Source organism: Ursus arctos, unplaced genomic scaffold (assembly GCF_023065955.2).
Source record: "Ursus arctos isolate Adak ecotype North America unplaced genomic scaffold, UrsArc2.0 scaffold_1, whole genome shotgun sequence".
NCBI classification, from domain to species: Eukaryota; Metazoa; Chordata; class Mammalia; order Carnivora; family Ursidae; genus Ursus; species Ursus arctos.
The window spans coordinates 12,155,124-12,442,013 of NW_026622763.1; the positions used below are offsets into that span (position 1 = coordinate 12,155,124).

The 286,890-nt window shown below is 47.1% G+C and overlaps 4 protein-coding genes across 16 annotated transcripts; 2 read left to right on the plus strand and 2 right to left on the minus strand.

Moving 5' to 3' along the window:
• Window positions 1-2,009: 2,009 nt before the first annotated feature.
• On the minus strand, window positions 2,010-7,190 carry DBI (diazepam binding inhibitor, acyl-CoA binding protein). Its single transcript, XM_026510138.3, has 4 exons — window positions 7,066-7,190; window positions 5,917-6,034; window positions 3,783-3,845; window positions 2,010-2,305 (listed from the first exon to the last, which is right to left on the minus strand). The coding sequence occupies exons 1-4, from the start codon at window positions 7,072-7,074 to the stop codon at window positions 2,232-2,234; spliced, it is 264 nt and encodes an 87-aa protein (XP_026365923.1). The 5' UTR covers window positions 7,075-7,190; the 3' UTR covers window positions 2,010-2,231.
• A 42-nt stretch (window positions 7,191-7,232) lies between these two features.
• On the plus strand, window positions 7,233-63,077 carry CUNH2orf76 (chromosome unknown C2orf76 homolog). 11 transcript variants are annotated; one of them, XM_057317230.1, is made up of 9 exons: window positions 7,324-7,338; window positions 24,573-24,624; window positions 25,855-25,916; window positions 30,587-30,698; window positions 31,352-31,496; window positions 45,906-45,956; window positions 49,767-49,804; window positions 54,028-54,109; window positions 62,882-63,077. In XM_057317230.1, exons 5-9 carry the CDS (start codon window positions 31,364-31,366, stop codon window positions 62,956-62,958), a joined length of 381 nt encoding a protein of 126 aa, XP_057173213.1. In that variant the 5' UTR covers window positions 7,324-7,338; window positions 24,573-24,624; window positions 25,855-25,916; window positions 30,587-30,698; window positions 31,352-31,363; the 3' UTR covers window positions 62,959-63,077. The 11 variants fall into 11 exon arrangements, 10 of the variants coding, with proteins under 10 accessions (XP_044244203.1, XP_057173222.1, XP_057173225.1 ...); XM_057317242.1 differs by lacking the exons at window positions 24,573-24,624; window positions 25,855-25,916 and adding an exon at window positions 16,275-16,320 and having other exon boundaries at window positions 7,316-7,338; XM_057317231.1 differs by lacking the exon at window positions 24,573-24,624 and having other exon boundaries at window positions 7,323-7,338.
• Window positions 63,078-108,996: 45,919 nt separating this feature from the next.
• STEAP3 (STEAP3 metalloreductase) lies at window positions 108,997-158,575 on the minus strand. 2 transcript variants are annotated; one of them, XM_044388261.3, is made up of 5 exons: window positions 158,349-158,575; window positions 127,698-128,197; window positions 125,550-126,077; window positions 119,124-119,288; window positions 108,997-111,812 (listed from the first exon to the last, which is right to left on the minus strand). In XM_044388261.3, exons 1-5 carry the CDS (start codon window positions 158,437-158,439, stop codon window positions 111,531-111,533), a joined length of 1,566 nt encoding a protein of 521 aa, XP_044244196.3. In that variant the 5' UTR covers window positions 158,440-158,575; the 3' UTR covers window positions 108,997-111,530. The 2 variants fall into 2 exon arrangements, with proteins under 2 accessions (XP_044244196.3, XP_026365916.3); XM_026510131.4 differs by lacking the exon at window positions 158,349-158,575 and adding an exon at window positions 153,454-153,704.
• A 68,636-nt stretch (window positions 158,576-227,211) lies between these two features.
• C1QL2 (complement C1q like 2) lies at window positions 227,212-228,712 on the plus strand. 2 transcript variants are annotated; one of them, XM_044388211.1, is made up of 3 exons: window positions 227,212-227,563; window positions 227,609-227,895; window positions 228,533-228,712. In XM_044388211.1, exons 1-3 carry the CDS (start codon window positions 227,212-227,214, stop codon window positions 228,710-228,712), a joined length of 819 nt encoding a protein of 272 aa, XP_044244146.1. The 2 variants fall into 2 exon arrangements, with proteins under 2 accessions (XP_044244146.1, XP_026365822.1); XM_026510037.2 differs by having other exon boundaries at window positions 227,212-227,895.
• Window positions 228,713-286,890: the final 58,178 nt, after the last annotated feature.

A 286,890-nucleotide genomic window follows, 5' to 3' on the forward strand; every position in this document is an offset into this window, starting at 1 on the left:
CGTCACGGCCGATGGCCAGGCTGTGCCCTCTCCATCAGCGCTTCCCTAGGCTGAGGCCCGTTTTCTGATGCTGGCCGGCCACTGGGCAGCAGCATGCGCCCAACACCTGCCTGGTTCCGGTTTCCTTTCGTGAGCTCGAGTGCGGGGCAGGCTCTTCTCCTGCCCGCACCCCTCCAGTGCTGCCACGGGGACTGATCCTTCTGGGCTAGGTCCTTGACGCCGACAGCCATTGCAAGGGATGTTGCCAGGGACAAGGGGTGGTTGAAAACTGGTGGGAGAAGAATTCCCGATGAAGGGTCACACACTGGGCACTCCCTCTACGGCAGGAGTTTCTCACACAATTTCATTTCACACTGATTGCCACCCTCCAGGTAAGTGGGCTAGGCCTGACCCCGGAGCAGGTCTGTGTGGACAAGAACCATGCCCTGGACTCATTTAAGGTGGTTTTTCCTTTGGTTTATCCCTGAAGCAGCCAAAAACTGGTCAAAGGAGAGACTGCGATATGGGTAGAGTTGAGTGGCTCTGGCTCCCTACGGCCTCTGGGCTCAGAGATGCCTAGGAGTTCTGTGGCCTTGGCAGGCTGGGTGCCCTGGAGCCGGGTGGGGGGAGGGCCGAACAGAGAGAAGGGGGGCCCTCAGTCACGTTAGCGCCCAGGGAAGGCTAACTCCCATATAAATGACATTGCCACTCAAGAAGTCACTTCACTTAGGTCGCAGGTCTAGGTTATGAACCTTGACCCCATTGGGAGCACTTCCCCCCTATCTACACCTGAGCTTTTTAGGGCTCGTTTTCCATGTGCAGGCTGGGCTGGCATGGGACAATCACCATTCTCAGAATCCAAGGACGCCGTCGGGTCCACAGTCTGAATGCCTCTGACCACCTCTCCTTCCCAGCAGCTGCCTAGCACCTTTGCTGGCAAATTCTGTACTACTGAACTTCGTTATCAAGACTTCTATCTGGTGTCACTTCACGCTGTAGGTATGCTGTACGCCAGGCATTCGAGAGCTGCCCTCCCTGCTGTTGCGGTTTCTCCTGTTCCAGCACAGGGCACACCTGTGAGGCTACCTTGTGTGGTGCACGTATCTGAGCCAGGGACAGGTGTGAGTGAATGCTGGCTCTTAGATTATTCAACAGCTGAGCAAGTTGAAGCAAGTTGAGCAAGCTTGGGCAAGTCGCAACTCTGATGCCTCCCTGTTCTGCTGGCTCAACTAGGTCTAAGACTGGGGGACGGGCTCCAGAGGGAACGGACAGCTGTCTGGCCTCAAGGAGCTTCTCCCTTGACCCCTATCAGCCTCAGCATCCTCACCTGCACAATGGGAAAATCACGACCTTCCTCGAAAGGCAAGACTGTGGGAGTGAATGGAGTAGAGCATCTGGCAAGGAGGGCCTGCCGGCTGTCGTTTTTTTTTTTTTTTTACTTTTCAACAACCTGCAACCCCCCAGAGAAGCTCTAGCCTTTTTTCTCTGTAACCTTAACCCCTTGCCTCCTGGGTCCTGATCTCCCTTCTCCCTGCTGAGCACCCACTTCTCCAATTGGTTTTGCCTGCCCAGCTGCCCACGGCCCAGCTGCCCGTGGGCCTGCGACTCTGGGAATGCCCTGTGGCACGTGCACAGTTCATTCATTCCTGACCGGGGCTTCTAGCCTTGCTCCTTTGCTCTGGAACCACAGACGGGAGGGACTTCAGACAAACCTCAAATACTTGTCAACCCTGCTTTCCTCAGAGCTTGAGGCCAGCAATGTCCCCAGCAGGTGGCTGGCAGTCCTGTGGCCTGAAGTCTCACTCAGCCCACCCCGTCAGTGTGGCTGGAAGGGGGAGGAAGAAGGAGGTAGGAAAGGCTATGTCTGTAACCCTTTCCCTCCCCACCAGGGGCGTGTCGCCTCCCTCGCACCCCACCAGAGTGGAGGAGGGTGAGCGCGAACACTTCCAGACAAAATCTTTAGAAGAAGGAAATGAGGAAGAGCGATCGGAACAGAGTAAACTATTTCAAGAACCCAGATTACCTCAGACTTAAAGTAACAAATGCATTTTTAATTGATCTACGGATAAAAACTACTTAGCACAGGTCAGCAACCAGGGCAGCCCCTGCTCTGTTGGAGCCATGTCCCGTATGGTCTTCAGGACCTAGGTTAACAGGCTATATGCATTATTACGTGTCATCCACAGTATTAGAAAAACAAGGCATTAGACCAGTTTAGATGAAATGCACTGCTGGCGGCCAAATCCAGTCCATTATATTCCGTATTTTTTCTTTAGTTCTTCTACTTTGTTGACGTAAGCTTTCATGGCATCTTCCTTGGAAGTCCCTGTAAGGAATCAACAGGATTATCTGTCAGAGAGGCAGCACGGTGGAAAAAGCAGCAGACTTAAAGCCCTAGAGGCCCCAGTTTCATGCTCGGAGACTCAGTTTCTCACCTGTAAAGTGGGGTTTCTACTACCTGCACCTCACAGACGAGGCCAGGACTCAACTTGAAATCCTTGAGGAGGTCAGCCCTTTAAGGGCCAGGATGCTCCATAAAGCACTGAACCCCTAACATGCGTGCAGCTGTCCTGAGGCCCATCGTGGGCCTGCTGGCCACGTGAGTCCCCTACTGTTGTGGGCGCGTGATCAACCTGAGCCTTGGGAGGAAGGCTGGACGCTCCACACAGGTCAGAAAGCCTGACACAAGGAGCCGCAGTGACTTTCCTGGCCCTGCTGACTCTCTCTGACTCTCATGGTTGCCTTTGACCCATCAAGTATCTCTCTCCGTTGGGCTCTTCTCTGCTGGAGCTGCGAAGCTGCCAGCAAGAAAGCAAAGCCAGGCACCATCTTCTCCCCAGAGAGAAGCGGTGAGAAAAGTTTCGAGAACTCTGAGTAAACGCAGCTGACTCGTGGAGGGGAATGAGGCAGAGCTCTGCCTACGTGCTGCAGTCCAAAGAGCACGGACCAACCATATCCCTCAGAGATGGCGAAGCCCGGCTTCCTGGAGTCTGCGGTGAGGGAGAGACACTGGGAGTCGGAGCGCTCTCTGAAACACTGCAGAGTGCCGGGACACTGGTCTACGAACGGCCAGTGACGATGGGCAGTCAGACGGGCATTCCTGTTCCAGTTACTTGCAAATCCTAGGAGGATACTTATTGTATTCTAGCCCTTTTTGAATCCGAGGGTTTTTCATTCGCGGGAAGACAGAGGGCTTATTCAGAAACTAGCTAGCGAGAACACAAAAGCTGGCAGGCACTTCAGTGCCAACTTGTGGGTCCTGCTGCAGCAGGTGGCACGTGATGAAGGCGGAGCTGGGATACTTCTTGGCTGCTGTTGCTTAGCACAGAATAGCTCCATTCATGGGGCTTACGATGTGCCAGCAGCTTGCCATGCATTAGCTCATCCCTTTCCTTTATGTGCCTTTCTGGCTGGAAGGGAGCTGGGGAGGGCTGCTTGGGTTAGGGGACTGCCGCTCGGCCTTGCGAGGAAGAGGAAAGTGCGGGCAGGAAATCACTCCTTGTGAATACATATAAAGCCCAGCCCAACTCTTCACCACCCCCCAGCCTGTTTTTCAGTAACTTGGTCCCCAGCCCCTCCTCTCCAGAGGATACCACTGCTCAGAGACGGTGCTCTTGGAGAAGGCATACATGGTATTAGGAGAAAAAGTAGGTGGCCCAGTTTTTTTCCATTCTGGCCAGGCCAGGCTGGTTTCTAGCATGTGTCTCATCCACTGTTTGCTCTCTTCACCCCTTACGCTCCATACCGAAGAGGATTTCGTTACCGGGCTTCACAGACCAGGGAAACTGATTACGAACAATTACCTTTCAGCTGATTCCAGGCATCCCACTTGGCCTTGCCTTTGAGATCCAACAGCCCAGGCCGTTCTGAAACAAGGGAAGGAAAGACGCTAGATCTGCCTCAAGTTCTAAGGGAGAATGTCATCGACTCTCTTGTCCTGAAAGCCATCTTGCCTTTCATTGGTTCCTTCCAGGCTCTGTTATGGAGTTAAATGGGTCTAGCATAGTGGGTTCTGTCTTCAGGAACCCAGATGTACAGAAATCCAAATTTAAGATGTAGAGAAAATAGGACGAAAACTGTTCTCATTACTAGGCAGTCTTTGTCTTAAAAGTTAAATAACTTCAAAACTTCTCCTTTTAAAAGCCACACTTAAAAAAATTTTTTTTTTAAACAAGTACTACATTCATTCATACGGCTTAAAATTCAAATGCTATTGAGGAGAATACTATAAAGTCTCTCTCCCACCCCTGCTCTCATTCACCCAATGTCTCTCCTTCATGTTATTATTACTATCAGTTTTCTGGGCACCTCTTTCTGTGAACAGTCTGTTCATATCCTTGCCCCATTTTTCTACCAAGTTGTTAGTCTAATTCTTGTTAATTTGTGGGCATTTTCTCCCCCAAAGGCAAAGCATTCTTTAACTCATACCATGATTTTGTGCTTTCAGACCCATCATCAGCTGCACTTGGGAAACACACTGGCTACTTCCCTGCTGACCTATTTTACGGCCACGCTGAGAACAAAGGCAAGAGAAGCAATCCCAGTGCCCATGGCCCGGACCACTGTGCCTAAGAAACACCAGATCTCCTCAGATGTTTCCAGAGAAGCATTCCCAGTGATGCCAGAAAGGGCACCTGCAGAGTTGTCATCTAGGAAGAGTAAGCACGCTCCAAAAGCCCTTTTTGTGATGATGGACGTTTTACATTTGCACTAACTCAGGGCCACTGGCCACTTGTGGCATTTGATACGTGGCTTGTGTGACTGAGGACTGGGCTCTGCATTTTATTTAACTATTTTCAATTTAAAATTGAACGTGGCTAGTAGTGACAATCTACTGGACAGTGCAGCCCTACAATGAGCTGACTCCTCCCCAGTCAGGAAGCGACAGACTCCCAAGCCAGTCTACATACTCATGTAAAGCAGCACAGAGGCCAGGGTCCAGGAAAATCCTGTTTGGCGGAAAAGCATCTCAGCCCCTCTGATCACCCCCACTTCATCTCTCCTTCCCCTCCTTGGAAGAATATAAAGTTTATAAACCCAGTGCAGAACTCAACTTTGCCCTAAGACCTTTTTCAGCTAAGCCCTTCCTGGGAACTTTGATTTGGCACTGCTCTGGGCACCATTTCTGGCTTCCAGATGGCTGGCAGCCACCCACTTGCTCCACTGCCCACCCCAAGCGCAGTGGAACTGGCCGTGCTTAGCCTCCTGAACAGGGGAGGCGGAGACCTCCTTCTATGCTGCCATGGCCACTGCCTCGGAGTCCCTGCATACATTGCACTGTGCTGTTGCCGCAGTACACACCTGAGCTGCAGGGACTTAGGGGCAGAATAAAAACTGTCCAAAGCAGGAAAGAATGTATTCAGAATATGGTAGTCTAAACTACCACCTCAAAATCTCTACCAAGATTTTTTTCAATAGGGAAGAAACAGCAGGAACCGCTCTCAGCAAAAATGCTTCTGAACGGCCACAGGAAGCCAGCTGTTTCTCTGCTCCTGATATCGGGTGTGGCCCAGCTGCCAAGTGCTCTGACTTTGGTTCTGCCTGTCTGGGGTGGAAGTAGTATGGTTCAACAAAGCTACTACTGAGCCGAGAGCTTGGACTAACTCTCTTCCAGGCTGGGGTTTCTGCTTCCTCCCAAGTAGATGGAAAATGCTGGTGATAACCAGTAAAGTCCTTCTAAAAATGAGGATTTGAATTCTGCTACCTGGGCCACCAAGAACAGTGCAGGGTCTGTGAGCCCCATTCAGGAGCTTGATCTTGGAGGGGGGCGGGGGGGGGGGAGTGACACGACGACTCCATGAGCCATTACTGTGTTCCACCTGCAGGGCTTTGGGTGGTTTTGAGTGTGCAGTTCCCACTGATTGAGTTCTAGCACCCATCAAGGCTGCTGAGCCTGCCTTGGGGAGTAGGGGCCTTCCCAAGCTCATCTCAGCATACCTGTGTTTATGTCACCCACAGTTGCTTGTTTGAAGTGGCTGTAGATGAACAACATCTCATCATCTGCTGGCTTGGTCTTGAGGTGCTTAACATCCTCAGCAGCTTTGTCGAACTCAGCCTAAACATGAGGGAGAGAAGAGGCCTAAATAGAGCTCAGTAATGGGGAGAGACAGGTTGGAAAGGCAGCACTCCTCTGATGCCCGCGAGGAAAAGCAGTGTGTCTTCTTAGCTCTCCAAGAGGGCAGCCAGAAAGATTCAGCAAAACCAGGGGGAGCACATCGGTTCACTTGTTTGATGGACAACTGTATGCTCTCACCATAGTAGGTACCAGGTGCTGGAAACACAGTGATGAAGGAAGCAGGCTAGGAGTACCTGCAGTTCACTGAAAAAGCGTGGTCAACTGTCTCACCACCCCTGGGTCAGGCCGGGTCCCAGTAAAGCCCCGACCTGTCGATAGGGATAGCACAGCGTGTTTAAAACAGGTGAGAAGGGGACAGGGTTTGAGGGCGGCGGTGTCAGCGGCTAGAGCCTGTTGGACCCCTGCCCCCTGGGACTGGGTGCCCAGAGCTGACCTCTATTTCAGTGCTCTGATTGGAGAGAGGTGAGATGAGTCAGAGGTCATCTCACACAGCTCAGTCTCCAGAAAGCGGCTACACTGTAAAGAGGGAAAAGGCCTCTGGGTCACCTCTCCCCAAGCCCTCCCCTTCCCGCACGTTGGACACTCAGCCCCTATGTCCCCTGACCTCCAAGCAGTCAGCCACGGCTTCCTTGCTTCCCCACTCTGCATGGCGTCCCTACTCCTGCCCTGACCTTCGGGATGGGGAACTCAGTCTCCTTGCTCCTTCAATCCACGGATCTTCAATCCCTCTACCTTTCATCCTAGCTAGGACCCTCGCCTCCGACCCCTGTTCCTGCTTCATCGCAAAGTCAACCCCATGGGCAACTTTCTAGAAGTTGCGGGTGGGTAACAGTGTCCAAACCCTGTAAGTTCCGCTCACAAGGCTCTGTGCAAAGAAAGCTGGGCACTGGTCCATGAGGCGCAACGGGGGCCGGAGAAGGAAAGACCCTGAGGGAGTTCTGCCTGGGAGATACCCCCCCCCCCCCCCAGCCTAGCCGCACCTCCGCAGCCAGACTAGGCACGCTTTATACCTGAGACATGCTGGCGGGGTTGCGAGGATTCCAGAGAGCCCGCGGAGGCGGCGAAGAGCAGGAAACAGTAGCACACCACTCGACTGGCAGCGCCTTTAGAGGCGCAGCCGCAGGCGGCTCCAGCCCCGCCAGGCAGGCGACAGGCAGCCAATCAGAAGCCAGCTCTACGCTGGGGGGCGTGTCCAGCCTCCGCGGCGCGGCCAAACCTGCCGGAACCCACGTGGGTTTGCTCGCACACGCGCGTTGAGAAGCCGAAGGGGACGCCGGGAACAGGTGGGGCCCGCGGAGGTCGGGAGTGCTTTTTGGAGAGGGTTCGCAGGTTCCAGTCGGGGTCAGAGCTCGGCCGCTGTGGGGAGTGGACCGCGGGGCAGAGGGGTGGGGGAGGTAGCTAAAGAGCAGAGACTTTAAATTTGTTTCATTCAGTCTTGTGTCTGGAGTGCAGAGCCTGGAAGTTGCGCCCCTATACAAGTAACCTCTCAGGCCTGGGGAGGACGAGTGGTCTCCGCCCCTCACGGGGAACTAGAGGAGACCCTGCCGGACAGGTCCGTGGAGAACTGCGCGATGGTGGGAAGCTGGACTGGTTCCCAGAAAAGCGAAGCCAAGGCCTCTTCCTCTGAGCTTTTGGCACGTTCTGTGATCTAGTATGTTAGTTTGCAGTCCTACGCTGCACATTTTTCTGTGCATTCCTCCACCTGGTGCTTTAAAGGCAGTGCTGGTGTCTTATTTGTCTTTAACAAACTTGGCCCGGACCCGGTAGCCAGCAAATGTTTGTTAAGTAAATAACTCTTCATTCATAAATGTTTACTGAATTCTTTGCTACCTAACTTGGCGCTCCTTTAGACCTTGATACAACAGTGGAGGAAACAGATAAATTCCTGCTACTTATATTGGGGATAATAGTTGATAAAATAAGTAGAAAATTTGTTGGGGGTTAGGGAGTTGGAAGTTTACGGTTTTACACGGGAGGTGGAGGGTAAGGGAAGGTAACATTTGAGAAAGCCCCTCAAGGAGAGGAAGGAGCATTCCAGGCAGAAAATAAAGTGTATAGGTGTGAGCAAAGAGTGGAGAGAAAGGGGGGAAAGAGGTGTCAGAGTGGCTCGCTAATGCAGAGCTTGGCCTTTATAGGAACTAGAGGGATTTGAACTTTTCCCATTTTGAGATGGGAAGCCAGAGGCTTTTAAGCAGAGGATGATGAGACTGACGGGAGGCACATTTTTGCAAAGTTGTTGTAGAGACTGATGCTCTCCATGGGAACAGAAGGGAGCAGCACAGGTGGCTGGCAGAATTTGAAGATGATGAGAATTTTCTGGTGGTTACAAAGCTGGGTGAAGGGAGGGAATTGATGGAAAATTCCTTGGAGATCATTTACAAAGAACATTCCTCTCCAATTCCTAATTTGTGTCAACAGGACTAGACTACAAATCCTCACACACGTCGCTAGCCCCCCCCCCCCCTCCGTTTACAGCCGCAAGTGTTTAGAAAGCAACGCCAGGTGGAAGCTTTCAGATGTAACTTATAACTAGTGTTAGGCCACCCTTTATAAAGATGCAGTAGCAGGGAACAAATCTAGAGGCTTAAGTCTATGAATAATTTTGGTAGAGAAAGCAAAGCCAAACAAATTAACAAAAAGTTTGGAGTTAAACTTGGGGAGATAACATTTGAATCTTAAGAAATATAGGTTTTCCCCCCAAAGTGGCAGTTCAGAGCTGTTCTTCCCCCCCCCCCCCCGCCCTCTCCTAGGCACAGATGAAGCCTGGATTCATTTTTGTTCCATCCTTTAGTGCTTATGGATTCCTTGATGGGAATTTAGATGATTGGCTATGTGGGTCAGATTTATAGTTACATGTATCTTAAAGTCATTAGGTTTTAACATTAGGTTATTGTGTTTAGCACAATAGCACAATTAGGTAAGTCTGACAATGTAACTTTATATTCCTCAAAGATTGGTTGATGTCATTGAGTTTTGTTTGGACACTGTGGAAAGCAAAGCTAGTGTTTTAACTTGGCAATCACCAGTTTAAGTGAAGTTGAGTTGTTGCTTGCTTGTTTGGAATATACTCCACTTTCCTAAAAAAACAAAAACCCCCAATTTTCCACATGGTAGTTTTGTGCCCAAGTGAGTGCACAAAAATTGCTTAATGCAACTGAAGTATAGAACTAGTAAGGATTGTGGGACCCAGGGAGCAGGGTGCTAAGTGGTTTTCCTTGTTTCAGGACCCACCCTAGGCCAGGTTTTGAGATAGCTGAAGGCAATGCTCTTCAGCCTGCGTCCTACTTCCTTCCCTCATTCCTTAGGGACACATTTTGTGTGATTTCCACCTGTGGAAATGCTGCCTAAGGCCTCCATTTACTGTTTCTCTTCTAGGCAATTGGAATGGCATTTAACTTTTAAAATAAAGAGATGATAACAAGCCAGCATCTGAGATTTAATTTTTTAAGGTAAATTTTTTAGAGTATATTTGGGGGTCGATAACTTGTATGAATTTTAAATTCTATATTTTGATAGCATTGGAAAGGAAATTGCTCTTCATATTCCCAGAAAATGCAGGTTCCTCAGCTATGTTTATATCCTTGCTAACAACTAGCACACTTCGTAATAATTTTATTTACGATCATTTTTATTTATTCTGTCTGATTTCTCTCCCCTACGTAAGCCAGGGAAAATAGGGATCACCTTGTATTGGTCAGTGCTCTATCTCCAAGTGCCAGGAACTTCTTAGGCACTGAGCAAATGACAGGTGATGAACAGAGTCCTTTGCTCTCTATGAAATGTATTCATTCTGATTAGCCGTGAACTTGGTAACTAAGTTTATGGCACCGAATGTGCGACTGTAGGTTATGGTAGAGTAGATGAATTCTGGTGCAAGGACCATGTAATCTCTTTTTATCACTCCTAGCTGGAAACAGAAGACAAAACAAATATTAAGGGAAGTTGGGGACCCTGATGAGCCACCTAATCAGCCTAATTGACCCTCCCCATTAGTAGAGAGGCTCATGTCATTGCTGCAGGCTGCCCTCACTTCATTAGAGTGCCAATTTCGATTACTCACAGGCTACACTTGCTGGGTCTCAGTGTAAAGTCAGACAGGCAAGATACATGAACAGGTGAAAGCAGTTCTTGCTCAGTGGGTGTGAATAGTAGTTTTGTAATATTAGGTTTCTTGATGTAAACTGAACCTCTAATTTCTAAAAGCAACCTAATCATTAAAAAAAAAAAAAAGGACTACAGTTACAGTAAAGCTTTACTAGAAGGCTGGGGGTAGAGTACTCACAAATGATGAATTATATCCCTTCGGTATTTATTTTCCCTTCTTGGAATGTGATTCTTGAGGCATGGCTCAAGCAAAGGTGGGAGGAGATTAGTGTGTTTTAAAGGGAAGGAAGGAAGCACTTGGGAAATGCGTCTGGGATAGGAGGTGGGCAGAGTTGGGGGCGTTTGTCTTGTGAAGGCAGAGGGAGGTAAGAGCTGAGATGGGATAAGAATGCAGCATGGCTTTTCTCCCCCGCCTCCCCCCCCCCATTCTTTTCGATTCCTCTGTCTCTTTAACTTTTCTGATGGCATAACTCCTCTTCTGGAGGCCAAGCACCTGCAAGTCTTAACCAGCCCTTCCCATCTTCCATTCTCTTGTTCCTTTGGGTATTTATATTCAGAGGAATTGTAGCAAGCTGGGTGTGAGAGAAAGTGTGTGTGTGACTCACATATGTGTGATTCGCTCCTTTCCCAAGTCCTGTTTCTGTCCAAGCTGACATGGTGGGGTCTTGGTTTGGGCTGAGGTGAGGCTTGGATACCAGGGCTTGAGAGCAGGGGGTTGTGGGGAAGTGTCCTACCCTGGCTGGGAGTAAGGAAGGAGAGAAGAATTTTTTTTTTCTTTTTTCTTTTTTTAAAGATTTTATGTATTTGACAGAGAGCACAAGCAGGGAGAGTGGCAGGCAGAGAGGGAGAGGGAGAAGCAGATTCCCTGCTGAGCAAGGAGCCGGATGTGGTGTGGGGGCTCATTCCAGGACCCTGGGATCATGACCTGAGCCCAAGGCAGACGTGTAACCGGCTGGGCTACCCAGGTGCCCTGGAGACGATGCCGTTTTAAAAAACTTTATTTTTGAGATGATGCACTAAAAACAAGAACAACAAAAACACAAAAAAACCACTAATTTTTATTTTGAGGCAATTGTAGTTTCACATGCAATTGTTAGGTAACACACAGATCCCTTACACCCTTTACACATTTTCTCCCAATGGTAACATCTTGCAAAACTGTAATGCATACTACAATCAGTGCATTAACATTGAAATACAGAACATTTCTATTATCAAGGAGCCCTTGTATTATCCTATGATAAATCTGTGTGATTTAAAAAGTTAGAGCTTTTGCAACTATATTACTGGTTACATAAATTTGGCCATTATAATGTGCAAGCAATTGTTAAAAAAAAAAAGTCAAGTAAATGCTTGTTTTTATAACAGTTCTCATTAAAAATATTCATATGATAATGTCTATAAACAGCACCACTTTGATTACAGTAGATGTAGTGTTGTGATAAATTGTTTAATGGGGGAAAAAGCTTTTCATTATGATGTTAGCTGTGGGTTTGTTATATATGGTCTTATGTCTACCCTCTTCGTTGAGAGTTTTTGTTATAAACAGATGCTGAATTTTGTTAAATGCTTTTTTTACATCTATCAAGATGATCATGGTTTTTATCCTTCAGTTTGTTAATTTGGTGTATCACATTGATTAATTTGTGGATGTTAAACTGTACTTGCATGCCTGGAGTAAATCCCACTTGATTGTGGTGTATGGTCTTTTAACGTATTGTTCAGTTGGGTTTGTTAATATTTTGTTTGGGATTTTTGCATGTGTGTTCATCAGGGCTATTGGCCTATAATTTTCTGGTTTTGTTTTTGTTCTGTTTTTTTTTGTTTTTTTTTTTTAAAGATTTTATTTATTTATTTGACAGAGATAGAGACAGCCAGCGAGAGAGGGAACACAAGCAGGGGTAGTGGGAGAGGAAGAAGCAGGCTCCCAGCAGAGGAGCCTGATGTGGGGCTCGATCCCAGAACGCCGGGATCACGCCCTGAGCTGAAGGCAGACACTTAACCGCTGTGCCACCCAGGCGCCCCTGTTTTGTTTTGTTTTTTAAGATTTTATTTATTTATTTGACAGAGAGAGAGACAGCCAGCGAGAGAGAAAACACAAGCAGGGTGAGTGGGAGAGGAAGAAGAAGGCTTTCAGTGGAGCAGGGAGCCCCATGTGGGGCTCGATCCCAGGACCCTGGGATCACGCCCTGGGCTAAAGGCAGACGCTTAACAACTGAGCCACCCAGGCGCCCCCAGTTTTCTGGTTTTGGTATCAGGGTGATGCTGGCTTTCTAAAATGATTTTGGAAATATTCCATCCTTTTCATTTTTTCAGAATAATTTGAGAAGGATGGGTACTAACTCTTTAAATGTTTGGTGGAATTCATCTGTGAAGCCATCTGTCCCCAGACTTTTGTTTTTTGGGAGTTTTAAAATTACTGGGTCAATTTCATTACTTGTAATCAGTCTATTCATATTTTCTATTTCTTTGTGATTCAGTCTTGGAGGGTTGTGTGTTTCTAGGAATTTATCCATTTCTTCTGGGTTTTCCAATTTGTTGGCATATTATTGTTCAAAGTACTCTCTTTGATTCTTTGTATTTCTTTGGTGTCAGTTCTAAGTTCTCTTTCATTTCTGAATTTATTTGGATCGTCTCTGTTTTTATTTTGTTTTGTTTTTGATGAGTTAGTCTAGCTAAAAGTTTGATTTTTGTTCATTTTTTCGAAGAGCCAGCTTTTAGTTTTGTTGGTCTTTTCTATTTTTTTTTTTTTGGTTGCTATTTATTTATTTCTGCTCTGATTTTTGTTATGTTCTACTGAATTTGGGCTTTGTTTATTCTTTTTCTGGTTCCCTTAGGTTTAAAGGTAGACTGTTTATTTGGGATTTTTCTTGTGTCCTGAGATAGGCGTGCATTGCTATGAAGTTCCCTTTTAGAACTGCCTTTGCTGCATCCCATAGATTTTGGAAGGTTATGTTTCCATTTTCATGTGTTTCAGGTATTTTTTGATTTCCTTTTGATTTCTTTGTTTGAACCATTGGTTAGTCTCCATGTGTCTGTGTTTTTCCCAGTTTTCTTCTTGTAATTGATTTCTAGTTTCATACTGTTGTGGTCAGAAAAGATGCTTGATTTGATTTTGGTCTTCTTGAATTTATGGAGACTTGTTTTGTGGGCCAACATGTGATCTGTCCTAGAGAATGTTTCATATGCACTTGAAGAGAATGTATATTCTGCCTTTGGTTGAAATGTTCTCTGTATATCTGTTCAGTCCATCTGGCCTAATGTGTTGTTTAAAGCCAATGTTTTCTTATTGATTTTTCTCTCTGGATGATATGTTCATTAATGTAAGTGGGGTATTAAAGTCTCCTACTTTTATGGTGTTATTGTCAGTTTCTCCCTTTATGTCTATTAATACTTGCTTTATGTATTTAGGGGCTCCTATGTTGGGTGCATAAATACTTATGAATGTTATATCCTCCTGTTGGATTGACCCCTTCATCATTATGTAATATTCCTCTTTGTCTTTTGTTACAGTCTTTGTTTTAAATTCTTTTGTCTCATATGTGTATTGCTACTCCAGCTTTCTTTTCACTTCTGTTTGCATGGAATATCCCTTGCTATTCCTTCACTTTCATTCTGTGTGTCTTTAGAACTGAAGTGAGTCAGTTGTAGTTCACATATAGATGGGTCTAGTCGTTGTTGTTGTTGTTTTTTTTAAATTCCCTTATTTTTTTTTAAGATTTTATTTATTTCTGTGACAGAGAGACAGCCAGTGAGAGAGGGAACACAGCAGGGGGAGTGGGAGAGGAAGAAGCAGGCTTCTAGCGGAGGAGCCCGATGTGGGACTCGATCCCGATCCCGGAACGCCGGGATCACACCCTGAGCCAAAGGCAGCCGCTTAACGACTGCGCCACCCAGGCGCCCCCGGTTGTTGTTTTTTTTTAATCTGGTCACCCTGTCTTGATTTTTGCATTTAGTCCATTTACATTTAAAGTAATTATTGATAGGTGTGTATTTATTGCTATTTTTGTTGTTTTTTGGTTGTTTTCGAAGTTCTCTATGCCTTTTTTTCTTCTCTTGATCTCTTCCCTTGTGGTTTGATGATTTTCTTTAGTGTTATATTTGGTTTCTTTTCTTTTTTTTTGTATGTGTGTATCTGTTGTGGATTGTTGGTTTGTTGTTACTGTTAGGTTCATATTTGAGATATGTTTGTTTTAACCTGATAGTGCTTACGTTTGAGTGCATTTTATAAATTTGTTCCTTTTTATTGTCAAGTAATATTCTATCATATGGATGAGCTAGTTTAATGATGCATTTGCTGAAGGACATCTGTATTGCTCCACGTTTTGGCCATTGCCAATAAAGCTGCCACTGGTCACTTACGTACAGATTTTTGTGTGAACGTGTTTTTATTTTTCTGAGATAAATGTCCAGGAGTGCAATTCTGGGCCATATTGCCATTTCATGTTTGGTTTTGTAAGAAACTGCCATTGTGGCCCTACCATTTTACATTCTTATTAGCAAAGAATGAGAGATCCAGTTTTTCCACATCCTTGCCAGCCTTTGGTGTTATCACTCTTTTCTGTTTTAGGTATTTTGATGGATTTGTAGCAGTATCTTATTGTGATTTTAATTTACTTTTCCTAATGGCTAATGCAGTTGAACATCTTTTCATGTGCTTATTTACCATCTATGTATCTCTTCTGTGAAATATCTTTGTGTCTTTGTACATGTTTTAATTGTATTTTTTCAGTGTTGGCTTTTGAGGGTGTTTTATGTATTCCGGGTACTAGTCCTTTGCTGGATATGTGGTTGGCAAATATTTTCTCACTGCTTTTAGCTCGTCTTTTCATCCTTTTACAGAGTCTTTCATAGAGCATAAGTTTTTAATTTTTTCTGAAATCCAGCTTACCAATTTTCCCTTTTATGGATTGGACTTCTGGCATCTAATAACTCTTTGCCTAGTTCTATATCCTGAAGATTTTCTCCGATTTTTTAAAAGTTTTATAGTTTTGCATTTAATAAATGCAAATAATACAAATAACATAATTTTTGTATATGGTGTAGGATTTGGGTTGAGGTTCTTTTTTTTTTTCTTCAGGTTTTTATTTAAATCCCAGTTAACACACAGTGTGATATTAGTTTCAGATGTAGAATTTAGTGATTCATCACTTACATATAATACCCAGTGCTCATCACAGCAAGTCCACCCCTTAACCCATTCCCCTACCCACTTGAGGTTCTTTTTTTCCTCTTGATGTCTAATTGCTTCAGCACCACGTTGAAAAAATATCTTTTCTCTATTGAACTGTTTTTCGTCTTTATCAGTAATCTGTTGGGCATATTTATGTGGTCTTTTATTGGGTTTTCTGTCTGTTCTATTGACATATGCATCTGTGCCTCCATCAATACCATGCAGAACTGATTACTGTAGGTATGTAATAAGTCTTGAAATTGGGTAAACAGATTCCTCCAACTTTATTTCTCTTTTTCAAAAGTGTTCTAGCTATTCTAGTTCCTTTATTTTTCCATATAGATTTTGCAACAAGGTCTTATGTCTACAAAAAAAAATCTTTTTGTGATTTTGGTAGGAATTGCATTAAATTTGTATATCGGTATGGGGAGAATTGATGTGTTTACTCTCAGGTCTTCTAATACATGAACTCCGTATGTTTTAACTTTTATTTTGATCTTCTTTAATGTATTCGATCAGCACTTTGTACTTTTTAGCATATAAGTCCTGTGCATGTTCTGTTAGACTTATGCTTATTTGTTTTTGAGTGATTTGCAAATGGAATAGTATATATATATTTTAAAGATTTTATTTATTTATTGGACAGAGAGAGACACAGTGAGAGAGGGAACACCAGCAGTGGCAGTGGGAGAGGGAGAAGCAGGCTTCCTGCTGAGCAGGGAGCCTGATGCGGGGCTCCATCCCAGGACCCTGGGATCATGACCTGAGCTGAAGGCAGATGCTTAACGACTGAGCCACCCACGTGCGCCAGAATAGTATTTTTAATTGTGTGCATGTGTTCATTGCTGGTATGTAGAAATACAATTGGTTTTTATGTTTATTTTGTATCTGTGACTTTGCTGAATTCACTTATTCTAGAAGGTTTTTTTTTTTTTCTTGTAGATTCCTTTGGGTTTTCTCTGTAGATAATCATGTCATCTGCAAATAGGTACAGTTTTATTTCTGATTTATGTATCTTTTATTTCCTCTTTTTGTCTTACTGCACTGGCTAGAACTTCCAGTATTGTGTCGAGTAAGAGTGATGAGAGAGAACAAAGAGTATTGAGACTAGATGTTCTTGCCTGTTCCTCATCTTAAGAGGAAGGTATTTAGTCTTTCACCATTAAGTAGAATGTTAGCTGTGGATTTTTTTGTAGATATGCTTTATCAAGTTGAGATAGTTCCCCTCTATTCCTGTTTTCTGAGAGTTCTTATCATGACTGGATGTAGAAATTTGTAATATGCTTTTTTTGTTTTTGCACTGATTGATATGATTATGTGATTTTTTTCTTCTTTAGCCTTTTAATGTGACAGATTACATTGATTACTTTTTGAATATTGAGCTAGCATTGTTTCCTTGGAATAAACACCACTTGGTCATGACGTATAATTGTCTATATTGCTGAACTCTGTTTGCCAATATTTTAAGGATGTTTATATCTGTATTCATAAGGTGTATAGGTCTGTAGTCTAGAAGGATTCTGTCACCCATAACAAGCCTGGCCGGGTGAGTGATCCTGACCTGAATGCCGTGCACTGCGAGGTGGTGTACTGATCACTGTAGCTAAAACTGGGGACAGATTTCATACCACCTTTTCTAATTGGAGGACTCGTTGTAGGGAGAACTACCCATAGGGTACACTTGAAGTAATGAGCCAGTTAATCTTCCTGGACGCTCCCCCTGCATAATTAAGTTTAGTTTTGGGGTGATTGCACGGTTGGTCTGCTTGTTCGTTACCTGAGAGCTTGCGCATGGTGTTTTTAGAAACACCTGCAGGTCTAAGATGCAAATAACAGTGTTTTTGGGAGGGAGGCAAGTTAATACTGCCTTCCAGAACAAAATGCCAGGCCTAAGGGTGCACATGGTATCCTTGGAAAGAAATTGCTTTACAGTTTATGACTGGGATCCACTTGGCCCAGAGGGCACAAGGCGTCAAGGCCTCCAGTGTGACTTTTGGCCAGCTGGTAGGCATTAGGGTTTTCACTTGAGTACACATTATTGCATTTGGAAATTATTTTTGGAGGGACTGCCTGAGGACAGTCAGTCCGGTCTGTCTTGTTTGTCTGTGCCACTAGCTGAGTGGCATTTGTCTGTCTCATGGGGTGGCTGTGAGAAGGCGGGGGCACGGTGGTAAAGAAACCACCTGGAGATGTTGACGTGGGAGCCACAGGAGCTGGGATATGTGTTTCTGATAGACTGTTCTGGTAATGGTGAGCCTACTGTGGTCAGAGCCATCTTTCAGGAGTTGGCAGATGCAGGTATCTGTAAATTGGAGGCATTTAGGATAGTTTGGGAGAAATTCAGCAGGGTGTTTTGCTTCATGAGGATTTTTGCAGGGAGTTTTCAAGACAGAAGATCGCTAATGAGTGACCCCCCCCCCCCCCCCGCATCTCCTGGGGGTATACGTTGTTCTCTGGGTGGACGCCGTAGATGCTGACGTTATTTCTCTTCCTCTACCGCTACCAAAAATCTGTGTGTCTCATTCCAGTAGCTGTAACTTTACCTTCTAATCAGCTCCCAGTCCCTGAAGGGATTATTTTTTTTTTCTTAAAGATTTTATTTTTAGGTAATCTCTGCACCCAACATGGGGCTCGAACTCACGACCCCAAGATCAAGAGTCGCACAGTCCACCGACTGAGCTGGCCAGGCGCCCTCCTGAAGGGAATTTTTATAAAACTCACAGAGACCCTTTATGTCCCCCACTTGGGCCTGCAGTGTATTTGAGTGGTCATTATGCCTGTGATCTGCGGCCTGGTCAGTTCAACAAGGGAATCCAGAATTCAAATCCCCTAAGCCCCTTTTGGCTCCTTGTCACATGGAACGTGTCGCAATTAGGCTGGCAGGGGGATTTCTGTAGAGAAAAGAAAGAAGCATTATACAAAGGAATGGCCAGGGTGGAATTCCAGGATTTCACATTGGTCGGTATAAGCCCCCCCTGCCCTGCCCCAATCCTGTTTGTTCGGATCATTACCCGGGAAATGGCTGCAAGAGGACGGTCCTTTTCTGGGGGCAGCCACATTCAGTGCACAGACTGCTGCCCCACGTTATGTGCTCCCAGAGGTCGGGCAGGTAGGCTGAGAAATCTTCTCGAGTTAATTTTTCAGCAGGCTTTTTCAATGCGTCATGATGCCAGATGGCTGTGGATGGTAGAGAGGAGTGGAAAGTCTACGGACTACCTCGACTTTTAGCTCATTGTTCCTTAGATAAAAGATGAACCATGGTCAGACTGCAAATAGGATGGAAAAGCAAACACATGGTGCGGATTCATTTCTAGGGTCACAGTGGCGCGACCGGAGTCAGGTGATTTGGAACATGAACACTGAAACCTGGAAAAGACTGCCATTGGGAGTGTGGAGTTCTGAGAGGAGGTCAAAGGTCGAATGTCGTATATCAGCTGGAGCAGGCAGGGGCAGCAGTCTGTGCCATGTGGCCTCCCTCACTAGGGGACCAACTCGTCAGCTTCTGGCTGGAGTCACAAGGCTGGCGGTGGCGCTGCCTCAGAGGTGAAGTTCTTTCTGTTGTGCCCATGCATGAGGACAGACCGAGGCGGCAGTGGTGGCGGTCTGGGCAGTGTGGGCTCCAGCAGGAGCTGGAGGCCAGGGGTTCTCACTGGAGAGCAGGCCCTTGTGTGGGCATCTAGGTGAGTTACCCAGGTGGTTCAGTCAGCAGCTGAGAATTGTCACAGTTCACAGCCTAGGGGATAGTTTTCCAAGAGGCAGATCAAACCACTAGGCCTTTGGTGACATCTCAAACGTCAGTAAAAAATATAAGCTCCATCTGTGGGAACATTAGCCAGGGTTGTGGGAACGGCCTTGAGTTCTGCCCACTGAGCAGAGTGACCCTGTCCATTTTTGGTTCTTCACAGGGAGGGGAGGCAGGGGAGCTTGTCGTGGTGGCATTTCTCTACCTGTAGCTCTTCCCGATGGGGGGAGAATCCCCTCTGGCACCACATACAGGGAAGTGTAAGTAAATGGAACATACTATTCATACATTGATGTGTAAAAACAACAGTACTTTGGATTGGCCTGAAGGGTCCCATCCACTGGGTCGTGTCAGTCTCTTTCCCACTATGAATCCTGTCCAAACCCCATTGGCTGAATCTGAGTACTTCCTCCTAGCACAGGACCAGGTAGGATGGTACGTGGGTGCCTGTATCCACAGAGCCATGAAAGTTTGAGCCCTTCCCCTCCCTGAAGTTCCCCAGCATACTTGGGTGCATAAGGCCTTCAGTCTCTCTTAGGGACAGGGAGACAGACCCCAGCCTACCCATAATCCTCCTCCTCAAAGCAGATGTCAGGATAGAGGGTGAGGGGAGGGATTGGGGGTGCACAGCAGGAGAGCAGCTCTGTGCCAGTAAGCAAGGCACGCTTTTAGTTCCAAGTGGCTTGGTGGCTATTCATGGCTCAACTTAATGCACTTTTCAGTCACCCGAAGCTCTAGATCCTCGTTGCTGACATCATTTGTTTTGGCTCCGGGCATTCCTTCACTGTTCAGCCGCCACAGTCACATTGCCTCTCATCAGAGAGGTGGGTGATATGCAGCATCGTCAGGGAGAGTGACCCATGGACAGCCAGAGCACCCCTGGGCAGCTCCTTGCAGTCCTACCCTTTGCTGCTCATGCTCTAGAAGTGAATTAACACTTTCTCCTCCGCCCCCACCGCTTGCACAGGAGCATTTGCTGCCAGATCCCAGGGGATCTTCTTATATCCCCTAAGTCCACGAGACCTTTGCCTGGTCCAAAAAGCCATGTCTGTGGCAGCATCCATTCTTGTCAGCAGCAGCTGCCAAGAACTGCGAAGAACGGGATTTTACCCGACTTGAAAGCCGACAGTCAGCCTGTCACCGTTTGCCAGACACTGTCTCTGGGGTCAGAGACAAAGGACTGCCTCTATACAGCACAGCCAGAAGCATGAGTTGCATGTTTGTGTCTGTGCTTCTTGCCCCACAGATCCCATGGGGGCAATGGGAAGGGCCCAGAAGGATGCCATACCTTCAGTGGGTTTGAGTCAGGCTGGAGAACCCTGAGTTTGGGTCATCCCGATCTCATGCTGGCTGAGGATGGTCGTACCGCACAGCCCACAGCCCACAGCATGAGCATCGTGTGTCTGTGTCTTTTCTTGCACCACGAGTGTGCAGCCATTGAACGCTGAGTTTAGGTAATCCTAACCTTTTTGTAAAGTGCTGCGAGCCAACCTGCCCAACCTTAGCCCAGAGAGAGACACTCCTTTTATTGTACTGGACAGCACCAAACCTGCCTTCTCCTCTGTAGGGAGAGGATATCTCAGTGTTTGCTAGACACACACCTGTGCATAGATCGTTCAGAACTCAAGCAGCCAGTTCCTCATAAGAGATACAAAAGTGTGAGATCTGTGGAGAATCGCCTCCCAACACACAGCGCAAGGACCAACATCCTCGCTGATCATTGTGAATCAAGAAAAATAGAATTTGTATGCAGCGTACCTTGTTTAAGAAGGGAAGTGTGCGAAATATTCTTTCCGAAGAGTTAAGTGTCTAGCCCCTTTGGAAAACTCAGCTGTCCAGGATAGGCCGTTCTTTGAGAGTCTTACTTGCCTTGAGTCCAGGACACAAACTGTGATTTTGTGTATTTGCCCCAACTTGAGGGTCACAAAGGCAGGTCTGTGGAATTATAGGTGTTGATTTTTCAGGGGGTAATATACACAGAGTGAACAGCATTCAACAGTGTGTTGATTAGAATTGCTTATGACCCTTCCTCAGGAAAGGGCAGCTGCTAATGGCATTATGCAATGAAGTACTTGTAACACTGAGAGGCATTTGGTAGCCATCAGATCTAGCTAATATTCTAATATTTATTTTGTGCATACTGTTATGTGAACACCTAAGAAGGAAGATTGTTTTTCTTAACCTACCTAAAAAAAGAAAAAAAAAAAAAAGGTTGAGGTTAAAGACTTTAAAATCACTCATAAGTTAATACATTGAAAATGATTTTCTCAAAAGTTTTATGTCCATGAAAGATGGGTAAACTGAATTTTCTTTTTTTTTTTTTTTAAGATTTTATTTATTTATTGGACAGAGAGACAGCCAGTGAGAGAGGGACCACAAGCAGGGGGAGCGGGAGAGGAAGAAGCAGGCTCATAGCGGAGGAGCCTGACGTGGGGCTCGATCCCAGAACTCCGGGATCACGCCCTGAGCCGAAGGCAGACGCTTAACGACTGCGCCACCCAGGTGCCCCCTGAATTTTCTTTTCTTTTTTTTAAGATTTTATTTATTTGATAGAGCGAGAGAGCACATGCAGGGGGAGCAGCAGAGGGAGAGGGAGAAGCAGGCTCCCTACTGAGCAGGGAGCCTTATTCGGGGCTCCATTCCAGGACTGGGATCATGACCTGTGCTGAAGGCAGACGCAGAGGCCCCCTGAATTTTCTAATAGTGCTTTGATTTGAATTTTACAACTAAATATTTAGAAAAAGGCCAAGCGGCTTTCAAATGCTTATTTAATCCTTGCATGGCCTTAGTCTATAAATGTATACTTAATTTCATATTTTAAAAATGATACTTTTGAAAAAATTTAAAACAAATTCCTGTTCATTTTTTCCCGTTTGTATTATAATGACCAGCTTTTACTATTTCATTGTCACCAAGATCTATTTTTATTTTTTAATTTAATATTTTAAAAGATTTTATTCATTCGAGAGAGAGAAAGAGAAAGCATGAGAGGGGGAGGGTCAGAGGGAGAAGCAGACTCCCCACTGACAGGTAGCCTGATGGGTGGGACTCAATCCTGGGACTCTGGGATCATGACCTGAGCTGAAGGCAGACACTTAACTGACTGAGCCACCCAGATGCCCCTGAGATCTATTTTTAGAATAAAATTTTGTTCTCCCTCTAAGAGTTAAAAAAATAAAAGAAACGCTTTTGAAGTAGGCCAGAAGCGATTAAATTAACATTTCACTTTTAGTCATAATCTTCAAAGTGATGTGATTTTAACTTATGAACTTCATAATTATTCTTATGAACTTTAGTTATATAGAAATATAAAGTTATTAATTGACCAAGGCTGAGTTCTCCTTAAAAGGTGAACATTTATCATTCACCAACTTAGGATGCTAGATGCTCATTTAAGAGTAATAAAAAGAGTGGTTTTTTTCCCCTCTCCTTCCCCAGTCTTAAACAACTTTTTTTGGGGGGGGGGGTGGGCTAAATGACCTATGGATGATATTTAGCAATACATATGATTATTTACTCCACAATCAGTAAGGTGCAACTGTACAATCATTTGCATTTCAGTGATTGTCATCTTAGCAGAATTCCTTTTTCACCCTACTTTTATACCTGACCACCTGTGCCACTTTAGTTCCCTCACATAAAGGAACAAGGAACTGTATTTCTTATCCTCTTTTTATTGACTTGTTTCAAAAAGAAAGGCGAATGGACTTTTTGCCCTGTGATGTAGTTCCTAACTCTAGAGGCAAACTAGGCATTTGGTGCAATATACATATATATTCTTCTTATTTGGTTAGAACAATACTTTTTTGAAAGTTGTACTTTTTTCATGTGGGCAACACAAGCCTTTTTTTTTTTTTGTAATTTTTAAAATTTTTTTATTTTACTTTTAAGTAATCTCTACAGCTAACATGGAGCTTGAACTTACAACCCTGATATCAAGAGTCGCACGCTCTACTGACTGAGCCAGCTAGGGTCCCATATAGTAAGATAGACTTTGAAGCAAACTTGCTATATGGCAGTTTTGGTTTTATAATATTTACATTTAGGAAGTAGATACAACTTTACCAAGATTGTTAGTTTTTCCAAAATGATTCACCCTAGGAGTCTGTTAAAATTCAAGTCCTATCCACCACTTCTCGGAAACCTGCGGGTTGCAGGAAGGAAGGTCACCCAGTGCCCTCTTCTGTCTGGTGGTTATAAAATCTCCTCCATGTTAACTGCTTGAATGTTGAGTGCTTTTGTACTGTCAAAGCTTCTAATACTTAACTCATTTTGGATTCCATTCTCTCATAAAAAGGTCAAGAGCATGCTTCAAATGCTTTCAAAGGCACATCTCCTTTTTGGGGGGGAGGGTAGTAAAGTCAGTCTTCATTATTTGCATATTCGTTGTGAATTCACCTACTCACTAACTCACTAAAATTTATTTGTAACCCGGAAAGCAAGACTCAGAGTTTTTTGGTTGAAATGTGCAGAATAGTGAAAACTTTGAGTTACCAATATTTACATTCCCAGCTGAGGTCAAACCAGCGGACCTTCTTGTTTCAGCTCTCATATTGTAAACAAGGGTCTGGTTTGCGTTCTCTTTAGTGCCATGCTTTTCACATTTGTGTGCTTTTTTGGCGATCTCGCTATTTAAAACAACCCCCACCTGAAGTGCTGAAGTGTCCAGGAAGGTTATGATGTGCCTGAAGGAGAAGAATACGTGCCTTAGATAAACTTTTTTCCAGACCTGAGTTATGGTGCTGTTGGCTGTGAGTTGAATGCTAAGAAATCAAGAATATAAAATAAGGCATCTTTAAACATAAATACACACAAAACAAGATTACGTATTGATCCGTTGATGAAAACGTTGTGACCAGATGCACCAGAAACTCAGGGGAACCTAACGCTGTATTTCCCTAGGAGCAGTGGTTCAGTATTCACTAATTCATTGTTCGCGACCACTTGATAAACCTTATCCACTGCTAATAACCAGAATTGGCTGCAGTTAGTTGTTTCATTTATTTGGGCTGATAGAGATCAGCCTAATGTCAACAACTGAGTGTTCTGCGAGAATGCATATTTTGTACTTATCATCACGGGGGGTCCTGAGCCTTTTTACCTACGGTGCTCGATTTTTTTTCACCTCAGGAGCCTGTGCCAACTGGTTGACAGTCCTTCAACTCAGAATTTTGCAATGAGGAGAGGAGCCAGCTTGGAATGAGAACAGCTGGGTCTTTAGGGAGGCTGGCATGCAGCTTGGCTTGGCTTTCCCTTGACCATTCCATGCTGAATTTCCACCTTCACCGTTCACGCTGCTAGAGCCTAGGCCATAAAAAAACAGCGCCGACCTGTCCTGTAAGGACCAGGGAATTCTAGGCCAGAAGGGGAGGCTGCTGGGCTGCATCTGTTCTTGGCTCTGATGAAACACTGGTTACCTGTCGGGTACCTGGGAACTCCCTGTGAGAGGGTCCCGACACAGGTTGTGTGTTTCTTTTGTTTGTTTCTTTGTTTTCAAGAGTTGAGTGTGCTTTGGATATGGTGACTTCTTCATTATCCCAATCCAGTTGGGTAAGTATCAGCCAGAACGGGTTCTTGTTTTTTTGTTTTTGTTTTTTTAGGCAGGGAGGTTTAAAGACGTTCCTAACCCCAGGCACTGTCGCTGTCTCTCTCGCTCTCTCTTTTTTTTTTTTACAACCTCACCCATATTCTATGTTAACCTAACATGTAATTACGGATAGAGTTGAGCTGCTGCTGAAATGTCATATGGCGTTAATTCTGATTTTTAAAAGTTTTCATATTCTGGAGCAATAAGGCTTTTCTTTAAGGTCTCAAATATTTTCTTTTTTTTAAAAAAGATTTTATTCATTTTTGTGACAGCTCGCATGCATGCGCACAGGCCGGGGGCGGGGTGGGGGGTGGGTAGGGGCAGAGGGAGAAGCAGGCTCCCCACTGAGCAGGGAACCTGACGTGGGGTTCCATCCCAGGACCCCGGGATCATGACCTGAGCCGAAGGCAGACGCTTCACTGACTGAGCCCCCCAGGCGCCCTAAGGTCTCAGATATTTTCATGGGCAGTGGAAAAGCTCATAGGCCCGAGGTACTATGACTGCAGTGCAGGGAAGGATTCAGGTTTTCCTCAGCTCCTTAGCTGCACTTCGTTCTGCTGACATTGTTGGGGGCTCTGGTGTGCCTCAGGCCACACATGTTGCTGGGTATCCCAAAGAATCCGTATAACATTCTTTCCCCCAAGGGGCTATTGGGCCAGACCCTTTCAACAGCTGTCTTCCCTGCGGCACCACTAGGTGCTGTGGGCAGCCAGCAGGGCTGGCAGCTGAGGCCGGGGCAGAGGAGGAGCTGGAGCAAGGGTGAGCTGGAGCAGGTGGTCCTGCCTGAGTTTTGAAGGCTGCCTGCGTGGTGACGCAAAGAGGCTTGGGACAGAGGAAGTGTGGGGGAAGCCGGAGCGGAAGGGTATGGCCGAGGCTTGGAAGCAGCGTGGTATGTGCGGGAGCCTGTGGGCTGCCTTGGCTGCTGGAGTGCTATATGGAAGGTGGATTGTGGCGGTGACAGATAGCATCAGAGAGGAGGGAGGGGCTGGGTGCGGAGGGCCTTGGTGCCATCTTAGACAAGATGAGACTCGTCCTGGGTGTGTCACCTACTTCAGGGAGCTCTGCTGCATGCATTTGAGATTTATTGGTACCCCTTAACTGCATGTCAGTTATGAAGTTTCTCACCCTCTCTATCCTTGACAGTATCGATAAATTCTGTTGTTTACTTTTGTTCTGTTCTCTCTTCTTAAAAGGAAATGGCTTAGTTCTAAAAATACCTTTTTGTCGATGGAAAACCCAGCAAAGAAGCACAAATGTAAGTGTACAGTGAAACAGCATAACTTAGGGGCGCCTGGGTGGCGCAGTCGTTAAGTGTCTGCCTTCAGCTCAGGGCGTGATCCCGGCGTTCTGGGATCGAGCCCCACATCAGGCTCCTCTGCTGGGAGCCTGCTTCTTCCTCTCCCACTCCCCCTGCTTGTGTTCCCTCTCTCGCTGGCTGTCTTTCTCTGTCAAATAAATAAATAAAATCTTAAAAAAAAAAAAAAAAGAAACAGCATAACTTAAAAACACATAATCATTATTAAAACATCAAGCAATATTAAACATACATAAAACAGAAGTCTCTTATATTTCTCCCATTCGGAGATAGCCGCTGTCCACGTTTTGGTAAATGCCGCTCTGGACGTCTCTGTGTGCTTATGGAGACACCACATACCCGTGGCTTTCTAGCTTCTGTTTTCACTCCCTAATCTGTCATAGCGTCTTTCAAAGTAGTGTCCATGGATCCGTATCGCCCTTTAGTGGCTGCAGGGGATTTTATCTTACGGAGTTTACTTAGGCAGTTCTCCATTGATGGGCATGTAGATGGATTCTAATTTTTGTTAACTGTTAGAAGCACTTCACTGAAAAACAAGTTCCTTGAATGTACATCTTTGTGTACTTTCCTTAAAATGTTCTTATTGTGAGAAATTTTACACGTATAAAACAGTAGAATAGCATGACAAGGTCTCATATATACCCAGCTCGAGCAGTTAACAATATTCTGCCATTCTTTCTTTTCATCTGTATTCTACTGGTTTTTGCTCTGCCAGCTATTTGAAAGCAAATCATTCATACCATTTCGCCTATATCTACCTTACTCTTTTAAGATAAGAACTGAAAAATACTATCAAATAAAGAGAATTAACATTAATTTCTTTTTTTTTTTTTTTTTAAAGATTTTATTTATTATTCATTCGACAGAGATAGAAACAGCCAGCGAGAGAGGGAACACAAGCAGGGGGAGTGGGAGAGGAAGAAGCAGGCTCATAGCGGAGGAGCCTGATGTGAGGCTCGATCCCATCACGCCGGATCACGCCCTGAGCCGAAGGCAGACGCTTAACCGCTGTGCCACCCAGGCGCCTCAACATTAATTTCTAATATCATCGTCATTGTCTCTTTTTTATATGTTTAAAATTTCTCGCAGTAAAAACATTTATGTAAATCAGAAGCGATCTAAAGTTTTGCATTGGTTGATCTCTTTAAGTCTCTTTTAATTTATAATCATCTTCGCCTTATTTCTTGTGTTATTTATTTACTGAAGAAACCAAGTCAGGGGCGCCTGGGTGGCTCAGTCAGTTAAATGTCTGCCTTCAGCTCAGGTCATGGCCCCAGAGTCCTGGGACTGAGCTCCGTATTGGGCTCGTTGCTCAGTCGGGAGTCTGCTTCTCCCTCTGCCTGCTGCTCCCCCTGCCTGTGCTCTCTCTCTCTCTCTCTGACAAATAAATTAAAAAAAGAAAAGAAAAAAAGAAACCAGATCATTTATTGAACAGAATTTCCTAGTCTGAACTTGGATGGTTTTTTTTTTTTTAAGATTTTATTTATTTGACGGAGAGAGCACAAATAGGCAGAGTGGGAGGCAGAGGGAGAGGGAGAAGCAGGCTCCCCGCTGAGCAGGGAGCCTGATGACGGCTTCGTCTGAGGACTCTGAGATCGTGACCTGAGCGGAGGGCCGGTGCTTAACTGACTGAGCCACCTGGGTGGCTTTACCCATGTTTCTACTAAGGTGTCGGTCTTTTCTTACATATTTCTGTTGTAATACGTATCAGTCTCTTTCTGGGTGGTTGCTGATTTTTATTCACTTAGGAAGGCCTTTCTTACCTTAAGTTTATAAAAATATGTGCCCATTTTTCTGGTGCCTCTCTGTGATTTTACAGTTAAATGTGAATATTTGTTCCATGTCGGATTTATTTTTGTATAAGGGATGAGGTAAGGATCTAGCATTACTTTTCTCTGAATATCTGACCAGTTTTTCCCAATGCCATTTATTAAATAAACTATCTTTTCCCCACTAATGTCAAACACCACTTTTATACTAAATTCTCTAATCTTGAATCTGTTTCTGAATTTTCGGTTGTGTTCCACTGATTTGCCAGTTTTCCCTGCTTCATCATTACAACTTAAATTACTACGGCTTAATTGTCCTTTAAAATTTTTATTACTGACTTCTGTGAATATATGAATCATACCAGCTTCTTCATGTACGATTATATGTCTGACTATTGCTTAATAATGTGTTTTGATAATTGGTGCTGCCTTTTTTTTTATGACTTTGCTGACTAAGCTCATAAATTTATTCTTCCGGATAGATTTTAGACATATTTGTGACAGGTCCCCCAAGGCATCCTTTTATATTTTGGTTGAGATTTTATTCAGTTTCTAGGTGAATTTAGGGGAGAATTGATTTCTTTACAACTTTGAGTCTTCATAATTAACAACTTGGTCATTTCATTTATTCAAATCTTTTATCTGTCCTTGAATATTTTTTATTAATTTGTTCCAAAGTTTTTATTTGTTTTGGTTTCTCTGTCGCTTCAGTGGGATGCCTTTTAAATTTGACCAGATTTTTTTTTTTTAAGTAAGTTGAACCTCTGGGAAAATATCACGTTTTATAATCTGTAATATTAGCTTTCTAAATTGTCTCTTCAGTATGCCTGCCTCCCTAAACTAACAAGCTGTAGTGTTTTTTTTTTTAAAGATTTTATTTATTTATTTGATAGAGCGAGCATGCAAGGAGTGAGCACGAGTGGGAGTGGGAGGGCAGGGGGTGGGGGGAAGGGTAAAGGGAGAAGGGGAGAGAGAGAAACCACCCCCCACCCCCCACCCCCCACCAAGAGGGGCTGGATCCCAGGACCCTGGGATCATGACCTGAGCCAAAAGCAGACCCTTAGGGGGCGCCTGGGTGGCGCAGTCGTTGGGTGTCTGCCTTCGGCTTAGGGCGTGATCCCGGCGTTGTGGGATCAAGCCCCACATCAGGCTCTTCCGCTATGAGCCTGCTTCTTCCTCTCCCACTCCCCGTTTGTGTTCCCTCTCTCACTGGCTGTCTCTATGTCTGTCAAATAAATAAATAAAATCTTAAAAAAAAAAAACAAAAGCAGACCCTTAACAGACTGAGCCACCCAGGTGCCCCCACAAGCTGTAATTCCTGCAGTCCTTAAGACAAATCAGGTAATGGTTGCCTCCTTATTATAGGTAGCTATTATTCTTTAGTGACTGAGTATAAAGTATAACAAATTTCTGATGAAGGTGACAGTGCGTTGCTGACCAAAATTAGATATTAATGCAAATTCAAAATTTCAACTATTTAAGTATGACATTTGGGCAGCTTTTTATTAAGTGGAAGGAACAAACCTCTAATTATGAAAGTTTCATTAAGGCACGCATGTGCCAGTCTGCCCAGCCTCCTTAGACCATTTATATGATTTATTTATTGCACCTGGGAGTCTAGGATCTTCTGCCTACGTTAGCTGTCCTTATGCCCAAACCTATTTTATCCCAAACTGACTGTTGCTAAAAGCGGCTACTATTCATTGAGTCTATCACGTGAGATCCAACTATGTGTTGCAACAAAAAGATGGAGTTGATTTTTAGTTAGATCTGTCCGCGTCTAAACTCTTTGGGGACTTTGGACTACACTATAGGGCTTTCTAGCATGTGTGCCTGGATGTGTGTGCGTGTGTCTTGGAGGGCTGCTTTGTTGTTGTGGGAGCTGCATGACAGGAGGAAGAAGTGGTCATGGTTTCAGCAAACCTGTAACACTGCTTCTAAAATCTTTTACAGAAATCTTTTACAGTATCCCTTTTTCAAGAAGTATACTTTATCAAGTACTTCAGTATATCTTACATTGTAATTTCGTAAATGTCTGCTGAACTGCTAATACTTGATAGATTCTAGGATCAGAATTTGGGGGCAACATCGTAATCCAGATTTAAGAAGAAATAGAGTCATCGCTAATATTGGAATTATCCATTCCAATTGTTAATTTGAAGTCATTAAGTACTAAGCAAGATTATAAGGTGAGCCCTTACCTTATTTTAGAGGGGAAAAAATAATTCAGTTCATTAAGAACCATTCATTTAAGTATAAACAATATAAATTCTAATTATAAATTTATGTATTAAAACAGCTTGAACCTTTGCTTTTCACACATAATGTGCTATATATCCTCTCAACCTTGGTAAAATACTTGTTTAAGCATTGTATGATACAGAGAGACTTTCTAGGCCAAATGAGTATGGCTTGTTTGTGTATATTATGAAATAGTCCAGACACACTAAAAGGCATAAAGAGTAATACACTATCCATGTACCTGAAATCCTGCTTAAGATATGAAATTTTACCCATATAATTGGCCCATGTACTTCTCTCTCATTGCATAATCCTTCCTCTGCCTCAGAAATAACAGTTATCTCCTTTTAAACATAATAAAAGCTATGTTTCTGAACTTTAGTACAAATGGTGGGGTACCGTGACTCTTCTGCAACCTGCTTTTTTTTTTCATTTGCCATAATATTTTTGAGATTCATTTATGCTGATGCATAGGTCCATTCATTTTTGCTGCTTGTACTCTTCCACTGTATGCCATAATTTCCTTATCTCTTCTGTTGGTGGACATGTTTCCAGTCTTCGCAATTAATAAAGTGTTCTTCTTGTGCACATATTTCTCAGATTCCCTAGGGTACCTTTGAATGAAATTGCTGCATCAAAAGATACCTGTTGGGGATGCCCACCTTCCCTGATTAAATTCTCACTGCTCTACACCCCTCCTTGCCAACACTAGGTATTATCAGATTTTGTTTGTTTGTTTGTTAGTCCTGTGAGTGATAGGTCTCATTATCTTGAATTTCTCTGATTCCTAGTGAGGTTAGACATCCTTTCTTATGTGTAGTATTATGGGTATTTTTTCCTAGTAAAATTGTATATTATGGCTGAAAATTATATGTAAAGTTGAAAGTACCATGAAGCAGTTACTACCAGAGAGAAATATACCATAACTGTATCTTTAGAATATTGGCAACTTTGCAAATTTTTGGAGAGGAAATAATTTGGCATGATTTTCCAATAGTATGTTAGAGCATGGACTTGGGAATTAAACTGACCCTTGAATCCTGGCTGCATTGTTTTTTGTTTGTTGTTGTTTTTAAGAGGGGAAGGGAGGGGCAGAGGAAGAGAGAGAGAGATTTATCGTTTTGTGCCAATCAGGACATTAGCAACGGTGACCAAGCTGTCCAGGGTCACAGTGGATAGGTGGGAGTAAGCTTGGGACCCGGGATCTGCTTGGGTTTGGAGACTGTGAGTAACCATACGATGCGGGAGAGATGGCTGGGCCCCGTGGGGCTCATGGTGGGAGTGCAGGCTTGTAGATCATTGTGAATTGATGTAGATTATTGTGATTTGACGTTATTTAGACTGTTCTCATGTCCCTTGTCACAGGAATTTCTCCGCATGGCTTCGAAAGAAGTGACCATTACAGTTCGCCTCATTCGTTCATTTGAGCATCGCAATTTCAGGCCTGTAGTATACCATGGAGTTAATTTGGACCAAACTACAAAGGAATTTATATTATTTCTAAAGCAAGGTATGAGATGTCTTAGTCATTTTGCTTTATTAGTATTTTGAAAAAATAGTTGACTCTTACATGGATGGTAATTTTTTAAAAATACTTTGAAAGATCTTAATCTCGGTTCTCAGCCAGGTACCAGGTCAGCTCCTGCTCTGCGCAGCTAGAAGTACCTTCCCGAGGCCCATTTAGCACTGTGTGCGCCCACCTCAGGAGTTCGTATCCCCGTGTGTGGCTTCTCCCTTTTTTCCCTCCTTTTTTATTATTTATTATTTATTTTTTTAACTTTTTAAAAGATTTTATTTATTAGAGATTTTATTTATGAGAGAGAGAGAGGGAGGGAGGGAGAGAGCATGAGCAGGGGGGATGGGTAGAGGGAGAAGCAGGCTCCCCACCGAGCAGGGAGCCCAATGAAGGACTGAGGACCCTGGGATCATGACCTGAGCTGAAGGCAGACGTTTAACCATCTGAGCCACCCAGGTGCCCACTTTTTTTTTTTTTAAATTAAATAAAAATTAAGATCTAGGTTTTCTTATAAAGGGTTTATGTATTTGGAGGTTGATTAACAAGGGAATGCAATGTAGCTAATTGTGTCACCTGGCTGAGCACAGAGACGGCCTCTGTACGGCCGGAAAACCATGAGAGCTGTTGTTCACTGAGATCACAGAAATGACAGCCAGACCAGCTGATGCTACTTTATCATTTTGAGCGTAAAATTCAATAGGCAGAAAGTGAGCAAAGCCTTTTTTTCCCTTTCCAAAGATTTTATTTATTTATTTATTTGTTTATTATTTATTTATCAGAGAGAGAGAGAGAGAGTGAGCGCACAAGCAGGGGGAGCAGCAGGCAGAAGGAGAAGCAGGCTCCCCACTGAGCAGGGAGCCTGATGTGGGACTTGATCCTGGAACCCTGGGATCATGACCTGAGCCAAAGGCAGACGCTTAAGCGACCAAGCCACCCGGGCGTCCCAAGTGAAGACTTTTGATAGGACCTCAATGGATTCCTAACCCGTTTTTAATTATCAAAGTGTTCTAGTCATCAACATTTGATAAAACATCTAGAATGAACTTTTATTATTTTAATTGAAATGTCATTTACATATGGTGTACAGATTATAATTCCATGAGTTTTGACAAATGTCTTACTTTATATTATCTTAATAATTTTTTTTTTACTTTGACAAAATTTCAGACACAGAAAAGTTGCAAAAATAGGGCAAAAAATTCCCACTTTGGGTAGTTTTACTTCTCAGTGTTACCTAGGTAAGGAGTAGGCAGGGTAGGTGACCTATACAGACGACAGACCAGTTAGTCTCCTTTGCAGTAACTGTAAAAGATTTCATAAAGAGAACATAATTACTCCTTAAAGTAACTGTAGGCTGACCTATGGAGCATTTGTTGATACTAAGGTATTGCCAATTACAGTGTCTTGCTTTTGAAAAGAGAACACCAGAAGTGTATTTGGATTTTGAAAGAAAAACAAATCCCTGTATTTCTTGTTTTGAAATCTTTATGCATATTATGGATTACAGTGTTTCTTAGGATTGTCATAGTAAGTACTGTGATGTTCTTGGTACAGTGCAGGGTAAGTTCTTCTCGAAGTCCTTGAGAATGAGGTGTAACCTTCAGGCTACTGCAGTGGCAGAAGATGCACCCCCCACCCCCATCACTGTGCTCTTCTCTTCCCAGGTACCATATAGGTGCCTTCCCCATCAGAGCAATGGTATGGGTCACAGCGTGATGCGCAACCCTACCTGCCCACGTCTCTCACCTGTGTTTGTAATAACATAACTGCTCCTTGTTTCAGTTGTACCTGTGGGAAATTTGTCCCACTGACTAAAAGGTGAACTTTTGGGTGTGGGCTCTTGAGCTGTGGGCTCTGTGCCCAAGTCTGTCTGATTGGAGGCACTGTGGAGCTGCTCTGAAAGGTTGGTGGTCCGCATATCTGCCTTTTCTAATTTTGTACATAACAAAGACCAAAGAGTTTATTTCTGGGGAATTTTTCAAGTAATAATAACAGCAAACATTACTATGTGCTTGGTACTGTGCTGAGAACTTAAACTAGATGATCTTATTTCATCCTTCTTTTTTTTTTTTTTTTTAGATTTTATTTATTTATTAGGGAGGGAGAATGTGGGAGCACAAGCAGGGGAAGTGTTAGAGGGAGAGGGAGAAGCAGGCTCCCCACTGAGCAGGGAACCCCACGTGGGACTCGATCCCAGGACCCTGGGATCATGACCCGAGCTGAATGCAGACGCTTAATCAGCTGAGCCCCCCAGGTGCCCCTTATTTCATCCTTCTAGAGTAGAAACTGTTCTATCCCATTTTATAGGTGAAGAAACTAAGGAACAGAGAGGTTAAGAAACTTGCCTGAGCTTACACGGCTGATAAAAGGCGAAGCCGCAAGTCATCCTAGGCAGTTGAACTGTACCACATGTACTCTTCAAAAAATTTTTTTAAATTTAAACTCAATTAATTAACATAGCGTATTATTAGTTTCAGGGGTAGAATTTAGTGATTCATCAGTTGCATATAACACCCAGTGCTCATTTCATCAAGTGCCCTCCTTAATGCCCATCACTGACCTCCCCTCCAGCAACTCTTAGTTTGTCTCTTATGGTTTGTCTCCCTCTCTGGTTTTATCTTATTTTAGGTTTCCTTCCTTTCCCCTAGGTTCATTTGTTTTGTTTCTTAAATTCCATGTATGTGTGAAATCATACAGTATTTGTCTTTCTGACTGACTTCGCTTAGCATATGTACTTCTTTTAAAATGTAGACTCAATTAGCCAACAGACAGTACATCATTAGTTTCAGATGTAGTGTTCAGTCATTCATCAGTTGCATGTAATGCCCAGTGCTCATCATATCACGTGCCCTTCTCAATGCCTGTCTCCCAGTTGCCCCCTCCTCCCACCCACCTCCCCTCCAGTAGCATATGTACTCTTACGCACCACACTAAGTTGCTTCTATTCTGTTCTACTGCTTTACTTGCTAAGTGGGATCTCCAACGTAAACGGATTCACTCAGTGTCAAGAGTCTTTGCCTTGAGTGCCCCTTGCTCTAGTGTTTTGAACCCTGAAAGCTAGAAGAGTGGTTTGACACCGTGGCATAGTGAATTTTGCTTACAGCCAGAAATGGTCATGGTGATGGATGATCTTTTGGGGTTATTTTTTTGAGGAGGAGGGGTTATTTTAGATGCCTTCTTGCCTTTCTAACTGTTCACCTTTTGCCATCCTTATTCTAGCTCGTTTCCTGTCATAACTGTCTGTTTCTCCCTCCGCAAAGGAACCTGAGTTAAACTGGATTCATACTTACTGAGAATCACTGTTTCCCAACATCATGCTATTAAAACCTAAAGTTGAATAAATATAATAAATATAAACACCTCTATTTATAAATAAATATAAATTAAACACATAAGTTTATATTTATGTATTAGTATGTAAATAAGAAAATAAATCTGACGTTAACATACAGGGAATGGACATGATGTTCTGATCAAAGATGTACTGTATGATACTACCTTATATAGACGACTAATTTTCTAGATTCAGAACAGTGTAGAAACCAACTGTCTAGATAATATAACACCTTTTAATTATTCTTTGATTTGGAAGCATTTGAATATTTTGTAATCCTTCAAGTCTTGATTCTGAAAAGTTTAAAATCAGTCCACCCATGAAACAGAAAAAAGCTGTAGAGGATTTGCCTAACCTTCTAGTTCAAAACTCCTTCCCTATCCCTCCTTACTCCTGGTGGTATGTTACTCTGTAAAGCAGCTGTTCTATTGGCTGAATACTAGAAGAGGTAGTTAGTTTGTATGTTTCTTTGTATCTGAGGTTCCTGACCACACTTTGCCCTGTCATTAATGTCTTACCTAGTCGGCTACATTTGTTGCAATGAATGAGCCAATATTGAGGCATCATTAATTAATGTCCATGGTTTCTCTTGGTTTCCATAGTTTTTACCTAATATCTTTATTCTGTTCCAGGATCTCTTCTAGAACTCCACACTACATTTAATTGTCACGTCTCCCAAGGTTCCTCTGGGCCATTTGGGTTCCTCAGATGTCTTCCCTGCTTGATAGCTTTCACCGTTTTGAGGAGCACTGGTCAAGCCTATTGTAGGACAGCTCTCTAGTGGAATTTGCTTGGGGAGTTCCATTCCCCCTCCTTTGAGGTGGGGATTAGCTACATCATTTATTTGGAATTCTTCTGCAGGGAAGTTTTTGTTTTGTTGTGCAAACTCTTCTGGCTCTGGCCACTGGGGACTTTTCAGTTGTCTTCTGTGCCCCTCTGATGTGTGCCTTGTGTGTGTGTTGAGTACTTTCTCACTTTCTGGTGCTATAAAATGCTTCAGGCTCATCGTGGGCGTACGCCGCCCCAATCCCAGGATTAGCCAGTTCTCAAAGGAGTCCCGGTTCCTGAGAGCCAGATCTGGGTGCTAGGTTCTCTCTCCTCCTGACTATTGTTCTTTAAAAATCTCTCAGCTGAAAGGGCAAAGAAATAGATCCACCTGTGTGCATACACATATCTATGAGTATTTTCATGTCACCATCTGTATCTGTATGTTAAACATGAGTCCTTCCTGATGTTTTACAGTCCATTCCAATGTGTATCCTTCTGGCTTCCTTCCCTTGCGTATATTCCCACTCGAAGAGTGAGAAGTCTGGCTCCCATCATTTGCCCTCCATTTATTTAATTCTTTAATTCCAGTGTACAGAGTCGTTAATCCATACCCTCTGGGAAGCAATTTGATGTTAACTTAGAGGTCAGCGCTTTTGTGCAGTTTCTTTTGCCTTAGACTTAAAAAAAACTCTTCATTGCCACAGTTACTGACGTCAGCAGCTTTTCCTCCACCATCCCCAGGAAAGTTGTTTCATACGTTTACAGTACGTCTTGATTCCCTTGTCACCGTCTGCATTCTTCCCTGGGATCCTCTGTCCTCCTAAATGGTGTAGGTTTTTTTTACTTTGCGTATATTAAAGTTCACTTTTGATGCTATAAAGTTCCGTGGGTTTCAACAAATGAGTAATGTTGTGTCACATTACACTGACGTACAGAACAGTTTCACTGCCATAAAAATCCTCCATGCTTCACCTAGTCATCCTCCCCTGCAAGCCCCAGGCAACCGCTAATCTCTTTACTGTCTCTAGTTTTGCTTCTTCCAGGATATCACGTGCTTGGATTTGCAAAATATGTAGCCTTTATAGACTGGTTTCCTTCACTTAGAAACATGTATTTAGGGTTCCACTGTATCTTTTCATGGCACATCCTGTCTTCTTAATTTCCTTTAATCTGGAACAGCCCCCCACCTTTTGTCTGTCATTGTATTTTTTTTTTTTTAGATTTTATTTATTTATTCGACAGAGATAGAGACAGACAGCGAGAGAGGGAACACAAGCGGGAGTGGGAGAGGAAGAAGCAGGCTCATAGCAGAAGAGCCTGATATGGGGCTCGATTCCATCACGCCAGGATCACGCCCTGAGCCAAAGGCAGACGCTTAACCGCTATGCCACCCAGGCGCCCCTGGTGTTTTTTTTTTTTAAATCTAGGTCCGTGTTCTTACAGAATGTCCTACAACCTGGATTTATTTGATTGTTTTCTCATGCTTAGAGTCAGGTTAAACATTTTTGGCTGGATTACTCTGTAGGTTGCAGACTATGACAAGGTAAGACTGACCTGCCACCTGTTTCTATAAATGAAGTTTCTTGGACCGTAGCCACAATTGTGGCCCAGACTGTATGTCACACAAAACCTGAAGTGTTGATTAGCAGGCCTTTACATAAATAGTTTGTTGAAATGGGTGGAGGTGATTCCTTCCTGTTGCATCATTTCAGAAAGCACTTGATGTTGCTTTGCCCTGTTACTGGTTGCACATATTTCAGTCATTTGGTTAAGGCACTGTCTACCAGATTTCTGTGTTGTGAAAGGACCTTTCTGATTAATAAGTAGCGTACGGAGTGATAAACATTGAGACCATTCACCTATCCTGTTTCCGGTAGTTTTAGTATCTCTCGATGATCCCTACCTGAATCATTGATGTTTACAAAAATCAGGATTTTTCTTACTCTGTGATTCTTTTTATGTTTATTATTTCGCATTCTGCTGTAAAGAAGCAGTCGTCCGGTGCCCCTCTTTTTTAGAAAGGAATAGGGTAATATGCAGTAGCAAAGTCATGGTACATTATCACCGTGTCACAAAGGGACTCTTCCTTCAACGTTATGTTGAGGAATGTTCTCTTGTTTGTACTATAAAATATACTGTAGATTCTTTAGTTTAAATATTTAATTCTATAAACTTAAAATAGCACAAAATATTTTCTGTGGTTGTGACTTATGGAATGAGAGTTTAACAATAAAGGGGACGTGTTAAGTGAGGGGCGGTCAGTGGTTATCTCTAGGAAGTAGGGAATAAGGACACTAGGGTAAAACAGAAGATTTCACCCGTATCATGTTGTTTTATTTAGTAAAAAATAGTAAAGGATCTGAAGCAGTCATGACAATATATTAAATATGGTTGGTGGGTTAAATGAGTTTTCACACTTTTTTTTTTAAGATTTATTTATTTATTAGAGAGAGAGCAAGCAGGGGCACTAGGGGCAGAAGGAGAGGGAGAGAGAATTTTAAGCAGGCTCTGCATGTGCCCAGTGTGGAACCTGACATGGGGCTCGATCCCACGACCCTGAGATTACAACCTGAGCTGAAACCAAGAGTCCGACACTTGAAACGACTGAGCCCCCCAGGTGCCCCTATTCTCCACACTTTTTATGTTTAGATTATTTCATAATTAAAGTGAAAAGCATCTTGATAGATCTTACTATAAAATCAGACAGGACCTGATTAGGTTATAATGTTGGTTCATCGTTCTGATTAATGGTTGATATTTCGTATTCTTGCTCATACAGATTAGTCATTAAATTAGTCAATTTCTTTTTTTTCTGGAGGTGGTCATGCTTTCTTAAAAGTCTTCAAATGTATATCTAGCATCTAAAACTAAGTTACAAATTATATCCCTTTTATTTTTAAAGGCTTTACTGTGAGGTGTAAAGAATTATTTTATTGTCCATCGATATTTTAATAATGTTCAAAACTTTATTGATTTTTACATTGAAATGTGTGTTTTAACATTTCAGACTTTTTTTTTTTTTTGGCATCCTAACTGCCAGCAGTATATTTATTAAGTTGCCTTATTTTACTAAATAATTTTTCTATAGATGCCTGTTATGGTGACCTAAATGAATGAGTAAAGTTAATGGTTACCTTCTTGTGAACTTTGCAATAATGAAATATTAAATTGGTTTTTTGCAGAATTCATCCTGTAATCCCAAAATCTTCTGGAAAAGTTCATTTGGTCTCAAAGTTAAGTTCAAAGGTGGGGAAAGATAAAATGAAAAGAAAACTCTGTGCAAAGTGGAAAATACTTTTCAGAATGTAATAGATATGCCACAGACTTTTCCTTTCAGCCAAGGTGAACAACAGGGACTGAACTTACTCTTCCATCTGAGACAACTGAAAAAACTATGCAAAATTCATGAAACAGTGGTTTTCAGAAATTGGACATCAGGCCCACAAGACAGTGGTCCCTGGGGTAGGAGAAACAAACAAGGTGGCCCCTATGACTGTGCCACCTTACTGCCTGGAGAGAGTCTTTAGGCTACAGAGCAGGGCAGGGGAATGCAGGTAAAACTGAGTTCAGGAGTCAGAGCTGGCAGTCTGGAGCGGAGCCTGGAGAGTTCTCTGGCGTGGAGAGGGCTGAACAAAGAGAACACTCTGAACATTTGCAGTGTCTTAGAAGATTTGCAGAGCATGTATCTTCAGTTGAATACAGTTGGCACAAGTGTGTGAGGAAACTAACAGACACCAGGTAAGGAACAACCTGAAGGTAGCAGAAGGCAAAACGCTCAGAGCCCATATAGGCCTGGGAATAGTCGTTTGTTTGAACACCGGCCAGAGTGGAAGACCTTGTAATTTACAGGTTATCAGGCAGAGTATCTAGAGGGGTATTGCTGAAATTGTAAGGCAGAATTAACCCTTGAGTAAATTCCACCCTACTCTCACCTAACAAATCTCAAAAGCAATACTCAAAAGGATCTAACAGTTTCTAAGTAATTTAGCAAAGCTCGGGATGTTTACAGAAATACACAAATATCCAGCACTCAAACAAGGTGAGATTCACAATGACCTGCATCAAATCAGAACTTACCAGGCATGCAAAGAAGCAGGAAAATATGAACCATAATTCAGAGAGAAATCAGTCAGCCCAGAAAAGTTACAGATGACAGAATTAGTACACAAGGACAATTGAAAGTTTTTATAACTATATTGCAAATGCTCAAGAAGGTAGAGGGACAATTGAACCTGTTAGAGATGGAGGATATGAAAAAAAGACCCAAATGGAGCTAGAGATGAAAAAAATGAATTTGAGATGGAGATTAACGTGTAGATCAGATGGGGCAGAGGAAAAGATCGGTAAAATGGAAAACAAAGCAACAAAAGCCATCTAAAAGCATAGACAAAAGACTGAAGGAGAGATAAATAGAGCAGTAGAGAGGGGTAGGGCAACTTCCACTAGCCAGATATATATGTAATTGGAGGCCATGAGGATGGGAGCTGGAACAGGGGAACGGAAGACATATTTGAAGAAATGATGGTTGAAAATTTTACAAATGTGATAGAAACTATAAACCCACATAGTGGAGCAGTCCAACAAATCCCCAAGCAAAAGAAACACCGAGGCATATATAATCAAATTGCCTATAGCTGGTGATAAAGAGAAAATCTTAAAAGCAGCTGGAAAAAAACCCCAAAAAACCACATTACATAAGGAGGAACAAGGATGAAAGACATCAGACTTCTCATCAGAATCAATCCATGTCAGAAGATAGTGGAGTGACATCTTTAAAGTATTGAAAGAAAGTCAGTCTAGGATTCTATTCCCATCTTTCAGAAATGGAGGCATAATAAAGACTTTAGACATATAAAAACTGAGAGAGTCCATCACCAGGAGACCTAATCTATAGGAAATGCTAAAGGGCCTTCTTCCAACAGAAGGGAAATGATACCAGATGGAAATCTGGAGGCACACAAAGAAACGAAGACTACAGGAAATGGTAAACATGGGTAAATATGAAAGCCTTTTTTTTCCTTATAATTTTTCTTCAAATATATTTCATCACGTAAAGAAAAACAGTAATAATGTGTTGTGGGGTTTGTGGAAAATACATGCCCTAGCACAAAGGCTGGGAGGGGAGAAATGGAAGCATAAGATTCTTTCACTATAAAGTGTTATAGTATTGCTTGGAGGTAGATTGATAAATTAAAGATGTTTACTACAGACTTTAAAGCTGTTTACTACAGACTTTAAAGCAACTGTGTGTGCACGCACACACACATCACCTAAAAGTTATAGATAATATGTGGGGCGCCTGGGTGGCACAGCGGTTAAGCGTCTGCCTTCAGCTCAGGGCGTGATCCTGGCGTTGTGGGATGGAGCCCCACATCAGGCTCCTCCGCTGTGAGCCTGCTTCTTCCTCTCCCACTCCCCCTGCTTGTGTTCCCTCTCTCGCTGGCTGTCTCTATCTCTGTCAAATAAAATAAAATCTTTAAAAAAAATAAAATAAAAATAAAAGTTATAGATAATATGCCACCAAAAGGGTTAAAATGGAATCATAAAAAATTGTGAAATAGGAAAATCCAAAAGAAGGTAGAAGAAGAAATAACATGTGGACAGAACAAAACAAAATCCAAATAGCAAAGTGGTAGATTTAAATCCAGTCATATTAATAATCACATTAAACATAAGTGGTCTGAACACCCTAATTAAAAGGCAGACATATAGCAGAAAGTCCTAAATTATATGTTGCCTATAGGAAATGCACTTTAAAGATAAAAATCAGTTAAAGGTAAAAGGATGAAAAAATTATACCATGCTAATACCAGTACCAATGAAAAGAAAGCTGGAGTGGCTATAGTGAAATCAGGTAAAGTCGATTCCAAAGTAGAGTATATTACTAGGGATAAAGACTGTCATTTTACAATGGTAAGGCATCAATTAATCAAGATGACGTAATGATTCTAGATGCTTATGCACCCGACACAACAACTTCAAAAATACGAGGTCAAAACTAACAGAACTGAAAGAAAAATAAATGAATCTCCAGTCACTGGGATATTTCAGCACTGTTCCCTCAACAATTGATGGAACAAGTAGATAGAAAGTTAGTAAGTTTACAAAAAACTTGAACAACACTATTAGACTAACTTGACCAAAGTGACACTTATACAACACTCCACCGAACAGCAGAATACACATTCCTCTCAAGTGCACGCAGAACATTTACCAAGAGACTATATTTCAAGCCATAAAACAGGTCATGACAAATGGAAAAGGATTAAAGTCCTACAGTGTATATTGTCTGACTACAGTGGGGTTAGATTAGAAATCAGTGACAGAAGACTCTCTGGAAAATTCTGAAATATTTGGAAACTAAATAGCATACTGCTAAATAACCTGTGTGTAAAAGCAGAGATCAAAAGACAGAGTATTATGAACTGAATAAAAATGAATACACAGCTTTTCAAAATTTGTGGCAAACAGGTAAAACAGTACTTAGAAGAATATTTATAGGACTAGAAATGTCTAAATTAAAAAAGAGAAGAGGTCTCAAATTACTGATTTCAGCTTCTGTGTTAAGAAAGTTAAAGTAAATTAAATCCAGAGTGAGCAGAATAAAAGAAATCATAAAGATTATAGAAGAAAATGGAAAACCAGAGAGAAAACCAGTAATCAGCCAAAACTGATTCTTTGAAATACATGAAATTGATAAAGCTGTAGCTGGACTGATTGGGAAAAAAAAAGAGAGAGAAGACACAAGTTATCAGTATCAGCGGTGAGAGTCGGATAACAAAGGAATACATTAAACAATTTTATGCCGTAAATATGTTATCCCAGGACAGTGGACAAGTTCCTTGAAAAACCCGAACTACCGAAGCCCACTAACAAACAGACAACCTGAATAATTCTGTATTTTAAAATGAACGGTAGTTAAAACACATTTCTCACAGAAAACTCCAGTGCCAGTTCCAGTCACGGGTAAATTCTACCATACATTTAAGGAAGAAATAATCCCAATTCTACAGAAACTCTTCTATAAAACTCAAGACGAGGAAATACTTATCACCTGATTTTCTGAGGCCATCCTTACCCTGATATCAAAACCAAAGAGTATGGGGCGCCTGGGTAGCACAGTCATTAAGCGTCTGCCTTCGGCTCAGGGCGTGATCCCAGCGTTCTGGGATCGAGCCCCACATCAGGCTCCTCCGCTGGGAGCCTGCTTCTTCCTCTCCCACTCCCCTGCTGTGTTCCCTCTCTCGCTGGCTGTCTCTCTGTCACATAAATAAATAAAAAAATCTAAAAAAAAAACCAAAAACAGCTACCAACCAACATTTTGAACACAAAGAGATATAAAAATTCATAACCAAATTTTAGCAAATCAAATCCAACAGTATTTAAAGAAGAAGAATATATCATGACAGACACTTGAGGAAAGAAGATACGTGGTACCCACCATTGTTAGTGTAGTGAAGTGCTAGTTAAAGTCACCGTGAGAACACAACACTCCCGCTGAAATGGATAGAATGAAAAAGGTCTATTACTGAAAACCCCAGTTTTGGCTAGGATGTGGAAGGATCAGATGTGCTGCGAGTAGGAATGTGAGGAGGAACCATTTAGAAGATGACTTGGCAGTTTTTTAAAAATGGTAAACCAACCCCCAGCGTCAGATCCAGCCATTCCACTTCTGGGTGAAATGTAAGTGCGGGTCCTCATAGGACTGCCCACAGCCTTCTTCGTTGTAGTGCAAAATGAGAAGCCCCCCGTTTGGTAAGGAAGTTGTTTGTTCTTTTTCTGTTCCTCCTCAGGCCTTTTTATATGTATATGCCCCAAAGCTCTTATCTCACGTCACGGGTTGAATGGCTGGTCACTTTGTGCCCCTGCAGAAGAGACCCCTTCTCCTTGCTGCCGAATGGGAGGATTGGATTCTAGCCCTAGCTCTGACGCCCTGGGCCCACCAGGACCTCGGCGTTCTTAACTGCCAAATGGAGGGTTTAAGTTCTATTTATTCATTCACGAATATTTTTAAGCACCTGACATGGGCCCGGCACCCTTTTAGGTACCGGTAACACAATGAGGAAAATCAACTGTGGTTTCTGCCTACAGGGAACACGTGATCTATTAACCTGTGATGTGCCGGACACGGGCTTCGGTTTCAAGAGCTGGGGCCTAGCGTCTTAGTCTCAAGGGTTATTTATGAATCAGTAGGGAAGGGAGACCAATAATTGAACAGACAGAACTGTGGTTGTGAGGAATGTTATGGAGGAAACCATTAGAGGGGAGACCCCGCCCTTAGCAGGGCCGGCAAGGGAGGCCTTTTCGTGGAGTGGCACTTGAGCTGACACCTCGAGGAGGAAAGCGAAAGCGCTCTCATTTGCCTGTCACTGTCTCCTCTCTCAGAAGTCCAGACTGAACAGAAGACAGTGATTTGATTTCTCCGAATGTAGACACCTCTAAACATGAGCGGTTTCACAGAGCCCTCTGTTCCTTCTCTCCCGCCTTCACAGGGTTTCTTTGTCTTATTCAGGAACTGTAAGTGCTAATAAATTAAACAGATCTAATTCCTCTTTCTGATGTTTAATTAACACTTCTTCGGCCCAGAATTCATAAGTGAGACACAAAAAGGAGAAAGTGAAGCTTCTGTTCTCTGGCAAGCCTAAGCCAGAGGTTTCAAGTGTCGGGCAGGTGGTTCCGGGCTCCAGACAGGTTTGTTTGGGCCTACAGTGTTTTAAAAGTCGGAAAATTTCACCTAAAACCCCAGACTTTTTTTTTTTTTTTTTTTTAGTGTTTTCATTTAAATCTTTAGGGAACCAATTCCAATGGAATGGCAGCAGTCTACTTTAATGGGGTGCATGCTCCCAGATCTCACAGCCCCTCCTGTTTGACCCGTGCACTCACTCAGGCCATCTAGCTGGCCCGCACGCGAATGTGTTTGGCTAAGAATCGTTTTAGTTTTCTGTTTTGTGTTTGAACATCTATGCCTGGGACCAGACTGCTGAGTCGGTTCCGCTCGTGCTGGGCTTGGTGGTTCTAATGTGTAGCAGGGGAGCACCCCACGTGTGAGACCAAGCCCTGTTACAGGTGTGACATGGACTATGTGCTCTCAAAGGTGGGGACTTGTCTTGGTAACTTCTTATTTACTTTGTCTCCGGAATGCCTGGTAGTAAGCATTTTAAATGCATTTGACATAAATGAATAAATTATATTTTAATTTTTGTATGTATTCGACCTCTAAAAGGTAAATGTGCCTAGAAAAACACGTTTCCTAATTCAGATGTGTGGGTTTTTAAGAAAGTTTTCTTTATAGATAACACATGCATGTAGTTTTAAGGTCAGAATGTAAAAGGAAATCAGTAAGAACTCTCCTTCCCGCTTCTGTTCTCCGACCAGTGCACTCCCCCACCCCACGGACATATAAGCAAATACAAATATATTCTTTCTTTTCCCCCGTTTTACTCAAAAGTTGGCCGGCTTTAAAAATGATGGTCTGCCTTATGCTTTCCTTTAACGTATCTTGAAGATCTTATTAGTAGAGTACTTCCTCTGCCTTTTTTTTTTTTATAGTTGAAAAATGTGTTTCATTTTTGGGGCACATTAATTATTAAGTCCTACCCACTGGAGGGCATTTGGATTTTTCTGAGCATTTGCTCCTGTAAACAGCGCTACAGTTAGTACCCTTGTATGTATGTCCTAGTACACACATGTGTGAGAATGTATCTCTGTGATCAGTTCTTGAAGTGGAATTGCTAGGTCAAAGGGTATATGCATATGTAATTTTGGTACATTTCCAATTGCCCTCTGACATACATGCCCTCTCAGACATTTGAAATTCTGTTTTAAAAAGAATATTCAATTTGTTTTTGTTTTGTTTTCTTTGCTGAATTAGAGTTATATTGTAGGTTATCTGAGTTTTGGTAAGAGTAGTAACACTCGTCTAGAACATTGGTTTCCACTACTGGCCTGAACGAGTTCTCAGGTTCATATGCTAAATAAATGTCACCACTACAGAAAATAATATCTCACACACGAATGCTACGTATTTCAAATGTACATAGGTGCTATTGTATTTAGTAAAATGGCAGTTCATTTAATAACGTTACCGAATTCTTAGTTCAGCTGATAACAGCTCAACATTTCTTCAGTGGTTCCATTGTTTTAGATGACCTTTGGGTTTTGATGGCATGTTAGCTTCATTTTGGGTTCTATCAAATTTTTCAAAGTAGCTTACTCTGGAGATCTAGGAGAACATAGCAAAAAATTATGCATATACTGCAAGTGTCTGATTGAATATAATAAAAATAATATTTCTCTTATAGATATTCCTTTAAGGACCAGCCTGCCACCACCATTCAGAAATTATAAATATGGTAAGTAATTTTACTTATTCTTTAAAATTGTGTATTAATATAATTTCACGTTAGTTTTATGTTGATAGTAGTTCGAATTTGGTTTTCAAAAATGAGTTTACTATCTGTAAACAAAAACCAATATGGAAGTTTATTTAGAAATATAAGAATCCTGGTGTATCACTGAAGTAAACTGAAATAGCGTTTGAAAGTGACCTATTTGTGAGGAACAAATAACACGTCTGGCAAACGATGTCTAAAATGAATTTCTTGTCAGGTAACCAGGAAAGAAAAATGATTTCAGACTAGGAATTAAAAGAAGAGATTGAACATTTTATTTTTATTTTTATTTTTTTTGAAGATTTTATTTATTTATTCGACAGAGATAGAGACAGCCAGCGAGAGAGGGAACACAAGCAGGGGGAGTGGGAGAGGAAGAAGCAGGTTCATAGCGGAGGAGCCTGATGTGGGGCTCGATCCCATAACGCCGGGATCACGCCCTGAGCTGAAGGCAGTTGCTCAACCGCTGTGCCACCCAGGCGCCCCGAGATTGAACATTTTAAATGCCAGTAACTTGAGCATAGTATATAGTAAATTAGTATGTTGCAGTGGTCGATTAAGCAATGCAATAATGAGGGAAGAAATTGGGTTTCATTATTTGGTGTAAAGATGGTACAGTTATTAACCTTCAGCATAGTGACACTCTCCAAACTTTGAGACCTCACTTGAAAATTATGACGCATCTAATAAATATTTCTGTTAATTGGTACAGACATTTTTTGAAGCATAAATTTTTTATTACCTTAGATCATTTTTTGGAGTGGCTTTTAATTCTGTTCCCATTTGGTAGAGCAACTTATGACCTAAAATACTTTGAAATCACAATCTTCACCGTGTGTATACATTTTAATATCCAGAGACTAATTGTGAGGTCATAAGGGGTAGTCAAGCAGAAGTTGAAGGCACTGAGTGGAAAGTACTTTGATTTATTGGGCTTAAAGAATTTACATACTAAATATTGAATAAGAAAAAGGAATAAAAAGCACGATTAAGTAAATATGAAGCTGCTCAATTCTGGCTTTCGTAGCTTTCAGGGTATAATGACTTGCAATATAACCTTAAACTTGAATCAATCTACAGATGCCATTTCCTTTTTGGCATGGTGTGTGTGTGCATGCGTGTGCATACATATTCAACCCTGTGTTCCACGTAAGTCATTTTGAAAGGTAAGCTTTAGATACTGAAAGCATTAGAATATCTGTTAATCATCATGGTGGTAGATAACGTACCTCTTACATTTTCCCACCTTATTAACACGGTTTTGTCCTAGGATTTGTATACTATTCAGGTGAATTGGCAGACAAAGTGAATACATTTATCTGTGAAATGAGAAATTAGAGAACCACTAGGGTTTTGATAGACATTCAGTGACTCAGTCTGGGTTTGGCTCCGTAACAATATGCCGCTTTGTGTTCAAAGAAGTAAGGCCACACGTTACTTTCTCATCTGTCCTTGTCCTTCAGTATTGCTCCCTGCTCTGTGGGAATAGAACACACTGGGTCGGGGAGTGGAAAGGGTGCAGAGTCTGATACCAGCTTTGCTGGTGGCTGTCTCCAACGCCCTTGGGCAAAGGGCTGGCTCGCTGGCCAGGCCACAGAGAGTCTGAGATTTCTCAGGGCCCCTCCTCCTATTTAATTGGCATCTACATCTATGATTGATTTATCCCGACCAGACTGTGCTCTAAAGCACATTGGATGTGGTCTTATTTTTAAATCCTTATCACCTAGACGCTGTGCGTGTGTGCAGTAAATATTGGTGGCTGTGCGGTGTGGGGCTGCTGATACTTTTTGCTCCACAAGGCCGTGTGAGATTAAACCACACTTGTGTGAACACGTCAAATGCCCCACAAATATATTCTTTTTATTTTTTTAAAGATTTTATTTATTCATTTGAGAGAGAGAGAGAGAGAGAGAGAGAGCCAGAGAGCACAAGCAGGGGGAGTGGCAGGCAGAGGGAGAAGCAGGCTGCCTGCTGATCAACGAGTCTGACATGGGGTTCAATTGGGGATCATGACCTGAGCCGAAGGCAGACGCTTAACCGACTGAGCCACCCAGGCGCCCCTATTCTTTTTATTTTTATGAGGTTACTTTCCTCAAGTAATTTGCACTTAGGGTACAATACCCACAAATGTTGTTTCTGTTAATAATGAAAATATTTTTTAAAAAAGAAGTAAAAACAATTGAAAGAGATTATTCAACAAGAAAAAGGACATTATTAGTACAATATCTTTTGCTAGCTTGTTTCCGAGACTCTTACCAAGTCTTACTAGTTTCTGTTGGAGGAAAAAATCTGAAAATTTCTGTTCAAATCATTTCTTCTTCTGAAAAAAAAAAAATGTGGCCTTCCTGTTGTGGGCTTGCAGGATCCATTAGAGCAAGGGTATTTCTAATAAAGTCTCATTAGCAAAATATGTAGAACATGACTAATATTTGGTAAGGCCAAACCACAGTTTTGCTTGTTGGTTGTAACAGACTTTAAGCAGGATCCTTTTACTTAAAAAACTGTTACTGGCTTTTCTAACTTGTCTCTAATACTAAACCCATATCTATCTATAATGAGAAAAAGATAATAGGTAACTCGGAATAATAGATAACCCAAAAGCCAATTTGTTTATTTTCTTGTGTACCTTCTGAGCTTATTTTTAGCAGTTGTGGTATATTTACGTTCCTAATATGCATTTTTTCACCAGGATTAGGTTTATTTTTAGTTCTTTGAAGTACATGGTTGCAGTGCCAGGCTTAGGCTGACCTTGTGTTAAAAATTGCAATAGATAACTGAAAGTTGACTATTTAAAATCGTGGGTAATTCAGAGTGCTAGGTCTTAACTGGATGTCTACCCTATTCTTTTGTATTATTAGAACAGAGTTAAATCAGGCCTATTTTTAAAGTAGATCCTTTCATTTCATTTTACAGTTCAAATTCTTTGTTGAATCGAATGGCATGATGGATAGAAATGAATTTTAGTTTAAGGTTAAGAGTTTGTCCAGATACAATAATACGTGTAATCGTAATACGTTAATTAGGTGGTTAAACAAAACTGAGTGAAGAATTGGAAACTTTCTGACTTGAAACCCGTTGAATGGTGAGCCTCTGCTATAATTAAGAGCTCACTGTTGCAAAGTCGGACTTCACCCAATGTGGAGAAATGACTTATTGGAAAAGCACAGCGTAGCCTGACATCAAGATAAACAGATTAAGGAGCGAAGGAGGATTGAATAAAGCAGATTAGATGGCGTGAGCTTGTGCAGCGTTTGAAAACCAAGAGGCAAATACTGATGATATTCTTTGGGCATTAGCAGCCCTGCTCACATTACCAGTGAGCCTGAGCGTGGAGAGTGGTAACAACTTGTCAGGATGATCGTTTGACCTCCTGTCACTGGATATATTCTGAGAGATTACTAGGTTTTTTGAATTGCTTATGTTAACGTCTGACATTTTTTACATTATTTGCTACTTAGAGCCTTTTGCAACTCCTAAAAACAGGATTGAGTAATAGCCACCTGTCTTCTAAGGAAAAAGGGGCCAAGTTCATTGCAGATTATGGCACCCAGCCGTGTGTGTCAAAGGCCAAGGCTTTCAAATATCTTTATACAGCAGCGGCCTTTAAGGTGATGATATATAAAAGTATTTTATTTTTTTATTTTATTTTATTTTTTTTTTACCCATATACTAGATTTTTAAGTGAATGGATCATAAGGCAAGGCTTAAGTTTCTCAGTTTCAGATGAAGTTTTAAAATAATCTTTCACAGAGACTTTTTTTTTTCTTTCAGATAAACTGAAGATTGTTCATCAAGCACATAAAGCAAAGGTACGTTTCCTACGTACAGTGGTATCGGCTCATAGCAAGTAATCACTGTCAGCTGTCTCAGTGAATAAAGGAATGAACACCCAACTTCTAAATTATTTCCCATTATAATAACATTTTTTATTTCGTAAGTACCCTTTCTACAGCCATTAAGGGAAAAAACCCCACTAAGCCTCTGTTAGTAGTAGATCCTTTAAAGAAGTGTTAATTTTTTAAAAAGCATGCCTGTTCTAGATCAAGCACATATTTAACATAAAAAGTAAATTTGCAAAAAAATGTTTTTTGAAGTTACTAATTCACAGGCAGCAGCCATACCCTCCTCATGCCATTTTCTTTGTAATCTCTGGTATACGGTTATTTGAAAGCTGATTAAGTTTATGGTGGGTATCTAGGACTAGAGAAGACAATGAATTTAGGTGAATTCAAAAATAAATACTTGGGACTCCCGCGTGGCTCAGTCGGTTAAGCATCTGCCTTCAGCTCAGGTCATGATCTCAGGGTCCTAAGATTGACCCCCGCATCGGGCTCCCTGCTCACAGGGGAGTCTTCAGAATGCTAGTGAGGGTTATTCAGTTGTCCACACTCCTTGAACTGAACTCCCCTTAAGATCTGAGCATTTTATTTGTGTGAAATTCTACCTCAATTTCACAAAACAACGGACATGGCAAAAGGGATCCAACATAAGACTTAAATGGAAATGCTTAGGATATTTGGATGGGAAGATGCATGAGCATGAAGATGTCCGTTTTTTCTTCATGTACGAATTTAATGCCACCCCATATATAGATGAATGAAGAAGCTGATTATAAAACTAATATGCAAAAAATAAATAAGAATAGGTAGGAAAAGGAAGAGAAAGGAGAGTGACTAGCCCTGACATATATTAGCCATATTATTAAACTCTAATAATTAAAACAGTGTGGTGCCACCATATGGACTGTTAGGTCAATGGCACAGAATTAGAAGTCCAAAAATTGACCCAAATATATATCAGAATTTAGTGTATAGTAAATATGATGTTTTAAAGCTATGGAGAAAATATGAGGATTCAGTAAATGTTACTGGGACAATTGGGAGACATCTAGAAAATAGTGAGGTTGAATCCATATCCTTTACTTTATTCCAAAATAAATACTCACTGGATTAATGACTTAAGTGTGAAAATAAAGCCGACAGGTGAGGACAGAGATGAAACTGATTGAACATGAGTAGATCATTTGTTCAAGCTGGGTGATGGGTGTGTAGAGGGTCTGTATGTTTGAAATTTTCCATAATTAAAAGCTTTAACAAAAATGAAATTGACAAAAACATTTGAAGAGAATGTAGAATTTTAAAAGTAATCTTAAAAAAAAAAAAAAATAAAAAAAAAATAAAAGTAATCTTAGAGTGAAGGTCTTCCTAAGTATGGTAGAAAACCCAGAAACTGTCAAAAATTGATAATTTTACTTTATTCAAACATTCAGCACCTTTTTCTAGAAAAAAATAACACTAAGAAAAATTGAGGAACGAGGGGCGCCTGGGTGGCACAGCGGTTAAGCGTCTGCCTTCGGCTCAGGGCGTGATCCCGGCGTTCTGGGATCGAGCCCCACATCAGGCTCCTCCGCTATGAGCCTGCTTCTTCCTCTCCTACTCTCCCTGCTTGTGTTCCCTCTCTCGCTGGCTGTCTCTATCTCTGTCAAATAAATAAATAAAATCTTTAAAAAAAAAAAAAAAAAGAAAAAGAAAAATTGAGGAACGAGTGAAAACAAAATTTTCTAACTTATGTTACAGAAAAGGCCTGATTTTCTTAGTATGTGATGCTATTTTACAATTGCATTTAAAAACTTATCCTTTGAGTCCATTAACAAACAAAATATTTACAACTTGACTCAAAATAAATGCAAAGTCGGACTACAGTTAATCTCCATCTATTAGGTTGGCAAGTATCAGATGGTTTTGATAATACACGGTGTCAGCGACGCTGTGGGAAACAGGTTCTCTCAGCAATTAGTAGCGTTCCTATAAAGTGGGACGGCTACTCTGGAGAGTCATTTGGCAATACCTGCCAGAATAAAATTGCACGTGCTCTCTGACCTCATGATTCTCCTTCTAGGAACTTATCTTACACATAAAACTGGTACAAAGGCAAAATGACACATGTTATGAGGATATTTGTTGCAGTGTAGTTTATGGTAGCGAGAGATGGAAACAACCTGAATGTCCATCCATGGGAACAGAGTGTGTGTGTGTGTGTGTGTGTGTGTATAACCCTTCGGTGGAATAGCCCACGGCCTTGATAAATGGAGGCAGCTCGTGTACTGATTTGGAATGATTTTAAGCTATGTTTTAGGAGGAAAGAGTCAAGTGTTAGAATACAGCATACAATATGCTGTTACGTGTTTGAAAAAGTTTACCTGTACATTTCTGCCTCCATGAGCGTGTGCAGAGACAGCCTCTGGAAGGATATGCCAGAATTCGTGTTAGTTCTCTGGAAGAGAACTAGGCCACCTGGTAGATAGGGGTTGGGAGGAGACTTACTTTTCACTCCTTCCCTATGTGCTTGGGGAATTTTGTGTCATGAATATGTGCTACCTATTCTAAAATGATTTTTTAAAAAAGATTTTACTTATTAATTTGACAGAGCACAAGAGAGCACAAGCAGGGGGAGCAGCAGGCAGAGGGAGAGGGAGAAGCAGACTCCCTGAGGGAGCCCCCACGTAGGGCTTAATCCCAGGACCCTGGGATCATGACCTGAGCCGAAGGCAGACGCTCAACCGACTGTGCCCCCAAAATGATTTTTTTAAGTAACATTTCCCCCCCCTTTAATCTGTGTGCTCTGGAGGTCAAGCCCCTGCGCTCTCTAGTGGGTGAAGTTGTGGACTGTGGAGCATGGCTTCTGGGCCTTCTATTTTAGCTGCTGGAGTGGCCTTTCTGTTCCCTTTAGCCATATTCTAGAAATAGACTGTTGCTAAGCAGCTGCATTCTGGTTGACAGGTGGTGCTGTGTGTCCAACTAATGGTCACCTCTGTGTGCTTTTTAGGGGCGGATATTAACTCAAAATCTTCTCCTATAGTTATAATGTTTAACTGGATTTGTAAATTTCATTTGAGGGCCAACTCCTCCAACCCTACCCCAGACCTCATAGAGAAAGGTTATATGACATGGGATCAAGTGTTTACTAGGTAGGGCAAGGTTTTTGGATACATGGACTTTGGGCCATCCAGGTAAACTTGCTTCTCTCTGAAGTCAGGCTGGTCAGAGCTCAGGCCTCAGTTCCGTGTACTCTGGGGTCTGTTTGTTTGTTTGCTTTTTTTTTTTTTTTTTAAAGATTTTACTTATGTATTTGAGATAGAGCACAAGCGGGAGTGGGGGTGTGAGTAGAGGGGGAGGGGCAGAGGGAGAAGCAGACTCCTGGCCGAGCAGGGAGTTCGCCATGGGGCTGGATCCTAGGACCCTGGGATCATGACCTGAGCTGAAGGCAAACGCTTAACGACTGAGCCACCCAGGTGCCCCCTCTGGGTCTGTTCTTAACCTCTCTGACTGCTGGAATATTGTGAGGATGCCATGACGACGGCGACAATGATGACGACAACAGCTACAGAACAGCAGCAGCTAACATGGAGAGGCCTTGCGCTGTGACTGACACTGCCTTACGGTTTTCTCTACTTCATCTAATTTCATCCTCACCACGGGGCCAAAGAGAAAATTCATTCCTCCCTCCCCCCATTTTTTTAGAGCGAGAGATTGAGGGAGCAGGGTGTGGGGAGGGGGACAGGGAGAGGGAGAGAAAGAATCTTAAGCAGGCTCCACACACAGTGCAGGGCCTGACATGGGGCTCCATCTCATGACCCTGAGATCGTGACCTGAGCCGAAATCAGGAGTTGGACGCTTAACCGACTGAGCCACCCAGGTGCCCCTCCCTTTTTTTTTTATAGAGGAGGAAACTGAGTCTCGGAGAGGCTGTGTGGTTTGTGGAGAACACACAGCGGGGCATCAGTGGAACCCAAATTCTCATCCGGACCTGGCCCCAAAGCTCCGTGCTAAGGTGCTGTCTCCCCAGTGCTTACGGAGTGTGCACACATAGTAGGTGCTCATATCCATTCACTTCTGCCCTGATGGTGACGGAAGCAGCATGTGACTTTGGTTATTGCTGTGACCCAGAGTAACAATCCTGTATCTTCGAGAAGTCTTACCAAATAGGAAGCACATAGGAGGACTAGTAAGATGCAGGTTTTCTTTCTTCTTAGTCGAACGAGCTTGTGTTGAGTCTGGAAGACGATGATACGCTTATGCTGGAAGAAGACAGCACACTGCGCACCGCTGGAATCGGTGAGAAAGAGCGTCTCGTGGTGCTGGAGGGGCACTCACTTCCCCAGCCTCTCTGCTGATGCCTGGCTGATGATGTTTGGATAATTCACTGCAAAGTAAATGCTACCCTGGGTGCTCTTTACACTCCCTGATAATTATTCAGAGGAGGACGAGAATGATGTACATTCAGATCATTTGACTGAGGGCAAGAGATATCTGCTCTCCAAATGTGCAGAATGCAAATAGTTCTTTTCTGCAGGTATGCTCAGAATTCTGCTGAGGGTTGTTTTAAGTGATTGACAGGTTATTACTCACTTAATAACCTACTTACTCTTATCGGCATCATTTGAACTGATGGTTCGAGAGAAATGGACCTAGTAGAACTAATGTGGAATAATGAAGTGAGATGTTGTTTGTATAACCGTGTAGCGCGGTTTCTAATAGTCCTCCACATCACTCGGGACCCGCCGAGTCGTGGAATTTCAAACAGGAGCCTAGCTGTGCGCTCGAAAGGGGGCCCGAGTTAGCTTTTCGGCCTAGAATGTGCATGTAGTTCTATTTTAAAGAAACGCCATGTGACATGTTTTGTGACCATTAGATGTCACTCTAATTCTGTGTATGTACACCTGAAGATTATCTGGTGATGGGAGTGGAGATTTTCAGAGAGCTGTGAGCTGTGGAGGGTGCTGTGCCTCTGACGTACCTTTGTGGTCCGTGACTGCAGGGAAACAGCACAAATCACACTTACTTTATAATTATCTGGACACCCTGCTTAAGGGGCACTCTAAGTGAGGTCCATGTTAGGAAGTCTTACTTTTTCTTTTTTTTCTTTGACAGATGTTCTTTTGAGTTATTTTAGGGACGTATGTCAGAAATTCAGTTTTGAGTGACATGTGTGGGCTAAAGTGAGTTCCTGACAGGTCTTCTAATTTAAATAGGAATCTAAATAACATGTTACAAAATCTTAGACTTACTCTCCTTGTTTGTCTACACTTTTGGCTACATTTAGTGTCTTCATATTATAAATATGTAAGGTTGCTATTATTTGAAAACAGCTTTTATTTTGGCATTTATTTCTTCAAATGCTGTTGTCTTATTATAGCAAGTGGCACCTTTGTTATTGAGCCATGGGGCATGCTAGAAGCTAGCCCCCCTTTAAAACGTAAAGCTATAATTATTATAACAGACTGGTTTGGTATTGATGTAGAGATCGAAACCTCCTTGGAAAAGATCAGAAACAAACTTAAAAAAAGTAAGATCTCACAATATGATAAAGTTTTGATCTCTCAAATAAGTGGGGTGAGAATGAATTAGCCAGAAAATGATGTTGGGCCTGTTGCCAAAGCATTCAGGAAAATAAAATTTAAATCCTATTTCAACCTTTATTACAAAATAATTGTAGATTGATTATATGTCATAATGTAAAAAAATTTTTTTTAAATAAAATGTGGCTTAGTAGTTTCATAATCTTGGGGAGAAGAGCTCTCCAAGCGTGACCTTGAAGGCAGAGCCATAGAGCAGGGAGAAATGATAGATTTGACCACATAAAAACTAAAAAATATAAACAGAGTTAAAGGAGAAGCACTGAACTATGAAAAAATACTTCATGTATGACAAAACGTTATTAACCTGAATTTATAAAAAGCTCTTATAATTAGCTTGGAAAAAGATAAGAAATCCTACTAATAGAAGAAATAGCTAACATATGAAAAATAGTTCGGCCTTACGAGTCCAGAGAGAGAAATGTACATGAAGATAGATGCTATTTTATGTAGTATAGTGGTCCAATGGTTAAGAATTAGAGACTAGAGCCAAAGTGCATGGGTTTACAACCTGATTCTGCCACTTAATGACTGGGTGACCTTGGACAAGCAGTAATTTCAAGACTAACAGACGTGAAGAAAAGTGGTAGTATCCAAGAGAGTGTTGGGAAGTGGATACTCTCTGGTACTACTATTGGGAATGTGTGTTACCTCTAACTTCCGTAGGTCAATTTGACCAATAAGACTTTGTCACTCTTAACTTCCTGTCGCATCTGTTACCAGACCAGCAGGAGTACACTTCCTCAAGCTCCGTAACTCCCCCGAGGGTGAGATGTGTCTTCAAAGGGGTGGTGGGGTTCTCTCACCTTCCCCGTTCTTGAGTCACTGATATAAGAGCTTTCTTTATTGAATGGAAATAGAATATATTGTGTGATACCGTCATTGTTTATAAATGTATACATTTACATGTCTATATGTGTATATGAAGAAAAGATCATGTAACAAAATTATAGAAATGGTTCTCTGGCTGGTGGCACTGCAAGCAGTTGATTGCTTTTTTCCTTCTTGGTATTATCTAATTGTTCTTGTAATTGAAATTTTTTCTACAGTTCTCATGTACCGTATGTAAATTAAGGAACCTATTTTATTTATTTTATTTTATTTTATTATTTTTTTCAAAGATTTTATTTATTTATTCGACAGAGACAGAGACAGCCAGCGAGAGAGGGAACACAAGCAGGGGGAGTGGGAGAGGAAGAAGCAGGCTCACAGCGGAGGAGCCTGATGTGGGGCTCGATCCCATAACACCGGGATCACGCCCTGAGCCGAAGGCAGACGCTCAACCGCTGTGCCACCCAGGCGCCCCGAGGAACCAGTTTTAAAGAATAGACTCCTGGGGCGCCTGGGTGGCACAGCGGTTAAGCGTCTGCCTTCGGCTCAGGGCGTGATCCCGGCGTTCTGGGATCGAGCCCCACATCAGGCTCCTCCGCTGTGAGCCTGCTTCTTCCTCTCCCACTCCCCCTGCTTGTGTTCCCTCTCTCGCTGGCTGTCTCTATCTCTGTCGAATAAATAAATAAAATCTTTAAAAAAAATAAATAAATAAAATAAAATAAAGAATAGACTCCTAAAGTTGGAGAAAATGGGTTTGAGTGAGGGCTCTGCATTTTACTCATTTTTGTGACCTTTCATAAGCCATTTAGTATTTTTGAACTTCTGTTTTGATTTCTGTAAAACAAAACAGAAACCACTAAACCTGTTTCAGAGCGTTGTCCTAAGAGTTGAGTGAAAAAAAAAGTATGAAAACATCTGGAACGATGCATGTGGAGACCGTCAGAAATACGTCTTTGGAAACCGTTTTAGAGAAGCCGATTGGCAAATGTTTTGAATTTATTAAAATACTGAGTTGTTGGCTTAACTGTCATGAATTTTGGGCTCGTGTAATGAACCATCTATAAAGGTAAAAATCAAATCCATCTTTCGGTCATTCTTGTTGTAAGACCATGGGTCTTTGATGAGAATCAGATTCTTGTCACGAGTTCCGTGCTAGTTTCAGGGTGGTCCCAGAACCTCACACCGCACCCCCACCCCCCCCGGCCCTGATGAGCTCACAGCCCTGGACAGGGGTGACTCCTGGCCTGGCTGGAGTGGCTTCCTCTCCGTGTCACCTGGAGCCACCATGCCGTGCCCTGGAGAAGCTTCACTTACACATGGGGAAGGAGGCAGTGGTCTCTGGGGAGCCACAAAATTCTGAGTGGGAGTAGAGTTGTAAAAGTGATGCCTGAAGTGTGTGATTTTTCTGGGGAGTTTCCCCTCCCTCGCTGCTGTGTCTGGTTAGGTTTTTAAGTGGTTGAAGAGAAGAATTCTGAGTCCTCACTCTCCCTTTTTCCCACTTGATCTTGCTAGAGGGCCGTCACTCTGCCATCACAGCCGGTTGCCATGGGAATAATGCCAATGTAACAAATTTATCATTATGACTTTTCTGCAGAATTCATGAAAGGAAGAGAAGGACTGTGAGGGGGGGAAATTAGGGGAACAAACTTGTTTGAAGATCTCTTTTCTCACGGAGAAATTCTCCAGTTCCTGGCCCGGCCTTGTAACTGCATTGCGGATCCCAATCGTATATTCTGTGCCCGACGTCAGGGCACATTTTCGCTTGTGGACTCAGAGCTAAAAGACCTGAGTAAAAAGATGTGCTTTTTTGGAAGGAAGAAGAGAGCTTTACTTAGAATTGTTATTTGTAAATGTAAAAATTTTTACCTTGTCATTAATGATGGTAGTTTTATGGGTTCATTCCCCTAAGTGGTGAATTTGCATGTCAGTATTTTTGGGGTGGTGTTTTATCTCTTTCCTTTGGCTACATTCTACTATTATCTTTTGAATCCTCCTTCTTTAGGAAAGAAATGGTGGCAGGGTAACTCTTTTCAAGCCCGGTGTGTGTTTTGCTGGAAATATTTTAAAACAAGATACAGTGGGCCAAACCCTAAGTGCTGACCTGAGGGAAGAGTTTGCGTCAAACCAGATCCTGTAATCATTCCAAAGCTCCCTTGTGGTCGGTTTTCATTTTGCGTGTCAACTGTTGTTGTCTGCCCGCAACCAGAATCCTTACTTTGTGCCCAGCGTCTTTTGATTATCTCCGATGCACAGCTAATATTGCAGGATTCTTTGGCTCTCACTTCTTTATCAGGATCGTGTTTGATTTGTGTTTCCTGAACGTTCCAGGTGCCTTTCCCATTCTGAGTAGTAATATCTTAGGGCATACATGCTTTCCTCCCTTAACGGCGTGTTATGGGTGCTGTTCTTTACCTTAAACTTCAAAACAGTGGTAGTCTGGTATTCAGGAAGGTAGGTGGTGGGCTCAGGGAATTTGGGATTCCAGAGCAAGGGGTCTGGATTGTTCTTCCGTTCTTACCCTCCCCTCGCCACTGTGGGAATCACAGGCCAGTCTCTCAAAGGTCAGATTTATTTTGCTGTTTGTTCTCTTTAAACTGTAGCTTGAAATCCTCTCTGCCAGTTGATCTAAAAAACAGATGCTTGAAGCAAATATGAAATAGAGCACTGTGTTTGGGAACTCTTGGCTGAATCACTTCGGTGCAAACTTAGAAACAGAACTCAGCTGTAAAAAAAATAAGTATAAATGTAACTCACCTGTGAGCACAGTTTTGAATGATTCGTAGATTTGTATTTTTATGAAACTTGGAAGGATAGGATATACGCCTGGACCAGGAGAGAAGGTGAAACTTTGTCCTTTTGGTCTCAAATTGCTGCAGAAACCAGACCTCACTCTTCCTATATGTACTTTTTTTTTTTTCTTTTTGGCCAATAATCTGTACTTAATATCACACTACAGCTTGCCTGATCGTTAATTATGTGTACCACAGAGTCCGTGCACATGTCTCTGCCTCTCTTTTCAGACAACAGTTGCTGTGCCTTATACTTCTTTGGTGCCGACTAGTACAGGCTAGGGAGTTCTAAACTGTAATAAATCCTCGTCAATAGGTGACTTTTTTGGAGTAAATTAGTTAGGAGCTTACGTATACTACCTTGAATTTTTTTGAGCTTTTACATTTAAAATTGGTTTTTCTTACCTTTTTTAATTTAAAGTCATTATTATTTTCCTATTGAAGGTGTATATATATGGAGCTGACCTGTTTGGACACATTATAAAATTATTAATTTCAGGGGCACCTGGGTGGCTTAGTCGGTTAAGCATCTGCCTTGGGCTCAGGTCATGATCTCGGGGTTCTGGAATCCAGCCCTGCGTCAGGCTCCCTGCTCAGTGGGAATCTGCTTCTCCCTCTCCCTCTGCCCCTGACTCTTGCTCACTCGTGCGTCCTCTCTCTCTCAAATAAATAAAATCTTAAAAATATTTATTAATTTAATTTTCAAAGTTTGAATGTCCTGGCTTGTGTTCATTTCATTAAACTTGAAAGTCAGTATTAAAATGGTGCACAGAGGCGCCTGGGTGGCACAGCGGTTAAGCATCTGCCTTCGGCTCAGGGCGTGATCCCAGCGTTATGGGATTGAGCCCCACATCAGGCTCCTCCACTAGGAGCCTGCTTCTTCATCTCCCACTCCCCCTGCTGTGTTCCCTCTCTCGCTGGCTGTCTCTATCTCTGTTGAATAAATAAATAAAATCTTTAAAATAAAATAAAATAAAATGGTGCACAGTGTTTGGAGGGTTCTTACTTGATTTCATTTGATAGTAAGACAAAGGGATGAACTGGCAATGTATTTATTGGATTTTAGGTTTTACATTCATTTCAGATTCACACGCCAAGGCACTCTGCTCCTGAGTGCACTGCGCCTGCAGCACATTTAATTTAAAATCAGGTGCCCTAGGGGACTGGCACACCGTAGACTTCCTCGGGGTTCTTCTGGAGCCATTTTAAATAGAATCGGGGCAGCAAGAATTTAAGGGATCATGGTTGAAAGGGTGATGATACAGAGGTCTTGAAAATCTTCTGTAATTTGTTTTCACTCTAATTGATAAATAAATGTGTGGCATAAATACAGGAAATCATTCTCAAACATTTTCAAGAGAATTTTACAGATTTTAAAAAGCATTCTATTCGGTTTGAGGACCACATTACTAAAGTTTAAAATACATTTTATGTCTTACTCTCGAATATTCAGAGTAACCCACTTTGAATTTGTGTGCTGTTTTCCGATTTTTGAAGGCCGTAAATTTTATCAGCCATCATGAAGTGTTGGGAGTTTAACCCATTTGTGAGTCTTGTTTTGTTGTTCTTGTTTTTGAAAAAAAAGTATTCATCTGAAAATCTTTATCTTAGGGGCTCTCATCATGAGCGTGTATTGTGAGAGATGGCATATAAATACTTTAGATAAGTAATGAATTTATCTATAAGTTAATTAGACCCAAGGAAACCTACGTGGCAAAACAAAAACGCTTTGTCAGTCCTTTCTTTACTTTAGCTTATTCTGAACCTGTTATTACCATACTGAGGAACTATACGACGTATCCGTTTCTCAAAAGGGGTACAGATAAATGTCAACAACAGTAAGTGAAAATTGTAATTACAGTTAGTGTGTATTGAGCAAAGTGCTGCGTGGGCAAAGCGCTGTGTAAAGTTCTGTATGTAAATAGCACATCGTGGAGAAAACCTTGCATTGTGATTCCGAGGAACAGGGTGCTTTTAGCTCCTTCTTCATTTGGAGGATGATTAGAATCCCTTGCAAATGATAGAGGTCTACCTCTGGGCTTCCTTCCCTTCAAAATAGGAAACCCCAGGAGCTTTTTATTTTATTTATTTATTTATTTTTTTAAAGATTTTATTTATTTATTCAACAGAGATAGAGACAGCCAGCGAGAGAGGGAACACAAGCAGGGGGAGTGGGAGAGGAAGAAGCAGGCTCATAGCGGAGGAACCTGATGTGGGGCTCGATCCCATAACGCTGGGATCATGCCCTGAGCCGAAGGCAGATGCTTAACCGCTGTGCCACCCAGGCACCCCTCCAGGAGCTTTTTATATAAAGAAATAGATCTCAAAATATCTTGTCTCTGAATATTGAGTTTTCTGAAGCCCCCCTTTCAATATTTTACTGATTCCATGTGTGGGGCCTCTTAGCCATTCTTTTAAATGCTATTTTCATGTAAAATTCAGCTGTATGTAAACTTCCTGTTTGCCCAGGGTTCATTTGTTTCCAGACCCTCCTCATTGATTCTCAGTTTGTCGCAGCCCTGTCTCCCCCTTACCCCCAGGCTCATTGTGCTGAGAGTTTGCAATCTGATTTTCATCAAGATTAATCTTCATTTAATCTTGAAGATGCACTGGGACTGGAATGAGGATCTGAGACTATGGGTAACTTTATTTTCTTCTTTCAACATTTCTGTATTTTCTGTAATGAGCACGGGTAACTCATGATTGAGAAACAATAAATTTGATATTCTTAAAACCAGCAAAAACATTTTTTTAACTGAAATGTCATGCTAAGCTCCTTAATTTCATTCTTTTGTGATAAATTCTAGTGATGAGATGAGTTTGGTAAACTAAGAGACCAGTGGTAATCCTTGGCATCTTTCCCTATTATCCTATTTATTTGGCTTGAAGAGTTTTACTTGTCTGTTTTTAGAGGATATGTTAATTGAGTGATCGGTATTCATTACAAATAATCTCGTCTGTTTTCTTGTCAAGAGTCTGCAGGCCCTTTTGCTCTTTCTGTAAAAGCTAAGCAGACTGTATTAACTTCTGATTTAATTTTTAAAAAAACGAACGTGGAACTTGTTGGCGCACACCTTAAAGAATTGCATGTTTAATAATTGGAAGGCTCTCCATCAGATTTGTCTCCGGTCTGAATTAATAATGTTGCTGACTTATTGTTTTAGAAGACGGAGTCCTTGACCTGCTAGGTTGAAAGAATTGTGACTGCTCTGCTCCTTTGTGGGTCCTTTAGCTGTGCCATATCCCCTGTGAATAATTAGAGGTGTTTGAAGGTATTGCGGGAGAAGCCAATTTGTGTCTTTCACTTTGCATATTGTTGAAGCCTCATGAATTAGTCATAAGCAGGCAAAAAATTAACTTCTTCAGACACATATTTTGATGGGTCATGAGGGAGAATGTAAAGTGATCTGTAAGGTATTCTACTGATCCTCTAAGTATTAAATTATTATACCTACAGGCTAATTTCAGAGAGAAAAAAAAGCATTTTTCCCTCCTCCTTCAGTAACTGAGCAGCACATTTGGTAAAAAATAAACGTTTATTTTCTGGGATTGTTAAGAGGACTATAACATGAGTAATTTTATGGTTTCCTGGAAGCCAGTCTTATTCTTGTTTTTAATTTTTTTTGGTTATTTTTCTTTTTACTTTTAAATTATTTGAATTCTAAATTCTTATAACGACAGCTGGTACTTACTTCTTGTTGATTTGGTGAAATGTGAAACCCAACAAATAGCTCATCTTTCCCACTTTAGGCATCTGAAACACTGAATCAGAGTAATATGGATTTCAATGCTTGCTTAAAATCTAGTTTTACATTAAAATTTTTTTCCATTGTCTTTTTTTTTTTTTCCAGCTCACGAAACTGAAATTGCATTCTTCTGTGAAGAAGATTATAAGAACTACAAAGCTAATCCCATTTCATCCTGGTGAAAACCTCTTGGGGGCTCCCTTTTTGCATACCTGTATTAAGCTCTTTATTCCACTAGTGAGTTTTGGAAATTGACAAATAAACTTAAAAATTAATCTCAGGCTCTGCTATTTGAGCTGAAGTCTGTGGTGCTTTCTCTCTCTGCAGGTCTGCCCTTTTTCTTTCTTTCTTGTTGTAAAATAATTTATTTATTTATGAGAAAAACATTTTTTTTTCAAAGTGAAAGAAACAGTTAATTCAGAAATCACCATGGAAAGGTGCTTGGGTGGCTCAGTCGGTTAGGTGTCTGTCTTTGGCTCAGGTCATGATCCCAGGGTCCTGGGATCAAGCCCCATGTTGGGCTCCCTGCCCAGCGGGGAGTCAGCTCATCTCCCTCTCCCTCTGCCCCCCCCCATTTGCGCGCGCGCTCTCTCTCTCTCTCTCAAATAAAATCTTTAAAAAAAATCATCATGGAATATTGGTTCTTTAGTCATAACTTACTTTTCTGAAATTAGGGGCTATTTGGGTGGCTTGCATATTGGGTTCTTTAAAAAGATTATAAGACCGAGGTCATTCTGTTCATTTTGTGTGTTTTTCACAGTTTCTATTAGAGCCACTATGCACTCTCACTGTCTGTGGTTAGCAGAGATTATGAGTCTCTGATGACCACCAGTGCCATCTTTCTGCTCATGATGGTACACCGCCATGCATGAATTGAATTGTGTATCTTTTAGGGAGGTTTTCTGATGTAAGAGAGTTCCTTCTTCTTTTCATATTTCAGCCCACACAAATAACATGGCTGAATATTTTTTGTTGTTGTTCTGAGCTGTGTTTCCTTACTTCAGGAACAGACTATAATAGAACCAAACTCATTTCTTTGAAGACAGAAGGTAGCAGGATGTTTGCACTTGTGGAAGAAAATTGTTCATTGAGAACAAGTCTACGTCATGGAAGATACTTTCTTTCAAAGTAATATAATACTCTCGATTCCTGATAATGGCTACTACCAGTACCTGAAGACTAGTGACTTCAAAGGGGCCTCTCATCTAATCAGAACTCCCACAAGGTTAGTTGGCTCCAGAATTATTCTAAGAACCCTGAGAACTGCTGGTAGGGCAAATTGGTTTCATTGTGGTAGAGGCTAACTTAAGGGAAAAAAGTCAGCTTTGAAAGTCTGGTTAACATAATCAGAATATGCTTTTTTGCTTTGTTGAAGGATGTAGTGGAGCCTTATTTAAAACAGAAAATTTATTTTATTCATCATTTCATTCATTTAAAAAGGACCAATGACCCAGGCTTCTGGGGAGGTGATAAAGAATTAAATAAGACACAGTTTTTGCCCCAGTGAGTGGGCAAAGATATTTAAGCGAGTAATCTTAATAATGGCAGAGAGAACTGCTATGGGAGCATTGATGATGGGGTAGTTAATTCTGTGTGGGATTAATTTTTATTTTAAAAGAAGCATCAGTTGAACTTTTTCTTAAAAGGTTGAATAGGAATTTCTGCTTAGTAGAAAATAAGGGAAAGGCTTTTAGGAAAAGGGACCAGCATATGCAAAGGCAGAGTGCTGTGAGAGAGCTTGTAGAAAGTACAGATTTCAATGTACTGGTGTGGAAAGCCCTGAGACCAGAGTGGAGGAGGACAAGGCCAGGAGGGAGTTTGAGGTGGGCCTTATCCCTCAGGCTAAGAAGTTGGACCTTTATCGAGTAGGTAGTGGGGAGCCAGTGGATTTGTATTTTAGAAAGGGGGTTTTAGCAGCCGTGTCCTGATGGCAGAAAGAGAGTTGTCATGGACAGGGTGAAGACTGGAGGGCCTGACCTAGGCAGGGCACAGGGGAAGGAGAGGGGAGGAGACTTTCACGAGACAGTGTTAACATTTGCTTGTGCCTTACACGGCAAGCATCGTGTTAGGTACTTTACAAATACTATCTCATTTAATTTTGACCACGGCTCTTCAGTGTTGATAGTATCCAGTCTATTTATAGATAAAAAAAATTGGGGCCCAGAGAGGTAAAGTAGTTCACTCAAAGCAGGGCAGTCGTGTGCAGTGGGATTGGAGCTGGGTGTGTCTTGAAGGCCTGACCTTGCTCTTTCTGCCCTGTGGCCTCCCATTAGAGGCATGGGGTAGAGTGACTGATGGGACCCTGGGACTTGTGCAGAAGGAGGAGTGGGGGCTTCGGTGAGTCTTGCTTGCGTGAGTGGCCTGATGGTGACGACATTAACCCAAATAGGGAATTTAGTGAGTAGAGCAGGTTAAAGCACACACTGTTCGCTCATTTTGCACACATTCCGTTTACACACACGTTTTTCTTTTCTAAGAAAAATTAAGTCTATCTTTACCTGTGTATTTTCTTTAACAAAAATGCAAAAACATGTATATATAACCCTTTGTTCTGATGTCTTTCTTATTAGACAGTTACATAGTTATTAAACACAGGTGTGAAAATCAAACAGACCTACATTATGACTAAAAAGGGCTATTATCAGGAATGGAAGATGGGTTCAAAACTACAGAAAACTGACCAAAGTAATTCACAAAACCCACAGATTTAAGAAGAAAGAAATTATGCTTATCTCAATAGATGCCAAAAAAGCATTTGATGATCTGCAACCCCGAGCATGAATAAAAACTAAGACTAGAATAGGATGCCCTTCACTTGACGAAAGTTACCCACAAAACCTGCTTCATGGAGAAGTGTTTTAAGCAGACCTATTAGAGGAGATACAGGAACAAGATGACCACTGTTGCCGGGACTATGCAGAATTGTTCCGCAGGCCTTTTTGTAGCCAATACATTAAGAAAAGTCGTAAGAAGCACAGAAACTGGAAAGGAGGAGGCAAACCATTCATTTGCAGACAATAGGATTGAAAGAGGATCAACTGACACGTTATGAGGAGTAATGAGAGACTTCCAGAGGGCTTGATAACGAACGCACAGTAACATGTGCATAAGAGCTACAGAAACGTATACTAGAGGATATGAGACCTAAATAAAGAGACCTCACTTGTTTATAGATGGAAGCTGTGGTATAGTAAAGACATAGATTTATACCAAATCTGTAATTTAGTGTGACCTCCATCAAGATCCCAAATGATTTATACTGGAATTTGACAAACTGATTGAAAGATTAATTTGGAAAAGTAAACGTACAAAAGAAGCCAAGATCACTTGGAAAAGCAAGAAGGAAAGGGGATTGCCTACCAGATGTTAAAATATATCTTAAAAGTATAGTAATTGAAACAGCTGGGAAGTGATACAGAAATAGACCAAGAAAAAAAAAAAATCGAAGGAAAAGAATAGCAAAGTAAGCTGACTAATGTATATGGAAACTTATTATATAATAAAGGTATTTGTAAGAAAAGATATTTAGCACGTGACTAGGCATTAAAAAAATGATTCCTACCATTCACTAAAATTTCAGATGGATTAAATAACTTGACATGAAAAATGAGATGATGGGCTTATTTAAAAAAATGTAGATTATATTTATGACCATGGGATAAAGAAGTCCTCCCTAAAACACAAAATGCAAATACTCTAATTTGCTAAATTTGATGTATCTGTATGAAAAACTAGCTCTCCCCCCCCCCCTGCAAAAAAATCAAAGGTTGAAGGACAAACTTAGGGAGAAACTACTTGCACTTATAAAGGAGACAAATGATTAGTTTCCAGAATTTGTGAATGACTTTTATAATAAGTCTGAGAAAAGGAAGGACAAACATGCAGCAGAAAAATAGACACATTTTGTAGAGAAGGAGTTCATAAAAAAGGAAATCTATGTGGCTTATAAGCATGTGAAAAGATGCACACCCTGTTATTCAAGGAAATTCAAAACAACAGGATACATTTTCATTTGTGAAGTTGGCAAAGAGTAAAAAGGGTTTGGTAATAAGTATTGGCAGTGATGTGTGCCCACGCTACCAGTGGGAATATAAATTTGTGTACAGTCACTTAGGCAAGCAATTTGGTGTGCTATCTATTAAAATAACAAATGTGCAGATTCCATTGACCCAGAAGTTCCACATCTTAGAATCTGTCCCAAGGAAACCCTCTCACACCTGCAGAAGGAGGCATTTATAAGGGAATCCACCAGTGTTATGTGCAGTAGAAAAACACTGTAAACGTCCTAGTTGAAGTCAGTAGCAGAGTAGTCAAACAAGCTACTATGTATCTATGTTCTCAACTACTTAATCTGAAACAAGGAGGGACGTCCATTATTTGTGGACATGGGACCATCTTTGGGACATCCTGATGGATGGAATTGCAGAGACTCAAACTGTGATGTCATTTGTTTAAAAGCACAAAATATCCATAGGGGCGCCTGGGTGGCTCAGTAGGTTAAGCATCTGACACTTCATCTCAGCTCAGGTCTTGATCTCAGGGATTCTAAGTTCAAGCCACATGTTGGGCTTCATGCTGGGCATGGAGCCTACTTAAAAAAAAATCTTTTGCTGTGTATATATGTGCACATGTATATGAATAAACACATTGTATACACATCTATACATATGCACAGAAGCATGTACACCAAATCGATCACCTCTGGGGAGGGGACTAGTACTGGGAGCTGACGCTGGGAAAACCTTCATCTTTTTATAAGGAGAATGTATTTGTGTTAAGAATTAGTGAAAACTAATATCTGTTAGAAGTTAAAAGAAGTAAGAAAAAAAAACCCTGTTAGGCAATGGCCATAACCATTTTGGCATATTCTATCTAGTTTATTTCTTCTATATACGTTTTTCAGTGTTTCTGATCTTTTTGGTGTGTTTTAAGTTACATAGGTTAACCTCTGATTTTAAAAACAACCAATTCTAAGGTAACATGAACGTCCCTTTCTTCAGAGGTCACGGCTTTGCATAGCCTGATGCTCCATACTTTTTTCTGCACATATGTCATTATTTAAACGTGTGTTCTAAAGCGCTATCCTTTGATATTTAAAACATTATCATTCTCTTAAATACAGTTGAAGTGTCTCATTTTCCTTTTGAATCCTCACTCTTTGCCGGACACTGCATGTGTTTTACATATTATCTCATTTAAGTTCTCTCGTTGGAAAGAACTGTGAGCAGCCCCATCTGTAAAATGGAAAAGACAGTGCCCACTGCCCAGAGTTTTGGGGATCAAGCGAGACGTTACCTCTGGGGCACTTAGTAGACAGAGCCTAGCGTGAAGTCACGTGCTCAGTAAGTATCTTATGATGCTTATTATGAACGGTGTAGTAGCATCAGCTTTATTTTGGAGCCAAGAACCTTGATGCTGTCAGACATTAAGGCACTGATTAAGTCCGAGAGCAACTTTCTTCTGACTTCAAATCCCACATTCTGCCACTCTTTGAAAACAAGGGGTATTAGGCCCTTGGAGAAACATAAAGTAGGAAGGGTGTCAACCGCAGGCTGAGAGGCAGTGTCCCACCGTCGGTGGTTGGCACTCCTATGTGATTTTTTTGCCCTTTTCGTTTGAAGAGAACGTACTTTCTCTTCTTGTGCCACAAGAACATATAGGCCCTAGTCCCACTCACTAGCCAAGCCTAGCTGTATGTGAATTTGAGGAGCTTTTTCCATAGCAAAGGTGTTTTATTTGCCTTGTCTTTCTTCCTGTTCCAGATGCAAGCAGGAGAGGTGATGATGTTCCTGCCTCCTTGGGACAGCCCGAGAGGTGGCCTTGCCGGGGCCCCTTTGGAAAACTGTCGCTGCACATGGAGGCAAGGAGGGTGCATCGGAGGTGGTAGAACCACCTCCCCAGTGGGAAGTCCGAGTGTGACAGTGCCCGAGGACCCAAGTCTTGTCATCTTTTCCTCGTGTGTGCGTGCGTGCGTGTGTGTTGGGGGCAGGGCTCTGATTATTGGTTGCTGGCAGTTGCCCTTCGTTTTACTTAAAACTCTTCTGATTCATCAGATTAGCAAAGGTAATTGAAGTCAGAATAGTTCCTTAATTGGTTGGAGGTCAATATCTTGAACTCCACCATCAAGATAGTGGGACTTGGGTTCTGCAGGCCTGGGCAGCTCCCATCTCTCACGTTGGACCCACAGCCTAAAACTCATTGCCGCTCTCCACCTTTCACTTGGCGCAGCCAGCACTTATATATGGGAGGGGGGCTGGTGGTAGACGAGAGCACAGCTTTTGTCATTTCTTTCCATCTAAGGAGATCTATTTATTCAATGAATCAGACCTGAGACCATCCCCACCCCCCATTCCCAAAGGTGCATTTTGGGTTATAATACTAACGTTGACCTTAGATAATGGCCTTTGGAGACTCGTTTTTTGATCATTCATCAGTGAGAGGATTCTATCATGTGTAATGATCTAAAGGAAACACACAGGATGTGTGTCATGCTGCTCTCTTTGCCGTGTGGTTTTTCGAGAGCAGTGACCCTGCTCTCCTGGGTGTTTCTGGCCCTTCACAGGAGTATTCAGTAAGTAATGTCATTCATTGGGTAGTGAGATTTATGAGGGAGCAAATCCATTTCAGGTCCCAGATAATGTCATAGGACTCCTGAAATTAATGTAGGCAGACTGTTTTGGGAATGCTGCCTTAGAGACTCAAGCTTTTGGGTTTAGCCTCATTCCTTTTAAGTCCAATATATAGGGAAAGGTGCCGCCACCAGTGACGATGTTCTTGGGGTCAGAGCAGTGACCAGAGTATTCTGAAGCTGCCATTTCTTCAACAGGACTAAGGCAAGTGGTGAGGATGAGGATCATGAGGTGGGAAATGAGAGCCAGAAAGATCAAGAGCTGTCTCCTATTCTTTCAGTTTTCAATTCTCTTTAGCAAAAACCAACTCATTTAATTTCCTGATCACTGCCCTTCCTCCTCCTTATACCCCCCAGCTTTGCTCCCTATGCCATCAGACTATGCACTGCTACCTTCCGACCCCCTGTTGCAGACACCTGCAGGCCTCCAGGCCACTCCCCTGCATTCCTTCACCATGTTAGCTCCTGGCTCACCATCACCTCTCCAGTCCTGCTCCTGTTGTAGTTCAGTATAGACAAGCCTCTGCGTACCATGGGGCTCTCAGGCCACTGGCCAGCTTGACTGTGGTGCTGTGATCATGTACTTGGTCTCAGCCATCTGCTCCAGCAGTCACACCTTAGCCCTAGTCACTACCAGTAACCACACCCCAGCCTATAACAGGGTCTTCATACCATGCCTCCTGCCTTCCCTCTCTCTCGGCCTCCCCCCGCCAGCAGTTCTTCAGCCTTGCCAGACCTGGAGTTTACAGCCCCTACTACCTTTTCACAGCCCCTCCCCCAACCTGAGATTCGCTGTCCTCCTCCTCATCCCCTCACCTCCCCCGTGCCCCGGGGTTTCATCCCACTCTGTGCCTGGAGGAACTGCACATGGCCGGGTAAAAGCATGTGGACTGACGGAGCTCTGGTTCATGACTGCCGGGCTTGAGGAAGTTCCTGACCTTGCCCTGCGGCTCTGCACTTCCGGGTGCCTTCGTCCTCCAGCTTCTCTTTGGCCGTCGACCCTGACACCTCCCCTCTTCCTCATTCTGGGCTGCCGCCCTCACTTCCTACTTCACCGAGAAAACAGAGGCCATTGGCAGATGGCTTGCTCCTGCTCCACTCCCGTGTCCCCCTGTTTGTGACAGTGGTGAGCCAGCAGTGCTCCTTTCCAAGTCCGTCCTCCGTCTGGGCATGGCACCCAGAGCATCACTGCAGGGCTGTCCTCCCCATCTTTTCCGGGTCATTCCCAGCGGCATGTGAATGTGCTGTGGTGTCTCCCATCTTGACCCCTGCACCAGTTGCCCCATCTTCCCTTTACAGCAAACCCTTGAGTTATCCAAACCCTCCTTTTCCTGCTTTCTTCTCATTTTCTCTTGAACTGTCTCCAGTTGGGCTTCCGTTCCCATCAGTAGACTGAAACAGCTCTGGTCCCAGTCACCAATGGTTCCCCTGTTGCCAAAAGAGTATGATTCTCCATCTTCAAATTAACCTGTCAGAAACATTTGACATGAACCAGTGGACACCTTCCTTCTTGCAAACACATTTTCTTTTCTTTTTTTTTTTCTTTTCCTTTTTTCTTTTTTTAAAAGATTTATTAGAGAGAGAGAGCACGAGAATGAGTGGGAACAGCAGTGGGAGAGGGAGAGAGAATCCCAAGCAGACTCTGTGCTGAACGCAGAGTCCAACGTGGGGCTCAATCTCATGACCCTGAGGGCAAACACTTTCTTTGTGTGGCTTCGTCATGCTCCACTGGCCACTCATCCTCATTTCCTTTGCTGGTCCTTCCTTATCTGCTCCAACATTGGAATGCCCAGGGCTCAGTCCTCTGGCTTCTCTAATTGCATCAAACCCCCTTGATGAGCTCATGCATCTCTCAGCTTTAAATATCAACGACATGCTGTGAACTCCTGATTTTATCCCACAGCCCGGATCTGCCCCCCGAACCCAGCACTATTACATCTAACTGGCCACTCTCTATCTCCATTAAGGTGCCTAATCGACTAACAGATATCTCAGACTTTAACATGTCAGAAAACAAGCTTCAGAGCTGTCTTCCCTAACCTCGTCATTCCTCAGTCTTCTCCACCAAAGGAAAGAACTCTCATCCATTTGTGTAGGCCAAAAATTTTGGACTCTTCTCTTTCGCATCTTATACCGCTCATCCAGTCCATGAGCTAGTCCTGTTCATTACACCCTTGAGGTATATCCAGCATTCAGCCTCAACTCACTTTCTTCACTGCCACCACCTGGTCTGAGGCACCCCCACCCCCCACCGGGATTAATGCAATAGCCTAACTGGGCTCCCTGCGCCTACTCCTGCCCTGCCACCGTTTTCCACCCAGCAGTCAGAGTGATTATTCTAGAACGTAAATTCTGTCATGCTTTACTCAGGAGAAAAGCCAGTCTCTTGCTGAGGCTTGCAGGGTGCTATGTGATCAGCCTCTACCACCTCTGTGACTTCATCCAGCATCTCTCCTCCCTTATATAGCCACCTTGGTCTGACTTCCCTTCCTGGTGCATGCCAAACACATTCATACCCCAGGGCCTTTGCACTTGCTCTTCCCTCTGCCTGCAGTGCCTTTTCTCCTAGTTATTTTTGTGAGTTTCCCTCATTTCCGTCAGGTGTCTGCACAAATGCCATTAAGAAGACTTCCCTGGTCACACTATATAAAATGGCAAATGCCTGCCCTTTGCAGCACTCCTTGCCCCTCTAACTCTAAAAAAATTTTTTCTCTGGTCTCCTGCTATTAGAATGCCCCCAGTGTGTAGAGCAGTCTTTGGCCCTTAGTAGGCCAGCATAAATCCTTCTTGAATGAATGAATGACTTTGAGATTGTATTTGAATCTTAAAGCAAAATTTACAGATTCTCAAAGCTCATTGCATGGCACAGTAGACCCGTGTAGATTGGGTGAACTCTAGAAGCTTCTACACTTGAAGAACGGTCGTCCAGATTTATACAGGGTTGTAGACTGGGCTCTGGAGTCCTTGGTCAGCGTACGTGTTTCAGATGGAATTGAGGAAAGGAGGTTAAAGATCTCATCCACAGTTCGTTTCCATGGGTCTGAAGCTGGTTGCGCCGCACCTGTGTATTCCTGCAGCCGACAGCCCTTTCGTGCAGTGCAGTTGCTGTGCATGCCTGGAGGCGATCCTGCGCTTCATGTGAGGCCTTTTTACCAGGTGGGAAAAGCGCCGTGGTGGTTATTCACAATAGGCAAGCCAAGTGTCCTAGGTTGTCATTTGTTTCTGTTTGAACTGTCCCCGGAAAGCCAAGCAGAAAACCGAACAGCGGATTCTACAACTGTACAAATTACAGCAGGATTCTTTTCCCCCACGTGCCTTAAAGCAAAGTTGCTTGTTTTAAAAGTGACCTAGAAGCGAACTTGTGACATTTAAAATGACACAAATTGAAAAAGGCAAATGGTGCACTTTTACATGTATTGGCATTCTCTCTCCCTCGGTGTTTGGTTTCCGCGAGCGTGAGGAGGAGGAAAGGGGGTGGGTTTTGAAGTCAGACAGCCCTGGGTTGGAAGAATGCACACACTGTCATTAGTTTGGAAGTGTGACCTTGGGCCAGCCACCCGGTCTCTCTGCGTCTTCGCTTCTTTCCCCGTTAAATGGGGATAACAACACCGACTTCACAGACGTGCTCTGAGGTTTTGGTCAGACAACCAGGCTCGGTGCCTGGCACGCGCATATTCTATTTTGGGGAGAACTGCCACGTTGCTGTTGCACAAAGGAGATGCCTTCTGTCGCACAGAGGGGAGGTTTAGGCACAGAATGAGACATTGGGAAGGCACGTCAAACCCTGGGGAGCAAAGCCACGCCTTTTCCTACAAGTCAGGTATTTCCCACTGCTTGCCAGCGCTCTCCCATCCTCCTGCAGCTGTCAGCCCGCACAACACCACCCAGCAGTGCTCCTGGGACCCAGGGAAGGACTCACTTCTCATTTTTTTAAAAATATTTTTTTATTATATTACGTTAGTCACCATACAGTACATCCCTGGTTTTTGATGTAAAGTTTGATGATTCATTAGTTGCATATAACACCCAGTGCACCATGCAATACGTGCCCTCCTTACTACCCATCACCAGCCTATCCCATTCCCCCACCGCCCTCCCCTCTGAGGCCCTCAGTTTGTTTCTCAGATTGCTCTTTTATTTTAGAAAATATCGAAGACCGCGAGATGATATTTTTATGGTGACAGTTCTTAACAATCCATTCAGGTCTTCAGTGGAAGCCTTTATTAGAATAATGGTATTTGAAAGAATTAAGTGTAACAGACCAACTTTATGGAATTGACTCAGAGTGCATTAGAGAAGGAATTTATAAAGGACATTTATTTATTTATTTATTTATTTATTTTTAGGTAATATTTATTGCAGTATGGTTTACATGCAGTAGAACTTACCCTTTTTTTTTCATTATGTTAGTCACCATACAGTACATCCCTGGTTTCTGATGTAAAGTTCGATGATTCATTAGTTGCGTATAACACCCAGTGCACCATGCAATACATGCCCTCCTTACTACCCATCACCAGTCTATCCCATTCCCCCACTCCCCTCCCCTCTGAAGCCCTCAGTTTGTTTCTCATAGTCCATAGTCTCTCATGCTTCATTCCCCCTTCTCATTACCCCCCCTTTCTTCATCCCTTTCTTCCCCTACTGATCTTCCTAGTTCTTATGTTCCATAGATGAGAGAAATCATATGATAATTGTCTTTCTCTGCTTGACTTATTTCACTTAGCATTATCTCCTCCAGTGCCGTCCATGTTGCAGCAAATGTTGAGAACTCGTTCTTTCTGATGGCTGAGTAATATTCCATTGTATATATGGACCACAACTTCTTAATCCAGTCATCTGTTGAAGGACATCTCGGCTCCTTCCACGATTTAGCTATTGTGGACAATGCTGCTATGAACATTGGGGTGCATATGGCCCTTCTCTTCACTACGTCTGTATCTTTGGGGTAAATACCCAGTAGTGCAATGGCTGGGTCATAGGGTAGCTCAGTTTTTAACTTTTTAAGGGACTTCCACACTGTTTTCCAGAGTGGCTGTACCAACTTGCATTCCCACCAACAACCTGTAGGAGGGATCCCCTTTCTCCACATCCTCTCCAGCAATTGTTGTTTCTTGCCTTGTCAATTTTGCCATTCTAACTGGCGTAAGGTGGTGTGTTAGTGTGGTTTTGATTTGAATTTCCCTGATGGCTAATGATTTTGAACATTTTTTCATGTGTCTGTTAGCCATTTGTACGTCATCATTGGAAAACTGTTCATATCTTCTGCCCATTTTATGATTTGTTTATTTGTTTCTCGTGTATTGAGTTTGAGAAGTTCTTTGTAGATCTTGGATACCAGTCTTTTATCTGTGGTATCATTTGCAAATATATTCTCCCATTCCGTGGGCTGCCTCTTAGTTTTTTTGACTGGTTCATTGGCTGTGCAGAAGCTTTTTATCTTGATGAAGTCCCACAAGTTCATTTTATCTTTTGTTTCTCTTGCCTTTGGAGATGTGTCATGAAAAGGGTTGCTTTGGCCGATGTTGTAGAGATTGCTGCCTATGTTCTCCTCTAGGATTTTGATGGATTCCTGTCTCACATCGAGGTCTTTCATCCATTTGGAGTTTATCTTTGTGTATGGTGTGAGAGAGTGGTCAAGTTTCATTCTTTTGCATGTAGCTGTCCAATTTTCCCAGCACCATTTATTGAAGAGACTGTCTTTTTTCCACTGGATGTTTTTTCCTGCTTTGTCAAAGATTAGTTGCCCAAAGAGCCGAGGGTCCATTTCTGGGTTTTCTAGTCTGTTCCATTGGTCTATGTGTCTATTTTTGTGCCAGTACCATGCTGTCTTTGTGATCACAGCTTTGTAGTACAGCTCGAAATCCGGCATTGTGATGCCCCCAGCTTTGTTTTTCCTTTTCAACAGTTCCTTGGCGATTCGGGGCCTTTTCTGGTTCCATACAAATTTAAGGACTGTTTGTTCCAGTTCTTTGAAAAATGTCCTCGGTATTTTGATCGGGATAGCATTGAAAGTGTAGATTGCTCTGGGTAGCATGGACATTTTAACTATGTTAATTCTTCCGATGCATAAGCATGGAATATTTTTCCATCTTTTTGTGTCTTCTTCAAAGTCTTTCAAGAGTGATTTATAGTTTCTAGAATATAGATCCTTTACGGACTCACTTCTCATTTTCCAAGAAATCTTCCTTCCCCATTCCCTTGCTTTGGGTGCCTTGTCTTTGGATGCAGCTCACTCTCTGCACGTTACCTGTCAGATGTTTCCTGTACATGACCTCTTTCTCCTGGTCGGAATTTTTCCCAATTAGGCCGAGTTCATTAACAACAGCAGAATAATTCAAATTTCCTTTTCATAAGAGTAAGGCCATCCCTTTCTCTATTTTCTGGGCATAACTTGCTTAACAGGAGTGTGGTAGGGGTGGTAGAATGATTGGATATAGAGATGGATTCAGAGGTTATTCAAACAAATGCAATCTTGGGGAAGAACAATCTTGCAAAGTCAGGCTTTGCAGTGTGAATATCTTCAACATCTGCCCAGACTTCTTCAGTGTGCATTAATCTTTAGATCTTGTAGAACAGTGCTTCCTCCAATCTAACACCTTTCCTGCTGTTTTAGCCAGTATTCGTTACACAGACTAGAAATCCAGGCAGCAGTTCAGGTGGAGGGAAATCTGCTTTGGACTCAGCCCTGCCTGCCTGCTGTCTGCCACCAGGTGTCAGCAGAGTCTGCCTGGGCCTCAAAGTCTCAAGGGCGAGAGGGCTGGGCATGTCAGTGACTGCTTAGTGGGTATGTTTGTCCACCCATCAAATCAGCCTTTAGCCAGACTCCTTTAGCTGAAAGTCAAAGCCTTCAGCCTGTAAAGGGTATGGCGTTTTATACTTTTGTTCAAAAGTGATCATATGGTTGCTCCTGCCTAAAATTCAGGTTTATCTCAAAAGTCAGTGCCTAATTATTTCAAAGCCAATACCTACCTTTAATCAGACCTCAATAATCGTACTTATTCCTAAAAAGAATACCATAATGCGTTTACGCTTTGCAAAATGCCCCTGCTTATTTGTCAAGCATTATTTTTTAAAGCTAAAGATTGAAAAGTGACAAGTTTTAATAGGTCCTTTGTTAAAGCTTCCAAGGAGACTGCATTATGTGCAACTTCTTTTGTTTAGCTGAGCTTAGATGCTTAAACAAATCCCTTTCCAAACCAGTGATGTTAGACAAGACACTCTGCTCAGTGGAAGGGCCTGGAAACGATCCTTCTGCACGTGAAAAGGGGGTTTACGGCAGAGCCCAGAGCTTTGGAAGCAGGGTGACTCCCACTCGATGGACATGGATAGCAGTTGTTTGCACGAGGTGCTGTCTCCTCCCTTCTGAAGGCTGAAAGTGCTCACATGCGACACCCCATTAACTCTTCGAATAGTTTACAAAAAGCCTTGTGTGTTTATTTCTAGGTTATTTAATAAGTGAAGAAGTACAGCTTTAAGGTCATGAGCAGAATAAAAAAAAAACCAACCTACCAGAGTGCAGAACTGCCTCTGTGGGCTTTCTTCATGATTCAGCTCAAGTCTGGCCGATGGAAGCAAACCCCAGGGCGGAAGGCTGGATTGGCCCAGGAGCAGAACCCGAGATGGCAGGATCTCTGTACAGCTTTGGGGACTCTGTTGGGGTCGAATTTCGGTCCCCAGTCCTATCAGTGCCACTTAGCTCTTTAATGCACACATTGTAGCTCGTAGACGCTTGCTCGTAGGCTAAGATGCTGGGGAGAGACTTGGTCACACTTGGGATGAAACATGGGAGCTGCAAAGGAGAGAGGACAATGCTAGGAAGGCCTGCATCAGGTGGGAGCGCCCCAACTCCTCCCCAGCTCTCGCTTATCCAAACTGTTACAGCCCTGGGCGGAGTGGGGCTCCCCCAACCCGAGAGCAATCTATGATCTTAGGTCTCCTCTGTGATGGAAACATATTGAGACCTGTGTGCACAGGTTCTGCTAACTGGCCTTCCTCAGGTCTCCAGACCAAGGGGACAGAGTAATTTATTGAGATAGGAATTTGCATGTGATTCTCTGTATTCTTTTCTCCAAGGCAGTCAAGGCTCTTTGGTGTTTTAACCCAGGGATGCTTGAAGCCTGAAAGCAGAAGCAGCTTAAAGACAGATTTTTTCAGTCTTTCCTGGAGCCTTAGCTGGTCAGGCAGATTTTGCTACAAGGCTTGAGGTGGAGGGGAAGGAGGAGCGAACTAGAGGGCACTGGAATGATTCCACAAGGCAGGTTCTACTCCTGGCAGGTGTCTGTGTTCTGGGGAGGAAATAGCTACCCCTAAGGGGGCAAGCCCTCCCACTCTACCCAAGACTTTGTACCTCCACTCCACATAGGAACAGGTTGCTCAGCTTCCAGGGATCACATGGATAGAGACAGCAGGCATCTCTGGGAATGCCAGTGTGAACTGAAGACTGAAAGAGTTTCCTGGAATACTTTGCCCCAGGACCTTTGCATAGCCTAGAGGTAGAGGATAAGGAAGCTCAATAATGAGTGAGATTGAATTTCAAGCCAGATGGGGACCTGGAATTCGATTTAAGAAAAGAAAGAAAGAGGATGTATATGTGAATCTAATAATACACTGTACGTTAACTAACTGAAATTTAAATAAAGACAAAAATAAATAAATAGGAAATTTCTTTCACACATATTTGTAATCACAAATTCCTATACAATATACTAGAGTTGGCCCAACTTAATATTTAAGGAAGGACAATGTAGCCTCTTAGTTTCTATTACCAACCAAAAGGATAATTTGATAAAAGTGGAGAACAGAATGAAATTCTACTTCCAAATTATCAAAAGAACCCTCTCTTCTTTTTTAGAATTAAAAAATATGTGTAACTTTTTACCAAGGTAAAAAAAAATCAATCATACTAAAAGACTTCTACCAGTTTCCTGACCTAACTCCTCTGTCTTTGGTGAAGGATGTGTTTTAAATTTGATGTGGACACTTTTAACTTAGAAACTCCTGTCTTTCAGTTTGGGGAAGTTTTCTTGTATCGGTTCTCTGATGATTTCTTTCTTCTCTGTTTCCCCTGTTTTCTCTGGCATTTCTAGTAGCCAGATATTGCACTCCTGCGATTGTTCCTCTGGGCCTTTAACTTTTATCTTTTGGTTTCTCTTCCTGGGAAGTGTACTAAGTTTTATCTTCCTATTTTTTTTTCTATTTTTAAATTTCTATCATATTTTCAACTTCTTTTTCTAATTCTCTATTTCTTTTCTATAGTGTCCTTTCCTTCTTTTATGGGTGTGATATCTTCTCTTTTCTCTCTAAAGATATTATTAATTGCCATTTTATCTAAATGTTTTAGTCTGCTGCCCATATTGTCTCTGTTTCCTCTGGGTTCGTTTTCCTAGTGGTTTGCTTTGGGTTCTTTCTTACATGGTAGAGGCATTCCCTAAGTGTCTGTCCATTTATATTTAAGCTTGAGGTGCTAAAAAGCTCCGTAGTAGTGCTCTACGTCTGAGTGGGACCTGTTTCTCCATGGCGTTCCAGGTCTCAGAGCCCAGAGAGTAAACTCCCGAGTGGACCAGGGCTCCCAGGATTTGGAAGGGTGAGCCAGCTTCTTAGCTGCTTCTCTCTCTCTCTCTCACTTTCTCACTCTATCTCAAATAAATAAAATCTTTTTTAAAAATTGAAGTATAAAACAAACTGAGGGCTTCAGAGGGGAGGGGGGTGGGGGATTGGGATAGGCCGGTGATGGGTATTAAGGAGGGCATGTATTGTATGGAGCACTGGGTGTTATATGCAAATAATGAATCATGGAACCTACATCAAAAACTAAGGATGTACTATATGGTGACTAATATAACATAATAAAAATTTATTTAAAAAATAAAATAAAATAAATAAAAAAATAAAAATTGAAGTATAATTGACATGCATTAATATGCAAAGATCTTAAGTGTATAGTTCAAGAATTGTGACAAATGTGTAACCTGCAACCCAATCTGTATCTTTACAGAGGATGCCCATCACCTCAGACATTTCCTTCTCCCCTTGCAGTCCCCTCCCTGACTCTCTGCCACCAGCAGCTGCTGTTCTGATTTCTGTCACCACAGATTAGTTTTGGGGCCTCATTTTTGGATGTTTGAGGGAAATATGTACACAGTCTAAATTACTCCCCCAACTTAACTCACTGAAGAACAGCTCTATTACAAGAAATTGGAATTGAAGAGAGAACAATGCCATTTTATTTTTTAAAAAGTACAAGATTTGGCCAACTCTAACCTGGTTTTCCAAGAGCAAAGAGAGATTTATTCTCCCCCAAATGGGCTTTTGGGGAAATCTGGTTCTTCCATAACCAACAGAACTTCATATCTCATATTTAGTTAAAAACTCAGTCATCAAGAAAGATCCTTAATGTCTTTGAACAAACTTTACAGTTTGCCCTCTTTACAGATCTTCAAGGTCCTATTCTTCTTTGTTCTTCTGAACAAAAAAATGATATTTCCCTTGTTTTCAAATGTGTATCTGACCTCTATCAAAAAACATATGACTAGCCATCCTTCTGGTACCTTCTGAAGTATGTGCACTCATGGGCACAGGGCTCTCACGGCGGGGATGGCGGTGAGGGGTGGGTCTTGGGGGGTGCCATGTGCCTAGAGGGAGCCTGTGGTGTCGCTGTGTTGAGAACTGGAGTGCGCCAGCTGCTTGGCTTCTGGTTGGTGGTTGTTTGCTTCATGTCGACCTCCCGTGAATGACAGGAGCCATATTTAAAAATGCCATGTCTGAGTATCTTTCCTACAACCGGGTTCAGCAACCTCTGCAGGATAAGCCAAGCCATGGGAAGGGAGACCTCATGCAGTAGTGCAGTAACGGCTAGCGTTTAGTGAGTGTGTAGTCTGTGCGGGGCCTCCCCAGAGCACTTCACGTAGGTTTACTCCCTCAGTTGCCCTGCTAGTAAATGATGGATGGGGGCAAATTTTTAGATCCCGCGTATAACCAACTATCGCGCTATCTTTGTAAGGAAAGCAGGAGGGACTCTAGGGGTAAAAGGGAAGCTCCTTATACTCACTGGATGTGCTAGAAAAAATTCCTAGTTAGGTAGCTACCATGAGTGATGTCTTCTTTGCTTCTCAGTACTTTCTGATGCCTCCTCAGGATGAGTCAGCTCAGAATTCCCAGAATTAACACTGCAAAAGAATGCCCTTCCTTCTCTTTCCACCGCTCCTGCCCCGGTTTGGGCCCTCATCATTTCTCATCTTGACCATCGAGACACTGTCCTGTCTGGTGTCCTTACCTGCAGACTCTCATCCATCGGGTCCGTCTGTCACAATTGCTGCCAGAATGATCCTTTAAAAATACAAGTCCGACTATGGCCCTCCCTGTTTAAAACCCACCTAATTGTCCCCATTTCCTTCAGGATAAAGTGCAGACTCTAGCATGGCACTGGGGACTTCTTGGCTTAATCGCAAGGCACATCTCCAACTGTTGCTGGTGATTTGGCAACCTCCTCCTCTCTCCCATAGCCATCTTCTGTCCCTACCACTTATTCTCTCTGGACTCACCAGGCTTCCACGTACCTCAGATTTCTCACACTGTTCTCTGGAATGTTCTGCCCCCTCTACCAGACTACTTTCATCTTGGGAGATAGTCAAGGACTGCCTGTCTCTAAGATCTTTTCTGACCCACCTCTCCTACCACCTCACAGCCAGTAGACTCGGTTATGCTCTCCTTTGGGTCCTTACCATGTCCTGGCCAGGCTTTTATAGCCATTACAATACACTGTTGCCTTGTGTTTTTATATGTTGATCTTTCCCACAAGATGGGTCTCTCCAAGTTTGGGGATCAAGTCTTATTCATGGTTGTAGCTGCACTGCTTAGCACATATCAGGACTTAATAAATGTACAGGCCTATTTATTTACATATGAATGAATGGGTTCACTTTCCCTATTGCATCTATATTCTTCTAAAAGCTACTAGGCTTTCTGGAACTTATATTAAGGAATTCACATACCAGCAATAACAACCAGATAACTCAGCCTGTGCCCAAATTGCCTGACGAGATTATCTGTGTCTCACAGCGAGGACCACAATTTCTGCTTCTTTTATATTCTCTCCATGTCCTGACACAGTGTTGGATATGCACTGTCTGTTTAAAATGTATTTGTTGATTTGAGTTGGCTAGCTTAGGGGATACAAAAGACAGGTAAAATGTGGTCCCCGCCACTGAGGACCTGGCATATAAAAAGGGAGACAGGACAGGTCCTGTGGGGGGAAGAAGCCTCATTAAAACCAGTTACTGAGACTTTCTTCCAAAGTCCCCAAAGATGCCTGCACATATCCCCAGAGAAGCCCTTCTGAATTATGTGACCCTGATGAAGGTCTTCCTTCACCATATGATTTGTTGCAGGAAAAATAAGGAAGGAATTTCGAAGCGGTTAAGGTCACTTTGTACTAAGACAGTGGCACTCTATCATGTTAAATAAAATGTCAGTTGATAGTTACTGTGTCATTCTTTTCACATGATTTTATGCACAGTAGATAATTTTATTATATATAGGTGTCTATATGCATGAACTGGATTTGACTAAATTATCGATTTTTAAGAATTTAGTAAGGATATGCAAACAAATGTGTTCCTTATTTAAGGAACCTGAGGAGGAAAGGACAAGATACTGATGTGCTGTGAGGACTGCGGTGGGCTTCTTGTATATGGATGTCTTTATCTGATCTTGTGCACAACCCTGGGACATAGATATTGCGTCCCCTCCTTACGGATGAGAAGACGGAGGCTCAGACACACTAATTTGCCTCAGATCTCTACAACCAATATCACAGAGCGTAGGCTCAGAATTTTAGAGGTTTTCACATTATGCTACCTATAGATACTCAAATCTAAATTCATTCACATGAAATTCTGGGTTGTCAGCCATAAGATTCTATTGGCGAATACCTAAAATCTTTTTTTAAAAGATTTATTTATTGAGAGAAAGTGCACATGTGTGCACACACACACATGCACCCATGAGAGACAGGGGGGGGACGGGGGGGGGGAAGGGCAGAGGAGGAGGGACAGTGAATCCTCATGCAGACTCCCTGCTGAGCACAGAGCCCGACTCGGGGTTCGATCCCATGACCTGAGATCATGACTTGAACCGAAGTCAAGAGTCCAACGCTTAACTAACTGAGCCACCCAAGCATCCCTGTATATTTATTTCTTATATGTGTACATGTATTTTAAGTTTTAAACACGAGAAAAAGCTGTTAGATTGCCAAAAAAAAAAAAAAAGATGCGTAGTATACGAAATGAACACAGGCTGATATTACCTCAGTATTTCCGCGTAGCAACAGCATGAGGAAACCCAGGATAGTATTTTCAGGGTGGAGGTAATTTGACAATATACCTCAATCAGTATCACACAAACCCAGTGATTCATTGAAATCTCTTTGGGAATTCTCTGGGCACAGCGACACAGTAGTTGAGAGCACAGCTTCCGGGGTCTGTAGGACTCTGGGCAGTTTACTTTGAGCTCCGTTTTCCTCTCCCGTAAAATTAGGCCAACAGTCCCTACTGCAAGGGCTGTCATCAGGATTCACCATCAGGATGTCTGTCAGGTGCTTAGCGGTGCCTGTTCACAGTGTGGCCCAGTGACAGGTAAGTAGCTCTAGTCATTGGCTAGATACACTCCCTAGCTACCACCTGAAATCACCCCCTGGTGTATACAGTAGGAGCGGGCTGTACATACTCTGGAAAGTTCTGGAAAGGTCCACAAGATATTAGCGAGACGTGCTCTCCTGGTCATGAAGACTGAAGAGGGCAGGGGGAAGCTGACGTTGGGTCCTGGCTAATCATGGGAGGCTTCTAGGAAGCCCCGTGTTTGCAGGGAGAAAAGGATGTGGCACAGAGGAGTCAGAACAATGTCTGAAACCGTTTTCCTATCACGGTGAGCAGGGTGAACGAAGCCGGATACTACCACGTAGCTAAATTTGACTGTCTCAGCCATGCTCTTGAATGTCTGTGGGCATTTCATCGTGCAGGCGCAGAGAGCTCGTATTCTGGGCTTTCTGGGCAGTCTCACTTTCCAAGATTCAGTCCCACTGTCAAAGCCCAGTTTCTGATTTTTGGATTTGGCAGTAGGGAACCTAGAAATCGGAAAACCGTCCAGTCTCAGTCTTTAAACACTAAAATAGAAACGAGGCATGGGGGTGCCTGAGTGGCTTAGTCGGTTAAGCGTCTGCCTTCAGCTCAGGTATGATCCTGGAGTCCTGGGAACAAGCCCTGTGTTGGGCTCCCTGCTCAGCGGGGAGTCTGCTTCTCCCTCTGCCTCTCCTCCTGGGTTGTGCTCTCTCTTTCTCTCTCTAATAAATAAATAAAATCTTAAAAAGAAAAAGAAAAGAAATGGGGCATGGAGAAGAGACAGGGGAGCAAGAGGAAGAGGAGGGAGGCATGTAAGGAGAGAGGGAGGAGAGAACCAATGCAAACCTGGGGGGCTTGCAATGCAAACCAGGCAGCAGGCCTGGGCAAGCATATTACATAGAGCAGAACACGGGAGGGCTGGGAGGATGCTGGGCGTGAAACCCGTGTGCACGCCCGACCCCCACATGCCCATGCTGCCCCTTGGTGCCACCACTGGCACTCCACCTGAAGCCTGGAGGGAGATGGTTGCCTGGGCCTCCCGCCAAGGACTCTGTGGACAGATTTCCTGGGTTGGGAGAGGGGCCGTCACTCCTCGCTCCATTGTGAATGGCCCACTGAATTGTTTCTGACACTCACCTCAAGTGGCCAGGCTCCGCAGGTGTCTCCACAAAGAGAGAACCTCAGCAGTGGGCACTCTTTCAGAGGGACTTAAGGTAATTCTCCCAAGGGCAAGAATGTTGTTTCCTCCCTTAGCCTCGAGGTTTTAAAAGACTCAGATGAGAGTGTTTTGTGATTCTGGGCTTAATGCTTTCACCCTATTTCCCATTCCATCACACCCCTCAGGGCTATGAAATTTGGATTATTTTTTAATCTTCCCTTCCCATTTCCGTTGTTCTGGTGTTGAACTGATTATGCAGAACTGTGTGTTGATGGCTCTGTGGCACCTTTCCTCCGGAGATGGAGCTCTGCTTTCTAAACATGGGGGGCGTGGTGGCTGCACCGGGGTGCTCACCCCGTCCATCAGGGCCCACAGAGACTGAGCTTGACAGGTGCTGGGAACACACGCCACACCGAACAGGAGGTCCCGAGGTGCCAGGACCCCACGTCTCCCGCCCTCCCCTCCAGCCACCCTCTCAGGTGACACTGGTGGCTAAAAGAATACATACATGGCAATTGAGCCAGGTCTGCCCGTGGAAGAGAATAGAAGGCAGGCTGGCTGGGAGCTGTCACCTGGAATCACCTACTGGGAAGTGCTGAGTCACCCCCAGACGAAGGACAGCCCGGGGATAGGTGAGTGACAGGCCCACCCGCAGCGCCCTGTACAGCCACACTTCAAAGTGAAAACAGAGTCTCTGCTTCGGAGCCGGCCTGGCAGTGTAAGATATTTTGCTCTCAACTCAGGGATGTGTGTGATCAACAGATCGACTCGTGGGTTCCTGCTTTCATTGTTCATTTATATGCGCTACTTGGGACACCTCCCGCTTTCCCAACTTGTTACCTCTGATTGGCCTTTCCAGAACTTTCCAGAGTTGGTATAGCCTACTCCTAGCGCACCAGGGGATGATTTCAGGGCGTAGTACAGTGAGAAAGTTAGTCTTGCTTCGCTCCTCCTCCAGGTCCTCTGGTTGGGTGGAGGCGCGACGTGGCCATGGGCAAGTCTTGAAGATTTCCTTAGCCTCTTGCCTTCCTCTGTTTTACATTTTAAAGAAGAGACCAGGGCTACTCTGCTAAGCATTTTAGCAGGCAACCATCTCACTAGAATTTAAGAGCACCATTTTGTTTTTATCTTTAACGTTCTATTTAAGATGCAAGTGATCCTGGTTTCACACTGATGTTAGAGGTCTCATTTAGCAAACACTCTGTGGAAGTTTTGGTTTAAATGCTTAGAAAGAGAGATCCCTGATTCTCATAACCTAATTACAAACCTCCGAGATAAGAACTATAATTGCCCTCCTTTTGTAGTTGGGGAAACTGAGGCACCAGGGGGTTAAATCAGGTTCAGCGTGGAACCCCTGCCAGCTTGGCTCTGGACTCTGTGTTCTTAACCTCTGCACTATGCTGCTTCTCCACAGGAGTGCTTTAAAAATTAATGTAGCCAAGGAGAAAAAGTAAGTCGATTTGAAGGAAACGTTGATAAAAAGACAAGAAGGCTCCTGCGCTCTCTGGAATGGCAGAAATGGTGAAGGCGAGCTAAGGTGAGTGCAGTTGCTGGCTACCCTGGCTGACAGAATCATGAGGTGCCTGGCCGATGAGGCATATGACCTGGGGCACAGCACAGCCCACCCAAAGGATCCTGGGAGCTTCGGATACAGCTTCTGGCAGGCTGATTCTGTAATGGAGACATCTGGCAGGACTGGCTGTGTGTGTGATAACATGCACATGCGTACATGTGTGTGTGTGTGTGTGTGTGTACACTCACGTGTGAGTACACACACTGGTGCTCTTAGGCGCCAGGAGTCGAGCCAACTCGTGCTCTCAGTTCATGCATTCTCTTCTTTATCATCCATGTAAGTATCCCCTGAAATTGTCACAACAACCTGACTGGTGGCTTTCATCCCCACTGCTGGGTGCGGGAGCTAAGCCGCTTGAACTTGTCCACGCTGATGGGCTGTGCTGGAAGGTCAGCCCAGGCCGCTCCTGAACGCAGGCCGGGTCTCTCCCACCACAAGACACTGCCGGTTACTGGTGATGAAAGAGTGAGCCCACTTTCCCCACATTCTCTTTCAAAAAAGAAAGTGTGGGGTTCAAATACGACTCCGGACAACGATTCTCAGGCTCTGAGATTTAAATAATACATACTTTAAATCTTAGAGATTGGTTTGGATTCACCAGCTCTCTATTCTACCAGGTAAGGACATTTAAGATGAAACAGTACTTCCCTAAAGTACTGCCACCATCCATTGTCACTGTGAATCCGTAACTGAAAGGAGATCCTAACCCAGCAATAGTGAGGGGATATAAACTCGGAATAACCTGGGTGTGTGTGTGTGTGTGTGTATGCAGGCATGTGTGTGTATGTGTATTCTGTTTTTAAGAAAATTAAAATTTCTTCACAGAACCGAACCGGCAGTGTTGGGGGAACTGTGGTTTTGGAGTGCCGGTCTGCCTTTCTGCTGTTTCCTGTTGACTGTTTAATTGCCTTAATTTTAAAATCGCCTCCCTCGGGGGATACCGAGAGGGGATCCCCCACTCATCCTGACACTGATCGTGCTGACTGTGGATTCTCCTAGCTCTTACCTTCTGTGGACGTTGAAAAGTCGCTTCCCATCCGGCACCATCTCCGGTCCTCGGAGCTTGTGCACTCGCAGAGGGTAGCAGTGGGGTCTGTTCTGTTCACTGCTCTGCCCTAGAGCCTCGCCCAGTGCCTGGCATAACAGTGGGCACCCAGCAACTGTCTGTGGAGCCCCTGAGTATAGGAGCGGATGGCTGATAAAAGGGAGAATTCCATTGTCATTTCTTCCCCTCTTTGTGTGCAGATCTGATAAGCTCTTCATGAAGAACGTGTTTGTAAATTATGAGACAGTAATGGGAAGTACAGGGCCAGCCCAGCACACCACCTAAGAAGAAAGTTCATGAGGGGCGCCTGGGTGGCACAGCGGTTAAGCGTCTGCCTTCGGCTCAGGGCGTGATCCCAGCGTTCTGGGATCGAGCCCCACATCAGGCTCCTCCGCTGGGAGCCTGCTTCTTCCTCTCCCACTCCCCTGCTGTGTTCCCTCTCTCGCTGGCTGTCTCTATCTCTGTCAAATAAATAAATAAAATCTTAAAAAAAAAAAAAAGAAAGTTCATGAGCACCTTCCTTATCTCATTCTCGATGCTTCCCTGGAAAGGAAAACCATCCTGAATTTTGGGGTTCTCATTCCCTTCCCTTTAGCATGTAGTTTTAAAAATCCCATATGTATGTATTCCATCCTAAAGTTTGTAGTTTCCACCCTTGCTTCCCTAAAATAGTTTTAAAAATCACATGTCTGTGTCGACTACTCCCAACAATGTATTATATAGCCTATGCTTGGTTTCTGAGGTTTATAAAAATGGTATCCTACAGCTTTTTCTTGATTCCTTTCTTCTTCTTCTTTTTTTTTTTTTGCTATTGGCTTTTTTCAGTCTCTGTTTTGTTTCTAAGATTCACTGGAGCAATGAGCAATGGGTGGTTTGTTTTCATTGCCGGGTAATTGGCCATCATCTGAATAGTTCAGTTTATTCATGCGTTTCCCTGTCAGTGGGATTGGGGCTGTTTCCATTTTGGAGCAATTACGAATAATACTTCTGTGAACATTCTTGTTTAAAACTTTCGTTGTTAACATAGCATTATATGCTCACACATGTACATGTATATAGAGCATAAAACTAAATCAAGTTAATGAATTAACAAGGGAATGCATTTAAACACCCCTGTGGCAAGGAGACTGATTCTGACCCCATCAGCCCAAAATGCTCCCTCTTCCAAACACAGTGCTCTCCCTCCTGCAGCCTGATTTTTGTGCTGACACCTGTTTTTGCTCATTTGTCACCAGTCCAAAACGCTACATTTCAGCTTTGCCTGTGTTTTCTTTTTTAAAATGTCTTTTAAACTCCTGTAACCTGTAGGTTCCCCTTCCATCTCCTCTCTTTCTTCTTGACATTTTGAAGTCTTAGGCTACAGGGGCTCCCAGGTGGCTCAGTTGGTGAAGCGTCTGCCTTCGGCTCAGGTCATGATCTCCGGGATCCTGGGATCGAGTCCCGCGTGGCATTGGGCTCCCTACTCAGCAGGGAGTCTGCTTCTCCCCCTGCTCCTCCCCTTCTCGTGCTCTCTCTCAAATAAATAAATAAAACCTTTGACGTATTAGGCTACGGTTTGCTTCTATGCGTTTCTCTGGCATGCTTCCATTATCCACAGGGATGTTACTCTGCTGCTTACTTTTTCCTTGAGTGACGGTATGGGATTGGACTTTATTTTGTTTACTGTGACTTACATTTACATAATATTAGATTTCCTGAACTTTAGGAGTTGTTCTTATTTCACAACTAGAGAGCTCTTCTTCTGTCATTTTTGTTAAGTACCAAAGAACTGTGGCACCTCCCTTCCAAAGTTTGCTTCCCCTGCTTTTATCTGGGTCCTTTTATTTTTTCTTTCTTTTCTCTATTTCTTTCTTTTCTCTGACTTGCTCCCTTTGGATTTTGTTCTGGGCAGTTCCTCCTCGGCTGGCATTTGTCCTGCTTGGGAGCCTGGCCTGGTCAGTTCTGAGTGTTTCTTGGGCCCAGTCTTCCCCGGTCCCTTCAGACTTTGCCCCTTGAACTCACCAGCGGATCCCTGCCCGGGTCAGGTGCCCCTCTTCAGTTGGCCCACTGGCTTTCCCGTGGTTACCTGTTGGTTATTTTGAAGTTCTTAGGTCTTGTCACCCACTCCGTCGCTTCCTCTGACTCAGCTGCTGTGCTGCCAAGGTCTTGTAGGTACGTCTCCTCCCATTCAGTTTTAGGGTTCGCAGGATCTGTGGGATAGTCTGTCGTAGTTACTGCCCATGGGATTTTAGTTTTGCAATCCTGGCTGCTCTGTATCTTGGTGGGGGATCTGGAGAGATCACACTCCTGCAACACCAAGCATGTTGTCTTCCCAGAATGTCCAGAAATGCTTGTATAGACGTTTACTGTTGTACACCTACAGGAATGTTTCTCAGTATCCCTGGGGGGGAAATGACACATTCGTAGGAAAAATACTTGGCATTACAGGATCGTGCTAAATCATTTTCTAAAGTTGTTGCATCTTGGGGCCCCTGGGTGGCTGAGTTGGGTAAGCGTCTGCCTTCGGCTTGGGTCATGATCCCACGGTCCTGGCATCGAGCCCCACGCTGGGCTCCCAGCTCCGCGGGGAGACTGCTTCTCCCCTGCCTCTGCCCCGGCCCCCTCTTGTGTGCTCTCTCTCACAATCTCTGTCACTATCTGTTTCTCTCTTTCAAGTGAGTAAATAAAATCTTTAGACATAAATAAAGTTGTTGCATCAGTTTATGCTGTCACCGGTAGAATATGAAAGCCCTCACGGATCCACAGGTGTGCCGATACTTGTCGGACTTCTTAATTTTCCACATCTGCTTGGTGGAAATAGTTTGCTCTTGGTGGTCTTCATTTGCATTTTCCTTCATTTTCATTTTCTCTTCGTTGGCTTACCTTTCCCCCCGTATATCCTTTTCCATGAATTGCCTGTTTCTTTTCTCTAGTTTTCTTTCAGGGTATCATTTTTTAAAAAATTGATTCTAGTTCTTGCAGATTATTTTTCTCTGTTTTTTTGTAAGAAGACTTTAATTAATTAATTATTTTATTTATGTTACATTTTTATTTTAATTCCAGTATACTTACTATTTCATATTATTTAGGGTGTCTTTCAATAAAGAGTTTTTAATATTTTTACTGAGGTGAAATTCATATAATATCAGGTTTACCATTTTAACATGTACCATTCAGTGTCTTTAGAAATCTTAATATAGTTGAATGTATTTTTTTTTTGCTTAGTGCCTTTTGTGTCTTGTTAAAGAATCTTTCTCTTACCCTTTGTCATAATGATGTTCTCTACTTTCTCCTATAAGTGTTAACGTTTTACCTTTGACATTTGAGTCTTTATCTGGATTTATTTTTAATAAATGATGTGAGGTGGGATTTGATTTTTTCCCACATATGTAATTGATTATCCAAGAACCATTTATTGATTATTACCTCCTTTTCCCCATAACCTGCAATGCCACATCTGTCATGCCATATTTCATTGACTCTAAGAAACCCATCTATGTCAGATGTAACATTATTTTGATGCAACAATAAAAGAAAAATTACTGTCAATGAAAAAATGACATAGTGCTTTCTTATGACTTAACATTTTATATTTCTTTGAAATGTCTTTTCATCATAAGTCACTCTTCTGGGAGAATATATGTGAATTAAATTGGTTAAGGTATTTTTAAAGTTTCTTCACATTTACTTCTGAATCACTTTCTTTCTTTTAATTAGGATATAGTTCACGTACCATAAAACTTGCCTATGAAAAATATGATCTGCTGGTCTTTATCATATAATCAGGTGTCTTTTTATTGTTGGATTGTAAGAGCTCTTTATATATTCTAGATATAAGTTCCTCATTACATAAAAGATTTCAAATATTTTCTCCCATTCTGTGGGTTGTCTTTTCACTTCTTGGTGGTGTCCTTTAAAGCACAAAAGATTTTGGTTTTGATGAAGTCCTGTCATCTATTTCATCTTTTGTTTCCTGTGCTTTACATGCCATGTCTAAGAAACCACTGCCTAATCTATAGTCATGACGATTCACATCTATGTTTTGTTGTACAAGTTTTATAGTTTTAGCTCCTACATTTAAGTTGTATATCCATCTGGGTTAATTTTTATATGTGGTGGAGGTTGAGGTCCAGCTGCTTTCTTTTGTGTGAGACTACCAGTTGCGTCAGCACCGTTTGTTGAAAAGACCATTCTTTCACTGTTTAGTCAGTACCCTTGTTGAAAATCAATGGACCATAGTTGTATGGGTTTACTTCTAGACTCTGAAGTCTATTTCATTGATATATATGGCTATCCTTATGCCAGTCTTATTTATTTATAGCTTTAAGTTTTGAAATTGGGAAGTGTGAGTCCTCCAACTTTGTTCTTTTTCAAAATCATTTTGGCTATTCTCCGTCCTTTGCATTTCCATATGAATTTTAGGATCTCCTTATCAATTTCTGAAAAAAAAAAAAAAAAGGCCGATGGAATTTTGATAGAGCTTGCACTGACCTGTAGATCAATTTGGGGAATGCTGTCATCTTAACAATATTAAATCTTCCAATCTAAGAAGATGGAGTGTCTTTCTGGTTGTTTAAGTCTTCTTTGATTTTTTCAATGATGTTATATAGTTTTCAGTGTATTTACATCTTCTTGTTAAATTTATTCTTTTTGTTTTACTTATTTTTACAATTTTTTTCATTTGAGTAGAATTGACACGTACTGTTACATTAGTTTCAGGCACGCAACATAGTGATTCAGCCTCTCTATACATTATCCTGTGCTCACCACAAGTGTAGCTACCATCTGTCACCATACAATGCTATTATATCATTGACTATATTCCCTGTGCTGTACCTTTTATTCCCATGCCTTCTTCATTCCATAACTGGTAGCCTGAATCTCCCACTCTCCTTCATCCATTTTGCCCATCCCCCTACCACCTTTTGGCATCAGCTTGTTTGCTATATTTATAGGTCTGATTCTGCTTTTTGTTTGTTTTTTAGATTGTACATATCAATGAAATCATATGGTATTTGTCTTTCTCAACTTGACATATTTCATTTAGCATAATATTCTTTAGGTCCATCCCTATTGTTGCAAATGGTAAGATCTCATCATTTTTTAGGACTGCATAATATTCCTGTGTGTGTGTGTGTGTGTGTGTGTGTGTGTGTGTGTGTGTTTGTACACCACATCTTCCTTATCCATTTTTCTGTTGATGGACACTTAAGTTGCTTCCATATCTTGGCTATTATAAATAATGCTGCAGTAAGCATAGGGGTGCAGTTATCTTTTCAAGTTAGTGTTTTCGTTTTCTTTGGGTAATAACCCAGTAGTGTATTTACTAAATCAAACGGTATTTCTATTTTTAGTTTTTTTAAGGAACTTCCATACTGTTTTCCACAGTGGCTGCACCAATTTACATTCCCCCTAAAGTGTATGAGGTTTCCTTTTTCTCCATGTCGTCTCAAATAGTTATTTCTTGTCTTTAATGTTAGCCATTCTGATAGGTGTAAGACGGTATCCCATTGTGCTTTTGGTTTGCATTTCCATGATGATGAGTGATGTTGAGCATCTTTCCATGTGTCTGTTGGCCATCTGGATGTCTTCTTTGGGAAAATGTCTATTCAGAACCCTTGTCTTTAATTGGATTTTTTTTCTTTTTCTTTTTTTTTTGGTGTTGACTTATATAAGTTCTTTATATATTTTGTATATTAACCCCCTATCAGGTATATCATTTGCAAATATCTTTTCCCATTCACTAGATTGCCTTTTTGTTTTGTTCATTTCCTCGGGTCTTTAATCCATTTTGGGTTTATGTTTGCGTATGGTGTTAGAAAGTGGTCCAGTTTCATTCTTTTACATGTAACTACCCAGTTTTCCTAGCACCATTTATTGAAGAGACTGTCTTTCCGCATCTTAAATCCTTGCCTTCTTTCTCATACATTAATTAACTGCATAAGTGTGGGTTTATTTCTGGGCTTTCTGTTCCGTTCCATTGATTTATATGTCTGTTTTGTTGTTGTTTTGTTTTGTTTGTTTTTGTGCCAGGATTATCCTGTTTTGATTACTGCAGCTTTGTAATATATCTTGAAATCTGGAATTGTGATAACTCTTTGTTTTTCTGTCTCAAGATTGCTTTGTTATTCAGAGTCTTTTGTGTTTCCATACCAATTTTAGTATTATTTGTTCTAGTTCTGTTAAAAATTCTGTTGATATTTTGTTAGGGATTATGTACAATCTGTAGATTGCTTTGGGTAGAATGGTCACTTTAACAGTATTAATTCTTTTAATTCATGAGCGTAGAATATCTTTCCATTCAGTTGTCTTCAATTTTTTTCATCAATGTTTTATAATTTTTAGAGTACAGGTCTTCCACTGCTTGGTTAAATTTATTCCTAGGTATTTTATTATTTTTGTTACAATTGTAAATGGGTTTGTTTTCTTAATTTCCCTTTCTGCTACTTCATTGTTAGTATGTAAAAACACTATTGATTTCAGGGTATTTTGTATCCTGCAATTTTACTGAATTCATTTATTACTTGTAGTAGTATTTTGGTGGAGTCTTCAGGATTTTCTACTTTAAAGTATCATGCCATCTCCAAACAGGGTCAGTTTAATTTCTTCCTTACCAATTTGGATGCCTTTAATTCCTTTTTTCTTGCCTGATTGCCATGGCTAGGACTTCCAGTACTAGTTGAACAAAAACGGGAAGAGTGAGCATCCTTGTCTTGTTCCTGACCTTAGAGAAAAAGCTCTCAATTTATTAACATTTTTACCATCATATTTTTTGAATATGATGTTAGCTGTGTTTCATAGATGGCCTTTATTATGTTGAGGTACGTTCCCTCTAAACCTGCTTGTTGAGAGCTTTTATCATGAATGGTGTTGAATTTTGTCAAGTGCTTTTTCTGCATCTATTGAGATGATCGTATGATTTTTTTTAATCCTTCATTTTGTAGATGTGATGTATCACATTGATTGATTCCAAATATCGAAGTGTCTTTGCAATCCTAGAATAAATCCCACTTAATTGTGGTGAATGATCCTTTTAATGTATTGTTGAATGGAGTTTACTAACATTTTGTTGAGAATTTTTGTGACACTATGTTCATCAGGGATATTGGCCTGTAGTTCTCTTTTTTTGTGGTGTCTTTGGTTTAGGTATGAGGGTCTCATAGAATATATTTCAGAGCTTTCCTTCCTCTTTATTGGAATAGTTTGAGGAGAATAGGTATTAACTCTTCTTTAACTGTTTGGTAGAATTCACTTGTGAATACATCTGGTCCTAGACTTAATTTTTTAGTACTTTTGATTACCAATTTAATTTTGTTAGTAGTAATTGGTCTGTGCAAATTTTCTATTTCTTCCTGATTCAATTTTGAAAGATTATACATTTCTAGGAATTTATCCATTGCTTGTAGGTTGTCCAAACTGTTGGCAGATAATTTTTTTGTAGTATTTTCTTATAATCTTTTGTATTTCTGTGGTGTCAATTGCTACTTCTCTTTCATTTCTGATTTTATTTATTTGGGTCCTTTCTCTTTTTTTCTGGATGAGTCTGGCTAAGGATTTATCAATTTCATTTATCTTTTCAAAGAACCAAATCCCAGTTTCATTGATTTTTTTCTTTTTTCTTTAGTTTCTATGTCATTTATTTCTGCTCTGATCTTTGTTGTCTATCGTTACGAGTCTCTTATGGTTTGCTTACCCCCGCCCCCATCTTTTCCCTCCTCCAGTACCATACTGTCTTGATGATTACAGCTTTGTAATATAGCTTGAAGTCCAGAATTGTGATTCTCCAGCTTTTCTTTTCTTTTCAGGATTGCTTTGGCTATTTGGAGTTTTTTGTGGTTCCATACAAATTTTAGGATTGTTCTCTGTGAAAAAATGTGAAGCTTGCTTTGGATAGTATAGACATTTTAACCATGTTTGTTTTTCCAATCCATGTCTTCGCAGATCTTTATTACTTCTTTCCTTCTTCTCACCTTGGGCTTTCTTTGTTCTTCTTTTTCTACTTCCTTTAGGTGTAATGTTAGATTGTTTATTTGAGATTTTTCTTGCTTTTTGAGTTAAATTTATTCTTTTTAAAAAAGATTTATTTATTATTTTAGAGAGAGAAAGAGAGCATGAGTGGAGGGGCAGAGGAAAAGAGAGAGGGAGAGAGAATCTCAAGCAGACTTCGTGCTGAGCACAAAGCCCAATGTGGGGCTTGATCTCATGACCCTGAGGTCACGACCTGAGCCGAAGCCAAGAGTCAGATGGCTAATCAACTGCACCATCCAGGCACCCTGAGTTAAATTTATTCTTAAGTATTTTAGTATTTTTAATGGTATTATTAATGGAATTGTTTTGTTTTTAAAGATTTTATTTATTTATTTGAGAGAGAGTGAGAGAGAGTACAAGTGGTGGGAAAGAGAGGCATCGGGAGAGGGAGAAGCAGACTCCCTGCTGAGCAGTGAGTCTGATGCGGGGCTCGATCCTAGGACCCTGGGATTATGACTTCAGCCTAAGGCAGACACTTCACAGACTGAGCCACCCAGGCACTCCATGGAATTGTTTTCTTGATTCATTTTTGTATTGTTTGTTGCTTGGATATAGAAGTACGACTGATTGTTATATATTGATTTTGTATCCTGAAACCTTGCTGAATTCACTTATTAGCTCTAGTCTTTTAGTAGATTCCTTAAGATTTTCTATATACAAGATCATGTCATCTGTATACAGAGATAATTTACTTTTTCCTTTCCAATCTAGCTGCCTTTTATTTCTTTTCTCACCCAATTGCCTGGGGTAGGACTCCAGTGCAGTTTGGTGGGAATGATCACCCTCGTCTTCCTCTTGATCTTAGGAAAAAGGCGCCCAGCTTTCATCATTAATTATGATGTTAGCTAGAGGTATTTCATAGAAACCCTTTATCAAGTTGAAGAAGTTTTCTTCTATACTTAATTTATCATATATTTTTATCATGAAAAGGTGTTGGGTTTTTTTCACAGGCTTTTTTTTTTTTCACATCTAGTGAGACGGTTATGTGACTTTTGTCCTTTATTATTATTTTTTAAAGATTTTATTTATTTATTTGACACAGAGAGAGACAGCCAGCAAGAGAGAGAACACAAGCAGGGGGAGTGGGAGAGGAAGAAGCAGGCTCATAGCAGAGGAGCCTGATGTGGGGCTCGATCCCAGACCAGCGGGATCACGCCCTGACCTGAAGGCAGAGGCTCAATGACTGAGCCACCCAGGCGCCCCTTGTCCTTTATTCTATTATATAGCATTTTACATTGATTTTCCACTTGGCTATGTTGTGTAACATTTTTTAATATGTTACTGGGTTCAATTTTCTAATATTTTATTAAGGACTTTTTTTGTGTGTCTATATAAGGGATATTGATCTGTAGTTTTCTTGTGATGTCTTTGTCTGGTTTTATTATGAGGGTGATAATGGCTGTTGGGAAGTATATTTGTTTGCTAGGGCTGCTTTAACAAAGTCCTACAAACTTGGTGGCTTAAACAATAAAAATTTACTGCCTCATAGTTCTTGACTTATATTGTCTCGTAGTTCTCATAGGTCTAGAAGTTTAAAATCAAGGTGGCAGCAGGTTGGTTCCTTCTGAGGCTGCTGGGGAAGGATCTGTTCCAGGCCTGTCTCCTTGGCTTATAGATGACCATCTTCTCCCTGTGAACCTTCACATCATTTTCCTTTTATGTGTACATCTGTCCAAATTTCCCCTTTTTATAAGGACACAGATCATATTAGATTAGGTCCCACCTTAATGACCTCACTTTAACTTACTTCCTCTGTAAAGACCCCATCTCTACATAAGGACACATTCTGAAGTACTGGGTATTAGAACTTCAACATGTGAATTTGGGCAGGGTGGGTGGGTGGGTGGTGGGAGGTGGAGGAGACCCAAATCAACCCATACTAGGAAATGTCTCATATTTTCTATGTCTTGAAAGTGTTTGTGAAGGACTATCATTGATTGTTTGTTTGTTTTTAATTAGGTAGAATTTACCAATGAAGCCTACTTGTCTAGGGCTTTTCTTTGTAGGAAGTTTTTTCCAACACTAACTCAATCTTTTTTGCTTGTTAAGGGTCTGTTCAGATTTTCTTCTTGACTTGGTGTCAGTAGTTTGTGATTTTCTAGGAATTTGCCCTAGAAATGTATCTAATTTTTGGCAGACAATTGCTCAGAGTATTCTCTTATAATCCATTTTGTTTCTGGAAGGTCAGTAGTAATGTGCCCTCTTTTTTTTTATTTTTAAGATTTTATTTATTTATTTTACAGAGAGAGAGAGCCAGAGAGCGCAAGTGGGGGTGGGAGAGGAGGGAGAATGCTGAGGGAAATGGAGAAGGAGGCTTCCTGCTGGGCAGGGAGCCTGATGTGGGGCTTGATCTGAGGCCCCTGGGATCATGACCTGAGCCAAAGACAGATCCTTAACCATCTGAGCCACCCAGGAGCCCCAAAGTGCCCACTTTCATTTCTGATTTTATTCATTTAAGGTTTCTGTTTTTCTTGATCAGTTAAGGTTTGTCAATTTTGTTGATATTTTCAAAGAACCAACTTTTTGTTTTGTGAATTCTCTGTATTGTTTTTCTCTTCTGTTTTCCGTATTTCCACTCTAGTCTTCACTCTTTCCTTTATTCTGCTTTTTATAGGTTTCATTTGCCTTTGCCCTTTTAGTTTTTTCAGGTTCTTCATTTGAGAAGTTTCTTCTTTTTAAATATAAGTATTTACAGCTATAATTTTTCTCTAAGCACTGCTTTAGTTGTATCGTACAGGCTTTGGTATATCATGTTTTTGTTTTCATTCATCTTAAAATATCTTCTACTTCCCTTTGTTATTTTTTCTTTGACCAACTGGTGTGTTGTTTAATTTCCACATATTTGTGAATTCCCAAAATGTATTTCTGCTATTGTTTTCCAATTTTATTCCATTGTGGTTGGAGAACATACTTTGTATGATTTCGATCTTTTAAAATGTATTGGGACTGGTTTTATAGCCTACTGTATGGTCTGTCTTAGAGAATGTTCCATGTGTACTTGAGAATGTATATTTTGTTGTTGTTGGATGGAGTATTCTATAGATGTGTGTTTAGTTGTTTTAATGTTGTTCAAATCTTTGATTTATTGATCTTTTGTCAAGCTTTTCTACCTGTCATTGAAAATGGGCTATTGAAATTTCCAACTGTTATTGTTGAGTGGTCTATTTCTCTCTTCAATTCCAAGAGCTCTTACGTCATGTATTTTTGTTGTTAGGTGCATATATGTTTATAACTGTTATATATTCTTGATAGGTTGACACTTTTATTGTTATAAAATATTATCTCCAGTAACAAATATCATCTTAAAGTCTATTAGTCTTTTATCATGTAGTCTTTTATGATATAGTTCTCCTTTGTTACTGTTTGCACAGTATATCTTTTCCCATCCTTTTACTTTCAACCTTTCTGTGACTTTGAATCTACAGTGTGTCTCTGCAGCCAACACATAGTTGGATCTCTAAAAAAACAAAACAAAACAAAACAACAAAACAACCATTCTGCCAATCTCTGCCTTTTAATTGGAGTATTAAATCTTTTTACATTTAATGTAATTACTGATAAGGTAGGATTTATGACTGCCATCTTGCTATTTGTTTTCTATGTCTTTTTCTTTTCTTTCTTTTTGAAGAGAGGAAGGGGGAGGGGCAGAGGGAGATAGAATCTTAAGCAGGCTTCAGGGCAGAACTGCACACGGGTCTTGATCTCACAACCCTGAGATCATGACCTGAGCTGAAATCAAGAGTTGGGTGCTTAACTGACTGAGCCATGTAGGCGTCCCTATATCTTCTTCTTTTTTTTATTCCTCAATTTTGCCATTATTTATTTCTTTTGTGTTAAGTAGACATTTTCTAGTGTGTCATTTCAATTCCCTTGTCATGTTTTTTACTATATATTTTAACTCATATTCTTATTGTTATGTTGGGACTTATAATTGATATATTAACTTACAACAATTTAGTTTGGATTAATACCAACTTAATTTCAGTAGTAACTTAATTTCAGTAACCTGGCTCCTATTCACTCTATTCCATCTTCCCTCCTTTGTGCTGTTATTGTACAAATTACATCATTATACACTGTGCCCATACACACAGATATGTAATTATTGCTTTGTGTTTTCTTTTCGATTGTAACCGAACTAACATGAGTTTATTCCTTCGTTAGTCACAGATAGAAACTATACCAGGTGAGGTGTTGCACAAAGGAAACTTTATTTGCAGCTAATAAGGAGATGATAGGGAGTAATTTCCAAAGCCATGAGTCCCTGAGCAAGGGTGAATGGGTTCCTTTTATTTAGGGTTAGGATGAATATATAGATAGGGGAGCTTGTCCTCATACGTATAGGCAAGCGTAAGTTGTGTGTGCACCTTAAGGCCTATGCATACATTTTATATTATGTAAATGAGGCTTGTGTTCCTCATTGGGTGAAGATTTTAGTATTACAATGAGGTAAAGATGACTGTTGGTCACTCCATGGGTCACTCCCTGGTCCAACTGCACTGGCGTGAGTTGGGGGTTAAGCTCAAACTGGTCTGGACCACTAGGGCTCTTCCTCTGAGCAATCTTTATTGCTTGAGGGATAGTTTTGGTTTCCATCACCGGGATGTTATGTCTTTAGGGTCTTTTGTCTGAGTTAAGAGATAAGCTGGGAAGAAGAGCTTGAGGAAAAATGTGGGACAGAAGTCAGTGGGTACAAGCAGGTGAGCACTAAATCAGGTCTTGCAGTCTGGGTGGTGACAAGATGGGAGAAAGAGTTATAAATAAAAAATACATTTATAGGGGCTCCTGGGTGGCACAGCGGTTAAGCGTCTGCCTTCGGCTCCGGGCATGATGCCGGCGTTATGGGATCGAGCCCCACATCAGGCTCTTCCGCTATGAGCCTGCTTCTTCCTCTCCCACTCCCCCTGCTTGTGTTCCCTCTCTCGCTGGCTGTCTCTATCTCTGTCGAATAAATAAATAAAATCTTAAAAAAAAATACATTTATATATTTATATATTTACATATTTACCTCTGTAGTTACCTTTACCAATGTTCTTTATTTCTTCATGGGGATTTGAGTTACTGTCTAGTGTCCTATTAAATCAGCCTGGAGAACTCCCTTTCATTTATCCTGTAAGAGCAGGTCTGCTAGTGAGAAATCATCTCTAATTATATTATATATAATTAATATATGTAATTATATATAAACTAATCGTATTAGTTTTTGCTTATCTATGAATGTTCTCATTTCTCTTTCATATTTGAACATATCTATAATGCGTATTTGGAAGGCTTTTTCTGTGAAATCTGATAGCTTGTCATTTCCACAGGCAGTTTTTGTTGCCTTTTTTTTTTTTTTCCAGTGTATGGGTTGTATTTTCCTGTTTCTTGCATGCCTCAAATATTTTTGTTGGGAAGTAGACATTTTAGATTATATATTGTAGCAACTCTGGGTACTGCCCTCCCTCCCCACCAGGGTTTGTTATTTTTATTTGCTTGTTTGTTTTTTAGCAACTGGATTATTTTAATGACATTGATTTCCTCCCTCGTCTACAGTGTTAAGCTTCTGATGTTGCTCCTCAGGGAGAGCTAATTTGGAAATACCCATAGTCCTTGGGACCGCAGTGGTATTGGTAGAGTTCTCTTTCTTTCCCTGACCACACCTAGCTGTTAAACTCCACTAATTGCTAGCTGATTGCCCTGTTGTTTCCAGTAATGCCCTGGGGCATGAGTTGTTCTACAGACTAATCCAATCAAAGTGTGCCCCCCCCCCTTTGAAGGAATGGCTTCTTAGGTCTGTGTTTGATATTTGTTCTGATGCTAGGAGGGTTCTTCCCAGCCGTCTTACTCCATGGTTCTCTTGTGAACTATCCAGCTGACACTCTAGGGTTTTTTTTTTTTTTAAATCCACGAATCTCCCCATTGCCTTTCTCCAAAACCCCTAGTGTTCTTGACAGTGCCCTTCGGTTTGAACTTCCCCATGCTCTGTTCAAAATGAAGCCAGTTCCTTGGGAAGAGATTAGGAGCTATTTATTTTGTAGCCTCCTTCTCCACTTAGGCTAATCTAAGCGAAGGCTCTAGAGCTGCAGGTGGAAACAGTGACAACCTTCTGAGTCATACCTTCTAGCAGGTGAGGGGTAGAGTAATGGCCGCAGCCTGAAATCCCTTTGTTTGTCTCTCCTGGCATGGAACCACTACCTGATGAGCTGGAACAAGGGTAACTGGGGCCCAGTATTCTTAGCATGCCACACCCAAGGTAGGGCCTCTGTTCTACAAGTTTGGGCTAAGCGGAAGAAGGGAGCCCATACTACTCAACAATACGTGCTTGGAATTAGCTTCAGCAGTAGGAAGCTGGGGGTACAATGAGAAACACTGAAGTTCTGCTTCTTCTAGGAAGAGAGCCCTTCAACCTGTGGCTTGGGGAGAGGGAGCCCTGGGTTGTTGGCTGCAGTGTTCTGGAGTCTTTACCTCATCGAGCTGGAAGAAGGAGGAAAGGAGTGGTCTTAGTTCAAATACAACACACTCTTGCCTTTCTTACCAATTTGGGGGGTAAATTTTCTTAAATATCTGTTTTGTCTTTTGCTATTTGCCATTAATACCATTTTTTGAGGCTTTAAATACTTGTTTTCAAAATTAATTTTCACCAGTTTCACTGGGGAGTGGTCAGTGTCATGTTGAAAGTGGATTTCCCCATCCCTCATTTTGCAAGTATAGTTTTGCTGGATTTAGAGTTCTTGGTTGACTCTCTTTATCTTTCAGCAGCTTAAGTATGTCATCTTTCTTCCTCTGGTGTCCGTGGTTGTCCCAATTGGCTCAGGCTTCCATAACAAATACCATAGACTGGGTGGTGTAACTAACAAATTAATTTCGTCATAGTTCTGGACACTGGAAAGTCCAAGATCAAGGTCCAGCATGGTCAGTTCCTGTCTCTTTGTTGATACTCTATTTGGTAAGGCATCATTCTCATGTTTTCCTGTAGTTATTTAGAGATGGTCTCCTTTAGTTCTTTAAATATGTTTAAGAATAGCTAGACTCTCTTATTACTTACAAAAGTTTCTACATTCTTTTGGGGTTCCAGTATAGGAAATTATTATTACTTGTTTTTTCAAAAAAGATTTTATTTATTTATTTGTCAGAGAGAGAGAGAGCACAAGTAGGGGGAGCAGCAGGCAGAGGAAGAAGCAGGCTCCCTACTGAGCAAGGAGCCTGCTGTGGGACTCAATCCCAGGACCCTGGGATCATACCTGAGCTGAACACAGGTGCTACTAACTGAGCCACCCAAGTGTCCCAAGAAATTATTATTATTTGTAAATAATCAGCTTGGTGTCTTTCTGTCTTGTTCTATACAGATATATAACATTTATTTCATGTGTTATCTTCTTCTTTTGCTTTGGCTAGTAACTCTGGTACAATCTTAAATAGAACTGGTGATCATGGGCATTTTTGTTCTTGATTTTAAGTGAACTGCTGCTAATGTTTCACCATTAAGAGTAATATGTGCTGTGAATTTTTTTCTGTAAATTTTTAAAAGATCATCAGGTTAAGGAAGTTCCCTTCTATTTCTATTTTGTTATGAGATTTTTAAAAAATTAAATCATGACGAGGTATTGAATTTTATCATGTCTTTTTCTGTATCTATTGAGATGATAAAACTTTGGGGGGGTGCCGGGGAGGTGCAGTGGATTAAACATCTGACTCTTGGTTTCAGCTCAGATTGTGATCAGAGTCATGAGATCGAGCCCTGGGTCAGGATTTGTGCTCAGTGCAGAGTCTGCTTGAGAGTCTCTCTCCCTCTCCCTCTTGGGCTCGTGCTTGTGCTTGCTCTCTCTCTAAAATAAATAGATAAATCTTCAAAAAAAATTTAATGTAGTGAATATTTATAGAGTTTCTTATGTTAAATTATACTTGTATTCCTGGATATGTCAAACTTAGTCATGGTATTCAATCTTTTTATATATCACAAGATTAAATTTGCTGATATCTTTATTTGGGATTTTTGCATTTATGTGCATGAGTGAGATTGGCTTATAATTTTCCTTTCTCATCTAGTTCTTGTCTATTTTTATTATCACTCATTGCCTCCTAGAATAAGTTGGAGAATAGTTTATCTTTTTATAATTTTTGGAAGAGTTTATGTAAGATGGAATGATTTGTTCTTTAAAAGTTCAGTAAAATTTTGCTGCTAAACCATCTGGGCCTTGGGTTTTTTGTGGGAATTTTTTTGGGAGGGTGGTGGGAAAATTTTAAACTATTGATAGAATTTCTTTAATGACTGAGGAATATTCAGACTTTCTTTTTCTGAATCAGTTTTCGTAAGTTGTATTTTTGTCCATTCTAAGTTGTCCAATTTAATCACATAAATTCATGTGTAGTATTCTCTTACTATCTTTTAAATTTTTTCATCTGTAGTTTTGTCTTCTTTTTATAACTAAGATTATTCCTCAGAGTCTTTTCTTTTTTTCCCATGACTGGCCTTATCGAAGATTGATCTATTTTCTTCTTCTTACCATAAAACCGGGCTTTGACTTCGTCAGTCCTTTCTACTGACCTTTCTGTTTCATCAATTTTTTAAAAAAAATTTTATTTATTTATTTGACAGAGAGACAGCCAGCGAGAGAGGGAACACAAGCAGGTGGAGTGGGAGAGGAAGAAGCAGGCTCATAGCGGAGGAGCCTGATGTGGGGCTCGATCCCATAACGCCGGGATCACGCCCTGAGCCAAAGGCAGACGCTTAACAACTGCGCTACCCAGGCACCCCTGTTTCATCGGTTTCTGCTCTTACATTTAGTATGCGTTTTTTTTTTTTTTTAAAGATTTTTATTTATTTATTTATTTGACAGAGATAGAGACAGCCAGTGAGAGAGGGAACACAAGCAGGGGGAGTGGGAGAGGAAGAAGCAGGCTCATAGCAGAAGAGCCTGACGTGGGGCTCGATCCCATAACGCCGGGATCACGCCCTGAGCCGAAGGCAGACGCCTAACCGCTGCACCACCCAGGCGCCCCTAGTATGCGTTTTTTTGTTTGTTTGTTTTACTTTCTCTGGGTTGATTCTTAGTGTGTTAATTCTTAGTGCATAATTGAGACTATTGATTTCCTTCTAAGTAAAATTTTTGCTGCATCTTCAATTTTTGATGAGATATTTAATTCCAGTTTAAATTTCTGAAAAAAATTTAATTTCCTTTTTGATTAGTGATTTATTTGGAAATCTACATTTTAAATTTCAAAATGTATGGGCATTTAAAATGCAGTCTTGTATTCTTGATTTTTAACTTCTTTTGCACCAAGTTTAGAAAGTATATCTGTAGGACACTTATTCTTTGAACTTTTTTGAGATTTGCCCAGGTCTAATATACTTTCATTTTGTTTTCTTGAGAAGAACATAATTTCCTTATTCTTTATGATATCAAGCTTGTTATGTTATTATAAGCATACACACACAATTTTTTGTTTGTTGCAATTTCCCAGTATAACGATGAATTTGAGTACATTTCTTTCTTTTTTTTCTTTATATATTGTGAAGCTGCATTATTAAATGCATACAATTCTAAAGTATTTAAGTCTTCATCATTATATGGTGACTCTATCCCTAATAATGTCCTGTGTCATAAAGTATACTTTATATAATAATCTAGCGACCTCAACTTTCAATTGGTTTGTTTTTGTCTAACACATTTTTTACTATTGCTTTATCTTTACTTTTTAAGTATGCCACTTATAAATAGCATATAACTATACTGAAAAATCCAATCTCATAATCTCTCTTTTTTAACTCAAGAGTTTAATCCATTTGTATTTATTGTGATTATTGATATATGTGGATTTGTTTCTAACATCTACTTTTTGTTTTTGATGTCTCCTGCTTTTTCTATGTTATTTTTCTCTTTTCTTGCTTTTTAAGAATTGAAATTTTTGCTTGTTTGTTTTCTTATTTCATTTTTTCCTCTCCTAAGGATTTGGATGTTAAATTTTTAGGTTTTTAGTGGTTACCCTTGGCATTTTTCCAGGCTAATTTAACAAAATCTAAATTAGTCCATAATTTCTCCCACTCCCAAACAAATGCAAGAGTCTCCTTACATGACCTTACATGTCATTGTTGTCCAGTCCTTCAGTGTGCCCTTTAAAAAAAAACTCACATAAGTAGACATTAATGTTATTTTATATAGACAAGGCTTGTTTAGATTTATCTTCATGGTCATTATTTCTTTGTTTACCATTCCTTGTTTTTTGGCTCCTCCGTGGGATCATTTTCCTTCTATCTGAAGTATACTTTTTAGAAGTTCTTTAGATAAGAACTGTTGGTAAACTCTCCAATTTTTTATATCTGAAATGTCCTTATTTTGCCTTCTTTCTTAAAAATCAGTTTTGCTAGATTTACAATTCTAAGTTGACAATTATTTCCTCTCTGCACTTTCAAGATATTAGATCACTATTTTCTGATTTCCATTGATTTGTTAAGATTGTTATAATTTCACAATTGTAAATAATCTGTCATTTTTCTCCAGCTGCCTTTTGAGCTTCCTAGTGTGTCTAGGTTTGGTTTCATTTTTCAAATTTGATTTCCTGATCAGAGGTATACATTGTACTTTCTGCTTTTCTAGAGTCTAGTCTTTCATTACTTGGAAAATCCTCAGCCATTATCTCTTTACAATTTGCCTCTCTACCATTTTTTTCTTTCTGGAGCTCCACTTATTTGTATGTTAGACTTTTTCATCTTAAGCTCTATCTTTTTTAACCTCTTTCATATTTTCTGTCCATTTCTCTCTCTCTCTCTCTCTCTTTTTTTTTTTTTTTTTTTTTTTTGCATTCTGGGCAATTTCTTCAGCTCTGTTTTAGAATTCACTAATTTTCGCCAATCAGCTATTAAATCCATCAAAGTAGGTTTGTTTCCAACAGTCTTTCATTTCCGAATTTTCCATTTTTCATCATACCCGGTCCTTTCATTGTGCCTTAGTTCTTACTTATTTTTGTGACTCTATTTTTTTTTAAAGATTTTATTTATTTATTTGAAAGAGATAGACAGCCAGCGAGAGAGGGAACACAAGCAGGGGGAGTGGGAGAGGAAGAAGCAGGCTCACAGCGGAGGAGCCTGACGTGGGGCTCGATCCCATAACGCCGGGATCACGCCCTGAGCCGAAGGCAGACGCTTAACTGTTGTGCCACTCAGGTGCCCCTGTGACTCTATTTTTTTTTTTTTAAAGATTATTTATTTATTTATTTGACAGAGATAGACAGCCAGCGAGAGAGGGAACACAAGCAGGGTGAGTGGGAGAGGAAGAAGCAGGCTCATAGTGGAGGAGCCCGATGTGGGACTCGATCCCGGAACGCCGGGATCACGCCCTGAGCCGAAGGCAGACGCCTAACGACTGTACTACCCAGGCGCCCTGTGACTCTATTTTTTAATCGTTTAACATATCATTATTTTCTATTTGATAATTCTATTCTATGAAGTCTTTGAGAGTTGTATTTCTGCTGATTCTCACCTGTGGCTTGTTGATCTTAGATACTGAGCTCCCACTTGGTCAGTCTGAATTGAGGCAGGAAGGACTTAAATTTGCCTCTGACAAGAGCCAGGAACAGCACTCTCTGGTTTATTTGTATGTGCATGCATGCTTCCATTTCTTTTCTGCCCTGGTGATTTCTCTTACCTCCTGAGAGTTTAGTAGTACATTAAAAAGTATGTCTTTTGTCCAGGAACCAGTTGCTTTGTAGGAGGAAGACGCCTCAGGAAGTGAAAGCCTTAATGAATTCTCTAGTTAGTGTTGGATAAATTAGATTTTTAATTGTTAGATAATTTTTTTAACTGTTTCAACTGTTGGATAGATTTTTTTTAAAAAAGATTTTATTTTATTTATTTATTCGACAGAGATAGAGACAGCCAGAGAGAGAGGGAACACAAGCAGGGGGAGTGGGAGAGAAAGAAGCAGGCTCATAGCGGAGGAGCCTGACGTGGGGCCTGATCCCATAACGCCGGGATCACGCCCTGAGCCGAAGGCAGACGCTCAACCGCTGTGCCACCCAGGCGCCCCTGTTGGATAGATTTTTAACTGTTGGATAAATTAGATTTTTATGAGTAGGCTCTGGAATATGATAGAAATTATAGAAATAAGCTAGGTTTCTGGTCTGGTAAATGAAATCAACACTCAGTAAACAAGGGGTTGATTATTCACTTTATGGAAGGATTGGCATGGAGGCTTTTGGTTGCTAAGTGCATCAAAAGTTCCATTTGTGACTGTCCATTTCTCAACAGAGAAAACAAAAATGAATACAAAGCATTTTGAGTAACTATTAGAGGTCAAACTGAATAAGATAGAGTACCTGTAATTATTACAGAAATTTGTGGGGGAAAATAGAATGTACCTGAGCAAAAACTCCACTTAGCACACTAAACAAAATTAGTATGTTTCACCTTAGACAAAAAAATGCTATAAACAAGCTGTCTGTTTTTTTGTTTTTTGTTTTTTTTGGCTAACTCTAACAAGGTTCCCTGGACAGCTCCCTTTTCACTTTCTCCAACAATTATTTTTAACCTTTTCCTCCCTCTTCAACTGTCAGAGTCAAATCTTCTTCCCTCACGGTTATGCGTAGCAAATGGCACTGACTTTTCTACAAAGGATACAGACATCATCATTTATTGGTCTTCACCTTCCTTGACGTCTCCATAGCATTCAACACTGTTTCAAACACTCAGTGCACACGTGTACATGCACACACACTCATACACTTCTTTAACCCTTATTTTAAAAATGTCAATTATAAAGAAGGTCAATAATGTTGCGTATCATTGTATTTCTCTTAAAACCAATTACTGTAAGATTATTGCTCATCATAATCACTATTCATTATTAGTATTGTATATATGAGTGTAAATTACTGTATTTCTACTTTATGTTTCAATTAAGACTTTATTGTATTGATTTAAAAAGTGCATGCATAGGTAGGTTCTATCTCTAAATATCATTTTAGGTGAGTAAAAAGGGTTTTCAAATTATTTGTTAGAAAAAGTTGGTGCTGGTCTGGTGGGATTGAGAGTTTCTGCTTTCCTGGTGCCAGCTTCCTCTTTGTACAGAGACCAGGGCAGTGACCCAGTATAGAAGCAGGCGTCTGTACTTCCAAGGGCCCACGTCACTGCTTTTGGAAAAGATTCAGCTTGTCAAATAGCCGAGTGACAACTCTTCTCTTAAACTTCTATGAGTTATTTTGGTTGCTCCTTGGTTCTTGCGTGAACCACCTTAATAATGGACATTCTTTCATCACTTCTTTTTAAAGCTTAACTCTCTCAGTGGTATGTGTGGGAGGACACAGAGTAGAAAAACAAAACTCTAAGCATGAGATGTTTTTTGCTGTTGAAAATGATTTGTAGTGGAGTTGTTTTCTGACCATGGTTCTTTCTTTGGAAGACTCTTCTCATGGGCTCAAGGCCATCTTTTGGTTATTGTTCCCAAGAAATGGGTTTTAGCCACTAGACGGCTTTGTGCACGTGGGTTTCTTTTCTCTTTTTCCCCCTGTACAGTAAGACAGGTGTGCTGTAGAAAAGCTTGACTGCGTACTAGGTTGGTGCTCTGCCTTTCGGAGAACAGGGGTGCAGCCACATCTGCAGTGTGCACGGGCCTGTCTCCAGGGCGGCCAGGGAACCGATGTCCTGGGGAGGGTTAACGGCAGCAGCAGTACAGCACAGCAGGGACAAAGGAAGCCATCTAAGCCCTTGTTACTTAAAGCGTCCGAGGATCCATGTCACCGGGGAGTTTATTAGAAATGCACAGGCTCAGCCTCAGCCCGGATCAGTGACTCAGAGCCTGTGTTTGAACAAGATCCCTATGTGGCTCCTGTGCACATTCTAGTTTGAGAAGCACCACTGCTCTAACCCACATTCGAAGCTGCAGCCTTCCGACCACAGCCCAGACACTGCGCCCTCCAGGAAGCCTTCCCCTGACTCCACGGGCTTTGGTTAGGGTGCTCCTTTCATACATACAATCGATCCCCGCCACCACCCGCCTCCACCATGTTGTCACCTGGATCTCGTCTGTCCTTCCTTGCCTGTTGCTGTAGGTCTGCCTGCCTGTCCTTCCTCAGAGGTGAGCTGTAGCCCAGATCATTCTGTGCTCACCTTGCATATTGCCTGACTCAGAGCAAGCGCCAATCAGAAGGCTCATTGAGCCAATGAATGAATGAGTGAGTGGGCAGGTGATCGTCAGGACAGAAATCAAAGCCTGAAATTCACAGAAGGTTGGGTGTTTATTTTTGCTGCATCTTAGACAAGCTCTACAAGGTAAACACAAAATACACAGACTGTGTCAATGGCATTGATTTGAAACGTCAACCTCAGGCCACGGCATTTAGGATTTCTGGAGCACATTGGTTCAGGCACTTTTGTACCCAGAGGCACACAGGGTTTACCAGGCTGAAAGGGAGTGACTTGCTCTCATGGGGATGCTGTTGCCAGCTGCCGGGTGAGGTAGCAGCAGACACCAGATCAAGCCCAAGCACACAGTGCACCCTGCCTTTCATGAGTTGATTGTCCAGCCGGTCAGTGGCCAGGTCCTCTGCTGCACCTGTTCCCTCCTGCCACCCACCTCAGAACCAGTTCCCTCCCCTAGGAGCACCTGCAGCGGGAGGTGGGCAGGGAAGGGGAGGGAGCATACTGGATTTTGCTGGATATCAGCATCTTTGGTATAAGGAAATGCCCTGGGCCCAGGGAAGGCTGGAGGAAGGCAGCCAATACCGACTGGGCTTGGAGATCCCTGGCGTATCCCGGTTGCCCCTGTTCTCCCGCTTCCAATCAGCAGGAAATGGATGGGCCCTCATTTGGTGAAGCAAACGCTGGAATCTCCTCTTCATCGAGCCTCTCCGAGGATCACAGTGGCCACTCCATCGGGGCCCGTTTGGAAGACAAGCTTCTGCCGCTCAGCCTTGAAGCAGCAGATGGAAAACATCTGCAGGAAGCAGACAGCTTCGCCTGCACCGCCTTCCCTCCATCAGTCACTGGCCTAATGAGATATTCTTGCACTTGGCTTGCCCCGCACCCCTTTTCACTAAAGGACCCTAATGGGCTCTACAGACATGAGCTCGTGAAGCCTCCCTGGGTGGGGGCAGGGGCCTCCTCTTCTTGCAGCACGGTCTTGTCAGCCTTTGCTGGCTCGACTCTCTGTACCTAAGATCCCCTCTGGCCTGGAAGACCTGAGACATAAGCGTGACCGGTGCTCTCCACTCAGAGCAGAGGTCAGCGTTTGCCTCACTTGTGTCTTCCATTGGGACTTCATGGCCTTTGTGGTCAAAGGTGCCTTCTCTGTGGAGGTGACAGATCATCCTCGTTCTAGGGTTGGGGGGGGCTCAGCCAAAAACAGCTGTTTCTCCACAGGGGACATAAAAGCAGTTTCAGTAGGAACGAGCAAGGGATGGCATGAGATTTGACGACACGTGTCCTATGACCTTGGCTGTGGCCCAGCCTCTTGTGCTTTGGGGCAGCAGCACTTCAAGGTTGTAGCTTTGGTAGAAAAGACCCTCCCAACTATTTTGAAGCATAACTGCCTGGGGTTGGTGATGCCTGGAGGGGGGGTCCCATTGCCCACGTTCTCCCTGTTTCCCTGGAGTAGTGGGGAACTTGGAGCCAGGATGGTTTTCTGGCAGTTTCTCTGGGCGGCAGTAGCAGAGGACATCTGATGAGGTCCCTCGTGTTTTTCCGCGGGACTAATTCAGTGGAGACAATCAGTCCTTCAGTGCCCTGGGTGGGTCCGGGAGAGCCTCAGCTGGGATGCTAAGTGCTGTCTGCCTTGTTTTCCCCTCCCCCTCGAGCTGACTTTTCGAGGGCCTGCTCTGGGGCCTTCCTAAGAGATAGCTGAACTAATGATCTGAAAGGTGAGAAGGCACAGTGGTTTAAAGAACGGTCATCACCAACTTAAAGGAGGGAAAGAAATTACACTTGTTCTCAAGATGGTTCATTAGTGGCTCCCGCACGGAGGAGACTTCACACTCCCATAAGAGATCAGTGTGTAGCCGCTGGGGTGACTTTGTACTTTCAGGAAAAAAAAATCTCCCCAGCTCAGGGAGGACTGGGGAGATCAGCTTGGGCCCTGACCCCCTGCCCCCTCCTACCTGGCAAAGGACCCCTCGATAATTGGCTCCGGGTATGGACAGCAGGCTCACCCCCCAGGGGCCCTGGCTCCCACCTGACCTCCTGCTGCTGCCGAAGGTGAAGGAGGGAGGAGGCCACCCCCTGCTCTGCTCACCTGCTCGCGACTCTTTAGCCCTGTGCACCCAGTCTGGCTCCAGGCCGAGCTCTTATCTGCCCCCTTAGAGCCCCGGCTCTGCAAAAGCCTCGGGAAAGCAGCAAAAAGGGAGTGGGGACACAAATAGATCGAATCCACCAAGGTACAAGCCTCTCACTGCCGTTTCTGTGCAAAGAGTGTGTGTCCGTCTCTGCAGAGATCCCAACAGGGTGAGCTGCTGTTCTCCTAACATCCGGCACTGGCTTTTAAATCTACAAGTTGAAATCTCAGGGACTCAACTTTTTAGCTAAGTAAGTATAAATGCAAATCCCGTTATATATATGAAATCTACAGGAACACATATATCACACACGCGTGTGTGCCCTTCTGAATATCACCGCATACATGGGGGTCCCAGGAACTCAGACCTCAAACCACCAGCTTGCGCACAATTTCACCGTACCGCACGATCCAGAAAAGCAGCCCCGGCAGGCCCAGGGCGTGGTCCTGCCCGTGTCCGGTGTCTGGGGCCAGAGGCAGGCACCTCACACGTGGCTCGTCTTCTGGGCCAGGGCGTGGTCCATTGGCAGAGTGAACTTGCCGCCGCCATCCTTCTCCCAGCCCCTCCGGATTCTGGAGAGCCTGCGGCTGAAGCAGGGCAGCAGGAACAGGCCTTTGGCCAGGATCACGACACACGGCACCAGCAGCGTGAGCGTGAAGGTGGGAGGCAGGTAGAACTTGTAATGGCTGTCTTCGAAGGCACGGGTCCAGCCGTAGGTGAGTGTGTGCAGGGTACTCAGCAGCAGGGCCACGAAGCCCAGAGTGGACTGCGGGAGAGAGGGAGCTGGAGTTAGGGCCGGGGTCGCGATGCACGGCCATTCCACCGAGGGCTCGTGTGCCCGCCCTGCCGTGGGGGACGGAGGAGGGCTGCTCTGGGGGTTGAGACTCTGGGTTCCAGTCCCAGCCCCGTCACCCCCTCTCTGCAGGCTCTTCGTCCTACCCAAACTCTCTGAGCCTCAGTGTCCCCAACAGAAAAAGAAGAATAGTGCCTCTACCCTGCAGTGTGTCAGGATCGACTGAATCATGCGGATCTCGTAAAGCGATGCTGCTTTTCCCCAAACTGTGTTATGCGTCCCTTCTGGTGGCTGCCAGAGGACTCCAGAGGGAAGTCCAACGAAGCGTAAAAACATTTTCCCAGTTTTGTGCATAGTTTAATGTCATAGAGGAACAGGTGTCTGCCAGTGTACCAAAGCCATAATTTCACCAATAATATTTGGCCTAAGAGGAGGCCAGATAAAAAAGTGAATTGGTTTCAAGTGGATTTAAACATACACACAAAGTAACAAGCGTCCTTGGTGTGTGGATTTGGCACCAGCAGGGAGGGTGGCTCCGAGGCCTGCGGGCACCCTCGGCTTTACAGTGTCCCATCTATGCTCTGGTGCCAGCTGGTCCCTCCCCTCCCACCCACACCCTGCCTCAGCAACACCTCAGATGGAAACCCTGCCGGGTTCCTCTCTCGCCTGGAGGGTAGTGAGTACTGGGCGGAGACCGGGACAGTCACAAACCCAAACGGAAACAGGTTAGGCCATCTTGCAGGGAAGGTGAGCATCCCAGCCCTTAAGCCACTGGGGGTGGGGGGGTGTTCTGTGCGCCACCTCCAGCCAGGAGCAGCCTTCATCGCCCCGAGGGCTATACAGTCCTGACTTTCTATGGGAGCCGTGGCGTGTAAAGAGCTGGGAAGTACCGATCTGTAGCTCTAGCCTTGGAATGTTTGGCGGTTTCTTGTGGATGACAAACGAGGCATTCTAGAGTCTGCTCGAATGACACTGGGACCCTGGGCAAGCCACTAACGGAGCCTCGGTGACAAGTCAGGGGTCCCCAAAGCGAACGTTGGAGATGTGGGGGAAGCGCTGTATGGATGGGCATTCTGCGGCTGCCAGACGAGCCCGGGATGATGGAGAGCTCGGGGCAGCAAGGGGCAGGGCTTTGTGGCAGGCACGGACGAGAGGCACTGGGCTGTTCTGACTGCATTCCGTAAGCACCGAGGAACCACTGAGAGATCTAGGGCAGGAGAGCCCTGTGTTTATTACATAAGGCATGAAAATAGCAGTGATTCATCAAGCCATGAACATATATGCATTTTCTCCAAGGAGACACTGGAAGGGTTGAATTGAAATGTGGCAGTATGACAGCATCTTGGGGTACTCTTTATAGGTTGGCTTGGAGCTTTCCATAGGGAAGCTACAACTGGGCCTCCCGGATTTCCTTCCAGCCCCGCTTGTCAGCATCAATCCAGGGGGCTTGGTTGAGAGACAGTCTTGCTTGCACTCCCCTCAGGCACGGTTCTAAGTGGGTCCGATTCTACTACCATGCCTCCTTATTCTCGCTCCTCCCTACTGTGGGGGACGCCTTGCTTATGCCCACTCCAGTACAAACCAGGATGGTCAACCCCGGTATGTGGAAGAACATTGTTCGGAAGAATTGCCTACGATACTTTTATGAAAAAACAAAACATTTTCTAATGGCTATATACTATATATTCTTAGGTTCCCAAGTATAGCATTTTTGACCCCTAAAAAATACTAGTTGCCAAATGACCCCCAGTTTCTAACCTTCTTAGCCATCTCTGTGTTTTTCTTGGCTTTTAATAACTTCGAAGCTGTTTTTATCCCATCTTTAACAATTTCCTGGCTCCACACAGCCTGTCGAGAAGAGCCATGGGTGGCTCTGTGCTAGGACCCAGTTATGTCATATGAAAACGGTCAGCCCCCAAATGGAAGGCTCCCGGACCGCGAGTCACAGCCAGATCCTCATCACTTCCAGATGAATCTACCAAGAATTCCAAATCTCCTCGCAACTTCTGACCCACACCAACTTGGTCTAAAAGTTCTCATCTATCGATATTGCGGACTGGGGTTAAGAAGGTCTCCAGCACTGAAGGAATAGTTGGGATTAATATCCAGCCCATACAGAGAACTCCCAAACTCAGCAACAGAAAACCAACACCTCAATTCAAAAATAGGCAAAGTACTTGAATAGAAATTTCCCCAAAGAAGACCTACGGATGGCTAATAAGCACACGAAGAGATGCTCGACATCACTCATCATCAGGGAAATGCAGGTCGAAACCACAATGAGGTGTTGCCTCACACCCACGGGGATGGCTACGGTCAAAAAACCCAGAAAACGAGTGTTGAGAGGATGTGGAGAAATTGGAAGCCTTGCGCACTGTGGGCGGTGTGGCCGCTGTGCATGGCAGGGGGGAGGTTCCTCAATAAATTAAAAATACAATTACCACGCACTCCAGCACTCCCACTTCTGATCTATACCCAAAGGAATGGAAAGCAGGGTCCTGAAGAGATAGGTGCACACCCCATATTCACAGCAGCCAAAACATGGAGGCAGCCCAAGTGCCCAGCAGCAGAAGAATGGGCAAGCAGGGTGGGCTATTTCTAAACAGTGGACTATTATCCAGCCTTAAAGAGGAAGGCAGTTCTGACACCTGGTGTGAACGAAGCTTGAGGACTTGATGCTACGTGAAATCAGCTGGGCACGAGAGAGACAAATACTGTAGGGCTGCACTTATATGAGGTGGAAAAGGCATAGAGACAGGAAGTGGAATGGCGGTCGGCAGGGCCGGGGGGAGGGGACAGTGGGGAGCCAGCGATTCATGGGGACAGAGCGTCGGTGCTGCAAGACAGAAAGAGCTCTGGAGATGGGTGGTGGGGATGATTGCACGACAGTGCGGATGTACTTAGTGTCACTGAACTGTACGCGTAACGGTTAAGAGACTCAATTTAGTGTTATGTTATCTTACTACAATAAAAAAAGAATTGAGGGGGAAGGAAAGGTGCCCAGCACTGACCATCAGGAATAAATCTTGAATAAGCTGGGCAACTGTCCTGATGTCCCTCAACTAGCTGCCCGGCCCCAAACCGTGGCTCCCCTTACTCACGTGGATTTCCTGGGCTTTGCTCAGATGGCTGGGAAGTGCCTTTTACCCCTGAGTCTGAGACTGTGCTTTTCACATCTGGCTCCATGCTAACATCGTGGGGAGCTTGGGAAAAATATGAATGCCCAAGCCCAGCCCGGAATGCAGATGAGATTGGTTTGGCGTGGGGCTCAGGCTAATACGTAGTGAGGACCAAGAACAAGTAATTTGGGAGCCTCTCATCGCCCAAGCCTTTCCAGCGTCAGGATGAGAAGCCCATGTGCCCCTCTGCCTAGGCACTTGATTCGGATGGACCCAATCCTATACGTGCCTTCCACAGAGATCCACTGAGGCCTCGATGGGCCCCCGCTCTGCATCGTGGGGCTTCCCCAGATGCTGAAGCCATGAGAACCCACCCAGGCTGAGGGACCTAGCCCTGGTGGCCCCCGGGAAGGCCTCAGAATTTCCCTTAGGGACATGCCCTGGAGCTCCAGTGTTTGACCCACGTGGGCCACTGTCCGCAGCCCCTAATTTGGAGTGATGGATTGTGCTAGACAATGTGGACGTGCCCTGGGAGGGCACTGAAATGCGGCTCCATTCCTTCATCCCCATCCTTTTGCCATCCAAAATTCCATGGTGACAGATGGCAGGAAGCCCCAGCCTCGGGCTAATGGTTTACAGAGAGGGCTGGCAGCCAAAGGTCGGCCAGTAACAAAGGGCCTTTGGACTTCGCAATCCCAACGGGACGCCTGGATGGTTCCACTGAGTTTGTTTGCCTCAAACTCCCTCTCCTTGGCAACGATCTGAAAATCCCACACTGCCCCCCGACCCCAACACCCCCCCACTCCCCAAGCTAAGGCCATGTATATTGTATGTAAGCTTGTCAAAAACAAGAAACAGCCGGGTTGTCGGGGGCTCCTGCTCCTGGTCAATTACTGTGGCACAGAGGGGCTGTGGACAATCGCCCACGAAACCGGTCGGAGCTGGTCTCTGTCATTATTTCAGGCAGGTGGCTGGAGTGCGCAAGGTCACAGGAAGTCCCTCTAACTCTGGGGCAGAACTGAGCGGCTGGCACAGAACCCCAGTGTCTCTGAGCGGCCCCGACCTGGTGATTCTGCACCCTAAAAGTGTTTAACTGGCTTATTTCAAGCAGTTAGCACAGCCAAGACCAAATCAAGCCATAAACCCATAACCACAAAACCCCAAATTTAAACCTTTGAAAACAGCCTCAGGAAGAAAAGGATAAACCTAAACACAAGTCACCACTATAGAGTCAACACGCTGTTTTGATGGCTTTGAGCTCCATGAATCACCATAGACCCAGGAGTCAGGCCAAGCCCAACGAGCAGCACAGCTCTCCGCAGCCAGCTGCTCAGCCCTGGGGACCCGCTGTGGTCTTGTGCGGCAGCGGGAGGAGACGGGGTCCCGGCAGCGGCGGTCTCGGGGCTGAAACCCGGATCTGGGTCCGCCACCGCAGTCGTTACCACACACATGCACCTGCCCCCCAAGGAGCTCACAAAAACAGACTTCTTAGGCATCTGAGTCCATAGGTCAGGGGTGGGTCTGGGTACCTGTAATTCTCCAAAAGAGCTCTGTGACTTTGACCTTGGGAGATGGTGGCTCGCGGTAAGCATCACACTTTTCATCGCTGCCCAGGACCCAGCCAGGTATGCCACATATGTAATTAGAACTCCCGAATCAGTATGATTGAAAAAAAAAAAAATCTATCCTTAGAACATGCAAAGCCCTCTGACATTTTTGTAACATTCTGTCCTATTTCATTTTTAAAAAGCCAGTTGCGATCCACTGAATTAATTTCACGACCCACCTGCGAGTATCAACTGTGGTTTGCAAACCCAGCCCTGGACCATTCTCCCGCCCAGGGCTGGAGTCTCTTGGCCTCTCGTGAACTCTGAAATGGGTGGTTGGGGGGCACCTGGGTGGCTCAGTTGTTAAGCATCTGCCTTCGGGTCGGGTCATGATCCCAGCATTCTGGGATCGAGCCCCGCATCGGGCTCCTTGCTCGCTGGGAAGCCTGCTTCTCCCTCTCCCACTCCCCCTGCTTGTGTTCCCTCTCTCATTGCCTCTCTCTCTGTCAAATAAATAAATAAAATCTTAAAAAAAAAAAAACACGAAAGAAATGGGTGGTTGGTAGCTTAGTCAGGAATAATGGAAATGTGGCCATATACCCAAAGAACAATAGCAAAATGCTTTTGACTTCCTTCCACCTGTCATCTCTCACGGTGGCTCACGACACCTCTGCAGGCATTAACTCCATCTTACAGGTAAAGTGAGGTTCGGGGGGCATTCATCACCTGCCCGCGATTCCAGAGCTGGGACAGGGGGAGGCAGAGCTGGACCCCGGGCCCTGGGCGCTGACAGTTCTTCCTCCCTGTTAGCACGCTCGGGAGACAGAGCATTTGTTTTCGGGGACAGAATGTGGGTGTTTTGACTTCCCCAAGTAAAACCCTGCCTTTCTACCCATCTCCCGGCCTTGCAACCGCCCCTGCTCTTGCAGTGGCCGAGGGACTTCCATATTTACATTTCAACTCTTGAATATGTAAAGTCGAGCACGGCTCCTGAGGTTCCAGTCCGCTTTCGCTAACAAAGTCAAATCCTCTGGCTTTCTCCGGCAGCCAGAGCCGGGCCTGTAATCTACAGCTGCTTAAAAGAGCAACTTTTCAGTGAGGGGAGCGACCTGCAGTCTGTTTTAATTGTGGATAAACCATGTACCCCAGGATACCCCAAGCAGGAACAGGAAAATCCTAGATTTGGGTGTGCGACACATGGGGCTTAGCGGCAGATAAATAAAATTCTGTTTTTTCCCCTCTCTGCTGCTGGCATGTGTTAGCCCTGAGCACTCCTCCGGAGACCTTCTGAGATAAGCAGAGCCAGTGAGATTCAGAAACAGACATACTAAACAAAAAAAACAAACAAAACGCAAAACAACTGCCACTGTGTTTTGTTCTAGGGTATGTAAACGTCCCCAATCGGGGACAATTAATTTGGATTACATAAGAGCATTCATTGCACGGTCAGTGTCCCTCTAGAATCCCATACTGTGTCCTCAGCACACAGACAAGAGACGTGACAGATTTTTCTTGATCCTGGGGGTGGAGACGAGAGCTGTTTTCTGCCCTGATCCAATATCAATGGCAGAATCCAGTATTAGTCAGCACCTATCCAGAGAGGGGATGAGTTAATCCGCCAACACTTGGGGGCTGACCGCGTCCTTTGTAGAGAGAACAGTGGGAGATGCCAAAGCCGTGTAGAAACTGTCCCTGTCTCAGTCATCCTTGTCACTGAAACGTGGCTGTGCCTGTCTTGCTCGCTATCACATTGGAGCCGTAACGCGATGCCTGGCATACAGTAAGTGCTCAATAAACACTCCCTGCGTGAGTACCTGCGTAAAGACCCCCTGCCCTTAGCAGCATTTCCTAAACCGTGTTTGGTGGCGTGCAGTAGCCGTTCTCTGAAAAACAGAAGCAAAACAAGAAACCAAACCCCCACAGGTGGGGGGGGGGGAGGGCGCTCGTGCCCAAATAAGTCTGCTTAACAAGGCTGGTTTATGGCAGACGCTACCAGACTCTCTGACGTGCCAAAGTGCATTGTGTTTCTCTTAGGGAAGGCAAATCTCATCTCAAACCGATTTGGCTACAGACGCCCTTTTCTCCGGATGCTTCACAGGAACAGTAGCCTCTGGGACCTGCTATGGTGTGGCCCTGTCCAACTGGTGACCCTAGTGCTCACCCCCTCTTTGGCCCTGTATGAATCAAGAGGCGAAAGGGGACCACAGAGCCGGTCGAGAGGGGGTTGCTGGGCGGTGGGCAAGGCTCGCTCACCGGCTCGCGGACTCCCAGCTAGCCCAGTGACATAGGCGCCTCATGCGCTTTTGTCTGGGAAGCCCAAGAGCTGTGGGAACGGAGCATGTGTAGTCCAGGGTTCACTGTTCTGATGTCTCATTTTCTCGCATGCCTACATCTGGCTTCCTCAGATGTCCTGAGGACGAGCTTGTCCCGCAGCCCCTTTATCAGGAGACGTGGGGGAGCCCTCAAGGCTCGGGCAGGCGCCGGCGTGGTACGGAGCGGTCCTGTCGCACAGATTACGAAAGCCAAGGTGGTTCACGGAGGGGAAGCTGCTTGCACAGGCTGGTCAGGGCCCACGCCACGCGAGCTGAGGCTCGCCGGCACAGGCAGAACTACTGTACCTGAACGAAGCTGAACTCCTTCCAGTTGAGCGAGTTCGCAATGGAGGGCAGCGACGTGACGGCCAGCAGGGACAGCGTGCCGAGGGCCAGCACTCCCAGGGACAGGTAGATCTCCATCCGCCACACTTCCTCCTCGATCCACAGGTGACTCTTGTTGGCCAAGACCTGGGGTGGATGGAGGAGATGCCATGAGCACGGTGGCAGAGGCTGGTGCCCCAGGGTGCGGGCGACAGGGTGTTTCAGGCCTGGAGAAACACCGTGATGACTACATTCCCACCACGTCCCACGTGGGCCGGCTCCTGTTCTAAGTGCTTTTCAGGCATCAGCTCATCTAATCCTCAACAACCCCATGAGGTCGGGGGCACTATTATCCCCATTTTACAGATGAGGGAAACGAGGCACGAGGATCAAGTAATTTTCCCAAGGTCACACACAGGGTAGTAGATGGCAGAGCTGGGGCTGAGACCCGGGCAGTCTGGGTCTTGGCTTTCTCGAATCCTCCTGGGGCCGGTCAAGCAGCACAATAAGACATGCACACCACTCAGGGCGCACAAAGACACACCGAGAGCAAAACCCCTCCACGTTTCCTGACTCAAAGCCACCAGCTCCCAACTTCCCACGCAGTTCCCCATTTCCACCTGAGGAATATAGCTTTGGCTCAACCATTGCCAGGCAACAGAGACGGACATCTATCACCATCGCCAAGTCGTGAGCACTTACGGAGCACCTGCTGTGTGCTGCGCCCCGGGCTGCGGGGAGCCAGGGTGCCCGCCCTCCCAGAGCTCTGGGATCCCCCACTGAGCTAGAGGCAGACACAAATCAGGGAGCCCCCGCAGGCCCAGAGATTTCTACCACCCGCCTCCTCACTCCCAGCCCCGCCAGCACTCCCTTGTACGGCGCACACACACGAGGAAGCTTCCATGAAGGTCCTTCCATTGCAACCGTCATTTGCCAACCAGACAGGTAGCAGAGTTCCTGGAAGTTAAGGTGTTCTCTGAGAAACACCCTGAAATGCTGGGACTTTCATTCTAGCAGAAGATCAAAGAACAGTATTTTCTATTCGGAAATGTAACCCTGCCTTAGCAGGGAGTTCTCTGCTTTGCAAAACAGAATGACTCACACAAGTTTGTGACAAACTCTTTCAGCAGGAAAAAAAAAATAACTCAGGCCCAGTTACCAGATCCAATATTAAAGATGAGTCTGGTGGGCTGAGCAAAATGGTTGAAAAGCTGATGAGACGAAGTTTAAAGAAACTGAGAAAATGCCATCCACTGGGTACTTTTCCTGCCATTGAGAAACACTGCGGCCTCAGTTCTATTTTAGGTCAACCTGGCTCACACTGGTGTCCTTAAGCCACAAAAGGACCGGGAGTCTGGGGACTCGGGTTCTCATTCTGACCGCAAGTCGTACGTGACTGTGGGCAAGCCGGCTCCGGGCCTCCGCTGCGGGCTGGAAGAGCTGATGTCTGTGATAGCATCACTGGGCCTGTGTACTGAGCATGTGTGGGCATTAGCCGGAAGGCTCTGACCGACACTGCCCTGCAGAGGGCGGAGAGGTCTCCTGCGTAACTTGGCTCCATGTCTTACTCACCCCTTCGCAGTGTTGACAAGTACCACTAAGTAAGTCATCTCATTGCAAATTGTTTGTTCTTCAGAGAGCCTTCATTAGTCATTCCTCTCTCATTTCGCTAAGATCAGGCAGTTAATGTCACAAGTCAGGCTCTGGATGATTACACACACACCACATTTGCTTGCAAAATGTCTTGGTTTTTTCCTCTAATATTTCCACTCCGCAATGACTCTGGGAAGCGGTGGGGTGAGGTGGGCAGGGGAGCGATGGGTGGGAGGAACCTGTGAGGAATGCAGCCTGGGGCCACCTTCAGCAGCCCGTGGCATTCTCACCACCCGGCCGGCCCACCGTGCCGGACTCGGGGCTCCCCAGTGCCCAGTGTCGCACACGCTCCCTGGACTGTCGATTCGACGGCTCTTCATTCCCCTGGTAGTTCTCCCACGATCGCAGCTAATCCAGTTGGCCACCTTGAGAATGACAAAGATAGCGCTCGCCAGCGGGAGGCGGCAGAGTGGCGTTCGTATGCGGGATTTCCTTCTCCGTGGGTTGCAGGCTACAGCCTGAAGAAACCAGGGGCGGGAGGACCAGAGAGGCTGGGCCATGAGCCCCTCTCCTTGTCCCAAGGGTGGACAGAGGGAAGGAAGAGGGTGGTGCTGACCCCCAGGCAAGCCCAGAGAAGGGGGGGGACACAGGATGTAGAAGAGGCAGCCCCTGGTCGTGGCACAACGGCTCCGGTCAAGGCTGGGCTCTTTGCCGACGCGGCCACGAGGGGGCAGTCACGAGACCCTGGGCAGTCCCTTCCCTGGCTAATTGCACCACGGGTCTCTTTCTGGCTGTTATCACGGGTTGCAGGGCGGGGCGTGGGGCGGGATCATCAACATCACGGGGCCTCGATGTTTGTGCAACGAGCCGCATGTGACTGGCACACAGAAGGTGATTAGTACAGTACATGGCTGGTGCTGTTTTTAACGGCAGCTAGAAGTTAGACTACTTCTTGCCCTAAGCTCTGCAGGTACTCCTCCTAAGGGATGCTGGTACTGGCTTTGCGGTGGCCAGTTTAACAGCCGCTCCATGAACGTGCGCTGGGAGTCTGTCAGGAGCCATGGACAGAGGGGTGGAAGGAGCAGTCACGGCACTGAATGGGGGCAAAGACAGACCCGTCAACGAGGGATTACAAAGGGCTCCATAATAAAGATCACAGAAGCATGGACAAAATACAGCAGATTACAGAGGTGGCTATGGGGAATGGGCGAGCCAGGCAGGAGGAGCTTAACAGAGGCAGGGTTTTACAAGAGAAATACGGGAGCCCCTGGGTGGCTCAGTCAGTTAAGCGTCTGCCTTTGGCTCAGATCATGATCCCGGGGTCCTGGGATCAAGTCCCTGTGTCGGGCTCCCTGCTCAGCAGGGAGTCTGCTTCTCTCTCTCTCTCTCTCCACTTGTGCCCTCTCTCTCTCAAATAAATAAATAAAAATTTTTTAAAAAAGTAAAAGAGAAATACAAGTTTGTCAGTCTGTCAAGGTGTCCCAGGGTGGGGGGGTCCGGGCCGGGAGGAATGAGCTGTGGCAGCTCAGAGGACAACCCAGGACCCGAGTGTCACAGGAGCGGTGGGGGGAGAGCACAGCTGCACTGTGAAGCGTCTCTCATTACCCTGAGGATGGTGGGGGGATCACTGAGCGCTTCTCAGCGGGGACATGGTAAGATGCAAATTTTAGACTCTCCAACAGCCTAGACAAGGGTGGGGCAAGGGGAAGGAGAAAACACTGTGGGGGTGAAACATTTTCTTTGATCTTGTTTTTGATCTTGGATTTTGATCTTGAAATGCATTTCTAGGGAGCCACGCGAGCCAATCAGAAAGCACTGTACAAACATTAGGTTGTAGATGATACTATCGTCAATACACACAGTCTCAGAGACTCTCTATAGCTGGGATGCAGCTGTGCGGCTCGGGGGATTGAAGGGAACCATGGAGAGTTTCCAGTGCCCGGGCTAATGTGGTCCCTTTCCCCCAAGGCCCAGCAGGGCAGCCAGGGTGGTGAGTGTCTATCTGCCTGGAGGCCCCGTGAGGACGGCCCGAGGGTAGGCTGGAAAAGTCACACGTCAGGCAGGAGCCTGATACTAGGGGCTGAATGCACACCAGCTTCTACCCCCCAGCCTCAGGACCCGAGACAGGACCAGAGACCCCAGCCTCTACCTCCAGGTTCAGGCGACCCACCACGGCCAGGCTGCCCTGCCCTGTGTTAGCCTCCCCTCCCCCATCCCTCTAACCCCTCCCTCTCCCGGACACACTCACGGCAGCCCTAGCTTCAGCCCTGGCTCTACCCTCCAGAACTCTGCAGGACAAGTTAAAGCCCCTTTGCATGACAGGCCTTCACTGTCTCCAAGTGATCCTGTCCTGTGGGAGTGATGGTTGCCTGGCAACGTCCATCCGTGGTGGGGGGGCGCCTGCAGCCCTACAGGGCTTTGGAACTCCGGGAAAATTACCTCGCACTCGCCCCTCTGCGCTCTGAGTATTTGCATCATGGCAAAACTGGGTTAACATCCTATCAAGCAGAGCCTTGGCAGGGTAGAGAATTTAGAGAATGGCAATCAGAGGGTGGATGGGGGAAGGGAGGGCGCAGGGGTCTGCCTTGTGCTCTAGCGGGGAGGAGGCATTACCTTCTTCTCCACCCACGGCCTGAAACACCTGCCTCCCAGATCTGCCACCTCCTGGGCAGCAAACATTGTGCCAGTCCCTGAGGAGCCACGCGGAGCCTCCTGCTGAGCGGGCTGGCTCGTTTCGAGAAGTAAGAAAATATCGTCAAAGAGCATCACAAATGTTGGCAGTGGGAGAGGCCTCACTCTATAACAGGGCCTTCAGGACAAAACCGGGGCTGTGACTTGCTGAAGGTCAAGGTCTTTGTTCTAATCAGTGATGCTGGAGGACAAGAGTTTAGGGCTCTGGCCTTCAGGTGTCCATGCCACCCCTACTCTCACCCCAGAATCAGCGACAGCAAGAGACGAGATGGTCTTATTCCATTCTGGGGCCCCAGGGCCTGGTAGAGTAGGTGCTCAGTGAGTGAGTGAATGACCTGAGTTCTGGGATCATTTACTCAACTGTTAATTTGGACTTAGTTTCCCCCATAGAAAGCAATAAGGATATGAGCATGAATCTGGGGTTGACTGGCCGGATCTGAATCCCAGCTCAGCCACTTACTGGCTGTGTGACTTTGGTCAAGTTACTTAACCTCTCTGTGCCTCCGTTTTCTCATCTGTAAAATAAGGGTAGCACAGCATGTGCCTTAGACGAATGAGGGTTAAATGAATTCATGGGGAGTACGTGAAGCGCTTAGAATGGTACCTGGAACGCAGCATGTGATTTTTAAGGGTTTGTACCTATTATTTTCCCCTTCTTCTCATTTCCAGTGGGCGTCTTGCTTCTCCGCCTGAAGTCTGGGGTTCTTCCTTTCTCTTAGGAAAGCCTAAGCCCACAGACACAATGATGCCAGGTGTCCGTGGGTAGGGAAGGACGAGGGCACTTGAGAAACTGCCAGCAGGGGAGCGGGAGCCCCACGAGTGAATGGGGGCTGAGGTCTGTGGTTCTCTGGAAGCGGCCCGGCCTTGCCTCCAGGTCCTGCTCTGGGAGGTGGCTGGGCTTCTGAGGGGACGGCAGCATGGTGGGTACACATGGGGAGATTCCTGCTTCCCAAGCAAGAACAGACACTGCAGGGGCCACCTGGACTGGAATGAGGGTCTCTCTGGCACCTGGGCCAAACTCTAGTGCGTGCCTAGTGTCCTGCGGCGGGAAGGACCCACGTCCTGGCTGGGGACTGGAGTAGGATTCAGCACGTGGGGGTAAAGAAAGGCAGCGTGGCTTATTGACCTGAGCCTGGGACTCAGAATCAGGGCCTGTGAGCTCTGTCAACCAGGAGGGGGCATCAGGGGGCCCTTTTCTGTGGGTACAGGTGCCAGCTGGTGCTGCCTATGTTGCTACCTGGCTTGGCCTCATGGCCTTCGATTCCCCAGGAATCCTGCTGGCAAAAGAGGACCACACGGGTTTCCTAAACCAACAAATCATTAACACCTCCCCCCAACGCCCCACCAGAACAGCTTGCTTCTGCGGCCTTCCCCACCTCAGCTGATGTTATGCCTCCGTCCAGGTGCTCGGGCCCCAAACCCAGAGTCATCCTTGACCACCCGCAGACTCCCTATTGCAAAATTCTGTGTCCTTTGGCTTCAAAATACGCCTGCAATACTTTCTTGCCCTCTGCGGCTCCCACCTCACTCCAGGTCCCTGTGGCCTCTCGTCCGGGTTCCTGTGCACCCCACTCCCCGCCCACCCCATGGGTCTCTCGGCACATGCCTTTGACCCCTACTGCCTGTTCTCCCCGCAGCAGCCAGAGTGAGCCAGCTAAAACCTCAGGCAGAGGCTCTCCCCTCCTCAAAAGCCTTCACTGGCTCCCTGTTTCACTCAGAGCCTAAGGCCAAAGCTCTTCCTCCGCCTTCAGGGCCTCCCTGAGTCTGGCTTCAACTTCTCAGGCCTGGCCCACCCCCCCTCCCTGGGCTCCTGCGGCCTCCCACCTGAGAGCCTCTGCTCTTGTGGCTCCCTGGGCTGGCTGCCACTGGCCACTCTCACCTCCTTCCGCCTCTGCCCTGACCTCCTCTTAGACTCTGCTCCACCACACTCCCCTGCTTGGCTTTCCTCCTTCCCACCGGGGACCTCCCGCAGAGCTCTATGACTCGCAGCTGTACCGTGCCTGTCCCCCACGCCTTGGGCTGTGTGCCCGCCAGCACTGGCATTGTCCCGTCTGGAGCACTGCCCCTCCCCCCAGGGGCCCGAAGCGCCGAGAGCCGCTGGTGGGCTGCGCGCGCAGGCCGCACCTGCTTGATGGCGAGGTTGACCACCTCGTAGCGGTTGACGCGGCTCAGGGGCAGGCAGAAGCTGTAGAGCGCGTGCAGCGCGGCGCAGAAGAAGCTGAGCAGGCCTATCTGCTTGCGGTGCTGCAGCCAGTGGTCCAGCCAGTCGGGGAAGCGGCGGTACTTGGTGCCGCGGCGCAGCTGCAGCGCGGCCGCCAGCACGCCGGGCAGGTACACCAGCGATAGCAGCACGTAGGCCACGCACGGCAGCGTCGTGTTGACCACCGACACGGGGAGCTTGTAGAACTTGCTCTTGCCGTCCCGCACGTAGGGCTGCAGGACGTCCCGGATGAAGTTGTAGACATAGAAGAAGACGAAGAGCCCCAGGGCCAGGAGGGCGGGCACCTTCCAGCCCGGGAGGAGGCGCAGTGGCATGGCCTCCACCTCGCGGGCTGAGACCAGGGACCCCATGTCCACGGGCATGAAGCCCATGGCCTGCACCATCTCCGAGACGGCCCGCTTGGCTTCCGGGTGGTCACTGCAGATGGGCACCTGTGCGGAGGAAGGGGGGATCAGATGGGCTCGCGGGCCACGGGGGCGGGCAGGGCCTCAGAGGGCGTCACGGCCAAACTCCTCGCCAAGCGGCTGAGGTCGCTGAGGCCAGGGAGCCACAGCGCGGAAGGTGGCTCTGACTCCCAGGCCAGGGTCGTCCCTCGGCCCCCTAGAGCCTCCCAGCCCCTGGTCCAGCACGCCCACGATGCAAAGAGAGGACCCAGGGCTCACTCGACAGTGAGCGTTTTTGTCCAGTTCACTGCCATCAGCAGCCACAAGCAACATGCCACTTGGGCAGCCCCCAGGAACCCCTGGAATAGGTGCTTTGAAAACGGTGGCCTGCTCCGGGGGTCGCTCAGTAATCGGACTTTGCATGTGGCCCAGAACAGGCCATCTTTCAGTCCACAAGTGTCCCCTTCGATGGCGTCCCTCTGCCCCCCATGGCCCTCAGTCAACACACTAGCCAGCCCCAGCCTCACAGCCCACGGCTTCCCACCATGAGCTCTGGGCAGCGTCCTCGGATCTCTGAACACAGTAGCCTTGCTCACACTGCTGTGGTCGGTCTGGTCCACCCACACTGACTTAGCACTTACTATGTGCTGGGCTTTACACACGCAGTCCCTCCGCCTTGCCACAAGCCTGCAGGCTGGTACGGCCCCATTTTTCAGGTGAGGAAACTGAGGTCTAGCAGCGTCATTTCTCACCTCTGTACCTTTGCAGGTTGTCCCTGCAAACTGGGATGTCCTCCTCGCTCCCTGTACCTGACAACATGAAGTGGGACCAGGCCAAAGCTTGACCTTGAAGTCTTCCCTAGCCAGCTGCTACCTCTGTTTCCTTCTAGGCTCTGCCACCCAGCCCTCACACGCTGTTCCTTACCTGTCCACACACGGGAGTCCTACGGTGCAGGCTACATGTAGGGCCCTCCAGCCAGGGGCGGCGAGACCCCTGTGTGCTCTCCCACAGCCTGGCACAGAGCTGGACAGAGGAGGCATCTGGGCTGGATGAATTGGTGAAAGTTCTCACACATGTAGAGCCTGACATCCCTCCTCCAGGAAAACGCAGGTGGCCTCTCAGCATTAAAGCCACATCGTCTTCATAGGAGCCCCGACTGCCAAGAACTGTATGCAGCTCTGGCCATTTCCTGGAGCCATTTTCCATCCCCAGGAAAAAAACCACTATTGACTATTCTAGGAAACCAACTCAGTTCTGGGAAGCTCTTGGAATCCAAGTGCTGAAGTTTGGGACCTGTCTGCTTCCTCGGGACCCGGCACATAAATGTGTTACTTTCCTCTTTCTAAGCCCATTCTCCAAGCAGGGTCTCTCCTCTTCTTGACTCCAGGTAGTAAAAAGAAAGCCTCTTCCTCCTTGCCCCCTCGGAAATCAAGTTACCACAGAAGAAAGAACATGGATTTGAGGTTCATATGAACTGGGCTCACATCTCAGCTCTCCAGCTGTGGGACCTGGTGTAAGTAAGTCCCTTAACATCTCTGAGCCTCAGTTTCCTGCTCTGTAAAATGGAGCTCTGCAGTCCTGTGATAAGCCTGGCACACTGAGGGCCCTCCACGAAAATTAGCCATTTATATTTATTGTTTGGGTGGCTGGCATTCCCCCGGCACCTACCTGCCTGTTCCCATCCCTCGGGCCGGACTGCAAGGTCCAGGCGGAGATGACGTTGAAGGCCTTGACCACTGTGCAGGTGGGGAAGAGGGAAGCCAGGTACTCAGCATTGGACTCGCAGTGCCGGAGGTGCTCCTGCTCTGTGGGGTTGCTCACGTCCACGAGGATCTTGCCAGCCAGCTGGTCGCTGAGGCCACACAGTGAGGAGTAGTGCTCCCGGAACATGGCCACAAAGATGACGTCAGGGGAGTCCACTGCCTCCGCCTGGAAAGTCACTTGCGCCCCCGAGGGGAACAGCCCAGCCGTGCGTTTGGGGTTGCGGCTCCCCACCACGACGCTAAAGCCAGAGCCCAGCAGGCGTGTGACCAGGGAGCGGGCGAAGTCCCCGCTGCCCAGGATGCCCACTTTGGGGGCATCACTGGGGGCCTCGGCAAGGCTCCCATCACTGTCCACCAGGCGGCGGCTGATCAGCGGCTTGTCCATCTCTCCTGACATTGGCGTGGCTGGAGAGAAAGCAGGAACTTGATCAGTGGAGTGCTCCCAGACTGTCCTTCACACCACCTTCCTCTTGCTCGTCCACTGTAACCACACGGTGGTCAGACATTTACCCAGCAGACCCCCACGGGTGATAACAGGTGCCAGCACAGCTGGATGACGGGCTGAGCGAGACCTAGCACCTTCCGAAGGAGGGCACAGACTCAGGAAGAGGGGGAAGGACCTCTGCCCTCCACCCTCTGCCCTTTGTCCTGAATTATTTCCTTGGAACAAATGTGCAAATTTGCAAAAGTGCTGAGAAAGAAATGTCTAGAACTCCCATGATGAGGGCGCCTGGGTGGCTCAGTCAGTTAAGCTTCTGCCTTCGGCTCAGGTCATGATCCCAGGGTCTTGGGATCGGGCCTCACGTCGGGCTCCCTGCTCAGTGGGGAGTCTGCTTCTCCCTTGATCCCTCCCTCCGCTCATGCTTTCTCTCTCATGTGCTCTCTCTCTGTGTCAAATAAATAAATAAAATCTTTTAAAAAAATGCTTAAAAAAAAGAAACAACAACTTCCGCTATGAGCACTATGTGGCGTCATACTTCTTCTCAAAGGAGTATGTGATAGCTGGATGACGGTGTTGCTGTCCAGGAGCGACCCGACCTCACCACCGCTGGGTGTTATCTGATTACGAGGAAGGGTGACACGTCACTGTGCTTGTTTACATTTTGCATTTTGGGAAGATACCTCCATGCTCTTGCTTGAGCAGACCATGAGCGGCCTGAAGACAGGGGCCTTGTCTTATGTGACTTTGGGTCTCACCATTTATCCCAGGGCCCGATACGGAGCTGGTGCTCAACGTCCGCTGAGTGAACGAAGGAACACTGACATCCTGCTCTCTGAGGGTAGGATCGGGGTGGGACATGACAGGGAGTGGGACCCTGAGATTGCGTGGGTGCCGTGGGATCTCCTTTACTGAGCCGGGCATATGAGTGGCCATGTTGGAAAACCTGGGCTTGGGCCGGGAGTTCACAGTAAACTTGGGTGGGAAAAATTCTGCTGGCCTCGTCACCAGCTTCAAACTGAAATGTGCCATGTCCTTCAAAGTATGAATGTAAGCAGCAGACCACAATAGTACGGGTGGTCAGTGCTGACCATATCCCAAGTCTGATTGTGAAAGAGTGCTTCAAAGACGATTTACCCTTAGCACTCACTTAAAATTATGGTAGACAGGATAAATATATAATAAATTTGTAAAGCAAATATCAACAGATGTGAAAAGAGAAATAGATGGAACACAATAATAATAGGGGGCTTCGCTACCCCACTCTCAACAATGGATGGATCACCCAGACAGAAAAGCAGCACAGAAACGTTGGACTTGAGCTGTACGTGAGATCAAACCAACCTAACAGACATATACAGAACATTCCATCCAACAGCAGCAGAATACATGTTCTCCTCATGCATCCACAGAACAACATCCGGGACAGATCAGACATTAAGTCATAAAACAAGTCCTAGAAATTTAAGAAGATTGAAATCATAGGAAGTATCTTTTCTGATCACAATGGGATGTAACTAGAAAACGGAAAATTCACAAGGATGTGGAAATTAAGTAATACACTTTTTTTTTTCTTTTCACATTTTTGTTTAAATTCTAGTGAGTCATACAGTGCAATACTGGTGTCAGGAGTAGAATTCAGTGATTCATCACTCACAACACCCAGTGCTCATCATAACAAGTGACTTCCTTAATGCCCATCCCCCATCTAGCCCCCCCCACCTCCCTCCATCACCCCTCAGTCTGTTCTCTATCTTTAAGAGTCTCTTATGGTTTGTTTCCCTCTCTCCATTTCCACTCCCCCATGTGCTGTTCATCTGTTTTGTTTCTTAAATTCTACATATGAGTGAAATCATACGGTATTTTCTTTCTCTGCCTGACTTATTTTGTTTGACATAATACACTCTGGCTCCTAAAACAGACACATAGATCAATGGAACAGAATAGAAAACCCAGAAATGGACCCACAACATTATGGTCAACTAGTCTTTGACAAAGAGGGAAAGAATATCCAATGGAAAAAAGACAGTCTCTTTAACAAATGGCTTTGGGAAAACTGGACAACAACATGCAGAAGAATGAAACTGGACCACTTTCTCACACCATACACAAAAATGAATTCAACATAGATGAAAGACCTAAATGTGAGACAGGAATCCATCAAAATCCTAGAGGAGAACAGAGGCAGCAACCTCTCTGATCTCAGAGCAACTTCTTATTAGACACGTCACTAGAGGCAAGGGAAACAAAAGCAAAAATGAAATATTGGGACTTCATCAAGATAAAAGCTTCTGCACAGCAAAGGAAACAATCAACAAAACTAAAAGGCAACCTGCAGAATGGGAGAAGATATTTGCAAATGACACAACTGATAAAGGGTTAGTATCCAAAATCTATAAAGAACTTTTCAAACTCAACACCCAAAAAACTAATACACTCTTGGACAACCAATCAGCCAAAGAAGAAATCAAAAGGGAAATCCAAAAAATCTTGAAACAAATGAAAATGGAAACTCGACATACCAAAACTTATGGGATTCAGCAAAAGCAGCTCTAAGAGGGATGTTTGTAGCTTAATGTGTATCTTACAAAAAAGGAAAGATCTCAAACAAGCTACCTTTACACCTCAAGGAGCTAGGAAAAGAACAATTCCAAAGTTCTAGGAGAAGGAAGGAAATAACAAAGATCAGAGTAGAAATAAATGAAATAGAGGCTAGAAAAACAACAGAAAAGATCAATGAAACTAAGACCTGTTTTTTTGAAAAGATAAACAAAATTGACAAAACTTCAGCTAGAAAAAATAGACTCCAAATAAAAAGTGAAAGGTGCAACTGATACCACAGAAATACCAAAGATCATACGAGATTACTATGTACCACTATATGGCAACAAATTGGACAACCCAGAGGAAATGGATGAAATGAAATTCCTAAAAACCTACAATCTACCAAGACTGAATCATGAAAAAATAGAAAATCCGAACAAGCCAATAATGAGTAAGGTGACTGAATCAGTAATAAGAAATCTTCCCCCAAGCATTTCAAGATTTAACGCTAGCCCTCCTCCGACTGTTCCAAAGAATCAAAGAGGAGGGATCACTTCCAGGATCATCTTATGAGGTTAGTGTTACCTGATAGCAAAGCCAGATAAGGACACTACAAGAAAAGAAAATTACAGGGCCAATATCCTTGATGAACACAGGTGAAAAAATCTTTGATAACCTACTAGCAAACTAAATTCAACAGCACATGAAAAGGATCCTATGCCACGATCATGTGGGATTCATCCCTGAGACACAAAGACAGTTCAACAAATGCAAACCAGTAAATAAATATGAAGCACATCAAAAGAATGAGGGATAAAAATCATGTGATCGGGGCGCCTGGGTAACTCAGTCGTTAAGCGTCTGCCTTCGGCTCAGGGCGTGATCCCGGCGTTATGGGATCGAGCCCCACATCAGGCTCCTCTGCTGGGAGCCTGCTTCTTCCTCTCCCACTCCCCTGCTGTGTTCCCTCTCTCGCTGGCTGTCTCTATCTCTGTCGAATAAATAAATAAAATCTTTAAAAAAAAGATCATGTGATCATATCAACACATAAAAAAAAGCATTTGGCAAAATTAAACATCCTTTCATGATAAAAACTCAATATTGGTATTGAAGGAGTACACCTCCACATAAATAAAGATCATATATGACAAGCCCACACCTAACATCATACTCAATGGTAAAAAGCTGAAAGCTTTTCCTCTAAGATCAAGAACAAGACAAGGATGCCCCTCTTTTTTTTTTTTTTTAAAGATTTTATCTATTCATTTGACAGAGAGAGACAGCCAGTGAGAGAGGGAACACAAGCAGGGGGAGTGGGAGAGGAAGAAGCAGGCTCATAGTGGAGGAGCCTGATGCGGGGCTCGATCCCAGAACGCCGGGATCACGCCCTGAGCCGAAGGCAGACGCTTAACCACTGTGCCACCCAGGCGCCCCAAGGATGCCCCTCTTACCACTTCTATTCAACATAGTACAAGAAGTCTTAGCCAGAGCTGTTAGGCAAGAAAAAGAAAGAAAAGGCATCTGGAAAGGAAGAAGTAAAATTTGTCTCTGTCTGCAGATGACATGATCTTACATATAGAAAACTCTAAAGACCCCACCAAAAAAAACCCTGTTAAAACTAAGAAACTAATTCAGTGAAGTTGCAGGATACCAAATCAACATACAAAAATCAGTTGTGTTTCTAAGTACTAACAATGAACTAGCCAAGAAAGAAATTAAGAAGACAATCCCATTTACAATACCATTGAAAAGAATAAAATACTTAGGAATAAATTTAACCAAAAAGGTGAAATACCTGTATACTGAGAACTATGAAACACTGATGAAAGAAATTCAAGACACAAATAAATAGAAAGATATCCTACGCTCAGGGATCGAAAGAATTAAAGTTGTTAAAATGTCCATAGTACCCAAAGTGATCTATAGATTTAAAGCAATCTCTATAAAAATTCCAATGGCATTTTTCACAGATATACAAAGAACAATCCTAAGATTTGTATGGAACTGCGAAGTCCTCACATAGCTAAAGCAATCTTGAGCAAGAAGAACAAAGCTGGAGGCATCACTTCCTGATTTCAAATTAGATTACAGAGCTATAGTACTCAAAACAGCGTAGTACTGGCATAAAAAGAGACACACAGATCAATGGAATGAAATAGAGTCCAGAAAGAAACCCATGCATACAAGAGCAACTCATCTTCAAGAGTGGTGCCAAGAATACTCAATGGGGAAAGGTGTCGTCTCTTCAATAAATGGTACTGAGAAAACTGGATATACTCATGCAAAAGAATGAAATTGGACCCTCACCTGACACCATACGCAAAAATCAACCTAAAACAGATGAAGGACTTACTCAAAAAGGATGTAATACCTGAAACTGTAGAACTCCTAGAAGAAAACATGGGGAAAATCTCCTTGTCATGGATCAAGGCAATGATTTTTTTGTTTGTTTTTTGATTTGACACCAAAAGCACAGGAAACAAAATAAAGACAAAGAAGTGGGATTACATCAAACTAAAAAGCTTGCACACAGCAAAGGAAACAATAAACAAAATGAAAAGGCAACCTATGGAATGGGACAAAATATTTGCAAACCATCTATCCAATAAAGGATTGATTTCCAAAATATGCAAGGAACTCCTACAACTCATACAGCTCCATAGTAAATAAAACAAAACAAGACAACCACCCCAAGCATATAATTCCATTAAAAAATGGGCAAAGGGGGCGCCTGGGTGGCACAGCAGTTAAGCGTCTGCCTTCGGCTCAGGGGGTGATCCTGGCGTTGTGGGATCGAGCCCCGCATCAGGCTCCTCCGCTAGGAGCCTGCTTCTTCCTCTCCCAGTCCCCCTGCTTGTGTTCCCTCTCTCGCTGGCTGTCTCTCTCTCTGTCGAATAAATAAAAATAAAATCTTTAAAAAAAAATGGGCAAAGAACCTGAACAGACATTTTTCTAAAGACAACATACAAATGGCCAACAGACACATGAAAAGATGCTCAACATCAAGGGTCATTAGGGAAACGTAAATTTGAACCATGACGACGTATCTCCTCAAAGCTGTTACGGTGACTATTATCAAAGAGTCAAGAGATAATAAACGTTGGAGAGGATAAGGAGAAAAGAGAATCCTTGTGCCCCTTTGGTGGGACTATAAGTTGGTGCAACTATTATAGAAAACAGCATGGAGGCTCCTCAAAATACTAGAAATAGAAATACCATATGATCCAGCAATCCACCTTCTGGGTATGTATCCAGAGGAAATAGAATCACTATCTCAAAGAGATAGCTGCAGTCCGTGTTCACTGCATCACTGTTCACAGTAGACAAGATAAGGAATGGACGTGTCCTCTGACGAACGGATAACGGAAATGTGGTATATATACACAAAGGAATATTATTCAGCCTCAAAAAAAAAGAAGGAAATCCTGACATTTGTGTCAACATGGATGAACCTGGAGGACATCATGTTATGTGAAACAAGCCAACACAGAACAACAAATCCTGCATGACCTCCCTTGTGTATCAAAACATCCCACTGTACATCTTAAATATATTCAGTTTTGTCAATCATACCTCAGTAAGGGTGGGCGAAAATAAAAAAATAAGATTATAGTAAATATTAGACCAGCCCCCAGATGTTGTTATTTAATGTATTCATAAAGAAACATTTAAAAACATATTTTGGGAACTGTTTCACTATAATCGGTCTCCTTTGTAACCCCATATTATTTTGTGCATGTAAGAGCATTATTCTTTTTATTTTCAACTCACATCTTCTTTCTTGACATTAGAAGTGTTTATTATTACTACTAGTTTCAGGGGTAGAATTTAGTGATTCATCAGTTGCATATAACACCCAGTGCTCATTACATCACGTGCCCTCCCTAATGCCCATCACGCAGTTACCCCTTCCCCTCTAGCAGCCCTCAGTTTGTTTCCTAGGGTTAAGAGCCTCTAATGGTTTGCCTCCCTCTCTGTTTTCATCTCATTTTTCCTTCCCTTCCTCTATGTTCATCTGTTTTGTTTCTTCAATTCCACATATGAGTGAAATATGGCATTTGTCTTTCTCTCACTAATTTTCCTTAGCATAACACCCTCTAGTTCCACCCGTGTTGTTACGAATGGCAAGATTTCATTCTTTTTAATGTCTGAGTAGTATTCCATCATATATATATATATATATATATATATATATATATATATATATATATATATATATACCACTTCTTTACCCATTCATCTGTCGATGGACATCTGGGCTCTTTCCATAGTTTGGCTGTTATGGACATCGCTGCTATAAACTTTGGGGTGCAGGTGCCCCTTCGAATCTCTATGTTTGTATCCTTTGGATAAATACCTAGTAGGGCAATTGCTGGGTCCTACAGTAGTTCTATTTTTAACTTTTCGAGGACCCTCCATTCTGTTTTCCAGACTGGCTGCACCAGTCTGCATTCCCACCAACAGGGTAAGAGGGTCCCCTTTCTGTAAGAGCATTATTCTGAGAAGTCCAGAGGCCTCACCAGCCTATGGGGCCATGGGAATCCTACTCAGATAAGGGGTAAGACCCACTACCATAACCAAAGGAGAAGCAGGCATGGCTTTTAACCCCCTCTTCCCACTTTCCACAGCAGTGTCTTGGGTGAGGGCTGTGTGTGTGTGTGTGGTGGGTTCAGGGTCTAATGCAAGGGGGAGCAGGAGGACCAGGAGGCTGTGCCCCGGCTCTGTCGTGGACCAGCTGTGTGTCCTTGGACAAGCCCCTGTGCCTCTCTGGGCCCCAGCTTCCACCCTTGCAAATGCAGGTCTTGATCTCAGCTCCAAGGTGACAAATCATGCAATCTTAAAAGGTTTTGAAAACTGTGACCTGGACATTTGACAAGGCGGCGGCATGCCTACCATGTGCTGGACACTCCCCAACTTAAAGGGGGAGGAAACTGAGCTCAGAGAGGTTGAGGAACTTGCTGCAGGCAGCGCAGAGGGTAATGGGGAAAGGAAAACAGGACGCAGGTCTGCCAGCCTCTACAGTGAGCCTCACCAAGAGTCTTACTGCCCAGACAAACGACCTGTTCAGAGATCCCCTCGTGAGTGGCAGAGCTGGGACCCTGTGGCTGATAAGAGGGGGTCAAGGTAGAAGGGGACGCCCTGACTGTCCATTCCAAGAGTCAGGGGACATGCATCGTGGCCGGTACCCCACCCTGCTCCCGTGGGACTCGACTGTACGCTCTGATGGGGACAGTCCCTCCCTGCAAAATGGGAGAGGGTTTTCTGCTTGGTTCTGGGGACAAGGATGTTTTTCCGAATGGTGATGCGCTAGCCTTTGCAAATGCAACTGGGGCTCCTGATGATGCCTTGAGAGCAGACCTGGAGTCGTATGTCCATGGCAGGCCACCCTCGGTGCCCAGCTCTGCCTGGGTTCTAATTCTGACTCAGCCACTCGCTAGCTGTAGCTATGAGCCTGTCAGTGCCTCCGTCTCCCCAGCGATCAAGGGGAGACAATCACAGCACCTTCCTCAAGGGGAGGTTGTGGGAATAAATAAGTCAATATATATGAAGCACTTAAAACAGCTCAGCACTTGGTGGGGGTCGGTCGGTCATCGTAAGCAGATATTGGTGCCAGCATGTACCAGTAGCAGGGACAAGGCAAAGGAAGGAAGCAGAAGCCCCTGCCAACCCCTCTTTAGCCCTGGGAAAGTGGGGAGAGTCATGACAGGGGTTTTGCCAGTGGCCTCGGGCTCCTGCGTGGCCTGCGTGGCGGATTTGGGCCGAGTTGAATATAAACTCCTCCACGGGGACTCCAGCATTCCCTGCGGTCAGTCAAGGCTGGGACAGATGCACGGGGGCCTTCCCCCATCCCTGAATCAGTCACCTGAAGACACCAGCCCTGGGGTGAGGCTTGCCTTTACAGGGAGGGGGAGTAACCACCCTGGAGCTCCCAGACCCTCTTCTCCATGTCTGCTAGCAATTCAGAGGGTCCCAAGGAGGTCCCTCCTGGCCAGAAGCATCTCCCTTGCTCTCTACTCCCAACGCTGGAGTAACTACCGTGTGCTGAACAGTGTAAAGAGAATAAAGATGAGAAAGACGTGGTCCCCACTCTTGGATGGTTTACAACTGTGTGTGTGCGCACGTGTGCAGTGGCGGACAAGTTTGATAAGACGCGTTCACCCATGACTGGACACAGAGCGACAGGGGATGGAGACACCATATCCCAAGGGGAAGCCAGGGAGAGCTTCGGGGCACGTGTGGCATTGGCTTGCTCTTGGAGAACCCCCCGTGGTTTACAGCCTCACGGCAAACTGAACCAAAGGGAGGAAGTCGGGGACACCCAGACTTTGAATCTTGTCCACGTTGAACCCCAGACTGAGCATCCCAAGGTGGAGGTGAGCAGGACTTACGTGGGGCTGGCTCCTGAGGCTCTTTGCTCAGAACCTGACTCGGGGGGCCGGGGTGGAGGCAGCTGCTGCATAGGGAAGCCGCGGGCAGGGGCTGCAGGGACCTGGGGCTGGTCCTGGCTGTGCCTGCACCTGGCAGTGGGATGTCGGAGTGTCGCTGAGCCTCCGTGGGTGGCTTCTCTAACCCAGCCCTGCACCAGATCACCTGCGAGCCCCTCCCAGTGTATTTATGGTCCCACACTAGGGGCCTGCTTTCTGTCGTAGGCCGCATGGAAACTACACAAAGCACCACTAAGTGCTTCTTGCCACCAAGATTGGGTCCTCGGGACAGGAAAATGCCGGTTGTAATGCTGCCTTGTGAGGCTTCCCACCCCAGGGGCGGCTCCCGCCTCTACAAGTTCTGATGCAGGGACAGAGCCACCAGCCGGCCAGGGGAGGGTGGAGGGTGGTGGGGGCGCCTGGGGTCAAATCAGGGCCCTGCATCACTTACTAGGGGGGATCCCTTTGGGCCTCAGAGCCCCTCCTTTAAATGGGGGTGCTACTTGTACTTTCCTCCAAGGGTTGCTCTGAGGATGAAATGAGTTAATGGGTGCAAGAGCTCCGAGCCAGGTTTTCTGACCGCCGCGTGTGCGTGCGTGTGCACATGCGTGTACTTGTACGTGTCTACGTACTGTTCTCTGAGGGGCTTCACGGGCCGCGGCAGCCTCTCAAAATTCTGCCCTCCCAGTGCCCAGCACAAGGTCTGCCGTGGGCATGAAGGCCAGAGAAGGGAGGTCAGGTGGTCCAAGTCCTGGAGGCCCGGGGGGAGGGGAGGTGGGGCCAGAGAAGTTCCTGTCGCCTGTCTACGTGGCCCTAAGGTGAGACAGTGACTGATCCTGGCTGGGCTCTGGCTCCCTGGTGGTTCTATTTACAGAGCTGGCGGAGGGAGGAGGGAAGGGATCAAATGACAGCTGGAGTGGGGGTGGCAGGCTCGGGTCTGCTGGCTGCGCACGGACCTGCCCACCTGCCTGCCCCCACCCTCCCACCCCCGGACCAAGCTGCAGACAAAACAGCATAGACGCTCCGTTGTGCGGGAACTGGCACAAACCACAGGTCCCAGTCCTCTCTGGGTGTTTGCCCAGGCTTGCCTGGTCCCTCCCACTTCCTGGCAAGGTCATGACACGGGCTGTGTTTGTGGCTGGGAGCCATGTGGGGCCCACTGGCCGGCCTGCCCGCTCCTGCCCGCTCCCGCCCGCTCTCAGGCAGGCCACTAATGGTGGCCAGTCACGCCACGGACAGCCTTACAGCCTCTTCTGGGATGGCAGTGGACAATCCTTCAGTCTCACGTGGCTAGGGCAGTCCCCATCCACAAAGGGGGTCAGAGTGGGGTCACATGTGGTGGCGGGGTGGGGTGGCTGGCTGTGGCACCTTGCAGCTGGGTGGAGGAGGGGTGGCTTGTGGATCAGCTGGGGTGCCTTCCACCCCCTCCCATGCAGAGGTCGACTGGTGCTAACATTTCTGGCCCCAGGGACTGAGAGGGGACTACGGTACAGCTCTTACTCTCGAGGCCCACCGTTATCTTCTAACGTTGTTTAAGTTTCATCTGGTCAGTAAAATTAAATTTGGGGGGGCACATTCCTATTACCACTATTTTTACTTATAAGTTAAATATATTTAAAACGTTGTAATTTGTGCTGTATAATGTTATACACAGAATAAGCCATATATTAACATGTATGTCAACGTAGATAAATGTAAAAGGATAAGGCTAAACTTTTTAAAGTTCTAAGTGTTCTTCCTGGCCCCAGGGAATGATCCTTTACAGTCCCTGGGAGGTCCATACCCATCCTGGAGACCTGAGCCCAAACGGGCCAATTATCTGCCCAGCTTCCCTCCTGGGGCAGTTGGGGGCCACACGCACCCGTGGCATTGCTCAGTGTTTGGGGACGTCTCAGAGTCCTCGCCTGGTGGCGCCTGTGTTCATTGCGCTGCTTTACCCTCCTGTCAGCTTTGACAAGGCAGAGACTGCCACGTTCGGTTGCACGGCTGTTAACTCTGCAACCCAGCTCTGTGCGGGGCACATCGGAGGGGTTTCATGCATACTCCTGAACGAAGGCAAACATCCTGGATCTTATAGCTTCAAAACTTACACTGCTAGGGTGCCTGGGTGGCTCAGTCATTAAGCGTCTGCCTTGGGCTCGGGTCATGGTCCCGGCGTTCTGGGATCGAGCCCCACATGGGGCTCCCTGCTCAGCGGGAGGCCTGCTTCTCCCTCTCCCACTCCCCCTGCTTGTGTTCCCTCTCTCGCTGCCTCTCTCTCTGTCAAATAGATAAATAAAATCTTAAAAAACAAAAAAATAAAAAAACCAACAACTTACTCTGCTTACCCTTGGGGACCAAAAATCCTTCCAAAATGCAGTGCATATTTCAAGAGAAGCAGTCAGATCCTCCCTGAGAACCCTGGCATCACCCCGAACTGCAAGAGGGGATGTCCTTGGGTCTTGTCCTTATTTTTATAAAACCCTTTTATAAGTTCATAGGTTTGACTCCTCCCTCATGGTCAGGACATTTATCACAGCTCTCTGCCTGCTTGCCTCTGAAAGCCCTCCCAGGTCCTGCTGTGGACAAGAAATACAGGCCACACACCACTGAGAAAGCCCAAGGACAGCCCACAGAATGGGAGAAACATTTTGCAAATCATTTATCTGATAAGGGGCTTGCTCTCAAATATATAAAGAACTCTTACAACTGAGTATTAAAAAGACAAATAACCTATATAAACATGGGCGAAGGATTTGAGTCGACGTTTCTCCCAAGATACACAAATCACCAGGAAGACCACACAAAGATGCTCAACGTCCCGAGCCCCCAGGGAAACACAGAACAAAACCATGACATGCCACAGCACACTTGGATGGCTTAATCGACAAAGGCAGACACAGTAAGTGTTGGTGAGGGTGTAGACACATTGATTGGAACCCACACCCAGCATTGGCATAACAACAACGTAAAATGTGTACCCACTGTGGAAGAGTCTGGAAGTTCCTCAAAAGGTGGAAGAGAGAGTTTCTATAGGACGCAGCGATCCCACTCCTGGGAGTATATCCAGGAGAACTGAAAACACATTGTCCACACAAGAATGTGTACACCCACGTTCCTGTTAGCATTATTCGTAATACTCCGAATGCAGAGACAACCCAGTGTCCGCCACTGGAGAACGAACCCAAACATAGTCCAGCCACACAACAGAGTATCATTCAGCCACAAAGAGCAAGGAGCATGGCTGCAGGGCCACAGCACCCTGAGTCTTGGAACCACTATGCTAAATGAAAGAAGCCAGTCACGAAAGGCCACACGCTGTATGACTCCATTTATATGAAATGCCTATGAGAGGCAAGTCTACAAAGACAGAAAGTTGATTAGTGGTTGCCTTGAAGGGGGCTGGGGTGGGGGGGATGGAATGTGCTCGTTGGTACGGGGTTTCTTTTTGGAGGTGATGACATGGTCCTAAATTGGATTGTGGGGATGGCTGCACAACTCCAGGAATACACTAAAAACCACTGGGTTGTATACTTGAAATGCGGGGGTTGTATGGTATGTGAATTACAGCTCAACGAAGTTGCTATTTAAAAAAAGAAGAAATTGAAGGATGCCTGGGTGGCCCAGTGGGTTAAGTGTCTGCCTTCGGCTTAGGTCATGGTCCCAGGGTACTGGGATCGAGTCCCACGTCAGGCTCCCCGCTCAGCGGGGAGCCTGCTTCTCCCTCTGCCTGCTGCTCCCCCTGCTTGTGCTCTCTCTCTCTGACAAATAAATAAGTAAAATTAAAAAAAAAAAAGAAAAGAAAATGGAGATAGCACAGCCTGATGCGTGTTACTGATGTGCGTGAACGAAGAGTAAAGTTGCTTCGGGTGGGAGTCCAAGGCCTCCTCATGAGCTTAAAGCCCGGCTTCTGTGACATCAGTGCTGGTGGCTGTCCGTTACTCCCTGGCTGTTTCTCATATATCTGAGTTTCTAAGCCCCATGGCCTCTAGAAGTGAGTGTGTAGTCAGCACTAGTAATAACTGTCGTAGGGGACATGGTACCATGGGCTAGTCCTCTTGGCTTCTGAGTGGACCCTGCAGCGTTTGCTCACGGAGCTCCTGGTCTGTGCTCCCTCCCATGCAAGCAGTCAGCCATCGAGGGCCACGGTGCTTGCAAGGAAGGTGCTGAGGTCGGAGGCCCACCCTGCCGGCTCCTGGGATGAGTCAATGAACAGGCAGATGCGTTCCGACGAGAGGGGGAAAGGAAGCATCGTCTGCTACTCTCGCAAATGGCAGGGGGTTTATAAAAGGACACGCAGCTGGAAACCAGCCCACAGCCACGAATCTGCTGGCATCAGCTCGGAGTCGTTCCCCTTTCCCCACCAAACGCATCCCCTCCTTAATGAGGCAGAGGGTCAGACCCTGAGAGCCATCGTGGTCACTGGGAGCTTGTCCTGCCAGGCTAGGCTGCCTCCCCTGAGTTCAGCCATCAGAACACGGGCTCAGGAAACATCCGGATATTCCGGACTTACTCAGGTTCAGTCGCCTTGGTAAACTACAAGGCAGGCCAGCGAGAACACAGGCTTGGAGGCAGCTGGGGTCAGATTTCAGCCCTACCACTTATTAGCGGGGTGGCCTCGGCAAGTCACTTTACCTCTCTGAGCCTCGGTTTCCTTTGCTGTACTACAGAGTAATGTTCCCTACTTAAAGGAGACGTAGTAAGGATTATATGGGATCAGCAAAGTGCCACGATCTGAGCCTGTTAAATTCCCTCCCTTTTCATTTTCTTCCTCTCTGTCTAGGATTTTTAAAAACCTTTTGTCTGTGTAAAGCAGAAATAGATGAACCTAAATCAATACATGGTATTCTCTGCTCAACGGAAAAATTTACTCTGAAATTTTCTAAAAATGTGCTCTGAGATAATGGCCTGGATGCATGCACACATTTCCCACCAAGGCAATTGCGGGGAGGGACCTGCGGCTCTTTGGGGTTCAGGGAGTGGGAAGAAGAGGGGGGCGACGGAAGAGGGACGGTGGGGGGATAGGAGGGAGAGGCTGGTGGTCAGGAGTGGAGCGCCAGGGTGGTCTGGGACTGGGCAGTGGGCCCCCTGAGCTCTCTAAGGACTGCTAGTCCCAACATCTGGCTCCCTACAAGGGACGGTCCTCATGCCACTGGTGTCCCCAGGCCACCCTTCCTCACCAGGATGCCCAGCTCTCGCTTCACACCGGCACCAGCTGCCTCTCTTCCTCCACAGCCCCGAGAGCAGCCCCTTTCCCACTGACAGCATTGCTGTCTCTCCCGTCTGCCTTCTCCCCGGACTCTAAGCTCCTCAGGCATGGGAACTGAGTCAAACTCACTTTTGTTAGCCCAGCACTTAGCTTAGCACCAGACACGTATCAGGTCAGACCTGAGCCTCACCGGGGTCATCTGGAGGGCTTGTTAAAACATATTGTTGGGGGGCGCCTGGGTAGCTCAGTTGTTAAGTGTCTGCTTTCAGCTCAGGGCATGATCCCAGGGTCCTGGGATGGAGCCCCACATCGGGCTCCCTGCTCCCCTGGGTGCCTGCTTCTTCCTCTCTCACTCCCCTTGCTTGTGTTCCCTCTCTCGCTGGCTATCTCTCTCTCTCTCTCTCTGTCAAATAAACAAATAAAATCTTTAAAAAAAAAAAACATATTGTTGAGCTCCATCCCCGCGATTTCTGATGCTGCTATTCCCAGGACCAACTTTGAAAACCACTGCAAGAGATGCTTGCAAAAGGTGCTGTGCGAGGGGTGAACCACTCCAGATTCAACTTTTTTTTTGATAGCTGAATTTTTTTTTTAAAGATTTTATTTATTTGACAGAGACACAGCGAGAACGCTGGGATCATGACCTGAGCCGAAGGCAGACGCTTAATGACTGAGCCACCCAGGCGCCCCACAGATTTGACTTTTTTTCCTGGGTTTTTACAGTCAGGCCCAGCTCCTCGCCTGCCTCCTCCCTGCCTTCCCTGCCCTCCAGGGCCCCTAGTATCAGTGCTCTCTCCCTATGCTCCTCTCAGTCCTGGGGATCAGGTGCATGTGCCCCATCCCTGCATACCCCTTGGCCGGCCAGAGCTGGGTCCTTCTGGGGAGAAGGGGGTCAGGGCCATGGCAACATTAATCCCTGAGCTGGTGAGGCAAACTCTCCACTAGGTGCTCCCATGCCCCCCCCCCACAAAGGTCACCAGACCCACTGCAGCCTGAGGGAAAAGAGAGGGGCAGCACTGGGCTGTCCCCATACAGATACTGGGAACCCGGGAGCCCCCAACCCCCTGACTGGGGTCATCTTCCAGGAGGACTGAGTTTCCTGGATGGCCAAGAATTCAGATGGCCTGACTCGGCATCTGGGGCTCTTCCACTACCACAAGGTGACAGCAAGTGCTCACGGGACCAATTCATTACCACCCACGGCCAGCACAGAGGCAGGATGGTGGTCAGTGCTGGTTAGGAGGGGGAAAAGGGAAGTCCCCACGGTCAGCACCAAGGCCAGCAGCTTGAAGCAAGGAAGATGCTGGAGCCCTTAGGGTCCTCACGCTGCACAATCCCAGGGGGCACCATCCACATTGTAATCCACGTGAATAGTAACCTCTGGAGTTGTGCCGTTCACACCCTGTGCAATGTTATGCAACAGTTGGTCCTACCAATCCTGAAATATTTCCTCATTTGCTATTCCCTGAATACCTACTATGTACCCAGTAGGTGTTCTGGCGGGTAGCCAGAAGATGGTCTATCCTCTGGGGGCTCTTTGGGGAAAGGCCAGCTACAGCCTGCGGTGAGAAGAGTGCTTGCACAAGGGCATGCCCAGGCGCTGTGGGAGCCAGGGAGTGGCTTATCTCTACCCAGCGAGGTCAGGGCGCTGGCATGTGGGGGCAGCCAGCTCCCTATGGGCTGGTTAATCCAGCCAGGCTGGAGGCTATCAGGCGGCGGCCGCTGAATCTGCAGTCTCAGCGTCTGTGCTTGGGTGCCTTCTTGCTTTCCAGGGACACCTGCAGCCACAAAGCCCAGGGCCAGATGGGTCTCATGGGCTGTGGCGGCCTCTGACCCCCCTCCCCTCGCCATGGTGTAGGACTGCAGAATCAGGGGTCAGAGCCCCCTATTCCTGGGCAGAAGGTATGGAGGCAGAGAAAGGGGCAGAAGCAGCCAAGACAAACCAGGGCAGCTCCAGGGGCTTTTGCCAAGGAACTCAGCCTGCCTCACTGGCCTGGTTCCTGGGCCTGGTTGGGGATGCATGCTTCCCCTGCCTTGCCCAGCCGATGGGCCGCTTTTTCAAAGAAGCCTCTGAGAGGCCCTCCCGGACCCTCCGTAGCATCTTCCTCTGGCCTCCGAGGGACACTGGAAGTCATCCTCTACTCTCCAAATGATCTGTGTGGGTAGGGTCATGTACTGACTTCCCACCCACACGCCATGGGCTAGCTCCATGCAGACCTCTCTGACTTTTGCAAGAATCCCTTAGAGTTCAAAAGGCTGGTCCCGGCAGCCCTGGGAGACCTCCTGACTTCCTCCCAGACCCTTAAAACAGAGGGGATCTTACACTCCTGGCCTCACTTTGCATTTGGCATGTGACCATTGACAGCACACGCTGGATTGCTCTTCTGTCTACACGGGCCACTTAGTACTCATTTCTGTGTTGGAAGCACCTAGCCTGGGGCCTGGCACTGACTAGGTGCTCAGTGAATGGTTGTGGCTTGAACGACTTAATGGCTAGTTTCTGTGCCTAAGGGCAGAGCGTACTTAGGAGTCCTGGCTGTTCTCCTCAGAACCTAATGGGCCCTCTTACACTCGGTGGTGATTAAACACTACTAGGACTTTCTAAACCCTACCCCACAGCCTGATTGTGTTGTTAGACCTGGCCAGGCATTTCACTATTTGATACACTTAATCACACAGAAGATTTATGCACAGATGAGTTTAAACACTGAAAATAAACAGAAAAACACAGAGACTCATGCAGCTCTGGCCAAAGTGGAAAATCAAACACCAGCTGTGATACCTATCAGGGTACAGCCTGCTATGCGGGTACCCACGGAGGAGGGCTTCAGGGATGCTGGGTCAATGGCTCCAGGGCTTGTGGTCTTCTGAACTCGGGGGGGGGGGTTGGGGGGGGACAACCATCTGAAATGGTCCATGAGGCCCCGTTGTGGCCATAACACCCAGACCGCATGCTTTTTTCTGCTCTGGACACAGAATTAATCTTTTTGCCTGGAAGGCCCCTTCCCCCCAAATGATAAAATTCAAGGTCCCGCAGAAAGGCTACCTTTTCTGTGAAGCCCTCACAGTACTTCTTCGAGACAGACTTAACCCCACCACCCCCACCCCGGTCCTCTGGACTCGGCGGCACAGGTACCAGGATGGGACCAGCATACAATGGTGGGTACTTTCTCTTAGAGGTCCAAGGGGTGGATGGTGGTGAGGTCCCTGATCCCCCCTAGTCTCCATCACCCCGCCCCAGGTGCTACTGTTGACATTAAAACCAATACTCTTTGATATAAATAATTCACATTTCCCAGGCCGATAAAAGGAATAACAGCTTCTGTAAAACCTTTCCCGTTGTATGAATCTGAAAGAAACAATTCAAGTAAAAAGCTGGCTACTGGCTATGCAAAGAGAAGCAGCTTAAAGGAAGTCCCCTGGTTCCCCCTTCCCTCCACATGACTGCCCCTAAAGCCACATCATGTAGAAATTCTGGGCCTCCCCGGGGCTGTGAGGTCCGCCCTCCTACAGGGGCAGCTGGGCGGCCACATCCCAGCACCTAGACAGTGCCTGACCGGTGGCACATGCGCAGTCTTCGAAGAGCAGTGACTGGGAGGCGTGGCCAGACTCACACTATGGAGATCCTGACCGTGGACTTGCATGCTCGGGATGTGGCCTGGGGAAGGCTATCGTTACTTCCATTTTACAGATGAGAAAACTGAGGTCCAGTTAGGACTTCCGTAAGGTCCCCAAGTTGGCTCTGGCCCTAGTCCCATCCAGTTCCAGCATTCCAGCTGCCTCCAGGGTGCTGAGGGCGGGCAGCTCATTGCTGTGGGTATGAGTAATAGCCGGTCACCTGGTCACATGCGGCTCTGGGGTGGTCTGCTCCCCTCTGCCCCGCTTTCCCTCAGCCCTGCTGAGCCGCCCAAACTCAAACTTTCCAGCCTCTCATTCTCAGCTATTTCTGCAAATCCAGGGCTGCCCTCTATCCTAGATTCCAAACCACAGCAGCACGGGTCCCAGGCCCGCCCTATCTCCAGCTGAGGGTTCAGGGGGCAAGAGGAAGGTTCCATTAGAGTCCATGCACCCAGCCCTCTGATCCCTCACAGGCTGACCTGACGGGGGACAGGATAGAGGATGCTAGTCTCAAATCTGGGTTTAAAAGCTGGGTTACAGCCACACACATCTTAATTGGTGCATTTCTATTTTCTCTGTGGGCATTTTCCCTTTCTGATGGACTCTTACAAACATTTTACTGTTATATTTCTTGTAATACTGCCTGGAATCGTTATTTAGACATCATAAAAAAATCATTATGTTTTTAAAAGAAAGGAAGAATTCCTACAAAAGAGAACACAAAAAGCTTGGGCAAACACACAAACACACACAAGCCGACGCACACACAAGTACCCACACATGCAAGTGTAGCGGGACAGAAAAGAGAGGTCTAGCACTACACCACTTTGCAAAATACAGTGAATGAATAATTTATAGGGCTCTTTACAAACATCTACATTTTTTAATCATTCTAGAAAAATCCGGTTCGATTACTTACAGCAGCAGGTCTGTGCTACACCAACCCAGAAATGGTGACCAATAAGTAAAATTTACAATTCCCAATGGTCAAGCCTTCCACAGACCTGCATCGTAAACATTAACATCTTTTTTTTTAATACACCAGAACCCACAAAGCCGTTGCTCTCACTCACCGAAAGCACCGTGTGCCATAAATCCTCGAACCCTTTACTTTGCAAAAGGTTCCCGACTTAATGTACAGATGATCATATTTCCCACTTTACTTTGGCAAGCACTCCATTACACCGCGCTCTTTGCTGCCAGTTCCAAAGTAGGGGTGCCTGCACCCCAGCCACGATGCTCTAGTTCTTCGGACTCCCCAAGATGCTGGGGCGCACGGAAGCAGGCCAGGGGATGGCGGCATTGGTGGGAGAGGCTCACACGCCCCCCCACCGGGGCTGTCGTGGATCTGTGCCCTCCCCAGACTTACCGACGGCGGGCTGCTGTGACATCTGGCCGACACCAGCGTCTGAAGCATGAGTCCCCTCGACAACCCCAATGTGATCCCGGCCTCTGTGTCTTGCTCGGGGCTCCCTCTGATGTGTGGGCAGCCTGACTCTGTCTTTGAAGTCAGGGCTCAGGCTGACCCTCAGGAGCGAGGGACCCGCCAGGCGTGGGTAGCTGGGCTGCTGCCCCCTCAGCCTACACTCTAGCTTCTGGCCCCAGGGACCAGCTGCTGGACCGGGAGCGGTGACTGATGCTCGGTTACAGAGAGCCGTTCTGGTTGACACTTCCTGTTTGGGGAGGAAACCTCACTGGTGCTAATGAGTGGCTCAGACTCCCAGGAACGGAGGCAGGACAGCCAGCAAAACCCAGGACGCATAAAGTGAATAAATGTCATCCAGGGCAGGGCAGAGGCTGCCTCCCCACGTGTGTGTGTGTGTGTGTGTGTGTGTGTGAGAGAGAGAGAGAGAGAGAGAGAGAGAGAGAGAGAAAGGGAGAGAGAGAGAGGTGTGTTTACTCTTCGGGTTACAAAACCAAACATAATGGCTGCAGAAAGTGGCAATTTATCAATGGCTGTGGGGGCGATTTATTGCAATCACCGTGGCTGTCATCGGCTTCGTGATCATTTGCCCGGCATTTTTGTGCCAACAAAGGCTTTGTGGTCGTCTTTATTTGCTAGTCGGTGCCCACAGTAAGGAGAAAGACAGACAGGAGGACCCACAGACAGAAGACAACCCTGTCACGAGGGCGAAGCCTGGATGGGCGTGTGCCTGCCTGCTGCCGACAGCTTTTCTAGTGACCCTGGAGGCCACGCTGGCAGCCCAAAGGGAGGCCAGAGGTTTGGAGGCTTTTTTTAAACCATTGAAGTTAATTATACCATGTCCAGTCTTAGGACAAGTATATTCAACTGTTTTCAGCTTGTTTGAAAACCGGTGATCTCGGAAAATGGTAGTTTTGAGTAACCCTGTGCATTTCGAGAACCAGAATACACCGCACGGGGCTCTGGGCAGGTTCACTCTGTTGTTACAAGGGGCAGAACAGGGCCTGCATGGTCGTCTGACCGCTGAGCCCATGTCCTGTCTCTTCTGCCAGAGAGAGACCTCCCGTGGGCAGGGGTACTCTTGAATCCCCTGAGGCCGGCAGAGGCCACTGCACATAGAGGGCAGTGTGACCTCGAGCAGATGCCTTTCCTTCTCTGTTCTGATGACCCAGTTAAACAGGGAACTTGAAAGCCGCCAAAAGCACATCTTTGGACCGCTTTGGTTCACACAGTGCTGCGCTTTGCTGTGGACACCTCACTGCCTGCTGTCCTGGTATCTTCTCCCTCTGCTACTGGCTGGTACTTTGTATCATCACTCAGCTTCCCAGTGGGACTACAGGCTCCCCAAAGGCAGGGACCTGGTGCCCTGCACCCCTAGGCATCTCCACAGCCCTGCTCATGGTATTCAGCTCACTGGGACACCCGTAGGTGCCTCTGGGGCCCACGGGCACTCAGACAGTGCCCTCAAACAGTAACAGACATGGGATCCCGGCGGAGCTTAGGCTGCAGGTTTCCAGGCAGCCCCAGAGCCCCCCAGAGCCTCTGATTCAGTAGCTGGGATGGACTCAGCATTCTCTGTCCCTATCAAAGCTTCTGGGTGGTCTCCCATCCCCTTGGAGAAGCTGTCCTGTCAGGACCTCTTTCTCTTTCTTTCTTTCTCCTTTCTTTCTTTCTTTCTTTCTTTCTTTCTTTCTTTCTTTCTTTCTTTCTTTCTTTCTTCCTTCCTTCCTTCCTTCCTTCCTTCCTTCCTTCCTTTCTCTTTCTTTCAAGATTTTATTTATTCATTTGTCAGTGAGAATGTGCACAAGCAGGGGGAGTGGCAGGCAGAGAGAGAGGGAGAAGCAGGCTCCCAGCTGAGCAGGGAGCCCTGGGGCTCGATCCCAGGACCCTGAGATCATGATCTGAGCTGAAGGCAGCCGCTTAACTGACTGAGCCACCCAGGCGTCCCAGGACTTCACCCTTTCTCATGAAAGCAAACCCTCCAGGTATGAGTGGACAGGGGTGCGCCCATGTCCAGGTCGGCTGTGATCCCCCGTGTTCTGGGGTTTTCAATGAGCCCTCAGCTGTGCACTGAGCTCCTCCTCTCCCTTCGCCACACACAGCCATGCTAGATCAGAACATTCAAGAAGAACTGTAGCAAAGGTTATAGGAGGACAGGCGGGCCCAACAGGCGACACACAACAGATTATTGTCAGCCCTCCAATCCAGGAACACCGGGAGGGCAGGGCTTTCCTGGATAGAAGTCCCCAACTCCTAACACAATCCTTGGCTGCCCCGCCCAGCACAAGTTCTCTTCCTTCCCTTCCAGTTCTGGGCACCGCCTTATTCCTGGCCAGCCTGAAGCCACCTGCAGCGACTAACCACCGGGGGGGGCCTTGTTCCACCTCTCGGCCCACCTCTCGTCGGGGCTGATTCACTGGACAGTGGTGACCAGCTTCCCCACCCTGGCCCACCATGGCCCATGTACAGGCCTGGCTGGTCACCGTGCCCCAGCTCAGGCCCCTCGCATTCCAAAAGGCCACCTTAGCGATGCGGTGGGTCACCCTATCTTGGCGCACGCTGCATCCGTAGGGCCCATGTCACACCCAACCCCTCCCGCTGTGTTCCCTGAATGATTCCCCTTCAGAGAGACCCTCACCCCGGCTGCCGGGCAAGCTGGCACCTCCCGACCCCACCCTCCCCACAGCCTGACGGCCATACCACAAACAGCAGATGTTACAGTCAGGGGTCATCCAGCACAGACACCCCGCACACCGGCTTTCGGAGACCTGCTGTCCCCCAGGAACGGAGACCACCCGTCCACCAGTCCCCAAATGCCTTTACATTTCCCTGGGACTGCATTTATCATCTTGGGGCTGTATCTTGTAGTTTCCTCATCTGATAGATCTGGAAGGCTTAAGAATGTGTTTGCTTACATCCCACCTGGCTCCCAGGAAGAGGGACAGAGAGGTAGGAAGGAGTTACTGTCTGACTGCAGGACAGTTAGCGCCTACCTGTTACACTGGACAGCTGGCGGGCCCAGCTGCAGACGGCAGGAGGAGGAAGTGAGAATTCTGTAGTTGAATGGTTGAAAACCACCTAGAGTGGCCCATCCCCACCCCTTAATTCCCCTCTCCAACTTCCGTAACTCCGCGGTCTCCTGGATTGGGGCTGGGCTGGCAAGGACAGAATATGAGTGGAAAAAAGAGGCACACACCCCTCCAACCCCCAGGAGGGAAGAAAAGAGACAGCTTGAACTTCAGTTTTAACAACGGCTTAAAATGGGGCACCTGGGTGGCACAGCGGTTAAGCGTCTGCCTTCAGCTCAGGGCGTGATCCCGGCGTTCTGGGATCGAGCCCCACATCAGGCTCCTCCGCTATGAGCCTGTTTCTTCCTCTCCCACTCCCCCTGCTTGTGATCCCTCTCTCGCTGGCTGTCTCTATCTCTGTCGAATAAATAAATAAAATCTTTAAAAAAAAAAAAAAACAGCTTAAAAAGGCAAGCTTCCTTGTTTTGAATCAAGAGGCGCATTCTCGGTCCAGATGCTAGAAAGCAATTTCATGGAGTGCTCGTCTGACCCAGCCTGGCCCACCCCGCCAAGGAAGTCGTAGCCACTACACTGGTGGGGAGGGTAAGACGGGGTAGATCTAGCCTCAGGGGGCCCGGACATCACTGCGTCGCCTGCTTCCCTGGCCCTTCCCAATGCACCTGAAAAATCACCCTGGCCACTGAGGTCTTCTTTTGCAGGCTGGCCAGGGAACGCAGCAGGAGCACAGACTTTTCTCCCAGTCTGGAAGGCATTGGCCAGGAAAACAAGCAGGGAGCCCCGAGGCCTGGGCCCACGGCCAGCTCTGCAACGGAGAAGAAGCCACTCTCTGCCTTAGCTACCTTCTCTAGGGAACTGAGGGGCTTAGACTAGAAGAGCCATGAGCCTAGAAGGTCCCCAGCTGATTAACACTCAAATCCCGGGGGAAGAGGGAGGGCTCTGATATTTAATTTATTGCACTCCTAAAACTCAGCCCTTCACACAGCTAATCCCCCCAGCGGGCGTTACTGTCACTGTTTTATAGAGATTTCAGGTGCAGCGTCCTTAGCAAGGTTTTACAGATGAAGAAGTGAGTGCAGAGTTGAGGACTTGGTCAAGGTCACATGGGAAAGAGCTGAGGTTCCGACCCGGTTCCATCGGACTGCGAAGCCAGGGGCCCTCACCTCCTCAGGCAGCTCCCTGCAGCTTTGCACTGTCGTCATGAACTCTCACTTTTTAACTATCTGGAGCCCTGCCCAATACTCTGATGAGCACAAGGAGGGAAGGGCCACGGGGCAAGGACAGGAAACGTGAACTGGAGAGCAATGTCCCTGTTTGGCATCTCTAGGCTGGAGAGGGCACACCTGTGGTCCTAGAGTGCCCGCAGGTCCTGGGGAACTCAGCAGGCTTGGGACTGGCTGTCTGACCCTCTAGTGAACAGATGGCCTGGCCTGAGCTCCTGGCCGGCTCTGAGGCCTTCCTTCCAGGTTGCCTGGCTGAGGCCACCAGCCCATCATTCAAGGCCTCCTCCAGGAAATCTTCTGTACCCTAGTGATGCCCCCCCTGACCCACTACGGCCATTTATCCATCAGACGATGACCAAGCACTTGCTCCAAGCTGTCCTCGCACCCCCCCTCCCCCCATCCCTGTGGGCCTAGGAGGGATAGCGACAGGCACAGAGATGAGTAAGACGGTCTTAGCCCTCCAAGTGCTCCTGGCTGGTGTGGGGGGTGGGCGGCGCGGCGGGTGGGGGAAGGCTCACGGAGACTCAGATTCAGCCAGCCATGGGTAGGATCTAGGCATCTGTATTTTTAACAAACCATGCAGGTGACAGAAGGGACACCCATGTGAGATTCTTTGGTCTTGTGGATATCCTGGACCCCCACATTGCATTCTCTGGGCTACCACCTCTGAGAACATGTCCTGTCTGTCCCACCAGCAGGCTCCTCTGGGCTCCCAAGTCTCATGAATCTGGGCACAACTCCCTAGTTCGGCAACTTGCTACCTGTGTATCTTTGCCAAATACCCAGGCTTTCTGAGGCTCAGTTTCCCCATCTGTAACGAGACGATAGCGGTGCCTTCCTGCCCTGAGGATTAACTGGGACAGTGTGTGCAAAGCAAGCTGCCTGGCACAGATAAATGCACGATAAATGTCTGCTATTAATTATATCATCACTGCACTCCGATGGACAGAAATACTTCCCTGGGGCTATTTCCAGAACCCCACTTCTGGAGCCTGTTTCAGACGCGGCCCTGGACACCTGGGAGGCCTTTCGGTGCCCTCTGCCAGGGCTCCAGCAGGACCTGCCCGCATTTTCTCCCTGGTTTCGGCCTCTTGGCCCCTAAAACGACATTCGCTCAGCTCCTTCCCCTTCATCTACCCTGAGTGCCCAAAGTTCCAACCACACCCCGTGGGCAACCTTGACCCCAAATTTCGGGGAAATGGTCAGGAGGGTTAAGTTTGCCAGGCAAGAGTTCGGGGGGCTGGGGCGGGCAATGGTCAGCCTGGCCTCTTCCAGTTCAAGGTCGGGCGCCCCCGCCCTTGTCGCGGGCTCTGCTGGGGCTGCCAAGCGGCTGGGAGGCCTGACGGTAAGGTCCCGCCCCCCCCTCCACCCCGCTCCCCGCCCTCCCCGGAGACGGGCGTGCCGTGCCGGAGCCTCGGGGACCCGGGACCCGTGCCCTCGGCGGGTCGGCAAGGCTGCAGCCTCGGTCTGAGACGCCCGCTCTCCCTGGTCCCGCCCCGCGCAGGGCGCCCCCGGCCCTGCCTCCCGGCACCGCGCACGCGGCCGGCGTCCCCGGGGAAGGCAGGCGCGCAGAGTGGGCGACCGGGGATCCGGGTTCTCTGCCGCTGGGCGCACGTGGCTCGATCCCCGCGGCCCCGGTCGCCTGCAGACCCGTGGCGGCGCCGGGCCTCGGAGCGGCGGTGGCGTGGGGGCACAGCGGGGTAGCCGCCGGGGCGGGGGTCCCGGGCGGGGCGCAGCCCATAGCCCCACGGCGACGCGGCGGAGGGGTCACTCACCAGTCCGGCCCGCCGCTCAGAGCCGCGGCGGCGGCTGAAGGTCCGCGTTGGAGGCGGTGGCCGGGTCCCGAGGCTCCTCCTCTCCCCGCGCCCCGCCCGCCCGCGGGGACGGACCTGCGGGGGAGGTGGCCGCCCGCCAGCCCGCCGCAGCTTATCCGCCTCGGCCACCTCCCCCCGGACTGCAATCGGGGAGCTGCAGGGTCCCCCATCCCCGCCTGGCCCTGCAGCCCCGGCGGCGGCGACCGACGACCCTCCGCCCCCGGCCCGACGTTCAGAGCCAGCCCGCCCACTTCCTGATCCGCGTCCCCTCCTCCAACCCGGGTTGAAGTGTGCAGAACTCTGGGCCCGCCACTTAGCTGGGACAATGAGGGCGTGGAGGCCAGGGTGACTTCCTTAATCTGAGGGACAACCTCAAATCCACTGCCATTTTATCACCAAGGGTAAGCGGTAGGTCCGGTTTGCACGGATGGTTAAGAGGCCAAGGTGTCAGACTGGATACTGCTTCCTTCTTTTCTGCGGCAGGAGCAGCAGGCAACAGAGGCCCCTTCTCAACAAGGCACCATCCCTGGCACTATGGTCCTGCTACTTTCTGTCCCTTGTCCACGCATCGGGTAAACCTTTGATCCTTGCCCATAATTCTCAGGTTGGAGGCCTGGGAGCTGGTGGAGGGCTCTTGGGAAGAGCTGCTGGGGACAATGGAGCTTGCCTTCCTGTCTAGATTTCCTAGGCCCCCAACACTGCCTGCTGCCCTTCCTTGCCCCATGCGGGTGGCATCACAGCACAGCAGTGAGGTGAGAATATGTTTGGGGTGTCTTTCTAGAAGTGTGTGTGCCCATCTGAAGCCCTTTCTCACCTACAACCTCACAGCAAGTGCTGCTGAGTTTTTCCCCTCCCTTTACAGGTGAGGAGGGGCTCTGGTTCGGTGGGCCACCGTTGGCATTAAGGTCCCTCATCTTCTGGGAGACTGACTGGAAGTTTCCAGACCCTTGGACTCCATCTAGGAAATGCCTGGGGGGCATATTCCACCAGCCCCCGATGAGGAGTTTCAGACTATTCTAGGGAGCCCAGCTGGGCAGGGGAGATAAACCCTAGGGAGGGGTTAGCTGAGCCCTGAGGCCAGACTCAGGGGACTGGGCCCTACAAATGGACCCCAAAGAGCACAATAGGGGGTGAGGAGGCAGAGTTCTGACCTTGTCCCGTGGTGGTGGGGTTGCTGCTGTGGAGGGTCTCTTCTCCCCACTCCTACCCTGCCCCCCTGAGATCCACCCATGAACCCTATGCTTGCTCACCTCCACAGGTTTCCTCCTGCCTAGAATACCCTCTGTCCCCAGCTCTCTGCTGCCAGGCCCCAAGGCCCAGCTCCTCTCCTACTTCCTTTTGTTCCATTCTGCCCCAGGGCAACACCTTCTCTGAGCTCCCCACTCAGGGAATCCTGCCATACCACACAACGTTCCACGGGTCAGGGTCCCAGGTGCCCAATGCCTGGTCCCTGCCCTTGGATGATGGGTTGCTGCCGCAGTGGGTTGTAAATTTTAGGAAGACAAGAACTAGTTGCTAGCACCCTTGGGTGCCCCCCACCACACTGGGTGCTCTTTAAATATCTCTGGCTGATGGTGATCTCTGAGCATCCTTCCTGCAATGCTAGCGAGCAGCACAAGGAGACTGAGCTTGAGAAATGGAGGCACTGAGAGGTCTTCCAGCCTTCTTGAAAGGACCCTTGGATCCATCTAGCATCCTTCCAGAGAGACCTGCTGGGCCTCTTCGTGGGGCTCCCCATGAGATGCAGAGAGAGAGATGAAGGCTGGCCTGACTATAGAGGGAGGAACGTCCTAAGGGGAGCATGAACTTCTGCAAGAGAACATCCAGGGGCCCGAAGGAGACAGGGAGGGAGATCGCTGAATGCCCTGCTGAAGGCCAAGAACTTAAGTGGACAGAGCACCACGTACTCCATTGGCCTTGTCGCTTTGCTGGTCTGTTGTCCCCCAGGATTAGGAGAAGCCTATCTGGCATGGGGTCTGGTGTGGGTGAGGGCTCAGGAAATGTTTCCTGAATCCTTTGAGGGCCAGGCTTTTGGAAGCAGAGGAGCTCTGTCCTGATCTAGGGGGGAGGACAGTGCGTTGACATTGGCTAAACAGCATCTGTGTGCCAGCCTCATGTCTGATCGGGCCAAGGGCAGGGCAGTCAGAGGCATCCTCTCAAGATGTTTGGTAGATCGTGTTACTTCTCCTCTCCACCCCCCTCCCGCCCCATCCTCCCCTGCTGGCCTCTTCTCTTTCCCTCATATAGATTAGGCAGGGTCCTCAGGCCACAGCCCTTGCTGTTTCCCTCTGCCTGGGCCCTCGGCGTCCCTGTGGCCTTCCCTTCTCCTTCGGGTCCTTGCTGAAATATCGTCATCTCTGGGAGACCCACCCCATCATCCCCCATCCCTCATCCAGGTACCTATGTCCTATTTCTTTTCTGCTTTTTAAAGGCGTTTCTTTCCTACACACTTTTCCCTTTTGTTGCATATTAACTGTCGGCTCCCCCAGGGCTGGGAGTTAGCTTTTTAAAGGCGTTTCTTTCCTACACACTTTTCCCTTTTGTTGCATATTAACTGTCGGCTCCCCCAGGGCTGGGAGTTAGCTCTGCGTCGTTCGCTTCTGTATTCCCAGTGCCCAGAGCAGGGCCTGGCACACAGTTGAGTGAATGTACCCCATACTTACCTTACCTCCTTCAGCATCTCTGAGAAGCTTCCCCCATGGCTCTTCACCACCTCTGCTACCCTTGCTCACCTGCCCCAGAGCCAGCGTGGTGCTGGGACAGAGGAAGTGCCCGGTACACGCTCTGCTGGCTGTCTGGGCCTAGAGATGCTGAATATTCCGTTTACAAAGCCCCTGGTGTCAGCCTCCTGAGATTGCCCTTTTCTCTGAAGACAGGGCAGCCCTTTGGCTAGGAAGACAAGAGCGTCCTGGAAGAGAATCTGGGTTCACCTCCTTCTTGGGCCAGAGAGGAGAAGAACGTTGTGCACTCTCAGCTTCTTGGATCGATCCGGCATTTATAGGCTAAGACAGAGCACATCATTTCACAGAATAAACCCCTAATTGACCATGAGGAGACGGCCCCGAGAAGCCACGTGTGCTGTGTACACTGGTGGCTGGGAGCCAGGCCTCCCGGATCCGGTGCTGCTGGGCTGGCCTTCCAGCCCCAGGGAAGGGGCTCCAGGCCTCTGGGCCCCCAGGAGCTGCTCCCTCTCGTGAGGGAGGGAACGAGGCTGCAATTCAGGGTGGTGATCTGGGCAAATGGAGGAATTTCTCGGCCACAGTGTGACCCACCGGGTAAAACCATGTAGGAACCACCCAGAGCTGAGGTAGCGACGGACGGTGGGAACAGTTTGTGAGGAAGAGCCACCGAATGGGGAGACAAGCTGGCAAAAGTGTGCTTGGGGCTTGGGATTGAAGTTTACAAACTGTCTCCACTTGGCACCTCACCTCGAGCCAGTATTGTATGACATGATAAGGGGTGGCTTCCAGGGCACTGGGACCCCCACCCCCGCACCTCAGAGCTCAGCACTCGGGCATAAGGCTGCCGTTCTTCTAGTCCTCTGTGGAAACATGAGCCCTCCCGAGAGGAAAAGCTCTGTGAGCTTGGTGGAATGAACTGTGCCTCCCCAGGAGATTTAACTGCGGCCGGCACGAGAGTGTGGAGAAGGTTCTAAAGGCAAGCCCTAAAAGGGGAGTGTGGGTAATGGACGGGGGATGGGGTGGGTAGGAGCAACCACTCCTCTAAGGGCTCTCACTAGCACATAGTAGGTGCTTAACTCTTTGTGTAACATCAAGTGTCCTGGCTTGTGACTAGACCGCCGGTGGCCGATGAGAATGTAGGAAGCTGGCCCAGTACGTCCAGGGAACATTCAGTGAGCCCAGAAGCGGGTCCTCCCTGTTGGGCTATGGTAGCATTACGTTCCCTTTCAGCTGGGGGCGTTTGCCAAGGCACACGACTGGAGAAGCCTGGGTTTTAATCTCTTGCTCCAAAGGCGGTGCTTGTGGTGGCCTCAGGGAGGGTTTAGAATCACAGAGTCTCGGCCCCGCCCCAGGTGTCCTGGATCAGAGGCGCATTTTCACAAGATCCGCCAGAGATTCTGTGCACGTTCAAGTTTGAGAAGCCCTGGTCTACCGTACACATGAAAGCAGCGACCCCTTGAACACCTGGGCCACGGCTGACGATGGGGAGTCTATACCAGGCCACACACAGCCTCCCTGGGTGGCACTTTAATACTGTGCCCCTTGCTTTCTCAGGGTTCTTATGAGCCAACGGGCCTGACCTAGTCTGCTTCCGAATCTTTATAAATAGGGAGTAAGTGACTCTGTCCTTCCCAGCACTCAATGCCTATTATACAAAGCTCCAAGAAGAAAGATGGAATATTAGTATGCTTCCTCCTTTCCAGTCACTGATCTTGTTTCTCTTTTTACCCTGGTGACTAGGATACTCAGCCCCATAGTCGTGATTCTGTGATCCTTATTGAAGATATTTAAGTTCTACTTTATTTTCCCCTAGCGCATGATTCTTTTTGGTGTCAAGTTTACCATAAGCCTTGTCGTTAAACTTTCACCATAAGCTATCGTAAGTTGCTTTTGGAAAAACCAGTTGTGTAAGCAAACTAAATAGGAAACGTCTGCGTGCGACCGTGGCCAGTCCTCTCTTCCCCCTCGGCGGCCATCACCCTTTCCTGGCAAGAGCAGGGTCGTGGCACGTCCTCTGCTGGAATTTGGAGAAGGATGTGCCTTGCACTTCAGCCAGGCCTCCCTGAGGAAAGGAAATCCAGCCAGCTAGGGGGTCACATGGGGGGAGATAGTGATAAGGTGCTCACACCGTGCCCCTCCCTGCTTCTTCTCCGTCCATCCGCACGTCCGTCTCACCTGATGGGGGGTGCGAGGTACTGTCCTTCATGCCAGGGGACTCCCTGCAGCCTGGGGTGGAGGGATCCCATTCACCGGAGGCCTCCGCCATCTCTCCACGTGCTCCCCCTTCTGCCGGGTGCTGTGCGCCCGGCTCTCTCCGGGCAGGGGGCGGGTGGAGAACAGAGTCAGCTGAGGCTGCTCACGCCTCCTGACTCCTCGGACGGACAGATGGCAGTCACAGCTCTGCGGGGCAGAGGTGGGGTCACTGACCTTGGGCTCATCTACAAACACACTGTGGTAAGCACTGAGATAAGCCCTCCCCCTCCCCCTCCCCCCACCCGCCCTGGGTTTCAACCTGCTCCCTTCTGTTTCAGGAGTCTTGGCTCTCCAGGGAAGGTGAGGGAAGGCAAGTGACATTTGTTGAGGGCCCACCTTGAGGCCAGCACTGTGCCACGTTTCAATCACCCCACATAAGCCTCACTGGCCCCCGCCAGGTGAATGGGATCGGCTCCATTCTTCAGATGGGGACAGTGACCTGCTTGGCCTCGTGCACTGAGGAAATGACAGAGGCCTGACTCCTGGATCTTTCCACTACCTTTGCCTCACTAAGTGGAAAGCTCCTGTGGACAGTGGCCAGCACATCCTTGGTGACCCCCATTAGCGCCCAAGACTGGGGCCAATGTGGTGGGGGGTCAGAACAGGGACAGTCTGTGTGGTGTGACCAGAGGGGACATGAGCCACGGAGTGGGGTTCTGTCCCCAACACTCCTCCCGGTGTGCCTAGGTGAGTTTCCAGCAGTTTCCTGCAGCTGTCCCCAGCCTCCACGGAGCCTCCTCCGTGCAGCTCCACGACTCTGTCCCCCTGAGGTTTGCAGAGCCTGGAGCAGGTCTGTGGAGGGCCAGGTAGGCCGCCCAGAGCCTGCTTCTCTCTGGTGTGCCGCTGGTTTCACTGGCATGCACGCGAGTTCTGTCATCATCCTCAGAGCCACCTTCGAATGTTCGCTGGGCCCTGGCAAGAAAGGATAAGGTGGATGATGGCCCAGGAGTGGCGATCTGTGCCAAAGGCCAGGAGCCACAGTCAGCCGGGCACGGGGTCTCCTAGGAGGAGGAGGGGCCTGGGCTTGGTCTCCGGAGGCATCTGTAGGGTGAAGAAACACACTGCCCTGGGTTCAAATGTGGTCTCCCCACAGAACCTCAATCCCCTCCGCTGTAGTCTGAGAGAATAAACCAACTCAGGTGGCGTGAGAATTAAGTGAGAAACTGCCAGGAAAGTGCCCAGCCCTTAGTGGGTATTCATGAAAATGCCGCCGGCCAATCTGAGAGCCAAAGAAAGTGTGTTCAGGGACGAAAGGCAGCCCACCGAAAAAGCCAGTTATGAGAAATATACTTGCTGGCAGGCCCCTTCTTCCCGCTTGGAAAAGTCTTCTTCCTTTGTCCTGCACCCTGATCTCCATCCTCTTCTCCTCGGAGAAGTCCTCGGGGAACTCTTTCTCCTCTGACCTCATGGCAAGGAACCAGTAAGCAATGAATGCCTACCATCCCTCCCGTATCCCCTGTCCCAGAAGATTTGACCATCAAATCTCCCCTTGCTGGGCCTCCCACTCCTGTCGGTCAACATATTGGTGAAATGGGGAGGATGAGGCAGAAGCAGTAAGCTAAGTACAGATGGTACTCATGTTAAGTCCTTACATCCCCTCACCTAGATTCCCTCGGCTGCTTGTCCTCTGCCACAGTCAATCCCCTGGGCCTAGGCCAAAGGTGGGACTGCAGACTGTAGGCCCTACCTACCCCCCTGGGTACACTCTGTCCCTTGGGCTGGCCTGGGCTGGAGGGCCTGATTTGGTGGCAGCAAGGTCCAGTCTCCCCTCCACTCTCCCATTCAGGGTCATAGTCTTTCCTGAAGTTCCAGAAACCCTTATTCCCCCAGGGTACAAGGGAGGATGAACCCCTGTCTTCCCACTTCTGCTCCAGACCCATCTGGCTGCTCTGATTCTGGAAGTTGTTCCGTGAGGCCTGCTGGCTCCTGGGCATGGTCTCCACTTTTGCTGGGTGCATGAGGGTGTCAGCCCCCCTGGGTTCTGGTTCCAGCTCTGCTGCAGCCACCATGACCTTGGCCAAGACCCTTCCCCTCCTCAGACCATTCCCCCAGAGGTAAAATCCAGTGGGTCGCAAAGGCCCCAAGGAGCCTGAGGTCTCTGCGGATGCCTTTGTGTGGTGAGGGCTTAGATCAAGGGTGGGGGTGTGTCCCACCCCTTATCTAGAGCAGGGGCCCTCTTGCCTATCTGTAGGTGGGATCAGGTTGACCATCCCTGTGTTAGACACCCCAAAAGTCCCCTTCACCTCTAGGACTCTCATTTGGTTGGATTAGAGCTCCTGAAGAGTAGGAGAGGACTGGAGGCGTCAAGACTGCCTTCCCCAGGAAACTGGAATTTCTGGTGGTGGCAGCCAAAGGCAGTAGGCAGTAGCTCCTGAGAAGGGTTCAGGGTCAGCAGGTGCTAGGGGAGGGGAGGTGCAGGCCCAGGGGAGACGGTGTGTGCGGGAAGAGGGGGGGATGGGGCAGGGGCTCTGGGTGCCCTTTTGACACTGAAGCCCCTGGGGCCATATCTCTCCTGGTGCCCTTTCCTGGAATGCAGTGATGCCTGAATGAAATAATTGGCTACAAGATACACGTATACAGTGCTTATGCAAATTTATGCAAACAACATGCAAATGTAGCTGGCCTTAGGCTGGGTGCCCTGGGATGGCGGCTGGTGGGGGATGGGGTGCCCCTGTCACTTCTGACTTTGCCTAAGGCCTCTGAGGACTTCACAGGGAGAGGCCCACCGCTTTCCTTTTGCTCCGCACAGTCCCTTCTCAGCCGGCTTAGGCAGGAGACCAGCAACTATGGATCTGCTGCCACCCCCCATGCCTAGGCCCTGCTGTGCAGAAGACACCAGGGGTACTGCAGGGACACCAGAGAGGTCGATTCCAGGCACAGATGGTCTGGTTTGGGTCAACGTCCTCATTCCATAGGAAAGGACAGTGAGGTGTGTTTGGATAGTGCGGTGAATTTCCCCGGCACGTAGCTGGCTGTAGGAGAACCAGAATTCAGCCTGAGGCTGCCCCATGCTGACTCCGCGCCCTTTCCCCACGACTGCCAGCTCCAACACTGTGCCCCCCGGTAATTAAATGCCCTGCCGTGTGTGTGTGTGTGTGTGTGTGTGTGTGTGTGTGTGTGTGTGTGTGGTGTGGGCATGGGGCCGCATAGAGCCTGGGCCCCCCTGCAGTGGGGCTCACGTCCACTTCACCTGTGAGCCCCGGGCCATCCCTCCATTCCCAGACCCAGGGCCTGGTGCTTGGCTGGTGCTCTGGAACTGTTCACACGAAGGACGGAAAGCGTGCCTTTAAGGTGCATACTTGTCACTCTTAAGTCAGCTAGCGTGCAGGCCAGACCATACACCTGGGTGGTTTTCTTGCTGTTGAGAATGGATGTTGTTATTAGCCGGTCATTCCCCTGGGGTGGGAAATGAGGGGACCTCAGCATTGGGCAAGGAGCTCCCTTCTGGGCCTGGAGAGCATTGGCCTGAAAACTCAGAGTTCCTACTGATCGAGCTGCAGCTCTCCCCCACCCCCTGGTCCACCCTTACATTCCAGGGAATCACGCTGGCACGGGCATGACGAGTGGAGTGGCAAGGTCCTCCCGAGGCTTGTGTGAGCCCAGAGTGCTGGACTTGGGTTAACTCCAAGCTTTGCGGGACATTTTGCCCAGAGACACTTGGGCCTGGTTGTGCTATGGGCCCTCGGGGATCCTGTTTCCCCTCAAGGGGGGGCATCAGTGGTTTCTGTGGACAGAGCCAGGCCTGCACAAGTGGGCTCATGGCCATCTCATGTGGTCATTGGCAGCGTGATGGCAAGACCAGATGCTGGAGGAAGGGCCTCACTCGGAAGCCCTTGCAGGTGGTCTTCTTCTGGGAAACACTCTAAAGAAATGGTGGTGGGGGTGGGGCAGGTAACTTTGGATAGACGGTGGTAGGGACTTACCATGATTTCAGCCTTGAAAGCAAGGGTGCTTTCTTTTGGGGGTCACAGGCCAATGGGCTTGGAGACCCACATACTCCAGCCCGGTCTCTGGCCTGGGGCCTGGCGAGGCAGAGCGTGGTGAAGACCCCCTGAGGCCAGTGTAGTGGTGGCAGAAGGAATAGCCAGAGCTGCCTAGGGCCGGGCATCCTGACTGCGGCCCTGGTGACAGCGCAGAGTCTCCAGGCCCGGAAGGCCAGTTTCCTGTTCCCATCAACTTTGAAGCCCTGGGATGTCTTCCCAAGCCGCGTTTACTTCGGAATGTGACTGGTTCTCCAGGTGAAATAAGACACAACTTCTCACTTTCTCGGGCTTATCACGCAAGGACCAGGTACAATTACGGGTAAAATACGATGCCAGGCGCCACGGCAGAGGCCCAAGTCCTTGGCAGAGGACACTCGGGAGCCGATGGCCGTGTGGTGGGCCTGGCTGCGGGGCAGTGCCGGGCTTTCTGCCCAAGTAGGGCTGGGGCGGGGGAGGCCTGGGCACTTAGGCAGGGGTGGAGGCCCAGCACTGGTTTCCCAGACCATTAGCAAGACAAGCAGCTACTGAAAAATTCACCACAGGCCTCCGTAATGCACTTTGGAGGACAGCATCCCCTCAGGTGCTCAAATCAAGCTGTTGACCCGGGGCGGGGAGGGGGGCGGCGCAGAGGCAGTCAGGGCGTTTTGGAAAAGAGGAGAAGAAAAACAGAAGGAGTGTGCCCCACACCTCCCTCCTCGAGTATATTTGAGGCACTGACCCTGAGGGGCGTCTCTTGCATGGTCCCCACTTGAGTGTCCCCACCTTTGACCCTACTCCAAGGCTCTGCCCTCTCTCCTTGAGGGCGTCCCACCGTGGCGCATGCTCCGAAGACACGACCGTATTTCCTGCTCAGCCCCCAAAGGCGCTTTCTTGAGGCAGAAGCCTGGTCTTAAACACTCCTGCCCAGAGGTCCTACTTGGCCTGGGCAGGGGAGCATCCTGGGCAGCCCAGAAGACCCTGGAGTTCCTTCTGCCTGACCCTGGGCCCCCTCACCCGCCAGCAGCCCTCCAGATGTTGAATGCTCACTGGCTGGGGCGGGGCTCTCCGCCTTCATTGCCTCTGACGTCTTTGGCACCCTTCCGGGAAGGTCCTCCATCTGCCCATTTCTCAGGCAAGAACACTGATCCTCTAACAGTGGGAATCAAACCAAGTCATGTGGCGGACGGTGCTTTAGAGGCCGCCGAGCTCAGTGCGGTGTGAGTGGGAATCTGGCTTCCACCCTTTCTTGCTACGGGGAGGGCCCTTGAGGAGACTTCTTCCTGGCTCAAGGCATCGATTTCGGTTGGCGAATACTCATTTTCGAAAGCTTTTATTGGGTGGCTGACTTGTCACGTGGGTCTAAGGCAATAGCTTTCCGGCTTTTTCGCAGGGTTGTACAATCTGACCCAGTAGAGACCCACTTAAATATAGATTATAGATCCATAACTGAAACAAAAGCATTTAGAGACGAGGCTTACCTTTACAACATGGGATGATATCTGATATTTTGAATTTAATTCCATTCCATTTCATTAAAGAAAAAGCTTGTTGACCCAACCCTCTCAGAAAGGCATGCACTGAAATTGGCAAATGCTGGCTGGCGGCTCTGTGCGCGGGGTCAGGACGTGGTGCCCCCAGCGAAAGGTGGTGGCTGTGTGGTGCGTGGTGGCCTTTCGGGATCCGTAAACTGGGGCCCCTGTACGTGAGAAGCAGATGGAGGGTGGTCTCCGCCACACACCCTCTTGAGCAGGTAGGTACTCGAGGCCGTGGCTGGGGTCGGAGGTAAGCTCTGCATCCTGCGGGGACCCCGGGGTCCCTAAAGGGCCCATACGCCTTTGACTTAATCATCATCATGCCCTCTCTGCTCCCATTTCCTGCTCCGAGCACTGAGGTTACAGCTGAAGACATTCACGGGCCTTCACAGCTTGGACATTCTGGGATGGCCCCAATTTAAACTTGGCTTCCTAGTCTATAAAATCCCGCTTCTTAAAGGCCAGAGCCATGGAGGGATGAGCCACCAGAGGCCGAGTGGGGGTAGCAGTACTGCAGGGGGAGCTGGGCGGCAGAGGAGGATAGGGAAAGGGGATGGTGGGAAAGGAGAGGGGCCTCTGGCTTCCCTTTATGGCTCTGAGCACTCTGGGAAGCTTTGCAGGTATAAAACCTGGGGGCTCAGGATGGGTCTCCATGATGCCTGCGATGCTCCTTTTTGCCAGGCCTTTTCCAACCCTTTGGATGTCAGCCTCCAGGATATAGGAACGCAGAAGCCACAGTTAAACACCCGTAAGCCGTAAGCTGGGACCTGAGCTCTGCTCTTCTGAAAGCTCTTCACCACTTAGAGATTCCATTTCTTTCCTATTGGTACATGATGATGTTTCTTTAATGAGGAGAAGAAATACATTATTTTTGAAAACAGGCTATAATTTGAGCCACCTGGGCTAGGAGGAAGGCAGAACTTCTCTCAAAGAGACAGAGAGATCTGCTCCTTTGGGATGCCACCTTTAAGGCCCCAGTTCGCCACAAAAGGCAAACTCCCCTCTAATCCCTCACCTCACTGCGGGGGACAGAGGGACCAGACTCATGGGAGATAAATTGTCCTGCATTTTAAGTAACAGGGATTTTTGAATTTCAGGCAACCTGGAAGGGAAGAGTGTGAAGTCAGAGCTCCAGGCTGGATAGGAGGAAGATCTGGAAAGAAAGGGGTCCCTGAAACGGGGTGGGATCTAGGAGCTTCTTTCTAGAAACTGCACTGTGGGACATCCTGCTATAAGTTGTTCCAGCCCCACCCACATGTCAGTTATGCACCAGTGTTTCCAGACCTCAGTGAGTGCCTGTCTGGAACGCCTGCCTTGTCACTACTTTGGGGGGCATGCTTTTCGGAGGCTCAGAAAAGAGAGCAGGCTATGTTTGTCCCGGGGGCCAGACGACACACAAGCTGAGCTGAATAAGCCCCAGTAATGGCTGGGGGCAAGCTGCTGTGTGGACTGGCCAGGAAAACATGAGCCCCTGAACATTCAGGAAGCTCTGGTTCCAGAACATTCAGACAGCCCACCTCCGGCTTTGTGGCTGTCTCTCCAGTCAGACTTTCAGAAGCGGCCATATGCCTCTTGCTGCCTCCCACAGACTAGCCTGCCATTGTTCTTTGCTGAGTGTTTGCTAACTCTGCCTACGTCTTTTCTTTTTTAAAAAGATTTATTTATTTGAGAGAGAGAGAGAAAGCGCACGCACATAGCATGAGGGGCAGAGGGAAAAGGAGAAAGAATCCCAAGCAGACTCTCCACTGAGTGTGAAGCCCGACATGGGGCCGATCTCGTGACCCTGAGATCACAACCTGAGCTGAAACCAAGAGTTGGGCACTTAACCGACTGTGCCACCCCGGCGCCCCTGCCTACGTATTTTCTTTAGACAGAGAAATCAGTAAGGAGAAACCAAGGTCCCCCTAAAGAAAGCTCCCACTCCTGTTTTGCCTTAGGGTCCTTTTCCTTGAAAGACAAGTAATGAAATGTCACACTTCCATGGCCTTTACGTGTACCAAGCTCTGTCGTGCGTGTCCTGACATGTATTAACGATCTTATCAAGGCCTTCTGGTCAACCCATGAGCTAGGTCCATAACCATCACCACCATTTTATAATTGAAGAAACCGTGGCACTCCAGAGTCCACAGGCTTACCTACTCTTTCTAGTGAATAGCCCTCAAACTGCCCCCCTGGGGTGTGTTTCTTGAATCATTTCCGATTTATCCAGTGGCTCTCATTTGGGCCAATTTCACTGCTCCCCCCACCCCAGACCCCGGGGAATATCTGGCAATGTCTGGAGACGATTTTGGTCATCTTGACTGGGAGGGTGCTGTTAACATCTCGTGGGTAGAGGCCAGAGATGTTCAGTGCGCGGGACAGCCCTTCCTTAACAAGGAACTGTCCAGTTACAGACATCTACGGACTGAGAAACCCTGATGAACCGAAGCCCCTCTGTGGCTGGCTGAGAGAAATCTGTGTTCGAGTGTTTCTGCTTCAGAGTTTCTCCTCCTTGCTCCACACCAGGTTCCCTCTCTCCTGCCTGAGATTCTACGGCACCCCAGAAGCCCTCCTGGGGGCAGCCCACCGCCCTCCTGCCTTCTCTTGGCTCCGGGTCAGATCCCCCGGGCCTGTGCCTCAGTCTGGAGTCCCACTGAGGACAGAGCTTCAGGCCGGCTGTGTGTGCATGTGTTTATTTGGCGGGGGAGCTCAGGGAGCTCAGTGAGGGGGAGGAGGAAAAGCCAAATCAGGGGTACATCGTTGATTTGGTCTCCCGTCTGCTGGAAGCTTCTGGGATGTGCATCTGCTTGTGCCCAGCCACCCTCGTGCCATGGCCCTGGGCTGCTCTGACGATCCCTAACTGCCCTTTACCTCTGGAGCGTGCACGCCTGCTAGTGGGACAGGCTGTCCACGTGACTCGTATCACGGTGTCAGAGAAGCCTTGCGACAGGAGAGGGGGTGAAAGCCTGCAGGGGGTAGGCCGGCCCAGTTTCGGTCAGCGGGGAAGCTGAGGGGGTGTGAGATGGGCACTAGAGGTAACAGCAAGGGGCAGACCCCGCGGGCCAGCCCTGAGATGCCCACCACACAATCCACAGACACGGAAGCAGGCCTGCACCCACTCCCTGACCTCAGGCACATCATTATCTCGCTGGGGAAAAAGATAAGATTGTTCAAAACAGTTGATAAGGTCAGAGGACCCTGCATAATCCAGTTTCACAGCCACTTATCAATGGTGATGATGTCAGAGCTGGAAGGAATTTCAAGAAGTCTTAATCTAGTCTAACCTTCTCACTTAGAGATGAAACGATTCAGGTTCATTTATTCATTCGGTCAACAACTGTGCCTGCTCTGTTACAGAGAAGTGAAGTGACCTCTGAAGTGGGCCTCTGTGTTTAGTGATTCACCATGAGGTCCTGGAGGGGTACGGTGAGGGGTCCCAGAGAACCGGATGGGGGAGTGACAGCCCCTCTGCTGTCTTACAGAACACCCGGACAGCGATTCCCTGCTATTTGGACACACTCTAGTGCCCATCTCACACCCCCTGGGGCCCTTGCTAGAGTCTTTGCCCATCTCCCCCAATTGTTAATGGGTATTGATCTGCAAACAAATGCTTAAGTGCAAGAGAAGAGGGCTCTGTTTACAGAACGGGCATCAATTTTTATAGAATTCAGAGTCCTAAAGTAATACGAATACTCCTCTGATCTGCACTTCTGGTTCTGTTTAACCTTGGACGAGTCCTCTTTCCTCTTTCTGGGCTTTAAGGTTCCCCAAGTTTTTCACCCAGCCAGAGTCTTCCAGGAGGGCTGATTGGGCTAATTGGTTGAATGCGTGAACCAACTCGTAAAATGATCAGTGGGACAGCCTTGGAGGTGATGCTATCTGATCTCCTGTTCAGAGATGGGAAAACTAAGGCCCAGGGAGAGGAAAAATGAACTGCCCTCCAAACACCCACAAGCAAATGAAGGGGGGCGACGTGTAACCAATACAAAGTGACCGGTGTTATGGCAGACACGTATGCCAGGAGCACACGCACAGTGAGAGGGGCGTGATACCATCTGTCCAGGCTGCTTGGGATGGTGGGAACTGGGTGGAAAACAGCCTTGAATCCCCCCAGATGCCACAGAAGGATCTACCCCATCATATTTCCTTCTTCCCTCCCTCCCCCCTCCCACATCAGGGTTCTGCACTGCTCACGATGGACCTGGGCCCTGACTGTCTGGAGCAGAACATGGGTCCTCACAGACTCTAGGGAGGCTGAAGAAAAAGGCATGAACTGCAGGCTGCCAGGAAGATGGCTGAGGTCATGTGACAGGACGCTGTGGTCATCAGTGAGGACACCAGATGCCACCACGGGCCCCCTTCTGCTGCCAGGGACAGCGATGTCACCTCAGGCAGCAGGACTTCTGCCCTGCCCTGCTACTAGCTGGCATTCACTCTAGACCTAAATCGCTGGTGGGAGCATCCATCATCTGAACTTTGGGCACCTGCTGCCATCCAGCTGCTTAGGCTAAGGAGAACAAATTCAGGCCTTTGAAGCTCTTCCGGAGGAGGTAGGGCTGCCCCTCCCCAAGGCTCAGCCGGTGGCCCATTCTTGACACATGGGGAGGTGGTCCAGGTACCAGGTCCATCCTACTGTGTGTTGTGTACATTCCTGGCCTCCCTGTGGCCACCTGTGTAGGACATGGTCCAGGTCTTAGAGAGCTCATAGCCCATGACAAGGCAGCTTGAGACTGAGTCCCTAGGAAATAGCAGCCTGGTCATCAGGGCTGGCCTCTTTCATCCTGGGAGTACTGGAGAAGGGAGGCTGGCTCAGTGCCGCCGAGGATCTCCAGAGAGTGTCTCGGTGGGCATTCTGACCTTGGTGCTCAGAGGCATCTCAAAGAGGCCAGGACCACAAAGAACTTCATTAGGACAGAAGGACCTGCTGCAAAGTAGGGGGGTGCTCCCTCCACCCACAGACTGCAGTGAACCACTGAGGAACCCTAGATCGCTGGAGGGCCTGAAAAATAACACAGTCCCTTCTCTTCCCTCTGTGCTAAATAAGACCATCACAAACGGTGGCAAATGATGTGCGCAGGTCTACACACCTTGCTTTCCCCCTCTGCTCAGCTTTAAGTCCTGGAGATTGCTCCGTATCAGGGCAGTAGAACTCTCATGCTTTGTGATGGCTGCAAAATATGCCTTATTTATTTATCTCCTTTTTGATTAAAAGTCCAGTGGTTTCCATGCTTTGTTTTACAAACAATGTTTATAGGTTCTTAGTTTTTGGTTTTTATGTACATTTATGACTGTATTTGCAGGATGAATTCCTAGGAATAGAAAGCATGGATCAAATGGTATGCGCATTTAAAATGTTGCTAGATATGGTCAGATTGCTCTTGAGTGGAGGTTGTGTTGGTGTGCCCTCCCAAGAGCAACGTACAGGAATGAGAGCCCTTGTCCCACACCAGGGGGATCTGCAACATGGGGGAGATAGGGAAGGTGGAGTAAGCTTGCCACTGGCCCTCAGACACCACCAAAATGGCATTGTTCCGTGCTTGGCTGGGGAAATATTTCCTAGTTCTCTGGCTGCGTTATAAATGTTAATTTTCTGAATGCAAAGTGTTTTCTTAGGGCTTTTCCTTCCTGGTGGCAGAATTGGTCTGGAGGGCCTCTGTTAGCCCTCAAGGTGATGGCTGTCAGGGTGAAGGAGAGACAGCAGAACTTTCCTCTGGCCATATACTTCTTTGCATTTAAACTTGATTGGCCCTGTGGCAAGCTCACTGCTCAGCCAACAGGAAATACCAGTGGCCCAAATAGGCAGGGGACGCCACAGCAAGCATTCTCTCACTTGCTCACTAGCTCCATCTGTCTGTCCATGTATCCACATATGTATGCATAAACCCACACACGCCTCCAGCCATGCACGCCTGCACCCACACATGCATCCACGCGACACCTGCCTCGGGTTTGGCATTCTTCTATGTGCTTGGAGAGCCGTAGGGTGAGAGGAAGGGAGGGGATATAGAAATGCGAATGAACAACAACTCTGTGATGCCTTCTGTGCCAACGTAGAGGAAGGTTGGTTATAATAGATCCCACTTATTGAAGACCTCCACTACTGGGCCCTTGCTAGGTCCATGGGATGCAGAAATGATGAAAAAAGTTGCCATCTCTCCCCAAAGGAGAGGTGGACAGTCTCCTCGGAAGAAGGACAGTCATATGAAGAACCGTTATCAGGGAAATGTACTCCATGCTGTAGGAGCACTGAAGAAAGGGATTCATTCTTGCTGCAAACCCCTATTTGTCAAGATAGATGCAAAGTCCTATCTGTCGTGTTTGGGGCAATCTCACCCAGGGTGGAGATTCAGGAGAAAGCCCCCAGCCTTCTGCTCTCATTGGTTACTCCAGTAAGTTCCATTCCAGCAGTGTGGTCCCTCTGCTTCCATGCAGGCTCAAGCTAGTGGTCTTTACCAAGCGGGACCCTCAGGATTTAAGGTCAGCCTCCCTATGTGAGGCTTGCCAGTCTTACTTGCCATGTGACCTTGGTCATTTTGACTTCTCTGAGCCTTCCTTTCTGTCTCTGTAAGATGAAGGCAATAACCATGCTTCATTCCTAGGGTATCGTAAAGATTAAGTAAGCCATGCAAGCAAAGAGCTTAGCATAGGAGCTGACGCATGATAAACGCAGAGGAAACACTAGCCGTAATTGTTATATTTATATGAGGAGGGGCGGAAGGAACTGAAAATGTTTGAATTATCTACTTTACAAAGACCTAATGTGAATTTCAAGATCCAGACCAAAGGGGAAGATCTCCTATTGATCCGTTATTTCTTTTCCCTCAGCTTAGAATCGGCCAGCCCCTGGGTAGGCATCCTGGAGTGGACACTGGGATGGGCCGCACCTTCTGAACGGAGCCACTTGCTTCTCAGCAGCTGTGAGTAGGGGCCGTGATGGTCCATGGAGCGGCTCTCTCCGGTAATTGCCTTCAGGGGGAGGCAGATGCCCTGGCCAAGCCCATGCCCTTGCTGGGAGCAGCCCGCATTCTATGGGATGGGAGTAGGGAAAGGCCAGTCCTCTTGCCTCAGTTTGAGAAAACTCTGAAGGGCCATCGAGCTCAGAGCTCATCCCAGGGCTAGCTGAGGATTCTGTTGTGAGAGCACCTCAGTTTAACGCCGTCCTCGGCCCAGTCTTGCTTCCGTCATTCTCTTGCCAGCATCAACCTCTGGCATGGAGACCTGACTGAAGACACACTTAGTGCATTTTCCCCATGGCTCTTAGTTTCCTCCAGTAACACCAGGGAACTTCCTGAGGACAGGAACTAACTCTATGTTCTCCTCACCACTGTCCACGGCACGTAGCACAGAACCCAGCGCATTAAGCTTCATCCAGGTGCTGTTAGAACGCAGTGGACAACATGCCCACATAAGAGGACTGGCTTCCAGAAGGCAGTGGCTTCTGGCCAAGCTGAGCGCTAGCCTTGTGTGCACAAACTTGACTAGCCAGCTAAGTACAGAGGACTCAGCTTGGGTGAGGGGTTCCAGGAATGGTACCCATCAGGGGCTACAGGTTTCTGAAGAGGGTGGTGATTCTGAGCTCCCAGTGCCTTCCAAGCTGCAACATGGTGGATGAGAATTCATAGGCCGAGAAGCATGGATGGCTGAGTCTACAGTGAAAATCACGGCCACGCAGAAGGAGGCCGAGCTGACCGTGGGGTGGCCCACCTGAAGATCAGGAAGATTGGTGCCTGCTTAGCTCCAATGCATCTTCTGGTAGAGGGTGTGTGGGAGGGTGGGCGAGTCTTTGCAAACACACAGTTTGCGGAGAGCTGGACACATAGATTGGACGTGCATGGGGGTGGAGATAAGACCCAAAACTCAGGAAGCCAACTGGATAAAGTTGAGTGAGAGGAGAAGGCTGAAGATCCAACCCAGGGTGGGGAGATGGGGGAGGAGGGCAATGTTGGCCAAGAGGGGAGGGTCGAGGGGAAGAGAGACAGAGGAGGAGAGCCAAGGGGGTCTCCAAAGTCAGAGGGCCTAAACATTGCTTGGATGCCAAGGAGAGCCAGGGGCTTGATCCGGGGAGACCCCCAGTGGCTTTCGGAAGACTGGCTAGGGCATTCATTTGGAGCACGGGTTTCAGAATCGGAGCTGGGTTCAACTTGTAGCTCTTTTCCTTGCTGCCTGTGTGACCTTGAGTGAATCACTTAACCTCTCTGCTCTCCATATCCTGACCTATATAAATGCGGGCGTCACCAAGACTAAAGGACACATAGTTGGGAGAGCACTTGGCACAGGGCCTTGCTGTAGGGAGTGGCAGTCACTGGCAGTTGGCATTACTGCCAGGTAGAGCCACAGGAGTGGGGAGGGGAGGATACTTAAAAGGGGACCAGGGTGAGAAGGGCTTTATGGGACTGGAGCCTGGGTTTACTGCTGAGGGGAGGGGCCCAGGTGTGGGCAGAGCTGGAGGTTCACAGGTGGGAAGGGGTAGCTGATCCTGGAGGCATGGCAGCGGCACAGGTGCGGAGAAGGGAGAGCCTCGAAGCCTCCCTGGGACCCGCCAGGCTTGGAAGAAGCAGGGACCCTTGTTGGCAGTGGCATGAAGACATTTCCCCTCATCATGGGTCTGCTCATAGCCATAAAATATGGGATGACACTGGATTTGGTCATTAAGTAAATGGGATAAAGAAATAATTGGAAAATGGATCCCTGCCCGGAAGGAATGGAATTGCTCCCTGTGCTATTGTTGTCTACGCCCTCCGAGTAATCTGCAAAGCCAGGCAAGTAAGGACGTCAGGCTTAGGTGTGATGAGAAACTCCACCTTGAAAAGAGCCTGAAATTACCCATGACAGTGGGAGAGCCTTTGTCTCCTGCACAGAATGAAGGGGAAAAATAAACCCGAGTGTTTCCTGGAGTGGGAAAAAAGGGAAGAAAGGGAGGACGGTGACAAAGAGTGCTTGAGTGTGAAACAAAAACCCCAGTGCTTTTCCCAGTCGGGGCCAGGCAATACTCACCACCCCACCTGGGGAGCGGCCAGGGGGCTGGGATGAGGGGGGCACTCAGGCCATCAAGGCGGGGGTGGGGCTGGAGGATGTGGCACCTGCTTCTACCCCCAAGTCAATTTACCTGTCTCTTGGCCCCTTCAATTTACATCCCCATACTCGGCCCTCAGCACATGCCCCAAACCAGAGCTGCTCCTTGGGCACTGTGGACAGGAAGTTGGGGTTATGATTATCCATGACACAGCCCTGGGAAGGAAGAACTGGTTTCCTTGCGGAGGGGGAGCTGGGGAGGTAGATGGGAACTCTTCCCTTTCCGGTACCCCAAATCCTATATGAGCAACCCATACTGTTGTACCAGAATGCCACTGTGGGGTGCCTCTCTGCTGCCTCGGACCCGGCCTAAGACTCCAGCCTCACGCCCCATGCAGGGGCTTACAGCCTGGACCCCATTCCACAGCCCTCCCACCTTCTATTGTTAAAGGTCCGTTGTGCCTTCAAGTCAGCAAGCACTGAATTAGGCACCTGCTGGCATTTAAAATGTTTTCTGTTCCTCCCTATAGATGAAGTCAGGGGCTGCCTCCAACAGAGCCTTCCAACTTCAATCAAACGCGCGGACTGTACCTCGCTTTTCCATCTCTAGATTAGACCAGCGCGTCACACGGGCTCGTGGGCATCTGTGGCATCAGGCCACTTCGTGCACTTGTTCAAAATGCAGATTCCTAGGCCTCCCCCCAGGGCCCCAGAGCCAGAACTGTAGTTAAATAACAGTATTTCTGACTCAAGGGAAGTCTCTGCTTAGAGCGCTGAGTCCCCTCCTAAAGACAGATGGTTCTACACGAAACAGCCGCGTGCACAAAAAGTGGCGAAACGGTCCCCGGCTTTACGAAAAACATGAAAAGCTTTGGAATTCTCCAAATAAGATATGCAAGGATCGGTTGTTGGTAACCAGAGAGAGCAAAAACACTTTACTGAAAGGCTAAGATAAAAGTGGGATGAGCCAGCCAGTAACGGAGAAAGGGGGAGATTTTACAAAATCGGGTTTCCTTCCCCGTGTCCATTTGATGTCCAGCCAAACAAATCACTGGTCCTGTAGCAAACAGGAAAGTGTGGTACGTTTGTGCGCATGCCTTACTGGCTTTCCATACCATAAAGCGAGTGGAAGGATGGAGAAAATATGGTAGGGTCATCGGGATGTGGTCAACCCCTCCTGCCTGCTGCTGAGACATAGCAATTCTTTTTTTTTTTTTTTTAAGATTTTATTTATGTTTGCGAGAGAGAGAGAGAGAGAGAGAGGGGAGAGAATGAGCGGCAGGCAGAGGGAGAAGCAGACTACCCACTGAGCAGGGAGCCCGCTGCGGGGCTTGATCCCAGGACTGCTGAGATCCTGACCTGAGCTGAAGGCAGACGCTCAACCAACGGAGCCTCCCAGGTGCCCCCGGATGTAGCAATTCTGTTCACACCCTCCCTGGGCAGCTGTGTGAGCTGTGCCTCTTCTACTGCCTTTGTCAGAGCCTGAATCTGGGCTCACTCAAGCTCCTATGGAGAAGCTCGGGCCTCTTCACTGAAAACCTCACTGTAGACCCTCTCGCCCGGCCCCTTTCACACGGATATGGGAGGTGTTCTCAGGTCTGCCCCGTCCCTGTTCTCAAGGCCCATGGCCCGTGCTGGATCTGCCTCAGGTGTCCACAAGAGAGGTACCAGCTCAGCAGTGGGGGAGCACTTGAGCGGCATGCCTTGCTTCTGGCTTTCTAATGTGTTCTCCAAGTGGTTCTGAGACACATCGAGTTGGGGAAGCAGTGGACATGGTGCTTGAGATCCGTCTCAGGCTTTTATGTCACTGTTGTCTGCCAGTGGAGCCCTGATGCGTCCTTCCGCCCAGTCCTCGCCCACCCTGACCCCTCCTGCTATGGCCCCTCCGTATCTTTGGCCTGAGCTGTCCCCCTAATCCTCCTAAGTCTGGCTGCAGCCCTGACCCATCTCCTGCCTCTTTGCTCCCAGTTTCCGCGTTCCTTTTATTTACTCTTAAACATTTATCTGCATACAGGAAAATCCACACTTTCATGGTGCAGGAATTTTGACAAACACATGTAGTGTTGTAATTACTCCCATCATCAATTTACAGAACAGCCCCAGTCCTCACCATGACCTCTTGTGGTCCCTTTTGTGTCATTTCCTCCTCTAGCCTCTAGCCCCTAGCCCCTGACAACTACTGATTTGTTCCTATAATTTTGCCTTTTCCAGAATGTCATAAAACATCCATGACATTTACCAGAATGTCATGGAATCATACAGTATGCAGCCCTCCGAGTCTGGCTTCTTTTACTCAGTGTAATGTGTTTGAGATTCATCATGTTGCCTGTGTATCAGTAGTTCATTTCTTTCTTCCTTTTTTAAAAAATTAAGATTGTATTTATTTATTTGAGAGAGAGAGTGAATGAGAGACAAAGGGCAAAGGAGAAGGGGAGGGACAAAGGCAGAGGGAGAAGCAGACTCCCTGTTCAGCAGGGAGCCTGACACGGGATTCGATCCCAGGATTCTAGGATCGTGACCCGAGCTGAAGGCAGATGCTTAACTGACTGACCACCCAGGTGCCCCAGTAGCTCCTTCCTTTATATTGCTGAGCAGGGATTCTTTGTCTGCGAGCACTACAATTCGCTATCCATCTACCACTTGAAGGACATGGCGAGCTGTTTCCAGTTTCGGGTGATTATGAATACAGCCACTATAAACACTTGTATACAGGTTTCTGTGTGAACATATGTTTTATTGCTCTTGGATACGTCCCAAGGAGTGGGATTGCTGGGCCATGTGATAAGTTATGCCTAACACTGTAAGAAACCGCCAAGCTCTTTTCCAAAGTGGCGGAACCATTTTGTATGTGTGTACACACAAAAAATGGGTGAGAGTTTGTATGTATGTATATATATAGACACACACGTATTTATTTGTATTTGTATGCGTGTACGCACAATGTGTGAGACTACATATGCATACACATACACACACACATCTGTATTTATTTATTTATTAATGATTTTATTTATTTATTTGGGTGAGTGAGAGAGAGCATGAGAGGGGGAAGGGTCAGAGGGAGAAGCAGATTCCCTGCTGAGCAGCAAGTCTGATGCAGGACTCGATCCCAGGACTCCGGGAACATGACCTGAGCCGAAGGCAGTGGCTTAACCAACTGAGCCACCCAGGCGCCCCACATTTGTATTTATACATATGTATATACAAGCAGTGTATATTTGCATTGGTATGTCTGTATATACAATCAACGTGTGAGAGTGTGTACGTACGTAGACTCACACACGTTTGTATTTGTATGTCTGCATACACAAGCATTGCACTGGCTAGGGCTGCCAAAAAAGGTTAAATGGGAGTGGTGAGTGGACCTCCTTTCCTTGCTTTCAGTCTTTCACTGTTAGGCATGATGTTTGTTGTATGTTTTTTTGCAGATGCCCTTAGTCAGGTTAAGGATGTCCCTTTCTGTTCCTAGTTGGCTGAGAGTTTTCTTTTTATCATGAATGGGTATTGAAATTTGTTACATGCTTGTCCTGTATCTATTTTGATTAACATACATATTTTCTTCTTTAGTCTTTTATTTGGTAGATTACTTTGATTGATTCTGAAGGTCGAACAAGCCTTGAGTTCCTGTGATACGTGCCAAGAGGTCATGATGGATTATCCTTTTTATATTGTGTTGGATTCGATTTGCTAACATTTCATAGATTTTTCCATCTATGTTCATTTTTTCATTCCTGATATTAGAAATTTTTGTTTTCTCTCTTTTTTTCTTGGTCAACTTGGCTATAGATCTATCAATTTTATTCATCTTCCAAAGAAACAGTTTTTGGTTTCACTGATTCTATTGTTTTTAACGTATTGTCTCAGTGAAAGAATTTGTTCTCTGATCTTATCTTTATCTTTCCTTCCTTCTGCTTGCTTTCAGTTTAATTTGTTCTAATTTTTCTAGGCTTAAGTTGGAAGCTCATATTATTGATTTGAGATCTTTTTTCCTCTAATATAAGCACTTAATGCTATGAACTTCCCTAGAAGTGTTAATTTAGCTATATCTCATAAATTTTGATGTATTGTTTTCATTCAATTCAAAATATTTTCAAATTTCCCGAGTGCTATCATCTACAACCTATGAGAAACTTCAGAAGTCTGTTGTTTAATTTCCAAATATTTGGGGTGCTTCCTAGATCTTTTTTGTTACTGGTTTCTCATTCGATTTTGTTAGGTCAAAGAAGATACTTTGTATGTTTTCAATTCCTTTAAATTGTTTAAGCTTTTTTTCCCTCCCAAATGGTCCAGAATATGTTTTATTGTGGTGAGTCTTCTGTGTGCACATGTAGAGAATGTATTCTGCTGTTCTTGGTTCAATTGGATCAGGTTTGCTAATAATGCTATTCACTCCTTCTATGTCCTTACTAATTGTCTACTTTTTCTCTTAATTACTGTCAAGTCTCCTAATATAATTGTGCATTTATGTGTTTAGTCCAATCAGTTTTCCTTGCATGTGTTTTAAAACTTTGTTGTTAGGTGCATACATATTCAAGATTGAATTGACCCTTTTATCACCATACAAGGTGATTTTTTTTTACAATGTGATGTTTTGTGCATGATAATATTCCTTGTTCTGAAGATTACTTTGATATGAATATAGTCACTCCAGTTTCTTCTGATTAATATTTGCATGGCATATCTTTTTCCATCTTTTTGCTTTTAACTTATTTATATCTTTATATCTAAATTTTCTTTTTTTCTTTTTTTTTTTAAAGATTTTATTTATTTATTTGACAGAGATAGGAACAGCCAGCGAGAGAGGGAACACAAGCAGGGGGAGTGGGAGAAGAAGAAGCAGGCTCATGGTGAAGGAGCCTGATGTGGGGCTCGATCCCATAACGCTGGGATCACGCCCTGGGCCAAAGGCAGACGCTTAACCACTGTGCCACCCAGGCGCCCCTATATCTAAATTTTCTTTTTTGAAGACAGTATATGACTGGGTCTTTAAACAAATCCAATCTGACAATCTCTGTTATTTGATTTGGGATTTAGGTGACTTACATACGACTTACAGTCGTATTGGATTATGGCCCATCCTAATGACCTTATTTTAATGTGATTACTTCTGTAAATACCCTATCTCCAAAAAAGGTCACGTTCTGATGTCTTCAGGTACAAATTTTAGGGGAGGCACTATTCAACCCATAACAATCATTAACTTTTATAGTCTATTTAGAGTTAATCATTTACCACTTCATTTTATTTTATTTTAGATTATTTATTTATTTGTCAGAGAGAGAGAGTGAGAGAGAGTGCATGCACAAGCAGGGGGAGCAACAGGCAGAGGGAGAAGCAGGCTTCCTGCTGAGCGAGGAGCCCAATGTGGGACTCGATCCTAGAACCCTGGGATCATGACCTGAGCTGAAGGCAGATACTTAACTTACTGAACCACCTAGGTGTCCCTACCACTTCATTTTTTTAAAGATTTTTTTGATTTTTAAGTAATCTCTACACCCAAAATGGGGCTCAAACTCACAACCCCGAGATCAAGAGTTGTATGCTCTACCGACTGAGCCAGCCAGGTGCCCCAATGTTTTACCACTTCAGATCAAATGTGGAAGTAACTATATAGGTCCCTTTACCCTCCCCCATTGGACTTCATCTTATAGTGGTCATGTGTATTACATGTAATACATGTCTTACATGAAAACTGCTCCAGATACCATTAAAATTTTTGCTTTGAATAGTTATAAATATCTTAACTTAAGAAAACTATTTTATATTTACATAGATATTTGCATTTTTATTGTTTTTCCTTCGTTTTTGACATTTCCAGTTTTCCTTTGGCATCATTTACTTCAGCCTGTAGAACTTCCTTTATCATTTTTTCAAAGCAGGTCTGCTAATGATGAACTCTCTTAGACTTTTTATTTTCTGCACCCTGGATTTGTTCTCCATAGTTTGTCAGGAAAGAGAGACCTAGATCTCCTGGACTGGGTGTGCAGAGAAGATAAGGCAGTTAGTTCAGGCCCATAGCAGTTTTGTGATTCAGCTAGTTAGAGAGTCTCAATCTTCCTTCTTGTCTCAAACTCACCCCCTTAAGTGTGGACATCCCAGGGCATCTGGATCCAAGTCCTCCTGCATAATTTGGGTGTTGAGAATCCAGGCGAGGAGAATGAATGGTGGTGGGAAGGGATTGTGAGAAGGAAGATGAGGGACGGAGTTACATGTAGGAACAGGTTACAGTCACTTGGCCAGTCCCCACTAGCACCATCTCAGGCTATGTGGATATTCTGGCTTTGAGGATCAGAGAGCAGGTTAAGGTGAAGTCAGGTGGAATCTGGAGTCCAGAGCCTGCCAGAGAGTCCCAGGGGCTTAGTCCATGCCTGGCTGCTGTCTTGAAGAAACATAGGCAGCCGAAAGGCAGCTTGTAAGGGTAGAACGCACAAGAGCTTAGTCACCTATGCAGAAGCTGGGAGCTGTGCTTGGACTCTGATTCAAATACAGCCAATCAGGGCTTCTGGCCATCATTATATAGCTGGTATTACCTCCCAGAATCAATACCTTACCAGACAACAACAAAGAACTCACCTCCGGTTAACTTTGATGTTTTATTGTGGGCAAGGTTTCCATTTCGCTTCCTGAAATGTTGAAAATAATTTGTGGATACTCCCTCACTGCCATGTTGGAGCTTTAGCATTGGGAACTACTACAGTAAGGGATGAGTCAAGTATGACTCCAAGATTCATAGTCTGGAAGAAGGAATGGTTCTCCTGAGAGACTGGCATATCACAAGCAGGACTGGGGAAGAGTTGAGATTAGCCTTAGACACGGAAAGATTGAGATGAAGAGGGAAGCTTCAGAATGAAGCATGTAGGAGGCGACTGGGTAAGATTTTTATCTTCCAAATTTTAAGAAGCTAGATTTGCAAATAAGGTCAGGCCTGGAAATAGAGGTTGGGGAGCCATTGCTCACAGGTGGAGACCTTAAAAAAAAAAAGAGTGAATTCCCAAGGGAGTTTGGGAAGCCTTCCAAGAATTTGTGATGCTGGCAAGGGATGGCAATGTCTGAAAAGAAAGAGTTGTTAATGTTCTCAGTCCAGGCCTCCATCCAAATTCACCTGATTGTAACAACCTGGGTGCCAAGATGATAAATATTAAAAAATTGGTGGGTATTACAGGTTGAGTTGTGTCCCCCCAAAAGTTATGTTGAAGATCTAAACCCTGGTATCTGTTAGTGTGACCTTATTTGGAAATAGGGTCTTTGCAGATGTAATCAAGTTAAGATGAGATCATTAGGATGGGTCCTAATCCAATATGTCCTTATAGGAAGAGAGAAATTTGGACATAGATGCACAGAGAGAATGCCATGTGACAACAGAGGCAGAGATGGGAGAGGTGCTGCCACATTGAAGGCTACAACCAGAAACTAGGTAGAAGCAAGGCAGTATTCTCCCCTATCGAGTTCAGAAGGAGCATGTTTTTGCCCACACTTTGATTTTGTAATTCTAGCCTTTAGAATTGTGAGACAATAAATTTCTGATGGCTTAAACCATTTAGATCACGGTACTTTGTTATGACAGCCCTAGAAAACTAATCCAGAGTGGGAGACTTCCTTTTTCTGAGAAGTGTTCTGGTCTCCTCCTGTGCAGAGTGAAATAACAATGACCAACATTTATTGGTCACTTACGATGTACCAGGCACTGTTCTGAGCACTTCACATGATTAACTCAATCCTGTAATGAGATTATTCTTATTATCCGCACTTTATAAATGCTAAATTTGCTGGTAAGTGGTTTGCCTACAGTCTCCCAGCTAGTACCTGGCAGAGCTGGAACTTGAACCCAGTTCCCTGTGGTTCCAAAATCCTGGCTATTTTTAGACCACCCTGGCTTTCCCTCAGTCCCAGGTTGCTTTTAATCCCTGGACCTTCTGCTTGACCCCTCAGCTCAGCCCTGCTCTGTGGACACCCCTGGGCAGATAGGATAGTAAAAGCCAGAGGGGAAATGGGGCAAGATAGCAGTGAGGGGAAGATGAAGAAGAAGGAGAGGGGAAACAGAATCTTACACCCAGCTTCCTTAGAATCATGAAAATAAACATCGAGGAGTGGTTGGAGACTGAATTGGGGAAACAAAACTTCAAGGGGGCATGGTGGTGAATGCCTGAGAATCCTGCAGCAGGGGCAGGAAAAAGGGCTAAGCAGAGAAGGAGCTCAGCAGGGGAGGGCATAGGAAGAAGAAAGGTCTAAGGTGATGCAGAAAGAGGCAAAGATGGTGCCCAGATCTTCATCCTCTCTGGATATTTTGAAATGCCTCCTAGTCTTCATGAGCAGCTAGTCATCTTCTCCATAAAATCCAGTGACCATTCACTGATTTACTCAACAAATATCTGCCTTTGTTGTTCCTGAGACCTCAGACTGGTCCATGAAGTAAGAACAGATTTCACGTTGGTCCCCTCAGGTCTCTCCAAGGTAGGAGTCTCCAAGGAGTGAACTGTGTGCCATTTACTTCCTTCCTCTTTAGCTGCAGGCTCCTGAGCCAGTGGCCCCAGTGTTGCTAATGCTTGGAGTGGATATCTGCTTCTCAGTTCACTGAAGGCGCCTCCTGATGAAGAGCACTAGGGACCTAGTGACCAAGTTGAAGGCACTCATTCTCCACTGCCTCCTACCACCACTTCACTTTTTTTAAGATTGTATTTATTTATTTGTCAGAGAGAAAGAGAGAGAGAGAGAGCACAAGCAGGGGGAGCAGCAGGCAGAAGGAGAAGCAGGCTCCCTGCTGAGCAAGGAGCCGGATGCAGGACTCGATCCCAGGACCCTGGGATCACGACCTGAGCTGATGGCAGACACTTCACCAACTGAGCCACCGAGGCGTCCCCTATCACCACTTTACAAATTGAAGTTCTGCCATCCTTTCTGCCCTTCTGAGCTACTGTCACCTTTTCATCCCTTACCTGCCCCTCCAGGTGTGCCCTGCAATTGACTGCCACCCTCCATCCTCTACATGGGGGACCTGCCTCCCCCAAGTGGTTGTTAGAGCAGAGAGGCTGGGACAGTCGCAGGCACAAACTCCTCCGTGACAACTGGACATAGCAGAAGAGCTTTATCCTTGAGCTAGAGAGTCTGAAAATCAATTGTTTCAAGATGGTAGAGTGAGCATGGGCAGACATCTTCCTTTTGGGGCCATAAGCAGAAGAAAAATGACAGAAAAATATAAAAGATGATGACTACATAACTAGGTTTGAAAAGAAGAGAGTCTCCTTGGTTCAGAGCATGTTCAGTGTCTCCATCAAAAGAAGTACATGGGAGGCCTCAGGGACAAGCTGGATAGTATTTATAATTCCCTCTGCTTTGGGGGAATGTGTGTGAAAAAGATGTGCATTTTTTTCAGACACATATGGAATAGTTATTAACATTGTACACAGGTTCTAAATCCCCAGTTACCCCAAACATGCAGATAAACTCAACACCAGTAACATACAGACCATGTTTACTGACCACATGTAAACCGGAAAGTAGACATTAATAACAAAAATTTCATTATCCCCATACCTCCATATACAAGTAAAAGCACACTTCTAATCTCAACTGGAAAAAACTCCAGAATTTTAGAGCTAAAGAGGAAAAGTATAATTTTGGAGTTGAAGAGCAATAAAAGCTTTGCATTCTAAAATCTGTGGGTTGTAGGGGCATCTGGGTGGCTCAGTGGGTTAAAATCTGTGGGTTGTACCCAAATAAATATTTATAGACTTAAAAACATTTATTAGGGACAAGAAAAATTGAACATTGACTTCAACTTTCAAATGAAGAATCTAGAATTGCACCATTCAGTATAGTAAGTTACTAGCTGCATGTGGTCTTTTAAATTAAAATGAATTAGAGGCTCCTGGGTGGCTCAGTTGTTAAGTATCTGCCTTCATGCTCAGGGCAGGATCCCAGAGTCCTGGGATCGAGCCCCACATTAGGCTCCTCCGCTGGGAGCCTGCTTCTTCCTCTCCCACTCCCCCTGCCTGTGTTCCCTCTCTTGCTGGCTGTCTCTCTGTCTGTTAAATAAATAAATAAATAAATAAATAAATAAATAAATCTTTAAAAAAAACCTAAAATGAATTAAAATTAAATAAAATTAAAAATTCCATTTTTTGGTCACACTAGCCAGACTTTGAGGGCTCAATAAACATGTGTCTAGTGGCAGATGCAGAACTTTTCCATTATGGCAGAAAGTTCTTTTGGAGAGTACTGATCTAGAGAAATGGAAAAAGTGATGGAGAGAAGAGGAAAGTAACAGAGATAAAAAGTAAAATTCAACATAAAAACAAAACAATGCAGTTGCTGGATAAATCCAAAAGTTTGATCCTTAAAAGACACCTGTATAGAAAAGCCTGGAGAAAATACTATTAATAAAAAAAGAAAGAAGACACAGACAAATGAAAGGAATGGAAAAGGAGGCATAACAAATACAGAAGACATTTGAATACCAGAATAGTATGAATTACTTGATGCCAATAGAATTGAAGCCTAAATAAAATGATTTTGAGAAGAATAAAAATTATCAGTATTGTCCTAAAAGAAAAGAAAAGCTAAAAACATACCAATAACAGTGAAAAGAATTGGGATTAGATTCATCCCTACCCCGCAAAAGGCACTAAGTTGATATCATGTATGGATAAATTCTATTAAATGTTCAAGGAATGATCAGTTTCCCTGAGTATTCAGAATCTATGGGAAGCTACCTAACTCATCTCATCCTGTTAATACGCCAGACTTGATTAGGATAGAACAAGAAGAGAAAATTACAGATTAAGTTATGATCATTGATGTAAACATTAAAAACCAAAATATTTCTGCACTGAAACAAGCAGCTTATTAACATTTTACTCCATCACAATCAAGTAGGGTTTATCCCAGCAATAGTCCAATATTAGACTATCCATCAAAGAAATTCACCACATTACAGATTTAAAGTCAGGAAAATGATATCCTCTATCCCTACTACTACTGAATACTGTGCTAAATGGTGCAATAAGACAAGGAAAAGAAATACAGGAATAAGGAAATAAAAAGAAAAATACAATGCGTCACAATTATAGGTTACATCATCATCTACATGGAATTCACAACAAATGAACTGACAAACTGTTAAATACAGGGTTTAAGATTGAAAGAGTAACCAGATATAAAATCAACATATAAAGGGACACCTGGGTGGCTCATTTGGCTAAGAGTCTACTCTTGATCTCAGCTCAGGTCTTGATCTCATGGTTGTGAATTCGAGCCCTGCATCAGGCTCCATGCTGGGCATGGAGTTTGCCTTAAAAAAAAAAAAAATATATATATATATATATATATATACCAATAGCATATATATATGTACATATGTATGTTCCAACTATAATCAATTAGTAATACAATAGGAAAAAAGACAAGAAAAACTATAATGAAAAAAATAATAGTAAAAGTAACAGCAATAAAAAAACAAAAAACTTCTAGTGTATCTTGGAATTAACCTAGCCAAAAATGTATAATAATCTTATGTAAAATATTATGCATTTTTTTGAAGAAATTGAAAGAAGACTCAGATAAATGAATTAGAAAGCTTAATATTATAAAAAATAATTTTTCTTTAATTAATCTGTAAATTTAATGTAATCCTAATGAGATAGCCAAAAAAAATTTTTAATGAAAACTGGCAAATTGATTTAAAATTAAACCAGAAAACTAAAAGGGCAAGAACCATTAAGATAATTCTGAAAAAGAATAATAATAAGGAAAAATAACTCTCATGTAAGAAGACACGCTTTAAAGCTACAGTAATTCCTACAGTGAGGTACTGAACAGGTTTAAGTAAATAGAGAGATGGAGAGCCTATGTCTACATGGGTACTTGTTAGATGTTGGAACTTGGTGTCATAAATCAATGAGGTAAAGAAAGACTATTTAATAGATAGCATTGGGATAATTGGCTAGCCATCTGGAAAAACTAAATTAGATCTTTACTTCATATTGTAAACAAACAAAAATTCCAAATAGATTAAAAACTTAATTGCAGAATAGTAACACTAAAAAGTATTAGAAGATAATACAAGGAAATATTTTTGTGATTTGGGAGTAGAAAAGATTTTTAAACAAAACACATGAAGAAAAAATATACAGGAATAAATTGACAAATCTGACATCAAAGGAACAACTTGGACACGTCGAAAATGTGAAATGAAAAGACGTGTAATAGAATGAAAGAGCATGTTGGCCTTAGATATAACAGAGGTTTAATATACAGAGTATATGAAGGGCTCCCACAAATCAAAAAAAAAAAAAAAGGCATGATCCAGTAGGAAAAAAAAGGGCATAGGATATGAACAAGGAATTCATAAAATAGAAGGTACAAATGGCCAATAATCCTGTAAAAAGATGACCAGCCTCACTAGTAATCAGGGAAATCCAAAGACAAATAGTGGGCAGAGAATTCCATTGCAACTATCATGTTGGTTAAAATCAAAGTTGGCCAATATAAAGTGTTGGTGAGACAGGGTATGAATAAATAAGTACTTTGTGTCCTGATACAGGAAACGTAAATTGTATAGGCAAATACAGAGGACAGTTTTACTTTTATAACTAAAAATGCTTATGCCCAGTGACCCAGCATTCCATTTCCAGTAATGGACCATAAGAAGCACCTGCACCCATGTACAAGCAGCAGCTCCAGGAATATTTATGCAACATTCTTTATGACTAAAGAAAACTGAAATAGCCTAAATGTTCATCAAGAAAACAGATAAAGTCAATAGGGCACATACACAGATAGAATGAACTCATTGGACTTAGAAGTCAAAACAATGAAACAGATCAGTGACTCTCAAATTTTTTGATCTTAGTTGCCATCCTAAAAATTATGGAGGCCCTCAAAAAACTTTTTTTTTTAAATGTGGGTTATATCTGCTGATATTTACAGCATTAGAAATTACAAGGCTGGGGAATTTTAAAAGTATTTATTAATTCATTTAAAAAATCCATTATAGTTACCCTTCAACAGTGCAGGGGTTGGGGCACCAGCCCCCTGCACATTTGAAAATCCCCATATAACTTGTGACTCCCAGAAACTTAACTACTAATAGTCTGCTGTTGATGGAAAGTTTAACTGCTAAAATAAACAGCCAATTAACACATATTTTGTATGCCATATGTATTTTATACTGTATTCTTACAGTAAAGTGAGCTAGAAAAGAAAAACATTATTAAGAAAATCATAAAGTGGGGGCGCCTGGGTGGCTCAGTTGTTAAGCATCTGCCTTCGGCTCAGGGCGTGATCCCAGCGTTCTGGGATCGAGCCCCACATCCGGCTCCTCTGCTGGAAGCCTGCTTCTTCCTCTCCCACTCCCTCTGCTTATGTTCCCTCTCTCGCTGGCTGTCTCTATCTCTGTCAAATAAATAAAAAAAATCTTTAAAACAAAAAGAAAAGACAAAAAAGAAAATCATAAAGTGGGGCACCTGGGTGGCTCAGCCGGTTAAGCGTCTGACTCTTGATTTTGGCTTAGGTCATAATCTCAGGGTCGTGAGATCAAGCCCTGCATGGGGCTGGGCGCTGGGCGTAGAGCCTGCTTAAGATTTTCTCTCTCTCCTTCCCTCTGCCCCTCCCCACCACTTGTGCGTGCTCACACACGCTCGCTCTCTCTCACTAAAAAAAGAAGAAATGAAAAAGAAAATCATAAAGATGAGAAAATACGTTTATAGCAACCTATGGTATTTATTGGAAAAAAAAGTCTGCGTGTAAATAGATCCACGCGATCCATGGTGTTCAAAGGTCAACTGTATTACATATTAACATAATATTTATATTAATACAAATAATATTTAATGAAAAAATACCTCCATTTGCCAAAACAAAAATATTTTAGTGAAAAGAACAGTATTTTGCATGTTTTTGCAAATCTCTTTAACTTCTGGCTTTCTAGAAGACAGTTGGATTCTCACATCGGCTTCTGCATTCAGACTATCGCACTCCCACATAGAATGTAGTTTCTTGAAAACCCACTGTAGATGCTTGCGAGAGTAAGAGTGAAAAAGACAAACAACTTCACTGTGATTATGGAAATGGTTTGACCCCAGAAACAGTCTCAGGCACTAAGTCCCCAGGTCACATTTTTAAGAAGCACTCAAATAGATCAATATAGATTTGTTTTTTATGATATTTTTTATCTAGTGTTTGAACTTGGGTTCCACCAAAGGCCTGAGACAAGGGATTGCGTTCGGATAATGTGTTTTGGGAAGTGATTTCTGGGATCAGGCGTTGGAGGACTGAGAAGAATAAAATGGGGCAGCGGGAAAAGCCAGTTGGGGGGGATGTTATTAAGGCGATAACTGCTGTGGGCAACTGGGACTTAGTTTAATCAGGGACCCTGAGAATCCACGTAGAATATGCCATAGGACTGTGGGCCTGAGACCTGAAAGTGTGGCATATATTGATTCATGGGTTCCCATCTCCCACTGGTCAAGGATGGCCCCGAGGAGGGTGAACTCCTTGGCACTTCTGGGTTTACCAATGCCCCAGAATGCCTGGGGCGGGAAGGAAGACACAGGAGGTGCAGCTGAGGTGAAGCTGTCAGTCGCCACCCGGGAGCAGTTGGTTGCCACAGCAACTGTGTGCAAAAGACGGGACAGGAGAATGTGAGATGGGGTCTATAAAATGTCCAACACATGATGTGGGGGGGTGACCAAGTTGCAGAATAATACATACAGCAAGATGTCATCTATGGAAATAACAAAACCACCCATGTAATTGTGTGTGTGTGTGTGTGTGTGTGTGTGTGTGTGTGTATAAAGATTTTATTTATTTTTATTTGAGAGAGAGAAAGAGAGAGAGAGAGAGGGTGTGAGCACACACGCAGGGGGAGGGGAGGAGCAGAGGGAGAGGGACAAGAAGACGCCATGCTGAGTGTGGAGCCTGACGTGGGGCTTGATCTCAGGACCCTGAGATCATGACCTGAACCCAAATCAAGAGTCAGATGCTTAACCGAGAGCCACCCAGGCGCCCCTATATTTTCTAAGCACACACATGTAAATTGATTAAAAAGTGTTGGATTTATACATACCAGATTGCAAGGGAAGAGATCTGGGGTGCGAGTGGGGGTCATCTAAGAGAATGGTAGGTTTTTCTGTAATTTTCTAACTTTTCTTTCTTCACCGAGCTTTAAAAACAACAGATTAGAAACTCAAAAAGAGATTCACTAATGTTAATTTATAGAGTTTGTTCATTTGCCTCCTTTCTTCATGCAGGACAAACTTGGGGGCTCATGCCCAAGCCAAGAAAAGAAGCTCCAAGAGAAAATCTCGTGGACTGTGAGGGTCTTACAGGAGGGAGAGAATGGCATTTCTCCCTTAGCCGAACCCTTGCCCTGGGGTGCCTGAGTGGCTGGCTGGTGAGGAAATTTGGGGTACTGTATGGCAAGGGTCCGTGACAGTTTGGGACTGAAGATGAGCAGAGCAGGGCTTTTGCTTCCTCTCTGAAGAACTCTCAAGGTGGGAGTCAGAACTGGAGCTGTGATGTCAAGTAAGGAGGGAGAGTCATTTGCTGGGGAGATGAGCTTCCCCTCTTGGGCAAGGCAAAGATGCACATGTTTTCTGGGAACCAAAGGGACCTCTACCCCCAGAAGTTGGGTTTAAGCTATCATGAAAGAAGCCCACCCAAGAGAACTGCCTGCTATGGGGGAGAAAGTCCCCAGGGAAAAGGTTGTAAAGGATGAACCACTGGGGGCCGGAGAGGGGGTGTCGCAAAAGACGAGCGCATCACTCATACTGAGGAACTTCTTGTGGGGGGAGGTGGAGAGGGAGCAAGGGAACAGGTCCACTCCTCCTTCTATGTCAGGGTAGGTCCCAGCCAGAGGAAGGAAGCAGCTTGTGGCAGACGGAGTCTCGCTGATGTAGACAAGACTAGGCTGTGCTTTCTTTGCTCGAAAAGACCTCTGGGGTTAGGAAAGCTCAAAGTGGCTGAAAAGCTACAGGACAGCTGGAGATGGATGGCATCTGGGACGAATACTGGAAGAGCCAAACCCAAGAATAGCGAGGCGATTAAAAACAGAGCCATTTCTCATGTATTCCCAATGAGTTCTGCCCATTCAATCAGTGAGATGTTCTTATTTGTATTTTAAAATATGTATACTGTAGGAAACTCTAGAAGCAAATATGTCCAAATGTTACCTGTGATTAGCAGACTGCCGATTCTGCATTTAATCAGTTGCCTTGTGCGTTTCCTATAAAAACCCAGTTTTGTTCAGGCACCCAGCTCTGTGAAGTCACGTGGGTCAGCCACACTGGGTGGTCTAAGCCTGCGGTTCTCAAAGGGGCTGGTGTCCTTTCCTAAGTGTGTTCTGGAAAGGTGGAGGCTTTGCAGGGAGGGCCCCTGCTCCACGCTCTGAATGAGAGGGTCTAGGAATGCTAAATATCCCGCAGTGTGGGACGGTCCTTCTTGAGAACATGGTCCCATGTCCCACGAGACCTTTTTGATGTCCCATGAAACATTCACACAGGTTAAAAAAAACAAAACAAAACAAGAACAAACTCCATTTCTTTTTTTTTAAAGATTTTATTTATTTATTTATTTGACAGAGAGAGAGACACAGCCAGGGAGAGAGGGAACACAAGCAGGGGGAATGGGAGAGGAAGAAGCAGGACCCCAGTGGAGCAGGGAGCCCGATGTGGGGCTCGATCCCAGGATCCTGGGATCACGCCCTGAGCCGAAGACAGACACTTAACAACTGTGCCACCCAGGTGCCCCCAAACTCCATTTCTAAGCCTAGAACTTCATTGCATTTGACCTTAAACTCCGAGTATCTTTTTGCATGTTTTTGGTACACTCTGACTTCCCCAGGAATGTAACTGCCGTATAAATCAAGGGAAGATTGCATAGTGTTTTGCCTGAAACTTTCTCAAGAGTTCTTCACCATTCTGGAAAATCGTGCTGTTCTGTGGCAACGGCCTTGTGCTCGTTGAGTCATCTCTGCATCTGTCTGCATTTGTGGCTGTCACAGCCTTGGCATTTCCGTGCTTAGCCGCAAGCATCTCATGACTCCATCCCATCCTGTAGGCTATGCTGCTTGGGCATTCGCTTATTCAAAGGTATATTCATTTATGATAAGTTACTTTTCATTTCTATTTTATGTTACAGTTAAAGCATACTTTGAGACTTTTTTGAAATGTGTATTTATAGGTAAATTATGTCATCTATGAATTTTGTTTCTGGATCAAAGGGGAGTTGTTTTAAGAATAATTGTTTTCAAGAGGGCTAGTTGGGTCTGATGGGTTGAGGTGCGCTGCTGGCTTTAAGATGGTCAGAACGGTCCCTTCCCCTGCCGGTGCCTGGCTCAGGCACAGACCTGTCACGTAATTCTGGCCAGGGGAGATATGTGGGCTACATGTGGCGAAGGGCTTTGGGGAAAGGTTTCTTTACTCCTAAAAATAGACCCAAGGAAGAAATGGCCTCTTTCCCACCTCTGGGCACTGTCCTATTTGATCATTTGCCTGACTCTTGTCGCCATGAGTTTAGAAATCCTGAGGACCAAGTCCACATACTGAGACGACAGAGTGGAGGGATGGAGAGGTCTTTAGTCATACTGTTGAGCTGCTCAATAACCCTTGGGCCCTGGGGCCACCCCCTCCCCCATTTGCATTTAATCCGAGTGTAAATCAGTTGATATGAGGTGGCACTGTGACTGAATGTCATTGTCATTTTTTTAATTGATAAAATTTGCTTCCGCAGACAAAACAAAACAAACAGAAAGCAAGCTCCCTTCCAGAGGAAGAAAGTAATAATACACAAGATAGAAAACAAAAACACAAAGAAAGTATTTATAATGAACTGTCAGCCTCCTTGTGCCCAGCTCCCCCTGCCTCCATCAGTCTGCTCAGCTCTTTCCCGGGGGCAACACATTACCACTTCTTGCATATCCTTCCAGAAACATTCTGTGCATACACAAGCACACTTCATTTTCAAATGTATCATCATATATTGTAGGTTCTTCCCTTCTTTTTCTTTTTCTTGTCAAATGATTACAGAATTAAGCAAGCAAGTATCTGATATTTTCCTACAAGGAAGCTAATTAGGGAAGTGTTCTTCTTGGCATGGGAAAGTGATAAACTCTGTGTAAATAATTCCTTCAACCCATTTTGACTTGTATGTATTTTCTTATGCTGTCATCTTACTTCCAAAATTAAGTACGTAATGCCCTTTATAAAAATATAATTCAGAGCTTTTAAGAATATAAAGTTAAACTTCTTGGCAGAGGGGGGCAGGGGCAATGCTGTGGTTGGAGCACCAGGCAGCCTGGAACAAACGTTCTCCTGTGGGGGCCTCTACCCTAACCTGAGGCACCCCGAGGGTCTGCAGGGGGTAGGTGGGTGTGGGGAGAGCTCTGGGGGAGGAGTTGCTTCACCTGTCAGAGCCTCAGTGTCACCCTCTGTGGATCTCTATAGCCTCCTCCCTCTCACCCTCTACCCTCCTATTTTGAATAAAATCAAGCTTGGCTTACTGCCCTTGCTCTCTGTCCTTCCCTAACCCACCAAGTCTCTCAAAACATCTATCTCCATTTTCTCTCTTGCCAACCATTTCAACCCTCTGTTAGGAGACTGCCCTGGCCTCCTCTCCGGGGCTCTGGGCGGATGGGGCCAGCCACATGGGGGGGGGTTTACAGCTGGGCTGCTGAGGCTGGCCGCCGGAGACTCTACAGACCTGCTTAGAACCCAGGCAGCATTAGTCCGGGAAGGCCCAGGGCTCAGCTGGTGATGGGACAGTGGTCCTGGTCTGAACCAGCACTGGGATGGAATCCCAGGGGCGGGAGGAACTGTCATAGTAACCACCCGAGAGACACAGTGACAGGATCCCAGGGGAAGGGTGCGGTCCCCAGAGAATTCACAGGGCATTACGGTGCCAGAGAGTGTTGAGCTTTTGTGGTTGTTGTCATTGTTGTGGTGACACACACACATAACATGAAGATTACCATCTTGACTATTTTTAAGTGTACAATTCAGTGGTGTTAAGTACATTCACCTTGTTACGCAGCAGATCTCCAGAACTCTTCATTTTGCAACACTGAGACTCGGTACCCATTAAATAATAACTCTCCATTCCCCGTCCCCCAGCCCCTGGCAACCACCTTTCTACTTTCTGCTTCCAGGATTTCGACCACTCAAGGTGCCATAGGTAAGTGGAATCATACAATATTTCTCTTTTTGTGTCTAGCTTATTTCACTTAGCCCAAATGTCTTCCCCTTTCATCCATGTTGTCACAAATGGTGATCTCTTTCTTTTTTTAAAGGCAGAATAATATTCTATCTATCTATCATCTATCTATCTATCTATCTATCTATCTATCTATCTATCTATAGATCTATCTATCCACTTATCTATCTACCTATCTCACATTTTCTTTATCCATTTCCATTTTACCCATTTTTTCCTTGACAGACCCTATATCTTGGCTATTGCGAATAATGCTGCAGTGAGTATGGGAGTGCAGATATCTCTCCAAGGGACTGATTTCATTTTCTTTAAATACATACTGAGACGAGGCATTGCTGGATCATGTGGTAGTGCTATTTTTCATTTTTTGAGGAACCTCCATACTATTTTCCAGAGTGGCTGCACCAATTTCCATTCCCACCAACAGTGCGCAAGAACTCCCTTTTCTCTACATCCTTGCCAACCCTTGTTATCTCTTGTCTTTTTGATAGTAGGCATCCTAACAGGTGTGAGGGGATGTCTCATTGTGGTTTGGATTTGCATTTCCCTGATGATTAATGATGTGGAGCATCTTTTCATGTACCTGTTGGACGCCTGTCTGTCTCCTTTGGAAAAATGCCTTTTCAGTTTCTCTGCCAATTTTTTAATCAGATTGTTTATAGTTTTGGTATTTAATTGTATGTGTTCTTTATATATTTTGGATATTAACACCTTACCAGATACATGGTTTACAAATACTTTCCCCTACAGTGTAGGTTATCTTTTCATTTTGTTGATTGTTCCCTTTTCGGTGCAGAAGCTTTTATTTTTTTATATTTTTTTAATATTTTTAAAAGATTTTATTTATTTATTTGACAGAGAGATAGAGAGCACAAGTAGGCAGAGCAGCCAGCAGAGGGAGAAGCAGGCTCTCTGCTAAGCCGGGAGCCCCATGCGGGACTCGATCCCAGGACCCTGATATCATGACCTGAGCCTAAAGTAGACGCTTAACTGACTGAGCCACCCAGGCACCGCTGTGCAGAAGCTTTTAACTTTGATGCAGGTCTGCTTGTCTATTTTTGTTTTTGTTTGCCTCTGCTTTATTTTTTTTGAAGTAGGCTCCATGCCCAGTGTGGAACCCAGTGTGGGGCTTGCACTTATGACCCCGAGATCAAAACCTGAGCTGAGATCAAGAGTCCGACGCTTAACCGACTGACCCACCCAGGCTCCACCTGATTTTTGTGTCATAGCCAAGAAATCATTGCCAAACCCAGTCTCCTGGAACTTTTTTTCTGTGTTTTCACCTATGCGTTTTATGGTTTTTGGTGTGACATTTAGGTCTTTAATCCAGTTTGAGTTCATTTTTGTATAGGTATGGGTAAAGGTCCAACTTCGTTCTTTTGCATGTGGATATCCAGTTTTCCCAGCACCTTTTGTTAAAGAGACTGTCTTTTTTCTTTTTTTAAAAGATTTTATTTATTTATTTGACAGAGAAAGACAGCCAGCGAGAGAGGGAACACAAGCAGGGTGAGTGGGAGAGGAAGAAGCAGGCTCTTAGCAGAGGAGCCTGATGTGGGGCTCGATCCCAGAGCACCGGGATCACGCCCTGAGCCGAAGGCAGGCACTTAACGACTGCACCACCCAGGCGCCCCGAGACTGTCTTTTCTTCATTGTCTGGTCTTGGCACCCTTGTTGAAGATGATCTGACCACATATGGCAAGGGCTTATTTCTGGGCTTTCTATTCTGTTTCATTGGTACTTATGTCTGTCTTGATGCCAGTACCACACCTGCTTTGCCGTAGGAAGTATGAGGTCTACAGGGATGTTTTGACTATTTAGTGTCCCTTTAGATTCCATCTGAATCTTAGGATTTTAAAAAAATTTCTGTAAAAAATGCCATTGGGATTTTGGTAGGGATTACACTGAATCTGTGGATCACTTTGGTTGTTTGAGCCTTTTATAATATTATAATCTAATATTAATATTAGTGCTACTATTAAGGCTAGTACTAAATAATATTAATATTAAGTCTTCTAATCCAGGGGAGGGTGTTCAGCTTTTCAACCTAGTCTTTCAAGGCTGGCGTGATGGGTGGTATTGTGGGTTGCTGGTCCCCCCGCATGGGTGCCCATGGTGATGTGCCTTTGCTCAAAAGCGGTCTTGGAGGGAGTGGGCAACCCAACTGGTGGGACTAGGAAGGTACCACCATGCTGCCTGTGATCTCCAAATGGACCAAAAAAGGGACAGATGATGGGTGTGGGATTCTAGTCCAGTTCTATGGAGTGCCAGGGAACTGCCCCAACAAAGGATGCCTGTCTCCCTACAATAGGCTTACCTGTCCTGCTTCAAGGTTCTCCTATGATCCAGGAGCTGGTGGGGAGTAAGAATAGGATCATCTGTATGGGTGCCCCCACTCTCCACTGCCCAGGAGTGTCCCCAGTACAGAGCAGAGTGCCTGCTACGTGGGAGGTGCTCAGAATGTTTTTGACCTACTGGCTGGGGATGGGAGCCTGCTGCTGGGGATGGGCAGCTGCTGCTGGGGGTAGGAATTTTGGTGGTGTACTGACCCACAGACCCCTCCTTACCCCCTGCCAAAGTGGGAACGTCAGATGTTTCACATCCTCGCAGGCAGAGCCACCTGATCTAACTTTTCTCAGGCCTGGAGAATGCTCATAAGTCACATGAGCACTTTACCTGCTGCCTTAGCCCTCCTATCCTCCAGCACTTCCCTTGGCAGCCTTGAGGGGAGGAATGGCTTTGCTCAGTTTCCTCCCCAGAACAGTGGCTCAGCCTTCTCTGGGTGCATTCCTGCCCTAGTAGAGAGCTGGGCAGGCCAGTGGGTCCCCTGCAGAGGAGCAGGACAAGAGAAAGAAAGATGAAAGTTAGGTGTAGTCAGGGTCTGAAGACATCATCTGGGTGACGGTGGCCAGAGACCAGGCTTAAGGGTGTCAAAGGCCAAGGTCAGTGATCATACCACTGAGCGAGAGCATAGTTCTCAGAGAGACAAGAACTAGACCCAACAAATAAAGGGGTGGTAAGGTGGAGGGCCCAGAGGCTAGTAGACAGGGAGACCCCAGTGGGGGCAGCCACAGAGAGAGCAGAGCCCCCAAAGCGGGATCAAGCATGGGGGTCACTGCTGAACACCCTCTCACTGGATGGGCCAGAAGATATATCAGCAGCTTAGGGGATGGTGGAGTTGGCATTTGTGTGAGGAGTGGATGGAGGCTGATGGTGGCTCAAAGAGATGGTGAGATGGGCAGCCCCATAACACGGGCCAGAATTGGGAAGAAGAGAAGAGTGGAGATCCTGCCACTTGGCTTGTGGGGCCCAATAATCCAGTGGGCTTAGGAAATCTCTGTTCTAGGTGTGGCAGATAGAGGTGTACTGTGGGTGTGCAGGAGGGGGCTCGGAGGCATGGAAGGGTGGTCTCTGCCTCTGAGAAAGTCTGAGCAGTCCCTATCCCAATGCATGACTCTCCCTAATGCTCTGCAATGAGGTGAACAACAGTGATGTACCAGATATTTAGATTTCCAGAGAGATAGGTGGGCATCATCACCGGTCTTTGTATGTAGGCGTTACAAGAGACGACTGGGGGCCTGGAACATCTTGTCATATCACAAAACAAGGACATTTTCAAACACTACTGAACCCTGTCCCAAGGGCTCGGGAACCAGCTCTACCTTAGAGGCTCCCCTGGCCAAGGATAGGATTAAATTGAGCATAATTAATCCTAATAACTACGATGAATTGAAAATCACCAGATATAGTTAAATCCACGGGTTCAAAATGATACTTCACGGGCTCCTGGGTGGCTCAGTCGGATAAGCGTCTGCCTTTGGCTCAGGTTATGATCCCAGGGTCCCCGGATCAAGTCCTGCATTGGGCTCCCTGCTCCAAGGGAGTCTGCTTCTCCCTTTGCCCCTCTTCCCACTCATTCTTTCAATCTCTCTCTCTCTAATAAATAAATAAAATCTTTTTTAAAAAGAAATAAAAACAAAAACCAAACCAAAACAAATGATATTTCACCAAATTCCCAGGAAATCCAGATCTATGTGATCACTGCTGAGGACGCCAGTAAATGAATACATCGTATTGGAAACTGGTAAATAAAGGGAAAGAATGAACCATCGGGCCTCCCCCATACAAATCATAGCACTTGGTGACCAAATACTGGACTAGAGAAAGTGTCTATAGAGAAAGTGTCTCTCTATAAAAGCATGTGAGGAAAAAACATAAAATTGGAATATCACCATATTGCAGCCTCTGGTGAATTAGGGATCTGAGCTCTGAGCATCAACCACTCCTATCACCATAGTTAGGTGCAACGTGACTCCCTGTGGGAGAATGCCGCGCCACCTTTGCAGGAGTCTTGCCAAGAATCCCCACCCCAACCTGATTAAGGTCCAACTGCTAATTTACAGAAATACAGAACACAGAGGAATGAGTAATCTTCACCAGGGGGTTGCAATCAACAAAAATCCAGACTGTGGGAAATTTAAGAGGAAAATCAATCCAGTTTTTTCAGCAGTTAAATCACAGTACTGAGAAAGGGAGACAGAGAGACAGAGAGAATTGAGAGTTGGGGGAGCCCATAGACTAAACGAAGCTTAAAAAATACAGATCCGGCAGCCTTGCATAGATCTGATTTCTATTTTGATTCAAACACACTGTGATGATAATACGGCATTTGTGAGACAACTGGGAATTTGAACAGTGACTAAATATTTGATGACATTTAGTAATTATGGTTAATTTTTTAAGGCAAGATACTGGTATCCTGGCTATATATATATTTTTAAAAGAGTTCTTATCTTTCAGGAAATGTTCCTGAAGTATTCACAAATGAAATAACACAATGTCTGCAATTTACTTCAAAATAATACAGGAGGGATAAAATTGGTGTCCGTATATGTGAAAAAAAATTGGCCAAGCTGAATGAAGGGTATAGGAGGTTTTATTATATTGTTCCATTTTTGTATATATTTGAATTTTTTTCCCTTAGAAAGGTTAAGAAATATAAAAAGGGTGAGCTTGGGAACCAAACTCATGCCCTGGTTCATCTCCTGCTTCTGCCATACCGCTCATGTGACTTTGGGCACCTTTCTGAAGCTTTCTGAACTTTGGTTTTCTCATCCAGAAGATGGGGATGTATTATTGGTGAAAATTCAGTAAGTTAACGTTTAGAAAGCATGTGGAAGTGTGTGGAACATAGCCGCACTTAACCAATGTTAGCCGTGTTGTTGTTATTTTGTTTCTCTGGGAGCTCTCACTGGAGACTTACTTGAAGGCTCAATGCCCTAGGCTGACTTAACTGTGTCACGGGTACGGGAAGGTGGCGACATCCCGGCTTGGGTCACTGTGTCAGAGGAAAGCACCCCCCCCCCAACCCCTTGGCCAAGTGATCTTGTCAGCAGGAGTCTTGGGGAGGGGCAATGGGGAAGGAAGAGTCAACTACAGCTTGGGGTGACCAGGTCCAGCTGCCCCTCCTCAGCAGGAGCCTCCCCTTTACCCATCAGCCGAATCAATCCCTCTTTCTCGCAACACAGTGGGCCTGTGCTCGCTCTGTGTTTCCATCATCCCACTGCGTGTCTCCGGCTAACCGGGAGCTCCTTGAGGCAGGGGCCAAATGTTCTCTGTGGTCCTGCGCCTGCGGCCTCCCCTGCAGCCGTGCTTAAGTCTTCAGGGGAGCAGGAGCGCCTGGGTGGTGCAGTCGTTAAGCATCTGCCTTCGGCTCAGGGCGTGATCCTGGTGTTCTGGGATCGAACCCCGCATCAGGCTCCTCCGCTGGGAGCCTGCTTCTTCCTCTCGCACTCCCCCTGCTTGTGTTCCCTCTCTCGCTGGCTGTCTCTCTGTCAAATAAATAAATAAAATCTTTAAAAAACAAAGTCTTCAGGGGAGCAGAGGAGGCGACCCTAGGGACTGATGGTTGCAGGGGCAACGTGGGGAGGACACGGAGGCGTGCTCCGCTCAGAAGGGACAGCGTGAGCCGGGCACCTCTGTGGCTGGAGGGCAGTGGGTGTGCAAGTGTCTCGCATGGAGGGGAGGAGGGGGGAGCACGCTCTGGGAGAGAGCACTGTTGCCTGAGCCACGGGCCTGAGCCACGGACCCAGGCAAACCACAGCGCAGGGTGGGCAGCAGGCTCAGACTCACAGGCAGTCGGGAGCCAGGATTGGGGTGCTCTCTGAACCCCTGGGGAGAGGCTTGCTCCACGAACTCCATGCAGCTGTACTCACAACAGGGTTGTGCTCCAGGAGGGGGACCCCAACCCCATGGGTCCCCCCTTTGTAGGGTGATTTGTATCCAGACCCGGGAGGTCATTGAGACCACACGCTGGGGTGGAGGCACCTGCAGTCCTTGCTGGGTGACCCGGAGAGCCGTTAGGGTCCTCGGTGGCTGACCTGTGCTCTGCCTTCACACGGAGGCCCCTGAGGTCCCTCCCTAGCAGTTGGCACTTAACCTGAGATGTGCCATTTTAAACACAAGTGTGGCAGGGTCAGATTTCCTTTTCGTAAAGTCATTCTGGAAGGCAGATGGGAGACGAGAATCAGTGAGTGAGGGTGTGGACAGAGAGAGTTGACACCTGTGTATGGAGAGGGAAGAGTGCAAAGGCCCTGGGGACAGTGAAATCAAGCGGTCACAGGGCGAGGAGAGCTTCCTCCACTGATCCTTCATACAGGACCCGGGGATAGGCAGGCAGCATTAGGCAGTGGGACTCGCCCCATCACCCCAGAAATGGGATTCCTGTGAGTAGAAGCTGAGGACAGAGGGCTACTGAGTGCTCTACTCTGCAGAGAGCGGAAAACCATGGGGAACCAGGGGCGCCTGGGTGACTCAGTTGGTTAAGCATCCGACTGTTGATTTCAGATCAGGTCGTGATCTCAGAGTCATGAGATCGAGCACCACATGGGGCTCCATGCTTAGCAGCATCTGCTTCTCTCATTCTCCCCCTGCCCCTCCCTGTGCTCTCTTTCTCTCTCTCAAATAAATAAATAAATCTTAAAAACAACAACAACAAAAATACCAATGGGGGAACCAGAACCCATCCAGGGTTTATTAACAAGATGACAGACTTATCAAACAGACTTTCTCAGAGTCTGCAAGCAGAGATGGAGCTGGAGACAGGACAGGTGGTGAGTGGCTGGCCTGGGGACAAAGCATGGCAGCTGTCCCTGCTCTCCTCCTATAGTAGGGAAGAGGGTCCTGGCCTCTCTGAAGCCAAGGAGGGATCCAGGAGAAGGCCTCTCAGCCAGTGAGGTGCCTGCAAGTAGGGCCGGCTGGCACCTCATTCCTGGTGGGAGACGGGTGGGTGGAAAGGAGCTGGCTGAGGGGTGGCCTGTCCAGGGTGCTGTGGAAAGGAGTAGGCTGGTGTCCTTTCTGGGATGGAGTGTGGGAGAGGCAGCAGAAGGGGGTCCATGGGAGGGGATCACCCATGTTAGAGGACATTGCAACCACAAAGCTCTTAGAAAACCCGTCAAAGGATCGGCTCATGCCCCAGGTAATGGCATTAGGGTATCAGCCACACAGATGGGCTTGCCCTACGGGCAGGACCTGGTCAGAAGGTGACAATCACTCCTCTGCCACCCCCCTCCTCCCAGTCCAACCCCCTGAAGGAGAAAGGAACTTAGCAGAAGGGAGCTTAGGGAGTGACAGGCAGATCCAATGTCCCCACCTTGTTGCAGGGCCCAGATTCCTGGCCTGGCCAATGGCAGAGGAAACAAGTGATTGGCTGGAGATGAGAGTAAAGTTATGAAGAGGACTGGACTGGATGCTGGCGTCGAATGTCCTTCAGGGACAGCGTCCAGGTGACAAGAGACAGGGAGGGAGAAAATAAGGCCAGTTTATGCTTTAGCGCAGTGTAGTCTGTTCAATAAATTCATACCAGGTTTCATCTTCGTTTTGTAGACAAGGCAACAGAGCGCAGAGCCGCACAGACCCCTCCCTGAGCTCACACAGCCGGTGAGGGCTGCCGTAGGCTCCGAGAAGTCCCCACCCACCCTCGCCTCCCAGTCTCGGCCACGCCTGGGTCTCTTCCCAGAGCTGGCCTGTGTGGACAACAGAATGTGGCATAAGTGATGGTGTGTGACCTCCCAGCCTAGGTCAGGACAGGCCCTATCCTCTTGCATCACCTGCTCTGGGGGAACCCATCACCGTGCTGGAAGTTCTCTCAAACGGCCCGAGGTAAGGAAACAAGACCCCTCCCCAAGCCCACAGCCAGCACCCGCTTGCCAGCCATATCATATATACATGCAATGTTTTTGACTTGAGTGTAGTTGGCACACAATGTTACATTAGTTTCAGGTGCACAACATGGTGATTCAACTTCTCTATACGTTACGCTGTGCTCACCACGAGTGTAGCTACCATCTGTCACCATACAACACTATTACAATACCATTGACTATATTCCCTATGCTTGCCTTTTATTCCCATGACTTATTCATTTCATAACCAGACACAAAAATAAACTCAAAATGGATTAAAGACCTAAATGTGAGACCTGAAACCATAAAAATCCTAGAAGAGAGCATAGGCAGTAATTTCTCCGACATCGGCCATAGCAACATTTTTCTAGATGTGTCTCCTGAGGCAAGGGAAACAAAAGCAAAAATAAACTATTGGGGCTACATCAAAATAAAAAGCTTTTGCACAGAGAAAGGAACCATCTGCAAAACAAAAAGGCAACCTATGGAATGGGAGATGTTTGCAAATGACATGTCTGATAAGGCGTTAGTACCCCAAATACATAAATACATACAACTCAACTCCAAAAAACCCCAAACAATCTGATTAAAAAATGGACAGGAGAACCGAATAGACATTTGCCTGAAGAAGGCATCCAGATGGCCAGCAGACACATGAGAAGATGCTCAACATCACTCATCATCAGAGTAAAACAAATCAAAACCACAATGAGATATCACCTCACACCTGTCAGAATGGCTAAAATCAACAACACCAGAAGCAACAGGTGTTGGCGAGGATGTGGAGAAAGGGGAATCTTTGTGCACTCTTAGTGGGAATGCAAACTGGTGCAGCCACTGTGGAAAACAGTATGCAGGAGCTTCAAACAATTAAAAATAGAATTACCATATGATCCAACAATTCCACTACTGGGTATTGACCCAAAGAACACAAAAAACACTAATTCAAAAAGATATACACACCCTTATGTTAATTGCAGTATTATTTATAATAGCCAAGATATGGAAACAGCCCAAGTATCTAGAGATAGATAGAGAAAGAAGATGTGGTATGTTGTTCACAGAATAGAATATTATACAGCCATAAAAAAGGACGAGCTCTTGCTATTTGTGACAACATGGATGGACCTAGAGGGTATTATGCTGAATGAAATAAATCTCTATGTTTCTTAACCGAAATAAGAAAACCCTTTCTAGCCATTTGGAACGCACGCAGTTTCACGCACTCAGGTGGGTCCGTTCACCACACCTCCCAACATAAGCACAAACTTAGAAAGATATCTGCAAAGTGGCCAAGGACTGACCAGGGTACTGATCAGGAGAGCACACGTGAACAAAAACAAGGTGGCAGAGCTGACATCCTGCTCCTGAGAGGAACTCTGTCAGACACAGAAGAGGAAAAAGACGTGACCCTCTAATCCGATCTGACATTTTCAATCACTTTGCTCTCACAGTGTTATTACTAATACCTTTAGTGAGAACATGAAAGGGCTTTTACTGAGTACTCTTAATGGGTAAAATGAAAATATTTTCTTGGAAATATTTATTTTATCAACATATCTTCCTCTTTAATGTATAATTTTGCATGTGCTTTATAATGTATCTATGTATTTATTAATGATCTAGTTCCTATATAGAAAAATACGTAAGTATGCATATCTTGGGGGTGACTGGAAACATGCATAATCATGAAAGGCAGGGGCTCATGACATCGCTCTGCCTCCCTGGAACAAGGCGGAAGCACAAGGCTGCCACCATCCCAAAGAGAAGCACTTCAAGGGTAGAGGTGGGTACCTGGAATGCCACAGAGCAGAGCTTCCCACCTGATAGACCCTGACGGGTGGGCTGTCAGTCCCCTGTGACCTTGGGGGGGGCTGCTGGGGCAGGTCACCTCCATCATTTGATCCTGGTGTGCCATGACAGAGGACAGGTGGGTGTGGTGTCCCCAGAACTTGAGAGTCTGGATGTGTCCCCTGGGCTTGCTTTACCTGCAAGGCTGACAACCTTGGTGGGAGCCATCGCTCTATGCCATGGGGCAGGAGCCACATGATGGGCTGAGGCCAGAGCAGGGAGGTGAAGAGGAGGCCAGCCCTCACGCTCTGTGAGTCTGAGGTGAGTGCCAACTGGGGGAGGCAGCAGGGAAGGGCTGGGCTGGGGGTGGCGGAAGGGCAGCCCACCAGGAGCCTCACAGAGGGCCCTTTTCCCCAGTCCAACAGGAGAAAACAGCAGTCACAGATTTCGATGTCCAACCTCCCCGAGATGGCTGGACACTTAGCGGGGTCCGGTTTCTCATAACTGTGTACCAGGTTGCAAGGAACTGCTTTAACAAATGTGTCCTTAAAAGCATTTTAACCTGTTTTAAGATAATTATTTGCAGGCCTTCTTACTGTTCAATCGTTTCTCCCCCATCCCCAATTTACTTTGCCTCTTTTCTTGAACCTTCCTCCCCTTCTCCCCTCTCCTACAGGTGGGATTTGCCACATCCTAGTTGCTCAGCTCTTGGGCGAGTCACTTATCTTCCAGGGTCTTGTTTTATTTCTATCTTTAAAAATAAGAAAAATGGGGGCACCCGGGTGGCTCAGTCAGTTAAGCGTCTGCCTTCAGCTCAGGTCATGATCCCAGGGTCCTGGGATCGAGCCCTGCATCCGGCTCCCTGCTCGGCGGGGAGCCTGCTTCTCCCTCTGCCCCCTGCTCATGCTCTCTCTCTCTCTTGTTATGCTCTCTCTCTCAAATAAAGTCTTAAAAAAATAAAAATAAGAAAAATATAGTCAGAACATGGAGGATTTTTAGGGCAATGAAAATACTCCGTATAATACTATAACAATGGATACAGGTCATTAAACATCTGTCCAAACCCATAGAATGTATGACACCCACAGTAAACCCCTAACGTAAACTCTAGACTTTGGGTGACAATGATGTGTCAATGTAGGTTCATTGATTGTAGCAAATGTACGACTCTGGTGGGGGGTGTTGATAATGGGGGAGGCTGTGCATGTGCGTGGATAGGGAACACATGGGAAATCTCTGTACCTTCCTCTCAATTTTGCGGTGAACTTAAAACTGCTTTAGCAAATACAGTCTTTAAAAAGAAGCAAGAAAAATATTACCAGCCCTATCTCCACAGCTTTATTTACAAGAGTCGAATTTTAGAAGTAAGCCCCAAAATCTATCAATAGAAGATTACATAAATTAAGTGGTAAATATAAATAAACACGTATAAACCAATTCATACGCTGGAGTACCGCGCCTCTGCTCAAAACGATAAGGGTGGAAAGACGCTACGTGACGGCGTGCGAAACTGAGAGTGAGCACGTAAGTTGCCAAACCACACGCACGGTACCATCCCCCTTTTTAAAATAATCGCAGCCCTGACTATTGATGCACTGAAGAAGGATACACAATATGGGGCGCTTGGGTGGCACAATTAAGCCTCTGACTCTTGGCTTCAGCTCAGGCTTGGGTGGTGAGCTCAGGGTCCTGAGATCGAGCCCTGCGTGCGGCTGTGTACTCAGTGGGAAGTCGGCTGGAGTTTCTCTCTCCCTCTGCCCCTCCCCCTGCTCACACACATATGTGCGCGCTCTCTCTCTCTAATAAATAAATAAATCTTAAAAAAACAAAAGGGTACACAATAAAAGGATAAACTATTAACTCCCCCTGGGGACTGAGGGGGAGAAATATTTTTTTTTTTTTACTCCATCTTCTCACTTAAATGTTTTTAAACCAACATGTGATACAAATAATTTTGGGAAGAAAAAACCCCGTTTGTCCTTTTCCCAGAGTGCCGAAAATCTGGTGATAGGCTATACATGAAAGCTCTTGGCATAGTATATACCATATTTATTATACATAAATATGGTAGTATAGTTTTCATTTTCTCATTTTCATTTTTCGTAGTTTTTCCTGTGTGTGTAGTTTTTAATTCTACCCCTGCCATTATTTCTCTCTGCCTCTGAGCCCCCTGTGCTTTCTTGTTTCCTTCCCCTCCAGTTCCCGTTACCCTTTCCAGCCAGTCTCGTCTTGTAGGTAAGACATGGCAGAGATGACAGTTTAAAGGAGGACGGGTCTTAGACCCGTTGCAGTTCTCTGCTCCCCGTTGCCCCAGCTTCACGTTCTGCCCGGAGAGGGACACAGCTGGAAGACCCGAATGCAGATTTCTGGTCGCTGCCTTGATCACCCCTCGCCACCCCCGGGGGCCACATCGGCAGGTCTCTGGGTGCTGCCAGCCTGCGGTGCATGTACTCCAGAGCCTTCTGCTTGCCAGGATGCCCAGGACCAGAGCCCCCCCCGGCTCCCTACAGCTGCCATAGGGAGCCTGCTTCCCCAGAGCAGGGCAGGAGCGGTGCCTGGCACGGCCAAAGTGGCCGAAGCCCTCAGGATTTGCTTTGTGGCGTTGCGCTCAGAGCTGACAGATGGAGTCATATGGGCAAACTAATTATATTTTTCATTTTTTTTTCCTGGGCATTTGTGAGTCTGCAGGAGCTTAATTTATGTATTAATTACACCTCAGAGCTAAATGAGGGGGCTGGAGTGCCTCAGACAGCCTTGGCATTCATTAGGAAGCATGGCACACACACTTGGCTTCATTTGGAAACAGCTGCTAAAGCTTCCTTCTGGGGGAGCTTGGGGGGCCTTGGGGGAGCAGAACTCTCCGGGGAGCGCAGGAGGGTGGCCCAGGTGGGGAATTTTTAGGCTTCCATTCAGCTTCGTGGAACCATCTGATTAACCTTGCTCACCTCCCGGCTGCGCCTTCTCCACTGAAGGGAGACGGCCCCTGACTGCACCCCGCGGCCCAGCTCCCTCCGCTGCTGCGTGGTTTCCTCTGATTGGGTCTGGGGCTGTTGTGTTGCACTGAGACGCTGTCTCTGTTGTGGCCCAGTAGTAAGGCTATGGACCTGTTGATAGAAGCTGGGGCTTCTGGAAGGGAGCTGTTCCCCACAGGGTTCCCTGCCAGTGAGCCATCCCTGTGAGGTTGGGCCTCGCATAGTGAGAGGAGAAGGCACTGGCTTTCTCTTCTGGAGTCTGCACTTGGTGGCGTCTGATAGACGCAGTGTGGGGGCTCCGCCAGTGCCCCGGGGTGGCGCTGGGTGAGGCAGGGTCCTTGCAGCGGTCAAGAAGGTGGCAGAAAGCAAGCCACATTTTTGTAGCTGGATTATAAGGGTTCAGGGTTCCTTAACCCCCTTTCTAGGCCGCCAGTTCTTTCTCAGATCTTACTGCAAGCTCCCTGGGTTGCTGTCTCCTATTATGGGGGTGGAGATTTCGGGAAAATGTCCTGAACCCACTCTTTGGCCAGTTTTCATGGAGGAAGCAGCACTTGAGGCCTCATGGGGCAGGGGTGGGGGTTGCTGATATTAAAGTAAGCAACCAGAGGAAAGGATGGAAGGCCTTGGGATGGGGGGACCCCAGCCCCCCACCTCTGAGCCACTTGCAGGACCAACTTTGGAGGGTCTACATCTGGAGGAAGCATTTCTTAAAAGGGCTCAAGGCCGCAGGCCTCTCCAGTGCCGACGGGCTCATGGCAGGTGCGGGCCCTTACCATACAGCTAAGTGGTGTGACTGGAGTGTCCTGCCAATGGTCTGAGGGGTGGGCCTGCCATCTGCAGCCCTCTCCAGTGCCTTTCATACTGCCTGGCTCTGTCACGAGTCACTGCAGGGCTGGCCTGCTTTACGCAGCATGCGCGCGCTTGCAGGAGAGGAAGAGTTCCGACGTTCGTGAGCGCCTTATGATGAGGAAGGCGCGTTTGCGACACCTCCACTCCCTATGCGACCTCTCTGAGGACAGGAACTTCTGCCTGCCTTGTTCGGTGTATTCCAAGAACCTAGAAAAACGACACGCCCAGGGCCGGTGATCATTACATAAGCACCTAGGAGATGCTGTTAGGAAGGTTCATGACAATTGCTCCCCAATTACCTTTTGGGCAAAACAGCCAAATAGGAGGCAGATGAGTCTCAGAGAGGCTCCAGCACCTGCCCAAAGTCACATGGCCGGTTAGAGGCCAGGCCACGAATCATGGCCAGGAATGACTCTTATTTTTTTTTTAAAGATTTTATTTATTTATTTGTCAGAGAGAGAGAGGGAACACACAGCAGGCAGAGCAGCAGGCAGAGGGAGAAGGAGAAGCAGACTTCCCGCTAAGCAAACAGCCGGATGCAGGACTCGATCCCAGGATCCCGGGATCGTGACCAGAGCTGAAGGCAGACTTTAAACCGACTGAGCCCTCAGGCGCCCCCCAGGAATGATTCTAATGATAGTCTAATTTTCCTGCTCTAACCTGCTGTCCTAGCTCAGGCTACAATAACAAAACACCTCAAACTGGGTGGGTTATAAGCAGCAAAATGTATTTTTCACAGCTTTGGAGATGGCAAGGTCAAGGTGCTGGCAGATCTGGTGTCTGGCCAGAGCTCTTCTGGGTTGTAAATGGCCAATCTCTCCTTGACCGTCACGTGGCAGAGAGGAAGCGCGCTCTCCTGTGACTCTTCTAAGGGCTCACCCCCCCCAATCCCAGTCACCTCCCAAAGGCCCCGCCTCCTAATCCCACCACGCTGGGGTAGCAGATCGACACATGAACTTGGGGAGACACATTCAGCTCACAACACCTGCCCATGTTACTCAGACCCTGATGCCGCCACGTTCCCGGCTGCAGCCTCCAACGAGCTGAACTAGTTGACCCCGATCTGCTTTGCCCAAGGCTGTGGGGCGATGCTCAGACTTTCTGTGCCCTCAAGATGACCCAACACGTGGAAATTCCCATTAGCGGGACTCCATCACCTCCGTGAAGCTTTAGGTTCTTGCATTTATCGGGGAAGGCTGTGGAAGGTCCGGGATGAGGGAGGAGCTATCCATGGGGCCACTGACAGGCCGAGGGCTCACGAGGGGCTCAGCTTTGGGGAATGGGCCACTGCAAGCTTACCCTGGGGAGGGGCTCAGAGGCTTGTGGACTTCATTCGTGCTTACCCCATCCAGCGTGCTTGCTCCCCCTGCCACACCAGCTGATCTGTGCAGGAAGCATGTGGGGGTCTGCAAGGGGGGTGGGTAGTAGTCTCCTCAGGAAGCAAGCTGGAGCCCCCTCACAGCAAGGCCGGTCGTGTTCACCCCGTCCTCAGCCCCTGTCATCATCCACCCAACCAGGGGCAGCATGTCAGGTGGGGCAAAAGCCCAGGAGGGGCTCATGCCACTATAACCACATCCTGGAATCAGGTGCCCATCAGTGTCCACCTGGGGCAGAGAGAAGGTGCTGGCTTTTGGCCTATCCACTGGGGCCTAGACACAGACATGCTGACACCTTGCCCACAAAGATCCTCGGCTTGGAGGCACCTGCTTCCTCCTGTCTCCTCCCTGGAACCTCAGGCCCTGACATCAGCTTTCTCAAGACAGGACGGACGGCAGTCTGCATGATCGTCCTGGGGAGCGTGCTGCCTGCCGGAGAGGTGGCCAGCATGTTTGACAGATAACACTCTGGATCCAGGCTGTCCAGATGCATTTGTCTCATCCCCCCAAATCCAGCCAGCCCGGGAGACAAGTCTAACCCTTCCTGACAGAATCAGTTCAGCTTTGTCCTCTGAGCAGGGCCCAGGGGGGGCAGGGGGCTGGCTGGGGCTGGCTGGACTCTGACCTCTGGGGCCTGCTGGCCAGGGCAGGACACAGGGGAGCCCCGGTGGGCCCAGCAGAACAGGATCCAGCCCTGGGGACAGAGCTAGAGCCAGTAGACGGAGAGACGGGTCCCTGCCTCTGTGGCTTCTCCCAACCCCAAGACAAAAGTCGGGGGTGGTTAGGGAGAGGGGCCTGCATTGTTTTCTTCCACCCTCATCCCTGTCCCTATTCTGGGGAAAAGCTCGTGGTTTTTGGACTCAAACTAGCCTGGGTTTGAATCTGGGCAGTAATAGTCTGGAGGAGAGGGGTTGTCTGGAATTGGAGAGCATGTGGACTCTCCACTGAAAGTCTGACCACCCACCCACAGGCCTTGCTTCAGGCAGAACACTGTCCCTTCTGCATTTGAATGACACTCTGTGGTGTCCTGTGGCCCATGCCAGGAAGCCCACCGTTTGCGGCTTGCCCCCTTTGCTTAAGCTTTGCTGCCTCTCCAGCCTCTTCAAGAAATCGTGAATTCTCAGTATCTGTGAAAGCTCATATTTTCTGGGCAGGAACCACAGACTGTGGATGTCACTTGGGGCATGGGTTGGGTGTGAACAGGGGTCTGGGTGGAAAGTAGGGAGCGGGGTCCTGCAGCTGCAGACCAGGCTGTCGGGAAAGGAAGGCAAGCTTGTGCCCAGCATTGCCAGCATTGTCACTGCATCTGGTTTCTAGATTGCTGAAAGGGGGATAAAGGGCCATGGAAGATCTCATCTCTGGGTCTTTCCAGATGTCAGACGGCAGGGCCAGGCAGCTGAGATGTGAACAGAAGCCAGGTCAGGAGTCGGGCCCAGGTATTTCTCCTGCCCCCAGCCTCACAGGGGCCAGTGACAGACTGGATTGCTGGGCGAGGGCCGGGGTTCTGCTCCTGGTCATTCAGCAGAGGAACAGAAGCCCTGCCAGGGGCGGGGGGGGGGGGGGGGGGGGGGGCGGGGGGGGGGGGCTCCAGAGCCTGAGACAATTCTGAGGGCTTCAAGAGAGGCAAGAAGAAGCCAGGGACCTGCCATACTCTTGGGGATCGGAAGACAGAGGAGATACAAGTATTCTTGTATCTTAGAGTATTCTCAATTTAATGTTCCCCTTTCCATGCACCAAGCGGCAAGCCGCCAGTGCGCATGCGCCGTCTCGTGGGCGCTCCTACGAGGCTGCAAGGGAGCAGAACCCGAGACCAGAGCGCAAGTGCCAGGTTCATTTGGGAGGTGAGGCCAGGTGAGGCCAGGAGACACCAGGAGGGAGTGGAGAAGCAGGTGGGGCTGGGCTGGGAGAGCTCTGTCACATGCGTCTCGGAGTTATCCCTCTAGAAAGATATACCAGCTCCCACAGCCTGCTGGGTGCGGGCTGCTCCAATTCCAGGCTTCTTCTCTCCTTCTGGGAAAAGGAGCAGAGTGGGTCTCCAGCCCCTCAGCATTTTCTGCACCTTGGGCACGGAGATGCAGGTGCTGGCAGTTGGAAGGGTGGCCCTGCGTGCACAGAGGTGGCATAGACCTGAGGTATACGCTGCATACTCTTAGTCCCATGGTCCAGGTGATGAACCCGAGGCTCACAGAGGTCCCTCGTCCAGGACCCCCGGCTGGTGACAGCTGTGCTGGGATCTGACTCTGTCTGAGGCCCCCATCTTACCATGTGTCAAATAGAGCTCCTGATACTTGGGATCATAGCCCTGAGGGCAGTGCCCTCCACCTGCCAGGAGGCTTGTGAGAATGGACCATGATGGCCTTTGCAAACCTGCTTCTAATGTCCAAAGCTTCGTGGAAGGCAGCAAAAAGGATGTGAAGGCTCCATGTAGAACTGGGTTCAAATGCCACTTGTGCTACCTAATTGCAGGGTGACCTTGGGGAAGTTGCTTAACCTCTCTGAGCTTCAGCTTCCTCATCTGTAAAATGGGGCTAGTGACGTATTTCTGGAGGAGCTGGTATGAGGATTACATGAGAACACAGGTGACCAGGGGCTGTATGCGTGCGTCCCTTGCAACCTGCTCCCCTTCTCACCTTCCAATGTTGTAATTTTGTAGAAAGGTGTGGCGTTTAAGCTCTCTGGTTCTTCTCTAGGTGGTAGAGCTAGTGAGGTGGAGGCCTCCTCATTGCTGGGATTAGGCCTGTGGGTGGTGGTTCCCTGCCCGGTTCCTTTCTGGTTCCTGTTACTGGTGAGCTGTTTCTTTCTGCCGGCAGGCCACTTTATGAGTCACACAAATGGGAATTGACAGGAGATCTTTAGAACAAAAATTTCCACTATCTTTAGAGGATCCGACTCTCCAGTTTCCAAATTAATGAGAGCCCAGATTGACCCAGGATCTGGCAAAGGTTGGTTCCTGCTTTCAGCCTTACCGACAGGCTCTCTCCTACTTTATTTCTACCAACTGGAAGTAACCCCCTCCTCTCTCGGCCTGCCCAAATTTTACCAGGCTGTGGGGTTCAAGATCCCCTCTCGTTAATGCCTCCTGCCTTTGCATGTGGCCCTGAAAGCTCTTCTTTTCTTACCCTCTGGTTTCTAAAACCCAGATCAGCTGTCCCCCTTCCTCTGAGAACCCTTCTCTAGCCTCCCCAGACAGAACCAACCCGCCCTTCGTGCTTCTGCTGCCTAACCTAGATGAACCTGAGCCGGGAACTGGACGATAATAACTGCCCATTGCCACCAGGGGGCGTCCACACAGAAACAGCCAAGGGGCTGCACAGCTCTGGTGGCGGGGCGGGGCGCGGGGGGGGGGGGGGGTCTCCTTCCAGTTTGGGCCCCCAGCAGGACGTGACCCTTGCTTCAGTGTGCATAGGACACCAGACCACGGGGACAAGGATGTCTAGAGGCACTGTCCTCAGAGAGACAGGGGCCGTGTCCCCACCTGCATCTGCCGCTGTTCCTGGAATAACTGATAAAGACTTCCCACCGCCCTTCCCTGAAGGAAGGCTGAGGCAGAAACGCACCCCATCAGGAGCTCATCTACGATTCTCAGCAGAGAGGTTGGATCAGTGATGCTTAAAATACATTTTGCTTCTTCATAAAGCCCCTGGCTATGGAGCCAAGAGTAAAGTCTCCCTGGCGGTTAGAATCAAGATTCCGCTCTAGAGTGAGTCAAACCAGCCCGGGAGACCCCTTCCCCAGATTCCACCCCATGGAGGTTCTTATCTCTCTGGGTGAAGCCTGCCCCTGACATGTACCTCTAAGGGGCTCTTATCCCCTACCTGTCTGTTGTCGCCTCCAGGCGGGGTTCTCAAAACCATGTCTGGTTCAAACTGGTGTCTGGGCTGAGGCCTGGCCCAGGTTCTCATCCTATAAAAGCCTCGTGGGACCTCTCAGGGCCCCCCACATCTTCTGTGGACACACTGGGTGTCCCACACAAAAAGAGGTGAGCTGGGGGCGGGGGCAGCAAGGATCCAGATGAAAAGCCTCATGGAGTCCTGATGAGTTAAGGGAGTGGGTCCACCTTTACCCCCCACCCCCACCAAGTTCCCTCCCTCCACGTGAACCTCTCCAGGACCTCCCCGTCTTCTCCTTGGGTGGTGTGATGGTCAGTCTCATGTGTCGTCTTGGGGAGGCTACGGTTCCCAGTTCATCAGACACTAATCTAGGGTTGCTGTGAAAGTATTTGGTAGATGTGATTAGTGTCTCTAATCAATTGACTTGAAATAGAGATTACGTCCATAATCTGGGTGGGCCTGACTCAATCAGTTGAAAGACTTCAAGAGCAGATCTAAGGCTTCCCTGAGAGGAAATTCCACTGTGAACAGACAGCAGCTTCAGTCCCTGTGCCAGAAAGTTCCAGCCTGCTCTTCCTGGTGGCCTACCCTATAAATTTCAGATTTGCCTAGCTGCCTCCACAGTCACTTAAGCCAATTACTTGCAACAAATCCCATAATATATATGTCCTGTTGGTTCTATTTCCCCGATGGAATCCTACCTGTTGCAGATGGGCTGGGCAGGCTCCCGGTGCCTCGCAAGGGGCGATAAATCAGGGTGATAGGCTCTCGGTATCAGGACACTCACTGTATAGCAGGTAGTATGCTAAGACTTCTATCACACTGACCCCTCCGAGCACCATATATCACAAGTATAGTATTATCCCCTATCCATAAAATGAGGGAGTGATGGGCTCACGGTCACACAGCATGGTGCAGGCCAGGAGTGGAGATTCCTGGCTCCAGAGGACAGGTTCCTAACCTTTTTTGTACTAACCACCCCTTTTGCAGCCTGGTGAGGACGTGGATCCCTCCTCTGAAAGATACTTTCCTATGCATAAAGCAAAATGCACAAGTTAAAAAGGAGACAGTTTTTAAAAATTATTAAACTATGTTAAGGCACAAATTTATGATGTGATGCTAGGTGTGTTTTTCTATTAACACGTTCCATTAACTAGACTGGGGGAGGGTTTACGTGTCCTTCGAGCCCATGTCATCACATCTGTAATTTCTGTTCTTTGCCATGAGAATGTCTGTGTTTCTTCTTGGTGACAAAGTCACAATTACTGCGAACTCTCCTTGTGGCTCCTTGCTTACCTTCTGAATGGAAGAAAGTGCTACATTTCTAGTTGAGTGATAATAAGGATGTATTTCTTCCCCGTCAAAATTCCCAGATGCCCTTCAGAAGATATGAACAGACACTTTTCCAATGAAGACATACAAATGGCTAACAGACACATGAAAAAATGTTCAAAATCATTAGCCATCAGGGAAATTCAAATCAAAACCACACTGAGATACCACCTTACACCAGTTAGAATGGCAAAAATAGACAAGGCAAGAAACAACAATTGTTGGAGAGGATGTGGAGAAAGGGGATCCCTCCTACATTGTTGGTGGGAATGCAAGTTGGTACAGCCACTCTGGAAAACAGTGTGGAGGTCCCTTAAAAAGTTAAAAATGGAGCTACCCTATGATCCAGCCATTGCACTACTGGGTGTTTACCCCAAAGATACGGACGTAGTGAAGAGAAGGGCCATATGCACCCCAATGTTCATAGCAGCAATGTCCACAATAGCTAAATCGTGGAAGGAGCTGAGATGCCCTTCAACAGATGACTGGATTAAGAAGTTGTGGTCCATATATACAATGGAATATTACTCAGCTATCAGAAAGAACGAATTCTCAACATTTGCTGCAACATGGACGGCACTGGAGGAGATAATGCTAAGTGAAATAAGTCAAGCAGAGAAAGACAACTATCATATGATTTCTCTCATCTATGGAACATAAGAACTAGGAAGATCGGTAGGGGAAGAAAGGGATAAAGAAAGGGGGGTAATCAGAAGGGGGAATGAAACATGAGAGACTATGGACTATGAGAAACAAACTGAGGGCCTCAGAGGGGAGGGGGGTGGGGGAATGGGATAGACCGGTGATGGGTAGTAAGGAGGGCACATATTGCATGGTGCACTGGGTGTTATATGCAACTAATGAATCATCGAGCTTTACATCAGAAACCGGGGATGTACTGTATGGTGACTAACATAATATAATAAAAAATTATTAATTAAAAAAAAAGTAAAAAAAAATTCCCAGATGCCCTTAATCATCTCAGATTGGGGGCAGCCTTTACCACCACCTGGGTCCCTGTTTGGCACAGATTTTAATGGAACAAGTTCATGGAAACAAGTGAAGCCTGGGCAGACAGCAGGCACACAGCAGAGACACCTTCCCCTTTCTCCACTCTGGGACTCAGGTAGGCAGGAGCAGCAAGCGTCCCATCAGAGGACAGTCAGCTGCAATGACGCCTGTGCCAAGCTCAGCCCCTGTAAGCCCGGAGGGCCGGGTCACCCTTGCTATGGTGCTGGTGGCCCCCTCCCCCGGGCCTGCTTGCATTCCCCACACATCCGTGGTGTCACAGGGATGCCTGGCCCTGAAGCTCCCTCGCTGTTCCTCTTGGAGACAGAGGCCGTGGCCACCCATGTTTCCCGCAGACCCTTCCCATGTTTGTGTCAACATGGGCCACACTCAGCCAGCTGGCTTAGCCTCTTGCATGCAGAGTAGCTTGGCCGACTGGTGGCTGAGAAGGGCCAGGGAGAGTGTTTCCAGGTGGAGAGCGAGGAGAGGACCAAGGGCGAGAGGTAGGCTAGCCCACCTTCCCTCCCCCTGCTGGAGAGGGAGCCTCAGGAATAGCAGGCAGAGAGGCCCTTTGTACCCCACATCTACCTCCCTCCCCCTGAAAACACCAGGCCAGTGCTGATGAAAAATAAATCTCCCAGCATGACCACATGATTTTGGCCTCAGTCTGGCTCCCACCTCTACCCCGTCCCCTGCTTCGTGTCGCTTCTCTCACTGGGAGAAGGCCAGGGGTAACAGAACTAAAATGCCCTGAGTGCTCCTTACATGCCAGGCACTTTGAATACATGATCTCATCTGCTCCTCTTCACACCTGTGAAGTGCTGCTGTGACACAGATTTGACAGGTGAGGAAGTTCTGCTCGGAGAGGGCGTCACCCTGCAGTAAGAGGCCAGAATCTAAACCCAGCACCAGCACCAGGATCCATTCTTTTTCACCTCAAATGCTGCTCTCCTCTGGCCAGCCTTTCCCATTCCTGACACCCAGATCTCAGGCTGCAAAGGTGTTTCCTCATGCAGAAATTCTCTATCATACTAATTCAGACTAAAGTGTGAGTGACACAATAGGTTACTCTCCTCTAGGGTGTATGTATTTTCAGGTAGCTGTGCTCACTCTCAGAGAATGACTTTGTTGCATGGTACAGGGGCTGAATGGGATTATTTGGGGTCTTGGAGGATAGGAAAGATGTGAGGCCTGGGTTGGGGTGGGTTGGAGCTAAGAGCTTGGAGACCAGTGTTGGCAGCTGCGGTGGGGGAGACCACCATGCCCAACTCCACTTGAAACACTGTTTTCACTGAGCTGTCCTCACTGATCCCACCCTTCTAGCCATAGGTCCTTGTGAATGAACTGCACTGGCCTCTGGGGGAGCCGCCTTTTCCTGGGAGGGGCCAGTGAACTCCAGCCTAGTGCTATGATTCCATTTTTGCTCTCACAGAAGGAAGAGGAGGGAAGAGCAGGGGAGGCACCTCTACTCCGTGACTTGGGGACTGGCTGAGTGGCTGGGGGACAGGAGCTATGGCCCAGAGAGAATGTCCCCGCTCCTGGTCTGCCTCCCAGAGCCTGTCCAGGGAGATGCTCACTCCATTACTCACCTTCTCCCCTCTCTGAGTTAAACAGGGCTCGAGTGATTACACCATCTGACAGAGGGGGGAATATGAGGCTGGGAGAGAGAGTGACTGTAGACTCTTGGTAAGGCCTGGACTTGCAGGAGGGAGGACAGTGGCAGGGAGGGGGCTTCCTTTGGTGACATTAATTCCTTGCCCTCACTTTTTTTTTTAATTGAAGTGTAGTTACCATACAGTGTTATGTTAGTTTTAGGTGCCCAGCATATTGATTTGACAGTTCTATAGATTATGCAATGCTCGCCATGATAAGTGTACTCACCATCTGTCACCAGACAACATTATTACAGTATTATTGACTCTATTCCCTATGCTGTACTTTTCATCCCCGTGACTTATTTATTTTATAACTGCAAATTTGTATCTCTTAGTCCCCTTCACCTATTTTGCCCATGCCCCCACCCACTGCCCCTCTGGCAATTACTAGTTTGTTCTCCATATTTATGAGTCTGTTTCTGGTCTTGTTTGTTTGTTCATTTTGTTTTTTAGATTCCACACATAAGTGAATTCAGATGGAATTTGTCTTTCCTGAATTATTTCACTTAACATAAGTGAAGGTCCAGCTATGACATTGTGAATTCTTGCCCTCATTTTTGCGAGGCACAGGCTTCTGGAAGGTTCCCTCCCCTCAATGCATGCTCCAGAATCTTGCATGAAGTCAGCAGACTAGTCAGGTTAGGTGCACTTAAGGGGAAGCTATCAGGACACTTGAAATTGAACTGTTACCATCCCGCCCCTCCCCACACCTCCTCATGCACATCCCTTGATCCTGCTTTCCTTTTCCTCTCTTTTCTTCACCCAGAAAAGCCCAAGATATGTGTGTGTATGTGTGTGTGGAGAGGAAGAGGATGGGCAGGGTTGACATTTTCCTCCAATCCTCCCTCAAACCCAAGAGGTAAGGAGCATTGCTAACCTTTTAAGATGAGGAATATGTTCAGGGAAGAGAAGTGACTTGCTCAGGGTCACACAGCTGGTTAGTGGAAGGAGGAGGCATGAGCCATTCATGATGGTAGTGAATGGTAGAGGACTTCATGGGTCACTCTCCCTGGCAACGTGCAAGCGTGCACAATGAATTAGTTCATTAATTATGCCCTTGATGAGCACCATGGGTATCCCAGGTGTTATGCTATGCACTGGGGTGCTAGGAATAAATAGACTCTAGTTCTTTTTTTTTTTTTTTTTTTTTTTTTTAGACTCTAGTTCCTGCTCTCAAAGAGTTCATAGTGTATTGGGATAGAGAGGCATGTAGAGTAATGGTTGCAACTGACTGTGGCAAATTCCCTAATCAAAGGTGATCACAAGCCAAGATGTCACTCCAAGATTTTAGAGCAACTACCTTCCGTTTCAGAGATTCACAGAAGGCTACTTCTAGGAGGAGACTTTTGAATTGGGTTTTGAAGGCTAAAAGGAATTCATCAGGAGTTTGAAGTAGTAAGAGGAACGTTCCACGTGGTAAAAATGAAACAGCTTGTGCAAAGGCTCTGTGGCATTTCTGCGGGATCCTCCTGGAGACAGTGCCTTAATCCAGCATTTCCCAGATTGGGTTTCACAAATATTAGTGCCCCTGCAAATAATAAAGTCAGGTAACAGTAGGGCTTACTCCATGCCAAGCACTCTTCTAAGAGCTCTCAATGTATTAACTCATTGAATTTTCACAGTGACCCTCTGAGGTAGGCACTACTGTTATCCCCATTTCACCGAGGAGGAGACAGTAGCACAGAGAGGCTTGCTCAAGGCAAGACAGCTAGTCAACAGCAGAGCCAAGATTGGAACTCAAGCAAGAATGTTCTAGAATCCAAGCTCCAGGTAGTACATAAAATCTGGCCAAATATGTCAGAGAAAATAGCACAATGACTATTGGCCTAGTAAAGGTTCCAAAAAATATAGCAGCAAAACAAACACACACATGCACATTTTTTGGACAAAAGTTTTCCATACCCATTTTATTTAACAATACATTTTTTTTTCTTTCAAGAATGAACACATGGAAAACCCTTTGGGAATTGCAGTCTTGTCCCTGAGAGTGACTCCAATAGAGGCTGGACCCTTTGTTTGGGGGCTGGAGGACTTCTCTAGTCCCTGATGATCTCTAATCAATCCTGATGGGTGCCGTCTTCTCCCAGAGCTGCAGCCCTCCCTAACAGAATCTGCCAAGACCATGCACTCCTTCGCACACTTTAAATGCAGGGAAACAAAAACCATCAGAATTTGATGGAAGCCCTTTTGGTGTTGTCACAGCTGCACCTTTAGCCTTGTGCTTGATTTCTCTCTTTCCTGACTGGGAGGAGAAGTGGCTGTTGGAGAAGGTTAGTGGTTGCCTCATTATAGCTGAGTTTCATGGTGTGTGTGTGTGTGTGTGTGTGTGTGTGTGTGTGTGTGTGTCAGGGTGGGTACAACACAGAGCAAGAAGCCAAGAGAAAGGAAATGGACAGGCAGAGGGGGAAGAACAGTTTTTCCAAGCTACCCAACCTCTGGTCCAGCCAGCAGGGGAAGTCTCCTGTGCAAGGGTGAGGCTGGGAGAGGGAGGGTATATGTAGAGTGTCCAGTGTTTCCACGAAGAGCTGTGGCTTCACATTAAAGCCTGGGAACATGAGTTAGTTCTTGGATTTCTGAAACCCGATTCCTTCCTGCCAAAGGAAGTCTGGCAGCCACAGCCATTAGCACCACGGACAGCGCCAGCCTGCCAGGTGAGCCCTGGGGAAGGCCTGGACTTCGTGCTCAAGAAGCAGACAGACGCTGCACTGGTAGGACCGGGTTTTGAGAGAATCACAGGATATTTTTGCACTGCACAGATGGGATCTTAGCTGGACTCACTGTCTTCTATATCCCCCTCTGCTCATATCTCATCAAATGGACACAGGGTCCCAAAGGGGAAAAAATGCTGGCTAGGGACCCAGAAAACGGTACCAAAGGAGGGTGATGGAACCAGAAGATATATCCGGGTGCTCCAAGGGTGCACAGAGATAGCTGAGGTCCCAGGAGCACTGTGGCACTCTATTGGATTCCCTGCCTTGTCTGTATCTTCAGGGCTTAGCCTAAAGTAACTGCCCATTAATGGTGCAGGGGTAGAGGGCCCTGCTCCAGGGCTAAGTTCCACATCTGCCTGAAAAAGGGCTGAGTCTCCCTCTAGGGGAAATCCTTATGGTCTCAGATGAACTTTTGAATCAAATGCCTGCTTCCCTCCACAAACAATACGTGTTTTCAGGACGTGGAAACTTTATTAACAGCACAAGAGAAGCACAAGCCTGCAAGGAAAAAAACAAATAAGAAGGTTCTCTGGTGGCCTCTGGAGCTCCTGGCAGCTTGCTGTGCTGCCCAGGGGTAAAAAACACCCACCACTGGGCTCCCCTGTCTCATTCTGCTCCATCTCATAAATGCATGTTGAGTGTTCAGTCCCAGGGCCAGCCCTGTGGAGATGAGGAGAACAAATGGCAGGGTCTTTGCTGAAGAACATACAGCCTCCTAAAGAGGAAAAGTCACTCAGAGAAAACAGGATAATGCAAGGGCCATCTGAGATTGTCATGTGTCACATGTGTCACCCCAGCCCTGGATCATAAGTGGCTCAGGTGAGGCAGGTCCATGTTGGTGGATGTTATCAGGGAGGCAAAAGAGGAAGATGGAAAGGTAATCTGTATAGGCTTACTTCAACCAGCAAGGAGCAGAATGTTTCTGCTTTTGGCTGGATTTCCCCCTTATCTTGTGCACAGTAGGCACTCAATAAATATTTGCTTCATGGAGGAGTGGTTAAACGGCACCACCTTGCCTGCTAGAGGACCGGCTGGCCCATGGTGGGAACAAAGCTGGCTCAGTGGGGGAGCCCCAGCTTGACTCACGATCACCTGGGGTTTCTGTCTGAGACAGAGCTGTCTTTGGAAGCTGGGGACCTTATAGGGCACTTGGGCTCTGGAGAAGGCAGACCAGGGACAGCTACAGATCCACAGCTCTGTAAAGACCCAGCTGGGGCGAACTCCGCAGATAATTAAAGCCCCAGTCAGTCTCTGAGAGGGCCAGGTGAGGGCTTTCAGGGGCTGGCTGACCCTCTTGACTCAAACGTGTTGCTGCTGCTTCTGGGCTAATGGGCCTGGCAGGTGCTTCCTCATTGGTCCCTGAGTAGGGCTGTCTGGATATCTTCAGGGGCTGAAGCTGGAGGGTTCTTCCCCCACCCCCTTCAGCTGTGAGCATCTCAGGAGCCAAAGCTGGAAATGAGAAGGAGCCCTCGGGTCACGGTGGCCCAGCCTCTGAGAACAGAGGGAGCTTGTGTAGCAGCCTCACTCCTCCTCTGGCCCGCGACTGCGGGGCACTTGTCCCTGCTTGAAAGGACTGGGTATTGGTATCCATACCCCCAAAGAATGCCTGCTATAGTGCCCAGCATTTTCCTTTCAAAGCAATCACTCAGTAAACACACTGGAAGACTGAGGAGCTGGGGGCTGAATATACAGGGCAAGGGCTACTATAGTATCTCCAGAAAGTCCACAAGTGGTGCATAAAGAAAATAGAGGGGCGCCTGGCTGGCCCCATTGATTAAGCACCTGACTTCGCTCAAATCATAATCTCGGGGTCCTGGGATCAAGCCCCACATGAGCTTCATGCTTAGCAGGGAGTCTGCTTCTCCCTCTCCTTCTGCCCCCCACACCCCTGCTCATGCGTGCTCTGTCTCTCTCAAATAAATAAATAAAATCTTTTTTAAAAAATGAAGCTGAAGTGCACAGTGATCAATGTTTGTGGGGACTGGAGACTTGATAGGAAAGGAAAGATAGGAAAGGATACATGCAACTTATTGTCTACGCAGGTCCTACACAGATCCCTTCACTCTATAGACCAGTCTCTTCACTGTGCCCCAGTCACCCCTTGAAGGGCTCCACCTCCTTTCTGCACCCAGGTCTTCTATCAGTTCAAATCTTACTTGTCCTTTAAGGTTATGCTTTGTCTCTTTATCTTTGGACAAGCTTTCTAAATGCTGTGGCCATAGTGACTTGATTTTGGCAGCCTCTTCCTGTCTATACCCCTTGTCTACACCACCTAATAGATATCTTACATGGCTGTTCGGCTGCTTTCTATTTTTTAGTCTTGTCCCTCCAACTGGACTATAAGCTCTTTAACTCTTTTTCTTTTTTTTAAAGATTTTATTCATTTATTTGAGAAAGAGAGTGACAGAGAGATCATGAGCAGAGGGTAGGGGTAGAGAGAGAAGCAGACTCCCCGCTGAGGCGGGTCCCCAATGCAGGACTCCATCCCAGGACCCTGGGATCATGACCTGAGCTGAAGGCAGAAGCTAAACGAACTGAGCCACCCAGGTGCCCAGCAAGGTCATCATTCTTGAATCCTCACTCTCCAGCTCCTACCCACCTCACCCGATCCCACCCCTGCACGGCAGTGTCCTGAATATCGTAGGTGCTCAATAAAATTCTTACTGAGAGAATGAATGAGCAAATAAATGAATGCATAAGGAAGGAAAAAAAGATGAGAGGGGAGGGGGGAGGAGGGAGGGAGAGAACCAAAACCATTTTGGTTTTTGCAAAGGCTGGCAGGAACCTGCATGGCTGGTAAAGTTAGTGCCCCCTCCTTGCTCTCCTTTCTTACTCTTCCACCATAAAAAGTGTCTTTTTGAGCAAACCATGACATGAGATAAGGGAAATTTTCAAACAATATACCATAGTAAAGAACTATAGATATTTATTAAACACTTACCATATTCTTATTTTTTTTAAGATTCTCTTATTTATTTGAGATGGAGAGAGAGCCCACGAGAGGGGGGAGAGGCAGAGGGAGAGACAGAATCCTTAAGTACACTCCCCACTGAGTGCAGAGCCAGATGTGGGGCTCGATCCCAGGACCCTGAGACCCTGAGACCATGACCTGAGCCAAAACCAAGAGTCTGACACTTAACCAACAGAGCCACTCTGGAGCCCCTTACCATGTTCTTATGATAGTTCCGGCCCTTACAAGGCTTACATTTAGCTGAGAGAGAAAAGTAGCACACACGAAACCTTCAGGCAGAATGGCCTAGTGGCTGGGATCCCAACAGGATATGGAGCAACTATTGGGAAATTACATACAACAATGATATTTGTAAATATATAAATTTATCTCCACTTCTTCATCTGTAAAGCAGGGCACACATCCCACAGAACATTAAAAGAATGAATGTATTTAAAACTCTTGGTGTAGTCCCTGGTGGTAGTGAGTGTTCAGTAAACATTATCTATTGTTATTATTACTAAAGATATCAAACTTCTAATGCATTTCTGTTCTGAGTTGGTTACTAAGAACTTCAGGCATTGGGTTATCCTGGTTCCCTCTTGATTGTTGATTTCCCCCTTCATATTATATCATTTTCACTAGCAAATAAACATGCCCATCTTTCTCCCACCATTAACCTCACTTCCTGGATCCCACAGCAGCATTTGGCTGCCACCCCAGTTCTCTGTCCCCTTCCTTCTCAAGCTTCTCAAGAGTTGTCTGTGCACACTGTTTCCCTTTCTTCATCTAACACACATCTTGAGTTCATTGCAAACCAGTGCTTTCCCCAGCCTCCTGACTAGGAAGGGTCTTATTAAAGTCCTTTATTAGTCAGGCAAGGCCAACTGCTGTGACAGATAAGCCCCGAATTTTAGTAACTTAATACAATCCAGATTTATTTCTCACTCAGTTCATGGTTCAGTGTGGGTTGGTGTGGGCAAGAGGAGAGAGGGCCTCTGCTCCACGCAGTCACTCAGAGACTCAGGGTCCGTTCATCAAGTGGCTCTGCACCCCCTGGGACGTCAGGAGCCTCTGGGTCTAGCTGCCAGATAAAGGAAAAGAGAGCTTGGAAGATTACATGGGAAATTGTAGGGGCCAGGCCTGAAAATGGCTTATATCACTTCTGCTCACATTCTCTTGGCCAGAGTTCAAGCATATGTCCTCACCAGTCTGCTGGGGAAGCTGGGAAATGCAGTTTGGCTGTGCCCAAGAGGAAAAGGAGATGGTTTTGTGAGCACATGCCATTATCCTTCCCACAGTCCCCAATAACTTCTATGCTGCCACATCCACTGGATACTTTTTGTCCTCACCTTACTCTCTTAGCAGCTTTCCAAATATCTTGAAATGCTCTTTTCTGTAAGTCATCCTTTTAGTTTTCTTCCTTGCTCTGGCTACTTCTTTTCAATCTCTGTTGCAGATTTCCTGTTCTCTCCCCAGCTTCAGAATGACTGGGGTGGAGAGCTCGTTCATCATGAGACTGGGTTCTCCCTCTCTCTCTCTCTCTCTCTCCCCCATTCTCCATTCTTCACTCTCAAAGCTACACATAATCTGTATTGTGAAGCCTTTGTGGTCTGTATCTCCATTTTTTACCTCACCTCTGAGTACTAGACTCATATATACCACCCAGGTGCTGTCTTCGTCAAATATTTCACCGATAACTCAAACTTAACATTACCATACTGGGCTCACAATTCCTTCCACTTCCTACCTCCCATCTCCCACAATAGATTATTCTTCCTCAAATATCCCCCTGCCATGTCCATTCACTCAGCTGCTGACGCCATATCAGGAGGTGACCTTGATTTCTCATCCTCTTCCTCCTCTCTTAACTTCCATCTTGAATCCATCAGCAAGACCCATGGATTCCATGTTCAAAATGCATCTGGAATTCACCTACTTCTCTTCTACTATCCCACACCAAGCCACCATTACCTTTTGCCTGGATAACATAATAGCTGCCAAACTCGTTTCCTTATTTCTATTCCCTCCCTCACACCATTCACCGCAGAGCAATCAGGCTGTAGTTTGCAAAATGGAGATGGAACTTAAACTCCTTCAGGGGCTCTCAACTACACTCAGCGTAAAATCCAGACCTTTTAACAGGACCCCAGGACCCTGTGTAATGTGGCCCCTCCCTAACTCTGATCTTATCTCATGCTGCCCTTCCCCTTGGGGATGGAGGTAGGAGATCAGCCAATGTATTCAAGATGATGTCTCTAAAGAGCTTACAGTCCATTTGGGGGCACAGATCTAATTCAAAGAAAGCATGCTAACAAACAGCTATGCCAGGTAGTAGCTATTTAAATATAAACCCAAGTGACACAAGTGGAAAGAGGTATAGGGAGCCCTGCAGTATAGCTAGAATGGACAGGACCTGTGCTGTTTACCACTGTGCTGAGTGCATGTAGCACAGTGCCTGGCATACAGTAGGGGTGAATAAATATTTGTGGAACAAATGAATGATATGATTCCTCACCTACTGGAGCTCACGGCCTGGTGGAGGAGGCTAATAAGTAAACAAATACTTGGTCATATGATATACGATGGCAGGGGCATGTATATTCAAGGGACTTTTTTTTTTCTTTTGAGAGCGAGAGAGAGAGAGCAGTGTGAGGGAAGGCAGAGGGAGAAGGAGAGAGAGAATCTTAAGCAGGCTCCACGTCCAGCACAGAGCTGATTTGGGTTTCGATCTCACGACTCTGAGATTGTGACCTGAGCAAAAATCAAGAGTGGGACCCTTAACCTACTGAGCCACTCAGGTATACTCATTCAAGGTGCTTTAAGGGTACATGGGAAGGAATTGTCAACTCTGCTTAGAGATGGGTCAGAAAGACTTCAGACAAGGAAGTGACACTTAGCTGGAACTTGAAGGATACTTAGGGCTGAGTCCAGAGATATGAGCAGGGACTGGTGTCCCACACTGAAGACGCTAGGGTACAGATGAATGAAAAGTGGGGCTCATTCCTGGTGGGGGCCATTAGAATGTCAGATAAGACAATGTGTGACCAACTATTCAACTGTACGTCACAGCCCACAAGAGCTTTGTGAGAAGGTGCAGGTGTTGGTGCAAGAAGTGCAGGCTGGCTTACTGGTGGCAATTTGAGGCAGATTTGAGTTACTACTGGGCCTTAAAATGTAAAACCATGGTCTAAATGGAAGGCAATATGCTAAGAAAGGTCATAATTAATATTAATGAGAAGACAGTCACTGATGACTCGAATCACTCAGGGAGAGCAGAAGCCAGGCGGATGCGGAGGGGCGTCAAATGCTCCAGCAGGCCACTCTGTCTGACTCTGCCATGGTGAGGGAGGGAGAGGGACAGGGGAAGGACCTGATGACTCATGTGGTCTGGGGCAGAAGGCTGCCTGCTCTCCACCAGTTCTAGCTGCCACCGTCCCTGCTCCCGGTGGAGTGCTGGCCTTGAGAAGAAGCCCTCCTCCCTGTAAGCCATCAGTGCTCCCAGGAATGCTGATCCCCAGGAAAGGTTGCTTTGCTTGAGTCTGAGAGGGTGAAAGCCTAGGTCTCAAACATTTGCCCCTCCTTACTTCTTTCCTGCCCAGATTCTGCAGGGGTGAAAACACGGGGATTTGGGGATGGTGGTCTACAGGGCTGGGGAATTCAAACTGAGTGATTATCTGCCTGGAAAACGTTTTTGCAGGTGGAATTGTGGGACAGGAAACACTTTGGACACTTTTGGTGGAGGGAAGGCAGCCAGAGCAGAGCAGCCTGAGGGGAGTGTGGGAGGGGTTGTCCAGTCCCCCTTCTCTCCTTTGGGGAAGGATAGAGCATGTGGGTGAGCTTGGGTCTCTCGCTTTCTTAATTCACAAATCTACCCCCCACCCTACTTACTACCCACATGTCTCATCTCAGTGGCCTCGATCATGGTGGTGGGGGTCTAAGGTATCAATAGTTAATAATAATAAAGCTAACCTTTACTGAGCAGCTATTAGTCTAAGGCCTTTACATTAATTCACTCATTTAGACTCTTAATAACTCCGAGACAGGTACTTTTGGCATTCCCATTCTTCACACTTGGAGACTGAGGCTCAGAGAGGTGAAGCAATTGCCCAAAGTCACATAGATACGAAGTTGCAGACCTGGGATGGCGTGGCTCCTGGAATCACCATGGCTCACGAGTTTTAGGGGTGACTCTAGGGAGGGGAATGGAGGGCTCCCAGGACTCAGCAAACCAATGAAGAATGTATCCAGGAGCTAGCTGACAATAGAGTTCACTGCCAGGTTCTCAGAGCCCCTGGTCAGGGAATGAGGAGTTGAGCTCTGTCATGTGGGCGGGGGACACTGGGAAGCACTATACACTTTCAAAACCTCTGTTTTCTTATCTCTACAGTGGGAGAGTAATTGCTAATCCATAGGGATGTTGGGAGGAGAAAGTGAAAGAGCACGTGCAAAGCGCCTGATGCATCAAAGTGGGTGCCCAATAAATGAGTTCCTCCTCCCCCTTCTCCCCTGGGTAAAGTCGGCTTCAGACTGGGTCCAGTCATCTTCTCCACAGATATGTACTGAAGGCCTGTATGCACCAGGTGACAGATCTTATGCTCTGCCCTGGGAAACACACCCATGAAGAAAGAGGCTGGAGCATCATGGGGTGGGGTGGGGAAACAAAATGGGTTTTTAAGCGACCCACAAGAACACAATACCTAATAAATGTACGTTCTTCTCAAAGCAATAGCCTCAGGAGGGCGCACGGTTCTTCCAGAGATGCTGATGCCTTGCCAAGCACTGATAGCAGCACTTGGACTTTCTTCCCAGGCCTGGCCAGGTGCATGCCCACGGCAGGGATGGGGGACAGCAGGCGCTTTAGGAAGGTAGTTTCAGAGAAGAGAATGCCCAAAGTCACACAGCTGCTAGCTGCTCAGGGTGTCAGAAGACCGGGGCTGTGCATTTCTGGTCTTCCCAGGACACAGGAGCATTTCCCATCCTTCCTTTATCCTCACATGCTGCCCTGGAGATGGATAATTCTTCTCTAAATCTGGCGTCACCGCTTATTCAAAACTTTGGCTCAGAATGGCTTTGGACTTTTTTTTTTTTTTTTTTAATGTATAACTAAACCCACCTCAGTAGGAGGGAGCCGGGGATGTTCAAAGGAACCTGTGTGTGGATCTGCCTGGTAGCGGTGGGCGGGGAGTGGGAGCTGGGTATCCCAAGGTTACCACCAAGCGCTGGGTGTCAAGGATTTGCATTTAAATGATCTTTATACAGAGGATAAGGGCCAATGATTTTCTTGGTGGCAGAAAGGGGCCAAGGCTCATAAACTCTTGTATCGGGGCTTTGAGCTTTTCAAAGAATCACTCAAAGAGTTGCTGGAGCCCGTTTAACAGCTTGGAGTTCTCGGGCTAGGTGTGCGGAAGACCTTCCAGAAGCAAGATTTTTTTCATTCTGAAGAAGTCAGGAGGGTTTTCAGAGAGTCCTTCGTTCCAGGGCCTCAAGAGACTGAGCTCCTTGACTTGGTGGGTTGACGTCTGGTCCCGCTTGCAGGAAGGGGGGGGGGATGGATTAGGTGACCCCTCCCCAAACGACCGTGCTGGCACCGGGATTCCGGGAACCTTAGAGACAGGGCGGCGGTGCCTGTCCGCCGGTGAGTGCGCGCGTGGGCGTGGGTGTGCGGTGGGTGGGAGGCGCGCGAGGGGGGCCGCGGGTGGGTGTGTCAGAGGCGCGGGGGCCGGGGATGCGCCCGCTGCGCCCACTTGTGGCTCGCGGGCGCCGCAGGAGGAACCAAGCCTTCGCCGCCTCTGCTGAGGACGCCGCGGGATAGGAGGAGGACCGAAGGCTGATGACATGAGGGCGCCGTCTCCCGAGTGATGGCAGCGCGCGCTGCCTCGCCGCCTCCGCCGCTCAGCCCCGGACTCCTTACGTCAGGGTAGCTGGGTCCCCCCTCCGCGCGGGAGCCAGCGAGCAGCGGGAGAGCAGAGCAGAGCGCGCCGTGGAGCCGGGGCGCCCTCACTGCGCGCCGAGCCCCGGCAAGCTGGGTTGAGGAGGCAGCGCCGCCGAGCCCGCGCGGGACGCCGCCGCTGCACCCGGCGCTCCGCAGCCGCCGCCGCCGCCGCCGCCCGGACCCGTGGGGCGCCGGGCTCAGCCTGGGCGCCCCCCGCCATGCGCGCCGGGCTCCGCGGCTTCCCCGAGCAGCCCCAGCGCGGCTGGCACTGGCACCTGGGCCGAGGCGCCTCTCGCTAGAAGTGGTCGGGCGCCCGGAGCAGGGGGTCGCCACGTCGGGGACGCGGCCGGGATCCGCGGAGTCGGCCCCCGAGCGCGGGGAGCGGGGCCGCCCGCGCCGCCCCACCATTACCTCCCCGGGCGGCAAGGAGGAGCTGGTGGCGGTCGCCTCCCGGCTGTGGCAGCGGCGGCGGCGCGCCTGCCTGGCGGCCGTCGGCGTGCTCCTGGCCATGGCGCTGGGGCTGCTCATCGCCGTGCCGTTGCTGCTGCAGGCGGCGCCCCCCGGCGCGGCGCACTACGAGATGATGGGCACCTGCCGCATGATCTGCGACCCGTACAGCGCCGCACCCGGCGGGGGGCCCGCTGGCGCCAAGGCGCCGCCGCCCGGACCCAGCACGGCCGCCCTGGAAGTCATGCAGGACCTGAGCGCCAACCCTCCGCCTCCTTTCATCCAGGGACCCAAGGGCGACCCGGGGCGACCCGGCAAGCCGGGGCCGCGGGGGCCCCCTGGAGAGCCGGGCCCGCCTGGACCCAGGGGTCCCCCGGGGGAGAAGGGCGATTCGGGGCGGCCCGGGCTGCCCGGCCTGCAGCTGACGGCGGGCGCGACAGGCGGTGTTGGGGTGGTAGGTGGCGGAACCGGGGGCGGCGGCGACTCCGAAGGCGAAGTGACCGGCGCGCTGAGTGCCGCCTTCAGCGGCCCCAAGATCGCCTTCTACGTGGGTCTTAAGAGCCCGCACGAAGGCTACGAGGTGCTCAAGTTCGACGACGTGGTCACCAATCTCGGCAATCACTACGACCCCACTACCGGCAAGTTCAGCTGCCAGGTGCGCGGCATCTACTTCTTCACCTACCACATCCTCATGCGCGGCGGCGACGGCACCAGCATGTGGGCGGACCTCTGCAAGAACGGGCAGGTCAGTCACCCTTCACCGCCGCCGGCCCTCGCGAATCCCCGCAGCCTCTCCTCCCCACCCCGCGCCCCAAACCGCCTGGGAAACCAGACTCCTTTCTCCCCACTCGCGAGCGTCCGGGCGAGCCCCGGGAGGGAGCGCGCCGCCGCATCCAGCTTCCGGGTGCGCCCTGGTGGCGTTTGCCCCCGTGTGGCGCGGCAGGCTGTGCCCCGAGCGCCCAGAGACCCCGCCACCTGCACTTTCCAGCTACTAGCGTCCCCGCCAGCAGCCCCGCGGGCACCTCGGAAACCTCATTCTTCTTTAGTTCTCCCTTTTCGCTCCCGTCGCCCCTTTGCCCTCCAGTCTTCTTTCTTCTCCGCCTGGTCCCCTGGTTCTCCCCCTTCCCCGCTGGGTCAGGGTTTATGAAGCCCCCTCTGTCCTTTCTTCCGGGACTTGACTTGCCGGCTGCCTAGAGGAGGGGACCGGAAAGGAGCTGGCCAAGTTGGGGAGAGGGAGAGGAGAGAGAGAGAAGCCCGGGTGGGAGCGTGGACCCTGGAGCCGCGGGCAGAAGGCCGGCGAGGGTTGGGGGGCGCCATGTGGGGGTTGGGCAAGGCCCAGGCTGGGGTGCCCTGGCCCACCCGCTCTGGCGGCTCGCCCCCAGGTCCGGGCCAGTGCCATCGCTCAGGACGCCGACCAGAACTACGACTACGCCAGTAACAGCGTAGTGCTGCACCTCGATTCAGGGGACGAGGTGTACGTGAAGCTGGACGGCGGGAAGGCGCACGGAGGCAACAACAACAAATACAGCACGTTCTCGGGTTTTCTTCTGTACCCGGATTAGGAGCGCAAGGAGCGCGGGGCGGAGTGGCTTCAGGCCGCCCTGTGCCCATGTCGGAGAGCTGATATTCCTGGCTGGAGAGGACCACTCTCCCTTCATGACACTTCCTGACATCTACGGAAAAGACGCGTCCCTGCTGTCCTCCCTGCCCCGCTCCGACCTCAGTGTGTCTGCAACTCACCACGCCCCGCTCTGGGCTGTCCTCCCGGTCCCGGTCCCCAGCCTGGGGAGGGAGAAGGGAATGCCCAAGTGGCAAGGTGAGCCTGAACCCGATCCCCGGAGGCGGAGGCAGCTCCGTTGAGACTTTGCAAACCTGATTGGACTGGACAGGCCTGGCGGGAGGCCTGCCCTTCCAGTCCCCCTCCTTCTCCGAGTGCCCTGAGACGGACAGCTCTCAGCCCTGGCCAGCGAGGTAGGCCAAAGTGAGCAGGAACTCCCTGGGGCTATCCTTCTTTGTGACCCAAAATACCTGTGCAAATTTCCCTGTCCATCAGCAAAAAACCACCCACGCGGCAGAACCCCCGCAAATGGAAAATGCACCTCTCCACCGCACTCCTGAGTCAGACCCACCTTGACACATTAAATTATGTTTTTAGACCATGGGCTCCGACTCTCTCTCAGTGTGGCCCCAGGATGGGGGGCCTCCAGACATCCACCTTGGTGTAAAGACCTTAACTAGGCCCTGAGTAGCCTCATCTCCTGCTTGCCAGCCGCTGCCTTGGCCCTGCCACCTGGGGTGGGTGAAGAGACGTGGGGAGATGGGGTGGCAGCCTCCCTCCCTTTGGGGATGTGCTCCCCTGGGCTGTAGCCCTGAACTGTAAGAGCCCAGAGGAGGGTGGGGGGAAGTTAGAAGCCCCTGGAGAGAATAGCCTTGTGGGAGGAGGTCAAAGGGCAAGAGTTTCTGGAGAAGGGAGGGGAAAAGAAGTCAGGGTCATCGGTCATCTGCAAATGGGAGGCATGAATGAGGCACCTGCCAGCAGGTGATCTCTGGGACGTTTGCTCCTAAAAGGAAGTGCAGAAGTCCTCCGCAGAAATCCACCCACTCAGGCACATACTAGACTCAGCCCAGGTCCATTTGCTCACACACCAGCTAGACTCACATCTCTCAAAGGAGCTGGTAAACAGAGACAATTCTGTGGACCGTCAGCTCCCTGAATTCATTCAGAACCCTGTGGTGAGATAGACACTTCAGGGAGGGACATCCTTTTTCTGGAGCCTTCCCTTCCATTTGCACGGTGGTGTGGGGCACCCGCTCCGAACCCCTATGTCCTTATTTGGTCTCCCTTCTTTACTTCCTTTCACCATTCCACACTCAGGAGTTCGGAAAACCCCCACATGGCTTTGGTTTTTTTTTTCTTTTTGTTTTTTTGTTTCATTTTTAAATCACTGAGTTCCAATAAACAGTAAGTTATCTACAAAACAACCCACTTGCAACCTGCTCTGCTTACTGAGCTCGTTTGACCAGTTGTCTGAGGAGAAATGCGAGTGCGTGCTCAGAGGCGACTCCAGAGTGCGTGTACCTGAGAAAAGCTGGAAATACGTGTGCACACACGCACGCCGCATATAGATCTAATGTTACGGCTGTCATCACCAGTCCAAGTGACACTCGGGCACACACACACACATTCGTGGGTCCATGTCCATGTGGTGTGTGACCATGTTCACCGCTGGATGTCTGCCCCCAGATCGCATTGTGCTGGACTTTAATTCTCGGAGGATGCTGAAAGCTGTTGAGTCCCATCTGAGAGACAGTTACACCCCTGCCTTGAGTCCTGTCACTGTCCCTATTCCTCTTTATGCTCTTATTTTATTTGAATAAGGGATTATTGTCATTCACCTGAATATTAGTGGTGATTACATCTATTTTGAGTCCAGGGATAAAGTGCTCCAAGAAAGCTGGGGGAAAACAAACACACACACACACACCATCATCTCTCCCGTTCCAGACCCAAACGGAACCCCAGTTCCCCACCCCGCCCCACCCCACCGCCCTGATTGTGGAGCCCAAGCCCAGCTGAGCCCAGGAATTGGGGAGGGCAGAGTCGGGCCCATCTACAGTTGCACCCGTATCAATTTCTGATGCCTCGTCGATTGTATCATCCAGAAATGCGATTAAAACCAAATGTCTGAGACCCAAATGAAGTCTAATTGCTATGGATCCGCAATCCCCAGCGGGCCCCTAATCCTTTTTGACTTATTCCTCCCCTTCCTCCGATGAGATGGAGCTTAGACACAAAGCCCTCGGTTTAAATTTCAAAAATTAAAATTGACATGCAGCCGTGGCTTTCCTGGGAGCTGGAGGAATTTCTAAGGAGGTGCCCGAGCCCAGCTTTATCCTCTGCATTAAGAAGCAATTTGTACTTCTAACAAAACCCCACCACTCCCCTTTGGTGGCAGGGCAGCAGACATGCCTTGCCTGGGTCTGGCTGTTCACTATACTTAGACAAATTTGAATCTGAGATTCCTCCATCTGTATTCCCTGATGCAACTGGGCTTGTTGCAATTCTAATGCCCGGGCAGCCAGGAGCTGCCAGGTGTCAGTTGCTAAGAGGATGATAGATTGATGAGGTGGCAGGCTGGAGGCAGGAGCTCACCCGCCCAGGACAACCTCTCTGTGTGTCCGCACCCTCTCCATGTCCCAGGCCGGCCCCTCCGGACTCATTGAAGTCCATGATCCCATGATCTCTGGAGGACGCCCTGAGATGGGGGCAGGGAGGGATGGGGACACCAGGCTTCCCCCCACTGTGACCTTGGTGTACTATCCGTTTTGGGGTGCTTGTGGAATGCAAGAAACCATTTGCCCCAGACCCTTACCCTTCTCGTCTCTAGTTGAGTTGAGAATTATTTTTTTTTAAAGATTTTATTTATTTATTTGACAGAGATAGAGACAGCCAGTGAGAGAGGGAACACAAGCAGGGGGAGTGGGAGAGGAAGAAGCAGGCTCCCAGCGGAGGAGCCTGATGTGGGGCTCGATCCCACAATGCCGGGATCACGCCCTGAGCCGAAGGCAGACGCTTAACCGCTGTGCCACCCAGGCGCCCCTGAGTTGAGAATTATTACCAATCATACTTAGAAAGTATTGTCTTAATTTCCTAATTGTTCTTGGGTCCATTTTCTAACTGTGTTCTTAGGGTGGGAATGGTATACTGGCATCTCCCAGGAAATAGGAAAGTTTTTATTCTGTTCATTTGGGAGGTGGGGGAAATGAGGGCTCCAAGAGGTCTAGTGACTTGCCCAAGTTCACAAAGCTAAAAGGCTGAACCAGGACTTGACCTCTAGAGGAGCCTCGGCCCGAATGCACAGACCGTGTACATCTGTACCCTGGAGTTCACAGGCCTTTGAGAAGAGATCAAATGGGTGGGACACGCTTCCTACCCTTTCTTACATCCTCTGATGTAGGGAGTCTCAGCACCCTCCAAAAGGGTCAGGCAAGAAGAACCAGCCTGGCTTCTTTGGCCCAAGCTGCCCACAGAGAGCACCCCAAACAGGTTCCCACTCCTGAGGATCGGCTGAATGTCCTGGCCTTGGGGTCAGTGTTGATGGTCCAGTAGAAGCCTTGGGTCACCAACTCCAAATGTTCCATTTGGACCTAAGTCTGTCCATCAGCATCCTCCTATACCCCTTCTCCTTGGGGTCTCCTCACCACCTTCTCTTAGAATAGCTCTCCCTTCTCCCTTTTGGTGGTGGGGAGGGGGGCACCTTGCAGGGACAGTGAGCATGACTGTCCCTGATTGGCGAGAGACCCCTGTCTTTATTCCCAGAGTTTACATCTATGTGATGAATTATTTGCAGGACTGCCTGAGTACGTGAGATACACACCTGGCCCTGGAAATTTGGAGAGAAGTTACGTCTCCTACATTTTCCTCCTATCTGTGTGAGCAGCTGGCTTTCTTGGGCACCCGAGACAAAAGCATCTAGGTCCCCTTCTGCATGGAGCTCTGAGGACACCGTGGAGGGGCCATGTTACGGAGACCAGTTCCTCCAGACTTCACTGATCATGCAGTCCTATTGGACAAACATTTTTGAGCACTCACACCCAATCTATGTGTTTGACTTGTGAATAATTTACATATACTACTGTCAATCCATACTTTAAAAAAAATTTCTATCTTTTTGTATTCATATGCATCAACGGATCTCCACATTCAAGTCAGTAACTTTCTTCCAGCTGGCTAACCAAGTTTGGAGAAAGGTCTCCTCTCACTGGAACAAAAAGAAACACAGGTTAATCCATGTGTTTCCCTTCGAGCTGCCGTTTTCCCAGAATCTTAGGCAAGAAAATATGTTCTTTTATGTGTCACAAGTGAGGCTGCACGCTTTAATTCTTCGCGTGCACAGTTTCAATCCATATTTTAAGTTTTAGGAATGCTTGATTTTTCTCTCTTTTTTTTTAGATAAAAAATAAATAAAACTCAAGTTTCAATATTTCCTTTTTACACCCATTTTGAAGCTCTGATATTGGCATCAGAACAAAGCCACGGGATCAGGATGGGCGGGGGGGAGCAGGGTCTCTCTCAGGCCCCTCTGAATATTGGGGAGAATGAACTTGGCAGATGGGCGTGAAGAATTTTGGAGGGAGGTTCTTGTCTCCTGTAATCGTCATATTCTGATTCCCTTCAATGAACAGGAACACTCCCCAGAGGAGCATGGATCCTAGCAGCAATTGCAGAAATAATTCGAGCAGTAGTTTTTAAAAATACATTTTACCATAATAATCTCAAAAATATTCAGAAGAAAACAGAATAGTCCAATGAGCTCTCCTGTGCCCGTCATTGAGCTTTGATACTAACCAAATCATGGCCAATCCAGGCAGAATGACAGTTTTCATTTACACACCTTATGATGTGCCAGGAATGGGTGCTAGGGCCCGGGTGTTTCCTCACAAGGCCCCTGTGAAGCAAGTATTGCTATTAACCCCACTTTACAGATGGGGAAACTGAGGCTCACAGAGGTTTTGTTTTGTTTGTTTGTTTGTTTTGAGAGTTGCCTAAGGGAAAGGCCAGGATTGCCACTAAATTCTGTTTGACCCCAGAGCCCAAACTCTTTGGGGAATATGGGGCAGGGAAAGGAAGTGAGATCTTACAGACAAACACACTCTGGGCGCATTGATAAAAACAAGTCTCCCCATCAAACACTCTGAGGGGGATGCTGCGTCAGAGCGTTTCTGGGGAGTCTCCCTGCATGTCCGCTCTCCCCTGGAATTGCCATCAGCTTGTTTCCAGAACTTCTCATTCTCTCCCTTCTCACTGTTCCCCCTGGGTTGGCTTCCACCCCTCCTCATTCCTTCAGGGCTCAGCCGGCTGGTCACATCAGCTAGCCTTACCCTGTGCCCGAGGGCTTCCTCTCCTCCCCTTCCCTGAAGGTCCACAGAACCCTGACCTCCCCCACCCTGGTGCTGGCCACACTGCTGTAATCACATGTTCGGTTGTCTGTCTTCCCCATGGACCGCAGGCTTTGCAAGGGTAGAGCCAGCATCTGTGTGGGTCACCACTGAACCTCCCCCCTCTCCCCAGTATTTAGAATGGTGCTCAGTACACAGTAGGCGCTCAGTAAAAATTTGCAAGATGGATGGATGAGCATGCATGCATGCATGGATGGATGGGGGAATCCTGGGGGATCCCCAGAGGGTAGATTTTGGAAAAACTTCCACTGGGGTGTCTGACTTTATAGTGGGATTGAGGGTATTTTCCCAGCAAGCTGGATACTACTCTTGACCAATTGGTCCCCATCGGCCTCCACTTACGGGCTCTGGGTTTCTAGGGTTTGGATGAATGGGAAAGACTGCAAAGGAGCACTGACAGCAACGTTCAAGGCCATGGTTACACCTGTGGAAATCAGCAGAACCTTCCAGTTGACATGAATTGATGACCACTGCCACACTGTGGCTTCTGGCCTGATTTAAGTTCCCTCCCCAGGGTTAGCCTTCTGGGACTGCTGGGGCAGCAGCCTGGCTTCCACTGGGATCCGTCGCTGGGTGCTTTTCTGTCAGGATTCTTCTATTCTCTCCAAATGAAAAACACCATTTGAGAAATTGTTGATGTAAGACGCGCTTGCAAAGAATGCACACAGTATAGAGAAATAGGAGACAGAAAGTAAAAATTCCCCGTTTCCTGAGGCCATCTCCTTCCCCAGAGGTAATTTCTGCTAACAGCTCGATTTGTATTCTTCCCGACTTTGCAAATGCACATATGTGTGGTTTTGTTCCTGAAGAATATAGAACTCTAAACACTGTTCTGCACCTGCTCTTTCCCTTAATGATCACTCCAGAGAAGCTGGGGGGGGGGGGGGACAGCGTGTGCACCTTTTCTCTTTTGACCAAGGTGCGTGCCGTTTTTCCACAGACAATGAACTCGGGCTGCGAAAACAAATCTGCCTCCACTAGACCTGTCAGCCATTCCTGGCATTCCCGCTTGGGTGGAGGAACAGCCTCTGCTAACTGGATTGCTCTTCCGGGCTCTACCCTCCCGTGGGAAAATCCCACCTCGTGTCTGAAGCAGTATAAACAATGTCTTTATCCAGTTTGTAGATTATTCAAGCACTTCGCCTCCCATTCTCCCGGTCTACCTCCTGGCCCTTGATCTCCCCTGGGACTGGGTGAATGGAGGAAAGAGATGGGCTCCAGCCAGCCCTGGTTGGCTTCTGCTGGCACAGGGGGGGAGGGGGACTCGGGGCTGTGTGTGAGCAGGGGCGGGGGGGGGGGGGGGGGAGACGCCCAGCTCCAGGCATCCTGGCCTCCAGTTAAGATGGTCCTTGGCTGCCGCCTGTGTTGCTTCCAACTTTGGCAACTTGTTCAAGATGGAATGTACGGGAGGGAGGGAGAAGGTTCCCCGAGGCAGGGTTCCTGGAGCCCGGGGCCCTAATGGTGCTGGAGGGTTTTCCTAGAGAGAACGCCACTCCTGGTTTTGACTCATGGGCCGCTGTTTGGCGGAGCTGTGATTTTTTAATGGTGTGGTCTTCTTGCCCACATGGGCTTTTGGGGGAATTAGTAAAGGACATCTCTTATTCCAGGGGGATGTAGCTTTTTTGCAGTTTCTGAGTGCAGTTTTGTGAGTGAGAAGCAGGCAGGCACTCGACACCCATTTGGCTACTCAGCTGTGTCCCCAGGCCTGAGGTTTGGAGAATGGTCCCCTTCACTTTCCCTTTCCTCCCTTACAGTTCCCGTGTCCAGGCCTGGGTGCTGCTGCCTCTCCCTTATTCCCTGCACCCAGGGTGGGGGAAGGAGGCAGGGCAGATGGGGCATTGTCCTGTGATACATGGTGACGCCAGGCCAGCCGAAGAGACTGACCCTCGCAGAGGGATGCCAGGGTGCACTGGGCATCTGACGTGTGCTCTGGAACCAGCCAGAGCAGTGGGCAGCAACTGTGAGCACTAAAATAGCTCAACCCTTTAAAAGCAACCAGGTCATGGATATAGAGTCTGTGGAAAGGAAAAAAAAAAAAAGTAATTTTAACTGTTTTTTTTTTAACTTTTTTTTTTTATTGAGCGCTGAGCCCTTTATCTGTGTTATCTTGCTTAATCTAGATAAGGAAGAAGGTGAGGCTCAGCAAGTGAAATAGCTCAAAAGTTCTCCCCACAGCTCTGGGAGAGGGGCGAAACCGAGGCACAGAGAGGGCTGGTGATTTGCTCAAGATCACACAGCAAGGCCATGCGTCGAATTCGAAGCTCAGGTCTGTCTGATTCAAAGGCTCTACAATTTATAATCCAATGCCCTGTCTCTCATACTGGCCCATTGGTAATCTGAGGCTTGCGTATAACCTCTCTGGGCTATGGTTTCATCTTCCATAAAATGCCACCTGTTTCAGAAGGCTAATGGGGGATTGAACGAGCTAATGGATGTCACCTACGTTAATGGGAAGTGCTCCATAACAGTTAGTTATTATCTGCATTCCAACATGTGTTTTGAAAGAGTCATTTTCTACCTGTACCACTGGCCACTTTTCTAAGCTACTGATATTCAGTGGAACTCAGCAACAGTCTTTGAACTTGGATTCCAATTCACCTGCACCATAAACTGCCTCTGCTATACTTTGACAGATATTTCACTGGCGAAGCCTCACTTTTCCCATCTGTAAAATGGGGCCAATGCTCTTACCACATGGATGGTTGGGAGGAGTGAATGAGATGTTATAACATAGTATGAGGCACAGAGTTAAGTGCTTGAGATGTGGAGAGGGTAGGAGCTGTTAGGGACTGTTCTCGTCTGTCCTGAGCCGACACATTTCAGGAAACGCCAAATCAAGGCTGCTTGGCGTGAGAAGGGGCAGGATTTCAGTGTCAACGGCTGATATTTACATCTTAGGGGCCACCAAGGGCATTTCCCAAACGCATCTGCAATACTTTCACTAAGCTTGTGAGGTAAAGATAATTGCACCCATTTCACAGATGAGGAGGTGCGAGGCCGTTTTCAACAGTTGCAATGTCAAAGCCAGAAATCAGACCAGTGCCTTTTCCACTGTTCACATCTTGGCCTCCCAGAGAGGATGAACCACGTGGTAAACGGTGCCTGGCCTGGTCCCTATATGTTGGTTATGTATGCTACGATCCTATGCAGATCCTGGTGGGGCTCCCTTGCTGACTCTCAGGCTCATAAGCCCCTGCATAAGTGGGCCTGGGGCCATGACTAAATCTCAAGGCCCTGCTACATGAATATGCAAACTCCCATTGACCGCCCAGCTCTATCACAGCCTGATTTCAAATTGATGAGCACAGCCCAGTGGCTCAGGGCCTCTTGCCATGCATAGTAAGAACACCCACTAATCCCCGTGAAGGCTCCCAGGGCTGGGTGGGGGGAGGCTCATTATAGCCCATTCAAGAGGGTACGTTGAGGGCATCCAGCCCAGGCCTTGGACTCCTTCAAGGCTTGCCTTGACTCCATGAAATTGATATGCATCTTACAAGTCTTCAAAAGGCTGGTTTCTTCTTTCTTTCCCCAATTCCAGGATGCGCATCCTGGAGACCAGACCCTGCTGGAGGGCATAGAGTCCGATGGGAGAAGTCCGATGGGAGAAGTCTGCTGTCCTCCAGACTTTGAAAACCAGTTTTGCTGCCTGTTCCATTCAAAATCTGCCCAATCGGTCTTCCCTGTGTGCCCAGCACTGTGGCAGGGGACCTGGTTGCTACCCTCTTTCAATCTGGCTGGTGACAGGAATAATAATTACCAATGATAACAGCAATAGTACTTCCTCCATTGTCCAGTACCCTCTGGGAGGTACCAGTGACTAGTGTGACCTCATTTAAAACTCTGCGGCTCGGGGGTGCCTGGGTAGCACAGCGGTTAAGCGTCTGCCTTCGGCTCAGGGCATGATCCCGGCGTTGTGGGATCGAGCCCCACATCAGGCTCTTCCGCTGTGAGCCTGCTTCTTCCTCTCCCACTCCCCCTGCTTGTGTTCCCTCTCTCGCTGGCTGTCTCTATCTCTGTCAAATAAATAAATAAAATCTTTAAAAAAAATAAAATAAAACTCTGCGGCCCTGCAAGATGGGTGTTATTCTCTTCATCTCACAGCAGAGGGTACTAAGACTAGAGAACTTAGCTTACCTGTAACGCAGACCCACAGCTAAAAAGTCATGGAGTCTGAGTTCAAGCCCAGATCTCGCTAGCAACAGAGCCCCTCCTCTGCCCCACAGAGGTGCTGAGGTGTGCGGTGAAGACCATGCCCACATGCGGAAGGGCTGCTCAGATGGCTGCTCTAGGTACAGGGGATTTCTATCTGGAAATGAAAGGGCCTGGGAAGGGCTGGAGTGATTAGGAGGGCTTCCTGGAGGTGGTGACCTCTGAGTTGGGGTTTGCCATCTAAATAATAGTCATCATCCTTATGAGGCTGCAATGGGTTTGAGCAGAAAAGACTCACACTGAAGATTTGCTGGTTATGTATTCATTCTCCAAAGATATATTGATTTATCTACATTGAGCTCTGTGGTGGGCTCTGGGGTCCAAAATGTCCTGAGACTTGACCCAGTCCTGCAGAAACTCTCAGGGGAGGAAAGGAATGAGAGCAGGGTCCAGGGCAGGGAACCTGTCACCTGGAGCAGGGAGGAGAGCTCAACGAGGAGGGAGTCACTGAGTCCAGAGTGGGGCCAGGAGAGGAGAAACAAAGAGGTATGGAATCTCCATCTCTTGGAAGGCCATACTGAGGTGGGGATTGGAGAGAGCTATTCTGATGCGGAGGCATCAGCATGGGCAAAGATATGGAAGTGGGGCTTGCCTCTGGGAGGGGTCTCATGGAGCCTTTCTGCCGTGTGCACGCCCGTGCGCCTATGGAATGTGTACGTGTTGAAGTAGTTGTGATTTATGTGTGTGTGTTGGGGGATAGTGTGTTGCAGGTTTATTGTGGCCAGGATGCTTGTGTGTGGGATGGGTGTGTGTGTGTATGTGGGTGTTTGTGTATATGGGGGGGCAACAGCATCAATTGCAATGGTGCCGTATCTGGCCCAGAACGCCTCATTTATTGGGCCCTTCTTCCCCCGCATTGGAAAGATGAAAGAGTTGTATGCCATTGGTTCATTCCCCTTCCCCCCAACATACAGAGTAAAAGTTGTGGCTGCCTCTCTTGGAAATGTGTTTGGAGTTTATATTTGGGGGTGGGCTGGAGAGTGGGGTGGGGTCCAAGCCTGAGGACTGCATGATGGAGGAGGTTTGGAGAAGCAGTATCCCAGAGCAGGGGCTGGAAGTGCCTAAGGGACCCAAAATCCTGATGTCCTGGAAAGGGAAACGCCGTTGCTGATACGTGGGCATGACCCAGCGGCAAATTAACACTTGCACTTTACTTGATACTCTCAGAAGCCCACTGGCCGCTCTCTCATCTATTATTTCTTACCCAGCCTGGTGAGATTACAGAAAGCTCCTTCCCATTTTCTCTCTGTAATGACCCTGGGTGCTGGGTGGGCCAGCTCTTACATTTCCATTGGCTGGTAAAAGATAAGATATGATAATGAAGATAGGTTAAGATAAATGAAGTGATTCTCCAAGGCCACACAGCTGGTAAACAGTTGTACTAGAAATGGCCCCCCGTCAGTCCTTGTTGGATTCGAAGAGCTTTTGTTGGCTTAAAGTGAGAGGTCCGGATGTGGTAATCCCGAGGGGAGAGGCAGTAAAAAGGTAGATTCCCACCCCGATTCCAGGCTATTTAAAGCAGATCACTTTCTTTTACCCCAAACCTCACATAACTTTCTGGGTGTAACTGCTAGGTCATCCATCCATCCATCCATCCATCCATTCACCTATCTATCTATCCACCCCATCCATCTATCTATCAGTCCATCTATCCATCATCATTCATCCATCCACCCACCCACTCATCTATCCATCATCCATCCATCCATCATTCCTATATTCAATGCATACCTGTGTGCTAGGCCCTGTGTAGGTGAGATGACCTCTATCTAAAACAACTCCCAGTCAGGTGGCAGAGCTTCCAGAAGCCTCCATCCACTCTTTTCTCACTTCTTTTAAATGGCTCCTTACTGAGAGAGATGGGGGTAGAGCCCTTACCCAGCTCATCCATCGGTGAGCCAGCCCAGCAGGAAGCATGAAAGCCTCTGATGGGTCTACTTCCAAGCAACTGGCATTGAAGAATGTCCTCTTGGCTTAGCTGGCCCCCTTTGCCCAGTGGGATGTGGATACCCGTAGTCAGCAGGTGCCCCCCATTTCTGGAGGAGCATGTCACGAGTCCTACACTGTGGTCAGGACTGTGTTGGGAGGTCTGGCTGCTGAAGGAGAAACTTGGGACTGTGTCTTATTCTACTTCTGCTATTAAGTTACTGATTGAAGAGGGGAGCTTCTTGAGGAAATAAAGAAGCCAGCCCATCACCTTGCCTGGTACACATGAGGCTGGGGTCCCGAAGGAGGCACTTTCACAGCTGGGCTCCAGGACTGAGGAACATAAAAGCCTCTCTCTAACATGTGTGTTTTGGGCAGCTGGCTAACCAAGTCCCCCTGCCTGCTGCTAGCTGCCTCTTTTCTATTACTGGAATAATGGGGCTGCAAAGTTAGGGACCCTGTAGCTCCCGCCCTTAAACAGCAAATCATCGTTCTCACTGTGTGAGCTGACACCAGCTCATGACTGTTTGTTGGAGGCTGCTAGGGGCCGGGGGCCCAGCCGGGGTTTCCTAATTAATTCTCCATTATTCCCACTCCAGGAGATAGGGCAAAGGGAGTCCAAGCATGATCAAATGGCGGTCAATCACGCTCAGCTCCTTGTTTGGTAAACCTCCCATGTCTTCTGGCATTTACAGGGGAACCTCCAGGTCCCAAAGCTGGTGGGCTGGAGGAGCACGATCCGGCCCTGCCACCTTGCAGCCCACCTCTCCCCATCCACCGTACCCACACACTCTTTCTTGCCTCTGTGCAGGCCAAGGGACTAGGGCGAGCCACGAATGTAAGGGGGCGCCGAGAAACCTCAGTAATTCAGATAAATACTTTTAATGCAATATTTAAAATCTCAAAATCATTGCAACCCACAGTAAATAAAATATCACAATTTTAAATAAAGGTGCCATCAGTTCAAGACATTGAGCATGTCTTTTTCCTTCAGGGTGGATTCTTTTTTTTTTTTTTTTTTTTTTTAAGATTTTACTTATTTATTTGACAGAGATAGAGACAGCCAGCGAGAGAGGGAACATAAGCAGGCGGAGTGGGAGAGAAAGAGCAGGCTCCCAGCAGAGGAGCCTGATGTGGGGTCGATCCCATAACGCCGGGATCACGCCCTGAGCCGAAGGCAGGCGCTTAACCGCTGTGCCACCCAGGTGACCCTCCTTCAGGGTGGATTCTTGATTCTCATTTTATCCCGGATGAGTACCAGGTTGTGGATAGGGGAGAGCAAGAAGAGGAAAAGCGGAGCCCTGAGAATTCAGGAATGGGATGATTGACTGCATTAGTCCTGTTACTAACCATCCATTGCTTACTGAGCACTTCCTCTGGGCCACATACCATGTTGGATACTTTCTATTTCTGATGTCATTCCCCCCCCCCCCCCCATAGGTGGTCTGATGATGCTCTTGTCGTGGATTTGGAATCCGAGGAACAGAAAGGGCAAGCAGCTTACCCACCCAGGGTGACAATGCTGGGTGGGGGTGGAGCTGGAGCTGGAACTGGAATCCAGATCCAACTCCAAGGGCTCCTCTAAAACATCATGTGACTCCCCCTTGAGGGATTCTTGTGTCTCTGCTTTTCTCCCTGTCCCAGCAACGATGGTGACTGTACCGGTAAGTGCAGTTTCCTGGGCTCTTGCTAGGCACCAGGCCCTCTTCTAAGCGCTTTGCACCTGTGACTTCATTTAATCTCCTCAACCACCCAATAAGGAGGTAGGAATCATCCCCATTTTCTGCACGAGGAAACTGAGGCACAGAAAGGCTAAGTAATTGCCCCAAGGTTCCAGAGACAGTAAGCGTCACGGGCTGGTCTCAGAGCCCCAGCCTGCATCCTTCCTGGCTAGCGAGGGGGATGCTCCAGGCGCTGAAGCTAGACTGGGACTGCCCCTGGTCTGCAGCCCCTGAGTGGAAGGACATGGCCAAGGCCTTGAGCCTCACAGAGCTCACAGGCCCCAGGCTGGTGCCTCTAACACCCACTGTCCCACTAGACCAGCCCTCCCATGGTGGCCCCTTCGGTCCCCCCTTCTGCGCTCAGCAGCACCCGTCATCCTGGTGGAAACCTGCCAGGGGGACAATGAAGGCATTCAAGGGCCGTTATTTATTTATTTCTCAATAAAGAAACTTCATGAATAGATGGATATTTATTCACCTAATTCACTTTTGCAAATTCAGTGTCCTTCAAAGGATGATTTGTTTGCTGAGCGGGGCTGAGGCGGGAGGTTAAAAATAGCTCCCGGCAGTACCGTATTTCTCAGTAAATCAGTGTTGATAATTTAATAATAAAATTAGTCTTACATCAGGTACCAGATAACGTTCCTCTGACATGCAAATCGAATTCAGCTTCCTACTCAACATGGGTCATTTGTGAGGCTACAAATTCACCAGCATCTGTGTTTTGGGCACTAAATTTAGAGCCTTGCTCACCTGGATCAATACTAGTGCCTCTAAAATGCCTGTCTCACTAATGTGGTCATTCGTAATATTCACTAAATTCGGAATGTAGATGACTGGGCTTCCCCTCACTTTGGAGCTGCCACATAGGGCAGGAAGGAAAAGACCACCCAGGGCATACCTGTACAGTTTGGGGGAGATCACTCTAAATCGCTTTGAGTTTCAGGGCAGGGGGGCTGTCTCCCCCAGATGAAGCCCCTAGGTGCATTTCATGTCTTCTCAATCAAAGTTTCATGACCATCTACTATCTGTCAAGCCCAGTAACAGGTGCTGAGGCAAGCAGGGATGTCCCAGATGCTGTCTCCATGGAGCTCATGCATGGTCAGGTGTAGGGGCAGGACAGGCACGTCAAAGGGCATCGTGATATAAGGACAATGAGAGAAATGTGGCCAAGGTCTAGAGGAGCACAACAGAAGGAAGGGCTGACATCTGTGAAAGAAAGAAGAGGTTCCAGAAGGCTTGCCTTCAAAGAGACATCTTTATGGGTTTTGCAGGATGCATAGGAGTTCTCCAGGCATTTTGGGTAAGAGTTGGCAGCACGGGAGAAGACATCCCAGGCAAAAAAAATGATATACACTGTCTAGAGAAATTAAAACTGGTTCTGTGTAGCCAAAGACTAGCAAGAGGCCTGAGTGACATGAGATGGAGCTGAGATGTTTGGGAACCAGGGAAGGCTTGGAAGCAGGGCTTAGATGGGGTCTGATGTCCGTGTTGAGAGATCTTTCAGGAACAGTGTAGATGGAGGAGAGCAAGATGGTTCCTTTTTCCCCGAAGGACAGGGCACCCCATTTTCTTTAGGGCAAGTGGGGTACTCTGTGCTGGATACAGAGGCTGAAGAAAAACAGGAGCTAAAGAGCACTGAGGGTGAGGATGGCAGAGGAAGAGTGTCCCAGAAAGAGCCGAGGGGAGAGTGAGGGGTCCACCTAGGCCCTTGGGGTGGGAAAGTCAGGTTTCACCGGCCCAAAAGTGTTCAGCAAACCCCTCTATTTGCATGACAGCTGTGGCGTACAAACCATTCCCACACGGAGATGACGTTTGACTACAGACTACAGCCCTCTGAGTTGGCAGGGCAGGCACCATGGTTCCCATTTTACGGATGAAGAGACCGAGGCTCAGAGAGGTGAAATGATCTGTCTAAGGTTACTCAGCTAGAAAAATGACAGCATTGTGACTCCAGACCATGTTCTCTTAATCCCTAGTCCTGGCTCTTTCGGGAGTGTAATTCTCATTGCAATGAGTTGGGCTCCCATGATTTTTTTTTTCTTATATGTGGGGGATGGGAGACAGAGAGTTAGAGTGACTTGCTCCCCATCACGTAGGTGACCCATGGTCTGAATTTAGATTCCCTTCTCCTGAGTCCCCCTTCCTTCCTTCATTCAGTCATGGGGTCATCACTGCTATCCGGCACTGCCCCCCTGTGGCCTCCCGTCCTCACTCAGCCTGCTGGCCAGGGCAGGCTGGCCTCCCTGATGCTCTGTAGCGGGCCAAGCACTCTCCGGCTCATGGCCTTCGCCTTGCTGCTCCTCTGCCTGGAATACTGTTCCTCCGGGTATTATCATAGTTCCTTCCCTTACTTCGTTCAGGTGTCCACTGAAATGCCACTTCCTCAGAGAGGCCTTCCTGGACCTCCCCACCTGTCCCCTCTCTGGCTGTAGCTTTCTTAAAAGCACTTAGCCCTACACCTGCCACTTCTTTATTTGTCCCTGCCTTTCTCCACCACTAGAAAGTACGTTCCAGAAGGGACTTATGCATTGCTTCTGCTTTTTATCTCCTGTCTTATGGCGAAGAGGCACTTGATAAATGCTTGTTGAGTGAATATATGTGGAGTGCTCCCTGGATGCAGGGCCCTGTCCCAGGATCTAAGATGACCTCTCTCCATAGGAGCTGGTTCACCATGTGATGGCGACACAGGCTTGCAGGCCCTCACCCCGTGCCAAGCGCGACAAAGGCCATATCAACGTACCTAGGAGCTCTACTCACAGATCATCAACAGTCTGGGGCTCTCTTCAGGGCGGCCAGAGCTGAGAGTAAAGGAAGGGACAAAGGACATGTGTGAGCTGGGGCTCTGGAGGGCAGGCAGACTCGCACGTGCTCAGATGTATTCTAGAAGGAATGCAAGGCACAAACAAATGTGGAGAGGACATCCAGGTTGTACCTCAAATGGTCCAGAACATCACCCTTCATTACAAACTTTGTAGGATTTGGTCACGTCCATAGCTCTTGGTCTCAGGTTACGGAGCAACAAAGTGGGTGGAAACTTCCAGAATGGGTGGTTTTGCTTAGCTCATAAAGCCTGACCTATCTGTCATTCTTTCCAGGGGAATTCAGTCTGGAATTTCCATCCCTATCTTCCCCCCGCCCCACCCCGCATCTTTATCACCCACTGAATCTTCCTCTCTATGTTGAATGGGAGATACTGGAAACCTCTCCCACCTCCCTCCCCCCAAAATGTCTGGGCCCCCTTCCAGCCCCCTTTGTCCCACAGTGGAGGGACAAACGGGCTGGTTTAGGAGTAGGCAGATTTGCAGTCCTGAGAGCTGGCTCCGGCAAAATGCAGTTAGATGACAGGTACATTTTATTCTATAATAAAAGGGCTTTTAAGAAAAATACAGAGTGCTTAGGGGAAAGTTAAGGGGGGGAAGAGGAAGGCAATGAAACTGTTCACACTCCATCAATGCCTAAGAAAAACCAGTTTCAATGACGCACTCTTCCAGGTATTAGGAGGGCTATGGGGTGGGGGCTGGGTGTGGGATGCCAGCCTCTCCGCTGTGCACGCTTCCCACCTCCCCCCCAGTGCTAGAAACCTCTGGTCCCAGCCTCCTGTCCAGCTCCAATCAGCTGCTCAACTGCCACCTCGGTTCCAACAAGTGTGAAGCAAACGTGTGAATCCCCCCAACGCAGAGCTGATAGCCAGTTGGGAGATACCGGGAAGGCCATTGTTGGTGGGTTAGGATATTTACATTTTTACTTAGGTATTTAAATATGTAGATACTTTCATACTTGTTGGTGGATATCCACTGCCCCGAGCCACCCCACCTGCTCTGGCCTCTTCCGCAGGACCCCTAAACGCCCCATGCTGCGGCAACTAGAGGGTTAACCCCGGCACACTTGGGTCCAGCTCCAAGTCTCTTCGGGCTGGTCAATGTCAATGCCCGCAGGTCTCCAAGTGAGCTGAATATGTCCTCCTACTCGCAGTCCCTCACTCACACTCACACACTACTCTTCCTTCCCCGCACCGGGGAACCGCTCACCACCGACACAGGTGCCCAAGGAAACGTCTAGAGGAGTGTGTCATGGACATACCGCACTCCTACGCGCAAGGCTGAGCTAGGACCCTGCCTCAGCTCCGTGACTCCATGAGAGCTGGCACTCTTCTTCCTGTTCATTGTTGAATCCCGCCGGAGCCTGGTGCTCGATGGGTCTCTGAAAAATGGCACACTATGGTTGGCTGAATGATGCATGAAAGCTGTCCACATCCTGATCTTTGGAGAGCCTGAACCTGTGAAAGTGACTTTAAAAAGGGACTTTGGAGATGGGATTAAGTTAAGGACCGAGAGATGGAGAGATGATCCTGGACTGTCTGGGTGGGTCCAGGGTAATGACAAGTGTTCTTACAAGAGAAGGGCAGAGGGAGATGTGACTTGGCAGAGGAGAAGTCCAGGGGATCATGGAGGCAGAGACTGGAGGGAGGCAGCCACAAGCCCAGGAACACAGATGGCCACTGGAAGCTGGGAGAACCAGGGAGCAGACTCCCTGAAGCGGCCGGAGAAAACCAGCCCCGCCAACACCTTGATGTAAGCACCACCATTCCCCCTCCTTGGGCAAGACACCTGGCCTCCAAAACTGGGTGAGAGTGATTATCTATTGTTTTAAGCCACTGATTGTGCGGTAAGTTCTTACAGCAGCGATAAGAAACTAGTGCACATACCCTTTTCATATATATATATATATGTATATATATATATTTTTTTTTTTTTGAGAGAGAGAATGTGTGAGCAGGGGGAGGGGCAGAGGGAGAGAGAATCTTAAGCAGGCTCCACAGTTAGCACAGAGCCTGACATGGGTCTTGATCACACGACCCTGAACTCATGACGTGAGTTGAAATCACGAGTCGGACGCTTAACCAGGTGCCCCTCACAACCAACCATCTTGGCACCCAACATGGCAGTCAAGCCAAACCACTGACATTTGCGTTTGCCTGAGTCCCCTGCCACACACTCTCGCTCCTCAGTGCCCTTGTCCCCATCCAGGCACTGTGGCCTGGAAAGCACCCCCCCTCTTCATTCAGTCACCTTCCACTTGTCCCCCAAGTCAGCCTGGGAGTCCTCTCCTCCAGGAAGCCTTCTCTGCTAGCCCCAGGACTGGGGTCCATCCCTGCTCTCACCGCTCCTGGTGTGGCTCCAGGACATGGTCCGTGGCTCCTGCTCTCCAGGAGGGGGAGCCCCGATGTTGGAGCAGCATGAAGCCATGACTCCATCCGTGTCTCTGGCCACTTTGGTGGAGCTCATGTCCAGCTGGCCACAGCTGGAACTCGTGACTCAGGCTCTGTGAGCATAGCTCGATGGCTTCTATCCAGGGCAGCCAAGCAGCTGTGGACACCTGAGGTCTGCTGACCCTACTGGGGGACCCACTGTGGGGAAGAGAGAGTCTCCCCAGTTCTGCTTTCTATCCCTATAGGTGTTTACAAATTAGTCCAAACACATTTTCATCTTGCCTTTTTCTTCCCTAAGTCCGTAGGGACTTTTTATTTTTGCTAAGTATTAGACATTCTGTAGATAATATATGTAAGCAAATAAGGGTCAAGGATGTTCCTTTTCTTTTTCTTTACTAGAAAATGGCTTTTGTTATTTTTTTTCCTGGGTCATGAAAGTCCTACATGTTCTCAGGAAAATGTTCGGACACTATGGAAATATGTTGCTTTGGGGGAAGTATGGGGGTTCAGCACTACTTACTTCTTCCTGCAAACCAGCTCCCGCCTCCACCTCTGGGGTGCCCACTTCCCCTGCCCTTCCCCCAATGCTGGACCACTGCTGCTGAGCACCGTCACCTCCCACGTCCTCGGTTCTGTGGTCCTTCTTGCAGACTTCCTCAGACCTATCTCTCTCCAGCCCCACAGACATCACCGTCCTCCAGGCCTCCAGTCTTCTCTCACTCAGATGTCTGCAGTGGCTCCCGTGTTCTTTTCCTTTGGTTTCTCCCTCCTCACATGTGTGGCTCACGGCACAGGGAGGCCCCCTGACACTTCCCCCTGTCTATCCTCCCTCCTTCCCCCATCACTTACTTCATGAAGGCACATTCTTGGGGCCCATCTGGACACCAGCTCAGGCCTCACTGTGTCCAACGGCAGTGGCTTTCCCTGGTCTCTGCCATGGGCCCCCATGGGCTCTGCTTCTTCCTCAAAGATTTTATTTATTTATTTTAGAGATAGAGGGGACAGGGAGGAGCAGAGGGAGAGTCAAGCAGACTCCATGCCCAACATGGAGCCTGATGTGGGGCTTGATCCCATGACGCTGAGATCATGACCAGAGCTGAGATCAAGAGCTGGATGCTTCACCAACTGAATCACCCAAGGGCTCCCGGGCCCTGCTGCTTCTGAACTGTACTTCCTCGAGATGGCTTTTGGATTTACAAATAATATTCGCCCTACTTCTGGCCACAGGGCTAGAGGGAGGCTGGTCCTTGACTGGGAGGCAGGGAAGGGCTGCGGGTAAGGGGTTACAGAAGCACTGGGGAGGGATGAGGGCCCAGGATGTGGGGCAGGCCTGCACTGGAGAAGAGCAAAGGTCCTGCAGTCTCCTCATGATGCAAAGCTGAGGGAGCAGGGGCAGGGGCAGAGCTGAGCCCTGAAAGCTGGTGGGGCATGGGAGAGGAGAATGCAGGGACCACCAGGCTGCCAGAGGCCCAGGGAGGAGGCGATGCTCTCCTGTCTGCCCCAGGGGCTCCGGTGGGCAGGAAGAGTCCCAGGGAACAGGTCAGGGAGGGCGGTGTTCTTAGGAAGCATCTGCCTGAAGCCTGTGGAGTGCTCCTCCGCCAGCCAGCTGGGCTGGGCCACTCAGTCACCAGCACGGAGCATCTGCTGTATGTCAAGGTCTGTGTGAGGCCTGTGGGCCATGTACGGGGTGGGCAGAGAAAAGAACCCACGTGATCTGAGCACGTGGCATGTACCAGGCCCGGTGCTGAGTGCTTTACGTGGATTGTGTTATTTAATGCCCACCACAACCCGGTAAGGTAACTATTGTCTCATTTTACAGCGCCCAAAGCTATCAAGGGCAGAGTGGGAGTTCAAATGTGTGTCTTTCTTTCTCCTACTCCATGGAGACGCTGGAGTCCCAGGGTCTGATGGAGCTGACAGTAGACCAAGGAGGCAGGCCCCGGGTGCTCCTGTTAGGAAACCCCTCCAGGGCTGTGTCTGCCACCCTTGAGTCACCCAGTGCGGGTTCCCAGCTCAGGGACTTGGAGGAACTTAAACCTGGCTGTGTGGGGGATGTTGACAGTTTCAGCCAGGGCCACAGCGAAACTGCCTTGGGTGGGGGTGGGGACAGGGAGAGAGGGAGTGTCCCCTGGGATAAAGGGAAAGGCCCAAGGTTAGTCAGCAGGAGGGGCCTGGTGCTGTCATTAACTCTGTGGGGAGGGGGAGGGACTAGAGGGTTCTGGTCCAAGTCTCAGGTGGGGGTCTCTAGCCATGGGGGGGTGGGGGGCAGCCTTGTCCCCACAGCCTCTGTAAAATGACAGTTGAACCATGTCAGCTGGAGGGGCCCACGGGGCTCTGGCAGCCGTGGTCCTGGGATTCTTTCTGAGGTTCTGGCCAGCGTGGTCTCAGAGCAGAACCGGGAGCTCCTCAATGGCACAGGCCATGCCTGTCTGGTTCATCACTGCTTCCTCGGGGCCTGGCATCTCACAGGAGGTGCTCAGGAGGGAGTGAATGAATGAGTGAGTGCCCCCCACAGGGTGGAGCTTCCGGGATCTGAACAGGAAGTGGGAAGGGCGAGAGAATCTGGGGGTCACACATGGGACCTTTGTACCACTGTGCAGGGGACCAAGGCCAATGCCTGCACTTGGCGGGGATAGAAAGGGAGGAGGAATCGTTTCACCTCTAAGTCTTAATCCTGTAAATCCAGGCAGGGAGGTTTTAATTACTTAGCTTTGAGTGTTTTTATTTTTCAATTAAAGTCATCAAGCAAACAGTCAGAAATTAGTGCCCTTGTTAGAAATTAGCAGCACAGTGGACCCTCTCAAGATGCTGAACTAGAGCTATTCAGGGAGGGAAGAACTTCACCAGCCCATCGCCTCCATCCAGGGGCTGAGGGGGGATGAGACCTGGGGGGTTCTGGGGTACGTGTGCCTCCAAGCATTTGCCTCTCCTCATCCACTTCCCCAGTGATAGTCACTCCAGGCTCAGATGGGGAGGGCATCAGCTCAAACCAGGGCCAGGGACCAGGAATCATGGAGCCTGTGCCAGGTCTGCGTATACAGCAGGTACTCAGCTGTCATTTGGTGTTTGGAGTGCAGGCGAGGACGACTCAGGACCTGGGGTGAGGGCTGTGATCTGGGCGCTGACCCAGGCAAGAGTGCTTGGTGAAGGACTCTGGCTTGTCTCCTGTTTCCCTTCCTTGGGACTAAGCTGGGAGGGAGGGTGGTGGGGGAGAAGGGAATTCGCGGTGCCAGTCTGGGCCACCATGGGTGATCTTTGGCTATGAAGCAACCACTTTTGGGCAAATCCTAGCTAGAGAACTAGTAACCTTACCTGGGCCCATAAAGAAGAATTCAGGAGGCCACTGGCTGCATCTGGAGAAAGATGCTGGCCCTCCCAGAGACTGAGGTGTCAGAGAAATCCCCGGGATTCTTTCATCAGTGCTATGGACTGAATTGTGACCCCTAGAAATTCATAAGTTGAAGCCCTAATCCCCAGTGACTATACTGGAGTAGGGCCTTATATGAAGGTAATAAAGATTAAATGAGACCATCAGGGTGCGGACCAGATCCTATAGGATTAGTGTCCTTATAAGAAGAGACACAAGACAGCTTGCTCTCTTGCTCTCCACCAGGTGAGGATTTAGCAAGGAGGCAGCCGTCTGCAAGCTAGGAAAGGGGGCCTCGCCAGAAACAAGATTCTTCTGGGACCTCCAGCCTCTGACACTATGAGAGATGGATTTCTGTTGTTTAAGCCACCTTGTCTGTGGTAATTCTGTTCTGGCAATCTGAGATGACTAATACAATCAGTGACATGAATTATGGTGCTATGAGCTTCCAACAGCTCTGGGAGGAGGCTGAGCAGTAACGGGAGATGGTCACGATGTAGCAAGGAAGGGATGGTCGGGGCCAGAGCCAGGCAGGCCCAGCAGCTCCTAAGACCATGATGCCACTGAAGATGCTGATGATGGCAATGATGGTGGCAGCATTCTCATGGAACATCATAGAACAAAAGCAATGGAAATGGCTTCCAATTAAGGAGGTAACCAAAGGTCAAAACCAAAACAGACTCAAAAGGCTCAGAAGCATTTGTCAATGGTTGTGTCTCAGAGGTTCTAAGGGGGACAATCCACCCTTTCCAGTCAGGACTCACCTAGGGATAGACCCTATTTCCTTATACTCTCTCCCGGGCCTGATTCCAGGGTTTAGAGTCAATGCTTGTGATTGGATCCGGAGGGAGAGGACCAGACCCAAAGTAGAGACCCAGGATACTATTCATTCTGAACTCTGCTTCAGCTGGGAATCAGAGGTGGCCTGGGACCCTCCACCCAACCAACCCACAAACACCCACACCAAGTAGGCTCTGTCTTCCCAGGCTAGATGCCTTCCTGTGGACAGAGGGGCCACAGGGATTTGTTTCCAGTATCCCACAGACACCTAGTTGGGACCACAGGGTTCCATGCCTGTCCCAAAGATGGGGAACTCACCGTGAGGAGGTCAAAGTGAACAGAAACATGTCCAAATGGTTCTGGGTTTCATGACAGCATATAAATAGCATAGCACCAGGATATTTTTTAAAAGAGATTATCTGAAAAAGTTTACAGTAATTCAACATGTCAGCTTTTCCGGGAGCCATCTTTGAGATCAGAAGCCTCGGCTGGACACCCGCCCCACACCACAAGGGTGATTAAGCAAAATGTAAAGAAGTGAGATGATGTTATTAGGCAAGTGGGGACTCCCAGTTTGGGCTAATGAGGGGAGATCTGGGTGAGGGAGAAGGGAGCCCCCCCGATCACTCTCAGGCAGTCTAGCATTGTGCAAGAATTCCCCAAGCAGTTTGGAGGCCCGGCTCCAATGCTGGGTCAGCGACTCTCTTGCTGTGTGGTTTGGACTAAACAATTGCCCTCTTTGAGCCCGATCTCCTCATCTACAAGGAGGTGGATGTCGCTTAGGTGGCTTCGTGGTCTGTGTTTCTCTGGATGACTAATATTTAACATGATTATGTTGTACGGAGCTTTGCAGTTTGCTTTTTCTTAAATTATATTTTTTGAAATATGTATCTCTACTTTCCACACATGCTCGTGAGCAATTATTCGCTGGTGTTTGGGGAGGATTTGGGACTTTGTTCTTGTTCCTTTAATTATCCCATTGACAGCTGTGTTCCATCCACCGAGGGAGGGGGTGGCCCTGGTCTTCCAAGCTATGTGTGCTGACCAGCTACTAGTTAAGGGTCACAGAATAATCTTTGTAAAGAGAATGGGCTCTGGCCTCCCACAGAGCTGGTTGGAATCCAGGTCCCTGTTCCTGATGGCTGCGTGACCAGGATGCTAGCTAGTATCCTGTGTGGGCAGGACCCTAAACCTTATTGAGCCCCGATTTCCTCATGTATAAAACAGAATAGCAGCTGGGGAGCCTGGGTGGCTCAGTCGGTTAAGCATCTGCCTTTGGCTCAGGTCATGATGCCAGGGTCCTGGGATGGAGCCCCGCATCAGCCTCCCTACTCAGCGGGGAGTCTGCTTCTCCCTCTACCTCTGTGTGCTCTCAATCTCCTTCAAATAAATAAATCTTAAAAAAAAAAAACCAGAATAGCAGTTACCTTGTGGGATTGTTAGAGGGGTTCATAAAGTGACACAGGAGATGCACCTGTCTCAGGGGGGACTCTCAGTAAATGGTAATCAGGTGACTGGAGTGCACCTGCCATTCTTGGGCTTCTCTGTCTTCTATTAATGGGTTTCCTTCCCTCATCATGTCCTCCCAAATAGTCTCAGGTCCTTGCAGGCAGGAACTGTGCGTAAGCCCCTGTAACTTCCCACATAGCCAGGGCACAGCTTGTGGGTAGCGTTGATTGGCTCTTTGTCTGTGAAATGGCACAATGGTACCCTCTTGGGAAACCGGCCTACCCCGGGACCATATTCCCATCATTACCCATCCATGGGGGGGGGGGGGCTTCTCAGCAGCCACCTTTCTACTGACAAATACAATAGATCTTGAGTTCTAAGACATCCATTTTCAAAACATTAAACAATTAATGAGTGCCGACTTGTGCCTTTCCTTCCTTGTTTGTTTGTTTATTGAAAGTAATGCCTGGCACTATCAAAAAACTCAAATACAGATGTACATAGAATAAAAGATGAAAGCCTTCTTTACTGTTGGCCCTTCCTAGCCCCAAGAGGTAACCACAGTCAATAAATACGGCTTTAATTTTTCCTGACCTTTTCTCTCCATATTGCAAATGGTCTGCACAACATATGCAAACTTCCACCACATAAAAGTTTTCTAGAAACATAAACGGGTCATTTCCTCAGACTTACTTTGTTTTTTACTAAATGAAATCTTTCTCATGTCAGACATATTGCTCTTTTTAAAATTAACTATATTTTTAAAAATTGTCATACAGTGAAATTGGCTTTTGGGTGGACAGTCTGTGAATTTCAGTGCACGTATCGATGCGTGTTTCACCGTCACAATCAGCTCCGTCACCCCCGAAGATTCCCTTGCACTTTCCATTCCTCGTCATGCTCTACCCCCACCCGAGACCTCTGCCACCACTGATCTGCTTCTCCATCGGCAGGCTCTTGCTTCATAAATGGACGCCTACTGCTTGTCATCTTTTGTCACACTGGTTTCTTTCAGGTCGCATTATGCCTCTGAGATCCATCCAAATTGTTGTATAGTTTTAGCTTTGAGTAGGATCTCACCGTGTGGATCGATCACATTTTATTTATGCATTCATCAGTTGATGGATTGATGGACACAGGTTGTTTTCAGTCCTTGGTGATTACGAACAATCGTGTACAGATCTTGATGTGGACACGTGTTCATTTCCATGGAATCAATTCCCAGGAGTGAGATTTTTGCTGAGGCTCATGGTAATATATGCCTAACTTCAGAAGAAACGGCTGGACTATTTCCAGAGTGGCTACAGCGTTCCCCCCAGTCACGTGTGAGAGTTCCTGTTGCTCCATTCCTCACCAGCACTTGGTACCGTTGGTATTTTAATCTTGCTCTTTCTGGTAGTTGTGTGGTGGTCTCCCACACTTTAAACAGCTTTGATCTGCAGTTCCTGAATGGCAAATGATGTGGATAAGATGTTCATTTTTATCTTTATTTATTTTTATTTTTTTAAAGATTTTATTTATTTATTTGACAGAGAGAGCACACAAGCAGGGTGAGTGGCAGGCAGAGGGAGAAGCAGGCTCCCTGCTGAGCAGAGAGCCTGGCGCGGGACTCGATTCCAGGACCCTGGGACCCTGACCTGAACCCAAGGCAGACGCTTAACCACCTGAGTCACCCAGGTGCCCCAAGATGTACATTTTTATTTTTTTTATTTTTATTTTTTTTAAAGATTTTATTTATTTATTCGACAGAGACAGCCAGCGAGAGAGGGAACACAAGCAGGGGGAGTGGGAAAGGAAGAAGCAGGCTCATAACGGAAGAGCCTGATGTGGGGCTCGATCCCATAACGCCGGGATCACGCCCTGAGCCGAAGGCAGACGCTTAATTGCTGTGCCACCCAGGCGCCCCAAGATGTACATTTTTAAATCAAACATTGGGATGTCTCTGTCATTGGGCCCTGTGGTTGAATCGATGTGAACTTGTTGTTGTTAGCTGATGCTGAGTCTAGCATCCTGTGGGAGTCAGGAACCCAGGTGTTTTTGATCTGCTCCGGCCCTTGGCTGGTCCCTCCCCTCCCCAGTAGGTATTTGACATAGGTCGTCATCACTGTGAATTATGAGTGGAATATTTGGTGCATAACAAATGCCCAGGAAATTGTAACAAACAGGATTGAATGGAAGTAGGAGCTCCTTCTGAAGTCAGAGTCCTGGGGATACGGTAGGTCTTTGAGGGTAGGTGCCCTGACTGATGCTTCCCAGAGAGCCCTGCACTTGGCCCTTCTCAACCAGCGAGCTCAGGTGCGGACAGGAGACCAGGCACTTAGGACAGCTGGAACCAGGGACCCTGGTTGGGACATCCTGGTGTCTCTCCTTGCACACCTGGATGCCTTTGTCGCGTGGCAGCCCAGGACTCAGGTGTTGGACTAGGACGCATCCAGGACTTTCTCATAGCAACGGATTCTGTCCTCTGGGGCCAATGGAGCAGTTCATGTGTCCCTGCACCCTGGGGCGTCTGAGCAGCAGGTCGCCTCGCTTTGGAGCAGCATGGCAGAAGGAGTGGCCTCTTAAATATTGAATCACCCCTCCCTGGCTCCACTCTTGCTGATTTGACTAAGGGCTCCAAGCCTTAAGTTTGTTTAATAACCTCCTGACACTAAACAAACAACCTTGCAGAAGGAGTAATTTGCGAGGCAGAAAGAAAACAAATAAGTTGCAAGGACACGGCACCGAAGCGGCCAGGCTGATTACATTCTGGGGGGCCGCCTGCGTCCGACAGCCACGGAGAGCATAGAGATCTTGGCTCCTCTCCGCTCTGAGAAGTCTTCAGAAACACGGGCAGGGGAAACTTTGCATTAGGCCTATGGAGATGGCCGTCATTAGAATTCTGGGGGCATATTAAATGCCATCTAGTTGCTAACACGATGCATCATTTTCTGCTAAATAATTGATCACGGTGCAGAGATTGTGTTTGTGGAGTTTAAAAAAGTGATTAGAGCAGGGAACATTTCTGGGAAGCAAGTTGCATCTGTAACCTGGAGCCTGCTCTGGGCACCTTCCTGGGGGGCCGTCGGGCATTGGGGATTCTCGCAACACGGGAGCTGGGGTGCGGCAGGGGAATGCTGACGCAGCAGGCGGGGTGGTGGTGGTGGTGGTGGTGGCAGTGGGCAGTGGGGGCGGGAAGACTGACAAGGATGGGGGTGGGAGCAGAGCCTTTGTAGTGGCCCAAGGGTCTGTGCCAACCTTCGACCCTGCTGGAGGCATGGGAGGAAGGGGAAAGCCGGCCCAGGGAGAATATGCAAGACATGTCCCTCCCTCTCTCCCCTTTTTTCCCTTTTCTGCCCTACTCTCCCCCAAAGGTAATCTCTTCCTCCTTCCCCTTCTCCTGGGAAAGAATGTGGGACTCTTCTCTCTCATCCCTGAGTCAGGGTGCGCTGCTGGTTTAAGGATGCGCACGAAAACACTTTTTTTAGAAGATGGGAAGGCATTGCAGGAGCTTTTGGGGGGGAGAGGTGTTAGGAGTGAGCTGTGGGGGCACTTGGGAGGTGGAGATGGGGTTTCAGCAGGTCATTAAACTAGCTGGGAAGTGGGAAGATCAGGGACGTGGCAAAGCACAATAGTACTTTTCAAATGAATGACGCAGCCCTGAATAGAGTCTAAGTTCACACATTACTGACTGACTGTGTGCCCTGAGCAAATCTCTGAGCCTCAGTTTCCCTACTTGACAAGCACATGCCTGTGTGGATGTGTGTGGGCGGCGGTAATTTTTAAGGGCCCTCTGACCCTGACTCTGTGCTCTGAAATCTGCTGCTGTTATCCCTGGCTGCACGTAAGGATGTCCCACAGACCTTTAAAAATACAGATGCTGGGGCCCGACACCCAGAGGTGCTGATTTCTTAGGTCTGGAGCAGGGTCTGGGCGTCTATCCCTTTAAGATCATCCCCAGTGACTCTGACAAGCAGCCAGGGACAAGAACTCTCAGCTGGAGAAGGGAGTGAGTGGTGTGGGGAAGGCAGGCACAGATCTGGGCCAGCCTCCTCTGGCCATGTGTGGAGGTCCCCAACTCTGGACCAAGAAGGGGAAGGTTGGCTGTTGTAGAAACAGCTTCAAATATCCAGCTGCTATGGGGTGTTGGACAGATGGAAACCACTACCCCTCAGGGCTCGGGGGGCAGCCTCCCCTGGGTTAAGTTGAGGGCCCTGGGGAAGGGGAGACACCATTTCCCTGCCTCACATCCTGCATGGTCTTAGAATGGTTCGTTCTCTCTCCTAATGGCACAGAGTATACGCAGAAGGCTTTGAGACGGTCCCAGCAATCACATGTTTGTCCCTGGCCCTGTTTCCTCCACCCTGAGTGACCCCTCCTCCCCCAAGCTGCCCAAGTCTGCTCCAGCCCCGGGGCCCCAAACACCCACTGTGCTGAGTTCTCAGCACACAGGTCCAGGGAAGGCCCCCTCTGAAACTGTTGGGGAGCTCCCTGAAGGCCCAGACCAGTTTTCCCCCCTTCTTGGCATAACAAAGTATTAGATGCTCTCAAGACTTCATTCAGACACACGGCTCACCGTACTGGCCTCCGTTCCTGCTCGGCCACCGTGTAGCCTGAGCAAGTTTCCTTCCCTGCTTCTAACCTCTCCTCATCTGAAAACAGAGTGGGCCAGGCCCCTACAGACTGATGGCAGTGGCTTCTGCGGCTCTGAGGGGTGGGGGAGACAGAGAGGACCACTCCTAGTTCCATTTTACAGACGGGATAACTGAGGCTCAGAGATGACCCGACTTCCTCACGGGCATTCAGCCAGTAGGCGGGGGAGCCGCGGCCCCTGAATCCCAGTCCAAGACAGTCTGCAACTGTAGAACGAAACATAGTTCCAGATCATGGGGACCTTCTCAAATCCCTCCCGTCTGAGGAGAAAATTAGTTTCTCTTAGAAGACAAGCACCTACTTTGAAATGAGCCTTGTCATTCTCTCTCTTGACACAATCTGATTCATTCCCTGCCACCATCTGGATGTTTCTGGGCTTTGTCTGGGCCTTTGGCCTGTCAGCTGCCTCGTGCCCCTGAGGGGCAATGACCTGAGGCCCCACCTCCCGTCCTGCTTTGCCCTGTCATACGTTGCCCTTGTCAGGGGGGCTGAGCCCCCCACAGAGTGTCTGAGGGAGAATGGCTTTCAGCTAAAGGTCACTGCAAATTGCCTAGGGATCCCTGGGGAGGTTCCTGTGGTTGCTTGTGCCCGCCATGGCCACCAGGGGGCGAGCGAGGCCCTGCGTCCTGGGCTCCAAGGTCAGAACTAGGGGTGAGGGTTGGGGAGGAGACAGGGTCAGAGTCCATGCCCAGGATGCCCAGGCGCGGAGGGTGCCTCTGATACCTTCCAGCTGCCACCCCAATTTGCTCCCACAGGGTGGGGTGTTGGAAAATCATCCAAGACCGGGCCTGCGGAGCACAGCAGGGTGACTGGGGGAAAGTTATCCTCTGGAGTGTATCAGTTTGAGATGCAGAATCTTGGGCTAGTCGAAGGGATGTGGGGACTCCTCTCCTTTCCCCTCTGCTGCCCATAGAAGCCAAAGTGCTCTAACTGGTCTTCCCCATGTCTGTTATGTTCTAGTCTCTTCCTCAAAGACAAGGGGTTCAACCCAGCACACCAACTTCTACGAGCCGCAGAATCACTAGGGACTTGTTGAAGCACAGATTCGTGGGTCCCAGCCCCAGAGTTTTGATACAGGACCTCTGGGGACCACAGTTAAAGGACCATGGGTCCATCCTCTTCCCACCTCAGTTCCTAGCCTTGCCGGAGGGATTTCTTGGAAGGGAGGACATTAACTATAGATGCAGACAGACCTAGGCTCCTGGCTCTGCTATTGTCTAGCTGTGTGACTTTGGGCAAATCTCTCGCCCTCTCTGAGCCAAGATTTCTTGACATGTAGGGAAGGCAATGCCCACCTCACAGGCCCCGGGTGAAGTCTGAACGGGATGTCTGAACATTTGTGAAGCCTCTGGTGTGGGCAGGTGCTCCAAAATATTCCTTTCTAGAAGGGAGTCGTGGCAGAAGTGGGAAGGGCAGAGACTATCCTTGTGAAGACAGGGCAAGTGAGGGCAAGAGCCCAGTCCACGTCCCCCTTGGAGCCGAGATGGGCAAATCTGCTAGTGTTCGTCCTCCCTCGGGCTGGGAGGCCAGAGCCCACAGCCCAGCGGGCGGAGACAGCACTGCTCCCCAGCTGCCTGAGCAAATGTTGGTGTTAAAAGCAGCCTCATCCCCCACCCCCAGCACCCTCTGCAGGCTGTCACTCACCACGGGCCGCTGAGTCACCACCTCACTGAATGGCCACCTCCTCCCTACTCCCTCCTGACAACCTCCCGCCTTCACTGGTTCGTTCTGCTGGGGCTAGGAGCAGGTGTGATGCGGGGTGCAGGGCTTACGCCCCACTTTCTGTAGGTACACAGAGGCTAGGCAGAGAAGTTCAGCCAAGAGCGGGCCCCCAGTGTCTCTGTTCACACCTCTCTGTAGCTCTCTCTTGCCTCTGGCCACATTTCCTGTACGTCTTAGACATGGCTCTTCCCCTCATGTCTCCGCCTACCTCCAGCATCTAGAGAGCCCGGTTTGGGCTCACTCCAAGGTGCCCCAGGAGCAGGCCACTGGCTGCCTCTCTGTATTTCCCACAGCAGCCTGTCAGGCCCTGGTCTCTGAGAACGAGAAGTCTTTGTGTATCTTCTAACCTCAATTTGCTTGTCTGTGAAATGGGAACCCACAGGCGCGCTCACCCATCTCTCCTCCTCAGAAAGCCTATCCTGAGCACCGGTTGGACCCATGCTTGGAGAGAAGACCCATGCTTGTTTACGTCTTTGGGGCCTGACTTTCTTCTCCTGATAGAAATCAGAATAGCCTGACTGGCAAAACAGTCCTCCCAACCTTCCTCTGTGCCTTTGTTCAGGGACCCCCTCTTCCTGGCTCCCACTCACCTTGGAGGGTTCCCACTCCCATCCCCAGACCGAGCGGGTCTCCTCTCTGAAGTGTTTCTCTGACCCTCCCACCTGGCATTGCCTGTCATTTATTTACTTGTCTGTCTGTCTGTCTCTCTCTACTAAACCAGGCACCCGAGGGCAGGGCCTGTGGCTCAGGGCTCATAATGTTCCCCAGAGCTTCGTCATGGGTAGGACCAGGGCTGGTGTCCAGCACAGGCGTTTAGTGAGCCTGTGCCCCGGGAAAGGATTTCTGCCTTTCTTCCCCCCAGAACTTTCCATGGAGAAGGAGCTCAGCAGGCGTGAATCTGTGTGTTCCATGCAGGTAGTATCGGTCTCAGGGGCCTCTTACATTTTCCCTCTAGCATCATTGATTAAGGTGGAGGTAGGTTGGGGGGGCAACGGACCCAGATATCTAACTTTTGGAGATAAGGCTTTCTGTTTGAGGAGTGAGCCAAGGTGAAAGGAGGACATCATACCACCCACCCCAAGTGCTTAGCACCCACCCACTCATGCTCCTTGCCCTGTCCCCGGACACCTCCCACTGACACCCCTCCATCTACACACACATATACGAGGGAGGGTGTGTGAAGAGTCTTTCGAGGGTGTCCCCATTCCTCCCCTGCGGGGAAGGACCCTGGGTTATGCCTTTGCCAGTCACCGCCATCCCTATTCTTGGCATGTGGGGCTCCTTCAGCTCTTCCAATCCTCCAAAGACCCTCCAGTGTTTAGCTCAAAGGAATCCTTTGATGTCCTAAATGACAAAGCCAGGCATCACGGAGGCTGCGTGGCGACAGCTCCCTGCAGACACCCGGGAGGGCCAGCCTCCCGCTGTCAGCGCTTCTGGCTGCTTCTGGCCGTCTGAAGTGTTTTGTTTCAGCTCTACTCGGGCGTCTTTGTTGTCAGAGCTGCCTCTGCCCGATCCTCTTGGGCTTCCTTGGGGAAGCATCGAGCAGGTGGCCTAGCCCAGCTGTGCATGGGGGTGGGGTGGGGAGCCAGGGCTGGGTCTGCCCCTGGAAGTGGGAGCCCTGCTTTGCCCAAGGCTGCCCGGGCTCCCTGTCCCCCTGTCCCCCTGTCCCCCTGTCTGCCTTCTCTGCTACTCAGCCATCTGATTACCGCGGTGGGTGGGGGCTTTTGCATCCAGGACCTCTGCACACCCTGGTTCTGATTTTGCCCTTTGGATAAGTCTCAGTTTTCTCATTTGTAAAATGGGGATGATGATGATGATAATAATAATACCTCCCCCAGAAGATCGTCTGCCAAAACATACCCTGGCAAAAAGCCCCTGGCACATGCAGGCTCTCAATAAATACAGACCCCCACCCCCTTTCGTCTCCCTTCTTTTTATAACTTAGTGGTTCTCCTAGCTATTCATTAAAAATCCCACGAAGGGTATTTACAATGTACCAATGCCCAAACTCCACCCAGACTAATGACAGGGGAGCTCCGAGAGTGAGGTTTGCTTCTTTACTTTTTAAGAACTACCCAGATGATTCTAAAAATCAGCCAAGGGACGGAACTCCACACCCCACTTCTAACCAGAGCCCAACCCTCCTGATGTTCATATCCAAGAGGGTAGTCGCCAGACATATGCACCTATTTAAATGGGAATTCATTAAACTGACATAAAATTAAATCTTCATTTCCTCCATCACACTAACCACTTTTCAAGCGCTCAGGTCCCATGGGTGGCCAGTGGCTGCCATATTGGACAGCACAGGTCTAGAACATTTCCAGCATTTCAGAGAACTCTTGGAGAGAGCTGCAGGACCAGAGCTGTCCAGTGGAAATACAGTGCAAGCCACATGTGTAATTAATGTAATTAAAGTTAATCTTGTGGCCACATTAAGTAAAAGGAAACAGGTGAACTTAATTCAAATAATATATTTTATTTAATCCTAGGCATCCAAAAGAGTTTTTTGCAGCGTGTAATCCAAATGAAGAAAAATAATTCTTTGGGGCTCCTGGGTGGCACAGTCGTTAAGCATCTGCCTTCGGCTCGGGGTGTGATCCCGGTGTTCTGGGATCGAGCCCCACATCAGGCTTCTCTGCTGGGAGCCTGCTTCTTCCTCTCCCACTCGCCCTGCTTGTGTTCCCTCTCTCGCTGGCTGTCTCTCTCTGTCAAATAAATAAATAAAATCTTTAAAAAAAAAGAAAAATAATTCTTTGTACTTAGTCTTCAAAACATGGTGTGCATATTACACTTTTAGCACATCTCACTTCAGATGGGCAGCTTTTGAGTGCTCAACACGACGTATCCTGTACAATGTGGGCACATATTGTGAAACTATTATGTGTGAACATCTCCTCTTGACAGAATGACACTGCTGTGCCTACACGTAGTGCTTTAGGACTTAGGAGGTACCTTGATACATGTCTTCCGATGCCCCCAGAACCTTCTGACTGAATACTCCAACCTTAGGGTGCCTAGAGGCATTGCCAGGGCACATGCTTGTAGGGCAAGGAGACAGTACCACAGTGCAGGTGTGTACCTGGTGTGCCCTTGTTGTAGTCCCCACCTCAGTGAGTGTCCAGTCCTGGACAAGTGCACTTTGTGTTGGCCAAACAGATCGATCATCAGCTGGGGGCATCCCTATTCCTGCTTTGCCCACCTTACCTGTGGCATTCCCTCCACCAGCCCACCCGTCCACGGAGAAGACATAACTTGAGTGGGGCTGGAAGGTCTCTCCCTCTAGAAGACACAGGGCCAGAGGTTTCCATCATCACTCTCTCCTTACCGCTAAAGTATCTATCCACCATGGCTCCAAATATATGGTAACATGTTTCCAGGGAAGATTCACGCAGCCACCTGTGTTGATTGGTCATGTTGGTCCATAGTAGAGCCTGGCCAGTCATGAATGGAAGGATGACAGCTCAACTGTGATAGAAGAATGTGGAACGAAGGACCCAGAACACAGAGCTCTGTCGAGGATGAGAGAAGGAGTCCTCTGTGGGTCAGGCAAGGAAGTCAGGGGCACGTGAGGACACAGGGGTCCAGGCAGAGAGCTCAGGCAGCTGGAGATGGGCAGAGGCAGAAAGCCATGCCCACCTGGACATGGGGGTAGGGGGGCCACCTCAGCTCCTGGTGCCGCCCTGAAGGGTGGTGCTGAAGGGGACTGGATGTATGAGACATCAGAGCCTTGAGAAGGTGTGCAAGGTGGAGTCTTGCTCTCTTCAAATTTTTATCTCATAGGTTTTAGCTTCCTGGGGGAGCCAGGCAGACGGTGCAGCTCTCAGGGCTTTGGGGGTCCAGCCCCTGGCCTCGAGGGAGCCAATTAGGCTGGGCAGGGGCATCAACTCTTGCTGGCTCCTGGAAGCGGTAAGACCACCCCTGAGGTATACAGCTGGCAACACATAGGAGCAGTTCTTTAATGCCCTCATTTCCCGGCCTTTCCTCTGATCTGTTCTCCCAACCCCTCCCCCCAATGGACCCCTGATTATCCTGGGTTCCACAGACTTATTTCCAAATCACTTTCCCACCCCAGGGTCCCATACTAACCCTTGGAGAGGTGCACCCTGCTAGGTCTCTGGTCTCTAACCTTTTCTTCCTTTGTGACTTATACTCAGGATCCCTCCCTCCCCACACCACAACCCCCAGCTCTGGCTTCTCTGTGTCACCACCCTCCCAGTGCAGACCTTGGCCCAGCCCACGTGGATGTCCGCCCCTTCAGCTTCTCCCAGAGTCCACTGGTGGGACAAGAAGACTGGACTGCAGGTCTCCTCTCTAATTACTTTAGCAGAGTGATACCGGCAGGGAAAGTGATGTATTGTGGGCATACGGCAGCTATTCAAACCCAGAGACAGCTGGCCCGGGCTGAGCTGTTCTTTCTCATTCATCCGACAAATGCACGCTGCACACCAAATCCGGACCCCGTCCCACCCGAGGGCCTCCAATCTCACTGGCTGTGCCTGCATGGATTGGTTTTGGATAATGGACTAATGAATCAGGATCATCCAAATGGTTTTCTTTTGCACCGCAGTGTCCGAATGCCAGGAAGCTCTGTTCATGGACTCAGCGTGTAATGATCCCTCCCAGAAAATCATAATCCATCAATCTCTCCTCTCAAGACCATCAATCAATGTTCCAGAATCCACGGCTGCGTTCTCATTCCAGGAGTTTTCAATCACTTCCCTTTTCCCTCGTGTGTGCAGAACAATGCAGTGACACTAGGAAATTGTGTTTTGACATGAAATCATTATGTGTTTTAAAACCTTTCCTTCAATGTTGGTCTTTTCCTGCCTTCTGCTCTCCCCTGGCACATCTCCTGCTGTGAACTGCAGCGTGAGCCCCGTTCTTTTGTTCAGCTCTCAGGCACAGGTGAGGGATGCACAGTCCAAAAGGAAGGAACATGGAAAATAGAAGCTGCCCATTTTATTCCAGCACCATCACACTGTAATTAATTTGTCTCCTCCAATCAGTGCCCTCCTAGTCTATTTCCTGCAGGAGGGTTTGAGGGGCTGGTGCGTGCATGTGCTGGGCGGGGAGGGGGATGCCGGGGACAGGTGTGTGTACAGTGAAGTAACATCATAATCAGGTGTATTTCATGTGAAATTTAACTATATGCATTCAGCACTCAGTCCATCTGTCAGGGGGTGCAGTAGGTGTAGGGATTAAGCTGCTTGTTCATGGCATCGACCACCCTCACAGCAGCCCAGAGCATGGGTGAGACAGGAGGTGGGTGCTGGCTGCTGCCTGTGTCCCTCTGTCCCTTCACGTCTCCCGCTGTAGGAACATCTCTCTTTGGTGATGCTGATTCTAGTGTTTAGAAACGTGTACTTTTTGTACAATGAGCCCCTAAAGGCATGCCAATTACTGATCTGGTTCTCAGCCAAAGACGAGCGCTGGAGGAGAAATGGGCACAGTAGGACTTCCAGGAAAGCGTGGTGCATCTATCCCCTCTCTTTCCCAGTGTCTTCTCACGGGAAATTTTGATTCTAGGAGATTCTCAATAGACCTGCCGGCTCTGGATCTTAAGCCCCTTGAGCTCAGGCCTGAGCCATATTTGGGAGGCTCAGCACAGCAGAAAGACATATGTCAGCTTGTGGGGACGCAGGCTTAATCAACGTGGACCCACTTCGCAGTGTCTTCCCTGGCAAGTTACTTAATGGGTCTGAGACTCGGTTTTCTTGTCTGGAAATGGGGGCCAGGCATACCTTCGTTGGAGGGTTTGACATGAGAGTTAAAGATAAAATATGCTTCTCCGCGACCGAGTGGGTGTGGAGCAAATGGTGGGTCTTGTTATCGTTAGGGATAAATGAGTCCTTGCTGAGAAACGCTGGGCTGCCAGTGTCGCCGAGGTGCTTCATTTAAAAAAGAAACGACGTTGTTAAGTTAGTTTCTACAGAGCGACAATAACTTACACCGTAAATAATTGATGTTGTGAGCTGACATCAGTGTTCACGACCAGGTGAGGTTTAGAATGATAGGTCCACTTTCTAAATCGCCTCGTCTCCCCTTTCTTGAATAAATGGAGACTCTGTTGGAGGTCAGAATAAAAGTCACACAAGTGTGAGTTCCGAAGAAAGTGCCACTGGCAAAGAGTGCAGTTAGCTCCCACGTGGCTGGGCCAGAAAATGCCCGGCTGCCCCTCTGTGCAATTCGGAGGCTGGCGCAATGTGTATCCAGCACCCAAAGCCAAAAGGCCCTCCCCTCCTTTCGGCATTCAAGGGTGTTCAAACTGTTTCTCAGTGTCGCTGAGAGGTTCCTTTCTAGCCTGCTCTTCGTTGAAGAGCTCTCCCTTAAAAGCCGCGGTCCTGGGTCCCCATCCCGCGGTGGCCTAACTTTGGCTAGGCCCACCACAGTGGTCTTTCATCCATTTCAGGAGTATTTGGCCCTGCACGTTGTTAGATCTGGAAGCTGGCTCCCTGAAGGCTGTCCCACCCCCATATTTCAGCCCAGCTCGTTGAGGATCCCAGCCAGGCAGCAGCTTGCCAAGGGCTTACAACAACTTTGACCCTGATGCATCCATACGCAGCTCTGAGATGTGCTGGGACCTCCGTGCCAGGCAGGGGAGGAGCTGGGACTCAGAAACTGACCGTGGCACTGGGCTGATGGTTGGAGGTGGCACAAGCCGGGGGAGCTGTGGACCGATTCTCCATCTTAGGAGCTGGGCTTTCTCTGTACTGGTCTGATCTGGGGGGCAGGGTGGCAACAGGTGCCTGTCGGGGGAGGTGATAGGCTTAGTCAGGTGGAAGGTCAGTCCTTGCACAGGATATAGGGATGGGCTGGTACCAGCAGGAGCTGGCAGGAAAGCGGGAAAGATTTAGGGCACCCCAAGCATAAGTAAGCCCCTTCAGATACTGAACACCAACGATGTGTCAGGCACTGTTCTAAGGATTTTTCTATGTTAACTTTTCAGACCCCACAAGGGCCCTTACAGGCAGGTACTGATGTTTACAGATAAGGGAGCGAAATCCTGGAGGTGCCATCAGTTGTCCAAGATCACACATCAAGCAGGGAACAGCCTAGACTCCACCCCAGCTCTGCTGCTCTTGGAGTCCCTCCTCTTCCTCCTACTACTCGTGGCCTCTCCAGGGCTTACTGCACGGCTCCCGCAGGAACAGAGAGGACAGTGGGTGGGGGGCGGAATGAGGCAGAACCCTCACTGAGAAGATAAGATCAAGATGGGCTGCAGGGAGGGATGGCCCAAATGTGCTAGATGAGGGGCGCTATGCAGGTGGGGGAGGCTAGCAGATTTCCCGTGCGTGCAGCCAGGTTAGCTCAAGGGCAGATGCCATGCCAGGTGCTTGCTTCCCAAAGTCAGGAACGTTGACTTTGACTTAAGTTAAACAAGGGGCTCCCGGAGACGCAGAGAAGGGAGCACTTAAGTTAAATAAGGGGCTCCCGGAGATGCAGAGAAGGGAGCTCACGGGTGAGTTCCAGGCACGGAGAAGGCTCTGGCGGTGGCGCGTTCTCAGTGGGGTCCTCTGACTTACACCTCCCCCCACTGGCTGACTTGAAAGACCAGCCTGCAGGTGCCTGAGGGAGGCCCCGCCGCCTCTGTGTTATAGGAACTGCCTGCCCCTGCATTTTAGTCAAACCGCCTGTAGGGCCACCTGCTTTCTAGTTCAATGAGGCCCCCTGGGGAAGGAACTTGAAAAAGATTTCAAATCATAACAATGCTCTCCTCGGCTCAAATCGACAAATGTTTTCCTCCCCTCCATCACAGCAAGGGCACACACAGAGAAGGATAACATTGAGAAAATGCTTTTCCGGCTGTCAGACTGAGCAGGGACAATTAACCCTTCCTTAGTCCATATCTTCCTGGCAGAGGAGGCGTCCTTTGATAAGTGCGCGTGGGGACCATTTCCATCTCCTCTTGCCTGGCAACACCACGTCCACCACCGCAGCGGCCTACTTATCTCCTCTCCATGGTGTCTGTTACATCCACCCCCGGCTTTGTGATCCCAAGGCGATGACCTTGGCCGCTCATCCTCCCTGCTGCATTCCTGCAATGGCCTTGAAAAGGGATTTCCCTTCCTACGCTATGTTTCCACGCTGTCAACTCCACTCTGCCTCAGAGTGGTCTTCCTGAAGCTAAGGGTCACGCAGGCTGCCGTTTGCCTTTGCTGGGCACCCTTTCCCACTGAGTGGGGCGGTTAATCACCGTGCCCTCCCTCAGGGTGGGCACTAGGGCCCATACAATTACAGCACCTCATTCCTCGTGGCCATGGTGCTGGACCCAGGAAGCAGATTGGTGACAGCCTTCCCTTGGAACTGGAGCCGTGTGCAGGGACATGGGAGCTTCTAAGAAAGAAGGTGCTGCACACATCTGCTTTTCTGGGGTAGCTGTGGCGGTGCTCTGACCTCCGGGCCGAGTACCACGTAAGCTGAGCGACAAACAGCCCTAGGAGTGTGTCCCCAGAACAGTCTTATGTGGCTGAGTGTTTATCCTGTCCTCTCTGTTCTTGCTTGAATAGTGTCCCAGTTCTGTTCTGAGACTCTGTTGAAGATGCTGAGACTACCTGATCTATTTTATTTTGTTTAAAGATTTTGTTTATTTGAGAGAGAGAGAGCATAAGCACACGAGTTGGGGGAGGGGGGCAGGGGGGCAGGAGGAGGGGGGCAGGGGGAGGGGGAAGAGGGAGAGGGAAGGGGAAGAGGGAGAGAGAGGGGGAAGAGGGAGGGGGAGGGGGAAGGGGGGCAGGGGGAAGCAGGCTCTCCACTGGGCAGGGAGCCCGATGCAGGACTTGATCCCAGGACCCTGAGATCATGACCTGAGCTGAAGGCAGATGCTTAACCGACTGAGCCAACCAGGTGCCCCTGTATTTTAGCAAACTCCTTTCTACTAAACCAGCTGGAGGGGAGTCTACTGACTGCCCACTTAGAATCCTAACTAGCACAGCAGGTGACAAAGAGAAACCCCAGTGGCAGTGCTCTGGATGCAGCCAGGTTTGACAGTAGACAGCCCCCAATCCTTCCCACTCAGCTCCTGCATTTCTTCTGTGGTAGACCGAGGTGGGTTTCTGAAACTTGTAACCGAATGCATCCTTAATAATCTCACAGTCCCGCTCAAGCACAGTGACTCCCACAGCGCCACTAACTGTCCACTCTGGGTCCTGGCCAGTTCCCACGATGCTCTCTTCTATGCGGCACTCTCCTCACCCATCCCCAGACCCTCCTTTCATTCCCTCCTCTTGCTTCTGCTCCGTGGTGCCCTCCCCTGGAAGGCATTCACTCCTGGCTCTGGGCCCGAAGCAAGCCTGTGCGTTATCCTAGCAGGCTGCAGGAAGACCCCTGTTTTCTGAAACTCTACAGGAGCGTGCTCATTCATTCCCTTGTCAATATTCAGGGTCGTATTCCAGCTGGGGGGGCGCATGACAAGGTGTAAGTGAGCGGGGAGAATAGTTGTTGGACCCTTCCGTGACAGGTGCTTGCCAGCTGAGGACTTTGCGCACGCCTTCTCATTCAATTCTTATAACTCACAGGAAGAGGTATTAGTAAGGTCATTTGTGACTGTGGATGCTGAGGTAACTTCCCCCAAGGTCACAGAGCTCTTTCAGGGCATCCTCTCTGGAGGGCTCTGGTCCCTGAGGCTTGGCCTTTGTTCTTAAAGGGGCAATGTTCAGGGCTGAGAGCCAGGGTACTCTCTTCAATACGAAAAGGGCTACTGTACTCAACTTAGCAAACACCACTGGTGTCCACTATATGCAACTGCTGGGCTGTTTCTGCAAGAGTGAGAGAATCAAAATAAGGTTCAGTCCCTGACCTCGGACAGTGTGGTGTAGAAAGGAGGACCGGCAGGTGTTCAAGGTAATTCAGGTTGTCGAGAACAAACGGGAGCCAGAGGAGAGAAAGACAATGACTTTGAACTGGGGGGCCTTTTAGCTGGGCCCTGAAGGCCACTCAAGGTCAGACAAACAGTGAAGACAATCCAAGCTACAGGACTGGATTGTATCTCCCCACATAGGGAGCTACAATAACCATGGGCTGGGTAGTCCCGGAGAGCTTCCTGAGGGAGGTGAGCCTCCCCTTGAGCCTCCAAAACTAGGGAAGATTGCAATAATTATACATGTTGCCCCATTCCTTCTCCCTCACAGATATAAAAACTTCTTGATAAGGACTTGATACAAGTTGAGAAAGTTCTATATGAAAACTCACTCCCATTTAATGAGTCCCTTCCATAAGCTAAACATGGTTCCCGGGGTGTGTGTGTGGGAGTTCTTCGCAAGCCTCAATTTTCTTGTCTGTAAAATGAGGGTGCTAACAGGAGCCAGACTGGTGGGGGGGGGTGGTTAACAGTAAGGCATGAAGACCACTTGGCCTATAAGCAGTTGCTCAGTGGACGCAGATGTTGTGATCCCATGTGGAAGGAAAAGAGGAACTTTCAGCTACCTGTGAGAAAACGGAGGCGCAGGGAGGTGACCTGACTTTCTGGGCCCCTTGGCTTCTCACCTGCAGGAGAGGGCCCTTGCGCTGGCACTCCCCATGCTCTTCTCTCCAGATCAGGCTCTCACTTCAGCAGTCAGTCTCTGTTTGAGCCAAGAAGATTCTGTTGAGGTCAGTGGCCTGATGACAGGGAGCATGCCTTGTTGACCCCTTCCCTGAGAAGGTCCTCAGCCCAGTGGCCTGGCAGCCTTCATGTGGGTCTAGCCGACTGTGACCTTGCTGGTGTCATCCCTTCAGAAACTCAAGCCTTGAGTCAGATGTCTGAGGTCAATGCTCCAGGGGTGCACATGTGGGTGGCAGGGGGCCTGCTGGGGGCGATGGGGAGGGCCGAGGGGACAGTAGTCCTTTGTCCCTTCCCTGGATGCATGTCTGAGTCCTGCAAACAGAATGGCATGGTGGGGGGAGAGGTGTATCCACACTAGGGTCACAAGGGGGGTGATGTGTGTGCAAAGGTGGACAACATTCTTCTCAAATCAGAAGGGTCACTTTGTCCTGGGGTGCACACCATGGTGCCCAGGGCGGCAGGGGGGAGGGACAGGAAGCAAGAGCAACAAACTTTAATTTGGACCCCTGTCCAAAGGAAGCCAGATCTGGAAGGGAGACAAATGATGGGCACCCCAGGGACGCTAAGAGACCTTGTCGTGGGGACACTCCTGTGGACCCTCTGGTGACTTCCACCAGAGATAAATAGGAAGACTCCAGGGGTAGGTTGGAGACCTTGGAGTAGTGGCTAAGATCAGCTCAAGAAAACCTAATCACAAGGTCTGCCTAGCACGATGCTGGGCACACGGTGTGTCCCCAGCAGCGCTTTCCGATTACTGTGTTAAGTGGGCCTCTCTCATTAGCTGGAATGCACACGCTGACTGTTCCCTGCATCCCAGTCAAATGGAAACCTGCGTGGAATGACAACCCGGGCTTCCGAGGAGGTGATACAGGTGGCTGTGCCTCGGAGCCTCCTGGAGGAGCTGCGGCACCTGCTTCCTCAGCTACCTGCCCCAGGCTTTCTGCCCATCCAGTGGGGCACCCTCCCAGCCCCAGCAAGAGCGCTCAGCGCCCAGAGGGGAGATCAAGTCTACAGCCATGTCTGTGGGCTCTTTTGAGTGAATCTCTTGTTTGGTCTCCCTGAATAAAAACTTAGAGCAAATCCTTGCTTGGCCTCGCCTTCCCAATGCACCTGGTCCCTGCACAGATGGGGCGGGGGACAGAGGAGCACAGGAGGACAAAGGGACAGAGAGGAGCTGTGGGTGCTGATGGGTGAGCAGGTCCTGTCCCCCTGGCTGGGCAGGACTGCTTTTCCATCCACTGGATTCCAGCACATTTGATTCAGAGCCACAAGTGGCTTGTTCCTCTCCAAAGAAGCATTTGAATTTTAAAAGAGAACCCCAGAGAGGAAACGTTTAACCCAAAGGAATGAATATTTAATGCTGGCATTTCAGGTTCTGTGGAGGAGAGGTCTTGGAGGGGCCGGTCCCAATGTTCCACAGAGCAGCCTCCAGCTGCCTGCCTCTTCGGCTCAGGCACGAGGCCAGCCTGCCAGGAGACCCTCCGGAGAGGCTGGGGACAGGAGAAGGCACTGGGCTGGCCTCAGCTTCCAGCTAACTCCGTGTGTCTCTGGGCCGGCTGTGGCAGTGCTCGCCAGGCGCGCTCCAGGGTTGGGGCTCTCAAAAGGGAGGCCCCTGGCTAATATCAGGCCTGCATTTTTTTTTAATAGGGCCCACAGGGTGCTTTGGGTGGGGCTTGTGATTCTCTGCTCACAGCAGTCCCGACTTCTATCCTAGTCCTGTACCCAACCCCGCCTGACTCATTTCCTTTGTCTCCCGGGCTCTGGGTGTATTTGACTGTCCTATGTACCCCTGCATTCCTAAGTTTGTCAGAAGGACTTGGGGCAAGAGGTAAGGTAACTCGGAAGCTGTGCACGAGGCCTCGGTGAGACAGATGCACGGGATGCTGGCGCCATTCTGGTTTCCGTCTCCTGATCCTAAAACCCGGCCGGCCACCTGACATAGACCGTCTCACTTCATCTATCCACAGCTAAGAGGACCCAGAGACCTCACACGAAGGCCTGAATGTCACCCCCAAGCCCACACTCTTCCCCTTCACATGCAGCCACAGCACCTTCCCTAGGACAACGACTCAGGCCTGTTGGCGAGTCGTCGGACACGGGGGTGGGGGGGTTCCCTGCGTGACGCCGCTGTGGGGAGCACCATCAGATGCGCAGCATGGCCGGACATGATCTCCCCACGGGATGGAGAAGGGCAAGAGGGGTCTGGATTTTTCTTAGTCCTCAATATAGAATTCCAAGTTCAGGGAAGGAATGCTCCAAGGGTCTCCGGGCAGTGGGGCTACCATTCAGTGTGCTCCTGGGGTCCTTCCTGTTGGGGGCTTGGGAGGGGAAATCAGGGTCATTTTTGTCTGTTACTGTCTACTGCGGCAAGAGGACCCCTTTACAGGTGGCCAGCTTGCCTCCACGTCCCAGCAGTGGCTACAGCCACATAGGGTCCCCAGGCTTGCAGGACTGCCCCTTTGGGTAGAAACCCCTGACCCCACCTCCCTCAAGCCTGAGGAAGTGGCAAATATGAGAGCAGAGAGTATGGCCCTGTGGGGTCTCTTCCTTCTCACTGTCCAGCCTTGGTCCCCCTCTCTCCTCGGGGGAGGGGAGGGTCTGGCTCTGCCCCTCAAGCGCCCTCCCCCTGCCTCAGACCCTGATGCCCACAACTCCATCTACTCTGCGGATGGCCTAATTGGATGGAGCTCACGGCCAGCCTGGGCTCTGTAGTCAGCCGGGTAGGATGAATTCTGGTTCTCTGCTTTGCGTTGTGAAACCCATCCAACGACTTCATCTCTCTGAGATGTCGTTTTCTTTTCTTCTTTTTCAAAAAAGATTTTATTTATTTATTTTAGAGAGAGTGCAAGCAGGGACAGGGGCAGAGGGAGAGAGGGAACCTCAAGCAGACTCCCCAGAGCGTGAAGCAGAATGTGGGACTCAGTCTCATGACCCTGAGATCATGACCTGAGCCAGAATCAAGAGCCCGAATCAAAAGCCTGAAGCTCAACCGACTGAGTCACCCAGGCGTCCTGACATGTTGTTTTCTTATCTGCAAAATGGAGTGATGTGTCACAATGGGTTTAGGCAGATTAAGATATTTTAATATATGTATTTATATGAATATATTTTAATATATTACATGTATAAAATATATATAAAATATATAATATATATAGTTGCTCTACAATTGGCGATTTTTCTGCACCTTGTTTTTTTTCCTACCCTAACAGTGTATCTTGGGCTGTTCCATATTAGTCCATAAAGAGCCTCATCAATATTTTTATGTTTGCCTGGTATTCCTTTGTAAGGGTAGACCATAATTTATTTAACAGTTCTCTTCTGATGGACATTCAGGTTGTTTGCAATATTTTTCTATTATAAATAAGGTTGGGATAACAGTTTGTATATTCATCATTTTGTACGTATGCCTCTGTGGTTATGAACAGGCTGTTCCTTTTCTTAGGCATTTCCTCTCCTTGTCCTATCTCCCTGGTCAGGGCATTGCACTCGTCCTTGGGGACGAGTCCATTGGGCCAGCACCAATGCTGCCTCCCCGGGACGTTCTCCCTGACTTTCTCCGGACAATCACGTTGCCTTCCGCAGGTGCCTGGCTTACATCTCTGTGACAGACTCCCATTCCCCACATTGTAATCATTTATTTGGTTGTCTGTTTCCCCTAAATTGTGAACTTCTCACTGGCAAGGACTGTCTCCCTCCGAGAGCAGAGGCTGCAGACATACCCCTAGTGCTCAGCCCAGTGTTTTGCACACAGTAGGGGCTTGATGACTTCGTGTTGCATAAATGAATAAATGAACTTCAGTCTCTGCCCTCAGGGAACTTATGGTCCAATGAAGGAGATAAAGTCATGCACAAAGATAATTATAATTACAATGCAAGGCAGAAAGCATTAAATGCCACCAGAGGTACAGATGAGCTATTCTATTCAGTGGTCCTCAGCCATGACTACAAATGAGAGTCACCTGGGAGGTGACAAACATAATATAATAAAAAAACATTAAAAAAAAAAAGTACTATGCCTGGGCCCCGTCCTTAGAGAGTCTGGCTTATTTGTTCTCATGTGGAGCCCAGCAACTGGCAATTTAGAGAACTCTCCGAGTGATGCTACTGGTAGCCAGGGTGAGGACAACCACAATACGGCTCTAGCCAGTGACTCTCCTGGGGAGCTTGCTAACATGCAAATTCTGATTCAGCAGATGGGGGGGGGCTGAGGCTCTACGTTTCCAACAAGAGCCCAGGTGATGCCCGGGCTGCTGGTCCCAGGACCATACTCCGAGTCACAGTGTGCATTAGCATCCGTATTCCCGCCTGGTCTCCGGACCACTTAAGTCAGTGTCCCAGGGAACTCCGGTACTGTAACAGAGCACTACAGACTGGGGGGCTCACACAACAGACAGTTATTTCTCACAGCTTTGGAGGCTGGAAGTTCAAGTTCAGGGTGCCAGCATGGTAAGCTTGGTGGAGTACTTGGTGAGGGACCTCCTCCTGGTTATGTCCTCACCTGGCTTTTCTTGATCCACGGTTGTGAAAGAGCTGAGAGAGAGAGAGACAGAGAGAGACAGAGACAGAGAGGCATGGAGGAAAGGAGACAGAGCTCTAGTGTCCCTTCTTACCAGGGCACCAATCCCACCACGAGGGCTCCACCCACATGAACTCATCTAAATTTAATTACCTCCCAAAGGCCCCGCCTCCAAATATCATCACACTGGGGATTAGGGCTTCAACATATGAATTTGGGGGATAATAACATTCAGTCCACAGTAGTCTGAATCTCTGAGGTTTAGAACTTGGCATTAGTATTTTTTAAAGCTTCTAGGTGGTTCCAACGTGGATGACGCCGTTCTTTCTAGCTGTGTAGAAAGACACATTTCCTGGAAGAGATGTCACTTGTGGAAGTGGGGAAGAGGGCATCTCAGGGGAGGGAACCTGCTGAGATGACTTCTCATTGCTCTTCTAGTTCGAATATCCTATGAAAAACATGGTTAGAGTAGAGGACAGGCATCGTGGGATCCAGTTCCGGTTCTGACAGGAATCGTCACCATGCCCTCAGGGAATACATTCATTCATTCGTGCACTCACACAAATATTTGTTGAATGTCAAATATTGTGCTAGGTTAAGGAGCAATAGTAATAAATGAGGCAGGACTGCTCCCTACTGTCATGGAGCTCAGTGGATAGCAGTGAATTCAAGGAATTAAATTAGTAATTATCATAGAGCATGATTAATGTTATGATAGGGAAAGCACAGGACAATGCTCAAGGTTCCTAGGTGATCAGATAGATGGAGATAATGAGGCCTTCCATTTCTACTTCATGGGGTGTGATGAGTGTCAAATGGGACAATGGGTTTGGGAAAGCTGTTTTGAAGGAACATGACACATGGGAGCTCAGAAAGTGTGTCTACTGGGACAGAACTGATCCACTTGATGGGCAGACATACCAACAAGGCCTCAGCCAGCAGCACATGTTTTTCTGGATTGCTTTGGGTTTTTGTCAGGCAACCTGGCTTTGACCACAGTACTCTCCATGGCCAACAACACCCACACAGGAACTTAGTGGAGTGTGGTTTTCAATGGGTTGGTTTTATATAGAATCTGCATTTATCACAGCCCTCGAGATGACACAGCTCTTCTGGAAGGGGTGTGCAGAGCGACCCTGGAAGAGCAGCAGAGAAGGTTGTGGGCCGCCCACCGGCTGCTGGGACCCTCTACCCACCTTCGGCTCTGTCTCTGAGTCAGCTGGAGGTGCAGCTGAAATCCCAGGTGGTCCTAGGCCCAAGATGCTATGTGAAATGGCACACAGATGACAGCCTTAATGTGCAGGTGAAAGGATGAGCTCTTTCATTTTTCTTCATCTTTCAAAGCATCTGACCTCCCTCACAGCTAGAATGCCCTACTGGAGATCATGAAGTGCTGTGGGAAATGGGATGAGAAAAATGTTGCCTTCCTCAGGGAGTTTTTTGGCTTCTTGGTCTCTGTTATTTTCCATTTGCACAACTTAACTGGACTATGGCATCAGTCTGCCCACTGTGGATGTTTCTCATCTCTTCTCCCCTGCCACCTTCTGAACCTAGAACCCCACCCCCCCATCTCTGACTCCTACAAGGAGCCTTCTGACCTGTGCACCTGCCTCCAGGATTAGCGTCTCCCATTGCCCTTACATGCTGCTGATAGATTGTTTCTAATGCACACACTGTAATTCCATGCATCTTGGTAGTTCTCTATTTCCTACCGTGTCAAGCCCAGACTGTTCTGCCTGCTTCTGAAACCATCCACCATCTCTTCTCCCTTAAACCTTAGCTCCAAATGTCTGACAAAATACATCTCTGTTTCAGACTGTCAGCACCTTCATTTTCCCATCCACCTTCTCTACCTGCAACCACACATGCACACACACAATCACAAACACAATCTGGCACACAATCACACATGCCAAGCCTATACCTGGATGTGGAGAATGCTATTGCCTTACTCAGAATGTTTTACTGTCCAATCTCCTTATCTAAATTTTATTCATTCTTCAAGGATCACTTTCCTCTAGCCATATACACATTTACTGTGTTTAGATTGCCCACATAAAGTATGGTATCACTTGTTCATTATATGTGTCATATGTCCTAATTAGTTCTTCCCAGCAGACTGTGCATGCTTTGAGTGCAGAAGGCATGCTAGTCATATTTGGGTCTGCTTCCATTTAGCATAGCACTGGACATACAGGTGACTCAATGAATTGACTGATTGGTAAATTCCTATTAACAAACCAATGAAATCAGCCTTTTAAAAGGGCCAGTACTCCAAGTGTCATGCAGGGATGACAGAAACCCAGATGGGTGAAAAGAGAATACCTATCGAAGTCAAGCAATAGCAGGGTGAGACAACCTGCTAGCATGTTATTAAAGTGAAAAGAAAAATTAACCCATTTAGCAGTCATTTAATGAGCACCTGCTACATAGTCAGCATAAATGTGAGCTATCCCCAGCTCCAAAGAACGCAAAGCTTAGCTAGAGAGGGAAACCCACATGCAGCCAAGTATAACACACTGCGATACCCTCATAATATGACCCAGGGCTATAGGGGCATCAAATAGCAAGCACAATAAACAATCCTTACCTGGCTGGCCTTGGTGGTTGATTAGGTCAAATAAGTCACTAGCAGGAGCAGGTGGCCTATGTCAGAAATTAGGGAGTTGGAAGTAGGATGAGGACACAAGGGACAACATGACATTATAAGAGATGACAGAGTGTCACAGAAAGAGCATGGAAATCAACAAGACTTGGGTTTAAACTCCAGCTCCAACTCAGCAAGCATCATTTCCCTCATATATACAAGGGAGATAATATCTATTTTCCAGATAGCAAGGAAAGGTGAGATGATGTAGGCAATGCACTTAGCACAGTTCTTGATATACAGTGAAAGCTCTTGGATTTGAGCTGCCATTTCCAAAGACAAAGCCTGAAGACTTGGGGGCTGGAAGGCTGGAGTCCAGGTTTTCAGTACCAGGGACAGCATCAACGGAAGCCTGTCACCTCCTGGTGAAATTTGGGTCTGCTTCAGAAAAATAATAGTAGCTAACAATTATGTGGCATTTCTGTGCTAGAAACCTTACATATATTAATTCAATTAACCCTCACGACAAATATAGATAAAAATATTGCTTCTGTTCTCATTTTAACACATGAAGAGACTAAGGCACAGTAGTTAGTCAATTGTCCAAAGTCACACAGGTAGTAAATGGTGGAGGCAAGACTTGACCTCAGACAGATTGGCTCCATAGGTCATGCTCTTTGACACTAGGCTATACAGTATCAGGCTTTCAAGATGTTGTGCTCTGAGATAGGCTGGGTGAGAGTGGAGGACATTCATGACCTCATAGCTTATTCTCCAGAGCCCTTCTTTATTTGGTTTGGTCCTAGAGGCAGAACCTCAGACAAGTAGTATTCTGTTCCTATCACTACCATCCCAGAATATCTGTGCAAATTTCTCCTCCCCTTTTCCCCCAGGTCTCTGTTCTTATGTATTCCTCCCCACCCCCACTCAGTCTCCCATTTCTCCCATCTCTTCCCTAAGGGCTAAGGTTAAAAGAGGAAGGGAAGAGGGAGGGAGAGGGAGATAGGTGGAGAGGGAGAGGGAGGGATGGAGAGAAGAAAGAGAGAGACAGAAAGAGAGACTGAGGAAGAGTGAGCAAGATAGTGAGTGTTCTGGTGATAGGAAAACAGTATGCTAGGAGTGATGAGGAAGCTGAAGAAAAGAGTAAGGGAGAGAATGGGTGGGAATGAAGAGGCAGAAATGAATTGGAAGGGAGCAAACATAGAAGGTGGAAGGAAAAAGATAGGAGGTTAGGTATCAGTGGAAAGAAATAAGTGGGGAGAACATATGAGTAGAAGAAGAGAATATAAAAACTCTGGAAGAGACACATGGTGACTGGAGAGAGAGAGCATGAGGAAGGGAAACTGGGGAACTGGACAGGAAAAGGTGTCAAAGAAGGTCCAAATTTTTTGAAGCAGCAAGCTGACAACATTTCTCTCCCAAGTGAAGCTGAAATATTCCCCCTATCTTGCACTCTCCTTCCCTCAGGTCTTGAGATCCTACAAGGTCAGGGGAAAGAGTGGGAAACAGTAAGCCTACTGCAGAATTATGAATTCCTGCAAGTTCAAAGGAGCCCCCAGTCCTCCTTTCTGTGGTTAGGTACGTTCTTCTCTGCTCAGCCATACCCACTCTTTTTCACCCTCCATTTGGTCAGCTGATGACTTGGCATAGGCAGGACTGCCCTGTGGAGGAGGGAAGTGTAAAACATTGATGCCGCTTTATCTGAAGTTTGTCTTCGTGGGTCATGAGGTGAGGAGTATGCATGGTATCATCCAAGTCCTCACTTCTTTCAAACTAGCTGCAACACATTTGGCCGTTATCAAGGATCAGAGAACATTTATGGGACATTATTTGTGCTTGACACTGTGCCAAGTGCTTTTACATGCAGCGTCTTGTGTAATCCTCACAAAGACCCTAAGAAGTAGGCATTACTAATCCCAACTTTGCAGATAAGAAGCTGTGGCTGGGAGAGGTTAAATAACTTATGCAAGACCATGCAGCTAGTAAGTGGTAGAGCAGGAAACCTATTTATTCAGTCTCCAAGGCCTGTATTCTTTCTATAATGAGCTAAAATCATGTTATAATATTGTTTTCAAAAGGGAGGATAACTTTTGCCATGAAATTGGAAGCTTGAATGTAAAGTGGCTGAGATTAGAAAGGACTTGCCTATAAAAAATGCCTCATTGCCTTAATGGAGGCATAAATATCCTCCTGGTTTCTTGTGTGACACTTTGGGGCCCTGGACAAGTGTCCTGTTGTGTACCTTAGTTCCCTCCCTCCCCTCACCCTGCCCCAAGAAACAATGTTCAACAGGTTTATAGAACATAGATGTCTAATCTATGCTGAGCTCAATGAGGGTTTAAGTTTCCCAGACTAAACATTCAGATGCCCCTACACTTATGCTCTTTTTCACAACTCATTCTTTGGGGACCCTCCCTAAGTCCCCTAGAATAATATTTTAAATTTGGCAATGCACATGCACTATACACTCATAACTTATAAATAACAATGGTCTGTCACCAAGAGAAAGAGTCAAAGTGAAGCGTACTTTGATAGACCACCTGCCTTGGGCAAGGCACAACAGTCAGGAATGGTCTTTCCTTGAGGGCTACTAATTACTCTCATGTGGGTTGTAAACTACACAAAATTGTCAGACCCAAAAGTTCTGAGTGAGTTTTGAGACCCAGCCTGGACTCTATTCTCCAATCTATGTATTCTGGCATGGGGTGTCAGCCCTGAGGAAGAGGAATCTATTGTTAATTGCTCTTCCCAGAGGAGGATCCCTTTTGTATTCTGCCATGCAGGGGAGAAAATTTTTCTATTTTTCACAAAGGCCCCCAACAATGTTTTAACTCTAGTCCTATTCTTTCTCTCGTCCTCTTTATTTTCAAAGTTCATTTCGGAGACTTTAATTTCCAGAAATAGTTCTAGCCATGACAAAGCAACTGGCTTTGGATTTACCTTACCACAAAAAGCAACTATAGAACAGGACAAAATGTACGAGGCAACTCTTCAGACATTGGACAAATCAAACAGGATTATGAATTTTGAGAAAAAGAAAACACATAAAGTGTGCCCCATGGTTTGCCTTGATTTTCTGCCTTGCATCACTCTTCTGACTTTGGTATAAGGGGGGGGGGAGCCCATGGGAAGAATGAAAGGTTGGTCTCACTGAGCTGAGAAGGCAGAGATTGGAGTTTGGGGTCATTGATATATCTGAAATTTGCAGTGAAGGTTATCAGAGGGGAGGAAGCTGAATGGGAATAGGTGTGGCAGAAGTCTACATGGGTGTTTCCCTCAGGTTTTGACTGAGGTCTGAGGTCTGTGTTGCATATATGCAAGATGAGATGCTACAGTATAGGCCTATGAGGGAGTTGCTGCTAAAGAAAGTTGAATGGAAGTATCTGGGTTTATGCAGTGCTGGGAAATGTTGAAAGTGCATTTGAAACCAAAGTGGAGACAGTTCACTGAGAACACTGAGCCATGCTTTAGGAGGAAGGAACATGCTCTTTAGTAAGGTCCATACCCTAAGACTAAGGTCAAAATAGAACTAGACCTATTTGAAAAGCATAATAAGCCTGACAATATAAAGAGAATTCACCAGTTAAACTGCCTGCAGGGACCCTTAAAAGAAGACAACATAATCCAAGATGCCCTATAATATAGTATCATAATGTCCAGCATACAACAAAAATCACTAAACATTCAAAGAAGCAAAAAAAATGTGACCCATAATTAAAAGAAAAAGCTGTCAATAAAAACATACCTTCAAACGCCCCAGATTTTGTAGTTACCAGACAACTCTTTAAAATAGCTATAATCAATTTAGTCAAGGATTTAACAGAAAATATGGATATAATAAGCAAACAAATTGGGAATATCAATAGGGCAAAAAAATTCTTTTTAAAGAACAAATGGAAACTCTTTAAAGAACAATATTTGGAATAAAATATTCACTTGAGATTATATACTGCAAATAGAAAAATTCCAGGGAAATTGAAGATGAGTGAATAACAATTAGCCTAATTGGTAAAAGATAAGAAAAAGAACCCCAGTGGCCTATAGGACAATATTAAGGAATCTAAAATAAATGTCATTGGAATTCCAGAAAGACAAATGAGAGAATGAAGAAGAAAACATATTTGAATAAATACTAATCAAAAATTCCTCAATTTAGTAAAAACATCCATCTACAAGAAGCTCAAAGACCCACAAATGACAAAAATTTTTAAAAACACACCCATACCTAAGCCCATCATAATCAAACTGCTGAAAATCAAAGATAAAGAAAAAGCACTGAAAGCAGCCATAGGAAAAAAAGACGTATTACGTATAAGGCAACAATGATAACAATTAGATCTGTCTTCTTATCAGAAAGGCAATGGAAACCAGAAGATAATGTAATAGCTTTAAAGAATTGAAAGAAAAGAAGCTGAACAAACACTGGACGATTGGCCATATGTAATTTTTTAATTTAACTTTTACATTGTAGTAAAATATATATAACATAATATAGCCATTAAGCCATTTTACATTTAAGTGTGCAGTTCAGCAACATTAAGTACATACACATTCTTGTGCAACCATCACTATTCATCTGTAGAACTTTTTCATCATTCCACACTGAAACTGTACTCATTAAAAAGTAGCTCTCTATCTCCCCTCTCATATTTGCAAATATTTGCAAATATTTTTTTCTCATTCCATGGATGCCCTTTTTCCTCTGTTGATAGTGTCCTTTGAAGCACAAAAGTTTTAAATTTTGATGAAGTCCACTTTATCTATTTTTGTTGTTGTTGTCTGTACATTTGGTGTCGTATCCAAGGAATCATTGCCAAATCCAATTTCATGAAGTTTTCCTCCACATTTTCTTTTCTGAGTTTTATAGTTTTAGTCTTACCTTAGGTCTTTGATTCATTTTTGAGTTAATTTGTATATATGGTGTCGGGTAAGGGTCTTTATTCTTTTGCATGTGAACATCAAGTTTTCCAGCACCATTTGTGAAAAAGACTGTCCTTTCCCCCACTGAGAGGTCTTGGTACACTTGTCAAAAAAACGTTTGATCATATACATGAGGGTTTATTTCTGGGCTCTCTGTTCCATTCTTTATGCCAACATCATACTGTTTTTATTACTTTCACTACAAAGTGAAAGTAGTGAAATTTGAATGAGGAAATGTGAGTTCTCAAATTTTGTTCTTTTTCAACATTGTTTCAGCTGTTTGTTTGACGTTAGCTGTGAATTTTTTGTATATGGCCTTTATTAAATTGAGATACTTTCCTTCTAGTCATAGTGTGTTGAGTGTTTTTTATCATAAAAGGGTGTTGAATTTTGTCAAATGCTTTTTCTGCATCGATTGAGATAATCATGTGCTTTCTTTACCTATATTCTGCTAATGTGGCACATTGCATTGATTAATGTTCATATGTCAAGCCATCCTTGGATTCTAGGAACAAACTCCAATTGGTCATAGTATATAATCCTTTGAATACACTGCTGAATTCAATTTCCTAGCATTTTATTGAGAATTTTTGCATCAATGTTTATATGGGATATTGGTCTGCAGTTTCCTTATAGTGCGTTTGGACAAGGATCCTTGTATTCAAAGAAAACTCCCCTTAAACATGAAAATGAGATAAACAAATGTTAAAATAATCCATTGCCAAAATACTTGCACTACATCAAATTTTAAAGTAAATTCTTTAGATTGAAAGGAAGTACTGTCAGGCGAAAACTAAAATCTATACGAAGATATAAAAGCATTGGAAATGATAAAAATGTAAATAAATACAAAAGCCTATCATGTTATTTTTCTTAATTTCTTTAAGCAAGTTGAGTTTTAACTCCAATAGCAATGCAGAGATTTTTAGACCAGATTTTAAAAAGACCCAATTACATGATAGCTGCAAAAGCTTCTATATTTTAAATATAAAGACACACATATATTGAAAGCAGATTATAAAATTATATAACTGAAATGTAAGCAAAAGAAAGCTGTGTGTGGCTATTTTAATATCAGACAAAGTAAATTATAAGGTAAGTGTTAGCTACAGATGAAGAGAAACTTTCCTAATGATTAAAATAAGAGTCTAGGGGCGCCTGGATGGCACAGCGGTTAAGCGTCTGCCTTCGGCTCAGGGCGTGATCCCAGCGTTATGGGATCGAGCCCCACATCAGGCTCCTCTGCTATGAGCCTGCTTCTTCCTCTCCCACTCCCGCTGCTTGTGTTCCCTCTCTCGCTGGCTGTCTCTGTCGAATAAATAAATAAAATCTTTAAAAAATAAATAAATAAAATAAAATAAAGTAGTCTAATCCAGCAGTCAAACACATTAAAGCACTTAATAATAGAACTATAATATATACAAAGCAAAAGCCAATGGAAATAAAAGGAGAAATATTCAAACCAACAACCATATTAGGAGATTTTAACATCCTCCCCTCAGTAATTGACAGAACAGGCAGACAAATGAATCAGCATGAAAATAAGATTTGAACACTAGTAACCACCTTGACCAAATTGACATTGATGGAGCACTCACCTGAGCAACGATAAAATACTCATTCTTTTCATGTGCACGGAGAACACTGACCAAGACAGATCTCACCTTGACCATGAAACGAGTAGCAAAAAATTTCAGAACATATGTAAAATTGAAGTTTTACATATGTTTTCTCATCTTGAAAAAGAATTATATCTGAAATCACTAGAAATAAGATCTCTAGCTATATTCTAGCAAGGCATTCAAAAAATCAAACAATAATCCATGGAAGAAAGAGGAAATCACACAAAAATTAGAAAACATTTCATACGGAACAATAACAAAGATCACAGCATTTCAAAAATGTGTGGGATATAGCCAAAGAGGTGCTTAGAGGAAATTTACACCTTTAAATACTTATACTAGAAAAGAAAGAAAAATCAAGGATGAATTTTCCACCTTAAGGACAAAAAAAAAGTAAATAAATAAATATAAGAACAGAAAACAATGAAATACAGAACAAACAATAGAGAACAGTAATAAACACCAAAGTTGGTTCTTGAGAAGATTAATAAAATTGATAAGCCCTCAGAAATGTTGATAAAGAGAAAGGAGAAAACATAAGGTACCAACATCAGGAATGAAAAGGGAGATATCACCACAGATCTGACAACTACTAACAGAATAATGAGACAATATTATTGGCAAGTTTATGCCAATAAATTAAACAACTTAGATGGAAAAGATGAGTTGCTTGGAAAAAGCAACTTAAAAAAAATGACACAAGATGGAAAAGCGTGTCCGAGTAGCCCTGTATTTATCAAACCGAATTTGTTTTCAAAATCCTTTCCAAGGAAAAAAACCTCCGGACTCAGGTAAATTCACAGGTCACTTCAAGCAAACACTTAGGAAATAGTGTCAATCTTACACAAACTCTTTCAGAAAGTGCAGGAATAGGCTTCACTTTCCAATTTATTTTCTGAGGCCAGTGTTACTCTGCATTACCAAAAGCAGACCGAGCTATTGGAAGAAAAGAAAACTGCAGCCCAGCATCCCTCATGAACATACAGATAGAAATCCTTGACAGTAATAGTTTAGCAAGTTGAATCTGGCTGTATGTATAAAATGGAATTGAAACTCAAGAATTACAATACCAAGTGGAATTGAAACTCAAGAATTACAAAAATTGTTTAACGTTTAAAAATCCATCAATGTCATTTATTATTTCGACAGGAGTAAAAGGAAAAAAATTTGATTATCTCAAATGCAGAAAAAAATGGATAATATTCAACATCCATTCAGGTTAAAACCTCTCAATGAATTAGGAATAAAAGGGAACTTTCCCATCTGATGAAGAGTTTTTCAAAAATCCTACAGCTAACATTGTCCTCACTGGGGAAAAACTGAAGCCATTCCCTCCCAAACTGGGACCAAAACAAGCATGTCTGCTCTCAGTATGCATATTCAGTATTTTACTGGAGGTCACAACCAGTACAATAGGCAAGATAATGATATGAAAAGATATAGTGATTGAAAAGGAAGAAGTAAATTGGTCTTTATTAGCAGACAACATGACTATGTTCTGTGTTCATGGATCAAGAGAATCAATATTGTTCAGATATCAGTTCTCCTCAAAGTAGTATGTAGATTCAAAGCTATCTAATCAAATTCCCATCAAGTTCTGTAGAAATTGACAAGCTGATTAAAAAACTTATAAGGGAATGCAAAGAACCTAGGATAGCCGAAAGAATCTTGAAAATAAAGCTGAGGAATACAGTTGGAAGACTTACACTAATCAATTTCAAGACTTACCATAAAACTACAGTATCAAGACAATGTAGTACTGGCATTAGAATGTACTAAAAATGATGAAAATCAATGAAGGAGAAAGAAGTATCCGGAATCAAACCCACCTACATAAAACCAATTAATTTTCAGTCAAGACGCCAAGCAATTTAATGAATGGAAAGAAAAGTTTTTTTGACAAATAATGTTGGGGTAAGAAACCAGTATAAAATATATTTTTAAAAAATCTTACCCTTCCCTTTTCACACCATATTTTAAAATAATGTTAATGAGGTTGATTATAGATTGAGACATCAAAACAAACTTTAAAAAGTTTCTAGGAAAAAAACCCAATGAAACAACAACAAACAACAAAAGCAAAATTTTGACATCTGGTGGTAGACAGTGAGTTTTTAGAAAGGACACAAAAAGTACTACCCGTAAAAGAAAAGAATTGATAAAATCAGATTTCATCAACATTAGTAACTCCTGTTGATCAAGAGATACTGTTAAGAAAAGGAAGAGCAAACTGTGGACTGGGAGAACAATGTCAACACACATTATATGACAATTGTCTTGTATCCAGAATATAGAAATAATTCCCAAATATCGAGATTAAAAACACAAGCATTTCCAAAAAAATTGAAAATACTTGGATAGACACTTTATGAAAGTGTAGGATGTACAGGGTTCAAATCTAGATCTTTCTTTTCCCCCAAGGCTCATGTCCTTAAACTCTTCATTCTATATTTGGAGCTGGGCAGAACTTTGAACAAAGTCGGGCCCCTGGGTGGCTTAGTCGGTTAAGTGTCTGCCTTCAGCTCAGGTCATGATCCCAGGGTCCAGGAACAGAGCCTTGCGTCAGGCTCCCTGCTCAGCGGAGAGTCTGCTTCTGCTTCTCCCTCTCCCTCTGCCCCCTCCCCCTGCTCATGCTCTCTCTCTCTTTCTCACAAAAATAAAAATAAATAAAATCTCAAAAAAAAAAAGAACTTTGCACAAAGTCTAACGCCCATCATTCCATCCATCCATTCACCTGCCCTTCCATCCATATCCAATCAACATTCAAACACCACTGGTGAGGTCCATTTCCTGCCCTCAAGTTGGAAGCAGGAATGGAAGGTCAGCAAGGGGAATCCCAGGGATGCCTTCTAGAATAAAGGCCGGTGTGGGGTGAGGGGCAGTTGGAGGGCACAGAGGAGGGCCCTCACCTAGTTGGTCATTCCTGAGAAGCTTTCAGAAGAGGTGTTCTCCCTTGAGATTGTTCCCCTCTATCGTCTTGGGTCCCCATCAGTTCAGGGCTAGGCACAGTGATCTACCCAGAGGATGGAAGTGTTAAACAATTTCTGGGTAGGAAGGTGGACCAGACAGGACAAATCTGGGCTGCTCTCCTCCTTCTCCCTCTACCACCCATTCCCTCATCCTGGACCAGCCACTGTGTATTCACCAGAGGACACTGCCTTTCCTTTCCACTGAACTGTGAGGGGAAGAACTGAGAAAATGATCCCAGAGAGATACCTCAAGAACAATCCGTTAGTCTCTCTACCTCTCCTGCCTGCTCTGTGTGCAGCTGAGCTGCGTGGGGACGTACAGAAGGAGGCACCGGGGCCCACCTAGAGCCTCTGCTCCAGCGCAGCGTATGCTCCTGAATGCTATTTAGGAGGAACAGTGTTGGATGAGAATTCATCAAAGCAAACAGGGAGGAAGGGGGGTTCGAGGGAGACAGATGCAGTTTGGAGGGTGTCCGGAGGAGGTGGGGCTTGAAAAGAAGAATGGGGAGGATGTGGATGGGAGGGGGGAATGGGGGCATTTTGGGTAATAATAATGTCACAGATTGCTGCATATATTTACTAAAAACAAATTATTACTAACA

What these genes read in the sequence shown, in the direction of transcription:
- DBI (XM_026510138.3), bottom strand. An exon ending in TGTGGGTGACATAAACACAG is followed by an intron (nt 3,846 to 5,916) that starts GTATGCTGAGAT and finishes CCCTTGTTTCAG; the next exon opens with AACGGCCTGGGCTGTTGGAT. An exon ending in TGCCTGGAATCAGCTGAAAG is followed by an intron (nt 2,306 to 3,782) that starts GTAATTGTTCGT and finishes GATTCCTTACAG; the next exon opens with GGACTTCCAAGGAAGATGCC.
- STEAP3 (XM_044388261.3), bottom strand. Translation starts at nt 158,439, where the DNA reads ATGGCGGAGGCCTCCGGTGAATGGGATCCCTCCACCCCAGGCTGCAGG. An exon ending in TACCTCGCACCCCCCATCAG is followed by an intron (nt 128,198 to 158,348) that starts GTGAGACGGACG and finishes CTTTCTCTCCAG; the next exon opens with CCACGCCAATGTCAGGAGAG. An exon ending in TCAACCTCGCCATCAAGCAG is followed by an intron (nt 119,289 to 125,549) that starts GTGCGGCCTGCG and finishes CATCCACCCCAG; the next exon opens with GTCTTGGCCAACAAGAGTCA.
- C1QL2 (XM_026510037.2), top strand. Translation starts at nt 227,212, where the DNA reads ATGGCGCTGGGGCTGCTCATCGCCGTGCCGTTGCTGCTGCAGGCGGCG. An exon ending in ACCTCTGCAAGAACGGGCAG is followed by an intron (nt 227,896 to 228,532) that starts GTCAGTCACCCT and finishes GCTCGCCCCCAG; the next exon opens with GTCCGGGCCAGTGCCATCGC.
- CUNH2orf76 (XM_048214005.2), top strand. Translation starts at nt 25,258, where the DNA reads ATGTTGCTGGGTATCCCAAAGAATCCGTATAACATTCTTTCCCCCAAG. An exon ending in GAGGAGGAGCTGGAGCAAGG is followed by an intron (nt 25,421 to 25,854) that starts GTGAGCTGGAGC and finishes TCTTCTTAAAAG; the next exon opens with GAAATGGCTTAGTTCTAAAA. An exon ending in TATATTATTTCTAAAGCAAG is followed by an intron (nt 31,497 to 45,905) that starts GTATGAGATGTC and finishes TTTCTCTTATAG; the next exon opens with ATATTCCTTTAAGGACCAGC.